The sequence below is a fragment of the Thermobia domestica genome, chromosome 2, assembly GCF_964235325.1.
Source record: "Thermobia domestica chromosome 2, izTheDome1.hap1.1, whole genome shotgun sequence".
NCBI classification, from domain to species: domain Eukaryota; kingdom Metazoa; phylum Arthropoda; class Insecta; order Zygentoma; family Lepismatidae; genus Thermobia; species Thermobia domestica.
Window position 1 is genome coordinate 175,704,647 of NC_137455.1, and position 288,358 is coordinate 175,993,004.

At 35.5% G+C, this 288,358-nt stretch overlaps 2 protein-coding genes across 8 annotated transcripts; one reads left to right on the top strand and one right to left on the bottom strand.

Moving 5' to 3' along the window:
• Positions 1–6,290: 6,290 nt before the first annotated feature.
• Positions 6,291–58,470, bottom strand: LOC145677432 (U3 small nucleolar ribonucleoprotein MPP10). Its single transcript, XM_081747922.1, has 9 exons — positions 58,271–58,470; positions 43,197–43,794; positions 39,443–39,603; positions 32,919–33,157; positions 24,754–24,938; positions 22,812–22,958; positions 14,082–14,190; positions 10,429–10,649; positions 6,291–6,531 (listed from the first exon to the last, which is right to left on the bottom strand). Exons 1-9 carry the CDS (start codon positions 58,435–58,437, stop codon positions 6,382–6,384), a joined length of 1,977 nt encoding a protein of 658 aa, XP_081604048.1. The 5' UTR covers positions 58,438–58,470; the 3' UTR covers positions 6,291–6,381.
• A 553-nt stretch (positions 58,471–59,023) lies between these two features.
• On the top strand, positions 59,024–132,746 carry Snup (snurportin-1). Of its 7 annotated transcripts, none has more exons than XM_081747933.1 (8): positions 59,024–59,155; positions 73,354–73,519; positions 79,038–79,158; positions 83,198–83,230; positions 99,033–99,170; positions 112,060–112,245; positions 115,044–115,451; positions 119,176–119,322. In XM_081747933.1, the coding sequence occupies exons 2-8, from the start codon at positions 73,362–73,364 to the stop codon at positions 119,266–119,268; spliced, it is 1,137 nt and encodes a 378-aa protein (XP_081604059.1). In that variant the 5' UTR covers positions 59,024–59,155; positions 73,354–73,361; the 3' UTR covers positions 119,269–119,322. The 7 variants fall into 7 exon arrangements, with proteins under 7 accessions (XP_081604059.1, XP_081604054.1, XP_081604052.1 ...); XM_081747928.1 differs by having other exon boundaries at positions 59,044–59,260; positions 119,176–119,321; XM_081747926.1 differs by having other exon boundaries at positions 59,044–59,311; positions 119,176–119,320.
• The last annotated feature ends 155,612 nt before the right edge of the window (positions 132,747–288,358 follow it).

Sequence of the window (288,358 nt, forward strand, 5' to 3'; positions counted from 1 at the left end):
TGGAAGGGCATCTATTGAGTAGAAGCCGTATTACTTAACTCCTACCTTTACATCCAAATATACAATTAGAATTCCATCAGAAATCTTTTTTTTTTTTTTCTTCGACGGAAACGCTAATATACGTTACAGTACTTAACTGTTTCTTCAAGTAATTCTCCCTTTCTTTTCGCTTCCTTTTGCTCTTCGCTTTTACTTTGAGTTGGATTCTTCTTTCTTTTGTGATTCCTTCCGTTTCCCCATTTTCCACCTTTATTAATTATAGTAGTTTTGTCACAGATTCCGCCTCCGGAATTCAAATTCTAAGAAGGAATTGCCCTACTACTGTGACTGCAACAGTGCATATGAAAGTTTGGCAACGAAGCATTATGGCGTCCTGCGCAAGCATGAGATTCAGCTGCTGAAAACTATTTCCGTAAACCTAGAATAATATTTGGATAAAATGTAAAACATAACACGAAAAACAACCATATAATGTCCATATTCCGTAATGAGATAAGTACTTGCAAAATAATTTATGCTTGTAAGTAAAAATTTCATAAAACTGAGCACAGGAGTAGCAAAATCTAACAGCAAGCGCCATCTTGCGTACTCATCTTAAAACTCATCAAGTTTTCATCTTATATGTTACTTTTTTTAGATAACAGAATACATAAGAACTGGCAATAGTATCTTACGTTGTAGCTGATGCATAACTACGTATATTTTATAGTGCAATACTTATAATTTTATAGTGCAATACTTATAACCATTTCGTTACACATTGGTTAAGGCAAAGAACTAATGCTTGTATTGACTTCCGGGAGGTGATCCACCTTAACATTGCAACATTATAAATTATAACAACATTTGACTAATAACTCTGACTAACTAACTAACTCTATGGCCTATGGAACCCGAAGGTTCAATGCCGCGTTCACAAAAGCTTTACACTGACTTCTGCCCTTAGCTAACTGCATCCAGTTTCTACTTTGTATTCCGATCTCTGCGAGATTCATCTTAATATTGTCCTCCCATCTGCGCCTAGGTCTTCCTAATGGTCATTTTCCGATTGGTCTTCCAGTCAAGACTTTGAAAGCGTTTCTACTTTCTTCCATTCTAGCTACATGACCCGCCCACCTAAGCCTCCTAGACTTGACGACCCTAACAATGTTGGGTAAACCATATAAATTATGTAATTCCTCGTTATGAAGTTTCCGCCATTCCCCATTCCCGTTCCTCTTGGATCCGAATATTCGTCTCAGGATCTTCTTCTCAAATACTTTCAGTCTATGTTCTTCCCTCAGAGTAAGTGACCATGTTTCGCAACCATACAGAACCACAGGCATGATTATCGTTTTGTATATTTTAAGCTTCAAATTCCTCGACAGAATTCGCGACGACAAGAGATTTTGAACCGAATAGTAACACGAATTTCCTGCTTTTAGTCGACATTTAATTTCTCAGTGAATATGATTTTCCTCTGTTAATAGTGATCCTAGATATTTGAAAGTATCCACTTTATCAAAAGTGTTATTTAATATTTTAACGCATCCATAATTTGCTGTATTCCGGTCCCGACGCACTTCCATGTATTTAGTTTTCTCTGCATTTACTTCTAAATCCATGTCCCTGCAAGCGTTTAATAAGATCTCTGCATTTCTTTCTATTGTTCTCCTATCATCAGGCAATAATTAAATAAAATTAATGAAAAGAAACTGTAACGAAATTAGGTCGTTGGAACTGTAGTGGAGACGAAACGAGTCTATTACAAATCTAATAAACAAAATACAACTATCCAAAACGTAAAAGTTATAATTAGTTCAGAAGAAAAAAATGATTAAATATCTGCTGAATTATTCGAATACATTCAGTGATCTGTTACATAAACTGCAATTCTAAAAATAATAATAATAATAATAAAAGTTTTATAAAGTCATTGTTTGTAAAAGTTCAATACAATCCGAATTTTAGTTACAGTCCGACAAATATTTATCGTTTCAGTTTCAAACCACATTTTATCCGTGATAATACATGCAAATTGACTGGTTTGATATAAATGAACCGCTTACTGCAAAAAGCAAACATGTCCAACATTTACACATTTCCTTTTTTGTGATGCTAATGACGATAATGGATCGTTTAAGACGGTAACGACACTTGTCCACTCAATAGCGATGGGCACCATGATGCTTTCAATTTTCATGTTACGGTGGAAATATCGTAAAGAGTTTTCTTTATTTTTACTTATCCTGCAAACATTGCTAAATGTGCTTCTATTTGCTTTCTGCATTAAACGGTTCATATTTAACACTCTTGTAACTTTATATTTGTTTTTACAAACTTCTGTATGGTCATACATACGCTTACTTTTGGTACTCGTTCATGTAGTGGGATATTCATACACTTCTCTTTTATCAAAGATATTTGAATCTGCAATACTTAACCAAATTGTTGCTTTTCTTTGGAAATAATGAAGCACAACATTATTTCTACGTCGCAGCATGGATTTCGAAAGAACAAATCAACAACTACAGCAATGTATAATTATATTGAACAGGTACGGGAAGTATTGGATAATGGGAAGAAGTGTTTAGGTATTTTTCTGGATTTGTCAAAGGCTTTTGATTTAATACCCCATAATATGCTAATTGAGAAAATAAAACCCTACGGCTTACGCGGAATAGTAAGTGACTGGTCCTATCTGGAAAACCGGACTCAATCGGTCGAAATAATATACACGGATAGAGAAACGCCATCCCGTAGTCATTTCTTGTCACATTTCAACCCAGTTTTAAGCGGAGTTCTACAGGGCTCGCTTTTGAGACCTGTCCTTTTTCTGCTATACGTTAATGATCTTCCTAACTACATTCACTCACTGCAGTCAACGTTATATGCAGATGATACAAGTATTCTCATTACAGGTGAAAATTACGACACACTGCAACAGGAAATTAAAAAAAAAAACTACATAAACAATCAATTACAAAAATGGTTTATTTTACACAGCTTTAAAGTAAATACAAAAAAATCGGTAGCTTTGAACTTTCACCATTTACGAAACAAACATACTAATGACATAAATGTATCAATCATGAATTCTGACTTAAAGTATGGTCAACAAATTTCTTAGTTCTTCATATAAGTAATATCCATACTTGGGATACCCACATAATGTCGTTAGCACCAAAACTTATAATGTTTTCTGTGCCTTGAAAGTTATTAAAAATATTTTGGATATAAATAGCTGTAGAAGCATTTAGTTATCTTTCAATCTTTGTTAATGTACGGCATTATCTTCTGGGGGAATGATTCGAGAAGTAAATTAATCTTTCGTATTCAAAAAAGTTGTTAGAGTATTAGCCCATGCGAGAGTAAGCGAACCATGTATTAAAAAAAAAAAAAAAAAAAAAAAAAAAAAAACTTTTTTATAAAACTACAAATATTACCACTGCCGTGTCTTTATGTATTACAGTTATTAATTTTCACGCACCTGGGAAACCTTCACTGTCATAATACTAGATATAGGGAAAATCTCCACATTCAAAATTACCATACAGTCATACATCCAAAGAATACGTGTCTTACGTACAGAATTACCTAACTTTACGTACTTTATTCAGCGGAAAGATTTCAAGTTATTCAAAAAGTGAAAAAACAAATGATGATGCCAACATTACTCAACCTATTTCTTCAATTGACTCTGTAAATAAAATGAAATTCCTAGTTTACGTCTCTTGTTGTCCTTTAGGCTAGAGATGGATAAATAATTGAAAGTGAATTATCAAATAATTGGTGGATGAGCATGTAGGAAGAAACGGAAAACCCCGGAGAAACCGACAGAGACGATACTGTCCAACACAAACTCAGGTGGATGGGAATCAAACCAGGGACCCCTCGCTCTACAACTGAGCGACCGTGTCCCTCTCTCAATCGATTTTATAAATATCTTTGTTATATACCCATTAACATATATACTTCAAAGTGTAATTTCAAAGGATGCAAAAACTAATAATAAAAAGTTATCTAACTTCATTAATCGCACATTTATTTATTTATTTATTTACTTCTAAAATAGGCACATGATAATATTTTCATGATGTGATTAAACAAGTATGCATTTAATTTCGATCGTTTCTAAAGTAAATGATTAATTTATTCAAATATTAATTTTCAGCACCAAGACATAGACCGACTGTTGTGTTCCTATCGAGAATCGAACCTGTGCTGAAGACGCGTTTGCAAACTATATACACATGAGGAAGCTTCAAAATATTCATGGAGTTCTGCACGTCTATCGGAGACTAAATTTACTGATTTCTCCTCCCTCCCCCCTTCCTCAGAACACACTTTGTATTTTGTCCGCCTTAAGTCTACATTACTTGACAATTGACTATTCTCTACTTATTGTTATTTTGAATTGCATTGAATTAAAAGTATAACACTTATATATATTTGTTTGTGGTTTCGAATGTTTGGTTTCACAGTAACATTTCAGGTATAAATCAATTTAAAATGTAGTTCAGGAAAATTCATTCGTTGCCGAAATGCTTAAAGAAAGAACTTTAAACATACATTAAGTGTTTCGAAATTGTAAATTATCTAAGAAAGTGTTTTTATCTTTTCCTTTCATAATAATTTGAATGATGTTGGAAACAAAGGATGATTGAAATTCTACTATGGATTCTTCTTGTCTTTGATATGAGTCATTCTTTTCTGTATATGCAAGAAGTGAAACTTCTTGAATAAACTATAACCAGCAAACTTCCAACAATGGAGAATCATTGTATACATGCCCGAGGTGACTACTTTGAAGGTGACGATGGAAACTAAGATTTATTTATTTATTTATTTATTTATTTTTTTTTTTTTTAACGGCGTAAGTTTGGATAGCACTTCATATAAGAAAAGCAAGATTCACGAGTTTTCCAACGAATGGAGGCAAGGGTCTTATTGTGAGAATAACTGAGTAGATGTTATTTCAGAAGTTAAAATAATACTATTTTTTCGCAATTTATGGATAAGATTAAGGTATATCCTCAGTTGATGAGCGTGCGTTAATCTTCACAATTAGTACGTCCATTTTGATGTTCGCGTCTAAAAGATTCGTTTATGGTTACTAGGTGACCTTAACAAGGACTTTACTGTTTAAAGATTGTAGAAATTGATCTAGTCATCATTGGTTCTGATCATAAAAATCACCTTCAGATTGTTTTTCCCCTCAGCTTGTTTCTGTTTTTCTTTGTTTTAAATAATAATAATAATAATAATAATAATAATAATAAGAAGAAGAAGAAGAAGAAGAAGAAGAAGAAACAAATAATATTGCATGTTATAAAAACAAAGAAATTCTTGTACCTCCTCGCGGTCAAGTGCCTAACGCGCACGGTTCGAGGTTCGATTTGCAGTGGGGAGTGCTTGCTTCGAATATAAACCCGAGTAGTGCTTGGGATCACACTGAAAAAAGGAGGCCTCGTCTCTCACAGCCTCGTGAGAAAAGATCATTAGACTATAATCAACAAAGAAATTTCAGCATAAGCATACGACTGTAGAAGTGAAAATGTAAGGTAAGAAATTAAGGGGTGCTTAAACTTTCCAGTCAATGGTCTCATTGTCATAGTATAGGACGAAAAGAGAAAGGAATGAACGTCTGGTTACATGCAACGGTCGGCCATATATTTGTTAATAACTCTGGTATTATATTGTGCGTATATAGACATAAAGGGTTATCTTCACGTCAGAACAGCAAAGTCCGAATTTTGCGACACCCACACCACTACAGGGTGAGCACAAAAGTAGTCCTTAATTTGAAAACGGTATAACTTTAATACCAAAATACTATTCTGCCAAACTTTCGTAGTAGTTACATAACTCAAAAAGTTTTTAGTGGTGGTGATCGGAATTACAAACATGCGATATGCGTGCCATCTGTTACATTGGAACTATCGAGATGATATCCAGTTCCAGCCAAATCTTAAGAGGTGTAACCGATGTAATGGAATTTATAGCTGCACTAATGAGTTCTTGAAGATCTTGTACACATGATCTATATTTCTACATTACCCAGAACTTTGAATGATCTTTAGGAATGCATCAGTGCAGCTATAAACTCCACTACATCGGTTACGCCTCACAAGATTTGGCTGGAGCTGGATTTTCACTCAAATCAAGGACTGTTTTTGTACTCACTCTGTATTTACAAAACATTCTAACCTTTTTTTTTAAAAAAAAAAAAAAAACTACATAAATATTTTCCTATAAAAATATCCTGTATACTGGGTAGATTTGATATTAAAGAATACCTAATAAAAAGCTTTAAGCAGTTTCATAATTTTTATTATTGTCAACTGGTAACGACGGCTGTTTTCATAATACAATAACCAAAACTGTGTAACATTTCCTTTTTTACAGCTTGAGTTTCTTCGCGGATATATCACTTTGCTTTTTCCTTTTTACCGCCGACGATGACTTACTCTTTACGTAACTACTAACTTCGTCCTGGAGTTGATTGAAGAAGGCTTGAGATGACTTTATTCGTTCACCTTTTTCGTCAAGCTGAAAGTAAACACAATAGGTCACTATAACATATATAATCTTTTTAGTTTTAAAAATATTTGTCATAAAATTAACTTATTGAATTGTTCAGAGAGAATAAACACATAAGTTTACAACCTACGTACATCAAATTGAAGGTCGATCTGTAAGTAACCCTTTTTGATTGTTTTCCTCTTAAACTTGCTTGTACTGTTACATAATAAAAGTTACGTGATCCACAAACAAGAGCAAGTTGCATTATGTGTAAAATTAACGATGTTTAGCAATGTAACTTACTAGTGTCTGCACACACTTCTAGTAAAATAATTAACATTTTTTTTTTCCAAGAGAGTTCACATTGTTGGGAAGTAAACCTTTAAATCGGTTATAATTATAGGTTTGGAAGACTAACAACCCAATCGAATCCTTGGCTTTTTGAGTTTTTATTCAGAATGCATTCCAGGGAGGCAGCGTTGCCTCACACCATATGGCTGACACCTGGAGCTTCAAACTCTGCTGATCGTATAAATCCTAGTAGTAATTTAAATCCAAATTTAAATAGCAAATTTTGTCCTTACTAAACTTACTGTTATATGAAAACGTACAGTAAAACCAAAAAATCATAAAGATATTTGACTTAACATAATATATTTCTGTATCCTTAAATTAATTATATATTTTAACTTTTATGATTAATTCTAGTACAATTAACTAAGCATCGATTTCCTCACAGCCGGTAACACTGAACTATGTGTATTTATCATATTAACGATAGGGGGGAAGCAACCGAATCTTTTAACACACCAAATCTATTATTGTGTGTCAACGTATGTACATTTGTCTTCCCCCCCCCCCCCCGTAGTAAGATTATGTACACCACACTAATTGCAATATGTATATCATGCTTTCGTTCAAGTTAAAAAGGGAACTACCAACTGGCATTGCCACCGACAAAATGTAAGTCTTTGTAAATTTTTTCTTCAAATGTACTTTCTTACAGTTCTCTCATATCAAATGAAGGAATCATACAAAGATATTGAATTTTATATGGCTGAGTCACGAAATCAGAAACTTCACCTGCATTGGTTAAACTAAATTCTCAGATCACGTGACAACTGATTAAAAATATATAGTGTTAAAAAAATTTTCTCTACGACTGAAACGATAATAATTTGAAATTATGCTTGGCTCATCTCAATATACATTTGAGTTACTCAGTACAATCAACGTATTGAGTTCTGAATTATCGTTACTACAGCCTGGATTTTAATGCACTAAAATACTTGCAAATACAGATATTGACTAAAAGTACAAATATTGACTAAAAGTTATAAAATATGTAACTTAAAATAAAATACTGTGTGTTGGGTTGGTATGAATGACATGTACGCTTTAACGTCCGGTGGAAAAGTCACCCCAGCAACACAATACAGGGATGGACTAAGGTCATGAGTTTAACCTCACATACTCTGTACATACCTAGCAAACAGGCTAGGGTACTCAGTCAGGTGGCATTGCATTATTGAGCACGGTTATAATGAACGTGTACCTTAAGGAACACGCAATTACGGATGATTTTAATTTGCCAATTTGATCTGAGACATTGTACAATCCGCGGCAAAAAACCTGCAACATGAGCATATAAGTTTATTGGGAAATGACGAAGTCTTTTGCTCCAAAATAAGTGTGCACGGGAAGAGGCCAAGGTTTATCCTGGCGTGATTCTTTCCATTTAGACGTTATGTTCATTCCATGTGCTGTTAGGCGTAGTTTCACAATAAACTTACATCCTCAGGTTGCAGGTTTTTTGCCGCGGATTGTACATAGCAAGCCAAAAAAAGACTAACAGTGCATTTGGGTCAGAAATAGCAAATGAACGCACCATTTGCCGCTAATCTGTCAAATTTCGTTCCGATGACACAGCATTACAAAACTAGTTTCGTGGGCACCAACGAACATTATATTCGTATGATATCGAAGGAAGAGCGTGGAAGCAGATCCTCGAAAAAGTGGTTGTACCACTGTAGATGAGTTAAGCATGCACCATACCACTGTCGTTCGGCTGCTCTGTGCAACTGGAAAGGTGAAAAAGTTGGACGCACGAATGGCGCATGGGTTGACATTGGCAACGGCAACAAAAAATGCCGTCTGGAGGTAAGCCATTCCCCAAGTGTAAGAAATAATCAAGAAAGTCGCCTGAATTATGACTGCTACTTTTGATGGAAAATGGATATGCTACAACAATCGTTAGCGGTCAAGACAGTGGTTAGACCGTCATGAACTACAGGACGATTTTCTAAAACCTCTAGATATTCCTATGGATAGAGTCATCTATGGTGGGGTTGATTTATCATATCTTTTCCGTTGAGGCAAAACAATCACTCCAGATCCTTACAGGGTTGAACTCCATAGAATGCACAACAACTTGTCACCAGCATCAAGAAATGAAATGAAATCTTTAAGTTTTACGTCCCACAATTATGCCAGTTAGGCTAAAGGAGACGGTGATAATGAGAGAGGAGTGAAATGGTGGAATGAAGAAAGCGGGAGAACCCCGAGAAAACCCATGAGCATGGTGTTTGTCCACCACAAAGTCCACACGACGCGAGCTGGGATCGAGCCAGGGACCCCAAGCACCGGAGGTGAACGCTCTACTACTGAGCCACCGCGCCCCCTCTGCATCAAGAAATATTCAAAACACATGGTATCCTTATGTAGCACAACAATCCACGCGCTAATGTCGCTTAAAGAACGTTAAGAGATTTTCCATGAGTTCCAATATAAAAACCCTTTATCACCTGTATCTCTTGATGTCTCAGCCACCGACTATCATCTCTTCTGATATCTCGTGCACTTCTTACGAGAAAATAATTTCCCTGTCTCGTGCACTTCTTACGAGAAAATAATTTCCCTGAGGATCGGACGGTGTAACGTATGGTTGCAGAATTCTTTTGCTACGGAATTCAATCGTTAACTGAACGATAGCAGAAGTGAGAGGTTGCAGATCCTATTTTTGACTAACCAGGTATTGTAGTTTTTATTTCTTTGACCTTTGGAAATGACACACTTGGGGCGGGTATCTCAATCGCACCAACCTGATAAGATTTTTCGTATATTTCGTGTACCTACCAGTACCTAGGTGCTGATAGGGCTGTCTAAATTAATCTATATACACCGTATATATAAATGAAAGTGACTATGTTTGTGACTACATACCTCTTGAACCATCCAACCGACCTCGATCAAACTTGCAACACAGATGAGGTTCGGGGCTGGGGTGGTTTTTATCATTTTACTTTGACGGTGCATTTTAGGTGAGAGAGAGGAGAGATATATAAAAATGATCAAAAATGACCGATATTAGTGCCGAATATATACTTTTCGGGGTCGCTGAGACGAAGGCGAACAGTGACACTTCTGATGCCGTTTAAATCCAAAACCACTCCTTTATATCCAAAATGAAACGTATTATTCCCGTGCGACCAACGGATATTCTGCTAGTATATATAATACACCGAGAAAATTCCCGAATTTATGTACCGAGTGACACATTCGAAATCCTGATTCATTTTCAAGATAATGATGTACAAACAATGAATCAGCGGTAATTAGGGTATAATCAAGTCAAGTCCTATTAAGCGATTTTTATTTCTTTTAAATAGTAGCGATTTTATAGGGGGTAAAAGATCAACGCAATCCATAGAATTATCGTTATTAGAAAATATCCCATTGGAATTCAATAGGAACTTTTGTGATTAATTATCAATTTTTATGAATTATACAACCAAAATAAAATGATAAAAACGTTCCCAAGACAAAGTTTACGTGGAAGTAGTCAAAATCTATTAGTAATCTTTGTGTGACGAAGAGGGCAGATACAGGGACGTTTATTTTTACTGAAGAGATTACTGAATATACCTTGGTTATTTTTCCTTCATTTGCAGCTTTCTCAAGGGACTTTAAGGCATTTAGTTTACTGTATTTATTCCCAAGGCCAGGAGCCATTTTATTGACTAATTTTTCTCTTCTTTCTTTCTCAAGCCGCCTCATCCGTTGACGCTGCTTTTTCTGACGTCTTTCACGTTTCTGATCCGTTTTAGTTCTCTCACTTTTTCCAATTTCATCTCCTTTAGGCTTAGCTGTAACAAACAGAAAGGGGAAAAGTCATTAAAACACTGTAGGATTTCACATAAAGATAAACTTACAAAGAAGTGTGATATTTTCACCTACAACTATATGAGATACATGACTACAGAAATATTTGTGAACTTTCCTAACTACTTTTCTTACCTATTTTACAGTTTTCTGAAAATATTTCCTTTTGCTAACCGAAATTTTCTTGAATGCTATATTTGTTACTAGGCTCTGAATTTTCAAATGACTAAGACAAACGAACTAACTTGAAAATTATACTTTTCGATACATACTGTACATAAATATATATATAATTATAACATTGCAGACTTTTTCTTTCTTGTTTTGAACGCAAACTTCATTTTCTCTACACAGTGACACAACTTTTACATATACAATATTTTTTTGAATTTGAAGGTAATTGTTTTCTTACCAAAGCAGATGTGCTAATAGTTATGTTTTTTTTTACTATTTTTTTTTTCAAATTGTAAATCGTAAAATTTTAATGTGACTATAGCTTCCTAGAATTTAGAAATTACTAGAAAGTACTAGAGTAAGATTTTCTGAGACACTGTTCACAGACGAGAATTTTGATGTGCACAGTAAGACGCCCCAACATGATCATCGTACAATATCTTTACAGTGTCTAAAACTTGTAACTTCGACATTATGTTCAGTAATTTTTAATTTTGTCCTGTCTCCCTTAAAATTACGATGAAATAAAGAAGAAATTAAATATATTCAGTTTAACGTCCCACGATTATGCCCTTTTGACTAAGGCAACTGCAGTCAAAAATAAATGAATAAGGTTAAACAAACAATCAAAGAAACCTAATTTAAACACAGAAAGATATATTTTTCTGAATTTTATAATTTCGAAATACTAGTGCCACTGCAAGTAGTAGTTTGCAGAAATTTTTCCAGCAGTCTTTTTATTATTGTAAAACGCTTTAGTGCAATTTGTATATAATATATCATCAATTATTGCTTTTGATAATAGTGCCAGAAAATTAAAGTTTTACTCTGTATTCAGTCCGTATATTTTGACTTGGTTTCTCTTTCTAAAATGTTTCTTCTTCATACCCGTGGTGTAGTATATTCATATGCAATAATGAGACCTTTGTGTGAAATAACAATAATCATGAAGAACAGAAATTAAAATATAATGAATTAGACATGAAAATGCAAGTATACATGGTGACGCGTACCTGATTTTTGCACTGATGGTTAAATGAGGAAACATTTTGGTAGTAAGTTCGGCAATTACATATTATTATATTGTGGAATTCATTTACAGGTGACGCAATATTTGTACATAATAACCACATCAATGTCTTCTACAAAACGCAAGAAGAATCGAAACATTTCAAAGAATATAGTATTACGTTGATTTGCTTTCGAAGGTAATATTTCTTGATTAATCATGAGCATCGAACTAGAATCTGCAGTATATCTTGCTACTGTTGTCCTGTACAATTGGAAAATCATTTAAGCAACTGCGTCCCAGAACACAGATAATAGAGGAAAATATGTAAAGTATTAGGTTAAAAAAAAAGAAAGAAAAAAACTATTATTATTTTACGAATTTTTAACACTTCGAAAAACAGAAGATGATGATGATTAATAATAATAATAATAATAATAATAATAATAATAATAATAATAATAATAATAATAATAATAATAATAATAATAATAATGAACTCTTAATAATCAAATGTGTTGTAATTAATATTATTTCAATATCCCAAATCTATATACCCAACACCGTGTTCGTGGGTTTCCTCGGGGTTCTCCCGTTTCCTCCCACTTTCTTCATTCCACCATTTCATTCATTACTCATCATCACCGTCTCCTTTAGCCTAACCGGCATAACCGTGGAACGTAAAACTCAAAGATTTCATTTCATTTTTTCTATATTCCCAACAATTCAGGTATATGGGTTTTTGCAAGAAGTCAGGATAATAAAAGTATTTTCAACTATTGTGCTATTCACAACATTCGTGTAATTAATTATTAGGTTAAAATATCAAACATTTCCTTTAATATTCATTAAACCTAGTAAACAATTAAACAAAACTTTATTTTTGGCCAAAATAAGTGGACACAAGAAACCATTCTTATTAAAAATTGTACTAAGATATACAAGGAAGTGCTGAAAAGTCCTGGCTTTGTTCAGAAAGAATAGAGCTAAAGGATGAAATTACAAAGTTATTAAACATACTTCCTCTGAGACTGATGTACTTTGTACAGTCATGCTGGAAATTTTCTAACCCTTGCAAATAAAAGTCCTTTGTTTAGACCTAAAACCAGGTCTACCCAACATGCTGTACGTCAAGAATATTCTCAAATTGATATTTCGTGAAGGGTTTCATCGAATTTCGTAACAAATGACAAACAAAGGAATCTGGTCAGGCGAATAGTGGGGATCAACTGAAATCTCAGGATGTTTGATTTGGCAGAAACAATGTGGGACGTATGAGCTGAGGTATTGTCATGCACAATGAAAATCCCTTCGGACATCTTTCCGTGGCGTTTTGTCCTAATTATCTCGTGCAGCTAGTCCAAAAGTTTAGCATAATACTCGTCGGTATTGCAAGGAGGCACAAATGTAAGCAATCCATCAACAGAATAGTTTTATTTTTATTTATTTATTTTTCGATAATTGAAGCAAGACCTTATTTGATGATTTCTGGATACGGAACTTCTTTGGCCGCGGAGAATCAGACAGCGCCACCTCCATTGACTGATCCTAGGATCATATATATGGAGCCAGGTTTATCCTGTCATGAGTCAAGCCAAAAAGTTCGAAGCTCTAGTCAACAAAACGGGCCAAAACTGTAGCGTATGCTTCAACTCGTTCTTTCTTCTGATCATTGTTAAAGTTTTTTGACATCCACTTTCCTGAAAGCTTGCGCACAACCAATATACTGCTGACAATAAACCCAACATGATTCTGTGAGATATACAGTATCTGGGCTTTCCTTCCCGCCTGATATTTGTCTGTTCTTAAGGATACGTTCATGGACAGCATCACAGAGATTGGGGGCGTTCATTGCAGAACTCATCTTCAACGGTTAAATGGCAAGGCTTGAAACGAGCTATTCCGGCTCTGACAGTGTATGGGAAGGACACTACTTCATAATATTTGTGAAATCTGAATGTGAATGTCATTTGCACATTTTTCCTGGGAAACAAATCTCAATGACGGTCCGACATTCCAAAGCTGTGAAACAGGCTTGAGTCTCCATTCCAAAATCATTGCTTCAAGTTATATTAATCACAAGAAAATACTTTTGCAACATTACATAGTACGATACTGAGCTTTCACATGAAACCACACTCAAGATGATATGTCGAGGGAAAGGGATCATGCCAGGAACTTTTCAGCACTCCATCGTAAATAGTAGATAAATAACTAAAGAAACGAAGGATACCTTTTACTTCTTCTGGTGCAAGTAAAGCTGCATCACTTGTTGCAACTGGAGCTACATCCTCCATTGTTATAGCTGGAATGTTACTAACAATTTTAATATCTGGAACAGCCTACAAATAAAATAAAATAAAAGATTATATTACCATAAGAAACAACTAATCAATAGTACGTTTTGATGTAAATCAACTTACAATATATTCTAAAGTAAATATTATCACATAATTATTATTAATATTTCATATGAGCTTTTTAAACTCAGGATTACTTCTGTCTATTTTTACATTACATGGAACTTGTACTGCCATTTATAGAACTGATCGTTTAACTGTGGTGATTGATTGTTACTATTAGTTACATACGATAATCATTCAATAAGAGAGACTATATTTTCCTACGTAGTTACCACTCTTTTTAATGCACAGTCTCGTTCAAAAAATCTTGGCCGCCCACCTTGATTTAAAAGGCCATGGGAAATTCTAATACTTTAGCTCTAAATGAAAGTTTCAAATGACCGAAGAAAACCATTTTTAATTCCAACTATAAGTAAGAGTGTAGGACTTTCCAAAGAGAGTTGGGTACCCAGGATTTTTTTCATTGTTCAGTAAGATTCTGCAGTCCAAGAATAAAAAGATTAGCTTGAGTTCGAAATCAGAACCACACCGACTAGCAGCACACACACTTCGATTTACGTTTACTAGTCAATTATCTTTGATTTCTTCCTTCTACCTACTAATATTGTTTTCTTTCGCTCATTTAACTTTCATAATGTTACTGCAACATCTGTGACTTGATATCTAACTTTACAACATAAAAAAAAAAGTTCTTTCCTTTGAAGAGGTAGGTAGGGCTAGGTTAAGTAAATCAGAGCAAGGAATCGACTCCCACTACCGGTTTAATCTTCTAACAAAATACAACAGTATTTACAAAAATACTACAATTTAATTTTCTCTAATGCGAGGTAGAGAAAGGTAGTCCAAAACCTTGCAGCCTTAGGACAAGATCTCTACAAAGCTCCGGGCAAGCTAAGTAAAGTGATGTAGGAAACCTCCGCAATGCTGCGAAGCAGACTAAGAAACTGATGTTGGAATCCCGACAGAGCTCAGGGCAAGCTAAGGCGGGAAGAAGGGAAGCTTAGAATTCCGCAGCAAATTAGACGCCTTGAGGTTGGGTTCCTTCTAGAGCTCCAGGCAAGCTAGAGGAGAAGTGACCAAGCGCAGACTGGGGCCTGTCCGTTGGACCCTCTTCGTTATATAGGCACTCCAGGCGACAATGCCGCTGCTGCTCCTCTGTCGTTATGTGACTTGTACGTGATGCTGGTAGTCCGTCGTCTGCTTCTGTAGTAATCCAACGTGAAGTGTAGTACTTCATCGTAAATACATGTGTTTGTTGTTTACAAACAGTAGCACGTGTAATAATGTTTATAAATACAAGCACGTTATATATTACAATATAGAAACTTGTCAAATTATTGGAAAAGCGCATTTAAAAAGGGCTGCAACTACAGAATAAATAGCATATATATATGTAGGTATGTTTTGCATTTCAATAAAATGTGACTTGTATTTATTTATTTATTGAACTGCCCTCGTAAACAGTACTGCAATTATGTTCTAGCTTAATTAACTTAAAATATCATATTTTATTGGTCAATAAAAAGTTATTCTGGTCCTTTTCAGAAATTTTAAGCAGCACTGCATTTTCTTAGTTACTTCTCACGATTGTACTTGCTGAGGGAAAGGGGGAGTTAATTTTAGGAAACAACCTGTAGCGGAGGTGCAGAAGGGTATGAATTTTGCCAATTTGGAGGATCATTATAGACGGTAGAATCTGAGTGTTGACCATACATGGGTAAAAAGGATTTAGCAACAACACGTGGATTTCATTCACTAATAGGCATAGGTAGGATAACAGAGGTTGACTATAAATGGAATAAACTGCTTCTGATAATTCCATATAGTCTTTCTTTTTCATAAGATTTTGTGCGGCCTCTAATGAGTGAAGATAATTCTATAGTGATTGCAGCATTTGAAAGGACTAATGCAATTTTCTGCAAAGGATTCTTCTTTAGTTTTAAGGATAGATAATGAATTGTTTGATCCTCCATCGGTTGTGGCATCATCTGTTTTATTGCACATAATTTTCGTTAAAAAAAAAAAAAAAAAAAAAAAAAAATAGATGTCTATGAGTTCATTTTCACCCTGCTGTATTTGGTAAATTTCGAAATCCGCCTGCTGTATTTGGTAAATTTGTATGTCAGCAACTTGGGATGATTAAGTGATATCAATTTATTCTTTAACTGCCTATATATAAGGTTATCCAACTGAGTTTGAGTCTTTAACTGAAGAACTAAATCTGAAGCAACGTCCTGTAAGTACATGCGAAATAACTTTTTCTTTTCCTCCGCAATCCAATGCAAGATGATCAAATAAAGTAAAGAAACGATCAAGATCTTCGGTAATGCGCCCGGAATATTTTGTTGGGTGTTAAATGATGGTCCAGAATCCTTTTCGGCCATGTTCATTATTTTGTCTGTATAAGTACTTTTGCTGGATCTAGTCTGTGTCATAAAGTTCTAGCAGTTAATTTAATTGATATGATTACGAGAAAAGAAATAAAAACACAGTCTATAATATACGTACCTAAAATTTCTAAGTCCATTTTTCGGTTAATAAAAAGAGCATCCGGTAGGGAAGTGTCTATTTCAATCAGTCCGGATTGAGTACGAAGTTTCTACCACGTAAAATTACCTTGATCAAGTGTTACGTAGAGCAATATAGCACTCGGTATTTTGATTTTCCCCTACATCCTTTTATTATAAGTCTTGTTATATACAAATATAACATACGAAAGCACTCTAATTGTGGTCCGGAGACCAATATAATGCTACCTATGTAGTTTAACTAGGTAAAATAAGTGTCCCAATGTTCAAGCAGTTAAGGAAAGGATACCATCGAGCTCTATAGACAAGCTATGCGATTAGGCTTTCTCAGTGGTCCCGGCAAGGAAAGAGACGGCTTTGAGGTTCCACAGACTTCAGGCAAGCTAAGTGGGCAGGAGACCTCAGAGCTCCAGGTACGATGCTTGGGTTAGGTTAGATATCACAGAGCCCCAGGCAAGCTATGAGAGGGAATGACCAGCGAATGAATGGCGCGAGTGTTCCTCTTCTCTCACATGACTTGATAATAGTGACGGTGCATGTCATCTGCTTGCTTGTAGTAATTTTAGTAAGAGAGCACGTGATTTTATTTAAGGATATTACAATATTCCCTGTACAAGATGAGACAGTCGTACCGTTGGAGGGTAGCATAGCGAGTACTTTCTGGCATTATGCTTGTAACCGCTGGATATTCTTATCAGAATATAAATCCTGCTTGAAGACTTATTTCAATACTATTCATTTCCCATTGCTTTTTCTTAAAGCCTTCTTGTATAAATGTGAAGCATTAAACTCATACAAATAATAGAATAACATTGCATCTAGTGAAAAAAAAGAAGAAAAGAAAGAAAAAGAAAAGAAAAACCTTGTCGCTTGATTTTCAAGTCTCGAACCCTGATCTTTCATTCGCCGTAAGGTTGCTCTATCAACTAGACTACCTGCAACACGATAAGTTTTTCTCGTGGTTTATTCAACTCGAACCCCACCTCACCACCGACCTGTTGGCGATTTGTACAAGTAACCGACAAAGATGTATAGTTAATTGAACATAATCAGCACTGAACAACAATAAATACTAATCCATTTGGTAGAGCCACCCAGCAAGCAACCTTTGTGACCGCACTTACATAAAAGACGCATATCACATAATTAAAATTTAGTATGCACACAGTTCGAATAATCTCTTTTTCGATGTTCACTATGCTATCAGGCTCATAGTGGTCTGGTCTCTTCTAAATAGTTGAAAAGTGACCAAAAGCACATGAAAAAGTTACCAAAATCTCATCAAAAAGTAACTTTAAAACTTGATGCCAAACTTGGGCATAAATTGAATTTTACGTTTTTCTTTAAAACCAAAACAGGGCCGGCTGGATCATAGCTGAAATACGCAATGTTTTAATAAGTTAAGATTAAAAATTATTTTACTTAAGTTTGTCAGCTAATAAAAAATGCATTACTTGTGTCTAGAGGTTCATTATTAATTACGTACTTTCCACGGTTTTGTATTTCAACTTTGATCTGGATGGGGTAAGGCCAAATTTCTATATTTTCTAGATTACCATTAACTGGTAATAAAATTTTATCTTGTATAATTGGTTTGATACAAATTCTGGCTTCATACCACATAATTGGTAAACATGGTTATGGCTTCTACCAACATTCCGCATACAATGAAAAGTAAACTGTAAACAGGTAATATATGTCATTCTCCTTTAACATAATAAGATCAAAGCAAATAATGTGGACTATGTTTATACCTTTAATATGAACTTTTAAAATAAAGTACAAATAACTAAAAATGCAGTTGTATACAAAATGCTTACAAGGGCTCTCAAACCCACCTTGAGAGCTTACGCACTCATCAACCATCCACTGTGCTTTAGAAAGAATAAATGCTGAAGTAAGAATAAAGCTGATTTGGTTCTATGTGGCAGCAAATACCTAAGTTTTCAGAAGAGTAATAAGAGACAAAGTTCTGCCTTTTCCCATTTATTTTTATCATATTTTTCTTAGAAAATTGCCAATGCAAAACATAAATCACACGAAAAAATGACTTTAGCTACCAAAAAAATAAATTATAGTGACAAATTAAAAAAAAAAAAGTAACTTTTAATGACCAACTTGAAAATCGTGGGTTTTCTCAGGGATCTCATGTTTCCTCCCACTTTCTTTATTACACCATTTCATTCATTTCTCATTATCACAGTCTTTTCTAGCCTAACCAGCATAACCGTGTGACGTAAAACTTAAAGATTTCATTTCATTTCACTTCAAATTAAAGCAGATACTCTTTAAAACCGAATATCTCGCTAATAAAAGCATATAGATATAGTATGTTTTGGTGTTGTGTACCTTAAGAAGTAAATGTTTTTGAAAATGAAGATCGGTACTACCTTGAACAGGATGGTACCTTGAACAAGATCGGTACTACCCTTCATCTCGATATAGATATTTTCTCGATCTTACGTTCCCAAAAAGACAGATAAGACGAAGAGTAAGTGCTGCGATTTCTTGATTACCTCCTCAATTTCTAGTCTTCTTTCTTTGAGACGATGTAAACAATACAGTATACGCGGAAAAACCACAAACAATGGAAAATCTGAGAGAGCAAACTGAACACACCTATGATGCTATACCATTTAAAAAAAAAAGTGTTCTACGTCATCGTCGACAATATACTGCTGCGGAATGTGGTCGTTTTGAACATTTACATCCTTAAGGCACACAATACCCCAAATATTGGATACCTATTTGCTTTAATTAGGGAGAAATTCTGTTTTAAATAGTGTATAATTAATTTTAGACATCCTTAGTTTGAGCCTCAATTAATATATATATATATATATATATATATATATATATATATATATATATATATATATACATGCAGGATTTTGTTCCCTAAGCTATCTATTAAAATACTACAATAGTAATTAAAAGCGCCTGAGCTCCAACCTATAACTTTGGCTTTCAGATCTTTCATTTACGGTTATGTCTGATTTCACGTCTAACAGAGATAAACATTTTGAGTATTTGTACTTTAAATAGTCTAAATTAGTTAACTACATCTTTTTCATACAGTTTATGATAAAAATTATTGATCAAAGCCTTTGTATTTTAATAAGCCTTCTCTAAAATGTGCTTGTGAATTGTGCTTCCATCTTCCGAGTTCTTTTAAACTATGTTTATATGTTTGTGGCCAATCCTTTCGACAATGAGATCTCGGAAACTACAGGCTCTAGAAAGATGACGTTTTCACTGATCGATTGCAAATTTTGCGTAGATTGTCCACTTCTAATTGAATATTTTTTTAAAAAAAAAACATGGCCATTATTTCTTTATTACATTTTTTTAGGGTACACTGAAAGCGTTGAAATTAAAAAAAAAGCATCATATTCTATGCGTTATACATTCCAACACCACAATGTTGTATATTGGGGTTGTATATGTCTCAGGCGTTTGTTCCATGGCCAAATAATAGTGAAAAAGGAAGGATAACCATTTCTCGAGTCTAAGATAAATCTTTATTTTTTGAGTGTTTTGCCCAATGAACACCATATATAACTGACTATAATTAATTATATATGTAATGTATTTGCTTATTACATACTGCATGGAAGAAAAAAGAAAACACTGATCATACATGAATTAGAAACTCCAACCGCAAGTAGGCTCAAATTTTGCAAACGGTGCGAGATATTGAGAAAAAATAATTGAAAAAATCTCCCCTTTATGATATGCCTTGCCGAATTTTTTAAATCAAGACGTCTTTTACTTGTGTCTGTAAAGGGACATGTACACAAATGATTGTCGCGTATCTATAATTGTCTTCTTGTAAGAATATAATTTGATAATGCTTTTGCAGGGTACTTTTAATACTGATACTATGTGTATAATCGGGAAATGTATATTTGTGGTAAATTTCATAGGAAAAGAATTATAAATACGAAAATTAGAATGAGTAAGACAAAATTTTGTTAAATGGACAAGAAAGTTTTATTTTCGTTTTATTGTTCTTATTTACTGCTCTTTTGACATGAAATTTGCCACATACAAGTCTTTGCCGATTATACAGATACTAACGCTATAAGAAATACGGGGCGAATTCGTTGTCAAATTATATTCCTACAAAAACATATTTATAGACATGCGACAATAATTTTGGACATGAGTGTACATATGTTGTGAGGAATGAGAAGGAGATTTATGCTCATATGCTTGTATTTGTACTTTAAATAGTCTAAATTAGTTAACTATATCTTTTTCATAAAGTTTATGATATAAAGTTATTGTTCAAAGTCTTTGTATTTTAATAAGTCTTCTCTAAAATCAATGCATGTGAGTTGTGCTTCCATCTTCCGAGTTCTTTTAAACTATGTTTATATATGTTTGTGACTAATCCTTTCGACAGTGAGATCTCGGAAACTACAGGCTCTAGAAAGATGACGTTCTCACTGATCGATTGCAAATTTTGCGTAGATTGTCCAGTTCTAATTGAATATTTAAAAAAAAAACATGGCCATTATTTCTTTATTACATTTTTTTAGGGTACGCTGGAAGCGTTGAAATTAAAAAAAAAAAAAACTAAAGCATCATATCCTATGCGTTATACATTCCAACACCACAATGTTGTATTATTGGGGTTGCATATGTCTCAGGCGTTTGTTCCATGGCTAAATAATAGTGAAAAAGGAAGGATAGCCATTTCTCGAGTCTTAAGATAAATCTTTATTTTTTGAGTGTTTTGCCCAATGAACACCACATATAACTGACCTTATAATTAATTATATATGTAACTAGCATATATTACCCGCTTCGCTGGGTTGAAATGAAAATTTAAATGCACAACTCCATATCTCATGTGTTTAATACCCGTGAAATATGCTTGCAGTAAATGTTAACATTATATCGCCTGTCATTTATGTTAACCCGCCGAGTGACACGGTCATGCGGGTTGCATATAAATACGTTTATTTTTACCTATGATGAACTAACAAAGGATTTGTACGTTATGAACACTTGAATGGTCAATTATCTCAAGACACTGGTAATTAAAAATTAAAGTGATATGATAAAAACCATCTAGGGTCCAAATCCTAATAACCCCCCAAAAATGAAAGAAATTGGTTCAGCCGTATTAGCGTGGTGAGGGAACAAAGGATTTGTACGTTCTCTTTTATATAATAGATGTATTTGCTTATTACATACTGCAAGCAAGAAAAAAGAAAACACTGATCATACATGAATTAGAAACTCCAACCGCAAGTAGGTTCAAATCTTTGAAACGGTGCGAGATATTGAGAAAAAATAATCGAAAAAATCTCCTCTTTATGATACGCCTTGCCGATTTTTTTTTAAATCAAGACGTCTTTCGTGTCTGTAAAGGGACATGTACATATGTTGTGAGGAATGAGAAGGAGATTTATGCTCATATGCGAATGATGCGCTGTGTAGAGAGCGCAGGTTCAGTTAGTATCCTTTAAACTTTCAGTTTACAAAGAAAGGAATCAGTTCAAGTACGAATAGAAGTCTAGTTGTCAAAATGCCATCACATTTTTCGCTGAACTTTAAATATTTCTATCGAATCTTTTAATACATTTTAACCTGTATGCAGTAAAAATTGCGGGAAGTCACTTCGGTAAAAATTTAAATTTTATTGCTATAAGTTAACGGAAGAAAGCTTACGTAATGTACTCATTTTTGTATTCAGCTTTCTCCTCTTGTAGCGATAAAAGAGTTCAAGACTCGCCACATTTGCATGATTTCTAAACCTTTTAGCCTTTGTTCTGTTGTTGATGTAGCTGTTGACTTCAAATATACCGACTAAAGTGCAAATAGCGGTAAGGAAAATCTTATTTACTTCTTGAATATAATTGGCTTTCCTGTGCTTAAAAATACATAGCTGGTACATCCTTTAACAGAATCATGCATGATTCTCGTACTGAAATGCATTGATTCAAATGGTTGATGTAAAACAATTTTAAAATAATTTGTTTCTAATTAAAAAGGAAGTTACAAGATAAGCATTTACTCTTTTCCTAAGTTTATGGTGAAAATACTATGTAACATACTTACAGGTTTTGGAGTATAATGGAAATTTGACAATGCATCCAATTTGGCAAACAACGCTGACATTAGCTTTTTGATTTCTTCATGTTCCTTAGGAACTTCTTCTTCCTTCTCTTGATCAGGAATTAATTCCTGTTGTTTCTTCAGATATTCCTGCAAGAAAATATGAAAATTAGTTCGTTGTGTACGATGCAGAATATTTGGATTTTAATCTCTATATTTTTTAAAAATAAGAAACTAACCTTTATCTACTCACAACAACAAGCATGCTTCAATTTTCATTGCACACTACGCGCTTTATTTTTTGTACAAATTATTTTGAACGTTCGAAAAACTACGCTAATACGTAGGCGAGTCAAAAATTATCTACACTTTTGTCATAACTTTTCTTATATTGCGCACTTTGTCTTCTGTCCTCGCATATTTTATTGTTATACTGTTGTGGCAGTGCTGTGAAAGTGTGATCTTAATTCCTCAATTTTTCTTCCTTCTGTTGCAGATATATCATGGGTGCTCCATCAGAAGTTTGCACCAAAGAGAAACAACGAGCACTGATCCGATTCCTCTGGTCGGAGGGTATCAAAGGGTCAGACATTTATCGCAGATTATCATCGCAATATGGGAAAAGTGCACTATCACGTAAAGCTGTGTTTTTGTGGCTCGAAAAGTTTAAAAGTGGTCGAACAAGGGTAACGCATGAAGAGGGAGTAGGAGCCATCAACCTCCACTACAGATGACAATATTCAGTAAGCTAGAGATGGTTCTGGCGAATAGGCGAATCACTATGATCTGGTAGCAGCTGCTTTGAACATCACTCATGGCTCTGCTTATCAAATCATCCGCGACGAGCTCGGTTTTCATAAAGTCTGTGCACGGTGAGTACCAAGAAAGTTTACTGCGGAACAGAAGCTCACTCGTGTTAGGGTCTGTCAACGCTTACTCACTCGCTTTAACAACATTTTTAAGCAGAATAGTCACCGGCGATGAAACATGGGTTCATCACTATAACACAGAATCAAAGCGCCACAGTATGCAGTGAAAACACCTTGAATCTCCGACGAAGAAAAACATCAAGACTGAGCCATCCGCAGGAAAGTTTATGTTAACTGGTTTTAGTGCTCACAGAGGCTCATAATGGCAGAGTTCATGGAAAAGGGAAAGACGATCAACAGTGTGAGTTATAGTGAAATGTTGGAAAAGAATCTAAAGCCGGCAATTCGCAACAAACGCCGAGGTTTGTTGTCGCATGACAATGCACGGCCACACACGGCTTGGAATCATCAATAAGCTGAAATTTGAGCTATTGGAACACCCTCCCTACAGCCCAGACCTAGCTCCATCTGACTTTCACTTATTTGAGCCACTTAAGGATGCTTTGCTGGTCGCCGATTTGCCTCAGATTTAGACGTGCAAAATGCGGTGCAAAAGTGGCTTCACGACCAACCGAAAACCTTTTATTTGGAAGGAATACGTAAGCTCGTTGACCGTTGGGCCAAGTGCGTTGATAAGGAAGGAAATTACGTAGAAAAATGATGCGCATAGTATATATAACCTAAGTTTCATGTAAATAAACTGTAGAATGAAAAATGTAGATAAATTTTGACTTGCCCTCGTATAACAGAATTATCGAGCTCCTTCTGGGGAACAGTACTTATTTCATGTTTGTAATTCCATACTGCATTGTATTAAAACGAAAAGGGAACATCAGGTAGAATGGTAAGCTAGAAGTTTGAAATCACTTATTAAAAAAAAAAAAAACTTTGTCGAATTAATAGACTGTCATTAACTCTTATCCACACTGATCGTATTTCAATATCTATTTCTTCCTAACAGTTTAAATTAATTGAATTAGCCACATTTTGAAAAGTAATTTAAATACAGCAATAATAAAGTTGGAAAGAAATTGCAGGGAAAATGTTAAATATTTACTGTTATGTAAAGAACTTACCTGTTCATACACTTCTGCCAGGCTCAATTTACTTTTCTCCTGATCTAAAATCAATTTCTTTTTGTACTCGAATGGGGTTTCAACAGGTTTTATTTTTCTTTCAACGTCGTCCCACGCTTTATCCTTTATTCTCTGACGAATAATGTCCTCCAACCTAAGCGTTGTTTGCTCGGTTATGATTGGAGCTGAAATATATATCACAACACATTAATCTATATTTTAACTAATTTTCTGACATAAGAAATACGATTCATCACCACAGAAACAAAACACCATCATGGATGCTACTCTGTGCCAAACTACGTAGATTAGTGACCGTTTTCATAAGACCCACCTTCGTATTAGCTTTAAATCCTTCACTATTACCTAATGATCTTTCGGTGGAGGTTTTCAAATAACGCCACGTATTTTCAATCAAAGCTACACCTCGATTTAATTATCTTATATTATATTCGGTGACTAGCATATTTCTGAATTGTGTTGCGTAACTTGCATATTGACTTGTTTGTTCATAGAGCTCCCTTGTGACTGAATGGTTAACTTCTTTCGTCTTCCAAGCAGAAGAGCTAGGTTTGATCTCGGTGAAAGTACATATCTCATTCTAGGTGCTAAAATGAATTACTGTTAAATTACTGTTTGTTTATCACTTTCTTCAGAAAACTTTTCACCCAAAATTTTGTTTTAGAAATGAAAAATGAAATTTCTGGTTTAAGTTCTACGATTATGAATTCGCTGAGGCTAAGGGAGATGACAATGAATGAAATGGTGGAACGAAGAAAGTGTAAGGAAACGGCAGAACACCGAGAAAAACCAAGTACATCATGTTTGTCTACTTCACTGCTTTCGTTTTCGAGAACTTTTTTACTTCGTACTTCTTCTCTCTGCGAGTAAACTTTCACGTCGTCCATACAATACAAAGAGCAGATTTATGTTTTTATAGACTTTCACTTTTTTTTCGATAGTAGTTGCCACAATAACTGGCTCTAACGAAGTACCTGCATGCCGTTCCCCGCAAGTAATCTATCTTTATTATTTTCATGCATAAATCTTTACTTTCGAATTTCCATGCATTAATATGTATATTTCCTTGCTACACTTCCTCCATCACAATTGTTTATAACACATTGTTTCCGTGAATACAATTTGAGCTTAAGACAATATGTCATCTTACCCCATTTACTTTCGAACAGAATTTCACAACGCTGTCAAGGAGATATTTTCATTTTCTTCCGCCAACTTTGAACCATCTTCTATTAAGTATAAATTGTCATTCTCATATACAAGCAGCGGCCATTTAAGATCAGTTTTATGTTGGCATTTTTAATTATCCTAATTACATACTCTAAAATGTAATAGAGAGGATAACGGATATAAAACATCTTTTGTTTCAAACCATCAACAATTACGAAAAACTAGGTAAATTTCTTCCTATTCGGTCCTCAATGTTTGATTTATTACGATGTCTCTCTATCAAGTTTATGGCCTTCCTGGATATTCTTAATTCTTGTAAGATATTGTATGGCCTGTCTCTTCTAACAGAATTACAGGCTTTCTTGAAAGTTGTAAATAATGATACACTGTATCATAGTGTTTGGGCGAATATTACCAAGCCATTAGTCATAGTACAAGAATAATCAGCTATTGTAACGTTAAGAACAAGAATATTCCTCAATAACTACTGCTGGGAGTTTTGTCCATTTTCTTAAATATACTATTAGTTTCCTCTTCCATTTCTTACAAACTTGTTCTTCCACCAACTAACAAACTTGTAAGTACACATATATATAGGTGAATTTATTGAATTACAGAGATTTACAGATTCTAACTATTGCACTTTACTATTCTTTTCTCTATCAATATTTAGCAGCTCATCAGAATATTGTTTGTGTATACCAAAATATATTAGACAAGTTGAAGTTTGAGCGAACAGTCAAACTTTCTTTGAAGATATTCACTACAAAAAGAAAGCTACAAAATTTGGTTGTCATAAAAAAAATCTACATGAAGCAGATGATAAAAAGGAAAATATTTTTCGGAGAACACAGCTCCGTTCATTTGCTCCAAATACTGTAAACGTCAATACCATGTGATCATCCAAAAACGAATATTGCACACAATATGTACCTCCAACACCTTATACGTATTTCCCCAAGGTATTTTAGGTAATGATGTTAGCAAACGGTGATGCATTTCACTACGATAAATCAATTGATAATGACTGCAAATAGCGCCCGCCCTATGACCTTTGGCACTATTTCTTTACGCTACACGCCTGTCTCTATTCGATATCACTCCCTTTGACTCTTACGTTTTCCTGTAGGTTACGAAGAAAATTCCGATGTTAAACACTTTATTCCTAGAAGTTATAGAATTGGCACCAAACATAAATGGTTCAAGTGGTCAAAAGAAGGGTCAAGATGGTTGCACTTTCGAAGATGATGGAGCTCCGCTCAGTAATGTTATATGATTAATGCTGCCACCGCCAGTAGCAATACAGAGGCTGAGTTTTCTTACCCGAACAAACTGAAGTTGTCACTTTCCTGAGACAATCGCCGTCACCATTGATAATGTTCGATGTGATGGCTACCAGAACGGGTCATTAAATGACATCGCAACTTTCACTGCAACAGACTTCGCTCCAGCTCTACCGGAAGTGTACTGTCGCACTCCTAGTTTCAGGCTTTCCAGAGGTTAGTTACAATGTGAACCGGACGTAATGGCAGACACTTGATTCTTACCGAGAATTTTCTCGAACTGAATAACATGTATATCAGCTCCAGCTGCCATGTATTGGTAGAAGGCCAACACTGTTTTGGCCGTGTGACTTGCAACTTTGCCCTGGTGCAGCTCTACACGACTGGGTGTCATCGCCATATAATGCTGGTATTACGAATGTGTAAACTGGGAATAGAACATGTACTTCGATATTTTTATCGACCTTACGGATCTTGAACAAAACCCAAAAACAACCATTAACTCTTTCGAAAACTTTCTTTGCACTGACAAAGTTACATCGGTCTTTTTCGTGAACACTTCTGTAGGTAATAGCTCAAACTTTTCCACCATCACTTAGGTAGATCCACGTTTCGTCCATTGTGACAACAAATTTCCCGCGGTTACCACCTAGATGGTGCTCATACAGACTTCTATCCTTGCTCCACTCCGCGATACGCCGTGGTGTTAATGCATGCATGCTGGTCTTGACGACAGTTAGCAGACTACATCTGTGATGAATTGCAAGATTCATTCTTGACTGTGCCATACGTAATCATTGCCCATAACAGTGGCCTTACGGACAGTAATGGATTCTCATAGGCCGCCATGACCCGGATCTTCTTTACCACAGGTCTTGAGAATTTTACTTATGCACCTATACATGCGACTTCGTTGGTAAAATGGGTAATGGAGAAAGCTACTGTGCATAACGTTATGACACTAACAGTGACCCATCCTACCACGAAGCAACTTCGAAACTTCTACTCTGTGGGTAATGCTGAAGTTTGTATGATCAAAGTGCCATGACGAACAATTCTCAGAAGTGATTATTTTACTGATACTTTCGTGAAATCTGATTACATTTTCTACTATTCTCTGAGCAACTACACCATGTTGATGTATTTTTTTTTTTTACAAACACTTTAAAAAAATAATAAAAAAAAAATAATACACAAATCACTCTTCACTGCAGCGTTCCCATGTGAAAATACCAAGCTTAATTTAACAATCTGCCACAATTTCGAATAAGGTTTACTTTCTAGCATAACAGAATAAAATTCATCAAGTCTTGAAGACAGACATGCATTTTCTAAAAAGGTTTTGATGTTCAATTCTAAGGTGGAATGAGCTTTATTACAAAATACACTATATTGTGTTTTTGCTTTTTCAACAGCATCATTTGTGATTCTATTGTTAGTGTAAAATAATTTTAATAACAAACTAAGACTTTGTTTCTATTTCTCTCGTTGGTGACACGAGAATCCAATGGTGACAACTCTGAAGCCTTTCAACAATTTTCTCTGTCATTTTGACAAGGATAGTTTGACTGACATAGTCATTTGAACCTTTGAATTTCAATTCCATTCAAACTTACTTTTTAAAGATTTTTTTGTTAAGTGTAAAAACTTATATTCACACTCTTTAAGTCATAAATTTTCTTTGCCATGAAGATCCAAACAAAAAATTTCATTTGCTGGTAGGCATTATTTTTACTTTATGAATCTCTCTAACAAATATAGACCAGGTGGTTTACAGGTTTGAAATTTTCTAAGAAATGGTTCACATTTCAAAGAAATACTTTTGAAAAATGCCAACTTGCACTTAGAAAAACACATTTATTTGTGTTGAAACATTTTTAATGGCTTAGTGTCGAGAGAGTTTCTACTGTCAATAATTTCTTAATCTTTGAAAATATTCATGCTTTGTCAATTAAGAGTTTTTTCAAAAGCTAACAAGCAATAGGAGGACTTGTCTCCGGTCTAACCAAAACTGTGAATATAGTATGAAATTATGGCTACAAAAGATAATAATAGTAATATTCTATGCACAAACCAACTTGTAATTGGATATTCAATTTTCATTATTAATACTGGTTATTGCAAAAATAAAGTTAAAAAATCCCTGACTCTTCTGCAAATTTTCTGACTTACGCCATATTTCGAAGCATTTCCCTGATTTTCCAGGTCCGTGTGAACCCGTATAGTTCTGTTGAACTGTGAAGTCTGGTTTGATCGGTGTTTGCAAGTTGTTCAGATAAAAACGGATCAGCCTTTGTATGCTATGAATATTGCCACTCGAAGATAATATTCATTCAGACACTAATTTGAATGCGAACAAGAAGTACTTTCCATTACGAACTAAAATTTCTTTCTTTGTAATCAAAACAACAAGCAGTCATTCACTAGATATCAGAATTGTTATATGTAAAGCATTATTTTACAACGATAACGTTGTATATTGTATATTTTGTTCGTAATCAGGACAGCAGTGCTCAACCATTTGCCACAAAATAGAAGAAGAAGAAAGAAATAATGTAAGCAATTTTTGTAGATTGATCAAGATGTTTTGTTTGTACGTTGCTATAGTGATGGTATTCGTTGTCAAGGAATTGTTTATGATATACACAATTGTGTGAGTCGCCATAAAAGTTAGGTGTATAATTTTGAATTGTGCAATAAAATACGTTATTATCGTCAAGTATAGAGATGTACGCATTCTAGACTGGTGTATGTTTCTTTAAGCTATCTTTAATATGAGTAACATGTCAAATATACGAATACATATGAGAACTGAGGCATTGTGTGGTTACGTTATAATTTGATATAGTATTACATCTTATCAAACAATGAAATTTTTTGGGAGATGAACAACCAACTAAATTGGAAAAATTACACAACGACTATAAAGTTTACAATCTATATTTGTCACAGAATAATTCAGCGCATAACCTGATCACGAATTCCAGATGAAAGGAATGTCACTGTCAGTTAATTGAATTTACTTACAGGAGCAATTCTATTCTCTGGTTATAATTACCTTAAAAGTTTGAATGTGATAAATGCACTACAAATTTCCTGTTTTCGCAAAGCATTATAATGTATGTTTTCAAATTTCTCTCTCTCTCTCTTTGTCTTCATATTTCTATTTGTGAATTTTTATTACTTTCGATCGAAGATAAGAGAAAAGGTGGTCATGAAAACAGAATCGAAACCGAGATTTTAATGGATTTACATGTTTCATGACCCGTACATCTCGAAAAAGCGATTTCTGAATGTCCATCCGTTCGTTTTGACCTATCTACACCGTTCAACGTATCCGCGACAAATTTTAAACTTAAATTTTTTATAATATTTTCTAGGGGATTTCTTTTTATCACATTTTCTTCCTAACCACAAAAGTAAGGCTAGTTGACTGAAACGTTAAAAGAATCTCGAAAACAAATTCTAATAGTTCTGTTTGTATTCATACATCAATATTTCACTAACAACCCAATACTGTGGTAAAAATAATTTCTGAGAAAAATTTAGAAAGGCTACTCCTGAGGGTGAGTTCTTTTCGGACGATTTTTTCGAACACGACTCAGGCAAGTCTGTTTATATTTCATTAACAACACTTACATACAGAACAAGTAATATCTTGTGAAAAACCTTCAAGAGATTCTTTAACCTTGGAGATAAGTTTCTTTTCGGTCGATTTTCTCAAAAACGACTAACAAAATTTTGTCCATATTTTTTATCTAAAAATTTCAATAACCACAAAATGCTGTGTAAATCACTTCTCATGATGATATCCACAAATCCACAAAGGGTAGTTTTCTCTTCATGATTTTTTACCAATTTCTGTGCAATATAGCTGATATTTAATATTTTAGGAACAAATATTTTATTAATAACCCTAATATATGGTATAAGTCATTTCTCATTAAAAAATCCAAAGAGGCATTTTAATTTTGGCGGTTGGTTAGTTTTATTCCGAACACGCCTTATAATTTTGTTCGCATTTCATAAATCTCTCAGTACTAGCTGCATCAAAACGTGATTTAGTTTAAGAAATTGGAAATGAAATTTTTGACTTTTACGTCCCAGGGATATGCCGGCTAGGCTAAAGGAGACGGTGATGATGATCAATAAATGAAATGGTGGAATCAAGAAAGAGGGAGGAAACGGAAGAACCCCGAGGAAACCCACGCACACGGTGTTTGTCCACCACAAAGTTCACTTGGCGGGAGCAGGGTTTGAACCGGGACCCCATGCACCAGAGGTAAACACTACCACTGAGCCAGCGAGGCCCCCTTTAAGAAATTGGAGTGAAACAGTTTAGCGCGATGGTCCATTCCTTTTATTCTATTTCTTTTATATTTTTTATTGAAGATGGAGAGATCATGGGAGTGAAATTATTGCGGAATTTAAAATTTCTATTTCAAATTATTTTATATTTATCCAGAGTTCAGTAAGTTCAAAGTTTAAACATGATTAGTTCAACTGATATTTGAACTGAAACATGTTAGGTAAGGTTACGCACAAAGACGTTAATTTGAAGAAAGGTAATCTAAACTCACGCTTATCTTGTTTGCGAGTTGTACTCGTTTTAAGCTCACATTAAATCAGAAAAGCAGGGTTATTTTTTGTCTTTAAAAATGCAGAATGTAAATATATATTTCAATATTAACTTCTGTTTTCGAATGTAAAGATAAAATAATAATAATAAAACAATTAATCCTTGAACTCAGTGGGACTGGAAATCTGATTTATTACCTGCCGATTTTGAGCTCCAGCCATACGATCAGTTTTTTATGTCCGTAGCTCCTTCTTCCATTTTTACATTCTCGTAATTTCTTGTAGAGGTAATCCACTCTTCGTAAATGTTTTGAGTGATTTTTCTGCTAAATCGTGCAGTAGGTACGCATTTCAAGTTCTATTATTTTTATACAATACTAGCTTGCACGGAACGATGGTCTAATTGTTAGAAAAAAAAAAAAAAAATTGGTGTGCCGCAGGCTGCTCAATTGTTAGTGCATTCGTCTAACAAAGGTAGATAAATATCCCATCAGCTTGGCACAGAGAATTTTTTGTGTTGAGCATTTTCCCATACTAATAGGATTGGGTGAAAACGGAATCCGAAATACGATATATTCAAATTTCATACTGAAAATTATATTTTTTTCTGGAGTTTCTACAATTTTTCCTAAACAAATCATTACCGAATGATGCAATGTTAGTGCATACGAAAGTGTCAGGGAGAGTTTAAAATTAAACGATGGTACAATTTTAAAATCAGTCTTCGCTGCCATACGCACTAGTTTGCTTTCCCTTCTTGCGATGGTAAAGAGAGGAAAAAGAAAATCGATTTCGGCTGTCTATCAGTTTAGGTGGAACCAACTATAGTACCCACTTCTGAATATATTTATTAAAATAGAAAAAAAAAAGTTGTCTAAGCCAATGTTTTGAAGATAGCAACACAAGCAGAATGACCAAGGTGAAAATCCTTTGCCTTATTACTTTACGGCTCCAAAATATAAAACATGTTCAAAAAACTGAACAAAACGTCCGTTTACAGAATGCAACCACCCTCCTATTGGACTACATTATTTTAAAACAGTGACTGTTTTATTTGAATACATTATCTAGATAAAAATTATCTTCCACCGCTAACTCAAACATGTATCTTACCTGGCCTGGTAGTTAAATCAAACTGAAGAACTTCCTCGAGTAATGAATTCTGCGGGCGAGCGGACCCTGAAACTTCACCTTTCAACTGCCATGGTTTTTCACTAAGAGCTTCGTCTTCTAGCTCAGCTATCTTCTTTTGTAGCCTCTCCTGTCGAGCCTCAAACGTTGATTTCACTTCCTTTCCGAGATTTTCATCCTTAACTTCTTCCCCGCTCTCACTGTCTGATTCATCCAAAAATCTACAATAAGTTAATTTCAAGAACACAATAAGAAACAAGACAACTCACAAAATCACCATATTATTTTACGAAGTAACGAATGCAATTTATACTTATATACTGCACAAATAAATTACCTTTTCTTCATTTTGTATGTAAATAAAAGTAGGATTTTTTAAAGTGAGTTTCCCTTTGTATATACTCATGTATTAAATACATTTTAAACACAACATGCCTTGTATTCTTCATTCGGGAGAATTTACTTAATCCAATATTTGGTAATCTCAACTATTTTTCCGAAGACGACATTCGGAACTATTTTTAATAAAAACCAAATCTTAATTGATCGTCTCGCTATTATATTCTTTAGACTAATGAAGATGGATAATAATGTAAGTGAATGATGAAAGAAAACTCACGTGCACGATGGTGTTTACAGTAAACTCATAGAGGACTTAACATTCTATGGCAACCTATTAAAGTACTTATGCAATTTTTAATGTACTAAAAACACTAAAGTTTTATTTTTATTTTTTCTGTAATATTTTATTTGCATTTTATTACGAAAATAACAGAAAAGATATTAAAGGTGCGAAAAAGGAAGAAAGAAAGAAAAATACAAAAAGTTCAGGCAACTTTTATAAGTACAATTCTGAAACCGAAACATAAAGCCTTAAACTTTGAAATGATAAATGATGTTACTGTGTGACTTTACAAAATTTTTTGATATTTGGTTAAACAGCTCAAACTTTTAAGCAGAAGTCAATTGGAGAGACCGACGACTCTTTCGCAACCTATACATAGGACAACGAGTGAAGCTGCGCTTGAATGAAGGAGAAACCAATAGTGTGGAGATTGGAAGAGGAGCCAGACAAGAATGTAGTATGTCGCCCTAGTTCTTCAACACTTACAATGAATGTTTAATGAAGGAAGCATTAATGGGAAGTGGAGATTTCAAGACTGGAGGACAGATCATTAACAAGGTATGAAGACGATACGGTTATTATAGCTAGAACGAAAGAAGAACTACAGGAGATGATTGACAAAAATTGTTAACACTGGGAAACTATATGGAATGGAAATCAACATTGAAAAATCGAAAGTCATGAGAATATCCCGTGGAAACGCGCACTTACGAGTCAGAATAAAACAAAGAGAACTTGAAGAGGTCGACAATTTCAAATATCTTGGAAGTATTTGGACGAGAAACACTTACTACGTCAAAGAGATCAGATCAAGAATTGCCACAGCCAAAGATGCATTCAACAAGAAAAGATCACTCTTAAATAGTAGGCTTAATATTAAACTCAAGAAGATGTAGATCACGTGCTATATATGGAGTTTTGGACTGTATGGTTCAGAGAATTGGGTATTATGGAAGTTAAAGAGTTTCGAAATGTGGAGAAGATAAAATAGACAGAGACAGTAACAAACGAAGATGCTTCAAAACAGATAGGACAGAAGAGGGCGCTTTTAGCCAGCATCCTTCGTAGAAAGGCCAATCGGACTGAACACATCTTGCGAAGAAATTGTCTTCTCCATACTGCTATAGAAGGAAAGATGGAAGGGAAGCGAGGAATAGGAATTAGAACACAAGTGATCGATGATTTGAAAAATAGAAGAAAATGTTGGGAGTTGTACGCTTGTATTTTATTTATATATATATATATATATATAATACTCAAATTGCCAATAAAACTTCGTTGTCTAGGTAATGCATTTTTATAGTTGTACGATTAGAGGTGTCACGCGGTCATATTAGGTTGCATGTACAAATTTTCGGCATTTCGAACCACGGATAACAAAAAGTGGAAATGTAGCCACAACTGTCCTTTAGAGGCTCGAACTCAAAAGCAGCTTGAAACCAATCGGTTACAACTAATTTGTTGTAATAAAGGTTACAACTCCATTTACTACAAAATTTTCCCATTTTTTCTTTTTTATTTAAAATCTGTAATTCTCTACTGAGTTTCTCACGTATGCCCTGCAAATCTTCAATGTGTCCCTATAGATAAGCGTACTACATATTGAAAATGACTCTTCTAGACCCCTTTCCCTGAAAAATATGCCCTCAAAGAAAAGTCGTCTTTCACGTTTTAAACTGGACAAAACCCTAGTAAGAGAAAAATATAAGGTGATAAGTTAATATTAGTAACGCTACGTTGAGAATCCTTACAAAGTGATCTTTGTTTCTTCTATTATTAAAATATTAGTGATAAAATTCACCTTCAGTTTCCTTCAGTGTCTTGTTTTAATTGATTTGCGTTACGCGTTCTTTTTTCGCATTGAGGCAGTGTGACATGGGACCTACTGTATGAAGTGAGATCAGAACCACATGAGCTTCCTAAGGTGAATCAAACCCGAATTCCCTGCGCCATCGAATTCCCTATGACAAAAATAATAGACAAGAAGAAGACACTTTACTGTTGTGTTTACTGATAATAGTGTATTTTAAATCCGTGCACATTTGTATATGGCGCTATTTCAAACAAAATACTTTTATGCTGAGTTGGCAACATTGGCCATCAATGGCAAACCTGGTTGTGGTTTTCGATACAGCGTTTTGAGCTCATTATAATGTGCACCTTTGGTTTTGATTGCTTTAACGGTTTTCAAGATATTTTAAATGTATATAATTCTATGATATAATTTTTTGGATATTCAAATGTTGAAGCTCCGTAGCTCCTATTCTTCTAGTCCATAGCACCTTAAAGTTTACTCATTTTCGTTTCTCACGATGCTCTATCAGATGTGCTTTGTGGCAATCAGATTTGAGCGACAACTTGTAGGACCTTCCCTTGTTAGTTATTTACATCACTTCAACAGTTTGTATCAGGCTACATTAACCATACTTCTATTTGAATTGTCAGTTAGAGATTATTTCGAAACCTCATACCTAATACCAACAAATATAGTATAATTTTAGCTTGCTAGAAGAAATATCACAAACTACACACAGATAAAACATGTGATCAACCATTTAACATTCACAAAGTTTGTGAATGTTAAAATCTCTAGCGAAATTAGTGTTTACAATAGCCAAAGGTGAACAGAGGAACAATCATATTAGATCAATAAATTAAAGATATATTCTGGAATTCCACACAAATATAAATAATAGTTTTAATAGAACAACGAATCGACTGTAAAGACAAGGACAATCATTAAGGTAATCAAAAACTGAGATTAAGCCTATGGAACACTGTACAAATTGTTCTTTAAAAGAAAACAAAAATTATAAGAAAAGATGTAAAGGTAAAGATTCAGTGACGTAGTAATAAAAATGGTGCTGAAGATGTTCCCAGAGAGGAAAGAAATGTTCAATTAAAGTAACAAATACGAAGCATAAAGTATACCACTTTTCGTAATTTTACTCAAGAAGGATGTCATTAAGGAAGCTACAATAGTTAAACTTAGGTGACACTTTGTACTATTTCGCGAAATCGGAATCGTGCTAAGATACGGTAAGATCAAGGGATGTCGTATTTGATGTTATATTTCAGAAGAAAGAAAAATACGGACACAACAACATAGACTATTCAACCGAACTGAGGAAAATCAAAGACATTCCTTTTCACAAATATGGAAGAATTCTATCTTTGTCCTGTGCTAATAGAATGCCACTTTTGTTTCGACATTTAAAACGGGGTAAAACAATCGTCACCGACTCTACCAATATCATGTTTACTGCGGTGGCTACAAGACTAACCAGGGAAGGGTCCGAATGGGGTACTCGAGTTGCCGAACGACATGTATCAGATATGAAAGAGGATGTGAAACTATGTACATATGCAAATTTATAGCAGCTGAGGGCAACATGGAGAAGCATGAGAGCCGGAAGAAATATAGCCGACCGTAGGGCTCAACATAGAAAGCTAAGGAACTATTGAATGGCTACAGAAATGAAGGTCAAATGTTTAGTGGTAGATGCATGATAAGATCTGCCATATGTTTTGGAATATGAACATCATGGCCGCCATATTGAAAACAACTATCTTGAATTTGGGTTCACAATGTAAAGGGGAAAGTGGATTATGTGTCATATCAAATAGCACTGAAATTTTACAAGGAGTTTATTGGCGTTAGCCATTCTGTAGTAACTCTATTGTGAGTTGAGAAGTGACATGCAAAATACACGCATAGAAACCGTGATCCTCACTAGTATGACGCAAAAAACTAGAGCTTGGAGAACTCTGGTTTGCACACAGACCAAAGGGAAAGTGTGTTTACATGCAGAATATTTGAGAGTAAGTGATAGGTCGTCAAAGATAGTCAATTCCCTGCAAAGATGCCTGACATCCTTTCGAATATCAAGGCACTTGCTAAAAAATCAGGAAATATGTACAAGGATGATACGATGTTTTTCTCTTCAGGAAGTATTTGACCACATGTGCATGAGAATTGCATCTTTCTGCTGGTTGATTCGTTGTCTTGTAACAAAGATGATAAACTGATATATTCCACTGTTCCGGATAATATTGAGTTTCACAAGAAACTGATACTCCCAGGTCCGTATCCACTGGGAGCACGGGGGCCGGGCCCCACCTATCTTTTTACTGACCCATCTAAAATTTTCAAATAGGCTTGCAAATGTACTAATATATGGTTGGATGGTCACTCCCGTACATTTTTGGGCTGGCCAAGGGCCTGACCCATCAATGCATTGGACGTATTCAACCTCTCGATGTTGGATTCTTTAACACATACAAACAGTACGTGAGATTTATCACGGATAACGCGTTATATATGTTGGTTTTCATGGATAGCATAGTGACAACTTCATCCGTCTCCAAGCGTTTACATACTTCCAGTTTAGTGCTCCCTGGTCACGAGTTTTAAACTGTCTTTTACATGGTTGGATATTTTGAAGGAGTATCCAGGAAAATTCCAGACTTCAATGCCTTTTTGTTTTGGTTATGAAATATAATCGGATTGTCAGCGGCATCAGTTTAATAATGCCTGTTTCGTCAGGTGTGGACACTGTGAACAGTTCTTGTGTTTTCATCACAATCTTATAGATAATATTCACATCAATTGTCCTTCATAAATTGGTATGCACCTTTATCAGTATACTTGCTTATTTGATAATACCTGGTATATGAAGAATCACTTCGTAATTGTACTTGTAATCCCCAGCCCTCATTTGTTTCGGGTGTTTCAACGTGACGACAACAATCCATCTTTAACACTGCAATATTACCAAATATTTGCATGTGCAAATACTCTTTGTATTTTTTCTTTCTTTTTTTTGTTTTTGTTTTTTTTAGAAGCACATCCCATGCCAACATGTCGCAGATGGTTTAGAGCATACACAATTTTCCACACGCTCATTAGAACACACTGGTACTTATCGCTTTTCGCATGTAGATATTGCTGGTCATTTGTCTTGTGTCTTGCCAATGCATCACATGGCAAACAGGTTATTTCGATGTTTGTGCAAATATCCCTTCACGACTTTCTTTCATGTTACTTCTCAACTAACAATAGAGTTACTACAGAATAGCTGACACCAATGAATTCTATTTGATATGCCCTAACGTAATTTTTTTCTTACATTGTGAAACAAAATTCAAGATAGCTACTTTCAATATGGCGGCCATGATGTTCATGTTCCTCAACATATAGCAGATCTTATCATGCATCTACTACTAAACATTTGATCTTCATTTCTGTGGCCATTCACGCGCGGAATGAGTAATTCCTTAGCTTTCTGTGTTGTTGAGCCCTAGTGTCGGTCATATTTCTTCCGGCTCTCATGCTTCTCCATGTTGCCCTCAGGCGCTATAAATTTGCATATGTACATAGTTTCACATCCTCTTTCATATCTGATACATGCCGTTCGGCAACTCGAGTACCCCATTCGGACCCTTCCCTGGTAAGATGAAATGCATGTCAATTACAAGCTTGGGATAAATGAATTACCGTACTACTCATATCAAAACTAACTTGTGTTCTGCATTCTAGCATTCGTATTCCATTCCAGGGAACAATACAAATGACGAATTTCCACTATATTTTGGAATAGAAGGAATAATTTAGAACGCCTTTTGTACAGTAATAATACGTGTTGTAATTGAAAAAAAAAAAAAAAAGAAATATCTGATACATCCAAGTAAGTAAAACGTTCTAAACAAAAATATCACAACAGAGGTTAAGAGGTACAACTAAAGAAATAAAACTTAATATTAACATTTTAAACAAAAAAAATGAAGACAAAACATCAGATCTGACATGAAAACCGGTTGTAAGTAAAAACAAGCAAATCTACACCATTAATAATAAAAAATAAATTAAAAAACTAAATACCTCACAGTTTTTGATCTTTCAGCTTCTTTATCTGATTCTTCACTTTCCAAATACTTTTCCTCATCCTCTTCATCATCATCACCATCGTCATTGTTTGTTCTCGTTTCATCTGCTGGCGCATCAAAGAAGTCTTCATAATGGGCTGTTTTTCCCGATGCAGGCTACAAATATATACAGTGTATTTACTTAGAACAAATGTGTTCACTATGGAATCAGTAACAGACAAAAGACGGGTATCTTTTATTTATTTATTACAGGACAAAGTCCCAATTACAACATGCCCTACAAATTATAATAAAACTATAAGAATCATAAGGTACTAATTATATAATACAGAACAAATACGTACAGAAAAGAAAGAAAAAAAACATTAAAAGACTAAAAACGATATAATTTCTTACAAAGTACACAAATTTCAAGATATTTCGAATACATTTAAATGTCCACGTACGTAAATATCCAAATACTATCGAAAGTCATCTAGAAAACAAGATATTCAGTTATAAACTAAAACATTACTGATTACTATATGCAGGGAACATAGTAATACTTTCAATTTCTAATCCAAATGTACATTATAATGTTATTTTAATACCCATCAATGATGGTCAGATATCAATGCAAAAATCAAATAATTAGCTAATATTCAAAATGTTTTCTTCAAGTTACAAGAAAAGTTTTAAATCCCACGGAAGTGTCGACACCATTATTACTCACGGGACAGGACGTTTGGGCGCCACCATTTGGGCACGGACGTTTCGGCGCTGCCGTTTGGGCGCAAAGCCGTTTAGGCGCCAGACGTTTGGGTGCAAGGTACATAGTAAAAATCACAATTTACGACATATAAAGTAAGCTAGACACTGAAAACTAAGCGCGAATCAAGATATATACATTTTCTACACTTTATCTCACCTCATTTATCTGTATATTTTCTATCTCTATCTTATTTATTCATCTAAATTAAATAGTTTAATGCGTTTGTGGCATTTGTTGCCTAACCTCGTCATGGATTGATTTTTCGCTTCACGATTCTTGTACTTCTGATCTAATTTTTGTATTATATAAGAAAGCTAGGAAATGAAGGAATTAGACGAACTGTTAAAAATTTTCTTAATGTTAATTAAAATATATTGATTTAATTTTTGTATTTTTTTTAAAAAAAGTTAATAATTACATACTTATGAATATTAAAATTTGTTTTCTTTCGTATTACGTTTGCCAAACTCTTCTCTTCCTTAAGTCCAATAAAGAACTACCAATAAAAGATTTCGCGCACCCGAGTTGAGGGAAGTGGCCGCGCGTAGCGTACTCGCTAACGCCCTCGCATTCGGTGCGAGCGGTCCCGGGTTCGATTCCCGGTGGGGGCAGTCGGTCGGAAAAGTTTAACACGCTCTTTCAGGCTAGCCACCCTGAATGAGATTTTCCTGGGTTTTCATCATTCACACCAGGCAAATGCCGGGGTGGTACCTAATTTATAGGTCCAGGCCGCATCCTTGCTTCCCCAATCCTTTCTTCCTTCCTTTTCCCCGGATAGTGTGCTCCCTCAAACGCGACGGGCTAAATGGCCTTAGATGCCGAGAGCCCAGAAATCTAAAAATCCTAATCGAGTTGAGAGAAAGATATTTCGCATACAGGGTGTCTAAGACATTGAGTTTAGGAACTGCAGTATACCGTATTTCTGGTATCACTTTTTTTTTTTTTTTAATTAACATTCCAAACTTTTTAAAAACTTAACACACTTTTATTCGTCCTACTGTAAACATTTAATCTGCATTAAAGAAAGTGGCGAAAGGAAAAAAAGAACGATTTCAAAGTGAAAAATATTGTTAAGTGTACATATATTGGTCATTTAGCCACTAGAAATATGTTTGCCATTCACACTTATTGCACAACTACAGTAGAAGGCCTGCTTTAAGTTTTTGAATGGAATAGGCTCACTACATATGTAATGTAGTCAATCATATTTAGTCTTGTCTACTTACCTTTGGCTTGAAAAGTTATCAAATAAAAAGCACATTTAACTTTGGTTGAAACTTAAATTTACAAAAATTAATTGTTAATTTAGTTTTTAGAATTTCGAAATTCCAGTATTTCTAGTATGTAAAACAATATCCAGTATAGTTCAAGGACTTCCACTACAGTAGACACCTTGTGATATCTTGATTCGAACTTAGTACTCAGCGCCTAACATAATGAGTTTTTTTAATTTAACTCGCGCCCAAACGTTTGGCTCCCAAATGGCTTCGCGCCCAAACGTCTGGCGCCCAAATGGCTTCGCGCCCAAACGTCCAGTGCCCAAACGGCGGGGCCCAAACGTCCGCGCCCAAACGTCACGTACCGTATTACTCAAGGTAGTCTTCTGATAATTTCTAGGGATTCTGATAATATTTTATCCATTAGACATTAAAATAAAGAAATGCATTACTGAAATATATGCAAACCACTCACAAAGTAACTAAGTCTATATGCATAACCTATTCTCTATTTACGTTGAAATGCAATGTTACAAATAAAAGAACTATCAGAGCTTCCCAATGGAAAAAAACTAGATTTACTTTTAGAAATTTTTGGAACAAAAACTGGCTGGTTTGGTCGACTGGAGTTGAACGTTATCTTTTTCAACAACAGAACGGGAAACTCGCTCAGCATGGGATCACAATATCATGGTGTAACTGCCGGGGATCATACGTCAGATCACATGCAAGGAAAGACTGCGAGGTGGTGATTCGACTACTTTGAAGTTCCTAAAATGTATGATAAAGGTGTATAGACATTATGCAGATTTCCGAAACACGTAGAGAATAAAATGAGACACTATAGCGTTTGAAATACATTAATAAAGGAGACATCTTATGTCTACTAGTGACATTTTTATCGACTGAAATGTAAATCGAAGACGGAAAACATAGGGGTATATGTAATATACGTCATTAATTTCAATAAATCTGACCACGTCCTGCCGCGGTGTTCAACATAAATTGAAAAATACAGCGCCTGTGCCTCGTAGTTTTATGAAAAGAAAGAAAGAAAGGAAAAAAAAAAGAAAAAAAGAAAGCTATAGGTGTATTCCAAAAGGTAAGCATACTTATCATTAGTATATATGGTCCAGTTTCGCAACATTTATAGAAGATGAGTATCATTTAGGATTTGAACGAAGAAACAATATTCAAAAGCTACAGTAACATCTGACGCGATTTACTGTTGAACTCTCCTCACCACACGAAAGAATGCTGTGCCTGAGAGTTTACTATAAGCGTTATTATCTCAATTAAAATACAGAATATTTATTTCAATGACCTGTAAGCTAATATAGACAAAAGACAAAGCTAGAAATGATCGGCTAGTTTTAGAACATACATAAAATTAATTTCGTACAGAGTTTATTAAAAAATATATATATCTATAATTTTCGTTTTTCAAATATGAGAAGTTAAAATCCTCAGCCATCATAAACTAATATTGTCTTGGTTAACACGATGAATTTTGGCAACAACATTGCCTAGGGAAATAACTACTTGATATTACAAGCTAAGCAGGCAACCAACACAATTTGTTTAGCTCTTTGACTTAAGATCTCAACGAACAAAAACATTAACGAACATTGAAACTATTAGAGCAACGCTTCAATCTGTCCACCGGAATTTTAGTCTGTATCGACAACCAAATTAATAGCCAGATGATTGAAAAACATAAATTATCTCTAACTTGATTATTATTTACGGCTCAATTATCAATATTTAATCTGAGAACTAACCTTGTTATCATCACTTTCATTATCGCTTGCGCTATCATCTTCGCTATCTTCTGAAGGCACATCATCAAAATAGTCTATGGATTCATCACTATCATCATCTTCCAACTCATTAGGCTTCTCTTGTTCTTCTTGGTTCAGAAACTCTTCGAGTTCGTGCAACTTAAAAAACTTATCATCAACTACCGATTTCTTTTTCTGCGGAGACGCACCGTCTGGTTTAGTCCGTTCTGAATTTCTAACATTTGTTTTTTCATCTTCTGACTCTGAGTTTTCGTCCGTTTTATCACCAATATCACTCGCCTCATTCTCTTCTTCGTCACTACCATCCTCTGATATCTGTTCCTTCACATCACCTTCTAACACGACTGGAAACTTTAACCGATTTTTGCACGCTAATATATGAGATACTTGTTTAATAAAAGAATTGCAGACGTCTTCATTCTGTAATTCAAGTTCTTGCCATATTTGTTCTTCATCGAAATCTTTTACTATAAGTTCTGGCAACGCCTGCGAAGATGATTCATTTTCCGATGTTTTAGTAAAGTCATACAGAGATTTTATTAGTCCTTTCACATTTGATACATTGTCGGGTTGTTTCCTGAAATGAAAAATAATTAGCAATTCTTAACTTATCATTTACAGAAATATTTAATACTTACAAATGCAAAAATTTCAAATTTAATTTCTGTTCCAAATTAAATATTTTTTCTCTGCCTTTCTATCTTTTATTTTTCTCTCAATAGAAAGTTACATTTGGATCATTCCATGTAAAAGAGATAGATTCCAAAGATAGTCAAAATTCGACAATTCCCACAGGTAATGAAATTTGGTAGGGCGGTATGGTTCTGCACCAAATTTCAAAATGAAAAGAAATCTTTGAGTTTTACGTCCCGCTGTGTGAAGCCGAGTGCCCTCTGCTTCATCTGCATATCAAAATGCAGATGAGTGCACACTTACCTATTGATATGTTAATTTTGTGATTTAATTAATTGATCCATAATTAGCTTCATTTTAAATATTGTGTAATATTTAACATATTATATTTGGTAAACACCACAGAGCGAAATACGGTAGTATTAATACTCCTATGATATTTATCTTATTCTTTTATATGTGCATTTATCTTAGGTTTATTTAAGGGATTATGTCTATCACATACATCTTATTACCGGGAAGTAGTATGTAAATAGCTTAATATATGACTTTATTGGAATATTCTGCATACAAGATACATAGAGAAAAAAATGTAATATCGTTTACTTCGTATAACGTAGACTTGGAGTTTTTGATTCAGCGAGAGCAAGTACAGCGTTTTTTTTTTTTTTTTTTTTCTTGGCGACAGCGTTCTGTCCTGGAAGTCTGCATTAAAATGTTTGCTACTATGTGTAAGAAGAAATGTCTAGGGTAACCATGAATAGGAAGAGAATATGGTATAGGAAGCATGCAGGAACTTCCTCTGAAAAGAAACCCTAGTTGGAAGCAGTGACTACAAAACGCACTGTACTCTTTGTTTCAAAAATCATAAAAATTTTAGCAACGATATGCTGTATTTTGGATTTCTATACGTGTGCCTTTGGCACCTTTCAAAAGAATGTCTCGCCTCTCTTGCGTAGAGCGTGGGTCTCAACCGTCATTGGGCCGTAAGTCAGCGAACCATTCTCTACTTTTCCCGAAATGCATTGCTTGTTTGAAATTGTGTATTTTATTTTGACTATTTTCATATATATTTTACTAATACTATCGTATTACGCTCACATGTTCTTGGAAAGTAGGTCATAATTCATATTTTGATTTTTAATCGTGATTCCTTTCGTCAAAGACATTTAGATCTTTGGTTTATTTCAAAAATTTGTTTGCATCGCAGCTTCTCCTTCTCTCTCCTCCTTGGAGAAATGGCAGACGGAAATTGCAGACGAGAAAGGGCAATGCCATGGAAAAATGAATCCCTGAACAATTACTATTTAGTGTCATGAGTAAATATATATGTACCTATATTCTGTGTTACCTATTATATCATTATGTATGATGTACGATGGTTTACTATATTGTACAGGGTTTGTATGATAAGTAATGAGACCAGGTCTGGAAACATTGTTTTATTGATCTGATCTGTACAGGGACTTAAAAGCTTTCGAAGTACTCTCCTCTTGCGTCGATGCACTTCTGCAATCGATGTTTCCACGCTGCAAACGCCCCCTGGAAGTCAGCAGCCGGCATGTCCTTTAGAAATGTGGTCACGGCTGCTTGGATGGCTGTGACGTCTGCAAAACGGGTTCCTTTCAAGCGTGGCTTCAGCTTCGGGAAGAGGAAGAAGTCGGCCGGGCTCACATCTGGGCTGTAGGGTGGTTGTGGAAGGACTTCCACCCCAATCCGGGTCAAAAAGGAGGTCACTAAGAAGGCGGTGTGGGCAGGGGCATTGTCGTGATGCAACTTCCACCGGCTAGCGATCGCCGGTCTTTTCCGCTTGACGCTCCTGTGCAGTCTCTCAAGGACTTGTTTGTAGAAGGCGGCGTTGACGGCTTGTCCTTGGGGTACAAACTCCTTGTGGACCACCCCCACATTGTCAAAAAAAACAATCAACATTGTTTTCACCTTTGACTTCGACATTCTGGCCTTCTTGGGGCGCGGGGACGCAGGAGTGTGCCACTCCGCGCTTTGACGTTTCGTTTCAGGGTCGTACTGGAACACCCACGACTCGTCACCTGTTATGACGTCATCTTCAAAGTTAGGGTCACTGTTCATGAGGTTCAACAGTTCCTGACAACAATCAACACGTCGTTGCTTTTGTTCGTCAGTCAACACTCGCGGCACCAGTTTCGCACAGATTTTTCTCATTCCCAATTGTTCCGTCACAATCTTGTGCACTGTTGTGTGGTTCATATCGAGTTCATCAGCAATCAATCTCAACGATAATCGACGGTCTGAGTTCAGGAGATCCCTCACTTTTGCCACAGTTTCGTCCGTAGTCACTGTTGTCGGGCGTCCAGCCCTCTCCAGATCCTCAACGCTTTCCCGGCCGTTCCGGAACGCACTGTGCCAACGAAACACCTGGGCTTTGGATAGGGCTTCCTCTTTGTAGGCCTCCGTGATGAGAGAAAGCGTCTGAGTAGCCGTTTTCCCCAGGCGAACGCAAAATTTGATCGCATAACGCTGTTCGATGGAACCCTCCATGTTTGTTGATTTTCCGCCGTGACAAGAATGTTCACAAGGGCTTTGTCCAAGGCTTGTCCGCGCTCCACTAAGGCTCGGAGCCAACTGACGCGCGGTGCGTTGCTTTACTCGGACCCCCCCCCCCTACATCCTCCATCACCGACAAACCCGCTCCAGCGACACGCGCGCCGCGGCGCGGCGAGTCTCATTACTTATCATACAGACCTTGTATATAGTGTGTATTAATGAAATATTTATTTGTTTACCTTTGTTGCTGCAATGGACACCTGTTAGTCCAAGAACTTTCAGACCTGCCGCTAGTTGCAGTGGAGGCAGCACATATCAAGTGTGTTTCGGAATTTTTGTGCAGTTTTGCGGGTCTTGGCCCTTGTGTCTGGAGAGACAACCCAGGTTTTTGTCTCCGGCTACTGACAGTTCGGAAAACAATTCTGAAAAGAGCGAGTCTCTTTTTTTTTCTTCAAGCACCAGAACTATGTTGGGAAAAAGAGGAAAACTTTGAGTTAGTTGTTTTTGAAACCCGGAAGCGTCAGCACGTCCGAGCTGCAAGGACTTCCGTAGATTCTTATAGAACAGAAGTTCTATAACGCGATACGAGTGTGTTAATACTATATTCAGTTATTTGAAGTTCAGTAAGAAGTATCATCATGTGTTGTTTTATATATATATATATATATATCTAAAAAATTAAAACAGTTATACAACATTCTCCATGTTCGCACACACAAACCGTTCTCAAGTGAAAAGTGTTATAAGCGTTCTTCATAAAAACTGTGGGCTATAATGGCCACTTGTACATTAAAACTGAAGTGCAACGTATTTTGAATTGATTTATATACAATACAATGCACCAACCTTTATAACTCGACAAGTTTCAAACCAAGATGCGCAGATCGCTGCGGAGCACTTCGTATTCCGCCATCCTCCCCACTACTCTTCCATCCACTTGTCTGGCTTTGAAAGTTCCAGTGATACTAACTCAACAAATTTATGTTACAACAAATATCACCTGCTAAAATGTTTAAAGTCCGAATCTTACTTTTTTTAGTAGGTAAGCAACCTCATGGTAGAGGTCTGCACGAGCTCGGGCCTAGGGCCGGGTCCGGGCCGTAAATTTTTAAATAAACAATCATATTTCTCGGGACCTTTTCGGGCATAATACAACGATATTTTCTGGAGAACTTTTAACGCACACCTAAATTTGTAACTTAAGACGCCCACACTTAAAATCACTGTGCAATTGAGAGAAAAGCTGTGTAATAGAAGGGAAAAAAAAACTGAAAGTAACAGAAATAAATATGCTTAGCTTGTCTGAGTGAAAATACTGCTTCTTACACTGAATTAAAGGAACAAGAGCATTGGGAACAACGTGTCTTGGTTTTTTCTTCAAAACAATGTCAGTTTATATTAAATGAGAATTTATATAATGACTTTTTTTTTATATATATAGAGAGAATTCATAGTTAACTAAATGTAAAGGATAACCTTTATTTCCTTGTTGTCTCTGAATCATGAAAGCTTTTAAACTGAAAAATTAAACATCTAATTGTTGCAAATAAAAAATACAATTTTGCCTTAATTGTTAAGTTTTTGTAATTCGGGCTTATTTCGGGCTCATTTGATTATCACATAGGGTCGGGCCTAAATGCTAAAACATATTTCTTACTCGGGTCGGGCCTCATATTATTAATTCACGGGCCGGGCCCGTGCAGACTATCTCATGGATACACCGTAAGCAGTGACGCTTTCCGACGGGGCGATCCCTTCACGCCTTCTGAAAGGAAAATTTCTCTTTTTGTTATTATTTTTTCATTGGTACGAACTGGCACAGTCAATATACAGCATTTACACTCAAATGTCGTAGAGGGGGCCGCGGTGGCTCAGTGGTAGAGCGTTCACCTCTGGTGCTTAGGATCCCGGGTTCGATCCCAGCCCCCGCCAAGTGAACTTTGTGGTGGACAACACCGTGTGCGTGGGTTTTTTTTCGGGGTTCTCCCGTTTCCTCCCACTTTCTTCATTCCAGCATTTCATTCGTTATTCATCATCACCGTCTCCTTTAGCCTAACCGGCATAACCGTGGGACGTAAAACTCAAAGATTTCATTTTTTCAAATGTCGTAGAAAATCCTCAGACCATTCCTCTCCTTGCAGATTGCAACACTGCAAAACATCATCGTCGCGGAGAAGGGAGTGGGGAAATGTAGGATTAGGTGCGCAACAGCTAGGCTGCAGCGTACTGTTTACAAACTTTTTTACTTATAGTCTTCAGGAGTTGAAGATCTTGTATTTTAAAATAGCCAGGTGTCTGTCCGCACCTATGGACAGGACTCTCCTGGGTTTTACTACAAGGATACAGATTAATGAAAATTTATATTAGTGCTGTTTAGCAATACAGTGCTTTTTTTTTGAACACAAGTTATGTCACCATTTTGATTGAAACTAAGAACTGCCCGTATTTCCATGGATTGTGCTTTAGTATGGTTTAGCAGTGCCAGTGCCTTCCTGTAGAAAAGTATGTCATTCTGGGTTAAATACACGAAATACCTATGATCAGTTCGTCTGTGTGCTAATCGTCCATAAACTGTCCGATCTCCATTGGCGGGTACAGAGGCTATCAATGGAAGTGAAATATTAATTTCATCTAAACTGGAACTATGCATTGTTATATGAGTTTGTTTAGTTTGTTTATCTTCATTCTAAAAGAAAGAACGAGAACAATAAACTTTCAAAGAATAAGAGAATAGATTCATATTCTATTCTGGTTAGAAATGTGCTAATCAGTGAATTCTCCTAATGCATATATTTATACATAGTATATCTGTGTTTTATCTGATTATCAGTTCAAAATCTCAAAAGTCTTAAATATCGTTCTTTACAAAGGGTGTGGAAGATATAATATTTAATTAGTGTTTCAGTGGTGCACCATTCTAGTGTTTTACCGTTTTAGTGCCTTGTGAAAATGTGTTTATTCAGCATTCATGTGCAACAACCTCAATTACCTAAGAAATAAAATTGTACCACCTACTGGTATCCAGAGGGTTTCCTTTTTCTTGTGTGGTGAGTACCCAAAGTGCCAATTTTTATATGTCTTTCTTACAGGAGGGAGAGTTAAGGAATATCCCAGAAATCTACTCTAGTATTCTGACAACCTTTCCAGTTGGGGCTTGGAAAGGTATCGCCCCATAGAACCATTGAATTCTTCAGTTATGAGTGTAAAGTAGACTCTTACAGGCTGCCACCTGTTCATCTTGAAATTAAACAAAATTTAAGTTTAGTTTTCTTTTTTCCTTTTAAACTAGTTGAAATTCATGCATACTCCTTTACAAGTAGCATCTGTGACCATAACTGGAGGTAACAAAAATGAATCTCTGAGATATTTTAATATCAGTTTTGTTTCTCATGCTCAATAACAGTACTAAGTGTGGTAGTGGCGGCTCCAGAGGGAAGTCACCTTTTGACTTTAGTAGGGAATTCGTATTCTAAAAAAAATGAATAAATTAATTATCACCTGGTGATAAGGAAAATAGTCAATTATCCCCTCGTCACACCACCACCGTACTTCAGTGGAAGTTCTCTCATAGAACTCTCTCCACACCACGCTTATGCCGGTTAGGCTAAAGGAGACGGTGATGATGAGAGATGAATGAAATGGTGGAATGAATAAAGTGGGAGGAAACGGGAGTACCCCGAAAAAACCCACGAGCACGGTGTTTGTCCACCACAAAGTCCACGCAGCGCGAGCTGGGATCGAACCAGGGACCCCAAGCACCGGAGGTGAACGCTCTACCACTGAGCCACAGCACCCCCACGTGCCAAATTTCAGTTACATATATTCTTTGGTTGCACTGATATGACCTTTCAAAGAGAGGCCACTCACATTTGCTGAGTGCGAAAGTGCACAGTTTGTCAAGCATTTTTGGAAGCTGTAGTAAACTATAAGACCTGGTCTTTTGCATACTTGAGTAATGTTTGATACTGATTTAGAATATGCTACTAATTACTCATCTAAGCATGTCTCAGTATAGATACAACTCTTTAAGGTTGCCAAAATTCAGGGAACCCACATTGGACAACACCATAACTACAATACGACAGCACAAATTCAATCAAAACTTCAAGGCATTGTTCCCATTTATGATGTCGATGTGTGGATTCAATTCAGTTGCTACTGTCCAACTAAAATCAAAGATATGCAATTGCAAAATTGGTCAAAATATCGTAATTGCAAATTTCTGGCTATCTGTGTGTGTGTGTGTGCGTGCGCAACGAAAGAAGCATTATCTCAATTGCACCCTTTTCAATCTTACTTTCTTGCTACGACTGGAAACATCATGCTTCAAGTTTTGGAAGCTATATTGTTTAATTTTAGAACTCTACATTTCAGTAAATAAAATACTTCTAAGAAGGTTTGGAAAGTCACCATCGTCAAAATACTGTGAGAACATTTTGAAATGTAGAATATTACATAATGTTATATAGTATTATAGAGTACTGAAACATTATAGAATGTCATTAGAACATTACAGAATGTGTTGGAACATTATAAAATATGTCAGAAAATTACAGAATGAGTTAAAGTATTCTTTAATATTCTAGCACATTTCATAATGTTCCAGAACATGAGAATATTTTAGAAGAATATGTTTTTTTTATTGTTTATGTTCAGTGGTTTAAGACTAGAATAAAAAATAAAAGAAAAAAGATTCTAAAACATTTTAGAAACTTTGAAATACGTTAGAATGTGCTAGAATGCTTATAAAGCAAATTGATGCATATATAAACGTTAATTTTAGTACTGGCTACGCTATTACTGCATTCGTTAAGTTCTTATAGTGATCTAATGACAAGCTGCTTGCTTGTGATGACGTTGTAAATATTACACTTGAATCTAATACTAAATATTCACCGTATTTTATCGCAGACGGCTCTGACTGCCATAAGCATTAACATTTTATTCCGGTAAAAGTCAGCTAAAGCTAGTGAAAGAAATCAGCTTTTACTTCCAAATTTGTGCCACCATCATGTTCTGGTGCTGACATAAAACACTGCTCCAACCCTTCTGAGAAGGACAAGCACACAGTCAAAAAGCGTTTACTACTAGTCACCATTTCAACATCTAATATAAGTTGGAGCTACTGACTAAAATGGTTTAAGGGCAGGTCAGAAAATTTGCGCCATATGTAGATTGTAACTAGCTTAAAAGCAGTTAGAACCCCAGGATGTGCTAGAATCAGCGTATACTGAATACATGAATGTTGTTGATGCTTGCTACACGTCTCATACTTGGAGAGTCATCATTGAAGCTTCAATGAAATGGCAAAAAGGATTCAGTGGTTACATTAGGCGCAATGTTCAGAAAGCCTAAGACAGCATTACTCACGTGATTGCAGCAGCTGCTGATGTGGGTGTTTTCCTGTTCTGTTTAACGACAGCACTTTGGAACATATTTTTTATCTAATCTTATATTTAGGCAGAAGAGGAATTCCTGTTCTGCCGGATCTTCGTAAAAAGGGATAATTAGTTTTAAGGGAAGTTTACTTCTTATTACTTTCCCGACAATTACAGTTGCTGTCAGGACCTCTTGATTTTTTATATCACTTCAGTTTCTCTGAAATTAAATTAGCAATCATGGACCACCATTATTTTATTACGAGCATATCTACGCGGTATCTGTTGGCTGTCTACAACTACACCGATGTCTCCAACTTCACCGAGGTCTTATTCTTCTGGTGCAAATATCTGAACAGTAACACACTTGAAGACATATAACATGGATTTATTCTCTCATGAGTCATGACATGGAAAATTATTAAAAATAATAGTAGGAAAATTTGTATTTTAAAATAGGTGACTTTTGATATTAAGGTAATTCAGTCAATATTTCCTCGTACAGAAGTTGAAATATTAAGAATAATGGTAACGTAAATATATAAATTGGAACACTATGACCTAACAGATTAGGTTGCATATTATATAAGCGATTACGGACAACCTTCTTTTACTGTGTGGTTAATTTACTGATCTCTGTTCTTAGCCTAAATAACAGTTATTACTATAGACACAGTAAGGTAGTGTATATGAAAACTTCAGTTGTGTGGAATTTAAGTGTTATAATATATAGTATTTTACCATCGAGAAAAAAAACCTACTTGTCAATGGTAAAAGAATTATCTATCTGAAAGATGTAAATAAGTGCCTGTTTGTGATTGGTCAAAATTAGAAAATGAAAACAAATACTTATCTCTGATTGTTGGAATGCCTGTTCAAAATATCTGCTTGCACTTGCTCCTTAGCCCTAGCTTGAATTCTTGACATTAAATTGGGTGAAACACTGACTCTTGAGCAGTACAGCGAATTATAGGTCATGTTTAATGTAGAGAATTTCAGTTCAATTCCTGCCTCTTTGTTATTGTTAATTACTTCTTTCACTTGCATAAAACAAGACAAACTTTTTTCCAACTACTGACGGGACGGCCGGGATACGACCCTGGAACGGGACTGTCCCGGTCAAAACGGAACGCATGATCGCCCTTGTTATGGGGGTTTAAAATTTAGTATCTCACGAGCCCCCTCAAGCTACAGATGAATCTCTACAATTTCTATATTGTTTCGCCATATTGAAATAAATGTTGTCTATTTGTCATTATAGCAAGGAAACTGACCTACAAGCTTGAAATGACTTTTGGAACACAGTACTTACCTCACAGTATCTTTTGGAACACAGCACGATGGTAGTAATTACACTATTATTGAAATGCGTATCCTTAAGAGAGCAATGGCTCAAATACACCCATTCTGCATGTGATAAATGGGCATTCCAACTAGTTACCGAATATGAAGTCCGGAATTATTGGGATTTTTATTTCAGAATATGCTGTATTTATAATCATAATATACTGCCCGTCAGTAATCCCAACCCATAGGAAAAATCCCATTTTGTTGGATTTTTGAGAATTTTTCAACTAAGAATACAAGGAATTTTCGTTAAAATTGGCAGCACATATGAGATTTTTTAATATATTTATTTCATCGACAGCATCGAAATTCTGTATGAGTGAGAACTAGGCCTATGCTAATGAAGCTTGAATAAAATTGTTAAATTTTGTTATTAGAAAGTGCATATCAGTGTGAAATTGATGTATGTAGGAATTGTGAATCTCAAAAAACAAGCAACAAAGAACGTAAATTGTACTCTGAAGTTTTATTTTTTTAATCATGAATGGATAAAAGTAAATTACCAAACGAGAAACAAACTATTTCTAAAACGTTCCACACGGAATAATTGAATTAAATTTGTTTAGCTTCATCACATTCAATAGAGTATTATGGCACAAAAGCGACATGGAAATGCTAAACTCTAACAAAATTGCTTGTTTTTAACAATTTCTATAGTCTCTCTAAACTAAGGAAATTACTTATTAGGAATTTAGAAGATTAGAATTTACGAATACGTAACCTAATTCATCGAACTATTGAAAAAAAGGGATGGCATTTAGTATCTCCTCCCAATCCATCGACGGCTCCGGATCCGATACTGCGACTTTTCTAATTTTTTATTTTATTTATTTATCATTGGTTTCAGATACAGCACTAAGCCAATTTAGACCCAAACATTTTAACAACATAACAATTGGAGCTCAAGATGGTACAGCACAACAGCGACATTACAAAAATAGCTTATTTATAGGTGATCTGAAAGTATACTCATTTGAAAAAAATGTCTACAGTTTCTGGTAACTGATTATAAGTACTGACAATTCGGTTTAGAAGAGACCTTTGGACTATATTTACCCTCGCCACTCGAGTGTAAAAGATATCACTAGACCGTGTTGTTCTAGCGGATACGCGAAAATAACTGTTCACGTGATATGTGGTCACTTACAATTTTATGGAGAAATATTAGGTCAGAAATTTTGTTTCTCACTTGGAGAAGTTTGATATTGAGGGAATTTAGAACGTCATTTTTTGGAAGTGTTCGTAGATGAGGTACTCGGTAGGATACAATGACTAAAAAGAAATTAATTACAGAATTTAATTTTTTTTTTTTTAAATGAATAGGGCAGGCCATAGACCAGGTAGAAGAACAGTACTCAATAGTGGGGGTAACATATGACTTGTAGAACTATCTTATGGAATTAGGACTTTTTATGTCAGTGAAGCGATAAAGGAGTTCCAGTTTTCTCATAGCAGTACAAGATATTGTGCTTATATGATCCGCAAAAGTAAACTTACTGTCAATGATAACACCAAGATCTTTGAAAGAGATGGCAGGATTTATGTTCTTACGATCAATTTTGTAGATGTGGTTCATAAATTCCTTTTTTTAGAGAAATCGTAAGAGAAGCAAATCTTTCAATGTTTAAAGTTAGTTTCCAAGAGTTATACCACTTGAGAAGAATTGAAGCATCATACAGCGTCGTACTCTGATTGAACTTGTCTCTAGAGTTTGCAATCATCAGCAAATAGATGAATATCGGTAGAGCTGTTTGTGAACAAACAAGGCAGATCGTTCATGTATAATAGGAATAGAAGTAGATCCAGAACACCGCCTTGAGGAACTCCAGAAGTTACGAGAATTAAGTCAGAAAAGTAACCTGAAACTGAAACTCATTGTGTCCTATTACTGAGACAGTTTTCTAGCAGACAAAGTAATTTATCATAGTGAGACGTTGAAAATGAACCATCGTCGCAGAGGCGCCTGCCCCTTATGGACGCTCCCCGTCGCTAACGCTCGGGCCCTCCTGTTCTGACTCAGTTACACAACACCCGTGTTTTTTTGTTGCCACCTACCACAGGTTGATTCGTGTTTTACACTCTAGTTTTTATGCCATACTTCCACACTATATTTATACTCTTGACTACATCACAGTTACAAATAACGAACTATAAGCCCTACCAAGTGAGCCAGAGTCAAACCAAGTGCTTTGGGGGATTCACCAAATATACCCGAAAAAAGTGATATACATTACTTTTAATTTTCATATTTTATAAATTTTTGAAAATTTTAAAATTAGTATAGCAGGTGGGAGATTTAAGATATTATTTAGTTTCTCCCCCAAATCAGTTGGGTGACTCTTGACTCACTTGGTAGTGATTATGGTTAGATTAGGTTAGTTAACCTGCGATTCTCAGTAATCGTTTACAACAGTTCACTGTAAGTCATAGTATTGGTTTCGGAGCCGTCGATGGATTTACAGGGTTCATACAAAAACATTGCACTCAATTTCCCTAACTTTCCAGGTTTTCCTGGTATGTTTTGCAATTTCCTGGTCTAGTGGAAGAAGCTAACAGTAAGAGAACATAAATTTTGAGAATAAACTATTTATATATTGAAGAATGGCCACTCTTTTCCCCAATGAACGATTGCAATTAAATATTGAGTCACAAGAAAATAAATATTTTTTTTAGTTTGTTCAATAATGATTGGCACTCCCCCCTATAACTGGTGCCAAGTAGCAGTTTGAAATGTTCGTTTATGTATGCATTAAGATAGACTATAGTACTATCAAACTCCACTAAATGGTTATGTTTCTTTCCGTAGGTAGCACATTGTAGCAGCAGTTGTTCCAACTTGCCAGGACGCTGGTGGACAGCATGAAAGCAGACACATATGGGCAACGGTGGACAGTGTGGTTTCTCTGGAGGGAAGGAGTGAATACTTCAGACATCCACAACAGATCATTAGCCGTATATCCCCATACAGCACCAAGTCGCAGATCCGTGTTTCGTTGGGTAACCGAAATCATAGAAGGCAAAGACAGTGCTGTAAAACACAAAAGCACTGGGCGTCCTGCAACTGCACGCAGACCAAACAATGCCGCGCGAGTGAATGATTTGATAATGGAGCACAGGAGAATCACGTTTGATGAACTTAGAGAAAGAAACAGGTCTATCACAGGATTCCCTCTACACTATCATTCATACGGATTTGAAGCTGCACAAGGTGTGTGCACAATGGGTACCTCATGACGCCACCGTTGCACAGAAACAAAAGCGTGTGGAGATTTGCAAGCAGTTGATACAACAGTACAGTGAAAATCCGACCGAGTTCTTTGAGCGTCTGGTCACCGTCGACAAAACTTGGTTCCTCTACGAGACTCCAGAAAAGAAACGCCAGTCCATGGAATGGAGGCATACTGGAAGCTCACGCCCCAAGAAGGCACGAATGGGACTATTCGTGCGCAAACAAATGGCGAAAATTTTCTGGGATAAGGAAGGGATACTACTGATGGAATGGCTCCCTCCCAATACATCCATCGACAGTGAGAGCTACTGCAGTTCACTGCATAAACTCCACCGATGCATCCAACAACGCCGACAAGGAAAATGGGGCCGTGACGGTTTTCTCCTATACGACAATGCACGGCCACATGTCAATCGCCAGACAATTGCCACAGTGCATGAACTAGGGTTTAGTGTACTGTCGCATCCTCTATATTCGCTGGACCTGGCTCCTAGCGACTATGTTCTATTCGACACAATGAAAGAGAGCATGAAAGGTAAAAAGTTCAACACAAGTGATGAACTCCATACATTTGTCCGCCAGTGGCAGAGAGAAATGCAAAGAATGGTTTGCTACACAAATAAGGAAGCTTTCAGAACGGTGGCAAAGGTGCATAGACATTGCCGGAGAATACCTCTAAAATAAACTATAATCGTTTGTTCAATAAATGGTTCCTGTGAAAACAAATTAATTGTAGTGCTAATCATTTCTGAACGCCCAAGTAAAATAAATAAAATTTAAATTGAAAAAATATTAAGTTGAGAAGCCTGCTAAGAGAATTAATAAGTAATTACTTTTGTTCTATACTTGAATACATTCAAAATATACAAAAATATTGAACTCAATTTCCCTGATATTTCCAGGTTTTCCAGGTAGTGTATAAACCCTGATTTAGGAGAGATACTAAATGCCAGATTTAAGAGCAAAATGGAAATTTCTGCCTTTCAAAACAGGTTGTTATAAGGTTCTAGGTTTGCAGCACTTTGTCCGGGCAAGGATCTAGAACACAGGTTCCCCTTCCCATTTAACTATAATAAAGACAGAAAAGAACGTGCCCTGTGGAGCTCTAACACGCCTGCACTCGCTAACGCTCGCGTGGCAATATTGTGTGAATTAAATATTAAATTTGGCACAGATAGGAACCAATCTAGACACTAACCTAGATGTGGGGGGACCTGTGTTCTAAAACCTTCCCCTTTGTCAGTGATATCTGCAAGCTACCGGCTACTCAAAGTGGGAACTACTACCGTTCACAGCCAGTGAATTAACACTTTTTCAATGACTCGCAGCTCATCAATCTACACGCTAGCTTACATACAAATCTTCAATTAATTTACAGTCCGCGAAGCATTCCGTGCAGGTTAAAAATGCACTTGTCAATACGAATATTGGGAGTATGTTCAGTGCAAGGGGCCCAGAAGCACGTAAAAAAAAAAAAAAAAAAAAATACAGAAGAAATGAATGATGCAACTATTTAGACATAACGTAACGTAACCTAACATAAACTAATCTAATAGTAGTAGAAATAAGCGATATTCCATTTCTACTTTTTTAGAGAACATAACATATAACATATAACATTTTTTAGAGAAAAGAGTTGACCTCTTTTGCTAAACATAGGCCGAATTTTGTGTATTGTCTGGCGCATTAAATCGGTTCGTATGTGGCCTAATACTGTGAGGAAGTCTACCTGTGGACTAGAATAATGAATTACGCTAAACTGAGATCTACTAAAATAGGGTCCCCACTGAGCACGAATTCTCTGACCTTTCCAGATTTTAGAGGTAAGTACGAACCCTGCAAGAAGAAATAAATTTAATCTACATATAAGAAATCACTTTGTACAGTACACGATCATTAGCTTTGAAATTCTCAAAGAACAAGAAATATCAAGCACTCCTTACCCTAAATATTTTTCAGGCTTCTTAGTCAAAATATTGAACTTATTTAATTGTTCACGAAGAACTTCAATTCCCTCAACACATCCTTCCATGTCACTACATTTAGACACAAAACCCACATGTGTATGTTTTTCTTCTACAACCCTTGCACTATTTTTAGACAGAGCCATCTTTAGTTATCATATGAAACCAGTCAATAATGAAACATCACAGAGCGGTGTTTCATGCTAAGGTCCAAATCTGGAATTCGAATGTAGGGAAGAGCACCCTCACTTGAGCCTCACTTGTACTTTACCAGCTTGACAAACCCCACGCAGACCTTGCGTTTTAGTTTGAGATAGTCAGCGTTGTGGCTACCATTAATTATTGCAGTATTAGCGTTGCGTTGCGATTCGCAAACTATGCTAAGATATTTATCCTTCTTATCTTGCTTCTCACTATTGCAATTGTATTCGTTTATTTGAAGAAAATACAGTCGCCTTTCATATGCACTTGCTTATTTTATTTGTAGTAAAACACTTGTAAGGATAAAATACAAGTGTATTACTTTGTATTTAATTCTATCGCTTGCAGAAATTTTCGTTATAAATATGGCTTATCATGCAAAGTATTGAGTTTTGCCTGTGAATTTTGCAAAATGTAGAGCACCATAACCCATATTTATTTTTCCGATTAACCATTTTTAACTAATGATGAAATTTCAATAATTGTCCATTTTATTACCCGTGAATCTCGTATTTTTGCCATATTCTCATGTTGTCATATAAATTTTTCATACCCAGTGTTAATGCTTACCAGATTAATTGATAGTTACGTTTTTATATGAATTACTTTCCTAATTGTATTGGATAATCAATTACGTTCGTTTTGATGAGGCTACTAAATGAAGTAATAAGTTAATTATAATATTTATTTTTTAAACTTCTAATAATTTCTGGATATTATTGTTGGTGTGCCGTTTGCTGTTTGTACATCAGGGAGGCATGTATGAAAGTAAGATTTGTGTTACGTTTATTTTGAAGAAAAAAGTCTTGGAGATTTGAGGTAGTATTGAAATGATTTCTTAGTAGATATTCAGTTTATTTGTAGGATAAATCTTAATTGTAGCTGATGGTTAAGAATAGTCTTGACAAGAATGTGTAGTTATGGATACAGATAGGCCTATATCTTAAACCACTAGTATGCGGTTTAGTTTTTGGCCATATCAAAATCCATAAAAAAAATGTAGCACCAATTTTTCAACCTACATAGCTCTTTGAGAGCATATTTCTTTTGAATTAATGTCTGCAGTGTAATCTAGAAGCATGTCAAACAAGAAAACACCGTCCCGGCCTACATCACCTCTCCACAAAACTAGAGATTCGTTTGTGATATGTCCATTTTGTCGAGGATTAGGTTATTGGAAAGAAAAATTTCCGCAAAAGGAAGATGTATCAACCAATCAGAAAAAAACAGGCATTCTGCATAGGACAGACAAAGTTAGCAGAACGTGGGAATGTAAATCTGAGCCAAGCTTACATGAAGTTGACACCGTTACTGTTCGTTCTCCCAATAGCCCAGATGAAATTTTATCCCTAAGGTGTAAAAGTAGAGAATCACATTGCGACAAGCTATCGAGAAAGTCGTCTTGTAATGTTGTAGAGGACAAAGTAAAAGAATTGGTAAAGCAACTCCAACATGAAGATTGGGAAACGGTGATAAATGGATTGCAAGACATAGTAACCTTATCAAAATCAGCTAATGATTTTTTCACATCTTCAAGTCACATTATATATCGGACAGTGAGTCGTATGCTTTCCACTCCTAGATCCTATGTTGTAAGGATAGCATGTCAAGCCACTGGCGAGCTCTTCAAGAACATGTTATGCGTACAGCGGCCTGAATTTGACGAATTGATAGGCAGTCTGCTTCTAAAAACAGGAGACATAAATCCTACCATTCGTAACGCTGCGAATGATGCATTAGATGATATTATATCGTCTGTTCCTCCTAGTCATACATTAAGAGCGATAGCAAATTATGGATCAAACAAGAATCCGTTGGTACGTGCTGCAACCATGAGATTATTAGCTGATATCGTCTTGGTTTATGGTAGTGATGTTCTGTTAAATACAGCTTGCTTAAAAACAAGGGGACGGATTTTAACTACTGCTGCAAGATTTCTGTTTGATGGTGACTTATCTACTAGAAAATGCACAGAAAAGTTTTTTAAGGTTCTCATTGGTGACGATTTATTTGAAAAAATACTTTCAAGTGATGTTGACAAACTTCTTATTAAAAGAATCGAAAAGAAGCTACTTATGTTGAAATATCCGAGTTTGGAAGAGGTAAAATAAAATATTATGTCCTAAGTTGTATTTATCTTAATACAAATCTCGGATGACATTTAGTATCTTTCCCAAACCCATCGATGGCTCCGGAGCCGGTAATGAGTCTTATAGTGTACGGTACCAATGTAAATGACCACGTTTATGCGTATACCCACCGTCGCTGACGCACCTGCTCTGACTCAGTTGAGTAACATTCGTGGCTGTTAGTGACCACTTAACGCAAGTTGGTTTGTGTTTTCACTAGTTTTTGTCATTATGTTCACTCTGTATTTACACTCATCACAATTATAAATAAAGAACCGTAACACTACCAAGTGATTTGTGAGAGGAATTTAATCATACCCCAAACCTCAAATCAGAAGATGGTCGTTGTAACTTGATTTCCATGATGGCCATTTTAATAATCTCCAATTTGCTTTTCGTTCTTGAGCTGTAGATATTAAAATTCGGGAAAGAGACTTGTAAACATATCGCATGGAAGAAGAGACAAATAATAAATATCTGTTGTTTTTCGGTTTTATGTTATACGCATATGCCGTTCGGGGCAAAGGAAGCGGATGGTTAACGGAAGTGAATTATTCTAAATATTTGCGGAATATGATGATATGGGAGGAAGCCCGAGTAGGTAAAGAAAACCCACGGCTGCGATATTGTCACCACAAACTTATGTGGGGCGGGGTCAAACCAGGAGCCTCTTTGCACCAGAAGTTAGCGCTCTTCTACATAGCCCGTGGAAAGTAAATCATTACGGTAATTTTATCAATAAGTTTTTTTAAGGTACCCTCGTCACTGTGAATTCTGCATTTGCATGAAAGGAAAACAGGGAAATTAAATAATACGCGTAGTGGTTAACGTACTGTCACGGTATGCCGGAGATCCTGGGTTCGAGTCCCGGTCCAGTCAAGCCAGTTTTTCACTCTTTGTAAATTGTTTCATTCGCATCTACAGAGGATTGTGGTGTGTAAAATAAATCGGTTGTTTCCTCCTTTCATTAATATACTGAAGAACGTAATTTATTAATTTTACTAAAATACCGTATGTTATGATTTCTTACTTCCATTAGTACTTTATACAATTTTCTTTACATAAATATTCTTGAGCAATAACGAAGTAATAAAAGTAATTCTATTAGGAAAAAGATAATTAACGGGATGTAGTCCCACAATCAACGTTAGTTTTCTATATTTAAAAAAAAAAAAAAAAAAAAGCGCTGAAGAAGGCAATAAATTTGGGTTAAGCGCCAGAAAGTAGGTCCAAAATATGAAACTGACTAACAGGTAAACACAAAGGAATATAACATAAGGTACATGGACCTACTCTGCCTTATAAACACCATGAATTTTTGTCGAACCATTCCCTTTTAAATCATTTTGGGATTTTTTAAAAATTAATATTGAATGGGCATCGTCTGTTCCTCCATTGCTGACGATGTCAATGCACGAGAAGAGTTGTTTCATGAACCAGTAAGAAGTGGGGACATTTGAGATGGTAGAGATAAAGCGAAAAGCACTGGGTGGACAGGCGCTATTTGCAGCCACGGATTTAATCCGCTCCGTGTGTTGTTAGCTTACAATAGCTTCGCGTGTATCCAACCGATCTGGAAAACCTTTAAAAGTCACGGAATTCAACTTATACGTAAAAAGTCCTGAAAGTCACGGAATTGGCTTTTATTAAATTTCGTACGTACAAGTAAAGCCGTGTTCCCACTTAATATACCGTTTAAGCACTCATGTTCTGTTGTACGCATGACAGTATGGAATTACCTTTGTCCACAAACGGAGTTCCTCAAACCTTATTAGCGTTTCGTGGAAGACACGTTACCCCATTGGCACTCGCTTATTTCAATTTCTAGAAAGAAGGAAGTAATTAATTTTGTAGAGAAATAATATTGGACTAAGGAATAAACTGGTCAAGTGCTATATAGGAGTATTGGACTGTATGGTTCAGAGACTTGGATATTACGGAAGTTAGAGAAAAAGTATTTAGAGAGCTTCGAAATGTGGTGTTTGAGAAAGACGCAGAAAATAAAATTGATGGGGAGAGTAACAAACGAAAATGCTTTAAAAGTTGGAGGAGAGAAGAGGGCTAATTGGTTTGGACACTTGTTGTGAACAAATTGTCTTCTTCATACTGTCATAGAAGGAAAGACGGTAAGAAAGCGAGAAGTAGGAAAAAGAAGAACACAACTGATCGATGATCGGAAAAATAGACAAAAATATTGGGAGTTAAAAGAGGAAGCTGAAGATAGAGAAATATGGAAGAAATTTCAGACCGAACCTAAAAAGAAAAAACTCTCATTACTCCTTGAACTTGCCAACAGGCAGAATACCTAATAATAATAATAATAATAATAATAATAATAATAATAATAATAATAATAATAATAATAATAATAATAATAATAATAATAATAAATTATTATTATTATTATTATTATTATTATTATTATTATTATTATTATTATAACAGGTAAATAACTCGATATAATGTATAAAATAGAATCTTCTATTACAATTTATCTGTGCCACGGCGAGGAGAATAGGGTAAAGTTGTGACTTGAACTTTTATTTATAAGAAATTTATTATTGAGTTTTTATTATAATTAAAATATCCCAGTTACGGTGCTTTGTATCCTTGTACATTTTATTCTATGCAAGTCGTTTATTCGTCGGTTGTTGAATCAAAGCAAAGAAACGTTCATTACTACAATACGTGTTTTGGAAAATGTACAGGAAGCTACTTGTATGATATGTAACCGAACTTATCGTAAAGGGAGAATCACACACACACGAAGAGCTGAAACGTTGTTAAAGGCTGCTTGTAAAAAAGGTGGTGAAAATATTCCTTGGTTCAAGAGCTGCTAGTGAAATTCTAAAAATTCCTTCTCTCTACTGACACACGATCAGTAGTTTTATTTACTTTTAACTGAGGTTCTCGACGTTGGCTGAAATGAAAACATCAGAGTTGGAAAGATCCAAATCCGTCGATTAAGGCATGAGACTTACGTTGTCAACGATTCCTCCACGGATCAGTTGCCTGCGTGTGGTTAAGCAGGCACAAGTTTCACATTGAAAGTATGACAACAATTATTTACTTTAATAGTATAATAGATTTTTTTTTTTTTTTTTTTTTTTTTACAAAATTACTTCGTATATGAAGTTTAAATCCGTTGCATTTATCTGTCGTAATAAATGTAACTCATGTTTTTAAATTGCTAACAAATGCAAGATTCAATTTGTTTAATAACATTCTAATGGAATAACAATAAGAACAATAATGAATTAATTACTATACACATTTGTGTTAATAGTGTTGTAAAATATGTTTTGAGAGAAATAAGTTCTGTGTCGAGTGTTGAGCATCGATAATTTATGCTGTGATTCGAGTAGAAAAAGGTTGCAGAACACTACCCTATCATAATTAGAATTCAGATCCCTGGATTAGTCGTCCTGACTGAAGGTTCCTTTAGTTTCCTTCAAAACACAGCAGCAAATCAGCTCTGTATATTACTGGAAGTGACTACGTTTATTTTTACGTATACCGACGGGAAGTATTCTACTTGGCAGCAGATCCGACTTCCAAACATTCTCTATCCTAAGTCCAGCGAATGGATGACACTAAGTGATCCAGTGAGCATTCAAAATTCGTCCAATCAATAAAGAAAACACGGTGGCTCAGTGGTATAGCGCTCTCCTTTGAGCCATTGATATTTATCCGTAGATTCTTTTATATATTTAACGCGTCAGGAAGGATAAGAAAGTTCCGTGTTTTTTGAGCTATCAAATCGTGTCAGGTATGTTGGATGAAGGTATAATTCTCATCCCTAAACTTGAAATTTTGAAATACCTGCTCCAGAAGTAGGACTTTCCCTTACTGAATTTCAGGCTAATTTCCCCCTCAGTCCATTTCTTTACAGCAATGTCGGAAATGATAAAAAATGTGATGGAAAATAAATTTGTAAAACCAGAAGTTTTAGTTCTTTGAGTTCATGTATACGAATAGATGGAAAATTGAGAAAATTTCTTTGCAAACGACATTCGTGTTGCTACATATACTTGTTTTAAGAAATATCAACCAATAATGGATTTAGATATTTTAGATTTTCGCCGAAATTGCAGAAAGTGACTCAGAAATTTGTTCTTAAACATCTGCAGAAATTTCCTTTAAATTATAAATTGACTAGAGCTTTTTCGTATTTGGATTTTAGTCGCCAAGGACTGTAGATGATACAGGGTCAGAGTCTGATAAGGAAACTGTTTACTTCTCCAGTACAAATTGTCTTCTGGATTTAGCTGTTCTCTGTAGAAATGAAAAAGTTATATAAGATATATTCTACAGAGAAAAAGCAACAGAGTACAGTCAGCTTTGAAAAGTGCCTTTAGTCAATGTTAGACTCCTTTGCAAGTGGCTGATAGTCACTAGACAGTTCTGTTTTGCATAGTCTTAAAACTTCACAAATTAAAGTAAGTGTGATGAGGTAACTAGAGTCATATCTGGAATAGAGGTATATATATATATATATATTAGGGCGGAGCGAAAAATCACTTTTTTATATATCGAAGACGCAATAGTGCGGAAAAGTTGTCAATTGATATTGATAAAATACTGTAAAAATTTTGTTTCTGAAATCAAATATCTTCCGGTGGCGAATCGCCAAAAAAGATTTTGTGTCTTTATAAGGTATGCAAACCCGCCGTACACATAACTTTTTTTGTGTTTCTACAATAAGTGAACAAATTATTACCTATATTTCTTAACGTAAACAGTCTATAAATTTGAAGAAATAATTTCTAGATGATTTAGGCAGATTTGGAACCATAAAATAGCCCATTTTAGCAAAACAAAATATTGCATATCATATACTGTACTTGTAGTTTCTTATAAGGTTCTAGCATTAAATTAATATGCCGATAAATGTGTTCATTGTTCATTATAATTTTTCCTTCAACACTCTTTTTAATTTTAAAAAAATCTCGTACTGCATTATAGAGTTTAACTTCCTCCCCTGAATAAGAATTCAATTTGGACTAGTCCAATTGATAGTAGCAGTATTGAAAAAGAAAAAAACAAGGTTAGTATTCGACAACTTTGTTCGAGTGTGGAAGACGATCTTTTCAAGGTAATTTTGCGGTCTTAACATTGCGTTCTAGTATTTACTTCGTTGTGCGTAGTTGGTACGTATATAAACAGTTTGTTTTTGTACTATAAATTAAACTTTATGTAATGTGTGTGAAACCTGTATCTGTATTATATCAATATTGAAACTCTAACCATGCCGAAGATAAGAACAAGATTAAAAACGACTCACCCCGTGCTTGAACATCCAGCTGAACTTTCAGGTGTGTAGTTGCCCACAAAATTAGATGTAATGAAGCATTATTTTCAATTGGTAGAGCTGGAGAAGTGTGAGAAAGGGTATGATGGATCTGTAAAGAAGTTGGCGAGAGACGTTGCTGAATGTGTGAAATCTGTTTAGGGCAAAGCTTCCATCCCTTCTTTGTCGTTAGAACGTGTAGTTCAGTTTCTACTTGCTTTGCGCGGAAAGTATATAAGAAGTTTGTTAAATCTGAGAAGAAAACGAAAGCTTCTGCTAGTTTCCAGAAAAATGGATATATTTAAACAAGATTACACGAAGTCTTTTGATATATGTTCCTGTAAATGTCATGAACTTTCCATGTGCTCATGTGAATTAAGAAAGAAAGTACCTAGAAAGAAGTGGACATTTCTGCAAGAACAGAGAACAACACGAGTAGCCTGAATAGAGTGAGTTGACTACGAGGAGACTTTAAAACTAATCATACGCACTAAAAGTAAATCACGAGAGACCACCCGCCAACAGTCTTCTTACACATCACAAACGAGTACTTCTAATGAACTCCAGACATCATCTTATGATAGCGATGAGTCAGGTGTTGATGATTACTTTGCGAAACAACAGAATATTAGAGAAAAAAGAAGCAAGCAACAACGATATGTCCTTAGTCTTCTCGGTATGCTGGCAGACCGATTTCGAACATCTGATCGTGCAACTGCTTTGATAGCAACAGCTACATTGCAATCTTTTGGACTAATTGATCCACAAAATGCAGGCTAGATGATAGAATTTCCGGCGAGAAAGGGAAAATATAGGACAAAAGGAAGTGCTAATGGCCAAAGGAAAGGATCTTAGAGACTTGTACTTTGATGGTCTTAAAGATCAAACTCTATGCAGGAAAGAGACTGGAGGTCGCTTTTTTTCAGCAAAGAGATACGCTACTTGTAAAGATGGAGCTAAACACTTGTGGTTAATGAGAACTTCTTCAAGGTACATACCACAAAAGGAGCGGCAATTGGTTCAAGAAGTGCGTAATCCAAAGTAACTGTTATTTCGCACACCCGGAGAATATATTGCTTTCTATGGTTGACGATGAAAGACTTCACGTCAGAAAAGAGGCATATAGGAAGATAGTCAACGTAATGGGAAAAGCTAGGAATGAGAAGAGCAGATATTATGACAGTAATATCAGTAGGAAGATGAAACGAGGAAGACCAGCTAAAGAAGACAATGAATCACATGTAAAAAAATATATATATATGCTACCAAAGCTCAATTTCAATGCAAACGATTTCACAAACCTTATTAATTGGGAATCAGTTGAAGTGAGGCATCCTCCAGCGTTGTCTTGTTTTCCAACAAAAAAAGTTGAAAATCTGCAATAATAACCGTGAACACCCAGTCATAAAAAGAGCTTTAAAATACTCCTGTCACATTACGTACAGAACGCTGCGTGAAAATTGTAAGAGAAGCATCTGCAGCAGTTTGTGGCAGAGATGGTTTTATCAGACAAACTAAAAATACCGATTTGTAAACCAAACGTAGAAACAAAGACAAACTATGCTCTGCAAATAACGAAAGATCTAATTTTGAACATACGTGTATGGATGGTAGGGTGGGTATGGGAGGGACATGACCGGCACTCACGTCCTCGTCGTGGGTCCTGGGTCGTTTCGCTGAAACAAGCAGAGAGATGCAGAAAAAATATGTATTTTGTATTAAGTAGATTGTTATTTTGATCAAATTGACTAGTGTGTGATCCAAAATGTGCCTAAATCATACAGAATACATTTCTTAAATTTTATATATTACTTAACTTAAGAAATATGGGTTATACTTTTGTTCATTTACCGTAGAGACGCAAAAGATTGATGTGTACGGCGGGTTTGCATACCCTATAAAGACACAAAATCTTTTTTGGCGATTCGCCACCCGAAGATATTCGATTTCAGCGACGAAATTTTTACAGTATTTTATCAACATCAATTGACAACTTTTCCGCACTATTGCGTTTTTGATATATAAAAAAGTGATTTTTCACTCCGCCCTAATATATATATATATATATATATATAAACATAAAATTAAAGTTTTCAATAGACTTGTTTGTGCAGTTTAATGGAGGAATACAAACTGTTAAAAGAAAACTACCATAATATGGTTGTTGGTTTGAGGCCTAAAATTTATATCCTGGCAGGTCAGAGTGGTGCATACGCTGTATGCATATGTACACTCATGTCCAAAATTATTGTCGCATGTCTATAAATATCTTGTTGCAGGAATATAATTTGATAAAGAATTCGCCCGGTATTTCTTATAATTGTAGTGTGTGTATAATCAGCAAAGACATGTATGTGTCAAATTTCATGTCAAAAGAGCAGTAAATAAGAACAATAAAACGAAAATAAAATTTTCTTGTCCATTTAGCAATATTTTATTTTACTCGTTCTAATTTTCGTATTTATAATTCTTTTCCTATGAAATTTACCACAAATATACATTTTCCGATTATACACATAGTATCAATATTAAAAGTACCCTGTAAAATCATTATCTTCTTACAAGAAGACAGTTATAGAAGCATTCTTACAAAAAGACAGTTATAGATATGCGACAGTCATTTTGGACATGAGTGTACCATTCACCAGCAGACTGCCACATGGAGAATTATATGTTATGCCCGTGGAATATGTGAGCAGGCAATTGATGTAAACGTAGTGCAAAATTTATTTTTTCGATAATGGATTTCTGTGGACAGATGTAATTTAGAAAGATTACAGTAATCTGCACCTCATTTCATTGATTTCTTTTGTGACAGGCTGTCTGTGTTGGTGCGCCATGACTTCATTGCGAATTAAGTGAATCAGAGCTTTTTGTGATTTTTCAGAAATCTACACATATGTAGTGAGGTGTAAACAAGTCCTTGTTTATCCATTTATATTGCACTATAAAGGGAAAACAAGAACAGAACATGCCTGTTAAGTGACTCCAACAGAACACTACGGCTGTGTACTGCTTCCAATAGAAACTTACTGAGTTCTTAATAGACCAGTTTAGATTGTAGAAGGTACGCATCTTCTGATGGATCTAATGCTCAGTACAAAATAAAAAGAACTTTTTAAATTTATGTTTACATAACGCTGATTTTGGCATAGATGCTGAAAGGCATTTAGCTGCAACAGCTCATGGAAAGGGGCGTGTGAAGCGGTTGGTGGCACGGCTATGAGGTTGACAGCCCAAGGAAGTCTGCAGCATCCATATGATAATGAAATTCTAACACTCCGATAGTTGTATGTAGACGTTACCGGGGTGCATTTTATGTTCACCGTGTATCGCTTCAACAAGGCACAAACAGTTCCTGGAACAAAAATTTTACGCATTCAATTCGGTTGCTTTAGTTGTTCTTTTTTTTTTTCTTCTTTCTTTCTTTCTTTAAACAAGGTATTTTCGTATTGCCAGGGTTCATTGGAACAGACACTTAAAAAAATTGGACGACAATGGCAGATATAAATGGATACATAACTGCAATCTATGTATAACAGCAGGTAGTGACTGACGTATATCTTGGGGAAGGATGAAGAGCAAGATAAAGTGAAAGTAAGGTTTCTCTATCTAGTTGGTCTATCTCTATCTGTTGCATATCCTGAGAAGCCAGATGTTTTCTGGATTCGTGCAGTGGATATACTATGTAAGGTGAATTCGGTAATCCCAACAGGGCGATCATATGCTTTGGCTGACAAAGATGTAATCACAACCGAAAAAGTCTTTCGAGTTCGCTCCAAACTAAGTTGTAAGCAGTATCCAGAGAAGACTTGAACTTGCAAATATCAATCTGCCACAAATCTGGTCAGTGTTCTTTTTTGACAATGGTGTGTTATTAATTTGATTTTAATCCATCGTGGTTTGTGTAATTTGATCCTGTATGCCTAGGTATATACAGGGTGGCTCAAAAATAAGTATACATCTTGCATTGATCAAGTATAACATTCTAGCTTATAGGTTTATTTGCTTCGGCTGTTCTGAGCTTAAGATATAAGTAAAAACACATTAAGAACAAATAATAAAGAAACTAAATCTACCTAATGATTAACAATAAGAAATGATATAAAAAGCAATGAATTGATCAGTACGGAACTGTATACCTACTTGTGGGCCACCCTGTATATATGAACAGCCTAAATTAACATGATTTTCAACTTCACGTTTGGAGTGAAAACTCTTGTAACAATACCTTCCTAGTGGCTAAGTGGTTAGCGTACGCATCTTTGGCGTGAGAGACTCAGGTTCGTTTCCCGGCGGGAGCTCGTGTGGTTCGGATTCCATGTTATAGATCCCCGTCTCATATGGCCCCGCTGCTGAACGGAACGCTAGACTAAACAGAATCAAATCAAATTTCATTATAATGTTCCCATGCTGATCCCAAAATAAAACTTTGAAGATGCATTATGATAGTCCGAGTTTTTTTATTTATTTAATATTTTTATTTTTATTTAATATTTTGAAAATTTTTAAATATGACTTGTTCAGAAAATCAAATTCAAAATTTTTTTTTCAAAAACAGAAATATGTTTTTACAAAATTCTGTAGTGTTACATGTAATCTGAAAACTCTTTTCATAAGCTTTAAAATGACACCTTAACTAATCCCAGGTCTTTTAGATCAGCTGCAACTGCCAATCAAACAAATGTCACTCTCGCAATTTTTGGTAAAGTTTGATAATTTTTAAGACCTGTAATTTAAAAACTGATACACAAATCAACTTGAGCTTTCCGCTCGCTCCGTACATTGGTGATGGCGGTCAGAATGTATAATCTCACTGCTGTGTGTAAGAGTTGATCTGAAACTTTTTGTTACTTTGATATGGAATGGCTCATTCACTTTTATATAAAGATATTTGCCTTCGGGAAACATGTAGGAAAGTGTTAAAAAATACAAATAAGTATACCTTACGTTCGTTAAGTAATTTCTTTTAACTATTCGAATGTACTTATTTTGACATATATGTACCCCTGAAGACTGTCTTTCTTTGTTAAACAACAGTTGAACATTGATACAGACTTTTTTATTTTGAAGGTTTTGACAGGCACTCAATCACTTCCTCTTATTTTTCTTAAATTACTCAGTACAAATAGCTTATTACGACAATTTGGGAAGGTTGGACGTAATACTTAAAAAAATACTATTAAATTGCTTTTGCTTTCAACACATTTGGTATAATGCACAACGCCTAAAACTTCGCATTTAGATTTCTGGCCTACAAGGGAATAACAATAGAAACAGTTATCAGTGTATTATATAAAAATTTATAGTAACCATACGGGTCACTTCCTCAATTTTTTATTCTACTTAACACTAAAACACCCGTTATTGGACAATTTGTCCTTGTAGATTTTCTTTTGTTAATCATATTGTAATTTTTGAATCCAGGGTGGATTCCTTCAGTAACTTTTCATTGTTTTAACCAAACAATGTTCTTACAGAAAATGGTTTGCTATCCCTCAGGACAGTGTACCTGAAACGCTCAATAAAATGGACAATTTGTCCACCATTAAGAAGGTTTGACTTAGTGTTATAAGAGGTAGTTTTTCATTCCACCTTTTCTACACTTGAATCTTAATTTTAAGATTATTTTAAACTTAACAGATTTGTATATTTTAAAATTCTGACAAGATACGCAGTTGATATATGCCTTCCTGTTCTTGTTATTATTATTATTACTTAGATTAGAGTAGAGTTTAGCGTCATTTTCAGCAGCACGGGTTATATGAGACGTGGAGCTTCATCTTAATGTAGGATCAACCATATGAGCACCCACTGGGATTCAAACCCGGGTCTCTTCCCCAAAGACCGTATGCTAATCATATAGCCATGAGAGAGAGAGCTTTATTTTACTTTTTACGTAGTGTACCGTGTTATATATTAATATTTTACTAAGAGCTATATATATATTAATATTTTTGCCTAAGAGTGGTTTGCAGCACTCTATTATTATTATTATTATTATTATTATTATTATTATTATTATTATTATTATTATTATTATTATTATTATTATTATTATTATTATTATTTGATTATACAGGATTGATTATAACTCTTACAGATAAATAATCAACATAATACTATATTACGACGGAGAGTGTGATAAGTCTATGGAACTGTTGAAGGATAACAATGTAGGCGCGAATACAAAATATTGAACAAGAGAATATTTCGTGTGTTGAAGAATGGCAAGTGGTATCAAAATAAGTGAACTGGAAGCGTTTATTGCAATAATGAATGCACTTGATTATGTCTGAAATTTGGGATTTACAATTTTCTTTCTTTCTTTTTTTTTTTTTTTTTTTTTTTTTAAAAAAAAAAGTTTGTAATTGCTGTATTATTGAAATAATGATATTTATTGTGATTTAACATGCCAACATCAAACAACTAGCATTTGCAGAATGACAGGTTTGCGTTATCTAGTGAAATCTTGCGTAAATTTGAGAACTTTCGGGCATTTTCATACCAGAACCGCACATAACCATTGAAAATAACTTTTCTTGGGTAAGACCCTCTGTCCATTTAACTAGTTTGTTGCCTCAAAACCAGACAATAATTGATGGCTGTTCAACCAGCCTCTGCACATCTGAAACCGGGTTGAATGTATAGAAATACATTCTATTCGGAAATTGATAAAAATAATAATAGTAATAAAAAAAAACTTCGTGTAGATTACATGAATTAAAACAAGGATACACCCCACACGTCATCATAGGTAGGTTGCTTTAAAATACGAACTGTATCAGATTGGAAAACGATGTAAAAAGAACAAAGTAATAAATAACGAAATAGAAATACAAAAATTTTAACGTGTCTAGAAAGTTAATTTTCAATCTTGAAGAAAAGGAAAACTTGTGCTACGTTTACTGAATTTAGTTAAATAAGTACGAGCTTTGTAAAATCAAATCTAATGCTGAGGTTCTAGGCCCCCTTATTCTCCTGGTTATGACACTGCTTTGCCAATATGGTGAAAAAGAGAGACTAGGCATCACGGAAACAATTTAAGACCTGTTCTCAGTGTTTACTTAAAGAGTACAACAAAAAGTTAAAGAAGACAAATTGTCCACCTGTAGGCGAGCAAGGGTAATGAAAAATATAGTGTTCAAGTGTTAAGATTACTTGCTAAAAATAAAAATAAAAAAAATAAAAAAAATAAAAAAAAAGTGAGGAGTAAGGGTTAAAATTATATTTACGGAAGCAATCTTTTATTTTAATTCTTTGCGTAAGAAAAAGATGGGAAATGCCTATTTTCCAAATTAGGAAGAAACGTAAATATCAGGCTCAACTTCCTGTTAATAAAGGACCTTCAGGGGAGAGTTTAGTATGTGCATTGTATTTTCTCTTAAAGTTGTTCTCAGACATTAGATGAAGATTATTTTTATCATTATTATTATTTTCAGATTAAGTTATGGAAGAACTAACAAAGGAATTTAGTGCAGCATTTGCAGTATCAAATATACCAAATAATCCAGATGCTCCACATCCAAGATTTTCCCAATACAAGCAGAAAGGCAATCACTCCAACCAAGATGAGAGGCGGAAACGTTTGCTTGAGGAGCAGAAAAAGTGGGTATTTACGAGTAATTATCAGAATAATTTAAAATTGAAAGTTTATTGAAGAAATGTATATATTAATGTCTGTGGAGTTCCATTTATTGATTTTTAAAGGAGGTCGGTACTCCTTCTGTCCGTTTATGTATCCATTCGGGAGACAAAATCTACTTTGATGTTATCAGCATCAATTTTAGCTGGGATGTAGAAGGTCACACTTTAGGAGGAATAGAGTTCGCTGATGGACGTGATCGATCCAGGAGAAATCGGTTCCCCATGTATTCCTGTGGGAGTACTTAGTGAATATTATCCTTCCTTGATGGCGACAAATCTAAAGACGTAAATATTTTTTACCTTCATAAGCTCATTCATCTTAAAATATACTTTTAATTTTAGGTAAAATGCTATACTTAAGCCTAGACATCGTAAAATTTAGTTAGTTAAAGAGTTCAATAGAAACCAAGCCAAACTCCTTTACATGGTGTACACTGTGACATTGCTACTTCCTTCTATTTATTTATTTATTTATTTATTTTTTAGAAGTGTTATATCATGTATATGGTTCATTAACGAAGCTACCAAACGGTGGTCGGGCAGATTTTGCTTACTACTACACACAAGAGATGTCCAAATTTGTGAGTCCATTTCTCGAACTCAAGCATAATAATTAAGCTCATGTACTGTAAGTGCATGGCAAAGCAAAATACGAGTTCGGGAGCGCGAGCCTCATTAAATATAGCGAGTATGAGTCTGAGATAACGTGAACCTCATTAAATAGTCGACACATACTTAATTGAGTATAGTGACCTTGAACCCGCGCGATCTCGAGTGAATGGCTATTTCTGAAACACAACATAAACATTTCTCTACAGTCATTTTGCAAAAGTAGCTCTTATAACGGAAATCTTCCAGTTTTTCATGTATTTTCTTCCGTTTGTGTTCACTTTCATTTCTCTCTTCTTTTGGGTAGCATTTGAATGTTTCGCAACAAAAAATAAATACGTTCTGTACTTGGATGAAACCACTATGGGACAAGTGTTAACAACTCTCAGCATTCTTGTAAAATATTGTTTATTTGTCAGGTGAACTAAAACTACATAAACAGCCCAGTATATAAAATTTATAACATATTCATCACTAAACAAACATTACTGTAGCCACCTAATGAGTGAAACATGACTACTACTACGGTGAGCAGTATTCACATAAAAATATTAAGCAGAGAAACGAATTAAGACTATGCCATATTATTTAATGTAGAAAGGTACTAAGTCAGGGACTCAGTTTCTTTCTCCACAGTTCAAACTTTCTTGCTATGTTACAAGCAAGAAAAAGCATGATTTAGTTCTTTCCACCACCATTTGAAGGGTCTTCTTTCATATAATACATGTATGTGCAAACGTGAAACACACACAGTTATATGTACAAAGACAGGCCCTTTACTCCACTGACCGATTCAATTGTTATTGTATCCCCTGCTATTTCTGACACTTCCTACTTGTTTTCTGTCCTACCCAGTTAGTTCTCTCCACTCTTTTTCACACACACATTTCGAAACTCTCAAGTTTTTTTTTGCCATTGCTTTTGCATAATGCCCATGTTCCTTCACCATAGAGTGCAATACTCCACATAAAACATTTTATGCCCTCTCTGTTAGGTTGGTGTCTACTGCTTGTGTCTTTGCACGTGGTTTCGGGTTCGATTCCCGATGAAAGAGCACAAAAATTAATTTCACGATCATTCACTTCCATTTTTCATTCATCTCCTTTAACCTAAAGGGTATAATCGTGAAACATTAAATGAGTCTTTTTTCGTAACTCTTTATTCATATATTTTTCTTTTTCTTAAGTGTTTTATCACCATTCCTATCCGTGCCTTTATTACACGTTCGCGCTTCATGTCGCGAACAATCGAAATAGTCATCTGTTTTACTATCTTTGAAACCGACCGCTTCGTTCCAGTCACCATTGCGTTTGTCATTCTAACCTTCATTTTGATCCCATTCTGTCATGTTGGATAGGGTTGGGTAATTAATTACACGTAAAAAAAAGGTTCCCTATGTCACGCGTAAAATTCATAGAAAACTAGAAACAAGTCTACAAATTAAATTAAATTCTTTTGTGCTGGTTGTTGTTTGGTTTCGCACAAAGAAAATGGCTTTAAAAGGTCGCCCTTACAAAGAATGGGCTCTCCTGAATTTTGCAGTTTTATAAACTACCATATTGATTTCGTAAAGTAGCTTTGACTGTATAAATAAATAATTAAAAAGTATTACGATTTGCGACGCGCATGATTATGTATAAAAACATTTTATAATGTTTTATGGTATACGGACAAAAATTTCACGGCTGGAATTTCGCCACCCAAACGCTCACAGACCAAATTTCTCTGGGCCGAAATTCGCATGCCCAAACGGATAAAACTCGCTATAACAATACAGTTGTATAAGAGTTTCTGAGATAAAAACAATAAGAATAATAACAAGAACCAGAAAATGCTTAATTTAGACACTAGAAGTGAGAAAACAATCGATAGTTCGAAATGAATGGATACACAATCATGAACCCAAACTAGGAGAAATCTTATACATCCAATCTATTTTAGTTAAATTATTTGGTGAGAGGAACTGCAAGTCCCACCAAGGAATCAAAATCAATGCTAAAAATCTATGACGAATCCATTAAGTTCAGAAGATTGAACTTGGTATATTAACTCCTCATTAAAAGTAACTGGAAACGTGTGCCAGCGTTTTCGAAAATCGACTTCTTTTCACTTTAAGGAGGAAGGGAGAAATTTCTATTTTATTTCTCCATATTTAAATCGACGTTGTCGGTGCCATCAAGATTGAAAATAGCTGAACCATTTGAAATGAATTTTCTGCCCACTGTACTGTACTAAGGTTATTTTTAAAAAGCAGAAAGGCGAAATTTTCTGTGCTAAATAGAAGTGAATTGAGGATAGTTCCTTTCCGTAATGAAGAGACAAAATATAATGTTAGTAATATGTTGCGCTCGGAGGGCGGGGACTATTCGTGTCCATATCTGAGAGCAGGGAAGTACGCAGGGGGTGGGTCCTGGAGATCCGGCCCCCCTCCCGAAATTTCGATTTTCGCGTAAATTTAGCCTAATTGTAGGGGTGATATTAGAAATTTTAATATAAAATACCCTCATATTGAGTTTGAACCCCTCCCGAAATAAATTCCTGCGTACGCTGCTGTCTGAGAGGCCCGTGAAACTCTCCCCGTAATAATACATATGTTTTTGCCGGGACAAGAAAGAAGTCTGTATTATAAAAGTGTCAGTTAATAGAGTTTTAACTGTATAAGCTATTTTAAGTGTATATGTTTTTGCCGGGACAAGAAAGAAGTCTGTATTATAAAAGTGTCAGTTAATAGAGTTTTAACTGTATAAGCTATTTTAAGTGTATATACATACAATGATATTTTGAACACATTGAGATCACTATGATGACGTTTTGTCCGGTGAGGCTTTGTTCTAGACGGGATTTTGTTCCGTGAGAATTTGGCGAGGTGTGATTTTGGCTCTAGAAGTTTCACTCTGAAAGTTTAGACTTCGTTTCAGTTGATCTAGAGATGCAAAAAGCCGACGGTTTTGAATCAATGTTTTTCTTTTTACATGAAAAGTCGGCTTTTTTGGGGAGAAAACGAAAATTTTGACTTTTTTCATAATTTTCCTATCTGAATAGCTTTCTTATAGTATATTCTATACTTAAATAAGTTTTCACGATCTAAATGCCAAATTTCGCTCTGGAATTCACCATCATGATGGGTGGATTGCATGTTTTATGAATTAAAGTAAACATAAGTACGTAGTATTTGAGGGCAATTTTAGAGGCTGTTTAACTTTATTTTAACTTTAGAGTTACCGACATTATTTTCTTCTCTAGATCATTTCATTTTTAGTCATCCGTGTTTCATTTCTTAGAGCTTGATACTCTAGCTTCGAGCACATAAGTTAAACTTATGTTTTTCAATATACCCGTCAGAGCGTACTTCCACATTTTTGTTATACTGTAGCTGTGCAATGATTTAGCAATAATCTTCCGAATATCGTTTTATATAAGTGATCAGTAGTGGATTTAGAAAAGTATTTTGGGAGGGATTTCTCTGATCAATTTGTTTTTCCTAAAAATGTCGCATTTTCATTTGGGAGCAGCTTGAAGTTATGAGTACAGGCATAACTAATATTTCATTTCGCTTTTATATTCAGCAGCAATCTTCAGGATAAAATTTAAAGACCATTTAATACTGATAATCAGTGGCGGATTTGGAGTATTTTGAAAGATGTTTTTCTTTGTTTAAGTTTTTATAAAAATTCCTAATTTTTATTTGAGGAGAGCTTGAAGTTTATGGCTAAAAGCATAACTAATGTTTCGTTTGTTTTAGAAATTCCGTAATTTCGGGGAACAGGCATCAGTCCGAAAGACTCTCCCACCCTAACCCCTTCGCAAATCCATCACTGTTGGTAATTGTAGTAACAACGATATAAAAACATTAAGAAAGGAAGACGGTCAGGACTCACAGTACACGCACTGTCTGTACATTCACAGGTGAAATTGAGATAAACTTCCGTCAAAATGGTCAAATGCAGAATTGAATCCTGGACTTCCCAATAGAAGCGCAAAAGCTAACCACTTACTCATGTTTGTTGTGCAGTTCTGCTTAAAAATTCTGAATTCCTCTTGTTAAAAATTCAGAAACATTCAGGACTTAGTAAACTGTGATGGTGGTTATGTATTCTACAGCCTTGGAAAAATCACGCCCAGGTGAACAGTTTATTACGCATATTGCCCATGAACAGAAAATTCGATATTTCCCGCTTCTGAACAAGCTTAAGGAACAGTCAGTGCATTACAGAATTTGGTACTGTACCATTTTGCAAGTCCACAAGCACGTGATAGATGGTAACAGGTTATTACGTATGTAATAAGTGAATAGAAAATTCGGAAAAGTACTGAATGTTTGGGAAATAATGTAAATACTGTACGTTAAGAAGTAAAATAGTTTAAAATATCCTTTCGAAATTTATGATTTATTTTCGAGGTTTTATATTATTATCTGCATCAACTACTAATTAAATGAGTTTTTTGTGTTGTAGAGAAGCGAAACAAAGTCTGCTTTATCAATTTAAAGCAGAATTTTGAAAAAGACCAAAATATCGCAAGCAAAAAAGTGAAGCAGAAAAAAAAAACTACCCCCCCCCCCAAAAAAAAGTTCTTTTCCCGAGTCCCTGCATCTCTAGTTGATATTAGCAAGTTTGAAGAAATTGTATTTTGTATTCTACTTTTGACTGTGTTCTTCTTTTGAATAGTTCTAGTTTTTTAAAAGAGAAGATTATTATTTACGTCCGCGTGGTTTGCGTAAGAAACGTAACGAATAAATTACCCTGCCAACTCTGATATCGGATATTCATATTTCAAATCGTCTTAGTCGTTTATATATATATGTAAGTGTGTGCGTAATGAACTCTTACTCTTGATATATCATTTTGAAATTTATCGTGGATTATTCTAGGCAACGATATGATAGCTTCAATTTTACCCGACGTCTCGCTGAAGGCGATTTTGAAACAAGTGGTAGTGACGAGGAGGAGAAAGAAGAAGAAAAAGGCGAAGAAATGGAATGGACTGCACAGGTAAGGTGTCTTTTCGTTGTATCTTATTATTGATGTATGTAAATTGCTAAACTGTTAAGCGTTCATTTTTCAAATCAGTTCCACTTTCGGAAAGCAGACTGAGTGTTGATTACTATACAAGTAAATTTATATTTCAAAAATTCATTTGATTTTTTTTTTTTAAAGTTAAATATTGTATTTTGTAAAAACAGTTTTTGAGATTACTAAGTTCCAAAGAAGATGAATTGTTAATATGGACCGAAGAAGTAATACGTTTTAGTATGTATGTTTTTAAGAGGGTGTCCGAAGAGACCATTGGGCAGTCTCCCGCGTGGATGAACAGAAAAGGTGTTTTAACAGTTGCATACATCTCATTGTGAGGGATCCGGATCCGTTGATACGAATTTTATTGACCATAAGAACGATTTCTAATGAACATTTTAATTTTATACAATTTATATCTACGATGGCTCTGTGGTGGAATGTGCACCTTTGGTGCGAGGTATCCATGGTTCGATTCCAGGTTATGTGAGTTTATGGTGGACAATATCGTGTCCTTATGTTTTGTCGGGGTTCTTGCATTTGTTCCTACCAGTGCATAATCATTAACCATTCGTTCTTTTAGAGTACAGGAAGTAACCATGCGACATTGAACCAAAAATTTAATTTCAGTTTCATTTATTCGTATTTCTATTCTGTCAAGAGACAAAGGTAGTCACAGTTTTATCCTCATGAAGAAAATACTCGTTCTTTATTTCTCTTATACTTGCTCGTTACCTTGTTCATCAAAATTAACTCTTCAAGCTTTATAGAGCTCTTCCTGTGCAACTCTTTACGGTTTTTCATTCTATACGGTAAAAATATGACTTGTTTCATCGATGAAAACTGCACTACTTAATCATTACGAGTGGTTGTAGTGACACATTCATCTGAAGAATGACTTTTGTTGAAACTGTAGTTGGGAACATCGAAGTTTGAACAATTTTCTGTGAATTCTCGGTTTTGATTTTACTATTCCTTGTTATATTATAAAGCTAGGTCTAGAGAACTCCTTAAGCGCCGTTGAGGGACAGGGCGTCGCAGCTCACCGCTAGGCTGGACGTAGTTCAGTCAGTCGCTAGCAGATGGCGCTGGAGCAGGTTAAGACCACAAGATGGGTTGTTACGCCAAGTGGTTCGGTTTCTTATATTATAAAGAGACACTGTGCATTTGTAGTAATCTCTGAAAGTATTGAACCGATTTGGGTAATTCTTTTGTTTGTTGTTGTTAGAACTGATCATTACTTACGAGCTTCCTATTGTCACAATTTTAGTTTACCATGCTAACCATTAACTTAAAATCAGTATGGAAAACTGATTATTGCATAAGAAAATTGTACTTATACTATTATAGGTATTTCCTTCGTACTGTTGGCCTTAAGTGCTCCTTCGTAGCTAAGCGGTTAGCGTACGCGCCTTTGACATGGGAGATCCGGGCTCGATTCCCGGCGGGTGTTCATGTGGTTTGGATTCCACCGTTAATCAGTGGGTCCCGTCCTTGTTGGATGTTAAAATCAAACTCAACTGTTGGCTTTAAAGGCAGAAAATTTGGTATGCAGCGATTACTTGTTTCAAGAAATACGAGTTAATTTGTAAGTATTCAATATACTAGACGCACAACATATTTTTCTTTTCTTTCTTTCTTTTTTTTAAACCCTGGATATACATTCTTTTGAAATTTTTACTCTGACGGGGAAAGTGGGAAATAATTATTATTGTTATATACATTTGTCTATTACTGAACATGGAGCACGAAACTGTGTATCAAGATTTTTTTTTAATAAATATTTCGTTCACTTGCACGAAATTTGGGCATTTCACTTCGAACGAGTGGCTGAAGTGAAGATCGATTTACTGAAAGCACATGTATAGCGAACAGAAAGTTTTTTTTTTTTTTTTTCTTTATCTTTAACTACTGCATGTATATGCGCAAAATTTTATATTCGGGGCTTCTTTCTTTATCAAGTACGAATATCTGATTCATTTTCACAAATTTCGAAAATTTTACAAAAGAATTCGGAACAAAATGTGGAAATTTTACTACTAATACATTTTTTGTGGACCGCTTGACATAAAATACAGAATTTAGTATATGTAGCTTTCTAATACATAAAATACGAACATCTCATTAACTTGCAGAACTTTAGGAAATTCCACTCCAAAGAAGGGAAATTTTGTAATTAAGTTCGTTTAGTCATTTGTTGTAAAAGCAAGTAATTTAGTAGAGGGAAGCTTTTTCCTTCTGAGATCAATAATGCGTTACTAAGTTTCACTCAGTCAATATAAAGGATACATGTAGAGAAGATGCAAAACAGCATTCGCGATAACAGGCTGAGGCATCTTAAAATTGAATAATGAGTGACCTTCGAATAATGTTTATATGATATCGCAGGGAATCGTCGGAAGCAAGGGTAAGTTTCTTATTCGGACACCTTCATTTCTTTACATTTTCGGAGGTTAAAATCATTCCAATAATGTCAGGTGCGTGTTCATTGTAATGTGAACCACTTGAAGGACAACTTGTCAGTGAACTCAAGGTACTCATTTTCGTCCAACTAAATTTTGTAGGTCGCTCAAAAAATTATAATAACCGTCGAATTTTCGCTGACACCCGTCAGCATTTTCAAGACTCAAGTAAGGAACAGTTTTTTGATGGAAATAAGAAGTATGGAAATTAAATGTTTACATAATAAAAATAAATAGAAATATTTATACTCATAAATGCTTACACTAGTTATATATATAGATGCGTAGTATTTTGGTAGGGATAGGGAGTATGGAAATTACATATTTACACTCATATATATATATATATAGGTGTTAATGAACTATATCGACAAACTGTAAGAGGTGATTCCTCACATCAAAATAAGGAAAAAGTTCATATGAGCCTATGACGGAGAGTGCATAGTTTCAGAGCTAGGGCTGTCCAAAATCGCGAAGAAGCCAAATTTCAAAAGGTCCTATTTTGAATTCCTGAGACTGTGGATGGTGGTCCTTATAAGCGTAAAGGAAGTCACGCATACGCAATTCAAAAATGCATATTTCATTAATGTTCAGTGGGTGTACAGATTATTCCTTAAAGGAGTAAAATTTCAAGATATGCCATCAACCAAATTTTGAGATATGTTCTGACTTCATGATTGGTCCAAAGTAGGCAAACGATAAGCCTTGATAGCAGTGAACACGGAGTCCTTTGGCGCGATGTCGGAAGTATTAAGGATCGTCAGTAGCACTGTCTCTCGTACTCCGTAAAAGGCATGGTGCGATGTTTTCTTTCACGCTTATAAGTGAAGAAAACGTGAAATATACCGTGACGAAATACATATCATCACATGTTATTCCGAACAGAAAGAAACATGGAGTTACCGGTTTCTAACACTTCTGCCTTCCCTCCGAAGCATTGGATGTCTATTGTTGTCAAGGTTTACCTCCTGCCTACTTTGGACCCTTCTTGAAATCAGGGTATATCTGAAAACTCTATTGAAAACATCTCTGAGAATTACATCCTGTAGGGAATACCTTCTACACCTATTGACAATTGATGAAATATGCATTTTTAGATTGGCTTCCTTTACACTGCTAAGAACCACCATCCATAGTTTGTGCAATTCGAAATAGAGCCTATTGACATTTTGCTTTTTCACAATTTCGGACAGCCCTAGCTCTGAAACTATGCACTTTTCACCAGAGGTTCATATAAACTTTTTCTCTTATTTTGATGTGAGGAATCACCTCTTACAGTTTGTCGGTATATAGTTCATTAATACCCGGTATGTATATGAGTGTAAATATGTAATTCCCATACTTCCTATCCCTACCAAAATACTACGCATCATTATTCAAGTCTTGAGAATGTTTACAACTGTCAGCGAAAATTCGACGGTAATATAATATTTTGAACGATCTATAAGAATTTGGAAAAGCAAGAATGAGTACCTTTGAGTTCATTGATCAGGTGTGTGTTTTTCATTACTTCAGTTCTTATAGATATGATATAAGTATCATGTCCTCTGTTTCAGATTAAACAGTCTAAGAAAGGCAAGGGTAAGAAGGTGCGTATATACTGGAGCAAATTACTATTTGTGATTTTGGTTTTGCCTAGAACAAAGCTAAAAGTCCCTGTTGCATGTAAGCTTCATGCCTGAACACCTCATTTCTGCTATATAAACTTACTTTTCTGTGCAAAAGTCAGCTAAAGTAAGATGACTTATAATTTTATATATATTGATTTTAACTTTATTTGGCGCAAGGGGTTTTGCAGCTTTGCCTCTGGTTTTCATGAAAATAATGGTTCTGTAGAGCAAATTTTACTTGCTTTGTTCCAGTACACTTGCCTTATACACTTGATTTATAGACAAATTGTGCTATCAGAGAAAATTGGGCAAAATGTCATGGTGCTTCACTTTGTTTCTGTTGCACAACATAAACACTTAAATCCAGGGTAGCTACAAAGTCTGAACCCGTTTCATTTTTCCAGAAACGGCTCAGAGTTGAAGGTTTCTGCTAACACATAATGCATGTACTGTTGGGGTCCACTGCTTAAAATGTTCGTGATACAATAAGTGACTTTCGAGGCAGGGGGTCAATTCAAATATTTCAAGTGGAAAGGTATGTGAAATTATGTTGAATTGGATGGTATTCGAAAATTCGAGGAAGAATATCGGCGTAAAGAACCTCACAGTACATTCTAACCAGCAGAAATTTGTACTCAGGAAGTAATGAACGAATCACACTCACAGCATTCTAGATTAACTTGAACTTGTTTGTGCATTGTTAAATTTCAGAGGTACAATAATAGAATCCGAATTTCGTCGTAAATTTAGCGTTAGTTTAATTTTATGGGGTGCTAAACTCTTCAATTGGTTTTGAATTTTGGACGGTGTAGACTACTAACACAAACGTCAAAATTATTGAGAACATTCGCATCAAATAGGTCGTGAAAGACAGGAGATCAAATTGTGGATTCAATATTGTATGAGACTAGTCCAGATGTATAGACGGCAAGTGTTGTTTGAAAAACATCACGATAGTCGAAAGGACCAACCTTATAAATCTAAAGTTTTGAAGACACTACGTTGTTTAGTATTTGTGTGGTAGCTATCAATAGTGAACACTTTCAGTGAATTTATAAATATGCAAACAAAAATAACCATACAAACAAAGTGTAAACAAAAATAGGTCATCATTATATGATACAATACTTTGATTTGAAAGGTTACAGTTTAACCAATATGAAAGCCGAGCTAGATTCTACTCTGACTGCCGTCGACTGAAAATGTACGAGCTAGCAGACATAGTAGACATTCCAAAAAGTGCTGTACATCGCATATTGACTGAAAATTTGGACATGAGAAAGCTGTGTGCAAGATGGGTGCCGCGTTTGCTCACAATGGAACAAAAACAGCGTCGTGAGGATGTTTCAATCAAGTGTTTGGCTATGTTTCACAGCAATAAAGCTGAGTTTTTGGGTCGATTCATAACGAAAGAACGGTCAAAACAATGTACTGAAAGGGAAGAATCGGCTCAAAAAAAGGCGAAGACAGTTTCATGTGCTGGCAAGGTCATGGCGTTAGGTTTTTGAGATGCACGTCCAAGAGGAAAACAACCGACGGCGCGTATTATGCAAACATCTTGCAGCATTTGAATGATAAAATTAAGAAAAAAGGCCGCATTTGGCAAAAAAGAAACTGACGTTTCATGAAGACAGTGTACCAGTTCATATACCCGTTATCGCGATGGCCAAAATCAATCGGTTAATCAAATTTCTTCACGCATCGTATTCGCCAGATTTAGCCCCATCAAATTATTTTCCCTTTCCGAACTTAAAAAAAAAGAAAAGAAATGACCCGATTGTAAAAGAGTTGCCAACAATGAAGATGTGGAGTTCTCGGTTAATGGCTATTTTGAGGAGCTCGACCGTCCCCACTATAGACAGAATATCGAAGCTATTGAACATTGGTAGGAAAAGTGTATGGAGCTGAAAGAAGACTATATTGAGGAATTAAGATATTTTTCCCCAATTTTTTTGTGTTTTCTTTGTTAGGTCGGATACTTTTGGGACTACTGTCGTATCTGTCTGTACGAAAGTGACCTATACAGAAATTCCCGGTAATTTCCGTTCGTAAGTGCGGAATGTAAGAAGCCCCGGGATCACCCACTTATCACGTGCATTTTAAACAGTGAGCCCCCATAGTACCATGCGCTCCATGTTAGCAGAAATCTTCCACTCCGAACTATTTCTGAAAAAATGACCTGGATCAGACTTTGCATAATCGTAGTGACAGATAGTTTGACCTGTCGCAATTCGTGACCCCCTTGATCTATGAATATAGGATGAACGTCACCACTGGTTGTTTCTTATGAGCTTTCGAATGCCATTAAATTTCACATACCTTTCCATTTGATGAAATTTTTGAGTTGACCCTTGCCCGCGGGGGTTACCCACTTACCACGAGCACTTCAAACGGTAGTAAATGCACTACGTGTTAGCAGAAACCAGCAATTCCGAACACTTTCTGAGAAAATGGCCCAGGGTCACAGTTTGTGAATACCCCTGTATATGGGATTGCTTCATGGACACACACCCAGGGCCTTTAAAAATCAAACCTGCTTGCTAAGTTGCAGGAAAGAGCTTTGTCATTGAGCTTTGTAATTTTAAATAGAGTAAGCACACTCTGAGCAATAACATAAGTAAATCTTATTAATTTTAGATATATGTACGTGGTGATGGATTGCGGATAAAATATGAAAGAAAAATAAATGAGTGGAAGGTATTGTTACGGGTGGTGGGTGTACGATTAATGTTTTCGCTTCATAATTAGAATGTTTGTGCCGGCCATATCTGGAATTCATAATAAATAAGTAGGAATTAGATGTTAAATAAAACACGAAGGAAAAGATTTATTCGAAAAGAACGACAATATAACATTTTAAAAATAATGAACTAGAAAAATCGTTGAAGCTTTAAATATATGTCGTCCTAAAATGATTGGTCAGTGGAATAAGAGGTGTATATATATATTTACGATTTACGTTGATATTAGAAAAGAAATAAGTACAACAATGTCTGGATTTCGATTCGCGGTGCAAATACAGTTTTTTCGATGTTGACGAAGCACCGTGAGGGAATTGAAACGCTAGCTGTGGTGCTAGCAATTTTATATTTAGGACACTTGATATATCGAGATTCAGTATTTTCTGAAACGAGATTGTAAGTAATATACTAATTTCCTATTAAATTCTATTGCTCCCCCCCCCCCTAGAAAACTGCACTCGGATGCCCATTTAACAAATTAGCGGTATTGGATGAATGCACTTTTCTTATTTAATTTTTATTAAGGTTTGTAGTGAAAAATGGAAATTGATTTCTTATTGATTATAAGGGCTTCCTTATCCGAAAGTTGCTTTGACAATTTGAGATGATGGTTGCCAAGAAATAATTTCGTGATGACCTACCTTTGTATAGTTCTAACTCTGTAACGAAATAGACATAATACCTTTGCTTTGTGATCTAAAGTACTTTTTTGTAAAGTTTATTAATCTCTATATCAGAATTCCCACTCGTCCTGGAAAACCTGGAAATGTCCTTGAATTGATTTAGTCCTGAAAACATCCTGGAAATGTTCTTGAAAGTGCATTTCTATCCTTGAAATTTACAGAAAATCTGAATGTCAGATTTTTCATAATTGTGATGAAGATTTTAATGTATTTCTATTTTTGTTTGCTATTCCTGTTTTTGTGCTAAGTAATAATTTGTCATGATCCTGCATGTGTGGGTGGTTGGTGGGCTTTCTTTCTTCTAACAGAGTGGTTGGCTGGAAGAACTTCTCTCTCCTTTCTTCTACTAGTCTGTCAACTTATTCTTGCAAGCTGTCTTCACTATCCTTCAGAAACCGTGCTTTGTACCAGTGTCAGTCATCCATGGATTGGTGTATGATAACATTTCCCATAAAGACCTTACTTCAATCAACTTCATGAAAGAAATGCTCCATCATGCCTTCCATGCAAGGTAGTGCTATATGACTGAACTGGATAAAATAAAGACTGTTGAAAGTCAAGTGCAGAGCAAGAGGAAAGTGATAAGTGAAAATGTACATCAGCTGCAGAGAAAGAAAAGGAAATTGATGGAAACAAGTGAAGCTTTAAAGAATGAAGCAAACCAGCTTGCACATGAAGCAAAGCAGAAGTCTTGCTTTACTTTATTGACAAAGTCAAATGCTATCCGTAGGGCAGTTTTGCTAAAGAAGAAAGAAATTATGTCTGTAGATGAGGAAATCATACAACTCCATACTCAGTTAAAAACTTGTAATATAAATCCTTTTTCCCCCCTAATTATATTTGTCACACTGCTCCGCAGTGAAAATGCCATACGAAAAATAGGTTTTTTGTTATTTGTAAATTTGTTCGGTGCACAATTACAATGTCATAAGGAAATCATACAACTCCATACTCAGTTAAAAACTTGTAATATAAATCCTTTTTTTCCCCCTAATTTTATCTGTCACACTGTTACACAGTGAAAATGCGATGTACGAAAAATAGGTTTTTGTTATTTGTAAATTTGTTCGGAACACAATTAAAATGTCATGTGGAAAAATGAAAATACATGTACTGGATGTGGGTGGATCGGGCGGCTATAAGGGGAGTTGGAAGAACACCACACACACACACACACACACACACACACACACACAAAAAAAAAAAAGCTTTGTGTATTAATACTGTACTTGCATTAATATTCACTAAAGAAATAATAAACACTTCTGACCAGAGTATGTACACTTGTTTATTAAAAATTAAATTACAGTGTAACGGTTTCGACAACTTAACGTTGTCTTCATCAGACAGTAACTCAATTTACTGCATACACTACTGTACTTTTCATTTCATTATTGTGAGTTTCGAACGTACAGTTGCAATCCTGCTGTACCTTCCTGTGTCGGTCCTGGAAAATTTGTGATTTGTCCTGGAAATTTTTTGGGAAAGAGAGTGGGAACCCTGCTATATATTTTTTCTTCCAAACACGAATTGCTAAAGATAACGTAAAGGAGAGACAATGACATAGAGAAATATCTTAAAGGAGACACAAAGACGTAAACTTAGACAAATTACATAAAAACAAAAGATATGAAAATATAGATATGAAGAAAGATATAGAATTACATCAAAAAATATAAAACTATAAATACTGTAAATGTAAATAACTTAAAATGTCTCAGGTAATGTCAATATTGCTGCATTCACGCACTTCTGTGCGGGCTAAACATCTTTGTCCTGTTCTGAACCAGAATACAGAAATCTTGCTAACGCCATCTATAGAATACGATGTTTAAAGGTACTAAGATTCTATTATATCAAAAAGGCAGGTTACATGTAATAAACTTGAAGTGTGTCCTATAGTGTAAATGTGCACCATATGCTCGATTCTCGATAATAAATATTCGAGCTCGAACGAATTTATTGATAATGAGAACTGTAGGAATTTATTGCATTTCTTATTTATTATATCGGTAAATATCAGTTGCGATATAACCTGTGCAGTATAATATTTGCTTCACTGGAAACACACACGAACTCACAGAATCAGTTACTCAGAAATCACCGTAACATCTTCAATATCTCGAACTTCTATGTTACTTTTCTATTACATAAACCTAGACTGCCTTCTGCAGACTAGGTTCGGATAAATGGCGCTAGGTCCTTACGAATTACGTTGGGTCTGACTCCTTTTCCGTGCATTTTTGTCACTTGATAGGGTTGGAAATTGTACGATACTTACTCCCATATGCATACCATAATTTTATTACTTATATGATGTACGATCAAAACGCAGCTACCGACTAGGAAAATATTGTAATTTTAAAGTAGCAAACTTGATACATGATTTATATCTTAAATCTAAAACGATTTGAGAAAATAAAAAAAATAATAAATAAATAATAAATAAATAAATAGATAAAATAAAAATGAAGTAACATCATAACTACAAATAAGCTTCAGTGACTATTAGGTATTTTGCATCTGTATTAGGTATTTTGCAAATGGTTTCACTGTCAGTTAGAATGTTTCCACGACATGCCTTTGTACACTTACCTTCCTCGGATCCAAAACCAAGGAGTAATTTATCAAAAATCCACCGAAATCAGCAGGCTACAACAAGCAAGATAATTGAAAACATTCTACTGATTTCTGGTAGCATGTGACTGATCCTATCCACCTTTTGTATGAGGTAGATAGGAAAACCATTAATTTTTCCCTAAAGGATTGAAGATTCCAAGAAACGAAGTAAAAATACACTTACTTACAATGTCTATTACAAATTTCATTACGCAAAATTTGACATTCAATTACTTAGTAAAATTACCGTATGTTAGCATATAATAGAGCTGAAAGTAAACCAAAATTGAAGTAACACTATGCTCTTTTGGCATTTTGCCGTGGATACCGCAAGTTTTTCTTTTTCAAGGTGGTTTCTTAAATTGCTATTTAAAGACAGTAGTGTACGCAGAATTTTATCAAAAGGATTTCAAGCTCCCAAGTTCTTATCATTTCGTGATTTTTATATGAATATCTTAATATGGTAAACGCTTATTTTTCATAATAGCTTGTTCGAAGGAGGGTTAAAACCCGGAAACGTTTCTTACGAACGCCACTGTTCAAAGAAACTATTTAAACTAATAATCGTAGCAACCCAACCTTCTGTCACCAGTGCATTTTTTAAATATAAGCATAGTACTAAGTTTTCATATAATTAAAATAACCCTTACATATGCTAAAACAGTAGTTTTCTATTCAGTAGAAGGAAGAGTTGAGTACGATTGTTCTAAATACACACTTCCTAAATTTCAGTTAATCTGCGTTCCATACAAAATATTTGCAAGATGCAGTTTTGTAGTGGGAGAAAAAAAGGTAGTGTAATATAAATGTTGTTTCACAGCGTCATATTTTATAATTCGCTGGATTTTTTTTTATTGGGGAAAAAAACTTGAGAAAACATTCCTTCATTAGAAGAAAATGAAACCTTTGCAACTTTTAAAATATGTCTTAAGCAATTCTGTTGATTTTTTTCTTTAGTAATCAATTTCAGTAAAGCAATATACAAAACATCGATTATCCGAGCAGCGACTAACCTAGTTCTGAGTTAACTGAAGTGGATATATATATATATATATATAAAAGAGCGAACAGCTCGTGTTTCAAAATTTCTCGCATTTTAGTGTACGAGCATTGTATAATAAAATAAGAAAAAGTTGACAAGAATTCGATAAATTCGAACACCCAACCCCAGGATCACTAGCATAAAGCTCTTACACTCTCGGCTATCGGACCGCTCTCGCTGTCGTATTCGGAAAATCTAGTAATTTCTTACTTTTTCTCTCTTATAAAGTTTCGCACTCCCGCGCATAGTAATGGAACAGCTCCGCAACCATGTGTACTGCTATTAACAATTATCTTCGATACTTCAAAATTTCTTTATGATGTAATTTTGAAAAATACTGTGGTGAGAGTTTTTTTTTAATTTTATGAGTTATTATTATTATTATTATTATTATTATTATTTGCACTTTGTTTGCACTATTTTCCACCTACACTATCGTTAAAGAATTTTACAAACTACTGTGAATGGTTGAGTTCTTACTAGTTGACAACCAACGATAATTTTATAATATTATGTGATTTTAACGCTGGAGGAATCGACTGGGAAACTGGGACTGTAACCACTAGCAATTTTTATGTTAAGAAAAAAGCATCAAAGGTAATAGAATTAACCAACCTTCTCCAATTGAATCAGCTAAATAAGTCATACGATGTCATGAATAAGGATAAAGTTGCTTACCTGTTGCTTACGAATATAGAAAATAGTGCAATAAATTTTAATGTTGAACCAATTACAAAAATTGATCGTTTTCACCCACCATTTGTGTACTCATGGAATATTATAAGAAATAATAACTTTAAAAAGAATACAAAACAGACCAGTAATTATGACTTTAAGAAAGCTGATTTTTTACAGGTTATTACGGAATAAAGAATATAAAAGAAATTAATAATCCTACCAACAATGTCGATAAAATGTGTGAAACCTTGTATGACAATATATATGAAGTTTTTGATTCTCACGTACCGAAGAAACTGTATAATAATAATACAACATATAGGGACCCGTGGATGACAAGAGATCTTAAATCATTGATAAATAAGAAAACAACATATTTTGTAAAGGTCAGACAATCAAATAATAAAATTTATTATCAGAGGTACTCCGATTTAAGAAAGGTGGTCAGAAAGAAATATCTAGAGTCTAGAAAAGTTTACTTCTTATCACTGGAGAACAGTATTTGTAAAGACAGTCTGTACTTCTGGAGATCATTCAAAAAATCACACAATAAACAAATACCGAAACAGATGAAGTATAATAATACATCATTGTTAGAAATTACTGACATAGCAGAATGTTTTAAAGTTGTATTTTATAATTCTTTTGACTCCAACCAAAATAAAAAATGTAAAGTTACGAAACTGACAGAGTATAATGGTAATTATACTGTATGTCAATTTGTATTCCATCCATTACGCAAAAAGATGTAATTGAAACAATTAGTAAAATTAAGGGGAGTACTACACCTAGACCTGATAACATTCCATATTATGTCATTACAGGTTGTAGTAATGAAGTAGCGTCAAATTTAGCAAACATATATAACGCATCGTTAAAGACTGGAATATTTCCTTCAAAATGGAAGCAATTATATGTAGCGCCAATATACAAACATGGCGATCAAAATATGTTAAAAATTATAAATTTAAGTTTAGTGTTTTCTCTAAGATTTTTGAAATAATTGTGCACAAACATTTATATTTCAATGTAAAGAATATCTTAAGTGATACGCAACATGGTTTCTATAAAGATAGATCAATTGCAACAAATCTTATCCATTTTACTGATTTTACATACTCTGCACTAAAAAGTAATTTACAGGTAGATGTTATATCGATATCGATATGTCAAAGGCCTTTGATTCCATTGATCACAAATTACTACTAAGTAAGTTGTCAAACATTGGCTTATCATTGTCATATATTAGTTGGTTTGAAACTTACTTATCAAATAGAACTTTTAAAGTAAAGATTGGGAATGTAACATCTAGTCAAGGTTAAATAGGGAAGGGTATACCTCAAGGATCTCCCCTGGGGCCACTTCTTTTTTCTCTATTTATCAATGATTTACCAGGAAAAGTCGAATACTCAAAAATACTTTTATGCGCAGATGACATAAAGCTTTTTAGAGTAGTTAATAACGAGTATGATAATTATCTGCTGCAGAAAGATTTAGATACAGTAAATCATTGCTGTGAAAATAATTTATTAATGATCAACTCTGAGAAAACTAAACATATGACATTCACTAATAAAATTCAATATTTTGTTAGCAAATATAAAATTAGTGGAATAACAATAGACTAAGTTGAACAAATTAAAGATCTCGGTATTTTGTATGACAGACAATTAAAATTTGGTAATCACATAAATGACATACAATCAACATGAAAAACAATAGGTTTTATATTTTATCAATGGCCTGATTTTATAAATGGTAGTTCTTATGTGTCCCTATATAAGACACTTGTTAGATCCAAATTGGAATTTGGTTCAGTTGTCTGGAACAGTCTATCCAACACACTTGTTAACAAACTCGAAGCTGTACAGAAATGTTTCATAAGGCTACTGTGTTATAAAATGAAAAAGGATTATTATCCACATGAATATGGATATTGGTAAATATTTTGGGGACTTCAAGCCCTATCAGAAAGGAGGAAAGTTACTGATAAATTATTTATTCAAATGGTGTTGGGTAACAAATATATTAACGAATATTGCTTAGAAAATACAGGAATAAGAGTGCCGACTTATAGTGTTAGGAATCGATCGACATTGGTTGCATTAAATTCGAAATGTGAAATACTAAGAAGGATGACAAAAAATCTCAGTTTAAAATGAACATATGTTAGGAGAAATATCAGAGCATTTCTTACAAAAATTAAACTGTAATTAAAATGTAATTAAAATGTAATTAAACTGTAATTAAAAATTAAAATTAATCTCAGTTCTTACAGTTTAAAATGAACATATGTTAGGAGAAATATCAGAGCATTTCTTACAAAAATTAAACTGTTTTAACTTTATGGCAAGGGTTCTAGCAGCATATCTTTATTGTTATTGTGTACTTTCAGTGTATTTTTATGTTATAATCTTTTACTCAAAGAACCAGTCCTTTATATTAAAATATGACAATAAGTGAACAAGATTTTTGCATGTGGATGTGTAATTTTAAATAAGGTAGTTTCATTCTTTTAAATGGTGGCTAAATGAGACTTAAATTTTCATAGTTCTTTTGATCGTATATTATGAAATTGACTGTTTTCTTTTAATTTTTTGTTTTATATATCAGTTTGAACCTTATAATTTTAATATATTAATCTTCTAACAAAGGCCTTAACCTGCTCTAATAGTCATTGTATATTATACATTTTCTGGTCTGTTTAAAATGATTATATAATGGTTTTAACATAGTGCTGTATTTTTGCTTATGAGTTGTTTATAGCACTTAAAATAAAGTTATTATTATTATTATTATTATTATTATTATTATTATTATTATTATTATTATTATTATTATTATTATTATTTGTATTAACTTTTCAGCTTACATATATTAGGACGATTGAACATAATGTACAACAATTAATATAGACCTGTTTAGTTATTATATTGTACCTCATGCCTTTGCCATTGTACCTCGTACAGTACTGCCATTCATTTTGCAGTTTGTATTATCCGAGGTTAGTCAGGTCCACATTAGTTTGGATAATTGTCGCTCAACTGTACCTGAAATTACTATTGTTTCTGTTCGCAAAGCGGGAAACTGCTGACCGTTTAAAATGAACTTTTGAATATATGAGGGTTACCTCGAATGTCATGGCTTTCTTTTTTTCTTTCTTTCTTTTCTTTCTTTCTTTCTTTTTTTTTTTTTTTTTAATAATGAAAATAAGAATAATACGAAAGCAAGAAATTCTGAAATATGCAAATGGAAGGTTAGTATATGTAGGGAGTTGGATAAACATACATACTATCCTCGTCACGATATAGCACAAACAAAATGAGTACAACAAATGGTTTGTTTCATACGTGTTACGTTCATTGGTAGTGTATAGTGGAAGTGTACGTTCATTAGTGGTGTATACACATAACGTTTACATGTGTACTAACTTTCAATTTCCATATTTCAGAACTTTTTGCTTCGTTACCATTTTTGTAAAAAGTTGCCATGACTTTTGCGATAACCCTCGTAAATCTCACCCATCTAGAACTGGATTTTTATTATGTCACTTCGGTTAAAATGTGGGTCCTGAGGGGTATGGGGGTCAAATTTTATGAAAAATTGAGTATCTCATGAGACCGTTAAGTGAGGAAGACGAATTCGGTATTATAAACATTTTAGAAAGAAGCAAACATATGTCCAACACTGAAAATTTTCGCTGTGAAGGGGGAAAATGGGTCATTTTCTATATTTTTTTTAAAGCTATATTCAAAGATATCTGTGATCACATCATGAGAAAACATCTGAACAGTTTGAGATTAGTTTTTGAACACAGTTAGTACCTGCCTTGGGCTAGGTTTTTGTTGTAACATTTTGATTAAAGAGCGTATCTTAAGGAAGGTAGGAGGTTTCAAAATGTGTACAAAAATAGAGTATCTTATTACTTTTTTTTTATCGTTACAGTTTCATTGAAATGCGCTTCAGTTAGTATATTATAAAAATTAAAAAGACGTCTGCTACATCATATCTGTAAAACGGCAGAACCGATTGAAATAAATTTTTTGAACATGCATATAGTAAGTACCTACCTTGGATTGAGTTTTGTCATCTCACTTTTATTAAAATGGCTATCTTATGGCGGAGAGGTGTTTTAAATATATGCCAAGAATAGAGTATCTCAGAATACCCTCATGAGATGAACATGTGCTCCATCGTTTTAGGAAATTCCGCTTTTGAGAGGAAAATGAAGAGCAATTTCTATTTTCTTTCAATGTATAAAAATGACATCAAAATTGTCTGTCTTGTCATCACAGGAAAACTAGTGAAATGTTTGAGATAGATTTTTGTTCCGGACGGGGTTATCATGTATTTAGTAAAATGTGTATCTAAAGTGTTCAAAATGAATGCCAAAATAGAATATTACATGAACCTCTTAGTTACGGATATGAAACTCTGTATATAAGTTCGCCATTAAATGCAGAGGTTGATTTATTTATATTGAGCCGAACTTGCATGTGTCACGTCCTAGGAAATGCCGTGTTTCCACCACCGGTTGTGTTCGATCTGCAGGATACCTGTACTGGCTATTGCCCGGCATCAAAGTTTCCATTGCATGAGACTGTGTTGTATCTCGACCATGTTTATTGCATCCCATTTCTCTTTATAAGCTTTCCACAGGCCGGAAACGGTGCGGACTCGACGATGGGCCAGGTGTCACTTGAGGAGTCCAAAAGCACGATAGTCCATTGGGCTGGCATCTGGATCTTGACAGGGATGTCAGAGAAGGGAATTGCCGAAATTCCAGTTTTCTGTTCCATACGACGATAGCATTCTTGCAGTTCCTTTATCACTCAGCCGCATGACACGTTTCAGGACGTGTACACTATTGCGAACGACCATGAGGGCTGAAAATCCCTGTGAATGGTGCCGTTATTGTTGCTTGTGATGTGCGGCATTTACTGACCATTGCACTCTGTGTGAGAGATTTTCGGAGGTCGCCATACACCGACGCACACGCAGTAGCGGCATGATCTCTTCACTTGAGGCCGGTTTCAGGCTGCTAGCGTCAGTATGTTGAGTCCAGAACTTTGTGCAGCATACTTCCGTATAATACAATTCACAATGGCACGACCTACACGAAAATTAAGCACTTTTCACATTTCTACGATGCGTAACGCCGTAAACATAGCGTCGGAAAGGACCACAGTGAACTCCTCGCAGAATCTGTTCAGTTTCGGTGGCATCAAACTACGCTTGACCACACTGCTCTACTGCGCGACTAACGAGATACAGTTGCTTGCCTTATGGCAATCTCACGGCAATGGTCTGCGTAAGCGCAGTACAGTTGCAAATTGACTTCGGCTTAACATAAATGACTCAGTCTCTGTACAAACAGATGCATATCTCAGCTTTTCTGAAAATTCACTATTTAAGAAATGAAGGGGTAATTTGTAATATAACTTTTTTCTCTATAGTCAGATCGACGTTTGTCTGTATCGTCACGAGATAATTGCTGAGTCACTTTTACCTCATTCTTGATGGATTGCATCAGAAAAAACGCACATGCTAAGTTTCGTTAAAATCGAATAACTTTCACAACAATTATTGTTAAATAGAGGGACACAGACACAAATACCAATCGAGTCGAATAGTAGAAGCTCACTATGTTCGCTTCAATAAATTGTGTACTAGTTACTTGAGAGTGGGAAGTACGTATGGAAGAATACATGACAGTAAAGAGTGTATTAGAATGTCGCTTCGGTCGTCATATGCTATCTGGTTTTTACTTTGTATGTGTTTCTCGAGTCCCCCGATTAGATATTTGGTTATATTTTGCTGTTGAAAATTTTCTTTCAAAGTCCAGAATTATTAATAAAATTCTAGGAAATAAAGTAATCAGTATCTTCGAGTGATTGTTTCCCGGTAAGCAGTTTTACATTAGTTATTTCTGACATGAAGTATGAATTACTCTGTAATGTGTAATTATCTTGACAAAACTAATTGTTTAGTTCCGTAATATCTTCGGTGTATTAGATAGCCACGCATTTCTAATTGTGATACTGTTTTTTTGTGTTCCCATTACCTTAAAACTTAAGAATACCGCAGATCTACGATTCCCTGTTAGTGTGTTTCCCAATTGGCTTTTTCATTTACTTTCAGACTAAGAAATAAACACGTACTAAATAGTCTTAATAAGTATAATGATTTTATTTGTTTTATGTTGTATTTTTATGTGATTTTATAAAAGATTAAGCTGTGTTCTGAGTCGTATAACAGAAGTGTGTATGTAGCCTATGAATTATGCTGTGAAGTATCCTGTTTACTCAATATACCACATGCATTATCTAAGCTATATTTCATTCGAGTATAGCATGCTTTGAATAGATGAATAATAATTACCGTTTAATTTGCATGTTGTTGAGGCGTGACAAAAAAAAAAAAAAGTTGATTTTGTTATTTATGAAAGTGTATTTGTGTAAATGTGCATAAGTTGCGAGAAAAGTGTTATCATTGCAATCACTTAAAGGATACCTGATATTAAATCATTTTCTCTCATGTGGAAGTTCAAGTAAATTAATTAAAATTCCAATTGTTTTGTCATGTATTGTAAAGGATACGAGTGATTAATAAAACTAAATGATGATGAAATAATTGGTGAAATGAGGGAGTGGCTGGAAATGGGAGATATACACCATAAGTTTATGTTGAAACTCTTTGCTTTTACGTAAATAAATCACCTTTGCTATGAAGGCGATGTAAAATGTGTTTACGAGTGTTCAAAGTGAACCAGAAAAAGAAGAGGACAGAAGGGATGCTTTGTTTTGTCAATTTTTCCCTTGGATTCTTACTGCAAGAAAATATGGGAACAAAGTATCACTCTTCAGATATTGAAAATTGTCGACTAGCTGGTTGGAATTTAACGTTCTTTTTACAATTTGATTGGCTAGTTGGAATTCAGCGTCTTTTTTTCAGCACCAAGGCTACGAGAAACATGTAACTACATCTTGACGTGGTATCCGAATCACATGAGCTCCCACCGGGAACAAAACGCAAGTCTTCCGCTTCAAAGGAGTGCATATTTACTATAGAATTCTCACAATATTGAAAACTTTCCAATATGTCGCATTCGGCCCAAAGTGGACATAGTGAGAATTAAATAATAATAATAATAATAATAATAATAATAATAATAATAATAATAATAATAATAATAATAATAATAATAATAATAATAATGATAATAATAATAATAATAATAATAATAATAATAATAATAATAATAACTTAACAACCTTTCGTTGGTGAGGAGTTAGGAAGCATGCAGTAATGATTATTCTGTTGTATAACAGCACTATAAATTGGAGAGAATCAAGTAGTGTGTTGCCTTGAAGAGAGAATCAAGTGGAGAAGAATCTGTTGTGTTGCTTTTTTTCACATCATGACAGTAACAAATAGCCTCTTGCGATCCAGTTTTATTCCATCTTCGCAGACTCCTTATGAATGATTTTGTTTTTGCTTACTTTCTTTCTTTTTACGTTACTTTTCTTCCTGTGTGTATGTATGTGTGTGTGTGTTATCACGTCACATAACAAGTGTATCCAGTATCATCTATAATCACATTAAAAGTATTTTAATTCCCATTTGTATTTTTAAAAGTTGAATTACAAGTTCTAAGGATGAAAATGTAATTTGAAAACTCGCAATAAATAGTTGAGAGAAATCAACAAATAACCATTGAATTTGTAATACATAAATGAGGATTGCGTTATTTTTAAACCTTAACGTACGTACAAAATGTTTTGTACCGTTTTGACAATAAAGTTGTAGTCTGTTTCGCATGCTACGTAAACAATATTCTACAATAAGGATCAATTCTGTGAATAGCATGATTTACTAGCAGACATTGTTCCTATGTTTCATCGTCTTTTAATACAAATGTTACTTTTCTCGTGACTGACGTACATTTTCTTTGTCCTAGTTTATTTTAAATTAAATATTCAAAATATTTGATATAGTATGTGTTTCTCTTGTTGCAGACCAGACAACGCCCACGAGGATATGATAATCAGTTGATGTTATCTGAATGGTTAGTGGATATTCCAGACGATTTATCAACCCAGTGGTTCTTTGTATTGTGTCCCGTTGGAAGAAGATCGCTAGTTGTAGCGAGCAGAGTAAGATATTCTTTTTTAAGTGATGGTATCTGGTGAAATATGAGTTTGGTGCGTTTGTCAAAATTCTTCGTATGATTTAGTGGATTTAAAGGCTTGATAAGGAAACGTTCTTGATCATTGACAAGAATCCACATGTTTGTTATGAAAATGGGAGTGACGAGCATTTCTATGACTCTGATAACAAAAAGGGGATAAGTGGGGATAGATAAGGGAAATAAATTACACGGATACCTATTATGTACACTAACACTCGAAACTACACACGAAAACACCACGAATCGTTTTTTTCTTTTTTTATGCCCCGCGGATATGCCTTTCAGGCTAAAGGAAACGGATGATTAATGAAAGTGAATGAATATTAAAGAATTGGTGAAATAAGAATGTAGAAGGAAACGGGAGAACTCAGAGAAAACCCACGGACACGATATTGTTCACCACAAACTCACGTGGTCGGGACGAGACCGTGCAAACAAGGACTCCTCACATCAGAGGTGAATTCTCTATCATTGAGCCAGTATGGTTCCCGGGGGCGCGGTGGCTCAGTGGTAGAGCGTTCACCTCCTGTGATTGGGGTCCCTGGTTCGATCCCAGCTCGCGCCATGTGGACTGTGGTTGACAAACATCGTATTCGTGGGTTTTCTCGGGGTTCTTCCGTTTCCTCCCACTTTCTTCATTCCACCATTTCATTCATTTCTCATCTTCACCGTTTCCTTTAGTCTAACCGGCATAACCGTGGGACGTAAAACTCAAAAATTGCATTTCATTTTCATTTCCAGGTGGCTCCCTCACTCCAATAAAAGCTGCATATTGTCTGTGCAGGGTATCTTATCGGTCACGAATGTCACGAAATCAGAAAATAGTTATGAAAGTCAAGAAATTTAGCTTTTGGGTTACGATTTTTTTTTTTTTTTTTTTTTTAATGTGTACACATATAAATACTGACTGAAAAACTTTGTTCTATAAAATATCAAAATTCAGCGTCAAAAATGTCTATGGTCGGCTTTAGACGCTAGCAAATCGCAAGCAAAGCACGTTTCTGTCACATGCATGGAAATTCGGCCTGATTCGCACTCAAATTCGCTCTTGAGATAGTTACGCAATTTTATGGTTTGGTAAAGAAAAGGTCACGAAAAAGTCACAAAATTTCATTTTGGAATTTTAGTAGACACCCTGCTGTGTTTCGTGTCAATCCATATGAACTGATCAAAAATATTGGGGGAGGATTGCTTGACTATTCTTATTTTTAACTTTTTTTTAAAAATATACTATTGTCATATACATTGACAGCATAAAACTTTTTCTTTTAATTTTATTCCCAGCCCGTTGGTGAGTGGTAGCCATTTTTGTTGAGCAGCGCATGTCAATCAATGACTTCGCAGACGTTAGCGTCAACTTGTATATCCTAGGACTGATTATTCAGAAACATTGCCACAAATACTATCTCTTCAGCACTTTCTCTTCTTTAATCATTAAAGCCTAATAGGTGAGAATTATTTATTAAATTTAGTATCGAAAGTAAATTAATTCCACTTTCTTTTATTTTTTAAGTTTATAATGAAAGGCTGAAATACCAAAATGATATTTTTATTATCAGTATGTATGGTACTATACTTACTGTAGCTAGAGTAACAACATTGGTAATGCTTCGTATGATTTTTATGATTTTTTAAAAGTTGAAATTTAGTAATGATTGCGAAGTTGAACTATGATATTTATTACAGAATATACATCTATATACGAGAAAACTATAGTAAAAATTCCAACTTTGATAATCGAATATGACTTTCGAATTTTGAAGAAGTGGATAATTACTAGAGATGCAAGGGCTCGGAAAAAAACCGTCTTTTTTGAAAAAAAAAAACTTTTTTCTGCTTCGCTTTTTTGCTTGGGAAATTTTGGGCTTTTTTCAAAATTCTGCTTGAAAATGATAAAGCAGATTTTGTTTCGCTTCTCTATAACACAAAAAGTCATTTAATTAGTGGTTGATGCCGATAATAATATAAAACCTCGAAAATAAACCATTAATTTCGAAAAAATATTTCAAACAATTTTACTTCTCAACATATTTACATTATGAATTCCAAAGGATTAACCAATACATATAATAAGATTTTTTTAACCTCCTATATACAAAAGTAAGCAGGGTTGGGAAGAACCATGGTTGTTTTTGAATATGCCAAAAACCCGTTTTGGGGGGGAAGTTTAAACTAGGCTTTTTTGGCTTAAACCAGGTTTTTTGGGTTTAGATATTTTGCTTTATGTATTTATATTACATATTGACAGAAATAAGTTTGTTTCGCCTTGGTGTTATTATGCAACAACGGGATTATGCTGGAAGAGGTCACATAAGCTTAAAGAAATCCGGTCAGTAAATTTCTTAAATTGGGAAACACCCGCCCTAGCCATCGGGAAAATCCAGTCATTACTCTAAATGTAAAACAATAACGGAAAAATCCTGTTATTGCTTTGCATGTAAAATTTAAAGGTCAACGTATCATAATCAGCACGCTAAAACTGAGGTATTAAATTACAAATTTAGTACGTACATATTGAAAGTCCAATCCAATCTAATGTTGGAAGCTACGTAGGCAATCGATAAATTATGCCAATTTCTATCAATATATTTAAGCAACCTTGGCTTCTTTATAAAACAACAGGCATTCAGGCATGCAGAAATATACAATTTGGTTTCGTTTCGTATGTTCAGGCTTAACATCCTTACGTAATACCGAGGTTATCAAGGAGAAGACTCGCTTAAAGTTGCATCTGAACTGCTACTTTGTTTACGCATGAAAGAAGGGTTGTGGTTCAACCGAGAATTGAACGTGGGACAACTTGATTAAAAGGCGAAAAAGAAATAAAACTAATGCAGATTGTTTGATGTGTGGAAACGTCACCATGAAGTTCACACGATTCGCATTTTTCGTTCTTTTATTTTTTTGGTTTAAACCAGTTGTTTATTTAAAAAAAAAAGAAAAAAGAAAAAATCAGCTGGTGTAAACGAGCCAACCCTAAAAGTAAATACTTTAAAAAAAAAAAAAAAAAATACACAAATAACTAGCAAAATTCTATGTAGTATTTTTACTTCAAAATATTTCACTCTCTTTTTGGAACAAAATAAAATTAAAATAAAACATAAGAGAAATACTTAGATTTATATGATACACTTAAAGGCTGCACATCTAGAGCTTTTGGTTCTGTATATTCTTGAAATTCTATAGTTTTATATAACCACCATCACGGTTTACTCAGTCCTCAAGTTTTCTGAATTTTTAACAAGAGGGATTCAACATATGAAGGGTGTGAGGCAAGAACATGGTAACCCACAATTTTACTATTTTAAGAAATTAAGAGATTTTCTGCTGCACAATCCATTTTGAAAGTCTGAAAGCTGATTTTTCACATAAGACTATACATGAAGGGCTATCTGCTGCATAACTCTAAATTTGTTGGTTACCATGTTCTTGGCTCACACCCTTTATATCATTACGGAACTCTCCCCACCCCACCAATACAAAAAAAAAAAAAAAAACCTACGGAATATATTTAAGATAAATACAACTGCACAACAAACATGACTGAGTGGAGCTTTTGCGCTTCTATCGGGTAGTTCGGGATTTAACCCAGCATTCGACCATTCTGACAAAGCTTTTCTTCATTCCATCTGTGAAGTAGAAATAGTGCGTGTACTGTGAGCTGCCCGACTTCCTTTCTTATTGTTTTTAAATCGTTATTATTACTAATTACTAGCAGTGACGATTTTGTGAAGATTAGAGGAGCGGTCTTTCGGACTGAAGCCTGTTCCCCAAAATTACGGAATGTCTAAAGCAAAGGAAATATCTATTAGTTATGCCTTTACTCATAAACTTTAAGCTCCCGTCAAATAAAAAATACGAATGTTTAGAAAACTAAACATTAGTAAGAAAACCCCCTCCCAAAATACTCTTCTAAATCTGCCACTGATTCTCAGTATAAAATAATCTTCAAGGTTGTATTCGGAAGATTATCGCTAAATCGTTGCACAGCTACAGTATAACAGAAAAGTGGAAGTACGGTTTGACGGATATATTGAAAAACGTACGCTTTGATGGATATATAGAAAAACATAAGTTTTTGCGCGAGAAGCTAGAGTACTCAGCTCTTAGAAATGAAACACGGATGACAAACTAAAATGATCTAGAGAAGAAAAAAGTGTCGATAACTCAAAAGTTAAATAGCCTCTAAAATTGCCCTCAAATACTACATTCTTCATGTTAGCTTTAATTCGTAAAACATGTGCTCCATCCATCTTGATGGTGAATTTCAGAGCGAAATATGGCATTTAGGTCGTGGAATTCTTATCTAACTATAGAATATACTATAAGAAAGCTATTTAGATACAAAAATCATGAAAATGAAAAAAGCCAAAATTTCCAAAATTCTCGTTTTTTTCCCAAAAAAAGCCGGCTTTTTATGTAAAAAAAAAAACATCAATTCAAAAAAGCCGGCTTTTTTTGCATCTAATAATTACCATGAATTTGCAGCTTAACCATTTTTAAAAAACCTTGAATTACACAGTAGACATATTTTAATCGCAGTTTCCACACACACACACACACACAGATACACACACACACACACACACACATATATATATATATATATATATATATATATATATATATATATATATATATATATATATATATATATAAGAAGAAGAAGAAGAAATATTGAACTATTAATCTGTTATAAAAATAAGAAAAAGTTAAGTTTGTCATTTTTTCTAATCTGAATGACAGTTCAAACAAACATGTGTATTTCTTCAGAGGGATTTTGTGGAATGCTATGTGATAAGCCTGTAGTCGTTGTAAGAGGTTATATTTTTCTTAGAATATTTTTAATATATGCCTACACACGATCTTAAATGACATTCCAGGTTCTGGAAGGTAATAATATCGCATATAGATATTGTTCTGTGACCTGAGTTGTTCAACCTCTGGGAACTACGATTGCTCATCATAGACACATATCATTGTATCATTTATGTGTAAAATCAAGGGTATAGGTTGAAAAACACAATGCCTTTGTAAATGTTCCTTTTCGATGTTACTTGGCACATAATTCAGTTTTCTGTTGTTTTTTTTTTTTTTTAATTTTTTTTTTATGATACAAATTAGTTTAGAAATAAATGGTTGAGTGTGCTGTAAACATGCGTTTTCCATGCAATTTTTGAAAATTCATAATGTATATTCTGAAAAAAAAAAAAAACGGATAAAAAGAAAAAAGAGATTTTTATTCAACGTTCCGCCAGAGATATGGTACCTCAACTTTGCAAAAATTACCAAATTTCAAATTTAAAAAAAATCATCAAATTGTAAGAAGCATTTATCAAATGAGTATAATACCATTTGTACTTATAATAAATAAATAAATAAACTTTGATATTTTACTCCTTCAACATAAACTTCAGCTCTAAAATGTGGAATTTGTTCATTTGCGATACTAAACTTACAAAGCAGTTTTCACCCATTAGTATTCAATTAAGGCTTTTCATGCTAAGAGACAAAATCAAAGAAGAGAAAGAAGATATATATATAAGTTTACGCTAACGTCTGCAAAATTTTTAATTGACACACTCTACTCAACAAAAAATATCGCTATTTACAAACGGGGATTAAACGTTTTTAAAAATCAGTTTACCAATGTATATGGTAATGGTGTCTGAAAAAAATTTAAAATGGCCACGCAACCCTCATTGGACCTTATATTCCTTTTTCATAATAAGTATTTATATTTTATTTAAACAACGAAGAAAAAGGACACATTCAACATATGAAATTTTAGTTATTTAATTCAGGTTCAATAAGGGAATTCTATTCTTAATAGTCACTGCTGTTATTAACCTTTGAGCCATTACAATTTTAAATACAATATAACGATGTTCTTTTCGTTCGAGCGCAGTTGCTATAAAATCAGAAAACATAATTCATATGTCGAGAAATAGAATAAAGATTATAATAAATCGTAACGAAAATTAAAAGAAAAAGAAACAAACACTTAATTAATATCACATTAAAATTGTATAATGAACAGAATTATCTTATTAAGAATCAGTGAGAAAAATCAACGTTGTTTAAGTTAGCTTTGGGTAACACTTTTTGAGTACCTCAACTTTTAATAATTTGTAATCAGTTTCCTTGTCACTTTCATTTGCTTTTCATATGACACGAAGGATATTGTCACTAGTTGAAACGTGTGTCAGTTTACAAGAATTTGTGCACATGCCCTTGTTATAAAAGGAAGTAGAAGAAAGAAGTAGAACACTGAGATATTCTAGAAGTTTGTGGAATGTAGCTTGTAATAGACGATGTGCTCTTGAAATTAGTTTTATACTGATAGTGTTTCTTGTGACACTGATTAATAGTTAAATACATAGTAAAAAGTATAACGCTGTGTTTAGTGGCTATTATATAATTAATTTTAAACATTGCTGTAGTTTAACATTGGGTGCAATCGCATACAAGAATTTACGTTCCTGACAGACGGTAGGGGAAGGAAATGAAAAGCACATTCCCTTATTTCAATTAGAAAGAAGAAAAGCCGGTTGAGCTCCATGGATAAATCACAATGTTTGTAGCCTAAATGAATCAGCATAATAATCAAGTTCACCTTAGCATGGTGGATGACAAAGTGATGCCCTGTAACGTATAGGGTGTGGTGAATGTCTTTTGTACCGCTTTATGCGAGGTGATTGAATAAAAGTCCTGTATTACCTAGCGTGGTGGATAGAGTCCTGTATCGCTTGCATGGTGGAGAGTTCTGTACGACTTGGCGTGGTGGATAGAGTCCTGTATCGCTTGAGGCATGGTGGAGAATGTATGCACCCTTAGTAGAAACTATCTTTTATCACTGGGGATGAGGTTTCTTGACATCGTACGGGAGAATTTATGCGGCCTTTTACTGACTTGTTAGGTTAGATTACGTATGAATATATTATTATCGGTTAAGTTAGGTTAGGTTTACGACTGAAGATTTGATTTTGAAAATTTATTTGGTAACTTTTTAATTGAAGGGGGTGAGCTGTTGATAAAAAATTCTTTTAAAACAGAACCTAGTTTTGAGTGTATGTTCTATATACTATGGATTTGGAATATTTCTTTATTAAGATAAACGTGTGTTTCTATGAAGACAGAATCTGTTATGAATTTGTGCACATGTCCTTGTTATAAAAGGAAGTAGAAGAAAGAAGTAGAACACTGAGATATTCCAGAAAGTTTGTGGAATGTAGCTTGTAATAGACGATGTGCTCTTGAAATTAGTTTTATACTGATAGTGTTTCTTGTGACACTGATTAATAGTTAAATACGTAGTAAAAAGTGTATAACGCCGTCTTTAGTCGATATTATATAATTAATTTTAAGCATTGCTGTAGTTTAACACAATCTTGTGCAATATTACGTGGAGAATTCGATTCATTATTTGCTTGCCTTCTACTATAAAAAGTCTTGTCATCTATCTTATTTCGGTTAGTACCAAACCTATTACCGTTAGCTGTATTAAACTGAGGGTACCTATGTTTTCTGTACCTGTTATTTCTAAAATCACTGTTATTGTTTACATTATTTCGAACTACATTACCATTTAATGTGGAATTATATTTTTTAGTATTTGTATTTGGTTTTATGCTGATATTACGTATTGGAAATGTATTATTAGGATTACTGCGTACGTTCTTACTTCCACTATACTGAATAGACATCTGATTTTTAAAATTTTGAACAATTAACAATAGATGATTAAAATTCATACACTGTGAAGAAAGCAATGTTTGCTATAATTTATACGATAATAAAATCCCAATAGATACAATAATTTTGGAATCGGGTTGGAATGGGTTGAGTTGTTTTAATTCATTGTAAGTATTGATAACGAATTCCATAATACTGTGATCCACACGACTGTCACACTTTTTGTTCCGAATTTGGGCGTCACGATTAGCTAGAATAAAATCATTTTCATAATTTGTCAACAAAATGCTTTTAAAATCTTCATAAGTACGTAGTCTAGACCTAATTGCCATGTACCACGTTGAACATGGTGGAAGTAACCCATGATGCAAAATTTTAAGAAAATTAGACTTATCGATATCAACTAAGTCACATCCTTCCTCAAATTTCTCAATAAATGTACTAACGGAAATATCATCTACTCTATCTCTAAATTTTGTAAATTCTTTAATCTCACTAAACTTTACCGGTAATTTTGCAGGCTTAACTTTAATTAGATTAGGTTTTGAATACTTAAGTTTTCTGGACGGTATATGTGCTCTGTCGTTTTCTAGTTCACTTTCGAGTTCCGTACTGGTGTCAATCCTTGCTGTTCCATCTAGTGTGATTCCGTGACTATACTACTGCACAATTATTACAGGTGTATTGTCCACTTGAGATGTTTCTGGGACAGTTTCTCTATTGTGAAGATTCTGATCAGTTTCATTATCATTCTGGTGTCTATTCTTGAAAGTCAAGAATTCCCGCTGCAATTCACAAGTTTGAGCAGATCGTTCTTCAATTTCATTAAACTTGTTTCTTAGAAGTTGCTACAATTGCTCAGATTTGGCATTGTAATTTTATTCTAATCCTTCAAAACTAGCACTGTGATTTTGTTCTAATCGTCAAATCAAGCACTGTGAGTTCGTTCCAGTTGTTCAAATCTAGCAATGTGATTTTGTTCTAATTGTTCAAATTTACTTATTTGATCAGATTTATGGCTATGAGATTCTAATTTAGCTGTTCTGGTTTGCTCTAACTGTTTTAATTTACTTGTCACTGGTTCTAATTGACTTGACAATTGATTGTCAAATTTACCTGATAATTGACTACTTTGGGATTCCAATTTGCTTTCAATTAGGTCTTTTATTTGTTGCATAAATTGCTGAAATTCAGAAGTTAGTATTTCTGAAATCACTTCACTTTTTTCTATTCTGTTTTCCATGCTTTAACAGGTATTAATCACTCACGGATTACATAATAACATGAAAACTATCTTGGGTAATCTTACTATCCTTCAGATTAAACCAAGGTCCTGGAGTCTAAACCACCATAAATATATAACGTTACCTTATATATTGTCCACAGTTTATATTTTTTTTTTTTTTTTTTTTTTTTTTTTGTTATTACGTAAACTAAAGATATTGTCAATAAATATACACCAGTTTAGAATGCATAAAACTATATTTTGACGATAATAACGTATTTTGACGCACGTAACGTATTCAACATTATACGTGTAACAAGTATAGCGATACTCACAATTATATTGTATAAACATTTCTTTGACAACTGCTAACATCACCATAGCAACGCACAAACAAGATATCTATATCGGTCTATGAAGTACTTTTTTCTTCTTCTATTAAATAACAATTGCGTACGCATGGCTGCTCATATTACAAACGAAATAAACAATATACAACGTTATCGTTGTATCGTATACATATTAGTTTCTTATCTTTCAGCTTTTTACGATACATTTGTCAGAGAACAGTAGATAGATAAAAAAAAAGAAGAAGAAGAAGAAGGTATTACACGTGTAAAATTGTGAAACGAATCATAATAGTAATAATAATAAACAATAATAATAGTTAATATAAAAACTTAAATACATAAGAAATAGTTAAACATACTTTACAGCAACATTCTTCTAGCTGTTTTCAAAATCCATGGAAAGAATCTTATGGCTTACATATCGCCAGTAGCATATGCTTTATTAATTTTATTTCTTCTCATGTACATTGAAATCTCATCTAAATTTGAAATAGGCTTCATTAAATTATCCCATCTTTTATTTAAAATTCCTCTATCTAAATTTAACTGTACTCTGCTAATTGGATGTTATAGACGTCAATAATCATGTCTTTTTAAATAAATATCTTATCTTTTGAAATAACACCGTAACACCTTTTCTATTATGTCATTTTCCCTTAAAATGCTTTTACGGGCCTGGAGTGTATTCCTACTTGTGTAGGCGAACGTAAAAATTGGTAATATCTTCGATCAACCTTACAAATAATAATAGAAGAAATAAAGCGTAAAAAAAAAAGTGATCTGATTGGACCGGGACCCGAACCCGGGGTCTCCAGTATACCGTACCGATGCGTTAACCACTATTCCACCCAGTCCACTTGCCAGAGCAGCCAAATACTCTTCCAGTCGTGCAGTCAGTGCTATCCACTCAGACCACATGGCTTGTACCACAGCCTGGCTACTGTGCTTGGACATTCTAGTGCCCATATATTGAGAACACCTTTTTGACGGTTGCAGGAGTGGGAGAGTATTTGGCTGCTCTGGGAAGCGGACTGGGTGGCGTAGTAGTTAACGCTTCTGTACGGTATGCCGGAGATCCCTGGTTGGGGTCCCGGTCCAGTCAGATCAGTTTTTCATTCTTTGTAAATTATTGAATTCACAGCGACAGAGGATTTGGTGTTTAAAAATGAGTTTAAATAGGTTGTTTCGTCCTTTACTGATAAATAGAAGAAATCGTTTGAAATATTTTATAAACTACTTTGTAGAAAACGGTCGAAAATTCCAAAATTCAACGAAGACAATAAAATTTAGTTATAAGGCAAAAAATAGTGTGTCAATGGATCTACTACTAGAATGAATGGCATTCATGGAATTGGTTTCCTTAGATCAGGTGTTCGCATCCCTACATGCAGCTGAAAAAATATCTGGATGGTTTTCGATTTTGTTCAGACGGAGAGCTTAAAGCATCAGTGAAAGAATATTTTACAGGCGTAAAAAAAAAAAAAAAAAAAAAAAAAAAAAAAAAAAAAAAAAAAAAAAAAAAAAAAAGGGGGGGGGTCCACGACTTTTAAAGGGTTTAAAACCGCGTTTTCCAACTATGTACCATATTGCATTTTTTTTTCTTTCTTTTGCGAAAATTATGATGCAGCTTCTTGGTAGAAGTCGGGGTATTTTACTGTTTCATTCTTCACAGATTTTAGCTCTTTCAGAACCTGAAAGATAATGTATATCATATTGTATCAAAATCGAACTTACCGAAGACGGATCAATGCAGCATATGGCATTGGTGGACTTTCCTAGTGGGTTGAAATCGAGCAGTAATGGCTCTCTGCAGTCAAACAACACGGGTACTATGACTTTGACACCTGAACTTCTTGGGGCGTGGCGACGATGGATGCTTCCAGTATATACTGGCGGATTTGGAACTTGGTTCAAAGTGGTGGCACTATGATCCATCCGCTAAAAAGTCGTGCCCTTCTATGTGATAATGCATCAAATGTTGAAGAGATGCACTGATTTGCTGTTGCTTTGGTGTCTCCGTAACTATCCGTGGCGCCCACTATGCATACGGCGATACCTCAGGACCTTTACTATTGTTTGTGTTGTTCCATAGCTCATATTCATTTCTGTAGCTATCACTCGGATACTCACACTTCTGTTGTTGTCAATACACTCATCCATCGCAGTACAGTTATGATCAGTCGACCGGCACAGGAAAAATCGCTAGTTGTTCGGCGTGTGCGAAACATTCGTGCCCAATCCCTGATGATCGTCTTTTGTGCACATACATCTCCATAACTTCTTTCATCTGACAGAACACCTCTTCCGGTTAATATCCTTCTGCACTCAAGAGACTGGACTACGGCTCCCGGTGATCCAACTTGTACGGATTTGAGGTAGTGAATGCCGTGGTTCAAACCTTATTCCTGCAAAGACAGGAAGGTTTCCTAATGATCACTAAACTAATGCTACAAATATGCATATCAATACAATCCTATATCATCAACTATTCCTACAAGGGGTGCTGAACGGGTTTTATTTGGTCATCCCTTATAATTTATACTAAATACATGTATAAATTAAAAGGGATGATCAAAATGAAATTATTCGCCACCTGCAGATAACAATAGTTTTAGTTTACTAATAAACTGCCGGTATATCTGTTATAGTTTGAATTAAATAAAATATGTAATAAGAGAAATATAAAAGAAATATAATTCGTAACAGCGTTGTGCCAACTACTGGACTGTCGCAGTTTCGTATAGTGGTGGCGAATTTCAGAACTAAGGCAAGTGAGTGCAAAAGTCTTTAAAATCAACTACATTCGCTAGTCTAAATGGTGCAAGCGCTAAAATGCAAAAGTCCTGAAGTGCATAACAAAATTTTAGAACTTACGAACATTACCCGTTAAATTCATTCTTTATCTTCTAGTGATTTTAAACCCAAGCAGTGGAAATTACGAAATCTCAAGTAAAATACAAGATGTATCAAAATCGAATAATTTAAAAAAAGAAAGAAAGAAAGAAAAAGTAATAAAATGTGAAGGTAAATTTATTCCTTCATTTTTCATTGATTGATGGAAGCCTCAAAGAAAATATATATCATCATGCGTCAAAACTGAATATATTAGGCGAAAATTATCGGGTAAAATTATTTTCATATCGTATTATTAAAATAAGAAAACTAAGTTTGAGGGAACATATCCCCGTTTATCACATATTCTCGACTGATTTCTACCGTAAACAATGGGAATGATCGGTAATCCCCGTGAAATGTGTAGATTATATTATATTAAAATAAAATAATTGTACGTAAGTTATACTGGAAAATTGTTTATCATTACATTACATGTATATGTGCAAAATTCCAGCGTAGGGTGGATTTTAGCCCCTCATTCTTAGGTAATTTCAGCTACAAACAATAAGTTAATTTTGGAAGGTTGGAGAAGGATACATACAGGATTCATTAAAATCGGCTAAATTTTGCGAGTGTTATCGTAGCACGAAGACGGACGGTACAAACAAGTGTCAGTCTAATCGAATAGTAGAAGCTAGTTTAAACTCTAATGTGATTGATTACTTTTGAATTATATATTATCTTTACAGGGCAAAACAAGTGCATTCAACAAAGCTGGTTATAGTTATACATCATTTTCCTCATTACTGCCAGGAGGATGCATGGTTTTCGCCAAGCAGCATACAATATTAGACTGTATATGGAGTCAAGTTGATCAAACATATTATATTTTGGACGTCTTATCGTGGGGAAGTCATCCTGTGTTGAATTGTGATGTAAGTAAGCCGTCAGCGAGAAAGCAGTTTTACAAAAAGTTACTTTAATGGAAATGTGATATTTCTTTTTTCCTTTTAAGTGAAAATTACTAATTACATGTTTGATACTTTTTAAAAAGCACCAAGTCAGATTAAAGTAAGCTGTGTAATTATCTTTCACATCTCCTTAGAATTTGTTAATTTTTGATCAACCACATCGGTATTTCTCAAACCTCAAGTGCAGATTAAAGCAAACTCCACTTTTATGTATATCATATGAAGGATGTTTAACTTTTCTAAAATAACGTAAATCTTTCAACCAAATATTCTCCTATTTTTTATTTTTTTTTTTTCCTATCACTTTGGTTTTCTTTTCGTCTTTTAACTATATTTAGAGTTTGAGGAAAATTAACGCAGTTGAGTTGACTGATGCTTAACGAATGCTCCAAGAGATGTGGAGGACAGTTGAAGTAAATAATACCAAATTTAATTTATAATGCCCGTGAAGTGTATTACGAAACTTTATGGTACGGACAGTTATACTGCAAGATCCCATTTATCGCTACTAGTTGCTTGGTTTAACACCTTCCCTGCAACCTTGATAGTTACGTAGTGTATTGTACGTACTTACGCATAGGAGAATAATATAATGGAATAATAGAAATATCATACAAGAAATGTCATTCAACATACGTTGGAAAAAGTTCACATTTACTATTTAAACATTCACTGTCATTCACACGTCGTTCCGAATCCATGGCGCCTAAAAGAGTGTAAGAGGAGATGTACGAGGAGGGAGTAATTGAATACTGAGTTGAATTAGACTTTGTATTTATGTAACAATTTATATGTATGAGCATTACAAAAACGAATACAGCAACCTGAAGTAAGGAGCATGCTAGGAATATTAAAAACTAATTTGTAATGTATCAAGAGAATTTTAAAATAAAGACGTACACGATTGAAATGAGATTGAAGTTTTGTGTAAATCAAACGATATATTAATAGAACATAGTGATAAAAAACTGACTTATTTTCGGAATGGAGTTTTTTTCTCATAAAAAGCCGTTTAAAAAAATAGGAAAGTTTCGCTTTTTTGGACTTTTATGATTTTCATATTCTGGTGTCACCTTTGTTTTCCTCTATTGGGTTAAATTAGATTAAAAAAAATATGTCTTTACAACATTTTCCTCTCAGAATCCTATGTTCAGTTCGGTGCTGGCTATCTTTATTAGCTTTCAAATTGTAATTTCACTAGTAGCCAGGAAGTGTGAGTTACGCCATTCAGTACATCAGAAGGGTCATGTTACCTTATAAAGTTCCTGAAATTTATACATCTTGTCATGTGTATTGCATAAGTTGCCTAATCTCAAACTGGCTGACAAGAAAAAAGTATCATAAACCAGCAAACAGATATAAACCTGTATTTGTTCTAGTATTACATTTCATTTACGTTGTACATATAATTTTTGTTCCGGAAACATTTTATTGAGAGCTTCAGATTTTCTATTAGAACCTAATATAAGTTCAGTCTACAAAATTAAAGCCACAAATGGCCACTTTAGCTATGATTTTAGTTTAACGGTAGTACAAGTTTATTATTTATAGAATTTATTCTGTCTTTCTTTATATCGCGTCAATATATTTAAAATAGGAAACTTGGGTATTTAATATTCTTCCGGTCAAATTTTAAAGGCCTTAATAAATGGTATGTATTTTAAAGACCTTAATAAATGCTATGTATATAGATAAATACACTTGTTCCGCGTAACTTCTACATAAAACGTATATTTAGCTCTAAAAATACCCTGAAGTTTTAGTTTACGTATACATTCTAACTGATAATTTTGTTCCACAAAGTCTTAACTACTGCATTTTCAGAACAGGTATTGCTAATGCTAATAATATTAAATTCTCATTAAAACAATTTTGTCGAACATTACTCTAATAACTCTACGAACAATTCGTTCGAACTAGAAAACTCATTGCGTCTACCAATTTGTTCTCTTTCTTTCCTGTCGAGTGATTATCATCCTTGATTATTGAACATCAATTTTTTTCTCCAGCATGCAGTAATTAAGTGCTTCTCTTTTGTTATAATGGAAAAAGAAAGGTGCAACGTACTGTTATCTCTTCATTAAAGTGGAAGTTTAAAGAAGTTAAAATTCTAAAAGCTCAAAATTTTACAGGTAAAAGTCCTTGAAAACGAACTGGCAACTATGTGGACAAGACTGATTACTGCTATGTAAAGGATACATATTGACGTGATGCGGTCCTCTTGTGCTTTGAACTTGCTTTTAGCGATACTTGATTTCGAAACGTAGGTGCTGTCCATGAACCCCTCCTCCACGTGTTTTTTCTTCCTCGTATCCTTCGGGCACTTGTGGGAGGAACCGAAGTGTGTCGAAACATTGTGTGTTATAGAAGCTTATAGAATGACGAGTGTGAACTTTGTCTATCATATGATAGAACAATTTTATATATTTTCCAGCTGAAAAATTACTTTGGTGAATGATAGGCTCATTTTGGAGTTGGTATATACACAGACGTTCAATTGTCGAAACCACTTTTGTTAGTTTTATCCTGTATTCTTAACCTTTCTAACTTCACTTATTTTTTAATGTCATTTCATGTTCTTTTCGCAATCAGCGTTTATTTCTGTATTTTCTTTAAATACATTGATAGATAGTATGATAATTATTAAAAGTCTAATGCACCACACATTTCCTTCCATATTAAATGTGTTTTTCGCTGTTTTATTTGTATCATTGAATGAAAAATTTAAAAAGTAATAATGTTATTTTCTTTTCCTTTTCCAGACTGAATTCAGATTTTTCTGGCTTCAGACAAAAGTATCAGAAAAACCAGAATTAAGTGAAAAGTCGAAGGATAATCAGTATAAATTCAAAGTACTACCACGCTATCAGTGCGATCCAGAAACTTTACAGTCAGTGATAAATTCTCCTCTACCATTTAATTTACAATTAGATGGTTTGCTTTTCTACCACAAACAGACTCACTATTTTCGTGGCCCAACCCCGCTGGTAGGGTGGCTGAAAGCGTACATGCTTCCTGAAATGTTAAATGTGAGTGTTCCACAGTCGTATTTGGATGAGAAGCCTTCCTGGTATACAGCGTTAAGTGATCATGTTGATCTTACGGCGAAGGACAAGGTTCTTCCACTGGAAAAGAAAAAGAAAGGCAAAAGGACCAGCACAGAAGGAAAGGTAAATGTTTCATGTTATATATTAGCATGGTTATTTATGTTCCAAATTTTAACTTACGAAAAACTGGTTTGATAATCGATCATTCAGATCTGAAATCTAAACTACATAGCAAGGAACTTGATCGATCATGTTTGGGAAGTATATGAATTAAAAACAAAACAAACAGAAGGTATATGCTCGGAAAAAGGTATAGAAGAGAAGAAACCAAGAGCGCGGTGGCGCAATGGTAGATCGCTCAACTTTAGTGCGAGGGGTCCCTGGTTCGATCTCAGACCATGAGAGTTTATAATGGACAGCATCGTGTCTGTAAGTTTTCCTGTGGTTCTCTCGTTTCCTTCCACATTCTCAATCCGTAAATAATTTCTTAATCATTTACTTTCATTAGTAATCTTTTAGTAGACAGGTCATAAACGTGAGACGTAAAACTAAAAATTTCATTACAAGAGAGGAAACGGAGTAAAACTTTTAATATTACAATTTCGTTTCAATATTGCTCCTTCAGAAGTTAAAATTCACTCAATAATTCTACTTCGTCTTGCTCCTGTGTAATCGAATAATTAGCGTGTGTTTTTGGTGTATTGTTCGAAGTTCGAGTACCAAGTAGAGTGAATTTGCAGTATTGAACCTAACTTGGACGTAATTGAGGAGCTAACGTATGTCGACCAGAATTGACGCGTCTAACATGCATTAGCCTCTAAGAAGTACAGCGTACCGTGCAAGACAGTTTAGTAGAAATTTAGTTTACATTTCAGTATACAATGTCAACTGTCAAGAGAAATAATGGGTCTGGTATATAGTCACTCCTGGCTTACATTTTTGAGTGTCGTCTTCGTTCTGCTGATGGTGTTTGACGACCCCTCTTAACTAACATGTTCCTTAAGCAGCATTTGACCTGCAGATTCAGATGCCATGTGCTTTTAGTTCTCTAATCTTTCTTGTCGGCGTTTCGTCCTAAATAGCTCAGGATTTTTGAATTATGAAATTAGAACACATTAGTCTAGTATCATTATAGAAAGTCAACAAAAGGTGTGTAAGGTATACATATGTAATATGTCGCGTAAAATTATACTCGTATGGTCGGAAAATGGAATTTATTCTGTACGGCCCGCCCTGTAATCGATATTGGATTTTTACCCGTATAGAATCGTTTGACCTGATAGAACCATTTGACACGATAGATCTGATAGACAGAATAAGACATGTAAACTTATTAATACTTCAGATAAACGCAAAATAATAGTGGGAGATAATTTTATTCTTAATAATTATAACTTTTCATTCAGGACAGTTTCTAGATCTAAAATACTTTGAAAAATGATTAATTGAGGCTTAACGTTCTCAGCTCCGCCTTCTTAAAGTATACAAAACAGTACTTAGGAATAGAGTTGTCTATGGAGCGAGACGAGACTCACTTTCACTATATCTGTTCGAGAAGAGATGGCCTCAGCGCTTGTTTCAGGAGCAATAGTATTAGGAAGTTTATTCAAGACTTAATGCTCCATCTGAAATCAAACCCAGGATGACACACACAAGATATATGCAGGTCTTCTACTTAGCACTGGTATTTGCCGATAAGTAAGATGAGTATTACAAAAAAAAAAAAAAAAAAAAAAAGCAGAAACATGTGCACAGTATTGACATAAACATGGAGTGCGTGCGGGACATAGAGAAACAAAGATATTCGTTCGTATAAAAAGGTTATCTTGTCATTAATCTTAGCAGAAACATGTGCACAGTATTGACATAAACATGGAGTGCGTGCGGGACATAGAGAAACAAAGATATTCGTTCGTATAAAAAGGTTATCTTGTCATTAATCTTAGCAGAAACATGTGCATAGTATTGACATAAACATGGAGTGCGTGCGGGACATAGAGAAACAAAGATATTCGTTCGTATAAAAAGGTTATCTTGTCATTAATCTTTTTTAAAAAGGAAAACAGATGGTTATATTTTGTATGTGCAGATTCATAGTGAGTCTAGTGGGTCTTAAGGCCTTATTTGTGCACCGCAATTGTCGCACGAGTCAAGGAACATTAAGTTAAATGGTGCTGTTTATGCACCGCGACACTGTTATCATTTGCTCCTTGACACGTCACAATCGCAGTGCCTAAATAAGACCTAACGGGTTCAAGAATCTATTGTCTTAACAGGTCGTACGGGTCAAACGAGTCAAACGGTTCTGATCTCGCATTCAATCGGGTAGAACCCAATGCATCACGTAACGGGCGGGAGCACGGGTACCTGTGTATCTTAAATTTCCGAGCACTACTATAGACATAATCTACGAAGAAGTGGCATAGGGATTACACAAGATCGTTCAAGTTTCAGCGTAAGTCCCGTTACGGGTTGAATAGCTGTTTCCTTAGTTGTATAGTAACTCATTGTATGTATAATTTTAAATAGATTAAATAGAAATAATAACTAAATTTTCAATTTTCTTTGCTCTAGTAAGTCTTTCTAATCTCATTTTCCCTTCATCGTTATTTGCAGATTCCCGTTTGCGTACAGTAAACAAACTTTTATCTGTGCTACTGGCAGAGTATAACCTGGCGCAAGTTGGCTTACTGTAGGCAGGCGAGTTTACTGCTTCCACCTATTATAAGACAGAAACACAAAAATTGAAAAATTCAATTATGTTTTACATTGAAAATTTCTGAACTGAATCACTTCGATTCAAAAACTACAGACGTGGACAAATTATTAGCATTTTTTTTAAATTCATGCAAATTATTTGATTTATTGTATTTCCTAAATTTTGTTAAACAGACCTAGTTATTTACAAGACACCACATGACATTGTTACCACTGAGGGACACTTATAAGCTGTTTACGAATTCTTACATGACAAGTTGAGTGATGATTCGTCGAGTAATCTGACACACAACATAAGGATACATGTTTTCCAGACGAGAAATATGGAGCAAAAGTCCAGGGGCAACAAAACTCGTCATTGGAGAAAAAATCGCTGACAATGTTCAGTGAAAAGCCTCATTTATGAGCGTCTTGTGTACATGTAGGGTGGCTTAAGTACGATTTTGTGTGTTTGCTTGAAGAGGATTCTTTGAATTTTGTGAACTGTGCTTTTGGAGCAATGGGTAAGAAAAAATGTTTTTCCAAAGAAACGAGCCATAATTCGGATTCTGTTGAACTTGAAAAGCATGTCCAAGTTTGAGATTAGCAGAAATGTAGGAGTCAGTGTATCTAATGTTACAAAATTTGCACAAAACTTAAGCCGTGGGAATGCACTGTTACCAAAACGTAAAGGTATTTGCGGCCGAAAATCATCCCTATCAGCCTATGCAGACAGACTGCTGGTAAGGGAATCAAGAAAAATCGTCGAGCAACTTCTACACAACTAAAGGGAATGCTCGCAAATGCTGGTGTCCATGTTTCATCGAGAACGGTTGATCACCGTTTATTTGAGAGAGAGCTGAAAGCTAGGCGTCCCAGCAAGACAAAAACTGATTCCGGCGATGGTGGAGAATCCGTATCAATAGGCCAGAGATCATCAGGATTGAACTGCAGGTAATTGGGGAAGGTAGGTTGATATTTTATATGTTATTTGAGTGTAATAATACATCATTTGATTTATTATTTAAGTGTAATTTGATAGATTGCAAATGTACAGGCTGCCTGTATTGTTGGTTACTGAACGAATTTTAACTATTCACTTGGACTTCAGTAATTTTTAAGTCATTAAAACATGGTCATTTGTCCACAGGTTGTATTCAGTGATGAGAATATAATTTCTGTAGAAGAGAACTCCAAGTATATGAGGAGGACCGAAGGCGAAATCTGTAGGCAGATTGTGTAAGACTGTGTGAAATATCCAACACAAGTGATGGTATGGGGCTGCATTAATGTGAAAAGAACAGGACGTCTCTATGTAGTTTGTAGTAGAAGGAAACATGAAAGCAGGGCAATGTCAAAAAGTCATCACAGAACATCTTTTGCCACAGTTGCGTGAATGGTTTCCATCTGGGGACCCGATTTTTATGCATGATGGTGCGCCGTGACACAAGGCTAAGTCTATTTCCAACACTTTGAAAGAGAAGGGCGTCATAGTCCTTCCATGGCCTGTAAACAGCCCAGATATAAACCCTCATAGAGTCTTTGTGGGCCTTCCTGAAGAAAAAAATTACGGAACAAAATCCAACTTCAAGAAACCAGCTGATAGAAGTGGTGAATTATGTATGGCACGGTGATCCAGAAATAAAGAACTTTCGCTATACGTTAAGAAACCAGATGCCAAAACGAATCCAGGGACCATGTCAAGTCAAGGGTTTCCATATAAAGTACTGAATTACTGTAGTAGTACGTAGAATGAAGTGGAATACAAAATTATTTAGATATTAAAACGTTTACACACGTGCTCTTTCCTTAATTTGTAATTTTCTAAAATTTTCACGGAAAAATCCTAAAATTGCTAATAATTTGTCCACGTCTGTACATTCTATACAAAGAAAGAAACCTTTAGATATATGCTAATCACAATATTTGTAATTTTTTCTTCACGAAACCAGGCATGGGCCAATACTAGCTGTATTTTGAAATCTAAACTAGTGGCGCCGGCCCAGTAAAATACGAAGCATATATACATTAGACAAAACAGTCTTTGAGGTGGAAAGGTCCTTTAATAACGGAAATTTTCGTTTTTTTTTTTTTTCATGATTTCTTTGTTCAACTGTGAACTTGGCTACTTATGTTAGGTTCAATCCCGGTCTTTATTTTTAAATTTTTTTTTTTTAAATAAATAATGGCAAGTCTTTGTGTCCCTTTCTTCCTGCAAGATTTAGTTTTCACAACCCAAGTATGCAATTCATTTGTGTTATTTGGGTAGCGTACCCATATACTTGTCAATGCGTGACAGTAGTATACCACGTGCCTTTTTCACTTTTTTTTTTTTTTTAATTCGGCTACTTCTTTCAGCACAGAGACTATATGATACTTGGACTTAATAGCTTTACATGGGATCCAAACCACATGAACTCTCACTGGAAGTCAAATCCGAATCTTCTGTGAGGGAGGCGCGTACACTTTATGTAGTCACTGGGAGGTTTCCCTTGGCTTTTTGTATTGTTTCTATTGTTAAGTTTAAATTTGCGAACAAGAACTTAAAATATTACTAATTTGAACAGACAACAAAACCATGAAAAACTTTTTTTCTTTTTCATTCAGTTAAAAAGAAAAGAAATAAACTACGGTTACAGCATCGAGCACACCTTTCTGTGAGTTTCAAATGGTTACAACATTAAAGAAATAAATTGCCATTTTGGATATGTGATTTTAGCACGGTAGTAAAAGTTTCTTTACAGAATTTCTTTCTGTGCGTTATATCGTGTTATCATGTTTAAAATGGAAACCTTTTTTCGGTATATGCTTGTACATAAAATGTGACTTTAGTTCTTGAAACTTACGACTGACTGAAGTTTTAGTTTATGATAAAAATTATAATTAATAATTTCATGAAGCAATGTCTTAACTATTATGTTTTCAATCTAGTTATGCTGACTGTAATAATCTTCAACGTCCCTGAATTGAACTAAGCTGAAATTGGCAGTAATGCATCCATTTACAAGGGAAAACCCAAAAGAAACCGGATTGAAAGTGTGCAGCCATTCCTAGGCGTAATAGAGAGTTATCCCGCTAGATGAGTCTAGTAGAGACCTTCCTAAATCAATTACCCAAGAGGCGTCTGCGTAGGAGATTAACATTTGATCGTAGTGTTATTTTTGTCCACTGTTCTCGTTTGCCGCCTGCGAAATCGTTACGACAGATTTAAAGGAACAAAGAGTGTGCTTGAAATTTTGCTTCCTGCGTGAAAATCGACAAAGGAAGCTTACCAAATGCTTCAATAGGCTTTCCAGAAGGATGCTATGAGCCATACATAAGTTTTCGAGTGGATTGGGCGCTTTAAACGTGGTGAGATGAGTGTTGAAGATAATGTTCGTTCTGTTTGCCCTTTATCAGTCGAAATAACAAAAAATATTGAAAAAAAATTGGCAAAAAAGCAACGAGGATCGTCGTTTCACGATCGACGAGATTACAAAACAGACAGGAATGAGTTAAGGCTCGTGCAAGCGAATTTTGACTGAAAATTTGCAAATGAGACGCGTTGCTACTAAATTTGTTCTTCGCCTGCTCTCACGGGATTTTAAAAAAAGTGAATTTGAACCAGGACTTGAAAAATCAGATTGAAATGACCCAAACATTTTGACCAAGTTCATTTAGATGATGAGAGTTGGTATTATGGATATGATCCTGATACCAAGCAAGGGTCTAGCCAATTGAAGACCCCCGACTCGCCCGACTTCCCCGAGCAAAAAGAGCAAGACAAGTGAAATCGAATGTTAAGATCCTGATCATTGTTTCTTTTTTATATTCGTGGAATTGTGCACCAGAAATTTGGCCTGGTAACTAGCACTTTATTTGGAAGTTGTAAGACGTTTGCGGGACGGTGTGCGGAGAAAACACCCGAAACTCTGGCGATCAACTTACTGGTAACTTCACCATGACAATGACCCCGCACACACGGCCGTATCTGTAAACCGCTATTTGGACTCTCAGGGATGGGCTATCGTTCCCCATCTTCCGTATTCGCCAGACCTAGCCCCGTGTGACTTTTTTCTGTTCTCGAGAATAACTAACTAACTCTATGGCTTATGGAACTCGGAGGTTCAATGCCGCGTTCACAAAAGCTCTCCACTGACTTCTGTCCTTAGCCGACTGGATCCAGTTTCTACTTTATATTCCTATCTCTGCGAGATCCATCTTAATATTGTCCTCACATCTTCGCCTAGGTCTTCCTAATGGTCGTTTTCCGATCGGTCTTCCAGTCAAGACTTTGAAAGCGTTTCTACTGTCTTCCATCCTAGCTATATGACCTGCCCACCTAAGCTTCCTAGACTTGATGACCCTAACAATGTTTGGTAAACCGTATAAATTATGTAGTTCCTCGTTATGAAGTTTCTCCTATTCCCGATTCCTGTTTCTCGTGGGTCCGAATATTCGTCTCAGGATCTTGTTGTCAAATACTTTCAATCTATGTTCTTCTTTCAGAGTAAGCGACCATGTTTCGCAACAATATAGAACAATAGGCATGATTATCATTTTATATATTTTAAGCTTCAAATTCCTCGACGGAATTCGCGACGACAAGATATTTTGAACTGAATAATAACACGAATTCCCTGCTTTTAATCGACATTTAATTTCTTCGTGAATATGATTTTTGTCTGTTAATATTGATCCTACATATTTGAAAGAATCCGTTTTATCAAAAGTATTTTGTTCTCGAGAATGAAAAATAAAAATGTTAAAGGGAAGCGTTTTGATGATGTGGAGGCTGAAAAGAGAGCTTCGCGAATGGAACTGAACGATATCCAAGTTGAAGAGTTCCAGGAGCCAAACAATGGGAAGGAAGACTGGAAAAGTGCATCGCATCTGATGGAGATTACTTTGAAGGAAACGGAAAGAACTTTGTAAAAAAGCTTAATAAATTAAAACGCTTAATAAATTATTTTTTAGAACAAAAGTCCAGTTTCTTTCGGATGCTGCCTTGTAATTATCTTATTAGAAGACGAACGACTGCAGCTGCGTGATTGCGAAGAAATTGTTTGAAAGACATTTCACGAATACAAATCTTATAATTAAGTCGTTTATTCCATCATGAGGTCATTAATTCTATTATACCTCCATTATATTGTGATTTTTGTAACAGAAATCTTGTCTGATCTCTGCAATTTTCGTTGTTACTACTCCAAAAAACAATTGAAGGGTAAGAGAAAAAAAGAAGGAATGTCACAAAACTGCGTTTTCAAGAAAACGGCGTTTTAATATTGAAAACCGCATAAAAAGAATAGGGTTAGTTACATCTTTTGCCCCTTTTTACATGGACATTTTTACATCTACGCATGCATGGCATATACAGCCAAATAGAACCAAGAGTCACCAACAGATAGGACAAAGTACCCGAAAAAGCTCATACATGGACATTCCTTGTTTTTTCCCCTTACCCTTCAATTTAGTAATAATGATACTAGTAGCAAACAGACAAAACAAACCTATGCCCTTCGTCGTATCAGTACTTATTATGATATATGTAAAGGGTTTTAATGAGACCAACAAACTGAAACAAGTGATTCCTCACATCAAATTGAGGAAAAAAAAAGTTAATATGGATCTGTGGTCAGACATGCATAGTTTCTGAGCTAGAGCTGCCTAAAACCATGGAAAAATTAACTTTGGGGACGAATATCTTCAAAATTATTAGCCATTGAGCTGAGGTAGCATGTAATTGTCTTAGACTTGTAATGTGCTGTGTCCAGAAATGCATGATTCTGATCCGTTCAGTGGTGGCGCAAGGGAGTTCCTAACAGGAAGTAGTGGTCCCGGATCTTCCGTTAGGAAAGATGGGTTCGATTCATAACATATGGAACAACGCCCCATCAAGTAACAAGAAGTTGTTGACAGATCATAGATATTTTAAATAGAATCATGATGGCGAAGGATTTCTGATGTGTTGTGCGTGGTTGCATAAATATATGGGGACTGAATGTAGTGGATAAAATTCAATAAAATCATTACATCTGCAGGTTCAAGACCCACAATCATGACCTGTGTGCTAAAAGAGACAGACAATAGTAATATTTAATGATTTTGGAAGAATTGGTGTAATGAGGATTTGCGAGAAAATGAAAAATAAAAAATAAAAAAAAACAATTGAAACAATGTTCTTCATTACAAGCTCATTTGGTCGTGGATCTAAAGTGAGACCCCTTGCCATATAGGTGCACACCACAACTAAGTTACCATGTACCTCTCTTCCCTCTCCCACGTAACGAACAACAGAATCTTGACAATGTATGGGTGGTGATGACACATGGAAGTAACAACACTGGGTAACAAAAAAGGGAAAAATTGTATTAAGAAGGTAGATATCTCGAGAAGAGTTGGTAATTTATCCTCCCAGAGTTGTTTTAAACAAATTAACATTCCACAGTGTTGCCTTTTAGGCTAAAGGAGGTGGATAATGAAAGAAATATGAAAAGAGTTGAGGGAATGAGAATATGCTCGACAATGAGAGAACCCATAGACACTTCTGGAAAGAGACCTGTGCATATCGGTGACGAATATGAAAAGATCCTTGACCATGTGGGTCACGTGGTAGGTAGTAATAGGAAATAGGACACAGTATTGCCAGGTAGTCACAATGGATAGAGTGTTATTGGACAGATCAGAGGATCACAGCCAGTTCTTACACTGTTATTTAACGGCACACAGATATGTCTGAAAACAATAGTACAATCTACACTGAAAGTAATTCACCTTCTTTCCTCTCCTGCCTCTTCTTTGCTGTATGAAATGAAATCTCTAAGTTTTACTTCCCACGGTTATGCCAGTTAGACTAAAGGAGATGGTAATGATGAGATATGAATGAAATTGTGGAATGAAGAAAGTGGGAGGAAACAGGAGAACCCCGAGGAAACCATGTACACGGTGTTTGTCCACCATATTGCTCACTTGGTGCGAGCTGGGATTGAACCAAGGACTCCATGCACTAGAGTTAAACGCTCTATCACTAAGCCACCACGACCCCGCGAGGAACAAACTATGTCGCTGTATGGCTAATATTACAAAACTGGAGTTAAGTGCGTATCATTTACTAAAAGTACAGCTTCTGTCAGATAATTACGGTCCACGTGTGAATTTCTATGAGTGGTTTCATCGAATGTGTGAGCATAATCCTGTATTTCCAACCAGATAAACTTTAGTGATGAAGCGTGCTTTACAAAATATATTGTGTTGAATAGTCGGAATAGTCATGTATGTGACAACGAAAATCTGTACTCCATAATCCATATCGGTCACCAATACACGTTCACAGTGGATATTTGGGCTGGTATTTTGGGAGATTACCTCATTTGGGAGATTGCCCATATCTTTTACCAGCTTGATTAAATAATCAGTTTTATCATTATTTCTTGGCAAACGTTTTACCATTGTTTTTTTGCTAGACAATCCTGCACAGAAGACACAATGACCCCCATGTAGCCTTTAGATCGACTTCCCATTAACGCATTCCAAGGTTTACGTTTTCCAAACTTTCGACAAACCGCTAGGTCCGAGCATGTCTGGGAATCCCTTGTGCTTTCTGCAGTATCGCTTGAACACACTTCCTGACATATGCTTTTAGTAGCTTATGTAACTTCAATTTTGTATACGATTACAGACTGGTAGATCCACAGTCCCTCGTGTTAGAAATAAAACGTGTTGCATATTTGTATATATATATATATATATATATATATATATATATATATATATATATATATATATATATATATATTTATATTTAATAATTTTAGTGCATGCCCTAGGTACATGTGCGCACTGGTTGTTTCAGTCTTATAATCATTCTCAGTACCGACATACCGTTGGCTTTGAACCTCTTGTAGCCCCTATGAATCGAAGTCGGGATCCCTTGATTAAAAGGCGGCGCGTAATATTATTCATCCGTTGTGGCCAATGTGAGTGCACCCGTGAAAAACGAGTTCGAGCTAGAGCAAATGTCCCACCAAACATCGCAGCAACAGCAAAGAATGGATACTCAGCTAGAACAAAAAATTCAACAAATGGATACTCGATTTCAACAAATAGATACTAGATTTGAACAAATTACACAGGTTATGACTCAGCGAATGGATAATAAATTAGATCAGATAACACAGCAAATCAACACCAAATTTACAATTGTACAAAGTGCAATAGATGTGGTTGAAACACAGGTGAATGAACATATCAATCAGATCCGAGAATTGCAAGAAGTGAATGCGACCAGAGAATGTTCACCTATTGAGTCTCCGAGTCAAGTAGCATGTCGAGAACTTCCTGTAGGAAATCCAGTAGTTCCTCCTGTTTCCAGTCATCAACTTCGAGAAGTAACAGATGAAGAGATGCAAGGCCTGATGAACACTGAGTCCGCTGTGGTTGATCTTCAAATAGGAGTGGATCCATCAAGAATTAAAATGGCTCTTCGTCAGAAAATGGAACAAACAGGATTGCCGTTTAGTTCGACTAAATCATTAATTGAAGCAGCGTTAGACTTCAGTTGGAGGAAGAGCGGGATAACGATGAGCAAAATTATGAAGAAGCTCCTTCTAAACAACGTGACCCAGGATTTTTGCATTGGATTGATGAGGAACACTTATCGGACACGAATACGGAGCAGTGCACTATCAATTGTACCGGTAATGTAACCGAACCTAATTTCAGAAGCAACAGAAATATTAATCGTACAACATTTAGGAATCAGTCAAATGTAATCGAACCTAATTTCAGAAGCAACAGAAATATTAATCGTACAGCATTTAGAAATCAGTCAAACAATAGATCTAATTTCTATCGAATTAGATTTCGTAATAGTTACCTAGATGGCAGAAATTCTCGAAATAAACAACGAAGTACTATTGAAGTAAAGGACACGCCGTACTGTACTCAAGATTGTAGCGTACAATGCAACTTAATCGAACCCTTTGGCAATGTAACTTAATCTAATGTTATGGCGTCCGAGAAAAAACATATTAAATTGATTTTGTGTTAGTGCACTATAAATATCGTAATGATTTCATTTATAAGTCATACTTTGTTTGAATTCTATACAGATAATAAAAATGATGGATACTAGATTCAGCACGTTGTGATATGAATACGAATATCATTTACTAAAAGTTATGATAGATATGCTTGAATAAATAAAGTATGTTATACGGTATTCTAATCCATATAAACTTTGCTGATTCTTAATATAATAATTTCTTTATTTGTATTGTTCCTGATAACGATATTGATCAAGTTTTGTTTTATTTCACTTTGAATATTGTTATAATTTCTTTGTAATTCGCACTTCTTCTAAATTCTATGCTGTTTACATCTATACATCGATACAAATATTGTTTATCAAAGCTATGTTAATTATACCCAAATGGAAGAAATGTCATATATGTCAACATATACTGAGTTGATTTGTTAACGAGCTCCCATAATGCTCCCATAATATTGATTTGAAGAATCTTTTAGGACCTAAATAATTAATAAATTGATCATATTTTTTTTCACTAGTCCTCTTCGTCGATAATTTTATACAATTAAAATGGAATTAATTGTTAAATAAATATAAGAATGAGATAAAATGAAATTAATGTATATGTATTGTAATTTATATATATACGAGGGCTAAACTTATATGTAAAATTATATAACAGTCCAGGATTCTTTCTTAAATTGTAACCAATTTAAGAAGTCCTCTACAGGAGCCATTTATACAACGATATTGTATATCTATTTTGTAATTTCTTCTATTTTTATATCTTGATTTTAGGCAACGTTGCATAAAAGTGCACAATCTGTCGTGTAGAAGAAGAAGAAAAAAATATATATATGTTCTTGATTCTAAATAGAAAGAAATAAGATTTAATCTTAATAGTTAAAGTATATGTTGGTTTTATAGGTGTAATCTGCATTTATAGTTATCATAACAGCAGATAGTTACTTGTTTAAAACGTTGCTATGACAACCGAAAAAGTATAATTAATAAAGTTACGGAGAATAAAGGTAATAGTGATATAATTTGTCGTGCCTAGTTTAATGTGATTGGATTATTGTGACATTTTTTAAAACTTACACGGACTGTGGGCTGGAGTGTAACGTAAAATATATGTATAATATAGAGATGGCCACAAAGTCCCGGTTCCGGTGGGGTTCTCGGAGATCCGGTTTTTAGAACCGGTTCTGGAACCGGTTCCGGACATGGATTCGAAAACCCGGTTCCAGAACCGGATCTTAGGAACCGGTTCCAGATCTGGATCTGAAAACCCGGTTCCAGAACCGGATCTTAGGAACCGGTTCCAGACCTGGATCCGAAAGACCCGTAAAGAAAGCACAAAGTTCACCTTCAAAAATAATGCAAAGAGGACCATGCGCTTGTGCCTTCCCCGCCCAGACCCGCTTGTGCCCCCAGAAAAAAATTTTGGTCAACCAGTGGGTGTTTAGCCAAATGAGTTGGCCAGTTTGCCTGTTTAGCCAATGAGTTTGCCAGTTACCCAGTTTATTTAGCCAAATGAGACAAGCTGCCGTCGCCTGGGCGCCTGCCTGTCGCTTCCACCATTTCATCTAGCATACTGTTCACAGCTTGCCAGCAGCTCGGGTTTGCGTAGGGATGGTCATAAAGTTTCGGTTCTAGCGGAACCGGTTCCAGACCTGAATCCGAAGAACCGGTTCCAGACCTGAATCTGAAGAACCGGTTCCAGACCTGGATCCGAAAAACCGGTTCCGGAATCGGATCTTCTAGAACCGGATCCGTTCAGACCCGAAAACCGGTTCCAACAGGAACCGGTTCTGGCCATCTCTAGTATAATATAAATTAATCGTTATATTTTAAATGGTGGTTCCTATATACGTTACACATTATAGAAAGGATTCTCGGAAAACTCAATAGCCACTCAGAAAACAGAAACATTTTAAAAGAATTAAGACATCATTCGCGGCAGCAGCGTAACGACTAGCTATTTAGTGAGATCTTTTTGTTGTTTTGAAATACAGTATATGAAAAGCAGTAATTTGTTCCAATGAAGTGAATATACTAGAGATCGAATGTAGCGTATACCCACGTACTTCCTAAATTTTAGGTAGCTATACGATAGTTTCCAAAAATCAAAGGTGGGTATAGGCCTACCCTCCATTATATCCCTGATTATACAAAGAAAGAAACAGAAAAACATCCTATCACTGCTATCACTGCATTGCGTCTTACATCCCCATAATGTCAGTTATGTTCGTGTCCGTGTTTTGCTCGTTACCGTGTTTGTCTTAGATACGTTTGTGTTTCTAATTTTGATGTTTTATTATAATACCCTTTATGCAGGAAAAATGGAGAAATTACTTTGGAATGCATAATAGCAAATAATTGCACTTATTTTTCTTCACGAAATACCGAAAACAGAGATCCTTTAACAGTCTTGGAATTAAGAGCAGTTCGGCTCTCATTTTATCACGTTTCCCAAAAATATTGCAAAAATCAAATAAAAATACGTCGCGCGCGTGTGTAGTTATTTACTATTTGAAAATACCGTGTTGGTCTGAATATGGCATCACCTCAAATATAATGCAATACCAGGATTTTGAGTGGATTTTAATGGAATAATAAAAGTATACAGTATAAAATATTACACTTACTTACTTACTTACTTACTTACTGGATGGCCTATGGAACCCGGAGGTTCAATGCCGAGTCCACAAAAGCTTTCCACTGACTTCTATCCTTAGCCAACTGGATCCAGTTTCTACTTTGTATTCCTATTTCTGCGAGATCCATCTTAATATTGTCCTCCCATCTGCGCCTAGGTCTTCCTAATGGTCGTTTTCCGGTTGGTTTTCCAGTTAAGATTTGAAAGCGTTCCTACTTTCTTCCATCCTGGCTTCATGACCTGCCCACCTGAGCCTCCTAGACTTGATGATCCTAACAATGTTTGGTAAACCGTATAAATTATGTAGTTCCTCGCTATGAAGTGTCCGCCATTCCACATTTCCGTTTCTCTTGGGTCTGAATATTCGTCTCAGGATCTTGTTCTCAAATACTTTCAATCTGTGTTCTTCCTTCCGAGTAAGCGACCATGTTTCGTAACCATACAGAACAACAGGCATGATTATCATTCATATATTTTAAGCTTCAAATTACTCGACAGGATTCGCGACGACAAAAGATTTTGAACTGAATAATAACACGAATTCCCTGCTTTTAGTCGACATTTAATTTCTTTGTGAATATGGTTTTCGTCTGTTAATATTGATCCTAGATATTTGAAGGTCTATAAAATATTACACACATTTTTAAAATGTTGTATAATGGAAAACATACCACTCAGTATTCAGTACTCTACAGGAACATACTCAGATTGATTTGAATATCCCGCGGAAGTGCAGTGAATATACTCTTTAATAGATTTTTTTTAAAAGATGTCATTCAAGTCGAACTTAAACATGACGTATTGCCATGACCTATTTCCTATAGACTCTGACCTTTACGAATTACGGCATAACACTGTCACGAGGAAGGAATGCAGATTGTACAGTCAAGCGGCTTATAAAATAAACTTTCTCTTTACAAGTGTAAAAGGCTAGGCTATAATTATAATACGAGTATTGTTTCTACGAAATTGTTTTTATACTAAAAATATCGTACTATATTCGGGCCACTTTTCTCTTTTACTTTGTGAAATAGTTGATGCTGTCCATATGCTCCTCCTCGTGGTCAAAAAATGAAAAATCTCCAAATCATTATAATGCCTGCTTTGACAGCAAACGGAGTAAGAATAAGACCATCTCAAAAGTATTGACTGCTCTACTGAGTAGTATTTTATACTTATTGGAAAATTATACAGAGAAATTATTATATTATGGTTTTTATTCCTGTAATAAAGCGGAAACAAAGTTCTTGAACTCCCTACTATGATGTAGTGAGCAATTCGTTTTGTTTGTGTTTAGCAATTCATACTATTAAAATGATAACTGAAAAGACTTAACTCCTTCCTGGCGTCTATAGGAGTTTCTCTCAGCGGTTTCGGCTATTTATTGTGTGTCCTTGATCGCTAGGTTACGTTATTCACACGAAAATCGCATTTATTTTAATTTTTAGTGCAAGGGTGTAAAATTGAAATGATAGCTTTTGATAAGCTGGTTGTATGTGTAGAAAAAATAAGGCGATTTCTTTATGAAAAAATTGACGATTTAACAATTCTTCTGTACATACTAAATCTTAGTCTCTCTCTTACACGTTTCTTTTTTTCTTGATGTTATATATTTTACTTCATGCGAATGTCTTAACGTAGTAAATAAGGCCACCCAATGTGGTTGAAACCGTTGAGGAAACTTCTTACAGACGCAAACGAAGTTAGTTTTTTATGTATTGTGAAGGAAAACATGATTTAAAATGTTTCAGTTTCTGTCTTTAAGTAGTTCATATTACCCTTATTAAATAAATGGATTGCTTCTTGCATTTAATACGGAGACAGACTCTTTAAGAGTTAAAGTAATTTCAAGTGATATTATGATGTGTATGTACGAATTACAAAATCGGTTTCCTTGCATGACTCGAAGAATATATGCTGTTTTTTTTTATTTGTTGCTAAGGGATGGTATAGGTTAGTATTGATTTGCGGTTGGAAAACAATAAATTACTTTAAATTCCTAAAAAACTGCCTAGAGATGCTGCAGTATCGATATGAAAATAATCGGAAGTAGTTTAATAATCGTTTTTGACTGTTTCTTTTCAGATGGAGACAGAGGTTTCGAAAGAGCAGTAAACCAGACGAGCACTTTGGATCCAATTGTGTTTTCTTTCTTAATAAATATAAGCTATTTTGAAAGACTTGTTTTGAGTTTTCGATATGAATATAAAATGACGAATGCTACAGATTATATTTTGAAATTGTTATTTCAACTGATAGTGCAAATAATGTTATTTTGAGAGTTATTGAGGATTCTCATTGCTGACTGAAATATTTCATACCCACTATATTTTTTTTATTATTTCTGCATAATCGTCAATGACGTATTTTGAGTTTTTGATATACATATATGGGACAGTGAGGAAAACTGTGATGGTTAAAGTCGTAAGGGGTGTCAGATTAAGTTCGATAAATGCATAATTCAAGTCGATCTAGTATTTAAGGCCAGTGGAATTGAGTTCCATTAATGAAAGGCACCATCTGTTCATAATAACCATGAACTTTGCTGAAAATATAAGATTTTTCATTAACAACAACTATGAGTTCTCTACTTTTATGTGTAGATTTTTCTTCCTTCTTTTTGGCTTTATAGTGAGCTTTTATATATATGTATGTTTCAATTGAATTTCAGTATTAGGTGCCTTGGCATTTTTACATTATAATTAAATTTTACAATCAGTAGCAAACAAAAATGAAAAAGTGTGTAATTCTAGTCTCTGTGATATTCGGTGTGCTTCTTGTTCGAATCCTTTACTTGTGAAAGTATGTCCACGATTAAAAACTTCAAAAACGCATTATTAAAGAATAGTTTGTCAAATGTAATAATATGACATAAAGTTGTAAGATTTATGTATGATGATGTGTCTGCCAGGTGCAAAGAAACCATTTACACTGTTCAATAGATTAAATTGAATTCTACTCCTTGCGTAAGTTGTGTATAAGCATTCATGAATGAATGAATGTTTGCCTTGTTATGAGTTCTGAAATAAATATATAATATTTGATATGATGTCTAGATGATTCTTTATTATCTATAGAGGCGGAGAAAATCAGTCTTTTTTTTTTTAAAAAAAAAAGTAAAAATATATACAATATAATTATCAAAATAATATAAAATATTTGTAATATCCTACACATAAGATGTGTGAAATGGTAACACTGAGGATGCCCATGTGAAGTGTGTGGCCATTGTTAGGTAATAACACTAGTCAACAAATTTAGACTTTTGTCTGACACATGGGCGAAACCTGGTCCTTTTAACTAAATCGGCCCTCGTGAACACGAAAATTGAAGTAAAAAGTTATGAAATATTACGTTTTTGTGTGACAGAAACGAGTCGAATTCTGGCGAAAACTACACATGAATTAATTTCGTTAATGCACCATTTTAATTACATCAAGAATATACGTATTTAACTAGAGAATCTGACCAGAAACTCCATCCGTTTTACATATAACAAAATCTAATAAACTAATATTGCTTTCAAAAAAGTCTTTTGACTTGTATACGAGCCAACGAACAATTATTTTTGGTAGTTATTGCAACTTGTTTTAATATATTAAATAAAAAATTAAAGCGAAATAATATAATGTGAAATCAGTATTTAAACAGGAAGTAATGTACGCCTATACGCCTATTCGAAAAAAGTAGCTGTAGTTGAACAACATCTGTCTGTGGGTTTTCTCGGGGTACTCCCGTTTCCACCCACATTCTCATTCCACCAATTCTTCCATCATCCGTCTCCCTTAACCTAAAGGGCATAATCGTGAAACGTTAAACTGAAAGATTTCATTTAATTTTTTTTTTTTCGAAAAAAGGTTGGCCGCATTGATTGGGCTGTTTTGAGCTGAAAATTCTCAACTTCGGGTATCTTCGAAAACAGTAAACCAAAGTCCCCCCCCCCCCAAGTGTAGAGTGAACCTTCGCAATTGGGAAAAATTTGTGAAGATGTGTATGTCTTCTTTTAGGTGTAATAAGAGATGTTTAAATGTTATTAAGTGTAGAAATAAGTGACATTCATTGAAACAGTATTTCGAAACTATGCATACGTAGAACACGTACTGGTTTTGTCACCTACATTTTCGTACGTAAAAGAACATTTCCAATGAAAGGAAGGACAGCGAACATAGTTATCGCATCCATAATAATAATAATAATAAACAGCATTTGCAGCGGATGTGAATGTCACTGTCTTTGAAATTCAGATTTATTTCTTGAGAAGGATCTTGGAAGGGGTGTTCATGTTAGCTCAGTAGTAAAGCACGGGACTTCTAATCATAAGGTTGTGAGTTCGATTCACGTTTGGAACAGTTTCTGCCTTTAGCCTACACATTTTAAATTGTCACCCCGCTTTTCTTGATGGTACTTCGTAACTGTCACCAACAGAAACGCACTAAAACTAATTTGAAATCATTCTTTAGTCATACCGACCCTAATAGTATCACAGAAAATATTAATTACTTGAATGTAGGTGGCAAATATTAGCCCCAAGATTCTCAAAACATAACTACCAAAGCAGTCACTCAGATCCATTCCTTAATAACCAACTCGACCATAAACCAAACTTTCACTACTTTAGCTACTTTGTTCTTTAGCAGAAGTTCTTCCTAAACAAGAATCAAACACTGAAGCAAGAAAGGGTTCTCTTGATCTATGAGACCGTGTCAACTATTTACTGTATCATCGATCTTTCAACTTCAGCAGCGTTTTCCTCTTTGAGTAATGGTTTATCAGAGTCCGATATTGCTTTCTGTATATGTATATAGTACTATGCAACTCATCGTTTCAAGATTGTCATTTCTATTATGATTATTGTTATTAGTAATAGTAGCGGTAACTATTTTTTATTTGTACGTATTTACCAAGATAATTTGAACTTACTAAAATATGTTTCTTAGATACTTGAACAATGTGGTTATCTAATACTTATTGTTGTAAAATAACTAACATCTCCAAATTTATTAAGTTGTCTTTTATTAATGGAATAATAATTACAAATAACTTGTGAAGTCAACCAAAAATGTCAATGTTCTGAATGTATCCTTTTACGTCATTGAGTTTTTGTAAATTTCAGTGAGGTATAATCCACCAACACAATCAACGAAAAACAATCCACCAATTCAATCAGCAGAGCGAGATTACATTAATCTTGATCGGATTTATCCTTTTCTTGTCATGGAGTGAACTAGAACATAGTCCGCAAAATTGAATTAAAGTTAGAGTCCAAGTTACAGTTGTGGATCTCAGTCTCCATCCAATAGATTTATGACAACGTAGATCAATATTTGCATATGTTTGTTCGGCTGTCGAATAGTTGGTCTCTTGCATGAAACTTCGTTGTAGAACAAAAAATGTTTAACTTCCTTCCTGCATCACTGCTCGGAAAGAGACCATGTGATAAGATCTGCACTGGAATCAGATAGAATAACTGAAGGTAGTTCAAGATTGAATTCCAGATCTCATGCGAACTAGGTACGCATGCATCCTCCAAGCCCTTTTCAGATAAGCAAACGGCTCTCCCTCCAATGCTAGTCAACTTGGGACGCCAATACCTAGATCAAAATCCAAGAGCTTGATCCTTGCTGTGTGGCCGGTTTCTTCAACTTTAAGTAGACCATCCTAAATAGTCCATAGCACTTTTTCCATGTTCCATAAATTGTGGTAAATCACACCCAGGTTACATCACAGTTAGGTTAAGTCATATCAGATAGGCAGGATCTAGTCAATAAATAGAATATAGAGCATTCACTCTTTCCCAAGAATAGCTGGATTGTTAACCGACTTGTATATCGTAGTTGCGGCGTCGCTTCCATCTTGGTTGTCCATGTTCAGAAGTCTTGTTCGGTGTTGTCATATCTGGTGAAGTCATGGTTAATGCGGCGCCGGTAACCTTCAAAGCAATGACGTTCCTACTAACATTTCAGTCACTTGGACAGCATAGCCTAAAGAGATTCGCCAAAATCCATCTAACCAGACCGGTGAGGAATGTTTGCGATTACATTAGAAATTATTCCATGGTCTTCGTCTGACGCCGAAGCCTGGATTACAAAAGATGAACAGTACATTCTATGAAGGCTACGTAAGAAATGATAGTTTATATTCGATATATATCATTTATATAGTTTCAGCGCGTACTAAAATGAAAACTGTTTGAGAATCTATTGTTACATTAGGTAACTATATGAACATGTCCTACATGGGTATTGTTACTAAGAAATAATAAAAATGTTAATAATGATATAGCTATATAGCCTACTTAAATCACAGTTATATATTTTTCCTCTATACATAATATTATGTGCAATATTACATATTCTTCAATATTATTAGTGTTGAACAGAATTTGATTTGCAGTTTAGCGCCCCTTTCAGGAGCAAGGCTGTATAAGACATGGACCTGCAGCTTAACGTGGAGTCCAAATCACATTAACTCCCGCCTGAAATCGAATTCCAGTCTCACATGACAAGGGCGCGTACTCTTGAAATACTTGAAGTGGTACGCTGGGATCTGCATGTGTTATATATCGTTGGAAAGGTCTTACCGAGTATACCTCACATGTGAAATATCTCGCTTGAATGGGACCTGTAGGGGACGTGGCAACCATTTGAAGATCAGAACAAGGCACGCAACGAAACACCAGAAAATGTAAACAAAATAGGAAACTATGATGTAACTGTTTTGAGACGTGGTATATATAGGTTTAAAAGGTAGCTGAATACGAATCTGACATCAAATGTTTACAGATCAAAATGGCGGACACACATTACCAGTGTGCGAATTAGATCATTTATATTGGGGGGGGGGGGGATAAAATTAAGCCAACGGGACGTAGAATCTGAAGATACAATAATTCAAAATGAGACAATATTGCCTTACCCCACACACATAAATATGATATGACATCTATAATAAATAAGGGATTTATTAATTCAATAAATCTACCGACAATAACTATGTATACGCATATTTTTTGATATGCACACACCACACCTAACCTTTCTGAATGTGTACTCACTTTTGTGCTCGTAGCTCTCTAAAGTTTGTTTACTTAATAATTCGGCAGATTGATAGCCCTGGTCAAAAGCATATGTTATTTTTTCCGCTCATATTGAAATCTTCCACTTTGCGTTATTACACACAGCCTTGCGAAAGAAAACCTATAGAGTGAGGCATAAGTCGGTTAACACCCCTGTAGTACACGAGCGGCGTGGTGTTCACCTTAGTTCATGGTATATGTTGTTCGGGTGAGTAATGGACCATATTGCACGCCATGGCGGACATCTTGGAAGCCGCCATCGTGGATCCAACTTAGGATTTTTAAATGTGAAGGGGGCATGTAGGGTATCATTTGACACGAGCTCGATCTCAGGCAGCTATGTACTGTCCTTCTTGAAGAAGACACACTGTACGGCGCCTCTCCCAATCCGCATGGACTCGCAACAGCATGTCAGGGTCGACGGTTTCAAAACATTGCAGAATTTGTTGCATCAGATGGTGGATATCACAGATGGGTTCTTGATGAAACAGGTTCTTCAGATGGCACCAGAGGAAGAAGTCGAGCGGCGGAAGATCTGGGGACTCTATCGGTCCCCAATCGCCCTTTCCAATGTCTCGGAAATTGTCTATCGAGCCATTGGCGTGATCATAACGCATAATGAGGTGGAGCCCCGTCTTGCTGGAAAAGGGATAGGAAATCACCGTCCTCATTCAAAAAAGCAGGTAACATCCTCCAACAGATCAGGATATTTCTCACCAGGATACCACACCACACTATCACGTTTTCTCAACCCACCTCTTTGCTTACTTGGCGCCAACCTGGGTTTGTGTCACTCCAGTATATGTGATTTTGTTTATTGACCTCTCCGTGGACGAAAAATAATGCCTTATCACTGAAATGAACACATTGTGGGAACATGGGGTGCTCCTCACACCTTTCTGTGGCCCATTCATCAAACTGCACTTTCCTGTCTGGATTATCCTCTGTTAACCGCTGCTGGAGTTGCAGCTTGTATTTGTGCCACTTGTTCACATGCAGCACCTATACCACTGATACCTGACTGATTCCCGTTATGGATGCCACAAGACGAGAACTGCGTTTAGGGCTTTTCACAACATTAACCAACACTTCTGTCGCCTTGTCGTCGGCAGTAGTGGTCCGTGCGTATCCAGATCAATCGTTGTCCTGCACCGAGCCCGTCTCGTGAAATTTCTTCAACAAGTTAAACACTCAATGTGTGAGATGTTTCTCTCTCTCTCTCTCTCTGGGTGGGATGCATTATACTCAGCCGCAATCACCCTGGTAGCTCATCCTACATTTTTCTCCACGATCTCGATTCGTTCTGGGATTGTTAGCGACATCTTACATCACGTGGAACAGAGAAAACATGCTGTAGTGCCAAATTTTCACCCTTTGTAACGCAATAACTTCTTAGCGGCAGGTGAAAATGGACTGCACCGCTATTTTCCTGAGATTGAGCTCGTGTCAAATGATACCCCACATACCCCTTCACTTTTAAAAACTCAAAGTTGGATCCAAGATGGCCGCCATGGCAACCGCTCGTCAATATGGTCCATTACCCACCCGAACAACATATATCATGAACCGAGTGTGAATGCCAAGCCGTTCATGTGCACAAGAGTGTTAACCGACTTAAGCCTCACACTGTATTTTAGTATTATGAAAACCACTAAAATTATCAGTTAAACTGGACTTACTTTTTAAAAAAATCTACGAGAAATGGATTGTTGCTGGTTCCAATTTCTGATATCAAAGTCAAATCGAAGGCCAAATATTTTAAAACTCTAAATTCAAATTTCGAGCTTGCACTTCTACTCCTCCCTAATGCTGCACTCTCCACCATTTCTTTTCAAATATCGATTCCGTGATGGAACTCAGGAAGTCAACACTTACAATTACTTTACTGTTTGATTACAGCTGAGTTGATTCACTATCAAACGAAGTGTAAACATTACATTGAAGTGCTCCAGACATCATTGGCGTGGACAGCAAACTGTACAGCGAAAAGAAAGATGGAAAACTGAAGAGTTAACTTTAAAAAGCCCGATCCACTTGAAATATTTATACAGACACGGACAATAAGTCGTATTAGTAAATGCTGAAACAAATCAATTATGCGCTTACCTTCACACACGTGTCTGCTCACTACGGACGCAATCCCAGCATGTATGTTAACATTAGCCAAGAGATAAAATATAACTCAGATTTTGAGTGCAGTTTTCAAAGTTTATTTCTGTAAACTGTAAAAAACAGTGATGTCCTGGCAATAATAGTTCGCTTAAGTTCTATTAAGTCTGCTTGTTCTGTTTATTGAATATTATGAATATTATGCAAACTTGCAAACTAAAATGAAATATAACAAAAATTAAAACAAGATTATAATCGATACAAATATGGAGGATGAATATGACACGTCCGACCTTCGCAAAGTATGATGGAAAAAGCTACTTACTTAGTTCTTCTTCGACAACCGCTAAGAGCATTTATAATCCATATGTGATTTTATTGTGCGCAATTAGTACATTAAAATTCACGAACAACGACGAACTCAACGATACGAAGATACGGTTGCAAGTAACAACTGTAGTCATAATAATATAATTCAACTAAGCAATGGCGAAAATAATGTGGAAATTAGAAATGACCAAAACTGAATGGTTTATATCGCTCATTTCGAAATACGCCTAACCAGGGTCGTGCTGGGATACTAATGAGAGCGGTGGACAAGTCTACTAAAAGGGCGCCTGTACAAACGGGAATATATATATATATATATATATATATATATATATATATATATATATATATATATATATATATATATATATATATATATATATATATATAGAGAGAGAGAGAGAGAGAGAGAGAGACTTTCAAAGAAAGTATGGATGCCATTTTAACCTCGAATGGAAATCCTCTTTACTACAGAAAAACTTTTTAGTTCCTGTAATACATTTCTGTCTAATAAAAAGAAGCCAAATGTATCAACAACTTAATATAGCACGCCTATGGACGCAGGAAGCGCATTGCCGCGATTACAGAAGCTCTCCTTTGATTTCTGTCCTTAGAAAACTGAACCCAGTTTCTACTTTCTATTTTAATCTCTGCAAGAACCATTTTAATATTGTCCTCCCATCTGCGCCTCGGTCTTCCTAACGGTTATTTTGGTATTTGGATTCCCAGTTACAACTTCGAAAGCGTTTCTAATTTCTTCCATTCTGGCTACATAAAATGAGCATTTGAGCCTCCTAGACTTGATGACCCTAACAATGTTTGGTAAACGGTATAAAATTATGCAGTTCCTCCTTATGAAGTTTCCGTCTTTCCCCATTCCGTTCCTTTTGGAGATCGAATATTGATTTAAGAACTTTTTTTTTTTTTTCAAATACTTTCAGTCTGGGATTTTCCCTCAGAGTCAGTGACCTGGTTTCGCAACCATACAGCACAACAGGCATGATTATCGTTGACAACAAAAGATTTTTAACTGAATAATAGCACGAAATCCCTGCTTTCAGTTGACATCAAATTTTTTAGTGATGTTTGGTCTGTTAATAATGATCCTAGATATTTGAAAGTATCCACTTTGTCGAAAGAAAATACTATTTGGAATTTTAACGCATCCATAAAATTACATGTATTACGATCCCGACAAACTTCCGTTTATTTAGTTTTCTCTGCATTTACTTTTAAGCCTATATCCCTGCAAGCGTTGATTAAAATTTCTGCATTCCTTTCTATTATTCTATCATTACCTATTAAATTTTCATCATCAGCATACGCCATAACCTGGCAAATACAATTCAGCTCTAGGACCTTCTTGCTGTCTTTGATTTTCCTTATCATGTTCTCCAGAACAAAGTAAATAATAATGACGACAACGCATCTCCTTGTTTCAGGTCATTCTCAACGTGAAAGCTCGTGAACAAGAATTTCTCTACTCGAACCTTACTTTGGGATTCATTTAAACACATCTTAATTAATCTACCTTTTTCGGTATTGCAAATTCTGTAAGCATGTTGTGCAATGTTTTCCTCCTACCAGAGTCTAAATAAAGTCAATAATTGATATGCCAGGATGTTATATTCTCTCATTTCTTTTCAACTATTAGTCGAATGGTAAATATCTGGTCGATAGTTGATCGATTTTACCTAATTCCGTTCTGATAATCTCCAATAATTTCATCTGCGTATGGAGTCAATCTTGCTAATACAATGTTTAAGAGGATTTATTGGTTGTTGACAGAAGAGAAATGCCTCGATAATTATTAAATCTGTTTTGTTGCTTATCTTCTGAAGTGGAACAATGATTGATTCTCTTCACTCTTGTGGTAATTCCTCCTTGTTCCAGATAATGAGAATGAGTTTGTGTATCTTGCTCTACAATTTTTCTCTTCCAGCTAAAATTAAGTCAACAAGAATTTCGTCTACATCCGGAGATGTGTGTTTAACTTTTTTAAATAGCGATTTTTATTTCTGTCTGGTTAGGTTCTGGAATATACGGTCATGCTGCATGCATTTCACTTTCTCCACTTGCATTAGTTTTTGGCTATGTGTTAACCAAATCGTTAGAAGTTTTCTACCAGATGACAATGAAATTTTATGTAGTTATTTTGTTCGGATTTTGTAGCCAACGCAGTTTCTTCTGTTTTCTCTTCTTTGCTACTTAGTATATTCCTGGTTGGACCATGGTTTGTTCCTATGTATTTCTGCGTGCTCCAATATTTCTTCTGCTGAAATTTTAATGTTATCTCTAATTTCAACCAAGTATCTTGAACACTAGTGCACTCAGAACCTTCTAAAACCGAGAATCTATTCGACACTTCAATCTGGCTCTCCTCTTACCTGACTCTCCTCTATTAAAAAAAAAAAAAAAAAAAACGCTCTGTTTTCAGATATTGAATATTCCCTTTATTCAACGATAGTCTCTCTCTTACTATTACAATCAACTCCTCTGAACGACCGAACATCAGTTGTGCTAAACTGTTCTTTTCTGCCTACTAAAACATGATCAGTTTGAATATGTGTTTTTCCATCTGATGAAATCCATGTATATTTATGAATGTCGCGATGTTGGAATTTTGTAATCTCCACGATAAGGATTCTGGATATTGCACAGTTCACGAGTTTAACGCCGTTGTCACAACCTTCTTTATGCAAACATTTATTCCCTATAATCGGTTTGAAAATACCCTCTGGTCCTACCTTCGCATTGAAACCGCCTAACAGAATTTTCATATGGTATTGCAGAAGATGATGAAATACCCGTTCTATTCTTTCATAAAAACTGTACTTTTTAAATCGCCATCTTTATTTTCTGTTGGGGCATGTGCATTTAAAACAATAATATTACACAACCGACCCTCAAGAGAAGTAAAAGAAAATCTATCATTTATAAATTCAACCTATGTAATTGCTGATATTACGTATTCGTTTGTGAACTGAAAGCCCTGTTTCTAGTTGGTAATTTTTAATTTGTTCCCCGTAAAAGAACGTAAAATTTCCCGACTTGACTCCTCCATTTCCTTCTCATCTAACTTCCTGATATCCCAATAGGTCCAACCTCTATTTCTAAAGTCATTTTTTACAAATTTTAACGCGCCTGCCCTATAGAGACTTCTTATATTTCATGTTCCAAATCTCATGTAGATTTTACTTTGCGGAGTTCGTGCCAAGTTATCAGTTCTGATCCGAGGATTCTGCGAACTTATCTGAACATTTTTTTTTCAGGATGAGGTTGTTAGCCTCACACCAAATTCTCAAGCTGGATTATCACCCCTTGTCTGTCCGCGACTGCTTACTCAGTATATTCGCAGCTAACCTCTATATCCCAGAGGCCTTCTCGATCCATAACCTGAGGACGCGCCGTGCTGCGGAGACAGGAAGACCACATTTTACGGAAATTAATACAGCTATATTTCAGAAATACAACATGTACTGATTATCCGAACACTGCTTTAAAACACACAAGAACAATGAATATGCTCGGATATATGGATGCATATTAAGACTGAAAGCTTCGATGCCGTAAAAATCATAAATTAGAGACTAGTGTCAGTGTAGTATTACATAAATGCATCGTACGTTTGACTATCCGAACTATTCTTGATGTATCACATTGTTTCGTTTTATAGCTATATAACTTTATAATATATTTGTAAGTGATTATACTGTTTACCTGTTCTCTGCCAATAGCAACTGTATAAATTCATAATACAAAACTGAAATACAGAAGAATGAAATAAAAAGTGATATTTCGCAGGGCATCTTATGTAAAGGGCGCCTTGTATTCTTCACAGGTTCTGTACTACCAGTCAGTATTTGAATTTATTAAACAAAGCTGGTATACAGGATAACTAAAACCACTTATCTATAATGTGATGTTTCGTAGGGCGCCTTATGTAAAGGGCGCACTGTGCCTTTCACGGGTTCTTCGCCAACAGTAACTGTGTGTATTTATTGTACAGAACTGTGCTATACGAGAAGAGTAAATAAAATCGTTCATCTTTGATATGGTCTCGGAAGGGCGCCTAATGCAAAGGGCGCACTGCACCTTTCGCGGGTACTTTACCAATAAAACTGTAAGAATTTATTACTAAAAACTTGTACCTTTATTTATACTGTGATATTTCGGAGGGCGCACCGGGACACGTCCCGGTGTCCCGGTGTGCCAGCACGGGCCTGCGCCTAACAGATTAAACTTACAAAAATGGCAAAAATCAGTGAAATTCGGCGTTGTACTAGCATGGTTTGGGGGGTAAAGCGATAAATAAATATGCTAAATAAAGCGATATGCTAAATAAAAATACAACGTTGCCATTTACCTGGACCCACAACATAAGTGAATGAAGTTACAGACTTTTACGCTAAGGTGTCGATGGCTAGCCCCCATTTCAAACAGTAACTTCATTCACTTATGTAGTGGGCCCAGGTAAATGGCAACGTTACATTTTCATTTAACATTGGGGGCATAAAAGTGCACAGCCCAAACTGCTCGTCCGATTTTTTTTTTAAATCTTCACTTTAGATTGAAACATCATATCATATTTGGATATGGCTTCTCCTGTTACGTTTTGTTGTAACTCTGATAATAACAGAGTTAGCCTATGTCAGGTGACTTTTGAGACACTCTGTATATGCAGAAAGTTTATTCTGAAATTTGTCATATACATAAAACTATGGTACTTAAATACATACGAAGCATACGATTACATGTGGATTAGGATTGGGAATTAGATTTCTGGGCTTACGGCATCCATTGCCATGCTAGTCCGTAACGTATGAGAGATGCGGATGTCCTCCCTCTGCAATTACACTGCCCGGGAAACTAGGGTGGAAAAAGGAATGAGGAACCAATGAAGCGGCCTGGGACCATTGTGTGAGGTTCCATCCCGGCATTTGCCTGATTTCAATAAAGAAAACCTCATTCAGAATGGCTGGCCTGATAAAGCTTCTAGACTTCTTCGACCGAGTATCTCCACTGGGAATCAAACCCGACGAGTACATACGGTTCTTTCGAAAGGTACATACGGTGTTCAAATATGAAGAGGAATGTTTGTGCTACTGATTACTTGAATGTATTTAGTTCTAAAGGAGGTACAGAGTCTCACGAATTCGCCACCGTGTGACTGAGGACAGTACTATAAAAGCAGTTTTTCCAGAAGTCTGTTATTTCAGTGTCTCTCAGCAATGCTTGCTTTGACGCGTGACGTTTCGTGCTGAGTGGCGTGCATGGTTTTTTATACGTGGGCATGTGTTCTGTCGTGAAAATGTCTTGAGTTGGAATGGAAGCAAGCGAGCAACGAACAAAACATGAAATTTTTGGTGAAGCTGGGCAAGAAGAGCAGTGAAATACAAGAAATATCAGAGCAGGTGCACGGCGAAAATTCTATGAAGAATACAAGTGTACAAATATATGAAACGTTCTTGGAGGGAGGAAGTAATTGATGGGATGGGGCGGCCTGTAACGAAACGAACAGATGAAACCATTGTCAAAGTTCATCAAACTGTGCGTGCAAATCGGTGACTGTCTGTGCGATTCATGGCACATGAAGGGAACATTGACAAACAAACTGTGCTAAAATTTTTAACTTAACATCTTGGTCCCAAAAGACCTCACCGATTAGCAAAAGCAAAGGAGAGTAGAAGTGTTCAAAGACCTGTTGGAAAGATGGGACAAAGTGTTGGACCGAATGATCACAGATGATAAAATCTGGATCTTCGCGTATAACTAAAATAAAGTGACAAAGTGTCCAATGGAAGACATCTGATTCCCCACGACCGAAAAAGTTCCGGCAATCAAAATCATAATTCAAAATGATGTTGATAACATTTTTTGATATCAGTGGGATTGTACACCATGAGTTTGTAGACGTGGTCAAAAAAACAACTAAGTGTACTCCTTGGGAGTGCTGAAAAGATTGAATGAGAAAGTGAGACGCAAACGACCAGAACTTTTCTCGAGGAACTCATGGCTTCTCCATCATAACATCCACATAGCACATTCTATACGGAAGTTTTTGACCAGAAAACAAGACTGTTGTAGACAATCCGCCGTACTCATCTGGTCTCGAAGTAATGGCTTTTTCTTTACCCAAAGATCAAAGCAGTGTTGAAAGGTAGAGATTTTGATTGCTTAAATGACATTAAGGCTAATACGACTGCAGCTCTGAAGGCCAACCGAGAAGTAGATTTCCAAAAATGCTTCGAAGAGTGGAGTAGTTGCTAGCATCAGCGTATAGCTTCCCAAGAGGAGTACTTTGAGAGGTATTTACAAAAGTATGTAGCAATAAGGTGTGTAATACATTTTATGGAACAAGTTCGGGAACTTAATTGTCAGATCTCACAAGTAACAATTTTTGGTAAATATTTTTTTAGTTTATCGGTCTATGTGTCAACGGTAATCCATTCCTAAAAATTCAAGTGCCAAACTGTTTCCTTGTAGTTCATAATAAAGCTCAAAGATGATAGTTTGCTGTATGATCATGTGATAAATATAGGTAGCTTTTGTTTTTACATTTAGCTCAGCTCTTTTTGAGGTAAATGGATTCATGTATTCCATTCATTCATACCTTCATACTTGCATGTCATTTTTCTATGTAGTTCACTACCATTGTAATTACTGTACAATGTCCCAGCGCTGAAGAAGCTTCTTAACCCTGAGAACAGAAGGAGTTCTTCGTATGTATAGTGACATTCTCACCCAACGTTAACATCTTATTGAAATGTAATTTCTTTCTCCTTAAATAGAACACTACAATTCACAATCATTGCTGTTCGCCGATTGATGAGATGATAGTTCTCCAGTGTTAAATCTGAGCTATAGGGAGGATGGGATGGGCATTGGTAGGGCTCTTGTAACATTTCCATTGTTTGCCTTATGAGAGTGAGCTTTGTGCTAGAGGAAAGAAACGAAAGAGTGGAAAATTTTCTTCGTAGAACAAATTTGTAGAGCGCACGTTCTTTGGTGAAACCTTTGTAGTAAAAAAAAGTTTTTCTTACGTCTCACGGTTATGCCGGTTAGGTTAAAGGAGATCGTGATGATGAGGAATGAATGAAATGGTGGAATGAAGAAAGTGGGAGGAAACAGGAGAACCCCAAGGAAACCCACGCACACGGTACTTGTCCAGCACAAAGTTTATTTGGCGCGAGCTAGGATCGAACCAGAGACCCCATGCACCAGAGGTGAACGCTGTTCCACTGAGGCACCGCGTTCTGGGGAAGATATCTAGATGTTGTGACTCAGACTAGGAAAGCGTTTACACATGCTACATTTAGCATCTTCGAACACAAACACGTGGTCATCTTTTTATTTTTGTTTTGTGGTGTAGTTTCGTGTCATGTAGATCAGACAACCTACTACTCCTTTCGTTTCATCGTAATATATGATTATCTCCGGTTTGTTTTTAATCTCTGGAATAATATTTTTGTCTCTGTTGTACTGAGAAGAACTAGGCTTTTGCTTCGTTTGGGGACATAACTTATCATTATCAAATTTTCACGATATCCAAATTCAGACGGCTGGTCCTAACGCTCCTTGTTTGTTTTCATGATAGGTGAGGTGAAACCTCTCTTATTCTGTTTTATAGTTCCAACCATTGGTAACTCTTTCGCTTTAGGAACCGACGTGAACTAATTATCAAAAGTTACATATCCTGGCGTTTTACTAACTCAAGAACTACGTTTTTGGCCAAATCTTTCGCTACAGCGTTATTTGTCTCTCGTCCCGTGTGTGTCATTCCATGAAATGTATAGCTATTTTTCGTATCACACAAGCCAAATATTTTTAAGTCCGTACTTAGCTGGTTTACCGAGTATGTATTGAACGAATTGGCATCGTCCTCTAAAAGAAATACGCTGTTCGTCAAGTCATGCATTCACTCGGAATGTATTTTGTTCTATAGTTCTTCAAGAAAAGGGTCCAAACGTATCGAAAGGGAGCCAGTCGATCTGTTTTTACCCTTTCGTTTCAGGTTATTTTAGGGTCAAACCGTAACACATTTCTTATTATTTCAAATTGATTCACAGACATACATGCTCGATAGTGTGGATTACTATCAGAAGAACAAAATAATTCATAGACTGAAGTGTCTCCGTTTTTTCAGCTTCCGCCAATATTAATATTTTAATGTAAGCATCGAGTTCTTTCATAGTTATTAATAAAAAAAACTAGAAAAATCTAGCTATTAACTACAAAAATCTAGTTATTAAATACATTCTTCCAAGTAATTTTGTACTCAACTGCTAATCTTTTTCCTTCCTTGTTAATACATATCAAAATTTCGGAAAGTATTACTGGAGACATAATGAGCAAAAATGAACTTTTCGTATCAGAAGCACTTTCATTATGAGCAGGTCCATTCCTGAAACATATTGTGTTCCAGACGGATGTTTGAGAGTTTGACAGAGGATCACAAGACCAATTGTACCAGACTTAGGCACACTGCTATTCACTTGAAGTGTTTCTGAATGCCCACATGAAGAAGCACTTGTATTTGCAGTATTGTCACACGAATCTGACAAATCACTTGAAGACGTTGAAGATAACTGTTCCCAATCTGGATCTTCATCATGTGAGGCACGTGTGCTTATATATATGTATGTATGTATATGTATGTGACTGGAAATGACAGAAAATAATGTATGTGTATGTATAAAACATAATTTCTTACCGTACTCTCCGCTAGACAGTAACAACTGTACACCACAACCACAGCAGCTTCACTTTCTAACTTGTAAGATACCATTCGTTCAAAAGCAGAAAAAGCATAAGGTTTCCGTAAGAGATACTGGACAAGCTAAGGTATAAACTTAAGCGGGCCTCTGAGACCTATGTTATGTAATAACGGGATACAAATGAAAAAACTGTCAATAAATATCTTATTTTTGGCAATTTAAGTAAATTCCTTCTATGAAGTTATTCCTGAATATATTTAAGAGATGTCAGAGATATCTAGCGTGCAAATCTAAAAAAATGACCAAATTAATGTAGCCTATTTTCTTGTAAGTGTCGGGCCTCTGAGACCCATATGCATTTAAGGGTTAATTGGTTGAGGTTTTGGCCGAGAAAGTATAGTTCATTAGTCCATTTTAAATTCTTTTCGGACTCTCTCTCTTAATGGCTTGGACTAATCACAGACAAGGGCGCCGATCCTGGGGGGCCCCGGGGCCCCCAAAGCTCATGTGGGCCCCCATCTATTTTTATGAATTTGTATTGTTATATGCATTTTTTATTGTTATATTAATTGTTGTATGTATTTTTTTATGAATTGCCCCCCCAAAGTTACAGAGAAATCGGCGCCATTGCTCTTAGACCGAGAAACACTCGTTTCTAGACTGCTTTTTAGATCTTGCATAAATGTGGGACAGATTAACACAGTCAGTCGTCAAAATTTCAATGGTAATTTGCGGGCAATACTACTGTGTAGTGTGTACTAATGCTGCTCAAATTATTAATGAATTATTCGAATTAATGAATGTTAACAACGTTAGTGCGTAACAGCTGCTCGAACACCATGGTTACAGCTAGAAAAGAAGGGAAGAGCAGTTAGTAGCAGTACTAACTATAAGTGGAAACATGCGTTCAACATTGTGTACTGAGTTGAGTGTCATAAAATCAAGTCTTTACTTTAACATACTATACATTGATTAAAGATGATAGATAAGAAATCCAGTGTAATCTCATAACGAGAGCAGACCGAAGGAAAGTCAACAATAGAAAGAGTATCTATTTAAAAACTCAAACCTTAATTATCGTAGTGTACAGAATGTTGCTTTAAGATGTCATATAGTAGAATATACAGGTGGCAACTCGCAATACATTAAGTATCACGGTTTATGTGCGGAGTTTAGTGATTATGCTTACCTCTGAAGAGCTTAATTTTTTGCCTGAATAAAATATATTTTATGACTTTTACACGTAGTGTTAAGAGAATATCATCTAGTGTATAATTTTATAATCTTTCCCTTACGAACTGTCATTTACAGTCAGGAGTTTTATTGTAACAATTCTTCATAATTGGGTAATTTTACTGAAATCAACACCAGTGGCGACTCGTAAGTAGTGCTCTCAAACGGGTGAGGTCAGCTCGAGTCGGGTTACTGGTCGGGTCGGGTCGGGTTAGTCGGGTTGTCGAGTCAGACTACTCGGGTCGGGTCAGCTCGGATCGGGTTGGGTCAATCGGGTCAGCTCGGGTCGGGTCAGTTCACTTTGGTCAACTGAGTTTAGGTTGAGCTTAAACTCGGCTGGAGTCGAAAGCTGCTGTTTTTCACTAGCTGCCTAATTAAAAATAGCAATTTTCAATTGATTTTATAGAAGCCATAAATCTACTTTGAACACTTGCAGCTAGTGTTTTTATGATAAATGCTTATTTTTGTACTTGTGTGTACTTTAATTTTTAAATGTGGAAGATTGATTTTACCAATCGACTGTAATATTAATATCTACGCCAATATGGAGTCTGGATTTAGAACAAAACTAGAAGTTGTTTAAGCAAGGCTAAAAGAAAGATTGGATATGGACGACCAAGCCCAAGCAGGGCCACGGTGGCTTAGTGGTAGAGAATTCATCTCTGGTGCATGGTGTCCATGGTTCGATCCCAGCTTGTGCTAAGTGGGCTTTGTGGTGGAGAAACGCCGTGTAGTGGGTTTTCTCGAGGTTCTCCTGTTTCCTCCCACTTTCTTCATTCCACCATTGCATTCATTTCTCATGGTCACCATATCCCTTAGCCTGGGTGCAGAATCGAGGGACCTTAAACTGAATATTTCATTTTATTTCACCAAGCCCAAGAACGTCGATACAAAAATAAGATAAAGATTGGATATGCAAGACGAAGTGCATAGTAATCTTGCTCTTGGCCTTGTTTTGGTGATCACCAAGTAGCGATGAGCATATTTTCTTTCTTTCCGTAGAGTATGAAAGACCATAATCGAAATCACACTTGGTCTTCATTTGTACCGATGAGGCGAGCATTCTTGGCTCTTGTATAGCATAAAAGACCATCAAGACTACGAAATGCAGGATCAAGACTTGACTGTGGAAGACAAAGAATAAGACGCAGTATTGATGACCAAGACCCAGTGTGCGAATTGTTTGAATTTCATTTGCTGGGCTGAAAGTGATGAAATAAAATTAGTACTTTATAATTAATTATCATACTGTATTTTTAAATTTTAAATTACAAAATTCTTATTATGTATCTTCTTACTTGCAACTATATATACTGTAAAATACGTTTTAATTACCCAGAAAGAAAAATCAAAGTGGCGCGGGTCCCGAAATCATAAGAACCTATTTTGGAATGAAAGTTGAAGGGTTTGAAAAAAATCACAGGGGTCCCCCCTTTTCCTCAACCCTTATCATTGTAGTTAAACGATTTCCTTTTGTCTCCGCCAAGAGACTCTTGCTACTGCCTCCCGAGAAGACCCCCTGCCGTCCGAGCAGGTGAGAATACTGAACTTGAATAAAAATTTCGTCACATAGAACTAAAGCAAGAAAAAAATAAATTTCTCCCACGTCGGAGATTGGTATTAGTTATAAAAAGAAATAACCGAACCTCAAAAGTGCCAAATATTCATTAAGATGCATATACAAATCCACCGCTTGATCTAGCTAGTGGTTAACGTGTAAGACTTCGGTACACGTGGTCCGGGTTTATTTCCCAATGGGAGTTCATTTTGACGTTCACCAAGTGTCGTGACCATAGTGCTTTTAAACGGGTCGGGTCAATCGGGTCAGCTCGGGTAGGGTTGTCGGGTCAGGTCAATCGGATCAGATCACGGGTCGGGTCGGATCGGTCTTCAACCCGACCCGTTGAGAGCACTACTCGTAAGGGAAGACACATTGTTAAAAATTAAAGTTTTATTGCTTCAAACTAAGAGGAGAAAACTTATCTAATGTTCTAATTATTGTATACACGAGTTGTTAGAATAGATGTTTTCTTCCGTAGTTTGGCGAGGGAGAACCAGATTCGATTCTCAGTAGGAGCTCATAAGATTTGGATCCAACGTTAGGCTAGGTCTACGTTTCATACGTATAGCCTTGCTGCTGAAAGCGACGCTAAACCGTAACTGAACCAAGTTTTAAATGACTGCTTCCAAAATGACTCATTCGTTGGGTAAAATATTTGATGGAAAAAAGATGTGTTTTTGCTATGATTATACCAAAATATATTCCAATACAAAAAGAAGTTTGAGCAGTATTAGTACTAGATATCAGAATGACTAGTTATGCAAAAGGACAGAAAATGTTGAAACATTATCCTGTCGCTAAACTGTTGCTGGTACACTGTGCAAACTTAGTTTTTAAATATATACAGTAAATCTTGTCTTTTATATAGGCCATAATACTTGTGTATGTTGGTTGCTTGCGCTTTTGCTGTATTGGTTTATCAAGCACATAAAGACGAGAACCAGAACAGAACCAAACTTTTTATCCTTTTGTTAACTTTCGAAAGACGAGAGCGGAAGCGAGAAAGTCGATTCTGAAAACTCGATTGATTTGGTATTTCTCGTGTGTGCAAAAAAAAGCTTTGGCCTCTTTTCCTCTTCATAAAATTGAATCTCCGTCTTCTCGGAGACAAGAGTGTTTTTTCTCTTTTCCCTTCCTGTTGTATTTTTCTCCTTCTTTACTCCCATGCGTGTCCCTTTTTCCTTTCCTTTTCTTAACTCAAAACACATCCAAATGGAAAATTTTTATTTAAACAGGGAAGAAGTTGGAGATAGAGAAGTTTCAAATGCAATTGATTTTCTTTTCTTTTTTTTTTTATTATTGAGAAAAACAGGTAAAAAGGGAACTTAATTCATCTGCAAACTTCCGATGGCTTAGGAAATTTGGCAAAGAATGGAGCGTTGTTTAACGTTTTTTTCTACAACAATTTTGCACAATATGTTTATGGTAGTAAGAAAGAACAGTACACAGTTCATACCCAACTTAGGTAACTAACCTTTGAAACAAGTCACTTGGAATTTCTTGACAGGAATTAGGAACAGGATTTTTCGAGATTTTTTTTGTCGGTATCCGTTCAAACATTATTTATTTTTAGAATCTTTGGAAAAATGAAATGAAATCTTTAAATTTTACGTCCCGCGGTTGTGCCGGCTAGGCTAAAGGAGACGATGATGATGAGAAATGAATGAAATGAAGAAAGTGGGAGGAAACGGAAGAACTCCGATAAAACCCACGCACACGGTGGTTGTCCACCACAAAGTTCAGATGGCGTGAGCTGGGATCGAACCGAAGACTCCATGCACCAGAGCTGAACGATCTATCTTTGAGGCACCGAGTGGTGAGTGAGAAAGTTTGTTTGTTTGTTGTAGTTTCCGAGGCTATATGAGTCATCAATTCAAATCTGAGACATTACGTGTTTAAAGTTGAATTCAAACCTCCATAATCGAACCCGAAACCACATGTAGGCCCTACTAATGAATCACGCGCTACCCGTTAGACCATCAGGGAGGCTTGATTTATGTGTGAAGGTGGAGTGGAGATGGTATTCTTTCTTCTATAATTCACGAGATACAATAGATGATACAATTACTTTCAGATTTATAATTCACAGAGGTGTTAAAGGGTTGATTGGAATACCTCAGCTTCAACATTATTAAAAAAGAGTGAAGAACATATCATTTCTCTTGAGAGCTCTACTTCAGTTTCCCTCCTGAATTTAGTATAATAAAATTCATTTTAGTTATTCATGGTTTCACTACAGTATTCTACATTTTCTTCGATATGTATGCAATGTACGAGTACGACATAGTTACTTGCTTATGCTCTTGTTGCGTATGGAAGGCGTTTTATACAAAATTCCTTCTGTTCTTTGATGCCAAGAACAAAATCGTTCTCCGTTGTTTCTCCAGCGTGATTAAGTAGTGACGGAAATGACTGAATGCATCTTGAATGAGTTTCTTTTGTTCGTTGCGTCTTCCCATTAGAGAGTGATATTCTGCTTCCTTTACATTCCTTTTGTTTTCTTCTTTTTCTTTTTTTCCTTTTAGCTGCTTCACATTTTTTTCGAGAGAGCTAAGCCTATGAGTAATTTAGTAGGCTATGTAAAGTATCGTTTCCATTATATTCAGCCATAATTAGCGCTACATTCAACTCAGAGAAAAGGAACACTTGTAGCTTAGGTATAGCCACAATATTCAATACAATTTCGTAATATATTCAATACAATTTGTAAACGAAATTCTCATAATAAGCTAATATTAATGTAAAATTGAATATTGATGTAAATATTGAAATAAGATTTTGTTAATTTGTACCACTTCCGGTTTGAATAGAGAGCAGAGGGGAAAAGAGACATATTTTTGAGACCTGATCCGATTCCGAAAGGCCGCTTCTTGCTATCTCTAATCGTTTTTGCGCTATGGCAATCAACGCTGAAACCGGAAATGGTTAATTTCTACTACTACCGGTTTGACTAGAGGGTTAAAGGTGTATTGGAACCTGTTGTTGGAATTCATTTTTAAAAAGCTGCTTTTCGCTATTGCGTACCATTATTTCCTTTGGATATTAATATTGAAACCGGAAATAGTAGTAAAGTCTACCACTTTCAATTTTAGTGTTGATATTTAGTTGAAGATATTATCTTTTTTGAGATGTTGAATCGATTTTTAAAAAATAAAACTTCTTGTAACGTATATTACCGTTTTTGTTCTATGGTAATCAACATTGAAACAGTTTTGTTTTGATAGACGAAATAAATATGAGGGAAATGCTTGTGTAGCAAAGCACGCTTTACCCTCATACCTATTCCGTCTATCAATATAGTGGATAAGAAATGCGTCCGGGGTACGCACATTTCTTATCCACTATAGCAGTGGTGCCCACCCCCCTTTATGTCCATCCGTAGGTGTTCTTCCATGAAAAAAAATATTTTCGGTTAATTTTTACACACCCTCAAACATATTTATATAAATTTTTAACCCCCCCAAATATTTCAATGACACAGTTTGCGTCATAGCCCCCCTTTGTGGGCACCCCTGAGTATGGTATTTTTGGAGATACATTTGGATTGTGTGCTTTTACTCGGGGCTACATCAGAGGGATCGAAAATTGATGAGAGGAATTTCTGGAGAGAATTTTCCCGACATTCTCCCAATTTTTCCTGTTCAATTACGTTATGGGCCCCAATACATAGAACCTCTGGAAAACTTGTTTCATGCTGAAGAGAATGAACTATAAACCATGACTTTCCAATGAACACTATTGATGCAATAGTTATTTCACTACGAGTCTACGATTTTCTCTATATTAACAGGATTAATGGACCCCAGAGATTTACTCCGTTGTCCATGACACCTAATTTTGTGTGCATGAACATATCTTTCTTATGTTTATCAAATGGACTAGGTTTGATTCGGATGTCCGAATGACAGGTTCATGTCCGTTCCTTGTACGCAAAAATCGTTATAAACTAGCTCGCAAAGCACGAAAAGTTTCCGCGATATGTAAGTCAATATTATAGGTAATTCTGTTTAGTTTATTATGACCAATTTCAAAATAAATATATTATTTCCGTGCCAAGCTAGAAACGAAAATATTGACCGTTGTTTTCCGTACGGTTGGGTAATGATAGTCAGGGATTTCCCCATGCTTTATATATGATAAAAAATCAATAGCTTTAAGATTTCAAATTTAGGGACATAATAAACCACACTTTCGTGTAAAGATTAAAATAAAACTATTTACTAATTGAAGTTACATATATTTGTAGTTAACACTAATATGTTTTAAATATAAACCTATTGATATTTTAAGCTATACCAAAGAAATGAACATATTGCTTGGAACTAAACTTGGTCTACAAACATGAAATACAAATTAAGTTTAGGCTACTTTTCTACGAATCCAAATACAAATTTTCAAAGTTAAAAACTTTAAACTAAAAGAAATAATACTACCTCTCTTATCCATCTTGAGAACAAAATACCTATAAAAGAAAGCCGTTGAGTGGCCTGTTAAACATCACCTTTACAAATATTTGAATAGGAAAATCATTTAACTAAAATAGGAAGTTAAAACTGGAATAGGGAATGAAAGTTATTAGACCTAGGTTACACACTGTAAGATAAAATTAATAAAACAATATTAACTCATTTGTTTTTGAAAGGCACTGAATATTACAGAACTCCTACATAGATTGACATTATGTTTGCATCTACTTTTTTCTAGTAGTCTTAACTTTAAACATTTCTGCATCTGTCATAATCATAGTTTTCAGGCGTATCTTCACCACTGCAAAGAGTATGCAAACACATTCTACAAGATTTGCATCTATACTATTCTTCATTATCAAGACCAAATTCACCATGCATGATGCAACTGTCTTCCAATTCAGTTTCTGGCAAATCATCCATGTCATCATCATCACAGACATCACGTTCATTCACATCGGAAATATCATCTTCAGAATCAGTCTCCATTTTCAATTTCCTTTTGCATTGTCGTTTCCGTTGGATTTTTCGAGGATTCTTCTTGTTATTATTTTCCTTTGTTTTCTTCCTATTTCGTTGATCCCCTCTAAATTTCTTTATTAGTTCTCTGTTTGCTGCTTTTAGTTTGGCGTTTTCTTTCTTCAGTTCCTTTTCTCTCTTTTTTCCTGCTGCTAGTTGTAAGATATCTTTTTACGAAGTCGATGTCAGCACAACTGAATGTTATTTGCCCCTGAATTGTAGTTTATCTTGATTACTAATATTTGGTATTGGCAAGAAATCATCAAATGAATATATACGACTGGATCCAGTGGAAGTTCCTAGTTCAACTTCATCTGTGGACTCTGAGTTAGATGATATTAGAAACGCTCTGTTTGGAGGTTGACTCTGTCAAGACTTTCTACTATATTTCTTGAGGATTGTTCAGAACGTGCAGGAAGTTCCAAAGCATCTTCATCTTCAATGATGGCAAGAGAAGTTTCTGTCTGGTTTGAAAATACATCTATGGCAATGAAATCGTCATCACTGAAAATGTTAGGATTTAGTGGGAAAATGTCAGTTGTCTTGAATCTTGATATCGCCACATACATCGTAGTCACTCTTAAATATAATAAATTAAATAAACGTGCTAGATTATATGGAGTGATTCTCAGCAGACCTCCAGATTTCATGTGTAGGTCATACTCCCGTCTAAATTCAGCTTTCAATGTGGAGAAGAGACTCACATCAAGAGGTTATAAACGATGACAAAGTGGTAGCGAAACCATTGTAATACCATTTGATCTGCACAGTTCATAGGACTCTAAAGATGTCTGTGATTTATGGTTATCAAGTATTAAGAGAAATTAATTTTCAAAAGTAGCCCTGGAGCTAGTTCTTTCCTTTTTGCGCAACTATGTTGCATGGTACTTGGACTGTTGTGATTCCAGTTTCATCAAAATTCCAGATACAGTCAGACGTGAAATTATGTTTGCTCTGAACATTCTTTAGATTGTCGAAGAAAATCTGAATATCAACGCGATTAAAACCAACAATAGTATTTAAACTTGTTGACTCGAGTTTTCTTACACTAATATGATGGTTCTTGCTTTAAAAGAAAAAAAAAATTCTTTCTCTGCAAGTTTAGAATCCTTTGAAAATCGGTGAGGAATCCCCTGATATTCTGCATATTCAAACGCAACACGTCTTACTTCATGGGGGGTTAGGCCATAGAATAAATCGGCCAGTAGTTTCTCTCTACAAGCTAATTCTTGCTCTTGCTCTGAAGTGAAAGTTGAACTTCGGCCTAGACGGGGAATGTCAATTATCCCTTTCCTTTTACGTTCTTGTAACGAGCTAAATATAATTTTGAAATGTTTGCTTGCAGCTCGAATTCAGTTATCTTCTTCAATGGATTTTAAAGCACTTCTCAAGGTATCTTCCGACCAATTTCCACGTTCGGTAGTTGTTTTCCAGTTTCTTTGCGTCTGAAATGATAACCAAGTCACACATTATGAATAATGTCAGCCTGAAAGAAGATAAAGTACACATATTTATTACCGTTTATTTTAATGTCGGGGAGCCCCGGTCACTGACTGCCATTACCCCATCTCGTTTGACCGCGGTTACCCAAAACGCATGTTTTCAGTAAAACACGGTCAACATGAACACACAAACAAATGAATGCATTAATTTATAGATTGCTTTAGAACTACATAAGCATAGTATCTACCTAAAAAGTCACTTAATAAAAATATCAAATGGAATAGTGCTTACAGTGTTGAATATTTTACTATGTATATATTGCCACCAGAAAGCAGAAAGATGCTAAGCGCCAAAATGCAAATTTCTCAGGAGAGCATAAAAACAAATGAAACGCTAATGAATTCCGATTCTTTCTTTCTTCTAGAATTCAGTTTCCACTGCAGACCTTTCATATTTAGTGTATCTAAAGGGACTCTAAATGAAGGTCATTGAAAAATTTGTGAAGCACCCCATTTTGATCCTCCTCATAGTGCTTGGCACCGTTCTGCATTCTGTACTTTCAGTGTCTTTAGTGCCAAAAATAGTATTAGTGGATACTGGATTATTGAAAAAGAACACTTTTTTAAATGTACGTTTATGAAGTAGGACCCATTCAACTTATACATTTTGTAAAAAAGAATTTTAGGCCTATAAGTTACCAAATTATTGACTTTCACTGGTAGGCATGCACGCGAGACAAGACGACACGAGAAATGGAAAAGTCTCGTCTCGTCTCGCAGTTTCAAATGTTGGTCTCGTCTCGCGTCTCGTCTCATCTCGCAAATGTGCGGTCTCGTCTCGCATAAAATTTTGAGTCTCATCTCGCGTCTCGCGCGAGACTTTCTCGCATGGTCTCGCAGTCTCGCATATATTCTGGGTCAAAAATTTTGCAATGTGTTATTCTATGGCTGTTAATGAATGATGATGTGATATTCTGTCCGAAGGCAGGTATTTGACCTAAAAGTCCCTTGGCAAGGTGAATCCATGGTGGTTTGGCATTGCTTTCCATGGGATGAATGTTCATAACATCCTAAGGAGACGGAACCTAGAGTTCAAGATGGTATCCGAACTTGTGTCCCCTCCGCTCCAAATTAAAAGTTGTGCTGGAATTTTATTGCTGGACCATTAATTTTCGTCAAATTAATAGCATAATTTACAGCAAAACCAGCATAAATTGTTACTGGACCAACATTGTTTTCCAGCTTAGAGGTCTCCAGCAATATTTTCCAGTATGCCATGCGGGCACATTTTTGCCCCGAAAAAAAGTCGCCAATGTAATTAGGATATAAAGAATATAACGTTTCCGTATATGTTTTTCTGAACTCATTGAACCAAACCCGGATCCTTTTACTATATCTACATGTAAATTGCTTCGTCTTTATTTAACCGGATTTCAACCTTGTCTTTGCTTGCTGCTTCTAGTTCTAGCTGATAGAGGACATATATGTATTATTTGTGATGACAGAAATTTTTCCATGGTGCATGTTTTCTATTTTTTATAATTTTTAAGAGTTGTGATGTGGTTATTAGAGATTACTGCAGAAGTCCCTTACTAACCTTTGTAAACGGAGCGTTAATGACAGAATAACCATGTAGATACATATAAGGCCTAGGGGGAAGTTGTATGGTAGGTATGATCTTGATGGCAGCCATCTTGAAATCCGCCATTTTGAATTAAGGTCAAGTTATTTAAATAGGAATAGGGTAATATGATACATAATTTCGGGCTAGAATTTAATCAGAAAGACAATGGTGAAGCTAGTTTTGAGATACACTCGTTTGGGGAAAAGTTACAGGCATTTAATTGTTCACTTACTACATGTGAAAGTCCCTTACCTCAGCTTCTAACCCGCGTATTAACGATAATAAATGAGAAAAGCTTCGGTAATACATATTATGCCTAGAAGGAAGTGATACGGTACGGATATCCTTGACGACAGCCATCTTGAAATCCGCCATTTTGAATTAAAGTGAAGTTTGAAAAATGGAAACCATAGCATGTGACACCTCATTTTAATAGCAAATTTTTCCAAAAAGCCAATGGTACGCTTATTTTTGTTCTATAATTAACCAGTGCGAATTTAGGATTGCTTCTGATGAGCACCAAACGTCCATTATTCGATCTTTCAAATTGGCAACACTTCTAATTTTTACCGCATGTTTTAAGATTCCAACTGGCACTCTGCTATTCTTGGCATGGCTCATTTCTTCTAAATTTATTACATTTTTTAAGAGTTTTGATTTGGCAGTTCGTGAATAGTGTTGGGATAAGCATCCAGCAATCTTTCTGAATTTTGAAAACTTGCAATGTAATTATTTATTTTAAACGAGAATACATGAAGAACCTATGGACCTATATGACGTAAAGAAATACAAATGAAATTATAACAAATTGGTGTTATACGAACACAAAATTATCAGAAATGTAGCCTACATGTTGCGCAAACGACAAACAATAAAATATTTTTAATAAATATAGCAGCAATGCTAGAAAATATCAATGAGGCACTATATGACTGTTCCCACAACATTGTTTGTACCATGAGCATAATATGAAAACAGGCAACTTGTTTGTAAAGAAGTGTAACTTAATTAAATGCCCGATCAATACTGAATATAAATTTTACAATCATGAATCATCGACAACAATAGAAAACGAATGATTTTTGTCTGACTAGCTAAAAAATTGCCATAGAAAATAAATAAATAAATAAATAAATAAATAAATAAATAAATAAATAAATAAATATTCAATAAAGAAATAAATATAAAACAAAACAAAAGACCCTTGATTTACACAACAATCATATTTCGTTTTCCTTTTTGAAGTGAATTTTCATTTGACTTTTGGTCTTATCTACTACACAAGCTACGTCTTCGGTATTACCTAAATGCAAAGTTGGAGTTGTTTCGTTGTGCGATGATTCATATCAGTAAACGAGTTTTTGAAAGGCAGGTATAGGAAATAAATAATTACATTGCAAGTTTTCAAAATTCAGAAAGATTGCTGGATGCTTATCCGAACACTATTCACGAACTGACAAATCGCAACTCTTAAAAAATTTAATAAATTTAGAAAACATGAGCCATGCCAACAACTGCAAAGTGCCAGTTGGAATCTTAAAACTTGCGCTGAAAATTAGGAGTGTTGCCAATTTGAAAGATCGAATAATGGACGTTTGGTGCTCATTAGAAGCAGTCCTAAATTCACACTGGTTAAGTATAAAACAAAAACAAGCATACCATTGGCTTTTTGGAAAGATTTGCCATTTAAATGAGGTGTCACATGCTATGGTTTCCATTTTTCAAACTTCACATTAATTCAAAATGGCGGATTTCAAGATGGTTGCCGTCAAGGCTATCCTTACCGTATCACTTCCCTCTAGACATAATATGTATTACCGGAGTTTTTCTCCATTTATTATTGTTAATACGCGGGTTAGAAGCGGAGTTAAGGGACTTTCGCATGTAGAAAGTGAACAATTAAATGCCTGTAACTTTTCCCCAAACGAGTGTATCTCAAAACTAGCTTCACCATTGTCTTTCTGATTAAATTCTAGCCCAAATTATGTATCATATTACCCTATTCCTATTTAAATAACTTGACCTTAATTCAAAATGGCGGATTTCAAGATGGCTGCCATCAAGATCATACCTACCATACAACTTCCCCCTAGGCCTTATATGTATCTACATGGTTATTCTGTCATTAACGCTCCGTTTACAAAGGTTAGTAAGGGACTTCTGCAGTAATCTCTAATAACCACATCACAACTCTTAAAAATTATAAAAAATAGAAAACATGCACCATGGAAAAATTTCTGTCATCACAAATAATACATATATGTCCTCTATCAGCTAGAAACATTTCATTGAAATTGGAGCCAGACAATTGGGTGATGTCCCTTGTTAGATCTACTCTGAACATTTTTCCAGAAACAATCACCTCAACAGCAGAAACTAAAACTATCACGAACGAATAAACAGAATAATGGGAGTAGTAAAGTGAACAACAGATGTGCTGATTCGGGATGCGCACGAGACAAGATTTGAGACTGTCGTCTCGAAAATGTGCTGTAAAGTGATGTCTCGACTCGAAAAATGTATATTTTTCTATTAGAAGATCTGAGTTTCGACTCGAATCTTGTCAGGAAAATTCTGTCTCGACTCGTCTCGTGCGCATCATTAGTGCTGATTAATCGTCAACATCATCAACAGCATCTGATGATTTTTAATTTATGTCTACGTCGACGCAGTCTCTTGCAGGTGTGGAATACGGCAGTACGTAATGCTCGGCCTTCATTGCTCTTGTTAGTACGAAACCATCATAGCAGTTTCTCAGGTCTTTGTATTTTCGCTCGCTGATTCGAATTTTGCTTTGGTATGCCGTTGAATAACAATATCCGAAATGTTGGTCCTGGATAAAATTGTCATTGTTGACTCTTCTTCTCCTTCAGCTAAAGAATATATAAGCTTTACTTGCTTATCACATTTGGTGAACTGAAGCATCTTTAACTAGCTCCACCGAATGATGTTGATGGAATTGTCCTTCAATGGCAGACTAATCATCTTTGTTGAACAATGGTCCAGTCCTGAAACATTGAGTAGTCCATTTCTCTGACTACAAATGGTTCTGGATTTAAGCGGCTAGCTTCTATCATGAGAATCCAGACCGAAGAGCCATAACTGATCTTTTATTCGTGTGTGTAAAAGAAGTAATAGTTCTACGTACAGTGTCCGCCCCTATGTCAGGGGTGTAGCCACGGGGGGGGGGGCGCATCGGGGCCAGTCCCCCCCAAATGATTTCCTGGGCCCCCAAATGACAAGCTTTTAAAACATCATTGTAAAATTACCTCTCTTCAGTCACTTAAAAATAACAAAGTTTATATAATTAATAATTTACGGTAAAATAGTATGGAAAAATACTATTTTACCATACCGATCGAAAAATAGTATGGTATCTCCTCCTTATACCAATCGGAAAACAGTGTGGTTTATTTATTTATTTATTTATTTAGAATATTTATTTTTGCAGCAGATTAAACAATTTACTGCGATTCATATTTGACACTTTGGAGACAAAGTACAAGGTGCTATAAATACTACCATAAAACAATGGTACTAATAGCTATGCATGCACACGGGATTCCCCAAAGGAACGGAGAGATTCCCGGACATGCTGTAAAGGAAAGAAGTGTCATACGTTGTTAAGTCCGTGCGCACACGTAGCTGCGTTTTCAAACATGCATTTTTTTAAATAGAGTAGGTATGACTTTCTAAGTGACGTTTTTAACCACACGCTCTACGATGTGTTGTTTCAAGCTGTTGGCCTCTGAAGTTCATGTTACCACGGTTTCAACACTCTATCATTCCTAAACGGGACGGAGTTTCCCCCATGTTCACTAGGACTTCTTTCCTTCTGTTTAGCTGTACTATCACCTGTCCAAGTTCGGCATCGTAGTTACTGTTCACCGTGTATATATACTAGATATAAATATAGATAAATATTTCCATTATTTTGAAAAGTTGCGAACTATAGCCTATATAAATTGAATCATACAGAAGGGATTCAAACACACATTAGACACCAGCATGACTGGTGAAGAACGCTGTGTGCATTACAATACAATAAAACTCAGTTTTGTGGCTATCGCAGCATTGCATTCACGCCACACGCTTTTCTGGAGTTTGTTGTTAGTGATCGTAACCACCGCTTTAAAATTCCTTCGCGTTCCCACTTGTATCGAGATTTCTGAGAATATTGTTTAAAACTTCTGATTCGAATCATTACCCACTCTTTTCTTCGAAGAAGTTTGGCATGTGAAATAGAAGAAACATTTTTTCGTGAAGTAATATTTTCCGCGACGGAACGATGCACGATTTGCAGACCTAAGGATATTAAAAACCTGATTCGTCAGATAATAATGTCGTACTACTTTTTTATTATTATTTTTGGATTTGGATATTTCTGAAGAAATCAAATTTATTCGCATTCTCGCACTGATTTAGGAAAGAAAGAATTTGTAAAGTGGTAAACTGAAGTCCGAAGTCCAAAGAAGATGCTCGAAAGCTTGTTCACAAACGAGATGTCCTGCTACTTCACGTGTTCAGCCACTTCGAATCTATGGTCGAGGAGGAATAGAACTTTCCATCGTTGACATTGGCGAACTTCAAATGCACGAAGCATCCTGGATCTCGGAAGAAGAGGCTCGATGTTATTTCTTTAAATCCTGTTTTAACTGTATCTTCCGCAGTACTTTCTCCTTGCCAATCGCCAGTGATAGATGCGACCTCCTTGGGGAAACGACAGTAGTAATGAAGAATTAGGATTGGTTAATTAAACAGCCTTATGGGGATAAAATATTAGTACGAGTCTACTATTTTCTAATACTTTGATTTGTTGGCGATAAACGCTATAAATATATTCACAATAATATAAGCATTTTGTAATAAAAACTTCTACCATTAAAAATAGGTTTTTTTTATTATAAGCCCTAAAATAATCAAAATAATGAAAAAACAAAAATCAAAAAGTGTTACGTAGCAAAGGGAAGGAGTTCGGCCTTGCGTTACGAAATGTGACAAGCAGGAGGGAGGAGGTCAAAAATAGCGTTACGTAATATGTGGACGGCCCCTAGAACAGGAAATGAAACATAGATGTTAATAAAATAATTATGTTTCTTCTTTTAGTCATGAATAATAAATAAATTTATTTGTCAGGAAATCTTAAAGAAAATAAGTGAAATTTTAAAGAAAATCAGCTTTATGTAGATTGAGGACCTGTGTACAACGGCTTAAACTAAAATAATTATGCACAAAGGTATGTTTGGTCCAAAACAGTAATTATTGTTTAAACATAATAAAAACTACCTGGAATATAATTTATGGAGAAAAAGCGAATAATAATAATAATAATAATAATAATAATAATAATAATAATAATAATAATAATAATAATAATAATAATAATAATAATAATAAGCTAGAAACCAGTGATTTTTTAGTTTCTCGAAGGAAACCGAAATTTTCATTTTTTTCAGGCCTCAAAATCACTAGCTCCAACATGATTTCTTTTGGCTTTGTAGCTGCCCCCCTGAAAAACGACGAGCCCCTCCTACATAAACCTGCTGGCTACACCCCTACCCTATGTTCTTTTTCCAGAAAATTTAGCGTGATACTTGCAATATGGGGAATTTGTAAGGTACAACACGGCATACATTGTTTTATTTTTATTCTGCTCGGCACAATTATCGCAGTATAGAATCACGTTCCACACTTTGCCTGAAAGATGTACGTACAGCTCACAGATGATGAGAAGAACCCTAAAACAGGGGAAGCGGGGAAAGGTCAACGACACGGTCAAGTTCATTTTCGGTTTTTGAGGTGTGGTCCATAGATGTTCATTTTACTTCGACCTCACTCACCCTCGCCCTCGCAGTAGCAATTGGCCCTCACCCTCGTTCACCCTCGCCCTCGCGAATGGAATTGTCCATCACCCTCGCGCGCCCTCACCCTCGCTGTCGAAACTTGTCCTCGCCCTCGCGCACCCTCGCCCTCGCCGTCGAAGCTTGTCCTCGCCCTCGCGCACCCTCGCCCTCGCTGCCGCAACTTGTCCTCGCCCTCGCGCACCCTCGCCCTCGCCGTCGAAGCTTTTCCTCGCACTCTCGCACCCTCATCCTCGCCATCGAAGCTTGTCCTCGCCCTCGCGCGCCCTCACCCTCGCTGTCGAAGCTTCTCCTCGCCCTCGCACATCCTCGCCCTTTTCGTCGAAGCTTTTCCTCGCCCTCGCGCACCCTCACCCTCGCCATCGAAGCTCGTCCTCGTCCTCGCGCACCCTCGCCCTCGCGATAGGAGTTATCCATTATCCTCGCTCGTCCTCGCCCTCGCGCACCCTCGCCCTCGCGATAGGAGTTGTCCATTATCCTCGCTCACCCTCGCCTTCGTGCTCAAAACTTTTCCTCGCCCTCGCGCACCCTCGGCCTCATATCATTGAGGGCGAGGGTAATTGAGGGTGAGGAGGCCTCGAGAGGGCCTCCTTCGTGAGGATCAGAGCATCAATTATTCAACCTATTTGTTGAATTATTTCCTTATCGTCAGTGGCGGATCCAGGGGGGCGATCGCTCCCCCCCAGAAGAGGAAACTTCTTTATTTTATATATACAAATAAAACGCATCCCAGAGTTTGGAGCTCTTAAAAGTAGCTCTAAGTAGCAGTATTACAACCCACCACCCCCACCAGAAGTCCGTCCTGTATCCGCCTTTGCTTAACATACATCCTAAAGAAAGGAAAATAAACATATCATGGTATAACTTACTGTGGAACACCTAAAATGGAACAACTGTTACAATGAAGATCTCGGTCGATAGTGACGTCTACATCATTTATCAACAGTATCCAATGCCTTTACTTCAAAATGTTCCTTGAACTACGATACAAGCATAAGTATTCAGCCACACAAGGGCGGCTTTCATGAGGGTGAGGGTGAAATCAAGGTTTGATGATTGGCGGTAGAGTGACTGCCACGGACTATCTGTCAAAATTTGACAGTCAACACGTTGGCCATCCCTGATGTATGTAGCGTAACTGAGGAATTTGAACAAATTCAAAGGGAAAGATCTAAAGAGCTTAATTTTGAAACTCCGTCAGCAAACAAATAAAATACTTCAGAACACTATTGTTGAATTATCACTCGGAAATATATACCCACTCTAACCTATAACGTGAATGACTTCATTGATTTGAATGTGAATCTAAGTTAATTGGTATTTTAAAATATAAACTGAAATGTGTCAATGTGCTTGTAAGGTTAATTTCGATGCTCAAATATTGTTAATATTCACCACTAATAGAGATACATTTGTCCTACCTTAACAATGTTAAAATTTTTAATTTTTTTCAATAATTGCCATAAATATGAAACTTTGTCTTAAGAAACTACCCTAGGGGCCAATTTGTGCACTTTATCACTTTGGTCTTGGTTCATTTTTGGCAGCTATCATTGTTGGAAAGTTTATTTTCAGTAATTCCCACAATTATGAAATGATATCTTTCAAACGTTGTCTCAAGCATTCCTTACACTACAAATACGTAAAGGCGAATGAAAAATGAATTCTTAAGTTTAAGATCCCACGATTATGCAAGCTAAATGCTAAAGGAGACAGAAGTGAATGATGAAAGAAATAGTTGAATGAGAATGTGGTAGGAAACTGGAGAATCCCCAGAAAACCCACGAACACGATGTCCTCCACCACGAACTTACTTGGCGGGAATCGAACATGCGACCCTTCGAACAAAGGTAATTTCTCTATCGCTGAGCCACCGATCCTCCCTAAATGGCACGCTCAGAGCTTAGCGCCTCCAGGGGCATTGGAAAGATTATCGAGCCTAAAATGATTTAGCACTGACTTTTATAAATCCACCAATTCAACAATTAATAATGTCGTGCAAACTTTAAGATTGTAGTAATGAAAGAAAAGATGAAATCTTTAGTTTAGCGCCCCAGAGTTATGTAACTGCTAAAGAAGATGGATGAAATTGCAAGTGAATGATGATGAAAGAAATGGTGGAACGGAAAGTCTGAGAACAAACCTTTATTTTCTTTAGCACAAATAATTAAATGTGTAGATTAATTGATTTCCAAAAAATTTATTAGAATTAGCAATTAAAAACTGAAAGGGCGATCACAAACTTTCCTTGCCCAGGACCTCGCGACAATTTGTTACGCGCTGCCATACATCATTAAAACAGGAGTCGAGTGACTGATTTATTTTGCTCTGTGATAGAAAAGTAATAATGCAAAACAGACAATTATTGACTTGAAGAGATAGGATAGTTTAAAAATTCTGACGGGAATAAAATCTTCATTTTTACGTCCTACGTTTAACGCAGTCTTGTAGCCAGTCTGGAACGGAAGAGATTCAGCCCACTGAAGATTCTTTGCGAATATCATTTCAATGTGAATTTTGAAGAAAGATCTAAGCTTACCTTCATGCTTACGTTACGTCAAACAACTAACATATAAGGTGGAAATTATTCAACTTTTTTCATAAGATGTAATCCAGCCGACTAATTAAAATTTTATAAGCTTTATATGTTATATGTTGATTGATTAAATGTTGCACCTGATAATATGTAGTCGTTACTGCTTGTTACATAGTATTAGCGTGTGTAATGTTGTATGGGGGAGAGGAGTATTTAAACGCTAATATTCTAAAGTGAAATATTTACATAAAAATTAGGATAATTAAACATTTTCAATAACTCCCTCTTAGACTTCGACTCTGGTTATAGGTCGATTACCGGTGATTACTGAAAGTTAATGATATTGAAATATACAAAGGAAGTTAGTATAGTGTCTAGCAAGCATGTCTGCTTTGCAGCAAGTCTCAGGTTCGATCCCTTGAGTGAAGTTTGAACGCATTATGGTGGTTCGGATCCTACCATAAACTATAGATTCACGCACCATTAAGCATTGGCATCGGTGATGAATTATAAAGGGACATAAACTCTAATACGTCAGAATACAGACAGATCGACTGATTCCCAGATATTCATAAGTAAAACTTATATTTTCCAAAACAGCAAATTACGTTAGTAGAGTGCTATTTTTTTCTAAATATAGATCATGAACGGTTTGAAATTATGTTTATTCTGTTGTGTGAGAACGTTTCTCTATAGTTAGAATTGAGGACATCTTCGAAGGTTCCCCTTCGGGAGGATGAACACTAAGAATCATGAAATTATAGGTGTAAACCTGAATGCAGTTTTACCCACTTATCTCAATAGTAATCTATGTAAATGTAAGGTCACTTGACAGGTCCAAATGTAAGGTCACTTGACCAAAGGCTTAGATAATGTCCCCACAACCTCCACGATGCGGGGCCACCAACTCCAGGGATGTAAAATATATAGAAAATGTTTAGAAAGTAAAGGTGAATAACTAGGGGCTGCAGCGGGCAGGGGCTGTGTTGCAATAATAGACTATCAAAAACTTCCTGCTCAAGTCCTAAAATTTCACACGGCGTACACCATAGTCTTAAAATTTTCACAGAGTACACGCTAGTCTTAAAAATTTCACAGGTTATATATGCTAGTTTTGAATATAGTACTACACGCCTTGAAGCAGAAAGTATGCGCAAATGACTAAGATTGAGCAATACACCTTCGTATACTCTCGACTACACCCCTGAATATATGCTTTTATTTTCTTAGTTTGCTTACATACGTGTGACGAAAATCTGGGAGGAACGCGACCACCCAAGCCCCTCGTTACGACACCCATGATTAGATGAACCATAGCCGAATACTTCAGGTAGTTTTGCTTCTTTATTTCTAAGTTTTCCTATGCTTTGCTGACTAAATATCAGTTGTCAAGGAGCTTTAAAACTTGCGATATAGAGCCAAATCATTCTATTTTAATATCCTATTTAGCGAAAAAAATAATAATAAAAACGTCGATAATGAAGGGTAACAGATCACAGAAAGAAGCCTACTGGACGCCCAAAATAGTCTCCCTTTTCAAGACTGCGCTGCATATTCTTACACTATATCCGGGCAATCGGGGCCTCCCAGGCCCAGTAGCTTCATTTTTCTAAAATTTCTCAATAACCATACATATTTCGAAGACATAAAATACTGAATTCTTCTATCTTTCGTCGAAGTTAAAATCATGAACATATCGAGTTGGTAAAGTTTTTTTTTTTTTTTTTTAATTTGAAAATCTTTTCCTGACGTAACCGGGCAACCGGGGCATAGGAGGGAAATTCCTGTCAAATATTAGATCAAATTGTCACATAATTATATATTGAACACGTGACTATTGTAACCTTTAGTCGGAACAGTATGCGACAACAGACATTGAATTTTGAGTGTTCTGCACTTAAAATATACTGGGCCTGACAGGCCCCGGTTGCCCGTTTACGTTACAAAAATGTCTGGACCGGATTTGCTATTCTGCTTGGTCGGCTTACAAAAGCGTGACACGAAGTTTCGCTACTGACAAAAATATATACCGGTACATTCTAGACTAGTCTGAACAGTAAGTGACAATAGGCATTGATTTTCTGTATTCTGCACTTAAAATATATACTGGGCCTCACAGGCCCCGGTTGCCCTTTTACGTTACAAAAATGTCTTGCCCGGATAAGGGTTAAAAACGCTTTGAAAGATACCAATTTAAAAAAAAATAAATAAATAAATAAAATAAAATAAAATAAAAATAAATCTTTAGTTTAACATCCAACAGTTATGCCATCGATGGCTAAAGGAGTCTGATGGAATTGCAAGTGAATGATGATGAAAGAATAGGTGGAATGAGAAAACGGAAGGAAACGGGAAAATCCCGAGAAAACCCAAGTATACGCTATCGTCCTCCACGACCTCACTTGGCCTGGGATCGAACGAGTGACCCCTGAAACCAGAGATTGGCTGTAGCACTGAGCCAACGTGCTCCCGTCCAATAATCCCAATCGTGTTAATCGTTTAATTGCAATAAATATTTTCGTTTTTAGTTTTCAGTATTGACTTAATAGTTTTGTAACTGGGTACTTGGAAAACGGATAGGATTTCAATTAAAAACAGTTTGTGGGCTGGCCTAGATAGTTGTGATCTACACTTAACGTAATTATCTTAGAATGAGATTTTATTTACAAAATTGACAATTCAATTAAACCCATTAACATCAGTGATTTATAAGATAATCCTAATTTAAGATCAATTAAAATTATTGATCAACTAATAACTGACTTTGATGAAGTGGATTACACTAAGTGTTATCAATTTACGGTGTCTACATTTAATTCATTTAAAAAGTTCGTTATTGAATTCTATATGTCTTTCTCTCTGTCTGTGTGTGTTTGTGTCAGGGGCGGATCCAGGACCGACTTCTGGGGGGAAGGGTTGTCATACTGCTACTTTTAAGGGCTCTAAACTCTGGGATGGGTTTTATTCATATATGTAAAATAAGAAAGTTTCCTCTTCTACCGGGGGACTGCCCCGATCGCACCTGGTGTGTGTGTTATTTGCGAATTTTTCAATTTTGAGCCCCCCATTTGGATGGAGCATCAAAAAATATCTAAAAGAAGTGAGGCATTTTTAGCGTCACTTTAATACCAATACTAGTTACTGATCGAAAAATTATTGCGTCATTAGTTATTTCAATTTAAACTTTTAAATAATTTAAATAACTACATATTTTTCATATTTTTCATTTAATTAATTGCCTACAATTTGTATGATATTTTTCTAATTACTTTATTACGATTATAATTTATATTAATATAATTATATATATTGAATTATCTATTGAATTTAATCAAATACATTTAATATACAATTTCATATAAATTTCGAAAAAAATAATTGCGAAGTTTGTTCTGGCAATGCTATTCGATCATTCTCAACTGGTTTAATATTAAGATCTATTTCTAAATAGATAAACCCAATCTGTCAGCCTGTTTGTAAAATTTGCCGTTGTATGCCGTGTTGGTGCCATCCAATTAATAACTCATTGGCTGCACTTCTCAGAACAGAACGGGATGAGATGGAAATTGAAAAGACGGATGTACCTAAAACAATGGTAAACTGGTAGGACTAGGAAAAAAATTCATAGTCAGAATTGAACGCGAGACCTCTTCGAAGGTTTACTCTGTTATGTATGACAGCTTCACATAGTTAAATATAACCCTTCTTTTCCTTCATTGCTTTGTGGTTTATGATCAACGTATCTGTTTCCATCCAACAAAATAAGAACGAGCTTTCTTATCAAATGAATATCTAATTGTTGAAATTTCTGTATTCAAACAAGCATCACATGATTTTACGCTTGGACGCACTTTTAAACGAAGCACTTGTATTCACAGAATTCTTTGGTCTTGGTAAATTCTAGGAATTGAATTATCCTCAAAGTGACACATTTGGTAGTCTCAGTCTCACTATTGAAGAATGAATTGCAGAGATGTGAATCAGATCGCTAAAAATATTTCCGACAAAGGCATAAACCTCTGCAAATCCCTGCTAGCTACTATTAAGATATTTCTACCTGAGAGGAAGCGACACAAACAAGTACCTCTGAACTCAAACGAGTCATTGGAAAATTCCACGAACAAAGAATAGTGTGACACCCAACAGTTTTATTTTTTTACACTTTGAAAAAAAATTATTCTGTTCACCTGTTAGTTACATTCTTTTCCTTCTAAACACAGAACGTTTTTAAATATGGATATATTAAATTACACAAAATACAGCCTAACTCCCTCCCTCGTGGCTAAGTGGTGCGGGAGACCGGAGTTTGATCCCCCGCTTGGTCATGTTGGTTAGATACTATGTTAACTTTTAAGTCTCGTTTCATGTTAATTGGCTGATGAAGGGTGTGAGAAACCAAACAATAACAATACAACACAGAGGACATTTACCAATGGTTAATACTATAAAGGAAACATTTGAAAAGAAATGTAATTTGTCAGCATCTAAGATACCATCTTAATACTTACCTCATTATCATAAATGTTCTGTCATCGTTAGTACTGTCCATTATTTGCCTCTACTAAAAAGAGTACGTAGATTACGTTGCACTGCAAATTTGCTGACGTAAAAATGGTCATTTCTAGTTTTGCAATATTTTTTCCTCTCTCTTGTTTCTCTCACTTGGACATTTAAAGAAATACTTTTGCAGCTTCCCGAAACATGTTTATTGCCATTAGGTGCAGTTTTCACTTTCTTGGAATATATCAAAACTCAACAATATTTAAGGAGGCGCGGTGGCTCAGTAATTCATCTCCGGTGCTTGGGGTCCCTGGTTCGATCCCAGCTCGCGCCGTGTGGACTTTGTGGTGGACAAACGCCGTGCTCGTGGGTTTTCTCGGGGTTCCCCCGTTTCCTCCCACTTTATCCATTCCACCATTTCACTCATTTCTTATTATCTCCGTCTCCTTTAGCCTAACCGGCATAACCATGGAACGTTAAACAAAGATTTCATTTCATTTCATTTCAACAATACTTAGAATCTCTCCACACTCCAGTTATCCCAAATAATCCTAAAACCTAGAATTATGTTGAATTCACTAAATTTAATTGTACCGGTATATACAAAATTGTATATGTACACCCCTGAACCCGTATATTACACTGCAAAACAATGCCGCAACTTTGACGTGGAGACCCGGGTTCGATTCCTGGCGGGAGCTCATGTGGTTCGTATTCTACGTTAATCGGTAAGTTCACGTCTCATATAGTCTCACTGCTGAAGGTATATTTTAAAAAATCAAATCAAATATTCCTTACTATTAGAAAGAAGAAAAGACATTTCAGGAACTGTCGATTTTTGTGCAATTACAGAATAAGTTGTGAAGAGTGTTTCTTTCAGACATGTTTTTTTGGGGGGGTACTGCCCCCTGAAGCTCTGAGAGCTTCCCCGCGAAGGAGACCAAAATAATACGTCTATAATATAATAATGAATAGAATAGTACCTGCAGTGCCGCCCCGGGATACTAAGTGTGCCCCCCCCCCCCCAGAACATTGTTTGTGAAAGAAACACTGCTTATGAAGGACTTCTTTTTCTGCGAAATGTTATCTCAATTAGTTCCAAAGCGGCTGACTAACATATCGAGCCCTTGTAAGAAGAAATGAATATGAAAGTACACTCGGATAGGTTAATTTTTGAGCCATTTTTCGTGGCAATTTAAACTCAACTCCTGTAGCTTTCTTAACTGCACGGGAAGACAACTAATACGTACTCACGGAACGGCAAATATTTTATGGCACCATTTTCATTCTATGAATCTTAATACATACAAAAACTTTATATTTCCAAATGAAACTATATAGCGACATTAATGGGTCATTTCAAAAGAGTGTGTGTGTGGGGGGGGTAACTGTTCTCCTTTGCCCCCCTAATCGCCGCCCATGCTATGATGTGTGGCACATTTGTGCGAAATTAATAATAATATGATTAAACTGTTTACCCACAACAAAATCCTGCTCGTTTTGCTGAAGTGGCTTTTCCTAAGTTTTATATGTTTCATATATCCTACACTTTTTTTCAGGCCTTTTTTTAATTTGTTCAAATTTATATTTCTCCTTTTACCACACAATCGTTCAATACTTGCACTATAATATTTACAATCAGTATATCATCCTGTAACGTATTTTATTCCTAATAAAAATCATTGAACACAACATACAAACCCTATCTCACTGGCTTGCACGCGAACCTTTGGTGCATGGGGTCCTGGAGACAATTCCGAGTGGGAGAACATTGAACGACAGTGGATCGAATTCCGCGTTAAACCTATAGGTCCACTTCTCATATAGCCTCGCCGACGAAAGAGGACGCTAAACGGCAATCAGTCAACAGTTGCAAATTTCGGCTGCATAAACAACTTATGTCTTGTGGAACTTGTTAATTTATTTTGTTAAAGCAGCTCTTTTAACAAAATTTCAGTATTAACGTGTAAGATATTTCTATTTAAGGACAAGAAACATCATATTATTTATTTTGTAACTAAATGATAGCTCTACCCACGTAGATTATAAAAGCAGAAACAATGAAAATCCATACAATAGTGACTGACATTATTTTAACAAATATCGATTCAGATAATAGTTTGGGCTGTCACAAAACTATGAAAAGTTAAAAATTCCGATTAATTGTAACAACTTCATCAGTGGTGGACATTGGAGGAGGATGTATGCTATTAATCAGCCCATTTCATGGGCATCCAAACTCACGAGCCCAACGCTCGCTAGCTCGGCATTCGCGCTCAACCGTTCTCGGGTTCAATAATTAAGCGCTACCCCGAGCGCCAATGAAATAAGTCAGCGCGAGTCCAACTGAGGGAAGGGACCCCTAGCACGATTCCCAAAGGAATAAATGAGCGAGAGCCCAGCTGAAAAAAATGAGCCCGAGTCCGAGAGAGTCCAGAGCAAAATGGTCATCTATGAACCAAAGTCATTCCATCAAGTCTTTTTCCATTTGATCTACTGCATTCTGATGGTTCTCTGATTGTGTTTATTCAGATATCAGCGCTCTTGTCATTTACTGCTGAATGACGTGAGTGACTGTCCGTCTGTCTACCAACACTCGTTAAACATGACAGTGTAGTAGACACTTCTTATCTAAAACGTCTCCAGCACAGGGAGGGCAACAATGAGGCACACTTACTTCTTAATGTAGCGCTATTTCTACCCGGAAACTTTCATGGGAAAAATCAAATATTATTCTTATTTGCATTATTATTTTTAATAATTATGTACGTACACACGAGAAATTGTCTATTGCAATTAATTGAAAGGAAAAATACGATTAATGTATAACCTTGCTATGACACTAACTTTTCATCTAGGGGACATGGCAGATGATATTTTAAATTTTGCCTCTCTCCAAAAGAGGTCAAACAGCAAACTCCAAAACAGTTGCTTTTAAGGAAGCTTGTCCTCCCTCGCGTTCCCTCGTTCTCCTGAAGGAAGTTGTCTCTAGCCATCGTGCACCCTCGCTCCCGCAGTAACACTTGGCCCTCACCCTCGTTCACCCTCGCCCTCGCGCACCCTCACCCCCGCCATCGAAGTTTGTCCTCACCCTCGCTGCCGAAACTTGTCCTCGCCCTCGCGCACCCTCGCCCTCTTCGTCGAAGCTTTTCCTCGCCCTCGCGCACCCTCACCCTCGCCATCGAAGCTTGTCCTCGCCCTCGCGCACCCTCGCCCTCGCTGCTGAAACTTGTCCTCGCCCTCGCGCACCCTCACCCTCTTCGTCGAAGCTTTTCCTCGCCCTCGCGCACCCTCACCCTCGCCATCGAAGCTTGTCCTCGCCCTCGCGGCCAAAACTTGTCCTCGCCCTCGCGTCACTGTGGGCGAGGGAACTTGAGGGCGAGGATGCCCTCGAGAGGGCCACCCTCGCGAGGGTGAACATCTCTGGTGTGGTCTATACTTAGATGTCGTCTGCTACTCCGGGTAGTTATCTGTATGCTATTCCGTGGTGTCATTTGAAACCCCCGTGCGAAAAGTGGGTGAGCCCATACCTACGTCACACTACTTCTGGTGGTGTTCTCGTCATCTGTGAGCTGTATATGCAGTTAGTCTGCAGGAAGGTTCCAACTCCATTGTACTTACCAAAGTGATTCATGCAATTAGTCTGCAGAAAGGTTCCAAGTACCAGCAAATGGTGGTTGGCACCTTTCTGCAGAGGGAACTGTTAATATTAGCACTAAGCACCTACCTCTAACTTTGTACCTGCACTCGCGAGGGTGAACATCTCTGGTGTGGTCTATACTTAGATGTCGTCTGCTACTCCGGGTAGTTATCTGTATGCTATTCCGTGGTGTCATTTGAAACCCCCGTGCGAAAAGTGGGTGAGCCCATACCTACGTCACACTACTTCTGGTGGTGTTCTCGTCATCTGTGAGCTGTATATGCAGTTAGTCTGCAGGAAGGTTCCAACTCCATTGTACTTACCAAAGTGATTCATGCAATTAGTCTGCAGAAAGGTTCCAAGTACCAGCAAATGGTGGTTGGCACCTTTCTGCAGAGGGAACTGTTAATATTAGCACTAAGCACCTACCTCTAACTTTGTACCTGCACTTCTATCACTTGTCTTCTATCTGAGCAACATTAAACATGAAATGGATAGTCAGAATATGCACTTAGTTGGAAATCAAGGAAAGTGTCTATATATGGTTATAAAAAAAGTTATCAAATATACATGATTTCGTAGTTCAAGAAATGGACGGGATAGAGTGGTGCAAGTCACATTTGCATTGCTTTCCAGATGTTTAAGCCAAAGGTTCTGTAATAAATTCGAGAACAAAACAACTGTTTCCTTTATTACTAAAACTACCACTTTCGTCTGTTGGCAGGTCAATAAAGTTATGACTTACGTTTCTGTTAACAGATCGACTTATCTAGATCTCGTTTCTGTGTTTAAATATTCCTTTTAGAAAAAGTTGCTTACACCATTTTAAGCTTAACCCGTCCAAATCAAGGATGTTGCGTACTAATTATTCTATGTAAATAACGATTAGCCGTTAGTCACATTAATTTGTTAGAATTTCTATTTAAAAAAAAATCCTTTTCACAAAAAGAATGTCTCTTGAAAAATTGCATTCGAAGAAAATGTTATGAGCTCCCTCATGGCTAAGCGGTTAGCGTATGAGTCTTTGATGTGGGAGAGCCATGTTCAATTCCCGGCGGGAGCGCCTGTGGTTTGAATCCCACGTTAAGCTGTACGTATGTCCACGTCTCATATAGCATTGCTATTGAAGGGGACGCTACACTCAAAATCAAATCTTTTGGTATTGTCTGTTAGTATATAATTTAATCATTCAATTGGAGTTTTCTTCTTCAACTCCTATAAATAGAAGCATTCTTAATTTAAGAGTCACAGAGATGTATTACATGTTTTACATTCTAAATGATGAAAATTAATTAAAACCATTTACATAATTTGCTAGCATGATTATTATGCTATTTGAACAGTGTGATCTTCAAAAACAATCTACACTGAGAAAAAAGTTGTAGGTGGGTACTTTAAAAAGTATGTTTACATGCGTAATTCCTGTAGTGTTTGGACTTAACGTACAGCAGACGTATAATTGAAAATGCATGTTTCATAATATTTTCCGTATAAGTGTTCCATCTATACGTACCGTATTTACCGTATGAAACAATATAGGCGGTCAGGATCTCGCATACAAATGGACGTATATAACATATAATTGAGGAATGTAACATAGGTATATGCATGTGATATACGGAAAACTGTTAAATAATAGACATCTTGCAACGACATGATGTAACATCTAAGGGCACTGCGTATGTAGCATGTGGATAACGTATGCTCCATACTTATTTCTGTAGTAAACAAGAGGATTCTGTATATTTGTACAACATACCGTTGTCAGGAGAACGGATTTTTCTCAGTATATGATTATATGAGTTTTGTTTACTTATCAATACTTCAACCGTGGGGAAAATATCAGTTTTGTACAATTTGGGCTTCTTTTTTATATAACATTGATCGTCATAATCAATGCAGCAACTAAAAAAAGAACATTTGCTATGGATTTTTCATTTTCGTTCTCATACGTTTTTTAAGACTGGGTATATTATGAATATATTTCTTTTCTTCGAAACAATGCATTTCTAAATCTAATATGATATGTATTCTTCTGTTACGCCAGAGAAAAAGGGAACAACTTAAATTGATGCATTAAGTAAATTAATTCTCGAATGAATATTTTTACTTGATTTGTTGCCTGGTTGTAAGGTTGCCAGATTTCTCAGAGGGAACAAAGAAAGAACTGGAGAATGTGTGCTTCACATAACGAAATTATTAGATTTCATGTAGTATGAGATGTACTTATTATGTCCGAAAACAAGCTCAAACACACAGAATTACAAATGCATCATAGGAAATCTGAAATATTTACGTGCATCAAATGGCGCATTAATATCTATAAATTTTGTTTTTGTCACTGATGCGCAGCATTTTCAGCCTGCTAGAACGATCGAAAACAAACAAAGAGACAAAAAAAAAAAAAAAAAAAAAAAAAAAAAAACGGATCGTTTGAAACATGTAAATTCATAGTGGTTTAAGATTACTCAATTGATGCAGATTTCTACATCGTTTTTGATGCATTTCTTGATGAGAGCATCACCTGTCGTGTTTTGTTTGAAGCTAGTCTCCAGCACTTGCTGCGCATGCTCGACTGGTTTTCCGTGTTGTTATGGAGCGAATCCTGACTTGTTATTGTGTGTGTTCGTTTGTTTAGTGCTAACTGCTAAGAAATACGGAGGTAAGTATATTAAAATACGATATTACTGTGTTACGTACTTTGTTTCTGATTTGAAATTTATAATTTCTCTTTATAATGATGATCTAATGTCAGGTAGTGGAAGTGTATAGTTGTTAAGAAAAGTACTATTAGCAAAACAAAAATAACAACAAGAAAAGAGATAAAGCCATAAGGGATCCTCAGGAGGAACTCGTTTCCTGCACAAATCCACAAAGAAGTGAACGAATATTTAGGTTGACATAAAAGTACGTATAATTTCGAAAATAATTTCAGCTTTAAAACAAAAATGGTGTTGGCAGCTAGATTCTCATTAAAAATAACTAATGCACGCGTGAACTCTTGGCTCTATTATTATTATTATTATTATTATTATTATTATTATTATTATTATTATTATTATTATTATTATTATTATTATTCATACTTAATATTCTTATTAGGTGAAGGTTGATTATTTTAAAAAACTTCATTTAACTCGCATAAGTTGGTAGTTCTGCACCAAGGGCGCCGATCCTGGTGGGTTTAGTGGCCTGGGACCCCCAAAGATGAAATGGCCCTTTAATGAGGGGGCCCAAATTACTAAGTTGAAGCAGGTTGTCCTATTTCTACAGTACATGGTCATTCGTTTTTCCCTTCTACTAATGCATATCTTCCATGGGGCTCTCCAAAGTTAAGTTTGGGTCGCCGGTTAAGTATAACATTTCTCCAACCTGTTGCATTTTTTTCTATAAATATTAAGGGTCTTCACTACAGCGAAATTAAACTACCGCTAATTTTAGAGTTTTTCTGCAATATCTTCAAAACAAATAAAAGCATTGGAAAAGCAGAAACGTAGTGAACTAGACAATACGATTTTGCATGTGATACCGTTACCACAATTCACCTATCTGTTTTTGATATACCGCTATTTGCAGAACCCGCAAAAAATGCTAAATCTATCTTCAGTTCCAAATCGAAAACAGATATGTGAGTTGTGATAACGGTATAACATGCAAAATCGTATTATCTAGTTCACTACGTTTCTGCTTTTCGAATAATTTTATTTGTTTTGAAGATATTGCAGAAAAACTAAAATTAGCGGAAGTTTAATTTCACTGTAGTGAAGACCCTTAAGCATCTTTAGGTTGCGTTGTTAACAGCGTGGGACAGATCAATTCCTTCACTTTTTCATACTAACTTATAAAAATATTTTAAAATTGTCCAGAAATATATTTTTCCACTTGTAAAAAACATGGAAGAAATTGTATTATGGGGAAAATAAAAACGTGCCACAAAATCGTTAAACTTACTGGGAAAATGTGAGATCTAGTAACTCTAGCTAGTTGATTTGTAAAGTCTGCAAGTATACAGGAAAAGCAGTAAGATCTAACTGGCCGAAGCTATACTGTAGTATAGGAGCATGCTTTTACGATGGGAGAAACGACAGTGGGAATAGTTAGAACAAAAAAGAGGAGAGGGCAAGGCGAGGGAATGGAATAAACGTGTGTTGCCTGTATACAAGTAGTTATGAATCCATGGTTCATGTCAGTGTTTGAATTAAACTTCCAGAGGAGGGAGGTTCTTGTGTATTGTCCGTAGAATCAACTGTTATGCACACCCACACCCACATCCGCACCACTATCTACCTATCTATGTATCTATCTATAGCTGCTTGAAAGTGTAAATTATAGGTGTGTATTGGCGGATTCGTAAATTATAGGTCTAAAAATAGTACCGGTACGTCGGCATAATAAACCTAGTAAGTTGTTTTGCGTAGAATTAACCAAAAAAATAGAAGCCAACTACTGTTTTATTGAAAAGTTGTATTATCATGTCCGAAAGTGGTCTATTTGCCGACTATGAAAATCTCAAAGAAACGTGTTTTATTTTAAGTGTCACATGATTAATTTTTTTTACCCAATTGCAGTTTTATTACGGGGTGTTTAGTTCGCAACATTGTGCTTTTGTGGTTTAAATGAGGAATAAGGCCTGCCAACCTCTACATTATCTACTATATAAAGATGCACAGTGGATAGAATTTTCTGGTGTCGAACATGAACTAAACGTGCTACACAACGATTTTTACGAAATTAAACTTCAACCGTTTAAGTATGGAAAAAATGCAATCATATTGTTAACATATTAATAAGTAAAAAAAAAAAATATTTACCAGCACTAGGGGAAAGATGCAGAGAATTACATTTTGTAGATATTTTGATCCTGAAAAAAAGTTTCAATGGATGCAACCACCAATGGCTGACTGTTTGGCCACTACAGGGCCACTTTTTTATTTAAAAAGAAACAGTCAAGTATTAAGATATTTCGAATTTCGGTGAAAATGAGAAACTATGATATGTTGTACATGTTGTGGTCCTGAGAAGAAGTGTTAAGTTGTGGCTAGCGACCAAGTGTAAGTCAGCTGGTAAAGCATTTATTTGCATTCGGGAGGTTCGGCCCGGGCCGGCCATCCTATCTGTGTTTTTCTGTAGTTTTCCCTTGTCCCGCAAGGTGAATATCGGGGTGTTACCTATGCTTAAATTGTGTTGGCCGTTACTTCGTCCTCATCCTTTTTCTACGTTGTGTAATTGCTTTGGTACGTCATCCCTCTTGTGTGACGGGCTTAAGGGAAAGTTGCAGATCTCGGCAAGAAAAAGTAAATATCAATTGCTGTTAATATCACAGTTGGTGTGGCTTTCTACTTTCTGGTGTGCAGTAACAATAAATTGGTACTCTGAACACGGGTGGGTTCAATCCCTGCTGCAAACGCTCTGACTGACGTTTTCCAGTTCTTTACCAAAGACGAATGCCCTGATAGTACTTGAACAGTCCTAGTCATTAACGTTCCGTCTCGTTATTCGGATCAGTGTTCGCCTAGGATTGTTGTATCCTTGACTTGACACGTGAATCCATCACAGTCGCCAAAGCAGTCTATAAATACCAACGAAACGTCGTTGTAATCGTCATACTTACTTTCAATGAACAAGAAACTTTGCTAGTGAAATGTACGCACACTGGGTATATATTTTCGTTATAGACATTAAGGCAAACTGGCAACTAGGGAGTCGGCCGCCATCGGACAAAAATATAGAAATGTCAAACGATATTGAAAATTATTTGTCCCATGTCGATTCAGGCACATGTGCTACTAGGGATTGTCTATGCCCTGGAAAATGTCAAAAGAGATGAGGAAGGTAGCAGCAAGGGCTATTGTAGTATAGGTACCACATTGGCATTTGCCTAAGGGGCACTGAGGAAAATTCTGGAAAGCCCCAGTCATTATGGCCTGACTGGAACTCGAATCTGACCCTCCCTATTGCACAACAAAGCGCGACCAATTCCACCCAAATCCCAGCATATCGAAACTTTGACTGTTTTAAAACAAGTGGCCACGCAGTGACTAAAAGCATGGGTATTGCTCATATTCGTGGGTTTTTCTAAGGGTAAGAAGATCTAAACCTTTTCACGGTTTCATGCAGATCTACCGAAGTTCCAGAATATCATTATCTTCGGCTGCTTTCAAAACGTGGCCTCATAGTGGCCAAATAATCAGTGGTTGGTGGTTGTGTTCATTAAAACTTTTTTTCTCAGAATCAAAATATCCAAAACATATCATGGTTTCAATTCTTTTCCATTGAAATCCAGAATATCATTATCTTCAGGTGTCTTAAAAAAAGTGGCTTGGTAGTAGCCAAACTGTCAGTGATTGGTGGTTGTGCCCATTGATACTTTTCTTTAGATCAAAATATCTACAATATATCATGGTTTCAGTCATTTTCACCGAAATCCAGACTATCATTATCTCCGGCTTTTTTTTTTTTTTTTTTGAAAAAGTGACCTCGTAGTGGCCAAACAGTCAGTGATCGCTAGTTGCGCCCCTTGAGACTTTTTCTCGGAATAACAAGATTTACAACATATCACTGTTTTAGTCGTTTTCACTGAAATCCAGCATATCGTTATCTTCGACTGTTCTCAAAAAAGTGGCCAAACGGCCAGTGATTGGTGTTTATGCCCATTGAGACTTTTTGTCAGCATCAATATCTACAAGATAGCACAGTTTCAAGCAATTCCACCGAAATCCAATTTCCATAAAGATTGTGCGGGCTCCTTTCATACTGCCCCCCCCCCACACTTTCAAAATGAACTCGAAACCAAAATAAATCGTTCATTATTTATTGTTTTGAAGAAAAAATCGTTTGTTTCGAAAAAATAGAAATACATACAAAATAAAATTGGAGGACAACTTTACACTGGCAACAACTTTCGAATTTCGACTCGAAACGAAAACCAATCTTTTTCTCGTTTGTTATTGATTGTTTTGAAGGAAAATCGTTGTTTCGAGAAGCGTACTGAGATATTTAAAATAAAGTTGGGAACCAACTTTACACTGGCCCCTCAGTTTCAAATTTTGATTTGAAACCAAAGCCAATCGCTTATGTTTCGTATCTTATTGACTCTTTTGGAGCAAAAATAGTTTCTTTCGAAAATTATATAGAGTTATTTTCACTTTCTCTGCCCCCTACCTTTAAATTTCGCTAAAAACCCGAAGCCAATCGTTTATTATTGATTGGTTTGAAGAAATAAAATAGTTTCGAAAATCATTGACATATTTACAAAATAAATTTGGAATTAGACCAAATTTACCCTGGTCACTTTACTTACAAATTTCGATTGAAAACCAAAATGAATCGTTTGATATGGGTTTGTTGTTGATTATTTTGAAGGAAAGTAGTTTGTTTCGATAAATATAAGGATATACTCTGTATTTACGAAATAAAGTTGATGAAAGTGGTTTGTTTCTCGTTTCTTGTTCATTGATTTGAAGAAAAAAAATCGAAAAACAAAAAGAGAGATTTACAGGATACGTTTGGTTGTCAACTTCACATTCCTTATACTGATTTTAAATATTGATTCAAAACTTAAGTCAATCGTTTGCTTTTCGTTTCTTGTTGATTGATTTGAAGAGAAAATAGTTTGTTTCGAAAAATATTAAGTCATTTACAAAATGAAGTTGGGTGGGGCAACTTCACATTGATCTTTGATTTCAAATCGATTCAAATCCAATCTCAATTATTTATTTTTCGTTCGTTATTGAATATTTTGAAGAAAAATGGAAAAACATTAAAGATATTTTGATAATATGTTTGTTTTTTGATAATGGATCAAAAGATCCCAAATATTTCAGTCACAGATTTTCTTGTAGGCCTTATATTTCGAGAACTACATATAGTGTAGCCAAACCAAAAACAGTAATTTACTCAGTATGATGTGCTCATTCCCTAAAAAAATATGAAAACTCGATTTAGGGACTGTTCAAAAAGTTTGTGGGCCCTGATCCAGAAAAATCAATATATTTCATAAATCAAACATTTTGTTGTACGCCCCATATTTTGAAAACTACCTATAGTGTAGCCAAACCAAAACAAACAATTTACTCAGTATGATGTGCTTATTCTGCAAAAAACAAAAAAAAAAAAAAAAAACTTGATTTAGGTGCCATTCAAAAATTTTGTGGCCCCTGATCCACAAAATTCAATGTATTTCATACAACCAAACATTTTTTTGCATGTCCCATATTTTGAGGACTATATATAGTATAGACAAACCAAAACTATCAATTTACTCAGTGATGTGTTTATTCCGTAAAAAATACGAAAACTCGATTTAGGGACCGTTGAAAAATTTTGTGGCCCATGATCCAAAAAGTTCAATATATTTCATACAATCAAACATTTTCTTGTATGCCCCATATTTTGAGAACTACATATAGTGTAGCCAAACCAAAACTTACAATTTTTTCAGTATGATGTGCTTATTCCGCAAAAAATATGAAAGCTTGATTTAAGTGTCGTTCAAAAATTTTGTGGCCCCTCATCCAAAAACTAATTGTTGGCCAAGATCGCAATCTTTTATCCATTTTTTGGTTCATTCCTAAAATTCTTGTTTTTACATATCTTGCTCAAGAGGGATTTCAAACTCCGCAATTCCTCCTCTTGCGTGCGCCATTAAATTGATCAATACTATTTTAAAGGAGCATATATTTTATGATAGTTTAATGCATTTTATTGCTTTAAAAAATTGGAAAAAAAAGACCAATAATAGTAAAAATAATACCTAAGATGAATATTAATTCGATAATGAACCAGTATTTCATTATTTTATTTTAAACTTTGAAAATGAGAATTGAAACATTAGAACAAATACAGATTTGATAATAACCCAATGCTTTCATTATTTATGTAGGTGGATAACGTATAACTCATTTATAACTGAGATACAGCACTGAAAAGTTTGCTCCACCACCATGATATTTTTCTTTGTAAACAATGCAATGAACATGCGGATTTAGTATCAAGCGATACTAAACAATGCAAGCGATATCAAGAAGTATTTTTTAAAAATTAATGTTCCTCCATCACCACGTGCTCTGCCCGACTTCCACATTTCCTTGCCTTTGTTATTAATACTTCGGTATAAAATGGCCTTTCGTCTCCATCTGACATTTCGTTTTCTCAAACATTAATTAATACATTTAAATTTACTTATCAGTTAAATCTCTCTGTGTGTAACACAGCAGCGGTTTATTTCTCAAAACTACTAATCTTGTAATGTTTTTCGACAATCCATCAAATATCATGAAGTAGAAATACTAGAATAATAGCAAAATTCATTTCTAAGTACTATTGCTGGCACTAATTTGCCGTGCCGAAACTACTTTTATAAGATGAACACTTCCCTCACTTGAAAGCAACATAGACAGATTTTCTGGAACTTTCGTACGTCGTTACTTCAATATGCCTCTACAGGTAATTATTTGCGGAGATGTTTAAGTAGAATCAATGAAATCTTTAAGATCTATGGAGAGAGAGAAAGAGACATTGTTCTTATCTGCTGTCAATCTGCATTCCATCGGTTTCCTTATGGACCCGAAGTTCAGCATGTGACCTAGCGGGGGGCAGAGTATGAAAGAAAGTTACCTGGTTAGCCTCCTATCTGTTGTTGTGCACTGTTGCAAAATGCAGAAAATATCTTTTAAGCATTATCATACCCCATTACCCCATACCCCATTACCCCATAATTTATCGACTTTAGATCCTCATATCTCCCTTATTTGACAACACTGGTAAACCATTTTTTGCTATTTTCTCTCACGTTTTATGTCAATTGTTTTAATGCCATAAAATGCTATACGTTCTATTAAAAAAAACTATAAGTTTGTGTTGGGATTGCAACACAGCTTGTACGACACTTCTACCATGTTCTTGATCACGTGTCCCTCTTCCGTAGGTATCAAGTAACGTGCATACAATTTTCATTTTCTGCGTTTTTCCTGCGTTTTTGGGGTATAATTCGGCACAGCCTTACCCGTAGCGGGTAAACAAGGCATTTCCGCATCAAGAGACTATCACCACGGTGATTAGCGATCCACAATTAGTCAGGGTACCAATTTTCACAAATATCTAGCTGTCACGGTTCGCATACGTCCCTTGTAAGCTTCGTAAGGAAGTTAAGAAAGACATAGTAACCGCTTATGATGATTTTATTATTACAGCTTAGAATAATATAGTGATAAACCCTAGTAGTTTCTGGAATTTTATTAACAGTAAAACGAAACATCTTTTTGATCAGACAATTCAACACAATGAGAGAGAGAGATTTACGGCAATGATGAAATCGCTAATCTTCTCGTATCTGATTTTCAATCAACTTACAAACTCGGGCTAAATATAATATTGAAGATATCGTACATCTAGATTTAAAGTATGAGTTATTGCACACGTTTGTTCTTTCTACTGAGAGTATGGAAGAAGTTGAAAAGGTCATTAAGAAGTTGAAACCAAGAAAGTCGCATGGTCCTGATCTCACCCCGCCTTATTTAATCAAAGGTGGTGGTGAGATTCTAAAACAGCACTCCGTATTGTCATCAATTTGTCAATTGTAACCTCTACATTCCCAGATAGGCGGAAAGTAGCAATTATATACAGTGACTAGCAGAATTATTCGGACACCATAGTGTTTGAACAAAAGATGGGATTTATTTCAAAGAAAAAGCAAATGCAAATAATATGCTATCACTTTCTCTGACATCCAACAAACATAAACAAATTTACACTTCGAAAATAAAATAACTTAACAAACAATGTGAAGTAGCGAGATCAAAACAAACAATACGAATTCGGGTGTTGCAAAATTATTCGGACACCTGACCAGATATGACAATTATCGAGTAAAAAATATAAAACTCAATATCTAGTAGGCAGTCCTTTCTGCTTAAGAACTGCATGTAGTCTATTTGGTATACCATTCACAAGTTTGCGAGTGTATGAACAATAATCTTGGCCCATTCTTGACGAAGCACGTCCTTCAGATATGCCTTCGAGGTTATGCATATTTTTCGAACTTGTTTCTCTAGTTTATCACACATTTCGAACTTGCTTGTCTAGTTTATCCCACAAATGTTCAATGGGGTTCATATCTGGAGACTGGAGAGGGGGATGGAATGTCTTTTGGGCAATTGTATAGTAAACACAGATTTACAATATGAGCTGTGTTTCGGGTAGAATTTGAATGTATCTAATATCCCCATTTTCTGCCTTCTTCTTTAAATTATCTTTGAGAATTTGCAGGTAGAAGTGTTTGTTCATTGACTGTTCAATGAACACCAACTCATCTACTCCAGACGCTGACATGCAGCCATATACCATTACGCTCCCTCCTTTGTATTTTACTGACGGCTGCAAATATTGTTCCTCCAGCTCGGTATTGTTTCTTCTCCACACCATTACCTTCCCATCAGAACAGAAGATATTGAATTAATTTCACCAGAAAAAATCACGTAGTTCCACCAGTTGGCACCCATATACTGGTATTATTTTGCAAAACTAGTCTTTTCTTCCTCTTTGTTTTGTTGATATGAGGCTTTCTGCATGCTACGCGGCCCTGAAAACTAGTTCTCCTCAGGACTCTTCTAACTGTATCTGGACTCACGTTCATCCCCATTTATTCTCCAACCTCGGCAGCGATTTTTGGAGCTGATTGATTCTTTTTTACTGATACTTTCGTTGATCCTTGATTCGTTTATCTTTTTTTTTCGGACTATTGCGGATTCCCGTCTCTCCGAAAATGTCTTTGGACGTCCCGTGTTAGGGAGGAAATCAACTCTATCCTCAACCTTGTATCGCTTGATAATATCACATACTGCACTTTTTTCATTTGCGACATCTCTGCAATTTTTTCTGCACCTTTTATCTTTTTCATAATGAAAAATTGCTAATTGCTGCTTTTCAAATGTCGTGTTCTTTCCTCTTTGACCCATTCTTCGTGTTGACAACGAATTATAGTATCTAACTGCCACGATAACGACTACAGTACTTAACACAACCCTCAGCACTAGCGCCACGTCTCATAGTGCTGACATTATTTCACAAATGTCGTACTGTCCGAATATTTTGCTGGGGAAAATTTGGGTATGATTTTCATTGCGATTAATTATATCCGTTCTGTTGGCAGCAACTACACGCTTCATTGTGTTTTTCAGGTATGCGTGTATAGCTCCTTTTTCTTGTGTATTGTTGCGTACAAAATATGTTTTCATTTCGAAGCAATAGCCCGTTATATGTACTTCATTGGATCTGTCCGAATAATTCTGCTAGTCACTGTATGCCCAATTCCAAAATCAGGATCGATAAGCGATATAAATAATTATGAACCAATATCTATCTTATCCTCATTTGCTAAAGTATATGAAAATATTTTGTATGAAAAGATATGTATGAAAAGATAATAAATCATGTTCGTCCAGCCATTTCAACACATCAACACGGGTTTCTAAAGAATAGGTCAATTACAACGAACTTGGTCATGTTAACTGATCTTATAGCTTCTACGCTCGATAAAGGCGGTCAAATTGATGTGCAATATACAGATTTAAGTAAAGCATTTGACTCTGTAGATCATGATATACTATTAAGTAAACCCCTTCAGCTTTCAGAAGTCATCATTACAGCTAATAGTCTCACATTTGAACAATCGAAAACAGGCAGTGATTTACAAAAAATTTCTTCAGAGGCAAAACTTGTAAACTGTGGAGTTCCCCAAAGATCGAATTTAGGTCCCCTATTGTTCCTATTATTTATTAATGATTTGCCACAGCATGTTAAGAAATGCGATAAATTATTGTTTGCTGACGACCTAAAGATCTATTTGCCAATAACATCTGAACAAGGCCGCAAGATGATCTAAATAACATAAATGAATCGTGTCAAGAAAATGGTCTTAGGTTAAATATAAACAAATATATGTATATGACACTTACAAAACGAAGAAATCCTTATTCATTTCCATACTTGATAGGAGGAACTCGACTTAGGAAAACATAATCAGTGAAAGATCTGGTAAATCTGGTTGTCATTTAAAACTCATGTAAGAAATATAACTAATGAAGCATACAGAAACCTAGGCATGATAGTAAGAATACATAGAGACTTCAATGAGATGCATGTGTTCAAGACATTGTTCACATCTTTCGTGTGGTCGCAATTAGAATATGCCAGCCAAATATGGAACCAGAACCATGTTTCCTGCACGAAATAGAAAGAGGTGATACAGACTAAATTCTTCAGATATCTCACTTACAAACAGACAGGTCACTACCCTAAATTTGATTCAGCTGCTACCCTAATAGCAAGTTTTCATTTTGAAACCCTTGAGCAAAGGAAGAATATTCGTGATGTATTATTTTTATTTTCAAAATCATTAAAAATGAGGTAGACTGTTCGGAACTAACGAATAAGATTAAACTTTAAGTTCCTACCTTAAGAACGAGGCTGACAAACATGGATTTCTTTTACTGTCAGAAAGCTAGTACGAATGTACTAATGAAGTCTCCTGTGTGGCAAATATGTGCTTCTTATAACAGATACAGCAATGTAAATAAAGTTTAGATATCTGTAATATGTCTGCAAACAATTTGAGAGCTCAACTATCGAAATACATTAGAATACTATAAGAATACTGTAATTGGGCCCTAAAGGCATGTTGTATTCTTAAATAAATAAATAATTAAATAAATATTGGAAAAGAATTGTATACGAAATACAAGATCGCCTTTCAATGTTTTCAGAAGCTTCATGGGAGGAAACATCAGGATGTGTAAAGGGTTTTTACTGACTAAAAGTACATATTATATAATTTTATGTAGCGAAGCTGTGTCTAATGACATTTGTAATGTATAATCAGTATTAATATTAAACTTTCTTGTAGAGACTTTTCGCCGAAAAGTATGGACATTTTAACTGAATCACTGAGTCAATATATCCTTAATAACACTGGTGGAGCAGTGTTTCTAAATAAAATCAGACACAGTGTTTTTTTCTGCGCTCAGATTGCAACATTTGCTTAATGTGCACGTGAGGAACTTTCTCTCTCCGAAAGACACGGCATTTTGAGTCCCATTCTGTTCACTTACATTTTATATTTCTGGTGAAATAGTAGAATAATAGGTGTATTATTTTAAAATTAATACGGACTGTAACTGCTGGTTTTATTGAGATCTTATTAAACTAGCATTTTATTGAAATTTGACGTTTACATCGCCTTACAGTTGCCATTTCAACGAACAGTAGTAATTCTTTATAACTCCAAGAAAATTCAAGTTCTGCATTTAAGTTCTAACAAATTATTCCACTTTTTAAGAAAACATTGTGGAATGATTTGTTACGACTTAGAGGCAGTCTTGAGACTTAACGTAACGGAAGTAACGCGTTTTATTTTTCAAAAGTAATTGTAAGGGTAACGCGTTATAAATTCCTAAGTAACGTACCTAGTTTTCGTTACCTTTCTTGTGTTACATTTAGGATGAATAACTATAATACATGATGATTTTTTAAAACTCATGGATTTCATTTGAGTCTAGAATTTCTAACTGAAGACCGATTTTCATGCGGTGTGTGGCAAATGATCAAGAAAGGATGGGAGATTTATGGAACTATGTTTACTAATTAAAATTCATCCAGGGTGTTATCGGCCACGCCTAAATATCCATAGTATTGACATACGGGAAGAATGATTTTTTCTCAATTAATGTGAAACTCGGCGTCGGGTTAGCAAAAAGTTATGCATTTATCAAATCTGGAATATTATTTTGGTAATGTACTGCCTTATGGGGGCACAGGGGGTGAAGCATAAGTTCTTGGATCTTTATAAAAATTTCAAATTTTATTTTGGAAAATCCAATGTGTCAGATTGAACACAAATAATACAAAATTAATATTCCGATGCTCCTTGCATGTGCCAGTGACTGATATTGGGCTACAGCCACCCTTCCAAAAATCACATAATTTAGGTAAATATCCTTAGCAGGGACGTACGGGAAGGAGGTATATATGCTTTACAATTAATTTGCAATTTGTCATTATTGTAGAAGAATGTTTTGATTTTTTAAAAAATTCGAATCTAGTGGAAATGAACATCGTCTGTCAGAGTAACAGATTGAGGATATACGGTAGCTTCGTTTTTTGGCATCACTGGAATATAATGAAAGAATTTTGCGTTTTTAAAAACCAAATTGGACTCTTCTTGTAGCATAAAATCGCACATAAAGTTACCAACTTATTTTCTGCACACTTAAGCAAACCAGCTCGAAATAGAACACAAAATGACAATGGAAAATGCCGCAGGTACCACAAACGAAAAGATCTTAATGAGAAGTAATATTTTAAAAATTAAAACATTGTTTTCTTTATTCATAGAAAAAGCGTATCTTTTCCCTACTTCTTCCACAATAACTATATGATCCCACTTTCCACGCAGTAGCCTACTCGTATACTGCACATGTAAGCACGTCAGGGAATCGTATACTATGGACACATGGTTGTAGTAAAAACAAATGTCTCGCGAGGAATAAGGATCAGGTTGAGTCAGGCTATACCATAAACCCAAGAAAACATATTATTCCTTTCTAAAAACAACACTTTTCTTTTGGCTCAGTTGTCATTAACTAAATTGCTTAAAGATTTCATTAATCTAAGTATAAGACAGATAAAATGAACTTACTTTTATTCAGCATGCCCTCGTGAACAAGCAAGACATGAATGAATTAATGCGATTTACTAGAGCCACTGTGAACACCTTCTCCAACATATCTGGATGACTACGCTCTGGACAATTCTTTGTTTTAGTTGCCCAATAAGTAGGAATGGCCGTAATAAAATTCCAGACGGCTCCATCATAGGTACAAGCGAAAGAGTGTTATTTTATTTTCTAACTAAAAATGCAAATTTACCTATGTGACACTCCATTAGCCAAAAGAAATTCTTAGCCCATACCCCTAAAAGAAATCCACATATGGGTATTATCTTATTGTCACAAACATTTTTTTTCTAAAATAATGTCAAATTTCACATTGTAAAAAAACATGCTTCTGCCAGTAGGTCTTTGCGTAAGAATAATCATATTGAATTTATGATGCTTTTCAAAGATAGCTGTAGTAACATATTAGTCACTGGTATATAAAAGCAGTATGGAGTATTAATTCTGTGAATCTTGCAACTAATTTGACACTCATGAGCACTCCCAAAATAAAATTTGGAATTTCTATCAGTTCTCCCCCTATGACCCCCAAAGGTACCAAATGACCCTCCGTGCCCTGTGCCTCCTATTGCCAAAATAATATTCCAGATTTTTACTATCCCAACGCTTAATTTCACATGAATTGACAAAATATAGCTTCCTCCGTATGTCTCTGCTAAGGATATTTATCATAAATTTTTAATATAAATGTTCAAAGGGGGCTGTAGCTCAATATCAGTCACTGGCAAATGCAAGGAGCATCGGAGTATTAATTTTGCATTTTTTGTGATCAATTTGACACACTAGGTTTTCCAAAATAAAATTGGAAAATTTTATAAAGATCCAATAACTTATGCTTCACTTCCTGTATCTCCCCAAGACGGTACATCACCAAAATAATATTCCAGATTTGCTAAACGCATAACTAACCCGACGCCGAGTTTGACATTAATTGAGAAAAAAACATTCTTCCCGTATGTCAATGCTCAGGATATTTATGTCGATTTTTTTTAATTTTTGAAAGGGGGCTATAGCCCCATAAAAGTCACTGGCACATGCAAAGAGCATTAGAATATTAATTCTTTGACATTTGTGAATAATCTGTTGCTCACTGGCATTTCCGCAACAAAATTTTGAATTTTTATAAAGATCAATCATCTGATGCTTCGCCCCCTGTGCCCCCTAAGACGGTGGTTGCCAAAATAACATTCCAGATATGAAAAACCCATATATTTTTTTTTTGCTACAACGACGCCAAATTTCACATTAATTGATAAAAAATACCTTCTTTTCGTATGACCCTTCTAGGGATAATAATGGTGATTTTTTTATTTATGAAAGGGGGCTATAGCCCCACATAAGTCACTGACACATGTAAAGAACATTAGAATATTAATTCTGTGAAATTTGTGAAAAATCTGACGCTCACTGGCATTTACGGAACAAAATTTTGAATTTTTATAAAGATCCATCATCAATGCTTCGCCCCCTGTGCCACCCTAAGGCGGTGCGTTACCAAAATAGCATTCCAGATTTCAAAAACGCATACTATTTTGCTACAATGACGCCAAATTTCAAAGCAATTAACATAAAATACCTTCTTCTCGTATGTCCCGACTAAGGATATTTTTGGTGATTTTGTTATTTTTGAGAGGGGGCTGTAGCCCCATTATCAGTCACTCTTACATGTGAGGAGCATTGGAGCATTAATTCTGTGACATTCGTGATTAATCTGACGTTTACTGGCACTCCGAAAATAAATTTTGGGATTTTGGTAGTAACACATCACTCACAACCTTTTTACGCCATTTGTCCCCCCAAAGGGGGGCCTTCCCAAAATAATCTTCGAGACGACTTTACTAGCTTTGTGAATGAGTGTTTTTGCATTTTGTAACAAATACAACTAATTTGCCCCAAAATCTTTACTAATAAATAATTATTGGAGAAAACTGCTTCCAAAATTTAACATTGAATCTCCCATAAGGAAAATGAACTTTTGTGTTTACACCCCCAAAAGGGGGGCTAAACAGCAATTTTCTCCTATTTTCTTTAGAAATTCGAAAAATTCAGATATTTCTCAATGAGAATGCCAAATTTTACATTAATAGTGTGAAAACTTCATCTTCTCCCAGTGCTGTAGAAAATTACACGAATTATGGAACAGTCTGTATATATAAGCCTACCTTACAATTGTTTAAATAATGAGGTAGTTAGGGATCTCTTGCCTGTCAGATATCAATAATTAACAAATTAATAATTTCTTTTTTCAACAAGCAAGACTTTATTTTACATGAATTAAAGATTAAAATTACAAATTTAGATTATGTTCTCTCGCAGGAGACCATTCGTCCAGCTTGGAGCCTTATATAAATGACAGCGAGTTAGTGCAAATGGAAAATACAACTTATGTTAAGAATGCTGGTATTCCACCCATGTTATGCAGATTGTGGTCGGTTGCTGAGAGATGATTCTTGGACCTCTCCCTTACCTTTTTATATTGGATATATTTCGTCAGCCAGACCCTGAGGTTCTCCGTAACAGCCTTGTTTGTTCACTTAATTACTTCTTACGCTACGTGACTGTCGGAGAACCTCATTAGTCCACGATAAGTGTGACTGTTTATCCCAAAATTCTTTTATTTAACTTAAGAACACATGCATTTTTTAATCACTAGAAAACAAAAATTCTTTTTAGATATTTCTTTTTTTAAACTGTTAAACTAACTTCCTTTTTTTTTTTTTTTTTTTTTTTACTCATGTCACAGTTTCATTACACAATTGAAATGAGGTGCGGTGCAGTTGGAGTTTTGAGTTTTCTTCGTTAGATGCCAACCTCGCCAGGGTCAATAAAGAACAGGAAACTGGGTCGTTGTATTGCTGTACGGTTCTATGCTATTGTGTGAGTATGATCAGAATACAGTGAGAATAATGTACTCTTTGGAGCAACATACTTCATGATCGATCGTAAATACAGGGGCAAACTGGTCCAAGAGTTAGTGTGTCAAGTGAACTGTTTAACACAGAGGCCTCCACTCTGTTAGTACCTTGAGTCAGCTTTTAGTGGCATTGTCGAAGAGTGCTCAACAACATCTGGCACGTAACTACTACAGTATGAGTTCGAACTTCGGCATAACGCTGCGACAGCAATCAAAATATTTGTCATCGAAAGGGGAAGGTGCAGTAAACCACAGCATAGCAACTCGTTGATTCCAGAAATTTGCAGGTTGTAAAGATATGGAAGATCAACCCAGATCCAGTAGATTCTGAAGTAATATGACACGCCATTGAAAAAAGTCAATTCACCTGTTCACAACGTTTGTCAACTTGGCGTGTCGCAGTTCACTGTAGTGCATCACCTTGGGAATATTATCAGGAACTGCTGCATTGTGCCACATGAGTTGACTTCAATTCAACCCTAGAGGAGAGTGAATGTGTGTCAACAACTGCTTCAAAATCCGTGTGATGTGCATTTCCTAAAATGGATTGTCAGATGCGACGAACAGTGGGTGGTTTTGCGAAATCCGAATGTGCAAAAACAGTGGTTGAGCAAGGGCCAACTTCCAAAACCGGTCGTCAAAATAGGAACGTTTAGAGCATTACCTCTATTATAGGTCCATTATGCTCGAGTTCGTTCCTAATGATCGTACCATCAATGCCGACCTTTATTCCGAACAGTTGGAGCTAGTGTATGCTACACTACGCCAAAAATATCCTGCATTGGTGAACCGAACGTGTAGATCAAATGGATAATCCAAAACCATATTCAGCTGGAAATAACGCAAAAAAAGTAAAATAAAATAATAATAAAAAAAATAAAAAATAAGGAACTCGATATCATTAAAATTATGCAACAGCCACCTTATAGTCCTGACCTTGCCCCTTTGGATTACTACATCTTTTTGTCCATGATATACTTCCTGAAACCACGATGTTTCACCAGCCAGCAGGAGATGGAAACATTAGTGACGGATTTCTTTGCCTCTAAAGACAAGACACGGTATCAAAATGAAATGAAGGAACTGGGTGGAAGGTGGCTGCAGACAGTCTAACACGAGGGAATACGTGGTGTATTTGGAATGTTAATCTGTTTTCATAGTACTGTAATAAATATAAGTATGTTATGTACCAGAATATTAAAAAAAAAAAAAAAACTTATAGCTCGCTCTTTTAGTACTAGCTTTTGTGTCATGTAGTTTTTAACAATTTTGATTTACCAGAACTTCCCTATATATATTTTCTCTGTCTGTCCGCCAGTCACAAATTCTCAAGAATTTGTGAATTACCATTAATTTTGTAGGTGTGGAGAATCAATAGTTAAGAATCGAGGTTATTGATCTGGCTGATATTCAAACCGAAGGTAGCAGAAATCTAGCATTCTGTTTTTAACATTGAGAGCAAAAACGTTAACACACGTAGCTAGCGAGAAGATATTTCCTTCCATGTATTAACCGGCGCAAAAGTACGTTCCTTCTGTACCATTAACTCTCTACTTAAATTGAAATGATAGATCTTCTCTACAAGTTCCGGTTTCAATATTGATCTATATAGAGCAAACACGGTAACATATAGCGAAAACCAGTTTATTTGGATCCACTTAGGGTTCTAAAAATAGGTACCATCTTCTCTCTTAGTCCTTTATTTAAATCAGAAGTGGCATAAATCAACCACTTCAGGTTTTAACGTTGATTGCTATAGAGTTAAAATGGTAATGGATAGCGAGAATTGGTTTCCTGCAATCAACTGAGCGTCATAAGAATATATATTCCATCACCACTCTAATATATCTACTAAAACCGGAAGCATTAGAAATCAACTGTCATTTCCGGTTTCAATATTGAGAAAATATCAAGAAATACAAACCAAACTCCTTTACGTGGTGTACACCTGACACTGCTAATTGGTATCTTAAAAAATCCTTTGAAATGTTCAATCTAACCTAATAAAAGTTGTACAGTAAACTACCGATTATTCGCGAAATTGGGTGGCACAGGACTCGTAGATAAGCGAATTACGCAGATAATCCGGAAAATGACACAAATTCACACGAAAATACTTTTGAACAATTTTATTTGCAGTAGGAGACCTATATACATAAAATTATGACTTACCAACCAGTAGTTTTGTTTACTTACAAGTTTATTGCTTTATTTTTATTTTATTTTTTTTGAAAAAAATTATTAATTCTTTTTGCATTTTTCGAGCTAAAACACCTCTTCTCTATTTCTAATTGAAGTTTCTATACCATATCGTAATTTGTCGTAGAAAAGGAAAGGAAGATCGCAGGTAATTCGCAAAACCAACAATTCATCCGCGAATAATCCGGAGCTTACTGTACATCAAATGAAAGAAAATATTCGTAGCTACCTCTGAAGGAAATGACAAAAATAACTATGATGTTGTGTTAAGGGGTAAAATATTAATTTTGAATAAGTTTGGTAAAGTGATAGGCAACAAATTGCTAAGCCTCAGGGTAAAGTTACAATTGGAAATGAAAGTAAAAGAGATTAGATAGAATACTGCTTTTGATGTTCTGAAAAAATAATAGTTCTGGAATCAATATTTAATTCTCTTTCCACCAGCTTATTCGTAAAGTTTTTTATGGGATGACAGACATACTGCCCTACATCTTACTTTACAAACGAATTTATGTTTCTTTTTTAAAAATAAAATTCTTTTGACGCACAATTTGATGGTGCTAAATACATCCATCTCAATAGCTGCTGAAAATGACGTCATTTTCGTGTATTTTTTCTTTACCCGTAACGCCCACATATTTTAATATTTTCCCTAGAGTGCACAGGGGAATGAGCGGTCTTTCAAGTAGAATCTACGCTCTCCGTAAAAAGGAAAAGATGCAGATTATTACTTTCTTTCTTCACTTTCATCATCATCTTTTTCTTCTACTTTTTTCAAGTGGTAAAAAGTTAAAAAGGCTCTTTTACTATATACCCAGGGAAAAAAAAGAACTAAAGGTAGAAGTCATTTATGAAATCAGTGTTTCCATCTTCATATTACTGGTTAATTCATGAAACTCAAAATTCGTAATTTCTCTTCAAAGATCTCAAGACGAGTGAGTGTAAAATGAAATGAAAGTTTGCGTTAAAGGTCAAGAGATGGAATATTTTTAAGACTGGTTAGCGAAAGTAAAACGAACGACTGGCAAATGTGGTGGTATTTGGTGGAAAATGAAATGAAATCTTTAAGTTTAACGTCCCACGGTTATGCCGGTTAGGCTAAAGGAGACGGTGATAATGAGAAATGAGTAAAATGGTGGAATGAAGAAAGTGGAAGGAAACGGGAGAACCCCGAGAAAACCCGTGTGCGTGGTTTTCTCTTCAATCTCCCGTTTCTTCGCACTTTTTGCATTTCGCCATTTCATTCAATTCTCATCATCACTATCTTGTTTAGCCTAGCCGGCATAATCGTGGGACGTAAAACTTAAAGATTTCATTTCATTTTTCCATAGGTATCTACCGGTATCTATCTGTCTATCTATCTATCTATATATAAGATGTTTCAAAACAACGTTTGCGAGGCGATTTCTGACATTAAAATACGAGAAAAAGTATAGATCAATTTTGTGTAGAAATGCTCCCTTTTGGCGCTATTACAAGTGGAAAATTTTTCTGAGAAACGCGAAAACCACAATAACTCGAGAGCAAAATGTGGGATCGAATTTGGATAAAAGGAAGTGTGTATTATTTTTAGTCGTGGATTCTATTAGTGGACACTTGGACGTGGTGCAAGGGCGTCGCAAGGGTGACCCTCAAAGGAACTGGAGAATTACTTGGGTATTTTATCAAAAATTGAATAAGGATAATAAGCAACAATGAAGTACAATGTTTTAATGAACAAAAATCATTGTGCATCGTTTATGTTAGATTCGAATTCGAAAGAAGCAGAGAGGTCGCGGTGACTCAGTGGTAGAGCGTTCACCTCTGGTGCATAGGGTCAGCTCGAGCCAAGTGAGCTTTCTAGTGGACAAACACCGTGTGTGTGGATTTTCTCGGGATTCTCTCGTTTCCTTCCATCTTCTTCATTCCACTATTTCATTCATCTGTCATCATCATCGTCTCCTTTAGCCTAGCCGTTTAAAAAAACGTAGGACGTAAAACTTAAAGATTTCATTTGATTTCATTTCATTTCGAAAGAAGCAGAGGTAAACATGTTTGGTTTATGTACCTTGCAGGGGCGGATCGAGGACCGACTTCTGGGGGGGGGGCGGTGGGTTGTCATCCTGCTACTTTTAAGGGCTCCAAACTTTTTGATGGGTTTTATTTATATATATAAAATAAAAAAGTTCCCTTTTCTGGGGGGGCGATAGCCCCGATCGCCCCCCCCCGGGTCCGCCCCTGGTACCTTGTCTCAATACAGCATAAATTCTCGGAGGAAGAACTCTCTTTCTGGAGAATAAACACTAATAATTCTCATTGGCTCCGAGCGACACTTTTTAGCGCTATAATTAAAAAAGAAATATTTTCTCAAAAACTACGCATACAAACTTACTTCCAAGGATCTCATTTCGTTCAGTTCAATGTTCAGCTCGAACCGATAAATCTCTCATATTTAAACAATATTATAGTTTAACAACGAGCTAAAGAGTTAAAGAATGAATGATAATTTTGTCCTATATCTTATTAACCTTACCGTATACAGTTATCTTGATAGAGTGAAAACAAAAAGCTTGATGATGGTATACTTCATTGTCACTTTGGTCTCAATAGATGGCTTAGTTATCGAACATCAATTTCTAGGTTTACAAAAACATATTTTTCGATTTTCTCTAAAACTACGCATTAGAATTTATATTTACCCATGTTATTTTTTGTCCCACTGAATGAGATCTATTAATTAACATATGTCACATCCTTCGATAAGTGTTCGTGCCAAATGCTGTTAATATTGTAGGATTATCTTAATATCAACTATAATTATAATATGCTTCATTGAAATTTAACTACAGAAATTTCAGGACACTACCTTTATCAATTATTCCTTACGATTTTAGTGAAAATGTTTATGTAAATATATTACACAGTAGAAAATGGTTGTGTTAATTCAACTCAATTTTAACACAGGGCAATGGTTCCAGCGTGACTACCACTATGCGGTGTTAGTTCAACACATACCCCGCGGTGTTGGCGTTTAACACAGGGAGTGTGTTACGTCTTTAGCACACGACTGGTGTTGAGCCGTGCCGTAAGCGTTAATGAACCACAAAATTACTCCCCTAAAATATGTTAAATCGCCTATATGCGAAATGTGTTTACAATATTCTGAGTCTAAAAACAAAACAAAACACTTTAAACAAGTAAAAAAAATGTACTCCAGTGTCGGGGGGGGGGGGTGCACGAATCACCAACCTTTCAATTACTAGTCGCGTACTCTTCCGACTTGGCCACGGAGGCGATGTAGAAAACGTCACTTGTAGAGGGATAAATTGTTGAAGTCTTTTGAATTTGGCTAATCAGAGTGCTCCTTTAAGCCGCGTATATTTGACGATAACCGTTCGGGATAAAATAAAATTGCTCGCCATGTAGACTTAATTTTATAACAAAATGACGACTGTCTATTTACTTTATTTTATAGTTCTTCCATATTCACTTTCAAATGATCGGCGACAGTTGCCATCTAATAAAGTTGGTGCGTTTGTTGCTTCTAGTACACAATCGCTTAGAAAAAGAAGCAATAAATGCATCAAATGTGGGAGATGAAATTTTGTGTATACCTGGATTGTTTAAGTATTTCTTTCTACTGTGTTTGTCTGTAGCTTCAATTCATAAGCCTTTATAATTAGATGCCCAACATATTTGGCAATCACGCAGAAAACAACACCGAAGAATCTACAGTTGTATTATTTTAACACACAGGCTATGTGTCATTTCAACTACCGGCATTTGACACACAACTCCAAATGGAGAGTGAGTTGTTATAACCACTTGTTTGTGTCATTTCAACCAGGCCCGTGCTGGCCCACCGGGACACCGGGACGTGTCCCGGTGCGCCCTCCGAAATATCACAGTATAAATAAAGGTACAAGTTTTTAGTAATAAATTATTACAGTTTTATTGGTAAAGAACCCGTGAAAAGTGCAGTGCGCCCTTTACATTAGGCGCCCTTCCGAGACCACATCAAAGATGAACGATTTTATATACTCTTCTGTTATACCACAGTTCTGTACAATAAATACATACAGTTACTATTGGTAAAGAACCCGTGAAAGGTACAGTGCGCCCTTTACATAAGGCGCCCTACGAAACATCACATTATAGATAAGTAGTTTTAGTTATTCTGTATACCAGCTTTGTTTAATAAATTCAAATATTGACTGGTAGTACAGAACCTGTGAAGAATACAAGGCGCCCTTTACATAAGATGCCCTGCGAAATATCACTTTTATTTTATTTCATTCTTCTGTATTTCAGTTTTGTATTATAAATTCATACAGTTGCTATTGGCAGAGAACACTTATAAAGTTATATAGCTATAAAGCGAAACAATGTGATACAACAAGAATAATTCGGATAGTCAAACGTACGATGCATTTATATAATACTACACTGACACTAGTCTCTAATTTACGATTTTTACGGCATCGAAGCTTTCACAGTCTTAATATGCATCCATATATACAAGCATATTCATTGTTCCTGTGTGTTTTAAAGTAGTGTTAAGATAATCAGTACCTATTGTATTACTGAAATATAGCTGTATTAATTTCCGTAAAATGTGGTCTTCCTGTCACCACGGCACGGCGCGTCCTCAGGTTGTGGATCGAGGAGAAGGCCTCTGGGATATAGAGGTTAGCTGCGAATATACTGAGTAAGCAGTCGCGGACAGACAAGGGGTGATAATCCAGCTTGAGAATTTGGTATGAGGCTAACAACCTCATCCTGTTAAAAAAAAAATGTTCAGATAAGTTCAGAATCCTCGGATCAGAATTGATAACTTGGCACGAACTCCGCAAAGTAAAATCGACATGAGATTTGGAACATGAAATATAAGAAGTCTCTATAGGGCAGGCGCGTTAAAATTTGTAAAAAATGAGTTTAGAAATAGAGGTTGGACCTATTGGGATATCAGGAAGTTAGATGAGAAGGAAATGGAGGAGTGAAGTCGGGAAATTTTACGTTCTTTTACGGGGAAAAAATTAAAAATTACCAACTAGAAACAAGGCTTTCCGTTCACAAACGAATACGTAATATCAGCAATTACATAGGTTGAATTTGTAAATGATAGATTTTCTTTTACTTCTCTTAAGGGTCAGTTGTGTAATATTATTGTTTTAAATGCACATTCCCCAACAGAAAATAAGGATGGCGATTAAAAAAATACAGTAAGGAATAATTAAAAAAATAAGGATGGCGTTCTATTTGATCGGGTATTTGATCATCTTCGCAATACCATATGAAAATTCTGTTAGGCGGTTTCAATGCGAAGGTAGGACCAGAGGGTATTTTCAAACCGATTATAGGGAATAAATGTTTGCATAAGGAAGGTTGTGACAACGGCGTTCGACTCGTGAACTGTGCAATATCCAGAAACCTTATCGTGAAGATTACAAAATTCCAACATCGCGACATTCATAAATATACTTGGACTTCATCAGATGGAAAAACACATATTCAAACTGACCATGTTTTAGTAGACAGAAAAGAACAGTCTAGCACAACTGATGTTCGGTCGTTCAGAGGAGTTGATTGTGATACTAAGAGAGAGATTATCGTTGAATAAAGGAAATATTCAATATCTGAAAACGGAGCGTTTTTTTTTTTTTTTTTAATAGAGGAGAGTCAGGTAAGAGGGGAGCCAGATTGAAGTGCCGAGTATATTCTCGGTTTTAGAAGGTTCGGAGTGCACTAGTGTTCAAGATACTTGGTTGAAATTAGAGATAACATTAAAATTTCAGCAGAAGAAATATTGGAGTACGCAGAAATACGTAGGAACAAACCATGGTTCAACTAGGAATGTACTAAAGTAGCAGAGAAGAGAAAACAGAAGAAACTGCGTTGGCTACAAAATCCGAACGAAATAACTACATAAAATTTCATTGTCATCTGGCAGAAAACTTCTAAAACTTTTAGAACAAAGAAGCGCGACTTTTGAAAGTTAAAATTAATTAACTTGAAGATAATAGTGAAAACAAAAACATTCGGGACATGTATAAATGCATCAACGAACTTAAGAAAGGCTATTAACTTCGTGCTTATATATTAAAGAAACCTAATAGAACAGTTCTCACTGATACAGATAGCATCTTAAATAGATGGAAAGATTTCTTTGACGATTTGCTTAACACATAGCCAAAAACTAATGCGCGTGGAGAAAGTGAAATGCATGCAGCATAACCGTATATTCCAGAACCTAAGCAGACAGAAATCGCTATTTAAAAAAGTTAAAACACACATCTCCGGATGTAGACGAAATTCTGGTGGACTTAATTTTAGCTGGAGGGGAAGAATTGTAGAGCAAGATACACAAACTGATTCCCATTATCTGGAACAAGGAGGAATCACCATAAGAGTGAAGAGAATCAATCATTGTTCCAGTTCAGAAGATAAGCAACAAAACAGATTTAATAATTATCGAGGCATTTTTCTTCTGTAAACATCCAATAAATCCTCTTAAACATTATACTATATTAGCAAGATTGACTCCATATGCAGATGAAATTGTTGGAGATTATCAGAACGGATTTAGGTAAAATCGATCAACTATCGACCAGATATTTACCATTCGACTATTAGTTGAAAAGAAATGAGAGAATACAACATCCTGGCACATCAATTATTGACTTTAGACTCTGGTAGGAGGGAAACATTGTACAACATGCTTACAGAATTTGCAATACCGAAAAAGGTAGATTAATTAAGATACGTTTAAATGATTCCCACAGTAAGGTTCGAGTAGAGAAATTCTTGTTCACGAGCTTTCACGTTGAGAATGACCTGAAACAAGGAGATGCGTTGTCGTCATTATTATTTACTTTGTTCTGGTGAACATTGTATGGAAAATCAAAGACAGCAATCAGGTCCTAGAGCTGAATAATTGTATTTGCCAGGTTATGGCGTATGCTGATGATGTAAATTTAATAGGTAATGATAGAATAATAGAAAGGAATGCAGACATCTTAATTAACGCTTGCAGGGATATAAACTTAAAAGTAAATGCAGAGAAAACTAAATAAATGGAAGTTTGTCGGGATCGTAATACTGCATTTTATGGATGCGTTAAAATTCCAAATAATATTTTCTTTCGACAAAGTGGATACTTTCAAATATCTAGGATCATTATTAACAGACCACAACCATAATCACTAAAAAAATTGATGTCAACCGAAAGCAGAGATTTCGTGCTATTATTCAGTGAAAAATCTTTTGTTGTCACTATTTCTGTTGAGGAATTTGTAACTCAAAATATAAAACGATAATCATGTCTGTTGTGCTGTATGGTTGCGAAACATGGTCACTGACTCTGAGGGAAAATCGCAGACTGAAAGTATTTGAAAACAAGATTCTTAAATCAATATTCGAACTCCAAAAGGAACGGGAATGGGGAAAGGCGGAAACTTCATAAGGAGGAACTGCATAATTTTATACCGTTTACCAAACATTGTTAGGGTCATCAAGTCTAGGAGGCTCAAATGGTCAGTTTATGTAGCCAGAATGGAAGAAATTAGAAACGCTTTCGAAGTTGTAATTGGAAATCCAGATAGGAAAATGACCGTTAGGAAGACCGAGGCACAGATGGGAGGACAATATTAAATGGTTCTCGCAGAGATTGAAATACAAAGTAGAAACTGGGTTCAGTTTTCTAAGGACAGAAATCAATGGAGAGCTTTTGTAAACCGGCAATGAGCCTCCTGCGTCCATAGGCGTGCTATATTAAGTTGTTGATACATTTGGCTTCTTTTTGCCAGAAATGTTATTACAGGAACTAAAAAGTTTTTCTGTAGTAAAGAGGATTTCGATTCGAGATTAAAATGGCACCCTTACTTTCTTTCAAAGTCTCTCTCTCTCTCTCTCTCTCTCTCTCTCTCTCTCTATATATATATATATATATATATATATATATATATATATATATATATATATATATATATATTCCCGTTTGTATGGGCGCCCTTTTAGTAGACTTGTCCACCGCCCTCATTAGTATCCCAGCACGGCCCTGATTTCAACTACCGGCATTTGACACACAAGACCAAATGGAGAGTGAGTTGTTCTAACCACTTGTTTGTGTTATATTTTAACATAATCGTGTTAACACATATAGTCCAGGACCCATTGTATACCCCCGTAAAAAAATCGAGGTCCAGAGAATTTGATTTTTGATTTGTGTTCTTGGATCATTATTGAATTAATTTAGCTTGGGTAGACATTTCTAATCCGGGCCGATTAGGTTCTTAACGTCATTTTAACCCTTTCGATACGGTGCGCTTTTTGATGTTTTCGTTGATGAAGTTATGCAGGTGCTACAGCTTCCCTAATTATCCTATTGAAACTTTCTATGGTGCGTTGTGTCGGCCAAAGACAAGGTTTTGAGATGCTGGTATATTTGTTTCAATCTAGCTAATAAGAGGGAAATTATAGAGGGAAAAATTGATTTTTTTTTCAAAATTTTCACTTAAATCCGGGAATTAAAATTTCTCATGGCTGGAAACACTGCCACTAGATAGATGCAACTTTGTCAAACTTTGGTACACCACTAATATCTACAAGAAATATCATGTCGATATCTAACAAACTAAGCATGTAATTTAAAAAACATATCATTCTATCTTTTAAAAATCGCCATTTTCTGGACGTCATTTTTAAGAATGGTGAATATATTTTAATGATGACTTAATATTTCGTGCATCATGAGACCTATATTCAACATTCTTGTGTCAGACGTAGGCTATGAATGTCTTTCATATCTCTGGCCAAGGCCACTCCCCAGTCACTTTCCTAGCAAAGCATTTACAATTGCAGTCTTTGATAATGTTGACTTTGAAGACAGCTCTTCTTTGTCCGGCACATATGGCACACATAATACAGCAATGGTGCTTTTTCAAGACCGTATCAATGAGTTAGGTGCAGGGAAACAATCAGTGTCAGCATTAAATATACAGAAACGAAGTTGTAAACTTATAACACAGATGCCTTGTCAGTGTGTGCAAAACTACTACAAGCCAAAAACACTTCCCGATTTGCCAGAAAGTTTCCAAGTGGCTGAGGATATGCATCATGTAGTGCCCGATACTGTAATCTGTAAAACCTAGGAAACTGAATTTGTTATTACTCTTATTCAGTGTGAACTGAAAGATCAGCACAAGGCAGTTCCTCCATGGGCTGGAATTCATGCTCTAATCTCCCAGAGTACCGTCTTATTGAAAAAGATTGGCTTTTTACCAGTAATACCATCTCCTGTCACAAACTACGCAACAGTATATACGGCTATAAAAATATTTCCAAAATGTGGGTCCTCAGCTTGAAGATCAAGCAATCCTCCCAATATTCTGTGACGAAGGTGTCTTCCGTATTGTCGCTGAGATCTGTATGAGCATTAGTGAACTTTATCCAATGATGGGCATTTTTCACATGACAAAAGTTGCACTGCGGTGTGTAGGAAGTTATCTAACAGGATGTGGCATAGAAGATGCACTCATTGAGACTGAAATCTTTGGAGCCAAAACTGTGTAATCTGTATTGAGCGGAACTCATTACGTTCGATCGTTACAGGGTATGCTCACCATCTCTGAGGCTATAGAAACATTGCGTTGGATGGCCTTCTGGAAGAAGAGTAACAAATTAGATTTCGCAGATGTTATGGAAGAACTGTGCAAGGTACACAATGCAAAGCCAGGCAACATTTACTACACTTCGTTCAATATCACAAACCTTAAGAGCCAAGTTTGAAGAGTTTATCAAACAGTGCGAGGATAAGTCAGAGCTTTGCAAGTACTGGGGAAATGTAATTTTAATCGGTCTAGTGAAGGACCTAGTACATGCTGATAGAAAAGGTGACTGGGATCTGCAGAAAAAACTGTGGAGGCACTCATTCCTGTGAATTCGATTGTATAAACTATGTGAGATATGGCTCCTGATATTTGGAAAGAATAAAAAAACTAGAAGTAGAAAACAAGTACCTTCACAACAAATTTTATCAAGGACACTTCGTGATCAAAGACAGAGAAGGACGATTCAATGCTGTAGCTCCTGATATGAAATTAGAACAAACCATTCAGAGATCAAAAAAAGTTTCAAGGGAATTGTCGGTCAAACACGTAAAAGTGACTATGTTGCTCAATGTCAACTAGTTTACCACGAAGTACTTTCTATTTGTAACGTTTTCAAAGAGGTGACTAATTCTAAATTAATAGACCACCGTGAAACTGTTCCTCACCATGAGCTAATGGGAAAGAGAGGAGAACGTTTCAATAGAAATGTTGAGAGCCTTGTTCATTTTATGCAGCGATGAGGAAATCCGTTTGAAATGATTGAGCCTGAGAGGCTGCATAAGTTTGTCACAAAACAACATGTGAATAATGATGTAAAGGCACGTCTATTAGATATCTTTTCACATGGGTCAGAATTATATACACAGCTGAAGCAGGAGAAGTTTGTATTGAAAATAAAATCGTTTTTTGACGTAATCAATAAAGCTAACCTTCCACGCTTTAATCGGAACAGTGTAACAGAACCAGCAACCAGAAAAGCTCCACTGGTGATCTCAAAATTATTTCCCAAGTCAACATAGAGATAAATCTGGCAAAAGGAAGTGGGGAATCTATCAAGAACATTATGTCTCACGACCTTCTTCCAACAAATGCGTTATTTGATGGAGATGCTGCGACAAAACCAGTAAAACACACACTCTTTAAAGAATTAGAAAAATATCTTTCATCTGACGATTTTTACTTTGAAAAGGTCCCTGCACTAAACACTTCTGTTATTGTGGATTATATGTCCCAATTGCGAACGGTCAAGCTGTCATCCATGAAAAATTTTGGAGAGGTTATTCAGAGAGTTCTACAAATATCAAAATCAGTATGTACTCTGCAAGAACTGCAGATCATATTTGACAGTTGTCTTGAACTTTCGCTCAAAGAGTGTGAGAAAATCAGGCGAATGTCTACAACTGAATGAATCGAACTTGCATGTATAACAAATTCTACACCTCTGCCTTTGCAACATGATAATTATGGTCATCTACATCAAACAAGCTTAATCTGGAGATGCTAATGCGGCGAAATATTACTGATGTTTCAGCAAACTCAGAATTTCCAATTATTGCTAGTGGAATGATTGTTAATGAGGAATTGATGCCGGCACAAATATATTCAAACGGTGCAGGCCATATTGTGGAAGAACTGAAATACAAATTGGAGGAAGCTGACCTTCGTTCATTCCACATGTAGAGTGGGCAGTTCGAAAGGTTTGAAGTGAATAATTGTTCTATCGAATAACACAGATGTAATTATTTTGTTACTTCATTTTGTGGCACTTCTTATAAGTCAAGGATTGGAAAAATATGGATATGTTATGGAACAGGTGTAAAAAGACGCTTCATCCCTCTTCATATTTTGTACCATAGACTCAACTCAGAGATTTACAATGTTCTCATCAAGGCCCATATTCTTACAGGTGATGACATTATGAGCAAAATAGGAACTAAGCGCGGAGCTTTAGCCGCTGAACCAGTGAAGTTTCTAAAAGAATTGCTGACATTGACGACGACTGTGCCGATAAGTATCTTGTGCGATTCAAAGACGTCGATAAGTATCTTGTGCGAGTGTGGAAAACAAAGTGTGATGTTGGCACTTTTGATGAATTTTCCTACAATGAGTTCAAGAGATCAGTCCCACTAAGTGACCTTCCGCCAACGTCATCGTCCATGCATGGACACATTAAAAGAACATTTTATTTACTCAGAAGATGTGTAAATGTTTTGAATCGTTCGTATGTTCTAAAAAACGTCTGTGAGTTTTGATGGGAAAACGTTGATGGTGTTCTTAAACCTATTAAATTTTTAAAGCCTCTACTCAGTGAACATGTAACTGCAAAACCTGCGCTACGAAAAGATGATCCTGTCGATACGCTCTTCTGAAATGTTCGTCATGCTGGAAATGTAATGCAAGTGACTGTAAAAACGCGTAATTGCAAATTGACATAATTAAATCCAGCTTCACGATATACGCCTGTATAAAGAAATCGTGTTTCACAAAATTTCATTTTTGATTTGCAATTTTGCATCATTATTGAATTAATATAGCTTAAGAAAATTGTCACGTATTTCATACAAATGTAAATCAAACAAATTTATATACATGTATTCATTACTTATAATGAGTATTCTTTATAATTCGAATTTGTATACTTGTGTACCCATAGGCAAACTTATGTATTTTATCTACTTGTGTTAATTACTTCTATTCATGATCTTAGACATTCTTTGCTGATCACAATAAAAGGATTGAAACCTATTTATATTTAGTTTATTTCAATACATGTCTATTCGTTATTTATTATAGCCTCCATCATAACTTTCCGTTAGACCTACAATTAATTTAGTTGCTAGCATGCATGCCTTGAGTGTATAGTTCCGGGTTCGATTCCCGGTGAGGGTACAGTTGAACCAAAAAGTGGTTTGGATTCGTCTATAATCAATAGGTCCGCGTCTCCTTTAACCACTATGGCATAACTCAAACAAACCAAAAAAAAAAAAAAATAACATTCTTTATTATAGTTTCCTATATAATATTCGCTATTTTGTAAAATGACTAAAAGGTTGCTCTCATAGGTTATTTTCTATGTTTATAAGGATATTTGACCTTCATAATCTACGTTTTGACACAAGAATGTTGAGTGTAGATTTCATGATTCACGAAATATTAAGTCATCATTAAAATATATTCACCATTCTTAAAAATGACGTCCAGAAAATGACGATTTTTTAAAAGATAGAATGATATGTTTTTTTTAAAAAAATTACATGCTTAGTTTGTTAGATATCGACATGATATTTCTTGTAGATATTAGTGGTGTACCAAAGTTTGACAAAGTTGCATCTATCTAGTGGCAGTGTTTCCAGCCATGAGAAATTTTAATTCCCGGATTTAAGTGAAAATTTTGAAAAAAATCAATTTTTCCCTCTATAATTTCCCTCTTATTAGCTAGATTGAAACAAATATACCAGCATCTCAAAACCTTGTCTTTGGCCGACACAACGCACCATAGAAAGTTTCAATAGGATAATTAGGGAAGCTGTAGCACCTGCATAACTTCATCAACGAAAACATCAAAAAGCGCACCGTATCGAAAGGGTTAAAATGACGTTAAGAACCTAATCGGCCCGGATTAGAAATGTCTACCCAAGCTAAATTAATTCAATAATGATCCGAGAACACAAATCAAAAATCAAATTCTCTGGACCTCGATTTTTTTACGGGGGTATACTATGGGTCCAGGACTAATAGGCATGTCGTTGAAATAACACAACGATTTTTTACAGTGTACAATTATAAATTTCAACGACTTCCATACTATGCTATGCATAATTATCGGAAGTCTTATAGAACGGCTTTGTTCATCCCTTTGTCGCCAGCTACCAGAGGGTCAAAGACATCTAAATGCGATTTCTTTCAATCGATTTACCGTCCCAAGAATAGGTTCCATCTCCTCCCTTAACTTTCTATTCAAGCCGCAAGTGGTTCATTTCTGGTTTCAACGTTTATCGCCGTAGAACGTAAACGGTAACAAAAAGCGAGAAGTGGTTTTCTTCTAACGATTCAGTATCTCAACGCAAAGTACAAGGACTATCCTCAACACTCTAGCAAATCCAGAACTCTTTAAATTAAGTATTACTTCTGGTTTCAACAGAACAAAGAGGTGAGTTTTGTTTCACAGTTGGAACTACAATAGACTGTTGGAACTGTTGGAATTCAATACTCAAATTTGAAGTAGTACATCTATAACTACTGGCTGCAATAGATTAATAAGATCAAACATAGAACCTGTTTCCAAAATGAATCGTTAATTTAAAACGCTCCCGAATCGAATAGATGGTTAGAAGAGGAGATATAACCTGTTCTTGGGAAGTTGAATCGATTGCAATACCTCTTATCTCAATATCTCTTACCGTTTTTACTACACGGAAATCAATATTGAAACCGGAAGTAGTAGTAAATTCCAACCACTTCCTGTTTCGTACAGTGTTGTGGGTTGTCATGATACTTTTTCTTGAGATCCTGAATCGTCTGCAGTAAACCGCTTGTCGCTATCTGATTCATGTTTTTTTTCTCTGGCGATACATGTTCAAATTCCGGAAATGGTTAATTTGAACCACTTCCGGTTTGAATACATTGTTAAGGGAGAAGGTGAAACCTATCCATGGAATACTGAATCCTCTGCTAAAAACTGCACCTCGATATCTATTACTGTTTTTACTCTATAAAAATCAGTATTCAATCCGCAAGTAGTATTAAATTTCAACCACTTCCGGTTTGAATGTAGGGTAAACGGAGAAAATGGAGCCTATTCTTGGGACGCTCAATCAATCACAAAAAATGCATTTTATCTCTTACAATCTTTGCTCTATGGAAATGAGTATTGAAATTGGAAGTAGTAATACATATAGCAACCACTTCCAGTTTGGATAGAGACCTAACGAGGAGATGTAACCTACTTTTGGGACACTGAATCAATTGCAATTGCTCTATGAAAATCAGTATTGAAACTTAAAGTAGTAATAAATTTAAATCACATCCGGTGTCGATTTAGTGTTTGGGATAATGATGGCATACTACCTAGAGACGTTTTATCGTTTGTAGAAAATCACTTCTCGCTATCTGTCACCGTTTTCATTCTATGATGATAAACGGCGAAACCGGAAATGACTGTTTTGAAACACTTTCGGTTTGAATAAAAAATTAAGGGAATAAATGGAACATATTCTTGGGATGCTGAATCAATTGCAAAACCTACATTTCTATATCTCTTATTGCTTTTGCTCTGATATCTGTTGACAGAAGGACGAACGAACAGGCAAAGCCGTTCTTTAAGGCTTTCGACTGTTATGCCCAGCACAGTTTGAAAGTCTAAAATGGTAAGAGATATTGAGAACTAGTTTTTTGCAATCGATTCGTTATTCCAACAATAAATTCTATCTTTTTCATAACTCTCTATTCAAACCAGAAGTGGTTCAAATTAACCATTTATGGTTTCAACACTTATCGCAATAGAACAAAAATGGTAATAAATAGTGGCAAGCTACTCTCTACAATCGATTGGGACCTCAAGAGAGTATATCTTCATAACACACAGCACTCTACCAAAAGAGTATGTGGTTCAAATTTACTACTACTTCCGGTTTCAATACCTTATTTTTATAAAGCAAAAACTGTAAGAGATATCGAGATGCAGTTTTCTCAATTGATTCAGCATCTCAAGATTGGTTCCCTCTATTTCGTTAACCCCCTCCCTTTTTTTCAAACCAGAAGCTGTTCAAATTAACAATTTTCGATTTCGACATGCATCGCCATAGAACAAAATGGGGTATATAAAGGTAAGCTGTTTCTGCAAAGCATTCAGTGTCTTAAGATATTATAGCATCGCAACCTGCAATGTTGTACCAAAACCGGAAAGTGGTTGAAATTTACTATTGCTTCCGATTTCAGCTAATTTTCGTAGAACAAAAACGGTAAGAAATATCGAGATGCAGTTTTTTTTGCAATCGATTCAGCTTCCGGGAGTAGGTTCTATCTCCTCCTCTAACCCTCTATTCAATCCGCAAATGGTTCAAATTAACGATTTCAGGTTTCAATCTTTATCGCCATAGAACATAGCGAGTATTGGCTTTTAGATATGGATTCAGTGTCCAAGGAACAGGTTCTATCTTTGATTTTATTACTCTATTGCAACCAATATATATGTATTCAAGTTTGAGTATTGAATTCCCATAGCTTACAAATCTACTGTACTTTGACACTGAAACCAAACTCACTTTTTTTGTAATTGTAACTCATTTCTTGATAGGGGCCGCGGTGGCTCAGTGGTAGAGCGTTCACCTCTGGTGTTTGGGGTCCCGGGTTCGATCCCAGCCCCCAAGTGAACTTTGTGGTGGACAAACACCGTGTGCGTGGGTTTTCTCGGGGTTCTCCCGTTTCCTCCCACTTTCTTCATTCCACCATTTCATTCATTACTCATCATCACCGTCTCCTTTAGCCTAACCGGCATAAGCGTGGGTCGTAAAACTCAAAGATTTCATTTCATTTCATTTCATTTCTTGATAATTATTTAGAAACTTCCTATTATAAATCCTAAAGTTCATAAATATGCGTCTATCATTGATAAGGTGATGTTTTTGCTAAAATCGAAACGTTTCCTCTTTATAGTTCTTCGCTATGCTCTTCCTTTTGATATAAACACAAACCAATTTTTGTCTTCCTATTTTTCTTTGTTAATTCTAGGCGTAAGTATACGGGAGCTTATACTTTTACTACAGATGCATGTATTTTGTGTGTATGTGCTTACCTGGTGCCTTATTTGTTGGCAGTTACTCGACCAGATCTGAACGAAATTCTTTCGGGCAAGTAGCTCATCATCTGAGGCAGTAATTGCCAACATTTTTAGAAAAGGGTCAAAGAAAAAGGAAATATAACTTTAGGCGGATTAATACAATATGGAAAGTCATAATGGTACATTTTGCAAAACTATTTTAGTATAAAGCCATTGTAATACTAATGATTGAAGTTTCTTATAAATTGGTTCGAACTGCGTTGCGTTGATTCTCAGAAGCGAAGTTAACTGTCAGTCTGCTTCTAATAAAACTCTTTCGAAGAAACCATATTCTTGTTTCATTCGTCAGATAAGGAATTATTCCGCGAGCCAGGCAGAAAATTTTAGAGGGCCACATCTGGTTCCCAGGCCATAGTTTGCCCATCCAAGGTCTAAGAATAAAGATCGAGCTCGACCAGGGACAGGATTGGCTGGACTTCTTTGAGGTACTTTACTTCTCGATAACTACTAGCCGGGTCTGATTTGGTGGGCAAGTAGCAAAGTAGTGATTTTCAACCGGAGAGTCGCGACACACTGATGTTTCGCGCAGCTCCATGTTGTGTGTCACGAAATTTCGGAATTTAAAAATTAATATTGTGTCATCCAGAAGACCTCTAGACTTCATACGATATAAGAGATGTAGCTCATCTTGTGTCTCCTTGCTTATTACTTTAATTGAATATTTCCTTCTTTTTTGGGAACATTATCATCACCATTTTTATCACTGTATCACTGGATCCTTACTTTTACATCTATTGTTAGTTTGTTAAGGGTTGTCAACATTCGGAATTAAGTCACTAAGTAGCTACTCTGCACTAATTTTCCTTTAAAGATAACAAAACTGGAACCAATGATACAGTAATAAAAATTATGTTGATGACGTTCCTAAAGAGAAAGGAAATATTCAATTAAAGTAATAAACACGGAGGAACAATATAAGCCACTTTTCTCATGAATATTGCAAGAATCCCCACATCACAACATACGCACGTGTCAGCTCAACACGTGCTAATGATTATAAACAACGTAGCAGACAACAAGCCGACACGAAAGACATCGAGGAACACCGAAAGAAGACGGACCCCACGGAAGGACCCGAAGAGGACAAATAAAAGGAGGACCACCGAGGGACCTGGGATCAGTCGGCCAACTGATCGAATCACCTACATTTAGTGATGTGAGGTGGAAAATTTTCCGCGGAAAATTTTCCATTTCGGAAAATTTTCCGCTATATTTTTCCGGAAAATTTTCCGTTCTAAAAAAATATCAGTAATCAAGTAACAATTCCTCAGCAATCATGAAATTGATTGAATTCATGTATAGAAATGTTAAAAAGTGAAAGATCGTTTAAAGAATCTGAAAATTTTCATGGCTCAGACAATTTTCAGTACTATGCAGGAACAAGTTAAACAATTTTTCATGAATCGAAATATTTTCTGCCTTATATGGAAAAATTGAAGAACTTTTTATGAGTCGGAAAGTTTTCATTATTTTGAAGCAAGAAGTAAAACAACTTTTTTTGTGAATGGGAAAGTTTTATTGCTCTGTAGAAACAAGTGAGAGGAATTTTCATAGATCGGAAAATTTTCATCACTATGTAGAAACAAGTGGAAAACACTTTTCATAGGACTGACAATTTTGGATATTATGTGTAGTGATGTTAGGTGGAAAATTTTCCACTATATTTAACTGCACATATAACTACAAAATTGAATTTTAGTAGAGGAAAGTTAGTCAGCAAAAAAATTATAATTTTCCAATTAGCTCTCGGGAACCGGGAAATTTTCAAGTTGAGAAATAAAATTTTACAGCATTTCTCTCTCTCTCTCTTGCTCTGCGAGCTCCTTCGTTGCTAAGCGGTTAGCATACGCGCCTTTGGCATGGAAAACCTGGCTTCGATTCCCAGGGGGAGCTCATGTAGTTCGGATTCCACGTTAATCAGTTGGTACCGTTTTATATAGTGTCACTGTTGAAAGGGACGTTAAACTCAAAATCAACTCAATTCAACTACTCTCTCTCTCTCTCTCTCTCTCTCTGTGTGTGTGTGTGTGTGTGTATGGAAAGTGCAGAGAACATACCTCGAGTTCGTAGAGTACAAATATCCCATTCTATTATTTAAAATTTCAATTTATTAAAAGTCATGAATATTTTCCAATTTATAAAAACATACTCCACTTATTCATTCGATTCATGAAAAATTGTTCCACTTGTTTACATAGTACTGAAAATTGTCTAAGCCATGAAAATTTTCAGATTCTTTAAACGATCTTTCACTTTTTAACGTTTCTATATGTGAATTCAATCAATTTTATGAATACTGACGAATTGTTACTTAATCACTGATATTTGTTAAGAACGGAAAATTTTCCGGAAAAATATAGAAGAAAATTTTCCACCTCACATCACGGCTAAACAATGATGTAGGAATAAGTGGAGTATGTTTTATGAATCGAAAATTTTCATCACTGCCTACACCGCCCTGAGGTCGCACTGGACTAGGGTCCTTTCTACAACCAAGTCTCGCGAAGCTGCCTTGAGCTGAGGGAGCTATCCTTCCAGACTCACCAGAACCGGCAGGTGCCTTGGAGACTGCCTTGACAGAAGGGGCACCGTGCAAAACACCTATTCTCCTCTTACTTGGACATTAATAAGAAAAAATACTATTTACTCTTTGTAATCAAAGACTTTTTTGTATTTATCAAATTTTATAATAAATTGAAGGGGATAAATCTCGGTCTATTATTGACTCATCACCGTCTAAAATCATTACAATATGTACGCTGTAGCTTCTATGCGTGAAAGTAGATATTCATACGACATATTTTATTTTATTTATTTATTGTATGAAGCTTTTAATAATGAGTTAAAATTAATTGTGAGATAGACGGCATCAGCGAACTGCAGCAATAACTCCCAGTTCTACTTGAGGATACTTAGGTACTGTATAGAAATTGAGCTCCACGCGAGTATATGGTTATAGTACGAGTCTTTAGCACTATAGACTCGGGTTCGATTCCTATTGAAAGCTCATGTGGTTCGGATCTCACGTCAAACTGTAGGCCCGCGTCTCATGTAGCCTTGGAGCTGAAAGACACTCTGAACTTGAATCCCATCATATACGATATAATCTTATAATGTTATAATTATGCTACTATTAATAAAAAAATCTAATTAGAGTATTGCGATATCGTGAGGATTCTGTAATGTCTGTCGTTAGTCAAAAATGTTTGGGAATCACTGATTAAGAAATAAAGAAATACTATATTTAGTGACCGAGCTCTGCCAAGATTAACCTCGGCTCGGCTCAGCAACAGAGGGAGTGTTGCACTGTTTTGTTATATTTTATTCCGTTATCTCTCTGAATACAACGCGCGTGAGATCATCTTTTCGTTACCGGTGGGAACTCATGTTTTTTTTTTTTTTTTTTTCATCTTCCGTGTTAAGCTGTAGCCCCATGTCGCATCTAGTCTACCATTCTACCATTTAGAATCACTCTATTCCGGCGATCGCCAAACTGTTGATCGCGAGCTACTAGTAGCTCGCGGAGACATTTTCGGTAGGTTGCGTTAACACTCCGGTTGCCTAACCTTGATTCCTCCAACGCTCCGGTTGGCTAACGCTAACAACAACTGCTTGTTTCTCCCGCGGAACTGTCATTGTCAGCCTCATCTCACAGTTGATTGTATACGCGCAAGGTTGTGCATGTTGTTTTTCGTGTGTGTTAGACACCTGCTAACTACGTTAGTTTGATTTCCTATTTACTAGAAATGTGAGTTTATAGGATTTTGTAAGATGTAGACATTGTAAAACACATGTAAGACTTTCTTTTTTTTTAAAAAAAGTTGGTAGTTTTTTTGGTTGGTACCTCACAGTAGGATTTAAGAACGATACTGTAGCCCAGAAGCTTCCTAAGTTTGGCGGCTACTGCTCTAATCTATATATTACTGTTTGTTCAATTAATTCAAATACTATTTTTTTCTTTTTATGTACTTTCACGTTATTTATCCTTTGCACCAGACAGTTCTCTACATATTCACGTCAGGGTGTGAATTCATCACAGTCAGATTGAGGGAGGGATAGGACAAAAGGAAAGAAAAAAAGTCCTTTGCATTGGAATGCTACTACTGAGAGAGTTCACATATTTGAACATCCAAATGTGAAATTGGGGACACCATTAACATATATTATAGAGACTGGTGAATAATACAGGAAAATGTGTGGAAGTAATTACGCATGAAACACATGTTAATTACATTTGAATTACAGTAATTAATTTGCAAACTTCTAAACAATAGTGTCACTTTATTCATCCTCAGTAAACTTATTAGTGGGGGGAATTTTATTTTTAAAAAAGTATTGAAGGGGAATTTCTCCCAGGGCACCCTAATTCATGTTTTTTATTGTTCTTTTGTAATGGCGATGTTCATTCTTCACACAAATACGTTGTATTTTTTTTTTTTTTAATGTTTAATCCTTCACGTAATGATGGTTCACAAACCTATATAATACACTTTCTTCCTTCTAAACACTTCTTTTTGCGTTCATATTCTTGGTACAGGTATGGTGGATCAGTGGTGTAGCAGTCGCATAAGCTGCAACGTGTATTATATAGGTACCTAGCTCATACAAACTAGTAGTGAGTTTTGTCATGGTTCGTCCGTTCCTCCACATTCTTATTCTTCCATTTTTTTTTTTGTAATTGTTCATTTGCATGTAAAACTTTTTCCCCCTTTAATGTACAGGATATAGGAATGGACGTAAAACTAAAAATTTTATTGTATTCATATTCTGTTCTACTTTTCCTGTCTGAATTGATTCTTTAATTCACCTGTTCTTCTCTTCCCTGAGCTGTATTCCGTATTTTTCACATGTTTTCCTTCTCCTCTCCGAATTGTATTCACTAGTATAAGCTTTCTCAACCTATTTCACAACACGACCCCCTTTTATCATATCGACTGTCAGCAATTCCTGTACTAATTTCCAAGTTATAAGCATTTTTTTTTTATTGTTGCTTGAAGTCTAGGAAAATTACACCAGGCTAAAGTTTCACACTAATCTTGGTTTTGAATTTGTACTTTGATAGGCTTCTTCTTCTTGTTCACCTTAACCCTAGGTTGGTGGGCAACATGGAAATTTTAAAACTTTTCTCTTGCTTGGGAGAGCTGTTTTAGACTTTGATAAGGTTTCTTCTTCATAACTCCATCCAGATATTCTATCCTTAGTCTTCCTCTTCCTGGTTTTCCTTCTGTCTTTCCCTCTATCAGCACGGTGATTCAATCGGAGTGTCGAATAAGATGGCCAAGCATACTGTTTCTTCTTTTTCCTATTATCTTCATAATCTGTCGTCCTTCGTTAGTTTTCTTTAGTACGTCTTCATACCTTTTCCTTTCGGTCCATGATATGTGCAGCATTCTGCGCCAATACCACATTCCAAATGCTTTCAGCTTGGATATTCCAGCTTTTCTCAATGCCCATGTCTCTGATCCATAAAGTGCCACGCTCCATACCAGTGTCTTAATAAATCGCTTACGAACGTCCAGCGACACATTTCTTGATGTTAGTAGTCCTATTTTCCTATTCAATGCTTGTTTAGCCTTCACTATTCTGGAACTTACGTCTTTTTCACTTCTTCCGTCCCAAGATATATGACTTCTTAAATAGGGGAAAGTCTTAACGTCTTCGATTTTCTCTCCATCTAGCCATACGTTTGCCTCTTCCTGTCCTGCTCATGTGCACTGTATCACTTTGGTTTTCTTCTTATTTATCTTCATTACTTTGGTAGGCAGTTCTTGTTATTTTGCCTTGATTTTTCTTGTATTTCAGTGTGCCGTTTCATTTTTGTTTTATTTCAGTCTTCTTTTTAAATTTATTTGATTAATATTCTTTTGCTACTAATAATAGCAATACGCATATGCGTATATATATCTGCTACTAGTCCTAATTAAATTTATCTTTTTAAAATCTCTCTTTGCCATCCCTATGTATTTCACTCTCAACTCCCAGATTCATGGATTCTACTTTTCCTCTCAGAAATGTATTCCCTAATTCACTAGGTTTCCTTGTTCTACACAATATCCTTGACTCAAACTGCTATGACTTTGTAAACGCTCATTTTCTTTACATATTACAGATACGCAGATCTTCTTCGAATATTACATTAGATTTTATTCCATATTTTGTAAAAATATCATTTATAAAGGCTGAATACCTATGCTTCTTATGCGTCACTATTAGGAATCTAGAGCTCCTTTGTGGCTAAGCGGTTGGGGTACGCGTCTTTGGCGTGGGAGACCCGTGTTCGATTCCTAGCGGGAGCTCATGTGGTTCGGATTCCACGTTAATCAGTAGGTCCCGTCTCATATAGCCGCGCTGCTGAAAGGGCCGTTAAACTCAAAAGCAACTCAACTCAACAACTATTAGGAATCTATGTCTTACGGGTTAGGAGAAAACAAACGTTAATAAATAAAATCTACTACTTACGAGTGATTTTTCTTTCGTATTATTCCTATATAGTTCACAAAAATATACAATCTATTTTCAGAATAGAAATGATTAATTATTATTATTAGCAACGAACGTCATACTTTCTAGGACTATATATTTGTGTTACAGTTTCGGCTACGTAACATAGCCTTCCTCAGACTATGTTACATAGCCGAAACTGTAACACAAATATATAATAATCTTATATATATATATATATATATATATATATATATATATATATATATATATATATATATATATATATATATATATATATATATATATATATATATATATATATATATACTGCTTTGGTCAGTTGGAGTTTTATTAGTAATCTTGAATTTTCCAAAGCTACAATGAAAAATTTACAAGTTTCTAGGACCATAACAATAGGTTTCTCTGTGTCTTGTCAAAAAGTACGCATCAGAATTTAAACTTAAGCATCGCGCACCCAGAAATTTTTGTTGGGAGGGGTCCAAGCTTTTTTTTTGGGGGGGGGAGACTCCTAGCCGCTATGTCTAGGTAGTATTGAGCGGATATTATTCTTCACCGAAAAGACGATAAGTAATTGGAAAATATTTCCACCTATATTTTCAGAAGAAAAGGATAGAATTACCTAGGTAGATTGTTTTTATCAGAGTACAGATGAAATGTAAGATCGAATTTCCATTTAACATCAAATATTTTCCTGTTAACCCTTTCTGGCCAGTGGTTTAAGTGTGAAACCACAGTTTTAACTCTTTCTTCGTGCAGCCTAGTGGATTTAGAAGGAAACCATCTTTTAGTAAGAACTTTGCAAGCCATCTATGGACAGGAGTTTATTTCCAGGATTTTCATTAGCGCTGAAACTGTATAGCCAATTAATTGACGTTAAAAGTTTGTTGTTTTCTTTCTCTTCATAAATTCATTCTTTGGAAAACAAAGGGTTAAGCAAGCATAGTTTCATTGAGAAAGTATACAAATATATTGTTGAGTTAGAAAGTTTTTGGTTGAGTCTGGAACTTGTGGACTCTTGTGAGTACTCTCCTGTGTCTGACCTTTGCACAACGTTATAGTTAAACAAAAATTAAAGTTTAACATTTGATCATAATTTTGGGCTATAGGCTTATCTGATTGAACATACTGTGTTTATTGTCATCTTGCTAGTGTCATAGTGAAAAGCTTGATGAGATTACACTTCAGTGTCACTTTCAACTTAGTATTTAAATAGATGGCGTGGCTATCGCGCAGCCACAATTGAGAAGCTTGTTTTCATAATGTACTATATCACATTTGGGAATATTTTTTTTTTCAGGAAATAGAAAAAAACAAATATGATAATTAAATTTTGCTGTAGAATGGTGATTCGATTTTATTTAGATAGAATATTTTATAATTTATTTTACTTGTACATAATTAGGTGCATACATGTACTTATACTAATAATTTTTAATAAAATATTTAAAATTTTGGTAATTATGGATATAATACCTTTTGGGTTTATATGTGGATATAATATATTTTGGTACTAAATAGAATTGATATAGTATGTTTAGAAACCAAAATTATAGAACACGGTAATACAAGATTAGATTTTTAAAGCACTTACATACTAAGTAGTATGTTAAAACAATACACTCTGATATTATTTTATATTACATGAGATAAATACATATAAGTTCACAATATATTTGTGTCGTTTCCGTGAATGTTCTGGTGGTGTTTCAGCACAATAGTCCTGTCCCATGCGTCTTGATCACTATAATCCTCTTCTGCACTCGGAAACATTATGATATTTATTAAACTAGCTTTAAACAACAAGCGTATTACAGAAACAACTCGAAAAATGTAATGTTTGACGGTGACTAACGTGCAAAAACTAGTTAAAAACAAGCACTGCTACCAATAAGAGTGACATCAACAATGATAATAATAATGCTTACTGCAGTGTTGAAGTGACGTTGCCAAATGCGAGGTTGTCAAATGAAAAGCATAAATCCTTTCAGTACAATTTACAACTGAAAAATATCATATTTCTCATTCGGAATACTTAAAAGGAAGTCTGACTGTTTTAGTTGAGTATAGTACATATTGCCATAAAAAGAAAGACACACGTATTAGACAATACTGGATACAGTACATTATGGAATGAAGAAAGGATAAAGTATGTTTTGAAACAAATAATTGCTCGATATGGTACATTTTGGAACAAATATGTTTCTAAACTTCGTTTTTTAACATGGTTTCAGAGCGTTCTGGCACAAATTATCATCATATTTATGCAGAAGTACCACAAACCTGTTTCCATTAAAATTTCAAATTCTGAAAAAATGGATATTGTATCTTTTGGAAACAAGCTCCTCAATTTTTAGGTTTACTATATATATATATATATATATATATATATATATATATATATATATATATATATATATATATATATATATATATATATATATATATATATATATATATACAGAGCGTTCAAAAAGTCTCTATACATCTGAATTGTCCCATATTCAAAGCAACGATAAAATTATTTTACCCAAAATTTATTATATTTTATGGCATAAAAGCACTATGTACAGGGCGTAGCATATACACACACATTTTAACACACATTTTCACAGCAAATGTTGGAAATGTCCCCCATGAGCCTCCAAACATGCTTGCACACGATTCATGTTGTTCTCAAAATCTTCACATAAGGGTTACATTTACACATATCATTGTTGTCAGTTCAACAAGATCTATCAAATAGTATAGGACTCATCTATAGACATTTTTCTGTTATATGGAAATAATATAGTAGAATTATGAGAAAGTAGAAGCGAATTCACAGTGATAGATCTGCAGATGTTGGATTCTCATACGAACAGGAATTGAGAGAAAATATGTTCATGTTCATGGATCACTTAAAGAGATCTCTATGCTATGGAATTCCAGAAATTTCCTAGATCAGTGGTTCTCAACCTTTTTTGATTGACGACACACTTTACTGCACGCTCATTAGACTGCGACACACTTGATTTCTTATTAATAATTACATAAATTATAGTAGAGTAAGGCTATAAATATCTATGAATAGTGATTATGTATTACTAAGCATTGTTGCTATCGCTGGAGGCGCTGACTGGTAAAGTCTATCTCAAAATTGATTTTAACTAATTAAGCAATGTGTACTGATCTTTAAATTTGAAAATCCTGCAACACACCTTATGGGACTGCCTGAAATACCAGTGTGTGGCAACATACTTGTTGAGAACGACTGACCTAGATAACCAAATTTTGCTTCTTAGCACTATCAAAATTGCAGACCATTCTAGGGGCCAATGAACCAAGCTACGCCCCTGGAAATAGGAATGAAGAGGCTGGGAAGAAAGTGGTGAAGACGAATACATTTTAGGAAGTTTTTCACCGAAAGCTTGCATTTGCCTTGCAACGAATCCAAGACCACTCGCGTCAGAGATGAGCAACAAATCATTTTTTTTTGGGGGGGGGGGGGGTAAAATTAAACTCGTAAAACATTTATATATGCTCGAGCAAGCACTCAAAATAGATTGACTAAATTAAAGAGGATTTATTTCAAACGTTCCTTTTCTAGAGCTATTATTATATAGTTCTTAATTTCATAACAGAAGTTTATATAACAGAAGTTCATATTGTACTAATAAAAAAATAAATAAAATGTTCACGTTAATTAAAATTAATTGACCTCAAAATTAAGTAAACAGTGTACATATTGGCTGTAATTAAAATAACGCACTCCAACAAAATAAACAGAATACAAGTTAATCAATAATGACGAATTATTATGACAACTATGAAATTCTTTTTTCTTTTTAAATGACTGAGTACGATGTAATTTATCTGAACAATTATTGACTCTCCAAGCAGAATATAAAATAAAAATATTACTTATGATTTTAGTTGAGTATTTTTTTTAAAAAAAAAGAATCCAAATAGTATAATTGTCATTCCATTAGTAACTACAATGTAAATATTGTCAGCCTATCCTTTGTTGCACATCATTTTTCTTTTTTTCTTTTTCTTTTTTTGTTTTAATTTTCTGTTCCTCTCGGGAAATAATATTTTGTGAACTGAAATTTTGATGTACGACAGCGTTACGTGGTCATTTACTGGTCGTAATGATCGAAACGGAACATATAATTTGGCTAATTAAAACCCTTTAATGGAGCTCCATTTCAAGAACATAACTTCCTGCGTGACGGCTGTGCATCCATTTACTTTCCTACGTCAGGGAAATGCATGTTCTATGCAAACGTGTTGACTTATGGAAGAAAGCGGGGGTAATGAATGCGTACATCAATACAGCTATAAAACAGCGAATGAAAAAGTAAAGAAAGCACAGTTTACGGCCTTTCGATTAGGTGAGAAATGATGTATACCTAACACGTGGAAACAAAGAAATTAAAAATTGTTGAAAGCTTTTCCACCAACCCACAGCAAATTAAAGAATTTCTTGCAAATACGAAGAATGTATTTATGATTATTTTCTGGTTTAGTATTTAGAGAACAGAGTTTTCTTGTAGCTTTATAGCTAAACATAAGTAGCCGTTATGGTGAAGTTGAGTAACATGAGAAGTTAAGCTGATGATCGTAAGGCGATAACCATCGCGGGGTCTAGTTCCACTAAAGAACATGGGCGTTATGAACTGTCCTAAATGATTCAATATTATTGTCTGTCAATTAATTCCGGAAAGAAATCAACTTCATCAATTAAGATGTATAATTGAAATAATCCCTTACATTATATTTCGACAACGTTTTGTTGCTTTCAGAATCAGCACCATTTTAATTCCCGTCAACATTAGAAATATATATGTAGTAAGATGATTCGCGGTGTGAATCGAAAGTTGCTAGGAAAAGTCGGCAGTAAATGATCTCATGTATTCATAGAGTCAGTTACTTTTACGTTTACGCAAAGTAGTGTAAATGTAATCGGGAAAAAAATACCATTTTGGTTTGCAACTACTCTTTGCAGGGAACTCATACCCACCTATAACGTGGGAGACCCGGGTTCGATTCCCGGGCGGGAGCTCATGTGGTTCGGATTCCACGTTAATCAGTAGGTCCGAGTTTCATATAGCCTCGTTGCTGAACGGGACGTTAAACTCAAAATCAACTCAACTCTTTGCAGGGAACTGCATACGTTACAATCAGTTCCCTAGCATGAACAGAAATTACCTAATATACGTATATATATATATATATATATATATATATATATATATATATATATATATATATATATATATATATATATATATATGAGTGACGGTTTCCCAAGTATTTCATTATAAAATCTGCATTGATTCTGGACTCTTCACTGTGGTACGTTTTGCAGTCCGGAATTTTCTATTTTATCCAAAAAAGAGTTTGTTCCAAATCTAAATGACTGCACCGAAATTTGAAATTAATTCCAAATTTGATTTTCCACCAATAACCGTCACGGGGTCTTTTATGAATAATGTAAATTATATATATATATATAAATGAAGGAAGGGGCATTTAAATAAAGGTGAAGGATAAATCAGGATCACTAAATCTAGTATAAAATCACCGTTCTGCTTCTTTGTTTTAAGAAAGAATACTTCAACATATCCATTAATGAGTTTTAAAAATGGTACACGTAATCGTCTTGATTAATTCTCTAACCCTCTCTTATGCTTTACGTAACGCATTATTCCAGTCACATGTTCCAATACTTCTCCCATCTTAATCTATGAAATAAATATGGCTTCTTGATACTAGAAAAAATAACTACACCTTCAATGATCGGAGAACCATTAATTGTCTCAGCAGGCCCGGTAACGTGGTCCTGCATTCCTACTCTTGGACTATGCATGATGGTCTGTAGCTCTAGCTTCGGGTCGTGGTTCGAACTAATTAGTCCAGTACCTCATAACTTCTGTGTTGCATAAGAACGTAAAACGCAAAAACTCAAACTGATTACTCCATCCTTTGTACGTTAAAATTCAGCGTCGCTTTTCAGGAAGAAGATTATATAAGACTTAGATGTAGAAACTACAGTCAAATGTTCAAATTTCAAGACATTCATACAGAGAACCTCGGTCCGAAAGCTGGCACAGGGGCGTAAATACTATGGTGCAATACTCCGCAATGCGGGAAGGGGAGATAAGGGTTACTTTCAGGGGTATTGATATCAGCGACAGTTTTAAAAAATCACAATTCGAAAAGGTCCGTGGAAACCTAGAGGCCCTTTTCCAAAAGTTGTGCAGAATATTATTATTCAACACCAAATTTTGTAAAGGCTGGGGGCCCTGGGTTTTCTCTTGCGGTGGGGGCATAAAACATAGTTACGCCACTGAACTGCCAACTTGACTTTTGTAGAGAACTTCCTTAGTGCTTGTAAACTTACCCCTAATACTTGATCTAATGTTTCACTTCAGCTTCTTAGTTTTGCTGCTCTCCGAATACCCTTTTAAACCAGAAACTGGTTAACCTAGCTGTTCTAGATTAATAGATTCATCTAGCTTAGCTACAACCCTAGCTACCCTAAAACAGGGGAAGCGGGGAAAGGTCAACGACACGGTCAAGTTCATTTTCGGTTTTTGAGGTGTGGTCTATACTTAGATGTCGTCTGCTACTCCGGGTAGTTATCTGTAAGCTGTTCCGTGGTGTCATTTGAAATCCCCGTGCGCAAAGTGGGCGAACCAATACCTACGTCACACTGCTTCTGCTAGGGATCTTCTTGTCATCTGTGAGCTGTACATTAGGGAAACGCGTTAGGAGTTACGTACGTAAAAGGGAAAATTTCTGGGTTTAAGCCTCTAGAACAAGCCTGTGGGTTTAAACCTCTTCAACAAGAAATGGAAAAATTCTGATAAGTTGTGAACTTTGGAATTTGACCCCTCTTTGACGAAATTCTACCTAAGTATGTACGCCATTGCATGTTAAAACATTACTTTGGTAAGAATTCTCAGACAAGACTGGTAAATTGTTTCTGACTCCTCTTGATACTTCCTGAGACAGTATCTTCCAAAATTAGGACATTGTTTCATTGTTTAATTTTTAAATATTAGAATACTGGTTTCTGAGTTTATTCATTGATAGTTCATTTGAATACAATTCAGCGAATAGAGCAATACAAATAAAATTTTGGCATAGCAAACACTTATCATTAGTAATCTGTGTTATAGTTTCGACAATATACCATTGCCTTCATTATGCACCATGTTAGTGATTCGCTGTGATTTGCATGAAAATATTTTCCCTCTGCGGAAACTATAATTTGACAGTGTGTCTGAGGAAGGAATATATTGCCGAAACTGAAATACAGACTAGTCATAGTAAGTGTTTGTTTTGGCCAGGTTTCATTTTTATTTGAGTCATACATAATACCAAAGCTAGAATGAACAGTATTCGGTAGAATAGAGCTTATATTGTTTTATACATTAATACAATAGATTATCACTGTGCAACATGAAATCTGTTCTTTACACAGAAATATGTTTTTCTTATGCATTTTTGCATAAGAAAATCAAATCTGTAATTACTTTTTATGTATCACATACCAATTTTGTGAAAAATCGAAGCATTTGAAATTTTGCAGTGTGAAATACAATATTTTTATTGGTGGTGATGAAATATGATTAATGTTTGTTTTCGTTATTGAAATTTAGCACAGCAGAAAGGCTATATGAGACGTGGGCCTACAATTTAAAACGGAATCTGCGCTACCGTGTCATTTAGTGTTCTTCTACCGGGAATCGAACACGAGACCACGTGCACCGAAGACGCGCGTGCTACTCACTTTTTTAAATAGTCACTTTATTTTCCTATACATATACATGTTATTACAGAATAGGTTTACAATGGAATACAAACATTATCATCAAAGTTAATAAATAAAGTGATAATGTTATGCTACTTGTCCAATACCACTTTAAGAAACTTATCAAATGTTTTGTTTTCCTCCAGAAACTGGCATGTCTTCCATCTCGATATTCTATTAAAAAAAAAAAAAAAAAAAATGCGACTGTGAGGAAAGATCCACAGCTCTCAATACCCACTAGACCAGCTGGGAGGGCAGAGATGTGCTTAACTGAAAATTGTTGCATATGTAATATAACTTTCAATATACGCTCATTTAAACATAATCCAAACAACAATTTTTCTTCTTTACAGAAGGAATATTCTGTTTAAAGAGGGGTTCTCCTCATCCCCCCCCAATTTTCTCCTGCTGTGCAAGAGTCTTTTTTTGCATTACAATAGGTAACACTAGTTTTTCGTATTTCTCCTCACTCTTTATCTTCATTTCAGAAAGTAGCCCATTAACATCTAGCGATAAGCGAGTTCAAATGTGTGTGGCCTAACTCTGCCGCCATATGTTCTAGCACAGTGGTTCTCAACCTAATTCTTATCACGACCCATTTTATCACATCCTCACGATATCCATCTATTTCTATAATAGTATAATTCACTTCTTGTATATGATGGATACAGTAACTTCCCTGAAAGCGAATGGATTAAAACCAAATTTGATCAGCTCATTCATATTACAAGTATCGAATCCGATCCGTCACACTGTTTCAAAATGGAGGCCATTTGAAAATTTTAGAACCTCCTATCAGAATAATATTCAAAATAATATTTAAAAATATTTTCCGGTATTAGATTCTAATTATACTTATCTCTGCCGCTTATCTTCGCGACCCCCATGAAACCCTCTCGCTACCCCCAGGTTGAGAAACCCTGTTCTTGCATTTGAATAATTTTTCATTCGATTATATTGATATTTGCTGCGTTGTATTTCGTTAGGACGAATTTGCCGTGTCGTGTCTTTTTGTGCTAGTGTGTGCTGTGCATCTGGGTTTCAAGAAAGTGCTGAATAAAAGTTTACCTACGTGCAGTGGAGTACAATGCCTCGTGCGTGTAGAAATAAATTTGACTTATATTGATATGTGTGTGCTGAACTTACATTTAAAACTCAAAAACGGAGACTTACACCTTTAGCTGAAAAGGCTTATGACTGTACTTTGGCTCTAGAGTTGGAGACCAGGATAAGTCTTGGGCCCACACATATGTTGCACTGCATTCCAGGAATTTGACAAACCGGCTGCAGGGAAAACAAATAGATTATGTAACTGACTGTTACTCTTGCTTGACAAATGAAAGGGATTTACCTCTAAATCTAAACATCAGATTCAGTGCCCTAATTTAAAGTCAGCTATTCGACCAGCTCCCCACAGTGATCTTCATGTATCTAAAGCTCCAGAACATTACAATGTAGATTCAGAAGAAGATACCTCAGACAGCAACAGGGAAAATGTAGACTTTCAGCCATCTACATCTCAGTCAACGTTACTTCATTTGATCACACAAGAAGAGTTTCATGTTCTTGTAAAAGACGTAAATCTTCTTAAAAGAAAAGCGGAATTGTTGGGCTCCAGACTGCAAGGCTGGAATCCCTTAGTTCAAGATGTTAAAATAAGTTTGTTTAGAAAAAAAAAATCATTTTGAGGACTATTTTATTGAAAATGAAGGCACTGTTTATTGCAAAAATGTAGATAGCTTATCTCAGTCTTTGGCATATAAACGTAAACCTACCGAGTGGTGCTTGTTTATCGACAGCTCGAAACTAAGTCTGAAGGCAATGCTTCTCCGTATTGGAAGTGTTCATCCATTTCTTCCTGTAGTATATACGGCTCATACAAAGGAGACGTATGAGGTTATGAGTGCAATATTGGACTTCATTGAATATGAAAAGTTCAAATTACATGTGTGTGGGGACTTGAGAGTTATTGGTATTCTCACAGGAATGCAACAAGGATGCACCAAGTATTGTTATTTTTAATGTGAGTGGCATAGCCGTGACAAAGCAAACCATTACATCCGTAAATACTAGCCTCAAAGACAAGATTTTCTTCCTGGCACCAAGAACATGTCTCGTAAATCAATTGTGAACAATCAAGATTTTTTTTTTTTTGCCACCATTACATATCAGGGTTGGGTTGAAGAATTTTTTTGTTAAAACACTAGATAGAGAAGGTATTGCTTTCACACACTTTAAGGCGAAATTCCCAAACTTAACTGAGGCAAAAATTAAAGAAGAAGTATTTGTTGGTGTACTGATAAAACCAGTCATGAAGGATGAAGACTTTGAAACTAAATTCTCTGAAATTGACAACTTAGTTTGGCTGTCATTTATTATGGTATGTTCAAGTTTTCTTCGAAATGTAAAGGCTGAAAATGATGAAACTATTGTTAGTGACATGGTCGGCAGTTTCCAACTCATGGGATGCAACATATAATTAAAATTAACTTTTTACACTCACATCTTGACTTTTCCCCTCAAAACCTCGGCGCAGTAAGTGATGAACACGGAGAACGGTTTCATCAGAACATTGCCACATTTGTAAAACGTTACAGTGGAAAATTGACTGAAAGTATACTTGCTGAGTATTGCTGGTCTATCATCAGAGAGACTCTTGAAAATGCCTACAAGCGTAAGCGACCAAAGAAAGTATTTTAAAGGATAAATCAACAAAATTTAATGTTAGTATAATACGCCTTCCTAATCTACATTAGATAGTAAATATATGTAAATATGTATGTACTGTACCCTTCGTATAATATGTTGTGGTCTGAATAACAAGAATGTGACGTGATGGAACATTTTGGTTTCCATGAATGAATTCAGAGCTTGTCATTTAGTTAAAATCACATAATTTCATTTGACAGATAGAAGAAAAATTTAAATTTGTTGCGCAGTGTTATATAACTGAATGCATTATGTATTTTCTAATACCAAATACCAAATAATCTCGAAAACAACGCGAAATTATAGCGAAGTACATTGTAGCCATTTATATAAAATACTTTTACATGGCTTCTACACGCAAATTATTTTCACCAAATGAGAATTTTGTGCCAGAACGCAATCTGAATACTAGCAAATTTCCCCTGCATATATATCCAGATTACGATGTGTTAAGTGAACACATTCGTATCATGTTCAAGGAATAGTTCTGGTATTCTCCGCCCTTAGAAGCACCATGTTTGTGATTCGTTGTGATTTGCATGAAAAATCTTTTTTACCCTCTGTGGAAACCATAATTTGATATCATGCATTTATTCATTATACTGAAGACCGAGCACCACGAAAACATTTGTTCTTGTACCGTAGCAGCCTCGCTGAACAACTGCTACAAGATGCGAACATATCATATGTAAACGAGCTTCTTGCATGTGGCTCGGGAGAGTTCAGTAGGAAGAGGAATCGAAAAGCGATGTAAGTAATTTGAATGTAGCTCTTCTGAGTGACAATTCTCATTTGTTTGTGCTATGTACTCTTGTAGTTGTGGCTAACATACATGACTTTTTTGTTTATGATATGGACATAATGGTATAAATATTAATGCTAATTTCATTTTGTTTTCCATCTTCAAACCTTTCTCTTTTCATTTTTACTTCATTGCTTTAGGTTTACTTAAATCTGAAACTTTTCGTTCTTAAATTTTATATTTCTTTCCAAAAGAAAAATAAATCACTAAAACAATATATACTGCACGTGATCTACTGAACTGATATGAAACTTGAGTAGACATGGCATTAAAGTAGATCTTAACTTGCTTAGTAAACATCCGAAGTAATTTCTTGTACAGAGTTTTGGTTTTCAAGTTATAAATAATCAAAGTTGAGGTAAAAAAAACTAATATTAAAGGTACTGATAAAAGAAAGTTACTACGCTTGGATAAATTTATTATTTACGCTTCTCATACTAATTGAAGGATGATGAATCCAACCCTACTATTTTAAATAATAGCTATCTATCCATGGCGGTTCACGAGAAAAATGACTTCAAATTTGGAACATTTATATCACAAATTTGTGATCATTTTTCTCGTGATTCCGTGCACGTATATGTTCAGAAACAGAACGTATATGTTCTATATTGCACGTATATTGCACGTATATGTTCTATTAGATTTAACATCAGAAAAGGCCCAATTATAAATTTAACCTATTACCAATGCCACCAGAATTAGTGCTTTTTTACATTTAAAAAACCCCACTAATTGCAATTTAGAGCAAAAATTAGAGGAAATACATTAGGGAACGAATCTCTTAAATGCTAATTAGAAGTAAAATGTTAAGTAAATGCAATTGGTATTTAGAACAAAAATTAAGAGAAATGCTTTTAACAAACCTGTTAAACGTTCAGTAAATGTAGTGTGTATGAGTGCTCATAATCAGTGTGCAAATCATGTTATTGATATTGGGGGAGATATAACGTGACCCAACAGGGCACAGAATGTGCAATGGTTGAAAATAAGAGAATGACATTTCCCTCCATTCTCTTAACACACACATACACATATATCATCTGCCAATTGTAATAAACAAGAAAATTATTAAATCAATAAACTTATCATTAACTAAATTAACTATATATTACTTCAGATGCTCGCAGCTAACTTGATTTCATTATACGTAGTTGGTATAATGTCATCCAAATTCACTTCCGACTGTGAATTCAAAAGTATAAGGATACGGTTATTGCAAGTTACAACTATAGACACAATAAAATAGTTACATTGGGAGACGATGAAAACAGTGAAACTAACGTGTATGTTTTGGTACCCATGAAATGTAACATTAGAAGCCAAAAATGAATTATTTACATCTTTCATTTGCAAATGCAGCTAGTAGATTAAAATTAGATGAAAGGACAAAAGCCAATGATATTTGACAATATACTGATAATATTTACCACTATCAAAAACATCGTTTGGAGGGGGGATTAACAAACATCCCTGGCAGAAGTGATTCGGTAAGTTTCTTTGGGGCGATCGAACTGTTATTCAGAGGGCAAAATCTTCTCATCCCATCGGTAATTTGCCCCCCGCAAATAACAAAATTGTGTCAAAATCAATTAAGAATGATTTTTCGCAATCGGGAACCTCACTTACTATTTAAAATATTAATATTTAAAATGTTTCGCTGTCTTATAATCATGGTTTCATGTGATTTTATGGATTGCATAGGAACGATGTCCTACGTATGCATATACAGTATCTATACATATTTATAACTCTGGAAATAATATCATTCAGCTAAATCATTTCCATTCGTCGAAATGGAAGATCAAATCAATTTTATTTGACTTTGTGGATGTGGATTTTGTTTCGTTTGATTACAGAACCAAGAACGTTTCGATTAAAACTATTATCAAAATAATTTTCAGTTAATTGCGAAAAAAGTGCCTTGTTCAAAACAACTAACAACTTACTGTATATTTTCCACTTTCTTTCAGTTTCTCGCAGAAGGTTGCTCTATCTCTTTGGTAGTGAAACTTTTCGTTTTATGCTCTCTTCTATATTTTATTTTGTCTATATGTGGTATTTATAAGATCCTCTCTATCGAACAGAGAAAAGTAAATTCAACACCACATTATTAGAGGTCTACACTCATAGCTTCAGAGAATCTCAGGTAACTCAATCATTGATGAATAATGAAAAAAAATCCATATGACTAAATTAAAGTAACGAGTCACTCTCACTGTGTGACTTGTGCGTATATTACTAATATTATGTATAAACATTCTCTTTCACGATGTAAATACACGTATTTATTCTTAATGAAAAATGAGAACTAAAATTCGAGATATGCCTTTATTAGTGTTACTTGACAAAATGTAACCAAAGAAAGCAATGTGAACCATCATAATGGAAGCATATCGGTTTCTGTAGGCTTTTCTATTTTAAAAAAAATCAAACGAAGTGGAATAATGTTTGTGACAGTGTTAGTTATTAGGAATTAACAAATCTTGCAGTTTCAAAGGTTTTCTTTTCTGTTTTTCTGATCTTTCGTCAACTGTCCTAAACATTACAAAAGAACTTTTTTTTTCTCACGCTTTCACATCCATTTTCTACAATGACCAGATCTGTAGTACGTAATCCTGGGCGTAGCATAGTAATAGTCATTTAAGTGTGATTCACTCCAATTGGAGACTTTGGGGCAAAAACAGGTTAAGTCCAAAAAATGAAAATGTAAAGGAGGTAGCTTCACAACGGTTTCCACTTATCCGATTTTTTCAAACTTGGCACATATATAGTAGACCGAAAATAAATCGACACGTATTTTTTTGTTTCTTTCGGAAAATAGGTTAAGTGGGCAAAGGCCCCATTTTCAAAAAAACGGTCCCCTTGATTAAAAGGGCCAATTTAAAGAAACGAAACTCTACCGATGCAAAAATGACTTCAAAGTAGGAAATACGGGTTTTGTGGTTTCTGCGAGAAAAGGGTTGCAGGGGCTATGGCCTCCTTCTAAATGACAAAGGACCCCGCACAATCCTTATGGAAATTGGATTTCGGTGAAATTGTTTAAAACCAAGTTATGATGTAGATATGGTGTTCTTGAGAAAGAGTCTCAATGAGCACAACCACAAATCACTGACCATTTGGCCACTAACAGGGCCACAGTTTTGAAAACAGCAGAAGGTAACGTTATTCTGGATTTTGGTGGAATTGCTTAAAACCGTTATATGTTGTAGATATTCTGATTCTGAGGAAGACTCTGAAGAATCACAACCGTCCATTACTGAGCGTTTGGCCACTCTTTTAAACCGAACAAGAGGTAACGTTTTTTGGACTTCGGTGAAATTGATTGAAACTGTGATATGTTGTAGATGATGTGACCCTGAGAAAAAATCTTAATGGACACAACCACCAATCAGTGACCATTTGGCAACTACGGGACCACATTTTTTAAAACAGCAGAAGGTAAGGATACTCCGGAATTTTGGTAAAATTGTATGAAACCCTGAAAAGTCCGATCCCACAACTGGAAAAATGGATGGGAAGAGTAGCGGCCAACATCATTTAAGCACAGACAACATTCAGATATTCATCTTGCAGAACAAAGGAAAACCTTGGAAAGCCCTAGACATTTTTTCTCAGGGTCATGACATCTACAACATATCACAGTTTCATTCATTTACACCGAAATAAAAAACATCGTTATTCCCGGCTGTTTTTAAAAACCTGGACCTGTAGTGACCAAATAATCATAATTCGATGGTTGTGTCTATTAAGACTTTTTCTCATGATGAGAAGACTTTCAACATATCTTAGTTTTACTCAATCTTACCGAAATCCAGAACATCGTTATACACGGCTGCTTTCAAAAAAGTGGCCAAACGGTCAATGATTTGTGGTTGAGCCTGTTGAAACTTTTTCTCAGGGTCAGAACATCTACAACATATCACAGTCTCAATCATTTTCATCGAAATCTAGAATATCACTATCTTCGGTTGCTTTCAAAAAAGTTGCCTCCTAGTGGCCAAACGATCAATGATTGGTGGATATCCCCATTTAGACTTTTTCTCATCACAATATCTACAACATATAATAGTTTTAGTCATTTTTACAGGAATCCAGAATATCGTTATCTTCGGCTGTTTTCAAGTGGCGGTGTAGTGGCCAAACGATCAGTGATTGGTGGTTATGTCCATTGAGTCTTTTTTTCAGGATGACAATATCTACAACATATCACGGTTTCAGTCATTTTCACCGAAATCCAGAACATTACTATCTTCGGCTGCTTTCAAAAAAGTGGCTAAACGGTCAGTGATTTGTGATTGTGCTCATTGAGACTTTTTCTCAGGAATACCATATCTACAACATAACATGGTTTTAAGCAATTCCACCGAAATCCAAATTCCATAATGGTTGTGCGGGGTCCTTTGTCATTTAGAAGGGGGCCATGGCCCTGCACCCTTTTCTCGCAGAAACGCCAAAACCCGTATTTTCTACTTTGAAGTCATCTTTGCATCAGTAGAGTTTCGTTTCTTTAAATTGGCCCTTTTAATCAAGAGAGCCCATTTTTGAAAAGGGGGCCTTTGCCCCCTTAACTTTTTTTCTGAACGAAACAAAAAAATACGAATCGATTTATTTTCAGTTTACTATATATGTGCCAAGTTTGAAGAAAATCGGATGAGTGGAAACCGTTGTGAAGCTACCTCCTTTACATTTTAATTTTTTGGACTTAACCTGTTTTTGCCCCAAAGTCTTGAATTTAAGTCATACTTTGTTCTGTATATCCGTAAATAATGAGAATATTCTGGAGAATCATTGAGATTTTGCTTGCTGAAATCGATTATGAACAGGGTGCAAAATGTAGTAAGGGATACTGAGGACTGTTCATCGCTTATTTACTACTGGTGCATTTTATTATAGTGTTTCTCAAAGTGTGTGTCACAAGAAAATAAAAATCTTGTCGAAAAATAAAGTTAATAAATAAGAAAATTAAATTCAGAAAATACGAAAAATGGTGAACAAGTACTTTACATATTCTGCAATTCCAATAAGAGTTCTCAGAAATATTTTCGTCGTAGAGGAATACGACAACTGTTCAGAAAACTGAGAACCAACATAGCACAAAAAAAAAAAAAAAAAAAAAAGAATCCAGACGATAAACGTATAGTTTATGTATGGAATCTGAAATAGTTTTTGAACAACGTTGTGCAATGACGAAAAGGAGATCATTCGACACATTTCTTTAAGGGTATAGTCTATCCTACGATAGTTAGCATACAGGAATGACTGTTCATGAATAGAAGAAATTGACCTACTTTGATTTTATGGTTCGCTCTACGCGAAAAAATCTCTTCGACATGTGTTCGTAACCAGTCGCGTGAAGTTGGCCCAACCACATCGTAGAAATTCAAAAAATTTTATGTCAAGATTTAGTGCTTAATTAGTGCTAATTAGTGCTCAAGACCGCAGAATTAGTGCTCAATTGGTTTTCGAGATATATTAATTATTAAGATGGTTGGGCCAACTTCACGCTTTTTAAAAGTTGTTTCAAAATTCAAATTAAACGGTATAGCTAATTAGTCCTTAATTAGTGCTCTTCATCCCACATGGTCCCAGAATTAGTGCTCAATAAATAAGGGTATACGGGGCATATGTATTTTTGGGGTAAATGTGAGTTGGCCCAACCACTTCGAAAGAAATCAAAAATTTTCATGTCACGAATTAGTGCTTAATTAGTGCTTTCAATCCCGCATGGTCCCAGAATTAGTGCTCAATTTATTCTCGAGATATATTGATTATTAAGATGGTTGGGCCAACTTCACGCTTTCTAAAAGTTGTTTCAAAATTCAAATTAAACGGTATAGCTAATTAGTGCTTAATTAGTGCTCTTCATCCCACATGGTCCCAGAATTAGTGCTCAATAAATAAGGGTATACGGGGCTTATGTATTTTTGGGGTAAATGTGAGTTGGCCCAACCACTTCGAAAGAAATCAAAAATTTTCATGTCACGAATTAGTGCTTAATTAGTGCTTTCAATCCCGCATGGTCGCAGAATTAGTGCTCAATTTATTCTCGAGATATATTGATTATTAAGACGGTTGGGCCAACTTCACGCTTTCTAAAAGTTGTTTCAAAATTCAAATTAAATGGTATAGGTAATTAGTGCTCTTCATCCCACATGGTCCCAGAATTAGTACTCAATAAATAAGGGTATACGGGGCTTATGTATTTTTGGAGTAAATGTGAGTTGGCCCAACCACTTCGAAAGAAATCAAAAATTTTCATGTCACGAATTAGTGCTTAATTAGTGCTTTCAATCCCGCATGGTCCCAGAATTAGTGCTCAATTTATTCTCGAGATATATTGATTATTAAGATGGTTGGGCCAACTTCACGCTTTCTAAAAGTTGTTTCAAAATTCAAATTAAACGGTATATATAATTAGTACTTAATTAGTGCTCTTCATCCCACATGGTCCCAGAATTAGTGCTCAATAAATAAGGGTATACGGGGCTTATGTATTTTTGGGGTAAATGTGAGTTGGCCCAACCACTTCGAAAGAAATCAAAAATTTTCATGTCACGAATTAGTGCTTAATTAGTGCTTTCAATCCCGCATGGTCGCAGAATTAGTGCTCAATTTATTCTCGAGATATATTGATTATTAAGATGGTTGGGCCAACTTCACGCTTTCTAACAGTTGTTTCAAAATTCAAATTAAACGGTATAGGTAATTAGTGCTCTTCATCCCACATGGTCCCAGAATTAGTGCTCAATAAATAAGGGTATACGGGGCATATGTATTTTTGGGGTAAATGTGAGTTGGCCCAACCACTTCGAAAGATATCAAAAATTTTCACGTCACGAATTAGTGCTTATTTAGTGCTTTCAATCCCGCATGGTCCCAGAATTAGTGCTCAATTTATTCTCGAGATATATTGATTATTAAGATGGTTGGGCCAACTTCACGCTTTCTAAAAGTTGTTTCAAAATTCAAATTAAACGGTATAGGTAATTAGTGCTTAATTAGTGCTCTTCATCCCACATAGTCCCAGAATTAATGCTCAATAAATAAGGGTATACGGGGCAAGAAGGGTACCGGTATACTGCTTATATGTACGTTTAGGGTGAATGTGAAATTGGCCCATCCGCTTAGAAGAAAATGAAAAATTTTCGCGTCAGGTTTTAGTGCCTAATTTGTGCTTTCAATCCTGCATTGTACCATAATTTGTGTTCTATAAATGGGATCATAAGTGTCACATTTATATTTGGGTAAATTTGAAGTTGACTGAACCAGTTACAAGAAAAGTAAAATTTGGCACGGCAGGTGTTAATGTGTAATTAGTGCTTTTTGTCCCAGATAGACCGAGAGTTAGATCTTAACAAATAAAGGCCTGGATTGCATATTTATAGTTTCGACATATGCGTATGTTACCCAGCCAATTTTGGAAAAAATAATGTGTTTTTCTCAGGATTTAGTATTTTTTTTTAGAAGTCTTCATTTAACGTCCTTAGAATGAGTGCTCAGGAAGTAAGAGTTTATCTGGCATATTTATGGTTTGGATTTACGTAAAATTAACACCACTGTTGTTAGGATGTAGTACTGATTTGGACCGAGGTGCTTTGCTCAAATAATGAGGTTGTAATCGTAATAGCTTTGTTTAAAGTGTTGATTTGTAAGTTGTTTATGCAAGTTGTCATGTTTTATGAGGCATCAAAATAATTTACACTTCACTTTACATACGAGAATTTATAGTTTCACTCCAGGTTTATTTCTTGATGGCTACTGGCCGAATCTCAATAATTTGTAGGGCAAGTAGCTCATTGTCTGGGGGATGAATCTCTGTGTCCATTTAGTAGTAGTGCGACATCTTCAAATTTGGATTTAAGTAGCTCAGAATTTTGTTCAGTTTTTGTACCTTTTTGTACCAAAAAGAAAAGATTTTGTATCATTCAAATAAACGAGGGAGGACTATTTCTAAATATTCGCCACTTCGATCACTTTTCAAATTAAATGGCAACGTCTTCCACTTCGAAATTTTACTTGGTTAGAATTTTGTACTATTTTTGTGCCTTTTCATTCCACGAAGAAACAAAATGATACCATTCAAATAAACGAGGGACAGCCATTTCAAAATTTTTAGGACCGATTTATTGTAGTGCGACATCTTCAAATTTGAATTTTAACTAGCTCATATCTTTGTACTAATTTTGTACCTTTTTGTAGCAAGCATAACAATTGTGCCATTCAAATAAAGGTCGGAGGGCCATTTCAAAATTTGGACTGCATTTAGTTCTAGTGCGACATCTTCAAATTTGAATTTGTTTCTTTGTGGAACGAAAAGTTACAAAAATAGTACAAAATTCTGGTCTAGTAAAAGTTCGATTTTGAAGACGTCGCACTGAAAATGATCGAAGTGGCCAAAATTTTGAAATTTTAATGATGTATACATTTCCTAAATTTTCGGGAACGCCTACTTTTTCCTATCAAAAACTTATCAATTATTTCCTGATATTAAGGTACTTTTCAGTAATTTATCCTACTTTCCCTGATAAGAATCAAATTTTCTAACATTTCCTGTAGGAACTCCGTAGACAAAATAATAGTAAAAAGTTCTGAGCCAGTCAAAATTCATGTTTCAGATGTCATACTACAACTAAATGTACTCAAAAAGTTTTGGATTGGCCTCCCTTCGTTTATGTAAATGGAACAGTTTTTTTTCTTGGTGGTACAAGAAGCTACAGGAATAGTACAAAATTCTAAGCTAGTTAAAATTAGAATTTGAAAATGTCGCGCTACTACTAAATTCACCCACAAATTTTGAAATGACCCTTCGTCGTTTACTTGAATGGTATCATTTTGTTTTTTGTGGAACGAAGAGGTACAAAAATAGTGCAAAATTTTGGGCTAGTAAAATTTCGAATTTGAAGGCGTTGCACCGAAGGTGATCGAAATGGCGAATATTTTGAAATAGTCCTCCCTCATTTTTTGAATGGTACAGTTTTGTTTTTTTGGTGGTACGAAAAGGTACAAAGATTGGACAAACTTCTGAGCTAGTTAAAATTCGAATTTGAAGAGATCACACTATAGGTGATCGAAATAGCTCAAATTTTGTAATAAGCCTCCTTTGTTAACTTGAATGTTACAAAATTTTTTGTTGATTGTAAACAAATTGTATAAAATTATGAACTAGTGAAATTTGAATTTGAAGATGTTGCACTACAACTAAATGCAACCCCAAAATCTTAAAATGAGACACCTTTTCGTTTATTTGAATGGTACAATTTTTTTCTTGGTGGTTCAAAAAGGTACAAAAATTGGAAAAAATTCTGAGCTAGTTAAAATTCGAGTTTGAAAATGTCGCACTACATTTGATCGAAGTGGTTCAAATTTTTAAGAGAGCTTCCTTTGTTATCTGAATAGTACATTTTTTTTCTTGCTTGTACAAAAATATCCAAAAAATGGACAAAGTTTTGAGCTAGTTAAAATTCGAATTTGAAGATGTCGCACTACGTTTGATCGAAGTGGTTCCAATTTTTTAATGAGTCTCCTTTGTTTATTTGAATGGTACAGTTTTTCTTGGTTGTACGAAAATGTACAAATAATAGACAAAATGCTGAGGTAGGTAAAATTCAAATTTGAAGATGTCCCACTACAACTAAATATTCTTTAAATCTTGATATATTTGATAGCTGAACTCGGCCAGACAGAGGTTTGGCTCGACAGGATAGGAGGTGTTCCATAGCTTTGCACGTCGGGAGCTTCTGAGTTCGGTTCCTCACAGGTTGATACATCTTATATTTATCTGGTTGTTTCACTTTTATTTTTATGATGTTGTTCTAAAAGTAAATGTTGTTAAAATTTGTGTTGCTCACAACTGTGTAGCATAACAGGGAAATTTTTGTTGGGAAGGTTTCGATAATACAAGACACTGTGTATATCTAGTATCTAATGGGTATTATTCAACAGCCGAAAACAAAAATATAAATAATTTTTAAATACTAACGGTTATACTTTCACGAAAAATGATAAAATTAGATTGTTTTTATCAGAAGAGAAATAGTACAGATGATGAGTAAGGTCAAATCTTTAGCCTATATCAAGGATTTATCTGCTAAGCATGTATAATTTTATTAAGAAAGGGTGCAAATGTACACAGTATGTTGGAAAAATAACGTAACTTTTCAAATTAAACAAAATGAATTAAGTATTTTACCAATTGTACTTTTTTCAATTCAAAATACATCCCTTCCGCATCAATACACCGCTGGGCACGTTCAACCAATGCTAGCATAGTTTTTAATGTCCTATCTTGGAAGCGCCTCAATGACCGTCGTCACGGCAGACTGGAAGTGTGTAACATTGTCATAAAAGGTTCCTTTTATAGCCAATTTTAATTTTGGGAATAAGGAATAATCACACAGTGATAATCAAGCGAATACGGAGGATGCAGAAGCAAAGTCACGAACTGCGACATAAAGACCAAATGCCTGGTGCTTGACACTCGGACCTTACGCGAACGATTTGCTTCCACAAACGCTCTATAACACCCAGATAATATTCACCATTAACGGTTTGACCATGTGGAACGAATTTCCGAAGCATAATACCTTCGGAATCATAAAAATAAATCAAAATGAAAAAATTAAATCATTTTTTTTAGTTTTACGTCCCACGTTTATGCCGGTTAGGCTAAAGGAGACGGTGATGATGAGAAATGTATGAAATGGTGGAATGAAGTGGAAGGAAACGGGAGAACCAAGAGGAAACCCACGCACACGGTGTTTGTCCACCACAAAGTTCAGTTGGCGAAAGCAGGGTTTGAACCGAGGACCCTATGCATCAGAGGTAAACATTCTACCAATGAGCCACCGTAGCCCCAAAAAATACGCGTGTCAAGTTAGACCAACCACCAACACTAAAACGACCGGAACATATCTCAGAATTATGGGCTATTTATGGGCTAATTAGTTGCTCTAATCCCAATTTTTGGGCTCCTACTGTTTAGCGGGAAATCGGATTCAAAATGGGCGAGTCTTGCTTGATATCAAGCTAGAATCCACCATATGGTTACAATGGTCCGATCGAAGAAATTCAAACGGGAGAATTATGGGCTATTTATGGGCTAATTAGTTGCTCTAATCCCAATTTTGGACTCCTATTATTTAGCGGAAAATCGGATTCAAAATGGGCGAGTCTAGCTTGATATCAAGCTAGAACCCTCCACATGGTTACAATGGTCCGATCGAAAAAAATCAAACGCCAGAATTATGGGCTAATTAGTTGTTCTAATCCCAATTTTTGGGCTCCTACTGTTTAGTGGGAAATCGGATTCAAAATGGGCGAGTCTAGCTTGATATCAAGCTAGAACCCCCATATGGTTACAATGGTCCGATCGAAAAAAAACAAACGCCAGAATTATGGGCTATTTATTGACTAATTAGTTGCTCTAATCCCAATTTTTGGGCTCCTACTGTTTAGTGGGAAATCGGATTCAAAATGGGCGAGTCTAGCTTGATATCAAGCTTGAACCCCCCATATGATTACAATGGTCCGATCGAAAAAATTCAAACGCCAGAATTATGGGCTATTTATGGGCTAATTAGTTGCTCTAATCCTAATTTTTGGGCTCCTACTGTTTAGTAGAAAATCGGATTCAAAATATGCGAGTCTAGCTTGATATCAAGCTAGAACCCCCCCATATGGTTACAATGGTCCGAGTGAAAAATTCAAACGCCAGAATTATGGGCTATTTATGGGCTAATTAGTTGCTCTAATCTCAATTTTTGGGCTCCTACTCTTTAGTGAGAAATCGGAATCAAAATGAGCGAGTCTTGCTCGACATCAAGCTAGAACCACCCATACTGTTACGGTTACAATTGGTCCGATCGAAAAAAATCAAACGCCAGATGTATGGGCTATTTATGGGCTAATTAGTTGCTCTAATCTCAATTTTTGGGCTCCTACTGTTTAGCGGGAAATCGGATTCAAAATGGGCGAGTCTAGCTTGTCATCAAGCTAAAAGAAAAGACGTACGGTTACAATTGTCTGATCTTAAAAATTCAAACGCTAGAATTATGGGCTAATTAGTTGCTCTAATCCTGATTTTTAGTCTCCTACTTTAAGCGGGAAATCGGAATCAAAATGGGCGAGTCTATCTTGACATGAAGTAAGAACCCTTCTTACGGTTAGACATCTCGAATCGAAGAAAACCAAACGTCAGAAATATGGGCTATTTATGAGCTAATTGATGCTGTAATTCCGAGTTTGGGGCTGCTACCTTTTAGCAGGAATTCTTTATCAAATTGTAAGATTTGGCTTAACTTCTAGCAATAAACCTAGGGCTATAATACTTCGATGAAAAGAATCAAAACGTCGGAATTATGGGTTATTTGCATGCTAAATTGTTGCTCTTATGTCGAGTTTTTTCTTCTATCGTTAGCAAGAAATCTCATGCAAGATTGATATTGATTTTTAGATAAGGTGGTATGATCTTTTCCGTGTTGCCACGTTTGGCCTAATCCTCGATTCGCCTAACCAATTATCTGACACTTTTATGACAGATAAATGATAAGGTTTGTGTCCGCCATTTTAGGGGAAAAAAGGATCCTCGTTTGGCCTAATCCTCGTTACGCCTAAAATGGCGGACAATGAAAAAATCGTGGAAATTCAACTAGATGGATATTATATAAGAGAAAATTTCCTAGTATATAAAGAATTAAGAAATGCAAAATATATAGATTAATATTATATTAACTATTTTCGAGGAGTTAGGATTAGCAAAACTCCTTTATGTATTTACTAGGACCATGGATATATACGAATATATATGAGTAGGGGAATAGCAAAACCCGTTAAATTCAAATTTTATAATTTGTGACAAATCGAGAACAACTGTTTAAACACGTCATAATTGTAAAATAACATTAGAAACTAGAGAACATTAAAAAAATTAAGAACAATGTGAGTGTTGGTCTGTCGAAAGCTGTATAATCACACTAGTCTGTGAATTACGTTATTGAAGGAAATAGTTTGGATTAAACAGGTTTTGCGTATATAAATGGACATAACAGCTTTTGTATCTGGACGAGCGGCCATTTTTGTTGAGACTCAAGATACAAAACCTATGAAAAAGAAAGGGAGTCAGAGTCAGAAATCAGTATTATGCCTACTAAAATATTGGGGTGGGGTGGGGTGGAATTTATTATCAACTATACATTGCACAAGATTAGCACAAATGAATATGGATATATAAATGCTACATTAATTTTGTTCTAAATTGAAAACAATGGATCCAAATGTGCAAAAAATTGAATTATGTAACCTCCTCTCCATCATCATCTACTAAATGGAAATCCATATCGTCGTTGTCCTCTGATGCATCATCATTTTCTCGATTTTCTATTCCTCAAAAACCTCTTTGTAAAACGTGAGCTTTGAGCTGCTTTCAATCGTCAAATCCTTCGTAACTACAAGCGGAGTTAATTATACCTATCTGTAGGCCTATACATTTCTAAACCGAATGGTTATATTTTGGAAGAGTTTGTAACCTTTTATGGACTGACATAGGGTGAATATTAATTTGCCAATTATCCCAATATATGAATTTGAAATATAGCAAAACAAAATGTGCAAATGTTGAGTTTGAGCAAAACAGTGGCAGAAAGAGAATTAGAAATGGTAAATAAGTGGGAAAATTTTTTAACATGTTGTACCAGAAGCATGTTATAATTTTGAATGATAATTGACACGAGACGTTTTAAGAATGAGGTTCTGCTGAAGCTGAAGAGACCGTTTAGAGAAGAACCTAATCCAACCATGTTCTGTTCAAAGTAAAGAGTTATTCTGAAATACAAAACAAACGACTTTTAACCATAGATAGTCCACTCACCTTGTCTTTTTGGCTACATTTCGTTTCCAGTTTTTCATGTGTCTTGTACGTTTTCTAGACAATTTTGGTGTTGTCTGATAACAAAATTATGATCATTGCTGCTTAGAGTATCGTTTTCTTTCGATTTTGCGTGCATTTGTCTAGTAATTATTAAAGAAAACCAAATAAGCACAGAAAAGTTTCACGAACAGTTAGGTTAAGACGTATAGTGTCTCCATTTTCATTCCAGTGTGCGCGGTGGCTCAGTGGCAGAGCGTTCACCTCCGGTGTTTGGGGCCCCTGGTTCGATCCCAGCTTGCGCCATGTAGACTTTGTGGTGGACAAACACCATGACCGTGGGTTTTATTGGGGTTCTCCCGTTTCCTCCCACTTTCTTCATTTCATTCATTTCTCATCATCACCGTCTCCTTTAGCTAACTGGCATAACTGTGGGACGTAAAACTAAAGATTTCATTTTCTTTTTTTCAATTTTCAGTCCAAAAGCAAAAAAAAAAAAAAATGAAAGCACACACTTCAAATTTTGCCAAATAAAATTTCGAATGATTTACGAAGAGTTGCAATAAATATTCAGATTACTAAACTAATCCTATACAGTACGAAACCTCAAATTGTTTGAAATATGGAATTAACCGGGTTTGATTCTGCTTTTCTCATTAGGTTATTTGCAGGTTTGGGATTTAACAGTTTATGAAACTGAATATGGAAGAGTGATTTAACTGGTTTTGCATATGTTGCCATGACGGATTTAACAAGTTTTGATAATTGGCACATATTTCAATCTCAATTTTCAACTAGTTAAAATGGCTTTTTCTACTGAATACTATTTGGAAATAATAGCTTTCCAAGTAAGGTTTCCAGAGCAACCACTATCTCATTTTTTTTTAAAAAAAGTGAATTTAACGGGTTTTGTCATTGGCCTACTCATATATCGTATACATATCGACACGTTCTCTAACGATCCAAACGATTTATGGTATGGATCCCAAATCTTAAGAATAGATTTCATCTCAGCTTGAGTCTTCTATTAAAGTAAGAACTAGTACAACTTTCGGTTTCAATATTGATTCCTAAATATTGAAAATCGTAAGAGATAATGAGAAATCGTTTTTGATGAGAATTCAGTTTCCGATAAACAGGTTGCATGTCTCACATTATCACTCTATTACTGCCGTAAGTTATAGATATATTTCCGGTTTCAATATTGAATCTGCATAATTTGGAAATCTACAGTAATTTAACAATGTAAAAAGAAACTCACATGTAAGAGAACATGGTATAAAAATGTTTTCATAACTTTGCTTACTGCACCGAACACCAGTAAACCTTAGTCAAGACGGACACCCAACTGAATAAGGGGTTCAGCCGGATAGTTAGTAGACAACGTTCGCTTCATCTTATGGACTTCAGAAGCCGATAACCCACGAGGTTACTACTTGTCATTATATGTCACTACGGTTAATGTTTTACACTGGCAACAGAATGCCGTGACTGGACCATAAAAACGAGTAGCATGGTGCGATGCAGGGTTGGCAAAAACAGTTTAAAAAAAAAAAACAAAACAAAAAAAACAATAAACCCGTTTTTTGTTTAAACCCGTTATTTTTTGTGTTTAAACCAGGTCTTTTTTTTTGTTTAAATGATTTGCTGTATGTATTTATATCACATATGGAGAGAAATAAGTTTGTTTCAACTTGGTGTTATTATACAACAACCGGGTTATGCTGGAAGCGGTCACATAAGCTTAAAGCGGAATCAAATCGCTTCTCGCCTTACATCCGAGAGAAATTGTCCTCCATTTGAACTCGAAACCGGGACTAATTGACTACAAATGCGATATGTCTGCCGACTCACTCACCCAGCAGGACAACCACCTTCGTAACAGATCCCAGTTGGCCACCATCTGTTTGGAGTACCATTCAACTTCTTCCTGCTGAAACAACCACCGAGAAACCCAGATTTCAATCTCATTGTGCATCTCAGAGACTTATGCTATGGACATTCCCGGTAGTATGTGAAACGAGTGGAAATTCAACTCAAAAGTTGTAATTTCAAAAGTAATAATAAGAAATGAAATATATTTTTCTTCTTTCTTTGTCAGTAACGCATTAAGATGTTTGAATTGTGGAATTATCCAAAGAGCAATTTGTCAGCGGAGCGATTTGTCACAAATCACTCATTGCGATCACAATTGTCCATTAAGTTATGAGCAAATTTAGGGATCTTTTGTCAGATCTAGCTCGAAATAGTTACAAATTTAATACGAATTTTAATTACAATAGAATCACAATTAGATCTCCTATAATGCATTAACAGTTTCAAAAAAGCGTTGAAACTGGAATGAAATCGTCTGAAAGATCATCAAAACCTACAATAAAACAACTTTTACACCTACATAAGAAGAAACACACAAACTATATTTCCTTTAACGTACCGATTAGCAGTACCATTTGACAATATCAGATATTTGGAAACAAACTGCAAACTAAAAGTTACTTTTGAACAGCACTCACCTTTAAACAAAATTAATAACAGGTGTAACTTTTTGTGTTTCTCTCATCTGAAATATAGTCACTATACACCCTGTGGGGGGCATTAATATTCTCAAAATGGAACGGAAAAGTAACTGTACAATTGTCGAAACATTTTTTCCGAAAGCAAATAGTCCTATTACAAATTAGTTATGGGAAAACTAATTGTATTGCTCAGCTCTTCACATAGTAGGGAATATTTTTTTTTTTCGAAAAATTTCCCTCCAGTTTTATCTCCAAGATTTTTTAATAGTCCACCATTTTAGGCAAAACGAGGATTAGGTCAAACGAGTATCCTTATTTCGCCTAAAATGGCGGACATAAAGCTTATCTTTTATCTGTTATAAAAGTGTCAGATAATTGGTTAGGCGAAACGAGGATTAGGCCAAACGATGCAAGATCGATACTTTCAAAGTTGCAGTGAGAAAACATCGATGTTCATTAACTGAAAATTGATTTATTTGCACTCTCTGCAAATGTAAATCTATATCTCTACTAGTAAATCCATGAATTCTTTTTTCACGTGTTTATCTTCATTATGTTTGGAAGTAAGTAGTGTGTATATATAGTATTTATATAGTGAAATATCATTATTTTTTAAATAAATTTTTTGTGCAAGAGAAATGCCTCTTCGCCGTTGCTGGGGGCACAGTGGCACAGAGGTAGAGCGTTTACCGATCGTGCGTGTGATCCCTGGTTCGATCCCAGATCGCGCCAAGGGATCTTTGTGGTTGACAAACAACATGTGTTTAGATTTTATCGGGGCTCTTCCATTTCCTCCCACTTTATTCATAATGAATATAATGAACATAAAAACCTGAAAAGACAATTCATGGATTTACTAGTAGAGATATATATTTGCATTCGCTGAGAATGCAAATAAATCAATTTTCAGTTAATAGACATCGACGTTTCCACACTGCAACTTTGAAATTATCATCCCATGTTATCTAGAAATCAATACAAATCTTGCATGAGATTTCATGCGAACGATAGATGAACCAAAATCGACAATAGAGTAACTAACCAGCACACAAATAACCCATAATTCCGGCATTTTAATTATTTGATCGAAGTGTTATAGCACTAGGTTTGTAGCTAGAAGTTAAGCCGAATCCCACAACTTGATGAAGAATTCCTGCTAAACGGTAACACCCCCAAACTCGGAATTAGAGCAATAATTAGCCCATAAATAGCCCATAATTCCGGCGTTTGAGTTTTGTTGGATCGGAGCATCGTTACCGCATGGGTGCTTCTAGCTTGATATCAAGCTAGACTTGCCCATTTTGAATTCGATTTCCCGCTAAACAGTGGGAGCCCAAAAATTGGGAGTAGAGCAACTAATTAGCCCATAAATAGCTCATAGTTCTGCCGTTTGAATATTTTCGATCGGACTATTATAACCATATGGGGCTTCTAGCTTGATATCAAGCTAGACTCGCCCATTTTGAATCCGATTTCGCGTTAAACAGTAGGAGCCCAAAAATTGGGAGTAGAGCAACTAATTAGCCCATAAATAGCCCATAGTTCTGCCGTTTGAATATTTTCGATCGGACCATTATAACCATATGGGGGTTCTAGCTTGATATCAAGCTAGACTCGCCCATTTTGAATTCGATTTCCCGCTAAACAGTGGGAGCCCAAAAATTGGGAGTAGAGCAACTAATTAGCCCATAAATAGCTCATAGTTCCGAGATATGTTCCGGTCGTTTTAGTGTTGGTGGTTGGTCTAACTAGACACGCTTCCAAAAAATAAATCAACATTGTCTTCTCACGTGACTTTTGAAAAAGCATTTTTTTTTCACATTCGGACAACTTGGGGACTTCCAAGTAGCACTTTAGAGTTTTATTTGCGAGTCGTACTTGAAGCAAGAAGTCTCGTCAGCAGTTACAATCGATTTCAGGAATGTTCTGTTCCATCCGGCTGTTTTGATCAGGTCCTTGCAATGTTCAACGCGAGCAATTAAGGTGTGCGGAACAAATCGAGCACTGACCTTTTGTTTCTTTAAAGCCTTTGGTAAAATTTCGTGAACCATGTCTTTTGTTGTATTTAATTCCTCCGCCATCCATCTCACAGTCAAATTCGCATCGTATACGATCATTTTTCGCACTTGTTCCACCAGATTTTTGTTTTCCGGTCTGCCTGGTTTTGGGTCGTCTTCCAAGGACTCACGACCGTCCCGAAATCGCGAACACACGTATACGAGATAAACACTGATCGCCATACACTTGTTTCATCATTTCCGATATTTGTCTAAATGATTTAAGTAGCTTGAAACAAAATTTAATATTGGCTTTTTGCTCCATCGTGTTTTTGTAACAAGGTGACACCAGATACACTCACTTTTCTTGCTATAAATTGACACTGTTAATCGGTTCTCATGATTGCAGTTTTGTTGAGCAGATAAGTTGCTTCAATAGATGGAGTTAGTGGTTATCTGTAAAGAAAAAGTTCCGTTACCTTTCCTTCATATTGTATATATTAAATTACGAAGTTTGGGGGAGGTTTTTGAAACAACTTTTAGAAAGCGTGAAGTTGGCCCAACCATCTTAATAATCAATATATCTCGAGAATAAATTGAGCATTAATTCTGGGACCATGCGGGATTGAAAGCACTAATTAAGCACTAATTCGTGACATGAAAATTTTTGATTTCTTTCGAAGTGGTTGGGCCAACTCATATTTACCCCAAAAATACATATGCCCCGTATACCCTTATTTATTGAGCACTAATTCTGGGACCATGTGGGATGAAGAGCACTAATTAAGCACTAATTACCTATACCGTTTAATTTAAATTTTGAAACAACTTTTAGAAAGCGTGAAGTTGGCCCAACCATCTTAATAATCAATATATCTCGAGAATAAATTGAGCACTAATTCTGGGACCATGCGGGATTGAAAGCACTAATTAAGCACTAATTCGTGACATGAAAATTTTTGATTTCTTTCGAAGTGGTTGGGCCAACTCACATTTACCCCAAAAATACATATGCCCCGTATACCCTTATTTATTGAGCACTAATTCAGGGACCATGTGAGATGAAGAGCACTAATTAAGCACTAATTAGCTATACCGTTTAATTTGAATTTTGAAACAACTTTTAGAAAGCGTGAAGTTGGCCCAACCATCTTAATAATCAATATATCTCGAGAATAATTTGAGCATTAATTCTGGGACCATGCGGGATTGAAAGCACTAATTAAGCACTAATTCGTGACATGAAAATTTTTGATTTCTTTCGGAGTGGTTGGGCCAACTCACATTTACCCCAAAAATATATATGCCCCGTATACCCTTATTTATTGAGCACTAATTCTGGGACCATGTGGGATGAAGAGCACTAATTAAGCACTAATTAGCTATACCGTTTAATTTGAATTTTGAAACAACTTTTAAAAAGCGTGAAGTTGGCCCAACCATCTTAATAATTAATATATCTCGAAAACCAATTGAGCACTAATTCTGCGGTCTTGAGCACTAATTAGCACTAATTAAGCACTAAATCTTGACATAACATTTTTTGAATTTCTACGATGTGGTTGGGCCAACTTCACGCGACTTTCGTAACTCCTCACCTGAGATTCGATTCCTAGTGGAAAACCTTTAAAAAATTTGAAAGCATTGAGTTGGTTCATATTCCAACTTAAACCGTGTCGTCTCATAATGTCTCATTATTGTTCAATAAGCAAATAGACAAGATCAATATTGGCGGTAAACTCTATGTCATGACAAATTTGGACGCTTGTTCCTCGAATATGTCGTTTTGTCATTTTGAAGTTCTACATTAAACACATGGTATCAAATTTTAATACTAAAAGATTATATAACGATTCATAAATGGTTGTAAACTTACTAACGATATCATAGGGACAAAGCATAAAGATCATAATGCACGATGTTCATAATCCAGTCGCAAAATGGTACTAACAAATTACTACAACTAGTGCTAGTTTATGCCAAAATATTAAAGTAACTGATAAATGTGACTAAAAAGCTTACAATATGTACTATCTAGAGTTCAGCATATGGAAACAATTTTTCTGGTCACCATTGCTCATTGGACGACACATTGAAACTATAATAACGACGAAACCTTGATGTAAGAACAGTGACGAGCAAGGTGACAGGTACTCCCCTCATGGCGTCGTCCGCCCTCAGGTGCCCCGAAACGTGGTGTGTTGTAATCTAGGTAAGATGTTATAAAACCATTATTTTTGGTATGCATAAAAATAGGTATTCCCCAAAATGTTTCTGTCCCTTTGTCTCGTCGTTGCCCGCAAGAAATTACAGCCAGTGTCGTCACTGTATAAGAACCTTTCGTGCTCTGTAACATCAAACTAAATTCGCTACAGATTAATGAGAAAGCAGAAAGGACTTTTGGCACACTCGAAAAGGCAAATGTAAAATATAAAAAGCTTAGCTCGCTCAGCTTAAGCAAGAAGTATCATATCTATAATGTGCAGCATGAACTCACATGGTCGAGGATCGAAATAAAAATCGTTTCTAGAAAAGAACCGTATTATTCAGGCACAGTGTTTTGGGAGATATTAATAATAATAGCATATGTATACCGTGTAGTTCCATAACATAATATTGATTTGAGAAATAGTTGCGAATTTTTGAAAGAACTTCCTGAAAAATGCTATGAAAGTGTTGTAGTGAATCTAGTGATAGATGTACTGCAATCAGACAAGAATGGCTGTCGTACGCGTATCTCTGTGATCGATGGGGTCCCTCTTCAGACATAGAACAATTTAAGATCTTCAGGGAGATGTCTTGCTTCACGTAACACATAGTTTCCATTTATCTTCTGAGACAAATTGAGACAAAATTAATTTATTTCTATTTTTTCCCAAGTAGACTATTTTTTTCTCAAGTTGAATTGATGTGTTGGTGCCTACCATTAGGAATTCCAGAGCGAATATAATTAAAACAAAAGCAGTAAGAATAGTTATATTTCATAATTATTATTGCTACTCCATGCAGCCGAATTATTAATATGCTTGGAGTTAGTGCGCTTGGTCGTGCCGGGCCTAATAAATTCGATGATGTTGGTCTATTTGGGGAGAAGGGGAAACTTTAAGTAATAAATATCTAATTCCTATCTTGAAAGCCGCAAATAACAGCGATGGGAATTGATGTGCTTACAATATTTTCCATCACTTTCTTGAAGATGATTACGCTCTCATCTTTCCATTGTCGTCGGTCACCGTATTTCTTCTCACCGAGTGTCTGCTGCAGTCATAAATATATTTATGAGAATATTCATTTTATTCACAGGGCAATTGGATAAAGACTATTGATGATTTCAGAGAATAATGCAACGGATGTTTCACAGTAACCAGTAACAAATAGGGGAACCGGACCACAACTGACCCAGCTCAAATTGATAAAGTCACTACCGTAGCGACTTGCCGCGGAAAAGATACAAAACACGCGAGCCAGAATTCTTTGTGGGTTCGAAGAAAACGAATATTATACTGTGTCATATCGTTCAGCTATTATTCGGCACGAACTTAAGAAATAATATTTTGCTGAAATAAAAGAAAAGATTTAAACAAACAATTAACATATTATTGTTGATTACCTTTACCGTCTTGTATATAATGTTAACTGGCAATCAAAACTAAATAACAACAAATTATTATAATTCGGGTGTTCTAAACATGACGCACACGGACCACAGAGCACTATTTTACAAGTCAAAATAAAGCTAAAACACTATATAATGATATACCTTCTTGGTCCTTCTTCCGCTATCGAGAACTAAAAATTCTACTATACTACTGGTTGACAACGTTGTAAATTAATTTTGAACTATTAGCATGGCTCTAATAATCCATCAAAAAAATACATTGATCGATTGTCACTAGTAGTGGTCAAATTATCAAAACGTAAGGAACAAATTAGTAACAAGCTGAAAATTGGTACAGATGTTGGGAATGCTGTTCTAAACAACATACTAAAACTCCCCTGAAATTCCAGGTGACCTTCGCAGCCATATTGGAAAATGGCCGCTGGAAGTGTTAAATGAACAATACCCAGATAAAAAGAGCAATATATCTTCGCTATGGTTGAACATAAAGAGATAAACTTAGTGTCGTTTTATAGAACATAGATAAAACAATATTTTTTAAAGAAAAACAATTTTTCATAGAACGCATACTTTTAGAAATATTGAGCTCCAAATTCTAAAATTCCGAAAATTACCGTCAAACTAATTAAAAATATTATTGAACTTAGGAAGTAATTAATAACAAGTTAAAATTTGACGTAGATGCTGGTAAAGATTACAGTAGAGCGTCGATTATCCGAACGTCGGTCAACCGAACGACCGCTTAACCGAACTGTGTACTCGCTCGCACCTGGTTACTCTCCCACCCTACCGTCCATCATCCCCCTCAGTCCCAAACCAAGTTTCCCACAGTAGTCGCCGCACTGAGCCAGCGCTGGCGGAACATTGCTTCTAATGGGGCCTTCATAAGGCGGTGTTGACCGGCCAAGCCGCCAGTCGCTGTGTTTCAACAATCAGCACACTTCTTTTTCTGAATAAATTTACTGTACAGTACTTCTTTTTGGCAAATAAACATGTACAGTTCGATTATACGAACAAACCAGTTTTCCGAACACCCATGTCCCCCAATTACTTCGGATAATCGACGCTCTACTGTATTTAAATGACATACTAAAATCCCACAACTTCTTCGTTCGCCATATTGGAATATGTCCAAATGTCCGAATTAATTGAAAGATAATATTTTGTTAAGTGAAATACAAAATTTTGTCCGGCTTAAATATTTGAGAAACTGTAAATGCAGTCGATTCGAAGTCAATTGGGATCAATGTTGGTGTGAGAAGGGAAACGTTATAACGTGTTTAAGGTTGTCCTTCCCATCTTGGTGACCGCCATCTTGGAATCAACTTGTTTATTTTAAATGGCAAAATGGCCGTGTGGCATATTAAACAACATCCTCGTTCGAAGAGAAATCCAATGGCAAGGTTATGTTTCCAAAACCTGCAACAGTTTTGAAGTTGTGAATATATTTAGGATATGTTATATGTGAAATGCTGTGCAAAGTTTCGAATTGACGGATAAAGATAAAGTAAAAAACAAGGTTTGTAACATCTCACATTAGGTATTCTTTAATAACCAGGAAAAGAGAGAGTTAACACATATGAGACAATTACAATCACATGACATGTTCAGCATGCCCACCGTTCTGTTCTATGCATATCCTTAACCGTGAGACCCAGTCTTGTGCAGGGGCCGCGGTGGCTCAGTGGTAGAGCGTTCACCTCTGGTGCTAGGGGTCTCGGGTTCAAACCCTGCTCCCGCCAAGTGAACTTTGTGGTGAACAAACACCGTGTGCGTGGGTTTTCTCGGGGTTCTCCCGTTTCCTCCCACTTTCTTCATTCCACCATTTCATTCATCTCTCATCATCACCGTCTCCTTTAGCCTAACCGGCATAACCGTGAACCGTAAAACTCAAAAATTTCTTTTCATTTCCAGTCTTGTGCACTCTGCGAAGCATAGTTGGCGATATTGTGCACAGACAGTAATGATTCTAATTTTCAGGTAGTCAATGTCAATAATTTTACACTGGTAGACAATGGATGTAAAGTTCCCCCAAAGATAGAAATCCAACGGAGGTAGGTTGGGGGATCTTGCTGGCCACTCAACTGATCCATGCCGACCTATCCAGCAACCGGAAAAGTGTTCATTGAGCCATCGATTACATTACGACCATAATGCGGTGCCCCATCTTGTGGCCAATATTGATGAAATCACCCTTCCTCTTCCAACAAAAGTGTCATAACAGTGTTTTCAAGCATATCTCCATATTGTGCAGCATCCCAGGTACCATCAATGAAAACAGGTCCAATAATTTTTTCAACCCATATTCCACACCACACCATTACATTTCCCGCACCTTGCATCTTTGATGCATGTATCTAATTAAGATTTGTATTAGCCCAGTACCAAACATGTTCCCCAATACCGAGAAATCCTACGGTAAAGCTTTTTTACAAAATCTGCAGCGGTTTTGAAGTTGTGAATGAATTTAGGCTAGAATATATTATCATTTAGACTTAAATTTTGTTATGTGTGAAACATGGTATAGACGGACGGACTGTCTCTTTTTCTTTTTTCTTGTAGGTAGGGCAGGATGCTAATTTGAGAGGAAAGAATCAAAATTTTCCTTTGGGCTGGAGGATGCAGTTGAGCAATAACATCCGTCTTCAAAGAGTGGCATCCTAATCGCTAGCCGGTGACAGCTAGTGCCATACGAAAACTAATCCGCAAATTCATGAAACGGAAATGTTGATGACTTACCTCGATCAGGATGACCAGAAAATGAACTGATCCAGACACATTAGCAACTGTGTTGGGTGTTTGGTGAAAAGTCCTACGAAGAGTGTGCGACATCTATCAAGTGAACATAATGTTAGTGTCAAAAGTGTTCAAAGAATATTAAAAAGGGAAAAGTGGCACCCTTAAAAATTAAAGTTGAAACAAAAACTGTCAGAGGATGATTCTGATAGACCAATAGAGTTTTGTGAGTAGGTGTTGACCCAGATAGCTCGTGACCCAGTGTTTCCTCATAACATTGTTTTTAGTGATGAGGCAAATTTCTATGTAACAGGTGAGACTAACAACAACAATGTCCGGTACTGGGCTAATACAAATCTTAATTGGATAGATGCATCAAAGATGCAAGATGCAGGTAAGGTAATGGTGTGGTGTGGAAAATGGGTCGAAAAAATTATTGGACCTGTTTTCATTGATGGTACTTGAGATGCTGCACAATATGGAGATATGCTTGAAAACATTGTTATGACACTTTTGTTGGAAGAGGAAGGGTGATTTCATCAATATTGGCAACAAGATGGGGCACCGCATTATGGTCGTAATGTAATCGATGGCTCAATGAACACTTTTCCGGTTGCTGGATAGGTCGGCATGGATCAGTTGAGTGGCCAGCAAGATCCCCCGACCTACCTCCGTTGGATTTCTATCTTTGGGGGCACTTTAAAGCTATTGTCTACCAGTGTAACATCATTGACATTCACTACCTCAAAATTAGAATCATTACTGACTGTGAACAAATATCACCAGCTATGCTTCGCAGAGTACACAAGCACTGGGTCTCACGGTTAAGGATATGCATAGAACAAAACGATGGACATGCTGAACATGTCATGTGATAGTAATTGTCTCATATGTGTTAACACTCTCTTTTCCTGGTTATTAAAGAATACCTAATGTGAGATGTTACAAACCTTGTTTTTTACTTTATCTTTATCCGTCAATTCGAAACCTCGCACAGCACATTTCACAGTATTTCACATATAACATATCCTGAATCTATTCACAACTTCAAAACTGTTGCAGTTTTGGAAAACTAATCATACCATTGGACTTCTCTTCGAGCGAGTATGTTGTTTAATATGTCACACGGCCATGTTGCCATTTAAAATAAACAAGTTGATTCCAAGATGGCGGTCACCAAGATGGCGAAGAACAACCTTAAACACGTTATAATGTTTCCCCTCTCGCACCAACATTGATCCCAATTGACTTCGGTTCGACTGCATTTACAGTTCCTCACAAATCTAGCCCGGTCCAGATTTTTTATTTCACTTAACAAAATATTATCTTTCAATTAATTCGGACATTTGGACATATTCCAATATGGCGAACGAAGAAGTTGTGGGATTTTAGTATGTCATTTAAATAATCATCTACGTCAAATTTTAACTTGTTATTAATTACTTCCTAAGTTCAATGAAATTTTAAATCAGTTTGACGGTAGTTTTTGGAATTTTAGAATTTAGAGCTAAATATTTCTAAAAGTATGCGTTCTATGAAAAATTGTTTTTCTTTAAAAATATTGTGTTATCTATGTTCTATAAAACGACACTAAGTTTATGTCTTTGTATTCAACCATAGCGAAGATATTGCTATTTTTATCTGGGTATTGTTCATTTGACACTTCCAGCGGCCATTTTCCAATATGGCGGCGAAGTTCACGTGAGATTTCAGGGGAGTTTTAGTATGTTGTTTAGAACATCATTCCCAACATCTGTACCAATTTTCAGCTTGTTACTAATTTGTTCCTTTCTTCATTAAAATTTGAGCGTTATTTACTGCACTATAAGTGGCAGTTAAAGCCGATAGACGCAGAGTAAATGGAAATTATATGAGTGGTTACAAAGCAGCCATATTAAGAGTATCAGGTACATTATTCGAACATGTTGATTGGCTAGTTGTCTGTTTCAGCGTTCTTGATTGATCATTCCTTTCTCGATTATAGAATCAGTTTTCATTACTTGTGCAACTTTAATTTAGTTTGGTAGACGTTGATACTAACCTCATCTGCTACTATCGGTGTACAAGTTGTCATATCTCTAGCAATTTGTTGTAGCCCAAGATAAATCATAGCTCTAGGAATTTGTGTATATGTATGTGTAGGTGTGACAGCATACTGATACAAAACAAAGAGTGTCGTGTTACTAATTTGTCTTAAACCATCTTGAACATATTTTAAAATTTTTAACTTTCTATCGTCTTAAAAAAATATGATATATAAAACCATTAATTACAGTAAAATGCATTTGTAAATAGATACTTGTACTATAATTGTCATGTTAAGTTTGAACTATGTTAAATGCTGTTGAAGAAACAAAACTTACTTTTTATAATTTCTACACTTGTATTACAAGGATAGTACTTTCTGTGAAACAGGCCCTAAAATGCCAATTCTTAGAAATATTTTGGTCAATAATAGTTTTTGTAAACTAAATTTTAAAATTATATGTATATTACAACATCCAAAAACTTTTCACTTGTAGCACACCGTTATCAGGAGTTTGCTTGTTTTCATTCATCACACAGAAACAAACTCACTGTTTCTGGTGTGTATATCTTTTTTTCCTTTAGTTTAAAATTCCGCAATTATATACCGAGGTTAAGGAAGACATTGATAATAATATCAATGAAATAGTGGAATTAAGAAGGTGAAAGAAAAAGTGAGAATCCATATAGTTCGTCACACAACTCACTTGGTGTGAGCTTGGATCGAACCAGAGATATCACGCCCCAAATATATGAAAAATAGAGCTTAGGGAATATAAGCGGGGTAATAAAACTATCTAGGGAATAAATATAGCTTCTATAAAATAATAAAATGATTATAGCTTCGTTACACATATTCATTTGTACACGCAGCTAATAAAGCATTCATTTTTAGTATTGTATATATATTAAGGGGTGATATAGTAACGAGTATTAAAGAAAGAGGATAAACTAGTGTAAAGGTACCTCGAAGTTGCACCTGATATATCAGAGGAATTTATGTTTTGTTTATGAAACAAAAGTCAATCTTTTTCATCCATTAGGCAATTTCCGTAATTGTCGGCGTTATTTTAACACAGATTATCCAATAACCTCAGTTGATGAATTATACTTCCCACCAAGGCCGTGTTCAGATTAAAAAAAAAAAAAAGCCAGAGAGAGACTTCTCTCCAGAGAGATTTCTAATGATATTTAAGTGAAATTTATAGATCCTTATAGATTAGTTATAATATCCGTTATCAGGGATATTAAATCGATAATATGTGTTAATGAAAACAACGCAAGCAGTGTACCTCTACCTACTCGGGAAGAACCACATCAGGTATTTGATATATTATTAAATCAAATTATAGAATGTAGTGATGCTGAAGCGGGGCACTATAATTTTTAATATTCTTTATTAAGTTCATGTACGAGATTAGGAATGGAAAGGCAACCGGAGTAGATAATATACCAATCAATTTCATTAAGAATATGGGAGACATGGACAAGAAAGAATTGTTCCGACTTTGCAATGAAATATATGAAACAGGAGAGTGGCCAAAAGATTTCCCGAAGATCATCATGATATTGTTGGCTAAGAAATCGAACCCAGGGAAATGCGAAGGCTATAGAACTATTAATCTCATATCGCTAGCAGCAAAAGTTATATTTCCAGATACTGAACAGAAGGTTGTATGAAAGAACGAAAGAAGAAGTTGAGAAGAAACAGTTTGGGTTTAGGAGAGGCAAGAGCAATAGATGCAGTTGGTTTATTAGGGCTAATCGGTGAACGGTTTATAGAAAAGGGGAAGAGATGTATGCTGTATTTATTGATCCAGAAAAAGTTTTGACCAAGTAAATTGGGAATTATTGTTCGAAGTTTTAAAGAAGTTTGGGCTGAAATGTAAAATTCGAAGATTTATGGGAATAAACGTATAAATGAACCAATAAGTAAATGTCAGAATAGGTAGAGACAATAGGAAGAATAGGAATAGGAAGAAATGGCGGAGGAAAAAGCAATTGGAAGAGAGAGGAGATTGACAGGGATACCTCTTGCCAACATTGTGTAATATCTGTCTAGAGGAACTAGTGAAAAAAGCTAACATATAATGAAGACGGTATTTCGGTAGGAGTTAAAGTGATTAGGTGTGTACGGTTTGCAGATGATACGAAGGATGTTGCGGAATCTGAAAAGAAAATCAATACGATATTAGAAAACTTGACGAAGAATTGTGAAGAATATGGGTTGGAAATAAATGTTAGAAAGACAAAAGTCATGGCGATGGAACGAAGAGGTCAGTATCATATAAAGAGTTAGGAAGGGAGAAAATAGAATAGTTGACTACTTTCGATTTAGTGATAATATGAAATGTGAAAGTGTGCACTTTGATTTATGGTGAAAGCTGTTTCCATTAAGATAAAGGTCAGTGTGGGTAGGTTTTCTGTAAACATTGTGGCCCAGACTTCCATTAGGTTTGCGACGAATGAGGATGTCTAGAAATGGAAGCAGCATTCTTTTTCTATTTTTATGATAAATTTGATGTTGCTGTGTTGATTGAGAAATTCAAGGAACGATTACAGTGCGTTCCTCCCATGAGGCCAGATGACAAAAGTATCATCAACATACAGTCATCAGCGCGCAATACAGTAATCAGCACGCTTGCACTTAGAGCAAAAAACATCTCGGACCAAGAAAGCTTCTCCGGTGAACTTGCACATCTCAAGAAGATCTTACTGCAAAATGGATACAAGGAAAATGACATTCGATTGGTCCTTTCCAGTCCTTTCCAGTAAAAGGACCACAACAGAATCTGAGGATCCAGTTAACATTGCAGACCTACACTGGGAAACTATCTGGAAAAATTGCAAGAATCATGAAGAGACACAACATCAAAACCATACACAGACCGCCATCAAATATCATAATATTACTCCGTCCTGTTAAAGACAATTTGGGTCTTAAAACAGCAGGAGTATACTGCATTCTCTGCGAATGCAGGAAAACTTACATAGGACAAACAGGACGAACAATAGAGCACCGATACAAGGAGCATGATATATACATCAAGCTGTTTTACCCTGAGAAATCAGCCCTGGCAGAACACAGTATAACGGAAGAACATGGAATTTTATTTTCAGACCTAAAATTATTTCAAAGAGCTCAAACCACTGGGACAGGATAATTAAAGAATCTCTTGCCATACTACAAGAACCCAATAATATCAACAGGGATACAGGATTTCAACTCAGCCAGACATGGATACCAGTCATAAAGAAAGCATATATGAATACGACCAATCAACGTCAAGCTATAGACCATCCAATCAGAGATACGGATTCTTAACCCTCCACTTACCTCTCCTATATATAATACACACGAACTGGTCTCAGTATAATTGTTCTGAAGACGAGAACGATGTTAGTTCTTGAAACGTCTGCTCTATCGTCGGACTTCATCTGGCTGATATCCCGAGAACATCTCTAGAAAAATGGAGCTGTTTCGAGCGGGGGAGGGTGTTAGAAATGATGATAAAGAAAAGAACAATTTTAAATGTAATTGAAAAGAGAAAGAGAAACTGGTTAGAGCATTGGCTAAGAAGGACCTGTAACATCAGTATGTGCTAGAGGGTATGATGGCAAGAAAAAGGAGACTACAATTGATAAACGGCATTGAAACAAAAAACGCAGGACGAAGAGTTTAGCTGAAGACCGTGTAGCGTGGAAGCATCTCAGTTGCGACAAGTGACCTACTAATAATGGAAGAATAGCTATGATGATTACGAAGTTTAGATAGTCTATATTATCTGTGTATTATATACTCGTATATACAAACATATATGAAGCGTTAAATGGCAAAGTTGCGTATTTCAGAGTTAAAAGACCAGACAATAGCCAAAATATGGCAACACAAAGAACCGATTTTGTCCGCTTTTTCTATATCGATTCTAATAAGAGTCTCAACATCTCACAATGTCTCAAAGCTGAGTTACACCACTTTGCCATCCAATGCTTCATATATTGTTTTTGGACCCAGGATTATATACCGAGGCTGAAAGAGGATGATGATGAGATTGATGATAATAATGGAATAACGAAATTGGGAGAAAACATGAGAACTCCGAGAAAACCCACGTATATATATTAGAAGAGCTCCCCATGCCTGAACGGTTAGAATACTCGCCTTTGGCGTGGGAGACCCGGGTTCGATTCCGGCTCTTCTAATAAACTGGTAAACTGTAGGTCCTAGTCTCATACATCCTCGCAGGTAAAAGGGACGCTAAACTGAAAATCAAATCAAATCAACGTGTATTAGGTGTAATACAAGTTGCATTCTGTATTAAGTTTCGAATATCACCTCCTTAACCCTTTCGCTGTGGAAGGCGACGGAAAAAAATTTTCCTAATCTGCGAATGTCGATTATAGTCGACGTGTTAAAATTTGTCTGTATCTTGGGTTTGTCGATTGTAGTCGCCAAAGGTTTTCTGTGTGATTTCTATTGTTTATCGAAAACAATAGAACACAAACAAAAATGAACGGTACAACTTTGGTGACTACTCTCGACAAAGCCAAGATACGGACAAACAAATTTTAACACGTCGACTATAGTCGACATTCGCATGTTAAGGAAATTTGGTTCTGTCGACAAAAGTCGACTTCCTCTGTGAAAGGGTTAAGATGGAACTATTGCGGCAGGAACGTTCTTGGACTCTGTCTCTTGTCAGCATGATGCGCTGTAATATATCTGCTGGAATAATTATAATTTCCCTACCGATGCTTTCTTTCAGTTCATCAGCTGTTCGGGGCTTTTCGCTGTATACCTGTTCCTTCAGGTGACCGCAAAAGAAGTAGTCGTAGAGTAGTAGAAGTAAAACCGCTGGTATTAGACCCAGTGATTTTTATATCAATGGATGTCACTGTATCTCGAAAACACACATCCTGGGAATTGTTAGCAAAGGGTTACCATATGCTGTATTACAAGTTCCAATTCCGTTGCATTTTCACATGTGTGATAGACCAAGGCATTGTAACTCAAGAATGGAAAACATGTTGAGCATGTGGTTGTAGTGCTTAACAGTAACCTAACGGCAAAACCATGTTCCATGACATCTGGAACACGCAGAATTGTATCTCTGCAACAAGATTGTCTAGATTATCTAGCAGATTTTTTGTTTTTGTTATATCCTGTCTCTACTATGATGCATCGTGTTTCCTGAAATGCTCTCTGAATCGCCTTTGTGCTTTGATGATCGAACATTGAATAGCATGGTATGTCTCTGGTATATATGCAATTTCACTAGAGATCTACGATATAATCAACAAAGACTACACACTTGCTACAAATAACATCAAAATAAAGCCCCACGCATTGAGCTTTAAACACACTAAAATTTAAATGGAAATAATCCTCATGTTCATATAAACTAAAAATGAATGTGTCCATAAATATTATTATATTATATAATATTATTAAGTATTCTGTCTGTAGGTCCTACGACTAATGAGGTTTTATTTTTATTTTAAGGCTTGATCCTGGAAACGTTTCTTTCACGTTTCTCGATCTTCAGCTTCCTCTTTTATTCTTATGTTTTTCTTATGTACAATATTTTCTTATGTTTTTCAAATCATCGAGCAGTTGTATTCTTCTTCTTCCTTGTCCTCATTTTCCTTCCATCTTTTCCTCTATAGTGATACGATGAAGTCAATTCCTCGTAAGATGTGTCCAATCCTTACAAAGGATGCTGGCTAAAACCATCCTCTTCTCTCCTATCCGTTTGATGCATCTTCTTTTGTTATTCTCTCCGTTCATTTTGTATTCTCCATCTTCCTCTAACATCAAATTTCTGAAACATATAGTCCAATACTCCATATATAGCACTTAGCTAACTTCTTCCATAGTCCAATATTAAGCCTGCTAGTTAAGAGTGATCTTTTCTTGTTCAATGGTTCTTTGGATATGGCAATTCTTGACTTGATCTCTTTGGTGCAGTGAGCGTCTCTCGTCAAAATACTTCCTAAATATTTCAAATTATCGACCTCTTCAAGTTTTCTTTGTTTCACTCTGATCCGTAAGGATGCCTTTCCATGGAATATTCACATGACTTTCGATTTCAATTTTGTTTTAATCGGTTTCTGACGAGCTCTAAGTTAAAGAATCTCTTTCTCCAAGGAATAGCGACGTAGATGCAGGAGATGAGCTATCTGAAGGACATTTTATGAATATGGATTTTATGGGAGATTAACCACAAGACAACATTCATTAGTAGCATAAACTCAGATGTTAGAATGAAATTTTCCTAAGTGCAAGTTGAAAACAATTTAAATTTTTCTTGAACAATGTAAATTGATCTGAAGAAACAAAACTGCATATATTTGGGTCCTATTTAACGTTGCAGTGCTTATTTCATTCCATAATGGAATTTTATACTTGCAGTTCTTGCTGCCTTTCCTAATAAACTACGGATGAATTTTTCAGATTGTACAATAGTTCAACATTCTTTATCAGGAAGAAGAAATATGAGACAAGACCAGTGGCGTCTATTCATGATAAATCAAATCGCTAAAAATTTAAATTTTTATCGCTACAGGCTAAGAGAATAAATCTTACCTGCTATATTAATTATTTTATAGTTTTCTAAAATTGTATAAAGGTAATCTTCCTTAGTTTAAAATTTATATATAACTTATGTATATTTACCGATCTGACTTACCTCAAGGTCCGCTACTCGAACAAGACTTACTACTTCGTTCTACACGTGCCCTATCAGTAAGGATCATGCGTCAGTAGTCATGTTTCTATATTGTAAAGCTTTTAGTTTATAGGGTAGGGGAAAACATGGTACACGGAAGTTTGGACTTTCCATCACCTTTTATCATGAAATTATTCTTTCGAATACAAAATATTACAAATAGTACATGTTCCCTTTAATTTTTGGATGTTTGTTGGTGAAGTTTAGAGAAGCCCAGTGACCATGCGTCTTAGGGGGTATAGGAGAGGTGCCTCTCAATGACCGGTCGTTTTATCAAGAGAAGTTGGAATTTTTAATGACCGTATGTCTTAGAGAATTTGGTGATTAGCTGCTTCTCAATGACCGGTCGGTTTAGACGGGTAGAAAAAAGCTCAATTACCAGGCGTCTTAGAGCGAATAGGAAGGGGAGCTCTCAGTGACCAGGCATATTGGAGAGTTGGTTTGATTAACTGGGTGAGATTGATGTTTTCTGTGGTGTGATTTCCTCTTTTATTTTAAAATGTGGGCTACTTTTGTTGAGTTTGATAAGTGTTTACTTCAGTCACGTGCTGTAAAAACACATGGTTACAGATGGTTTTGTGTAGAAACACGTAAAACCTTACAATATCTTCCTTTTTGTTTTCAAATCATTAAACTAAACGAGAAACAAGTAAGCATGGAAGTATTTCTATATTGAATACTTCATCTAGAAGCTATTATTTTAAAATAAATATCTTTATGTCAGGGGTGGATAACTTAACGTAACTGTAACGTAACGAAAACAGTTCTCTGTAACAAAATTATTGGTTATTTAATGTAGGTAGGTACAAGGTATACCACCAATTTTTGTTACGACACCGTAACGTTATTCGAGCATGTAACGTTATTGTACCGTAACTAATTGAAGGAACAAATCTGTTTCGGGTATTCCTTTCACGCTTGGTGGGAGAAAATCAACAACTGGTACCAGCTGAATGAGATTCTTTCCTCTGCGGGTATCTAATGGAACGAAAATGTGTGGAACAGAAGCTATTTCGTTACAAATACTATTTGCCACATGAGTAACACAGTTGACCAGACAGGTTTGGTAAAGGTATTGTGTTCATCAGTTACAGATCTTATCAGATCTTTGGAGAGTTCCTCGGACATGGTATCTATTGTATTGTTCTTCAGAGGGTCACATTGAATTTCGTTCTTCAGGTGGTGAAGCAGAATGAATATTTTACTTTCATATGTTGTTATTGCAAATATGAAGTAGAGACAGGGAGAAAGAAAGAGATCGATTTCTGTGAATATCATAGGAGGAAGTCAGTCACATACAAGGAAAAAGGCAGGTGGAAGGGGATAGCAGGGTCAGGGGGAAGCACAGAGTGAGACAAAAGTAGCAAAGGGGAGGGGAAATAGACAATCTCTTTCATTCTTCATCTTGCTTTGTTTTCATAAAGCTCTTAGCTGTCCACAACAAGAGTAGGATTAATTTATGTTAGAACTGTTCCATGAATGGTGGGCGCAAGCCTGTGAAAATCATATTATTATTATTATTATTAAAACAAAGCCCACAAAATAGCTAGGAAATTGTGTGATGCATGGCCACGTCACTGGCTATCAATCTGCATTATTTTTGGAATATTTCACCGTTGTTTGCTGATTCTTAATCCAGGCACATCCCCAACTTGTTCACTATATTGAATCAAACTATATTATTATTATTATTATTATTATTATTATTATTATTATTATTATTATTATTATTATTATTATTATTATTATTATTATTATGTCTAGCGAGCATAGCCTAGTGGCTAGCGTTCTTCTTTCGCAAAAGGGAGATCCTGGGTTCAAAGCATGTGGCCTGCTACCCTGACCGGTTTTACCAGCTTTTTTCGTTGTTCCACAAAGTGAATGTCGGGAGGTTATCTTTAAGGGGATGTTATATCTTTTGCCACTGGTTTCTCAGTCCCCATAAGATAACATGTAAACTTTATTTCGTGAATATCTAACGAAATATGGTACGTAACAACTTAAAATTTTTCATACGTATACAGAAAAGCAATAGAAATGAAATGATTGTTTCAATTTCACGCTTAATGACGTAGATCAAGAGTAATGAACTTTTTAAAGTAACATTGTAATGGACTATATATTGAAGGTTGTGTTTTCCAACGTGATCTTCGCGAACAGATGTCCTGTTGACAGGCAGGTATTTCCCTCCCCCTCTGAAGTCCTTTTCCAATGGGTGTGGTAGAACGCCGCGGGGTGCCACCCTCATCCCATTTCTTTCCTCCGTTTCTGCAGAGCGGATAGATTTTCTGTAAATGTTACAAAGAAAGAATATTTGCTTCCAAGACAATTTGAAATATTTGCTTCTTGCGATTTCATGATGTATACTGCGAAAGCAAAGATCAGGTAGAGAACGCCAATTTCTTCATTACTAGTAACTCTAGTTAGATAATTATTGCTAACCACTAATTTCATATTAGTACGTTCCAACTCTTTGTAATAACACTGCCTCAACAGTAGAAAATAGGGGAGAGTATATACTTTGAAGAGGAGGATCAACAATTTGATACAGATCATGGTTGAAATTTAGCTTTCCTTTGCAGCACTAAGTTTGTATGAGACGTTTGCATGGATACAAACTACAGAATTCCCTCTAGTAACTGGGATTTGAAATTCGTGACAGGTAGTTACTTTTACTTTCTGGCAACATTAGCTATTCAACACATATTTTTCTGGATGTAATAAAAAAAATCAACTTTACTTCAAGCTAAATTCAACAGATTGAAACGATGGATTGAACCCGATGAACCAACTTTCCCGTGAATAAACATACATAGGTAACATTCTAAAAAAATACAATAACCCTTCCCGTTCGTCTGTCTAGTGGCTAGCTCGCGCAACTTTGGGTCACAGATCTCGGGTTCGATACCCGGCGGAAGAGCCTTGAAATATCAACAGATCACTAAGGACTCGGATTCCACTGAAGGCTCACGTCTCTTATAACATCGGTACAGAAAGGGACAATAAACTCTAAACCCACCAAACCAACCAAGCTAATGAAGAACGGACATAGTAATGTCACTATAATTTAGACTACGTGAACGATTTTTTAAAGTTTTCATTATGGTAATAAATATAAGTGGAACTAGGGCCTCGAACATTTCTAGATCTTGTTACTCGAAAATAAGCAAATATAATATATACACATGGTGTCAGGAAATAACTTCGGGATGTGAATCCTCGGACGAAAACATGAAAAAGCCTATAGACCAACTTTGGTGCACAGTTGCGTTATTTCAGATATATTGTCCACAGAAAATTGGTCGTAACGGTACAAGAAAGCAACAACTCGAGCAATATTTTGGAGTTTTCCGAAAACGCCTTAAAGTTTTGTTGTATTTGACAGCAACATAATATGATTTAACCTAAGAAATTTAAGCGAGAATGTTTTTAGTACGGTGACCCGTAACTTTCACTTTATGTTCTCGTGTAAGGATTAAATTCCTTAAGTAATTTGATGTCGTTTTCGAACACCCTGTGAACATACATAGCGAGACCTCGGGTCACGAACTTTATATCTATTCCACTGTAGGGATGGATACGAGTGAGTTTTCTTTGAAACTCGACTCGACTCGAAGCAGACATTTTTGAGCTCGGCTCGAAAAATTTCCTCCAACTCGACTCGAATTCAGGTCGAGTTTCGACTCGAGTCGAGTCGTGTGTAGTTTCAATTACTATTTTTAAGTATCCAACATAGATAATAGGCCAATGATACTACTACTACTTATATTATTATTATTATTATTATTATTATTATTATTATTATTATTATTATTATTATTATTATTATTATTATTATTATTATTATTATTATTATTATAACATCATGTATAACCAAGAAAGTAGGCGGGGTGTACCTGTATACTAAAAACTAGTTGACTTCCGATCTCGGTCACCGAGAAGTCTTCAGGAGGCAAGGACATTGTTCACGAGGATCTGGGTTTGAGTTCCGGAGAAGAAAGTATTCAGGCTCGAGCCAAAAATTGTTAAAAGTTATAGGGCGCCGGTCAAACATGTTCAAAACTGCTCGGCTCGGGTCTAGGGTTGTCAGTGGCTCGAGCGGCTTGGTTCATAGCTCATTCACTATCGAGCCGAACCGAGAAGTGAGCCAAGCCAACAGCTCACCCAACCGAGCCAACTCAAGCAATCGGCTCAGTTGAGCCGAGTCGAACCGAGGCGATGAACTCGTTTCAACGGAGCTGTCTCGAGCCGTGGCTCATCTCAGCTGAGTTGGTGAATCATCTGAGCCGAGTCGGTAGCTCATCCCAACCGAGCAAGCTCGGGCCAAAAGCTCAATTGTGCCAGCCGACGGCTCGTCTCAACCGAGATGGCTCAAGCCATTGGCTCAATTAGGCCGAGCCGATGGCTCATCTGATCCAAGCCGGCTCGAGTTGTTCGCTCAGTTGAACCGAGTGCCGAGCCGATTGACATCACCACTCGGGTTGGGCTTCTGCTTGAGTTCAAAAATTCGAACGTGCAGATCTCAGCTTTGATAGTAAGAGCTACAGTATATACTTATATTGATGCTCATGACACTTGAGGCTGTCTCGTTATAAAAAATAAAAAAATATTGTCGTCTCGTTATCGAGACGAGACGAGATGCGAGTAGTGTTCCTTGTCGTGAGCAACACTAAAAGTATTTCACACTGCTGCTTACATTTCTCATGGCTTTCGCTTTCCAGTCTAATCAGACCATTATTTCAAAACGAGTTAAAACGAGCTGAACGAGCGAGCCATTTAACAAACTCGACTCACTCGAAACTCGACGTCAAAAACAGTGACTCGGCTCGGAACTCCACTCGAGAAAATTACCTTTGACTCGACTCTAAACTTTACTCGAGTTTCGAGTCGAGTCGAGTGTTAGCTCGACTGGTGCTAAAATTATCCAAAGATCCAAAATTATTTTCCTATTGAAGTTCATAGAATTTGTATGTGTATGTTAAACAAACAATTGATTTAAACCAATAAAATAATATAAATGGTTCAGAACCAGAGTGAACTCAATTGATTCATATCTTTATTCACTTCTTATATTTATATGCAAATTAAATTAGGTCGCTAAATTTTTGACTCTGTGAACTAACTTGGAGGAATAAAGTATATCTTCTGTACTTTGTACTGATTTAACTTGTGCAGTTTTTTTTTCTCTCTTCTCGTAAAGCGATTCTTAAAATATTCACAAGTACAGTACATGCAATATCAGTACAATATATCTTTATCAGGTGTTCTCCGTGGATGAGTCTGTAGAATTGTCACTTTTGTAATCAGGCAGGGGTCCCAGGTTTGAGCCCAGCTAGAGGACAATTTCTCTCCGATTCAAACCGAGTAATGGTTTGTAACCCACTTTAAACTGTAGGTCCCGTCCTTCATAACCCCCCTGTTACATAAGAACGGGCTAGAAAATACTTATTTCTATCCATATGTAATCTAAATAAATTAAAAGTTTTGTAGCCATGGCCCCTTCTTTAAAAAAAAATGAATAACTGCAACTTGAGGGTGCTAATTCGACTGATCTTGGTCTCAATCTTAAGAAGTGACCGCAAACCGGTCCAACTCGAGGTCAAAGGTCAACTAGCTGTTTTCGCTCAGAATCAAGACTTCCATTACAAAAATGTGTTTTATACTTCCCGCTTTATCCCAACTTAGGCTCTAGCCCAATCTATCTTAATCTCTTATCAATTTCTTAACTGTAACTGTGTGAACCAAATAACATCTCAGATGTTTAAGATTTTTTATCCCTTATTACAAATCTAAAGTATGTTTTATTCATGCAAATAATCTTATGTATTAGCTTCCTTAACTCACTCCTTTGTTCAGACACGCTACTCGGTTTGGCTTATTCAATCTTGAACAGTAATGAATGGGCAGACTAGTAAATAATTTGTACTCTACTGGTAAATCATTTGTAAAACTAGTTTACATATGACCTCGAGTTTGACTTATTTTATTATTTAAAAAATAGAGGCCACGATTATCCATAAGATAAAGAAAACGGTTCAAAAACAAGTAGCAATGCCACGTGTACATCACGCAGAAGAGTTTGGTGTCTGTGGTACGATATTTTCACAATTAATATTGAAACTGTAAATTGTAGTAGATTTATACCACTTCCGGTTTTAGTAGAGAGATAAGACTAGAGACGAAATATATTCTTGGAAAGCCTAATAAATTGTAGAAAACCGCTTCTTATCTATTACAGTTTTTATTATATAGCCATCAAAGTTAAAATCGGTAGTAGTTGATTTCCACATCTTTTGGAAGACAGAATATAGTAGTTATTTTTAGAAAGCTGAATAGAAAGCAAAAACCCGCTTCATTCCTGTTCTATGGAGATCACTATTGAAACCGAGCTTTCAATTGAAGATCACAAGAAGAGATGAAAGGTACACCTGAGACGCTTGAGAGCTGCTCGATTGGAAGAAACCGTTTTCATCTATTTTTTTTTTTTTTACCGTTTTTGCTATATATAGATCAATATTTATTGAAAGCAGAAATTTTAGTTGATTTGAACCATTGTAGGTTGTAGTAGAGTTAATAATAGAGTTAATAATATATTCTTACGAAGCAGAAAACCGGATCTCACTACATATTGCCGTTTTCGATCTATGGTGATCAAAGATCAAACCAGAAATGGTTTATTTAAATCACTTCCGGTTTGGGTAGGTAGTTTTAATGACAAATAAAATTCCTTACTCTTGACTATATTTTGTGCAAATTTGGTGATGATCCATCAAGCAGTTCTTTATATAAAGGAGTAGGTAAACCAAATTCTAGTTATTCAAAAACCAAACAAGGAAAACTTGGTTTTTGCCACCCCTGCATACAATTAATCCATTCTAACCACAGAAACGTTGCACTGTCTGTTTTCTATGATAAATAATATAAAATGAAATGAAACCTATCCTTCCAGAAAACAAAAGATAGGTAAATAAGAAACATTTAGACTTTTCTTCGTTGTATAGTTTTGAGTGGCAGAGAGGTGAAAGCTACTGCTTGGAAGAAGAATCCATCCGTTTCAAGGCATGGGCGCCGATCCTCGGGGACCAAGGGGGCCCGGGACCCCCCCCCAAAGCACATGTGGGCCCCCTTATTGTATTTAAGAATATATAATATTTGCAATAATTTGAATGCAATTTGTTTTAAAATCCTCATATATGCCTTCTCCATCTAAATGAGGCCCCCCATTTTACAGAGAAATCGGCGCCCTTGTATACAGGCGCGGATCCGAGGGAAGGCTATAGGAGCTATAGTCCCCCCTTAACGATCAGGTATACACTGGTTAAAATGGGCTTCAATTCTGCTTTACACTGGATAAAGCTGCAAGCTATGGTTTAGCCCCTCCCTTGTTCATATCCTGGAACCGCCACTGTATCTATCTATCTATCTATCTATCTATCTATCTATAGCTGCTCGAGGTCTATTTCGGTCCCAATAATAGATATTGATTTTCTTTTCAGATATTCGACATTTAGCTGTAATTTTGAGTCTATCATAAGATTCTACTTATGATTAAAAGTAAAAATTAATAAAACAATATAATACTTTTCATATACGCTCTTTGTTAAAACATTTTGCTTCATGAAATATTTACAGAGTTTACGTATTTTCTGTGAAATGGCTCTTATTTCAAAGGGAGTGAGATTTGATTCCACCATTTTACATTAAAATAGTTATAAAAAGGTTTATCTACTATATTATCGATTCACAAATAAAGAATTTTGCGTTTTTTGAGCAATAAAGTCTCTTTGAATCAGTAAAACCCACCAAAGCTTCTTTCTGTGAAGTCAAAAAATCGAAGAACAAAAAAAGTGTTTGTTTTGGGTCAATTCCGGTTCAGAATAATAATATATCACAAGACGTATTATCATAGAGAATTTCGTTAATTTATTATTTAAAAATGTTATATCTATACCATATCTATCGTTTTGGAAGGTTTATTACGGTCCTCATTTCCAGATAATTTTTAAAAAATATTTAATAATTGAGAGGTTTTTGATCAAATTTAAGTAAAATTTTATCAATTTACGCTAACCGTTCATAGAAATGTTATTACAAAGTAACATAGTAAATAAACGAAAAATAAAGAATTAATACGCAATTAATTTTTTTGGTCATGAGGTCTAGTGTGAACTTTTTCTAGTTATTTCATAGTATTACAACTCATTAAATTTCATACTTAAGAACTTAACCAAAGCAAATCGTACCACTACCATATGAAGGTTGTCTCCGCTTAAACATTTCTTAAATATTGTAGTTGGAACATTGAAGTTTGTCATGGCTACCAACATTATGGATAACATTTCTACATAAAGAGACAATAGACAAACCACACGCTTCTTGTTGTAATCTTTTCGTCGGAGGAGCAGAGGAGAGGGGAGTATTTGTTGCCGTACGGAGAAGAGGAGGAGTATTAGTTTCTTTACGAACTGGCCAAACTGCCGCGTACCATTCATATCTCGGTTGAATGGTTGATTGACAGTTCAATACACAATGACAGAGAAAATGGTTTAGTGCTGTGATGATGTGCGTGTATTAGTAAACAAAAGAACTGAGACTAGAGTTTAAAACATCACCTCGTGGGCGGTACAACGAGGAGTTAACCTTATAAACATATATTTTCTTGCACATTCTTTTTGTCGTAACTTCCTTAGTACCCAACCGAATTTCTTCAAATTTTCACCAAAGAAAGCTTACACTTTTTTTCTTTTTATTTGTTAGTACAAGTAAAGTCAGGAACATTATTTTTTAACCGAAAATATAATTTCACTTCTGGCACTTCGAGCAATTAAAATAAAAAAGAAAGGTAGAAAGAAATCTCGCGGGGAAAGTGTATCTGGTAAGAATTTTAGGAATCGTTACAGCGGTTAAGGTCTATATTAGCGTTTGTATATCTATTACACTCAAACTATATAAATACATTAAGCAAAATACTTTTAAGATATTTAATAATCTCGTGAAAATCATATTGCTGTTATACCTACAGAGTAATCATTTCCTACTCGTCTATATACAATAGGAGCAAGCTTTTACGATCAGAGCCAGGAGAGAGAGAGAGAATGAGAGCAAGTTTAAAAAAATCAAATGAAATCTTTCAGTTTAACGTCTCATGATTATGCCCGTTAGGCTAAGGGAGACAATGACTAAGGCAAGTGAATGATGATGGAAGAATTGGTGAAATGAGATTTTGAAGGAAACGGGAGTATCCCGAGAAAACCCACAGACATGATGTTGTTCATCAAAATCTTACTTGGCCGGGGATCGAACCAAGGGCCTCTCGCACCACAAGGAAGCGCTCTATTACTGGGCCACCATGTCCCCCTTAGAATAGGTTGAGAAGAGAAACGAAGGGAATGATGTGAAATTAAATAGAAAAAAAGCTGGCAGTATTCGATTAATCACGAATATACGAACAGTGCATCTGCAAAACCATTGACTTCGTCTTGTTTGACTGTATTTTATCAACAGTATGTTTGCTGCTTTCTTGCTTTCTATCTGTAATTTACTGGGAACACGAGCAACAAACTGTGACGTCGCAGAGCATCCAGTTGAAAGTGATTGCTATAGAAGGATAAATTCTATCACAATCCGAAACTGTCTGCATGAAAAAGTCTTAATTTATATTTGATTGACACGAAATGCTTCACTCGGGACCATAGGCGTCAATACGTGGATGTTCCAGGACTCAGCGCCCATTTGAGATTCTTAATGGGTACTTAGAACAAATTGGATTTCTGCGTTGAAATTAATATCGAATGTTACATTTTTATACCAATAAAATAATTAGGTAATATAAAATGAGCTTCAGCAGTGAGTATAATTAATCTAATTACACGTTACAATTTTAAAAGTTAAGACAATGACCAATGCTGCTTACACATTTAATATGGGAAAATAAAATTTTAATGTTCAGTCCAAGTTCAATTAAAAAAAAAAAAAGGTAATGATGGTGTGAAAAAAAATTGACGACTTTGCAGTTTGAAACTAATTTCACAGTTCATTTGATTTCAGAGGCCAGTGTCCCTCCGTTGATAGTCTTTCATGCATCTCAAAGGGGAACCTTAGATTGATAATCACTAATCTATTGAATCTGTTGAAAAGATTAGAATGAAAAACGTTGTAACTTTTCTTCAAAAACCGCAGATGAGCACCCACTGAAAACAATAATAAGTGAGTTTCGTTTCATAATGAGAAAGTACGGTAGACTTCCAAATTCTAGGAATTCAGTACTCAAACTTGAAGTAGTACATCTCTAACTATGGTCTTAATAGATTAATTAATACAATCACAGATAGAATATATTCCTTGGACAATGAATCTATATCAAAAAGTCATTACTCGTTGTGCTTGGGGAATGGTTGAAACTGGAAATCGTTAATTTGAACTACTTTCGGATTGAGCAGCCGGTTATTGGAGAAGATAGAACATACTCTTAGGGAGTTGAATCTGTTGCAGGACTCTGCATCTAGATATATATCTCTTGTCGTTTTTCCTCTACGGAAATCAGTATTGAAACGGGAAGTAGTAGTAAATTTCGGTTTTGGTAGAGTGTTGTGGGCTATGAAGATATGTTCTCTAGACGCCCTGAATCGTTTGCAGAAAACAGTTTGCCGCTACATAGGCCTAGTACCACTTTTATTCTATGGCGATCAATGTTGAAACTAGAAGTGGTTAATTTGAATCACTTCGGGTTTGAATACATGGTTAATGAAGGAGATAGGACCTATTCTTGGGATGCTGATTCAATTGCAACAAAGAACATCTTCATATCTCTTACAGTTTTTGTCCTATGAAAATCTGTACTCAAACCAGAAATAATAGTAAATTTGAACCACTTCCGGTTTTGGTAGTGTTGCGGGTTGCGAATATACGCTTTACTGAGACACTGAATCTATTGCAGAGCACCATATCTATTACCACTTTTGTTGTATGACTAAATTTTAAAACCGGAAATGATTATTTGAACCACTTCCGATTTGAGTAGAGTTTTAACGAAGAAGGTGAGACCTATTCTTTGTACAATAAATCGATTCAGAAAACCGCATCTCGATATCTCCTAACATTTTTTTCTCTGTGGAAATCAGTATTGAAATCGGAAGCAATAGTAACTTGGAACAACTTCTGGTTTGGGATAGTTATTGTTTATTGCCCGTTTTCGTTCTAAATAAACGTTGAAACATGGAATGATTAATTTGAACCAGTTGATTGGATAGTTAATGGAAGAGATAGTAGCTATTCTTGAGACACTGATTCGATTTCGAGAAAGCGCACCTCGATATCTCTTACATGACCTGATCCCTGTCGACAGACGGTCACGGAGAAAGTCGTTCTATAAGTCTTCTGACACTTACGCTTAGCATAGTTTGAAAGTATATTAAAAATCGACGCTTATACTCAAGAAACAAATGTGATGACGAAAATCTTCATGTTAAATAAAAGAGTGTCAGTATCTCGAAATGTGTGGAAATGAATTTTGAAATTACATAGTAGAAACACTTTTAACTTCCGAGGTTGGATTAAAGTTTAGCGTCTAATTTTAGCAACAAACGTGGATCCATAGCTTATTGTGGTATCCATACCACATGAGCTCTCACCATAAATCGAAACAGGACGTTCCGTGCCGAAAGCGTGTACGCTACCCATATGGCTAAAAAGGAAGAGCTCATGTGGAAGTAGTGTATTATTATTATTATTATTATTATTATTATTATTATTATTATTATTATTATTATTATTATTATTATTATTATTATTATTATTATTATTATTATTATTATTATTATTATTACCAGAACGTTATATTTGAACTAGAGAAAGATATAGAAAGCTATAGAGATTAACACTTGAGCCTTCTACATTTTTTTTCCTAGATCAATCCAGACGTGGTTGTTGCTACATGGTACTGCCCGCGAGAAGCGATTTGGGAGAGTCTTGAGTCGAAGTGGTGTCCTTAAAATGTTTTTGTCTCAAAAAATGTACCTTTGTGTATTGGAAGACCTTTTTCTCGCCTAATATGTCATCAAGAACATCGTGTATCTCTCGTCTCGTGGACAACACTACTCCTATATGTTACATGATTGTGCAATCACTTATTTTTAACCACAAACAGTGGAGGCGTAAGGGCGGGGCGAGCGGTGCCCCCACCCCGGGCCCCACTTCGTGGAGGGCCCCGGACGGTAGGTAAAAAATAATTGCTAAAGAACTTTGTTAGTATGAGCCGTACAAAGGCCGTCAAAGTTTATAATCCACACCTTCCCTAAAAGTAAACGCAATTAATTGTCAATCGATATTACACCAAATAACTGATGAAACAACAGAAATATCTGTCTAATAAAACTAATCAGTGCCGAATTATGTGTAAGCTAAACAAGCTATAGCTTAGGTCCTCACTCTCTTGGGGACCTGGAAAGAAATTTAAAGAAAAAACTGAATGTAGATTAAAAATAAATAAAATAAACGTTCCACGCTCTTTAGGGGGGGGGGGTAAGAAATTTAAAGGAAGAGGTTGAATGTAGATGAAAAGCCAACTTTTTTTTTTTTTTTTAACTTTGCCAATTTTGTGCAAAGCTAGATGATGAGAGCGAGGAAAGACTAAATGCATGTTACTCTGGTTTGGCTTTGTTCTACATGAATGACCTGGACGGCGTAGAATTATTTCAGGATTGTAAGCATATAATCCATTCTCTAAGGTGTGCTCAGATAGCTAAAGAACAACTTGACTTTTCTCCACAAGGCATACTGAAATATGTATCTTCAATGAGGATTGAAGCTACAAAAGTTTGGCAACCGCTCTTCAGAGTTTGATAACACTGCCCGTATCTGACGCATCGTGTAAACGGTCTTTCACGAAATTAAGCTGATAAAATCATACTTGCACTCCACAATTGGTCAAGAAAGACTCACGAATCTGGCCATTCTTTCTATTGCAAATGAAATAAAATCTAATATAGTTGAGATTTCCGCAGCAACCAAATCAAGAAAGGTAACATTCTGAATGCTGGTGGAACACAGGCTACTAAGGTAGTGGAAATATCATTGGAAGTAGTTTCATGTTTCAACTTAAGACAATAAAAATATAAAAGTACCAAAAGAATAATAAAAAGCCGTCAAGATCTGTCAATTGACTGGTGATGGGTGGTACAACCAATAGTAGAATTCTGTGTTCACATATTTAATCTATGATATATTCCCAATTATTCAATATATTGTTATAATATATTCTAATACTAAGGATGTTAGTAAATGGTAATAAAAAGTCATAAGTGACAGAATATAAATATGAGTGAATTATTAAACACAAAATGATGTAATCATAATACAAGTGTGAAATATGGAAACAATAGTAAAAAAGACAAGCAGGAGAGAAACATACAGTGCTTAACTATTGACTGATATTTCGGCAAAAGCAGTGGGACTAAATAGATCGTATATTATCACTGAAGAGAAACCTAGTAAAAGATAAATGATCACAGGCAGGAGAGAAATCTATTCTAGCCATTATTTACTGATACTTCGGCAAAAAATAAATAAATAAATAAGTAAAAATAAAAAATAAAAAAAGTTTAAGTATCGTGTGTGATCACTGGAGAGAAACCGAATGTTAAAGTGAATGGGGCTAATTGCAGGAATAAAAACCCATGTTGTGTAAACGCAGACAGGTAAGAAACCATGAATAAACTTAGCCATATAAGAAATTGTACAGGAGGAACACCAAAGGCGAGAACCGAACAAGAAAATTCTAGAAAACTTGCTTACATTTACAGCTTACATTTAAAAATCGCGTCGGTTATATTATTATTTGCGATTTTTTCAATATCAGCTCATTGTTACATTTTGCACATAAATTTGTCTCTAAATATATTATTAGGAGCATTACTCCTACTATTCTATCTAATTACAGTACACGTTTAAACTAGGATAACTTAGATGTAGGATAAATTTTGGATTCTTTGTACCTTCCGTTAAACTTGTATCTCTAACCCTTTTTCTATCGTGTCCCTTGTTTAAAAATGAATAAAAAATATGTGTAACGATAGCTCTGGTCCGGTTTTATTTTTAGATACCAGCCTGAAGGCGGTTCTTAGCGTTAATAAAATAGACAGGGATGCTGAATGTCACCCAAATTTATTTAATATATCCCAAATTAAGTGGTTTAAACACACACACCAATGGGAAAGGGGGAGTAGTAAACAGAAAGAATGATTATGTAAATAAATGTCAAAAATAGAAGTTTATAAATCACGATTTCTCGAAAAAAGGCCCCAATCTACTTCACTTGCCCCGGGCCCCAGTTTGCCTTACGCCGCCACTGACCACAAACATGCTTTTAACGTGTTTGTGTAAATGATAAATATATGCTCTCGAGCGCATAAATATATGCAATTTGTTTCAAATATTAATATAAATAAAACTGAACAAGAAAGTACAGTTTACGTTTTTGGAAGATGAGTGCAGCAATTGCATGCTGTAATATTGAGTATACGGCAGAGAGTTTCAATTTCTTAACATGGATGAGCCCATTTATTTTTGTGGCTCTTTTACTCCTCCCATTGTTTTCAAGTTGTTGCAGTCCACTTCATAATTACAAGCAGTATACTTCCATAATACTGTAGTTACAAACAGTGACGACGCATACTTGCTCTTTATTTACATATTTCTTTTTTCTAGGGGGGAGGGGTCAGTAAAACAAAGAAGTTTGAGGGTGTTAGTTACTTGTCTAAATACAAAAGAGGATATTGTATACTTCTAGACCTACATTACAATACATATCTGGGAAACCAGCCGTGGGACAGCTACGAGGGGCGTGGTGCACTCGCCCTTCTTAACCCTTCTGGTGTTGTTAATGCTTACAAATATCTCCATTTAAAAGTGTTTGACTCAAATATTTTTATCTCTCGTGAGTGACGGAAGAGAGAAGAAAGGGGAGTTAGAAGCTGACAGAAACGTTTTACAAAAATACACAAGTATGAGCATGATGGTGGTGTATACAATAGTATTCGAGTTATTTGCACGAGGACAGGAAGGATGCTGTTTAATATATTCGGAATTTGTTTCAATCAATACCATAAATTTATATCTTATTTTATTACTAGTATGCCAAGAGATTGTTGGAGTGATTTCCAGTCCTTAAATACGATGAAGCACACGTAACAATACATTTTATACCTTGCAGTATATGATATATCTCATTCAACTAGTGTATAATAAAGTCAAAGTAAAGCTTTTGTTTAAAAGAAACTTATGTTGAACAGTAATACTTCAATATGCGTTCAGTGCACGAGGAAATCAAGTCTATTTCTAGTCATTTGGGACATATTTCGTATATGAGATATCTACTTGAAGCTCCTTTCAGAGCTTAAAGGAATCTTTTCCAAATGTTATATATAGTTCTAATAATAATAATAATAATAATAATAATAATAATAATAATAATAATAATAATAATAATAATAATAATAATAATAATAATAATATAAAAATATTGACCTTTCCATGTACTTACATATAGGGCTGTAGGCGGTATACGCTATACACCTTCTGTTTAATCTTAGTCGTTAAAATATACTTTTAGCATCAAGGCGTAAAAAGCAGGATTTTTGTTTAGTTTAAACTTATTTATTTATTTAATTGGGTTGATTTCAATAAAAAAATGTCTCTATCACCTTCTTTTCTATCCTATTCTTAGTTGCTGTTGAAATATACGGATCAGGCAAGAATATCAGCACGAAATCTTCATTTAACTTTGATATTCATATTTCCACTCTACAATTTCCTTAATTCTTTTTAGCACATTCGAGTTTCTTTGTAAGATAAGTCTACCATGTTTTCAAAGCGCGAAATCGTTTCATGTTTCTGAAACTTAAACTTACCAGCTGAATGATAGGAAATAAAGAAAGCATGCCAATTATTGGCAATTTAATTCAACATGAAACTTCAGCCACAATAGCAAGAGTTAAAATACGGTAGGCTGGACGCACCGGAACGTCGTTCAAGCAAATTAGTGTCCGGTCGGATCTTCGGCCTTATGCAACAATTATCTCTTAGCAACATCTGGACACTTCTTTATTATTATTATTATTATTATTATTATTATTATTATTATTATTATTATTATTATTATTATTATTATTATTATTATTATTATTATTATTATTATTATATGTTTATATTTCAAACCGCTATTAATCTTCGACATTTACTCAGAAAACATACCGCTTAATCTACTGCGAAGAGCTTGTTGTTTACAATTTTCATTCAACTCTGAGTAGGTTGATTCATTTGCAGTTTAGCGTCCCGTCCAGCACCGAGGATATGTGGGACGTGGATATACAATGTGGGATCCGAAAAGGATTGAAATATTAAGAATAATAGTAACATAAATATATAAATTGGAACAACAGAACCTAACAGATTAAGTTGCATATTATATAAGAAATTACGGACAACCATTCTTTTATTGTATGGTTAATTTACGGATCTCTGTCCGTAGTCTAAATAACAATTATTACTATGAGCGCATGTAAGGTGTTGTATACAAAAACTCTTCAGTTGTGCAGTGGTGCCCACCTCCCCTTATGCCCATGACGCACCCCCGAACTGTCTATCCGTAGGTGTTCTTCCATAAAAATATCTTATTTTCGATTAATTTTACCCCCCATCAAACATATTTATATAGATTTTTAACCCCCCCCAAATATTTCAATGACGCAGTTTGCGTCATAGCCCCCCTGTGGGCACCCCTGAGTTGTGTGGAATTTAAGTATCATAATATGTAATATTTTACCATTGAGAAAAAAACATACTTTTCAACAGTAAAATAATCTCCATTTGAAAGATGTAAACATAAGCTTGTTTGTGATTGTACAAAATTGAAAAATGTAAACAAATCCTTATCTCTGATTGGTGGAATGTCTATTCACGACATTGAAATGAAACTTGTAGACATATTTGTATCTTTTGTTTCCATTGATGCAATTTTGTTTTCTTAACAGTTTTCCAATAACTAATGAAGTTAGTCAGAGTTGAAATATAACATTCTTTTTTCTTCGTGTTCGATCCCAGCCCCCGCCAAGTGAACTTTGTGGTGGACAAACACCGTGTGCGTGGGTTTCCTCGGCGTTTTCCCGTTTCCTCCCACTTTCTTCATTCCACCATTTCTTTCATATCTCATCATCACAGTCTCCTTTAGCCTACCCGGCATAATCGTGGGACGTAAAACTCATTTCATTTCATTTTTCTTCGTTAGTAACATATTGGGTCATGTCCCCCTATAGAACAACTTGCTGTCTACATCCCTGAATGAATATGTGTTGGTCTCTGCATACGTCGTGTGTTGCTTTACATTGAATTAGTCCCAGAAGCGACAGTCCTATTAGCGACAGGAACTGTTATCTGTCCTATGAGGGACCGATTCATTCACATTGATATGATGGAAGATGACATGATTCCATCTCCTAAAACATGTTTGTCTCTGGCATTATTAGCACCCGAACAACCTTGGTATGAAATATGTACGTGCCAGTGATATTGTTCGTCAAATATATAACTAGACGAACTGTAAAATCCTGCGAGAGATTTGTAACTTGTGTAATAATTTCTTCTAATACACCGTGTTTTTAGATTTCTTTGATATCCTCAAATGGTGAACACTTTTTCCATGGGCACCCAATGGGAAGGCAGGGGTCGCCCCCCTGGCTCACAAAAATGTATACGTAATATGGCAAACCACGCATATTAAATACCAGATATACCAGACGTGATACAGCAAACATGGAAATGCCCCTCCCTAGAAAATTTCTTCGGACGCCCATACCTCTTTCTGATTTCTTTCTTATGCCATAAACATATTCAATCTAAACTTATGCTCCGTATCATTTTAACATGAAAATTTTAATTATATTAGAATCATAAACAAAGACGGAGCTACTCTAAATATTTAGTTAGTTTTCCTTTTGATAGAGTCAATGTATTCATATAAATAAATTCAAAAATATAATATTAGGAAAAACGTATAAAAGATTGTTAATATAATGAGAGCATTCTCACGTATTAAATTCAGGTAGAGAGAAATGTTTCATAGAACATTTTGTTAGGTTTTAATCACACTAGCATAAAACAAGTTAAAGAAGAGAGAACCTTATCTTCTTCCATTATCTTAGTATGAACGAATCGGTGACTCATAGGGCAGTTAACAGATCGAATCGGTCCCTCATAGGACAGTTAACAGTTCCTGTCGCTAATAAGACTGTCGCAAGTGGGAAGACACCCTTTACATTAGTAGTCTAGCAATGTATGTTGAATTTCTTCTTTTTTTCTTTTCTTATGCATATTGATTCTATTACAACATACTCCAAATGGAATCTAGAACGTTTTGGTGTGAGATTGTTTGGTTGTAAGAGATGTTTCGTTATAAAAGATATTTGAGAGCATTAATTATATACTCGTAATGAGAAAAAGGGAGAATTAGTTCACATAGAAAATATAAAATAAAACTTGATTTTTTTTTAAAAAAAAAGGATTTTGAATTTTGTTATTTTATACTTGAACACACCGAAACTTTACACCAAACCAGCTTCACACCAGCTTCACGTCCTTATATCGAAATGTCTTACTCGAAACGCCCTACACTGAAACAGCCGTGTCTCACTCCAAATTATTGAGTATGATTGACATGATTACGAAATGGATGACATACTTTCTTCAGAGTATATTCCAGTATTAGAAATATATTCAATGTTTATCTTGATAATCAGCCTTAGTGTACGGTTGAGTGTGATTTGCGCCCATGGAGAAAAAAAAAACTGTTCAAGGGCTTCAGATGCGGCTATTGAGTTGTGACCAAAAGTTCTTTAGATAGACACGTTATTTGCGGCTGTGTGGAACTGTTAGGCTCGATTCGATTCCATTCGATTAATCCTGAATTACACAAGTTGAATGTACTTTGTTGTAATAAGGATGGTATTTTTGTGGAAGGTTATTTTTCAAGGAGTATTAAAATATCGAACTTGAAGAAATGCGTTTGTTTCGAAGAAAACCACTCGCTAAACTATTAGTTGTAACGTTAGATTCCAAGTAAAAGCAATCCTAAGGAGTCGTACACTATGATGCAATACCTATAATGGGCTATACATATTTCCCTTACGTTACTAACACCAAGGACAGTAAATTATGTTTCAAATTCAGAGTAAATGGTGTACATGTCGTAGTGGAAAGCCATTAGAGTTCTACGTAATTTATAGATCAGTTCTAATTTAAAATGTGGAGGAATATCTAGCCTATTGCATGCAAGAAATCGTTGACTTTCAGTTTACTCGCCGAAGTAGCTCTAAACAGCAACAAATACTTGCTTCTGATTGGCCGAAACTAGATATCAACTGACTCTTGAAAGTAATTGGCCAATCATTTTTCCATATTGTTTATTTCAAATAAGAGGCATTATAGGCCTTAGTTTCAGTTGTACTAGCTGCCAAACGCTACAAAAATTGAATTATTTATATTATATTATTTAATCGGAGCTATTTTATAAATAATAGGCCATTACTTTTTAAATTGCTTTCCATAATAAAGTACATGCAAATTTAGTTGCATATCAAATAGAATTTACCTTTTTGTTGATAGGCTTATATAAGAAAAATCTTTGTTATGCTATAGTTTTCTACTTAATGGTCATAAAATGAATAAAATGAGAGACATAAGCCATGAGAAAAATCTTACTGAATATGAGTTGGTATACGATAATATAGTAGAATTTGAAATAAAGCAAAGTTTAGATTTATCTTTCAATAAACAGTATTGAGGGTGTTCTTCCACGGGAGGTTTATGTTAAAGATAGAGCTTATGGGAAGTAAAGTTTTTGAACATGACTCCATGACTTGTTTTTTCGTAATGAATTACAGTATGTATATTCCCATTTCAGAAAATTTAATTTAAATTGTTCTGGAATGGCATTTGAAACTCCTTTAGGAGATCGAGCTAAATGTTAACTATGTTTACCATAATTACTTAAAATTAGTATGGGTTCTTTCCGATCTTGTTTTCCCTTAAAAAGAAAAGGTATTTGTTAATTTATATTTATCTGACTACTTCTAAATATTGACATAAAGAAGCAACTTACTTAGTGCAGGCTGAATTTTATATAAATTAGTTTTCAAAAATAAGTAAATTAAAATTTGTAACAATATTATAAAAGACAATTAAGTAACTTCAGATCTATGCACACAGATCCTACAAACCAGAAATACATACCTACAAAAGGGTTATGATGCAGGTGAGTCATAGAAATGAAATGAAATCTTTCCGTTTAACGTAACACAATTATGTCCTTTAGGCTAAGGAAGGCGACGATTAAGGCAAGTGAAAGACGATGGAAGAACTGGTAGAATGAAATTGTGGAAGTAAACGGGAGTACCTGCAGAAATACTACGGACACGATATTGTCCACAGTGAATCTCGATCACGAGAGGTAAGCGTTCTACCACTGAGCCACCGTGCTCTCCCCCTCCCCATGTGGGTCATTGAAATTTTATGCTAGAGGGAGGAGGAGAAAAATCATTGATAAAAACTTAAAAAAAAAACAATATTAACCAACTTCAACAAAGCGCTAAAAAGAGATAATAATAATAATAATAATAATAATAATAATAATAATAATAATAATAATAATAATAATAATAATAATAATAATAATAATAATAATAGAGCATTTAACAGCAGAAAACAATTATTTATCTTTATATATTAAAAAAAATAAGTCTGTGCTGTCCCCCAAAAAATAATACCTAATGAAAAATTTCCTATAATATAACTGCAAGAAAGATTAAAAAGAAAGATAAACGAAGAAGACAAAAAAAAAAAAAAAGAGAAACTTACGAAAGAAATTTTCAGGGAAAAAAGAAAACTCTCACAGATATTAATTCATTACATCAGCTACTTCTTAGCTCGTTAGAGCGAAAATACTATATCTAAGGAAAAATGCCCCTGTCACATAAATTATTCCATAGTAGCTCGTTTCGGTCCGAAATCGGACTTCGAACTGACACGTTTGAGAAGAGAGATAGTTATCTTGAAGTGCCATCTGAAGTTCGAAAATTTGGTTGGTACTTACACTAATTTTCCGAAAGCATAAGTTCGCACCGGGAATCGAAACTGGGTCTCCTATGCCAAACTGGCATACTCAACTCTCAAAAGTAACCTATTGTTGTGGTAGGTATACTTTGGATACAGTATAATAAACTATAGCTTGCTTTTAGTTTCCTTTGATTTTCTTTACCAGCAGCACAGAGTAGTCATCGTATTAAGGTATAACTGTTGGAATTAATATGCATATACTCGTCCCGGTTTCAGATTAAAAAGGCAGAAGTAGGATAAAAATAGAAGACTGTCCCGACTTAATCGGGACATTTGGTAGCCCTGAGGTTGGATTCTAGTTTAAACTGCGTTATGTCAACGTCTTATGTGGCTTCAGTAGCGAAAATAGACGTTAGACCTGAATATTGAAAAGTTCAGCAACTATGAGCAATCTCAAACCAAGAGATGTGACCGTATTATCAACCGGGCAATAGGATTAACCAAGGATTATATCGCATTACAAGTGCAAAACTCTAACGAAGTAAGCGAAAGATTATTTATTATTATTATTATTATTATTATTATTATTATTATTATTATTATTATTATTATTATTATTCACTTATAATAAGTTTGTGAACTGACGGAGGGATTTAGAGACTTCTCTCTTCACAAAAAATGGCATCCCCCTGGAGAACTAAATTTTAATCATTGACAGGAATAACCTCTCCCCTTTCTAGATTTTTTTTGAATGATCATAAATATAGAAACAGCGAACTTTATTTTGTCTAGCCAAACTGAAAAAAAAAAAAAAAAACACTTTTATTTTAGCAGTTTCTGAAACATCTCACTTCTCAACATTCTTGTAATCATTAGAATCATGCATTTTTGTTTCTTGAAATATTTATATCCTAATGAAGAAAACGCATTATTTTTACCATGAGCAAGCTAGAAAGCCTCGAAGAAGGTGGAAAGAAAAAAATAAATTGGAATATTTAAGTTTTACTCCCATAATTATGATGATTAACCCCGAATGAATAGTGGAATACCACAAAGCTCCCTTTCGGAGTTATAGGCTGTCGAAAACATGAAAAATTGAACTTTAAAGGTCCATAGCTCCAATATTATGGGACCTACCGTAGTCGAGTAAAGACTTCACTTAGGAACTAATATGTACCCTATCCAAATATCCATACTTCAGGTTCCTGCGGAAGTTCCGCAACAATTTTTATAGAGGTAGTTGGTGAGTACTTCAACTCATACGCCTGTAACCAAACTCCCTCTGCAAAAATTGCTACGTGAGTACCTATGATTCTGAAACACGTATTTTTGAATAGTATACATATTAGTTCCTAAGTGAAGTCTGGACCCGACTACGGTAGGTCAAATAGTTTTGGAGCTATGAACCTTTAAAGTTCAATTTTTCATGGTTTCGCAGCTTATAACTCCGACAGGAAGCATTTGTGCACCCAGTTTTGTCTATACGTACTTTATGTCTTATCTTGGTGTCAGGAATCATCTCCCAAACGTTGTCGGTGTTGTTTTGAAACACCCTGTATATTGCTTCCACACATCTATGCCAATATGGATGTATATTTCATTCAACTGTTCATTGCTTTAGTAAATCATAGGTCGCGAAATTTCAAGGCATTAATTGCTCCAATATTGTCATTCAAAAATACATTATTATTCACATTTCATTTTTGATCAATTTTTCTTGTTTTACTTATTATTTACAGTCTTTCTTCAGGACCTGTTACGTATACTAAAAATATTAATTGGGTGTATAGCAGAATACCTGCACAACGAAGCCTTAGGTACTGATTAACAGCATACGTGGTATCGCTTATTATAATTCTTAATTTATCCCTTTGGCTCCGTGCTTATTCCCTTTTTGTGATTTTTTTTTTTTTTTTTTTTAAAGAAGATTGTCGTCCTGGCATTCGCCCGAAGAGAAAAGGTTTTTCTCATTGATATAAAATCACTATGAGTGAATGAAAATAGATATACTATCGAGCATGACATACCAGTCATTACTACACTACTGTTCCATATTTAATGTACTGTAAATACAAGTCCCTACTTAGGCACTCCACAATTATTTCAATAAAGAAGAATGAACAATAATATGCAAAAATATCAAAATTACCTCCTTGCTCGCCTAGTGGTTATCGCAATCGACTTTGATGAGCTTGGTTGTGGGTTCGATTTCCTGTGCTTGAACGTTGAACGCATTACGGTGATTTGAATTTGACGGTAGAGCCACCTTAAACTTTAAGTTCACATCATACGGTATCTGCACTGAAGAGGGACGCTTTTTTTTTTTCAATACTAAACTAAACTTTCTCTTAGTCTTTACGAAGGCTTTAGACAGTAAAGTTGCGCTCTCATTTCGTAACCTGGCAGAAGATAGTTTCATTTCATCCCCTGAACCTGTTTGAACACCTAGAGTATTTCATGCATTATCTTACCACTATCCGTCGCAGGCTATTAAATTCATTTTTAACCATGACCACGCGTCGCTGAGTACGTATTTATAATTAAATTGTAAATAGTTTTCTGTAGCTATATTTGATTTACTGTGGGCCTATAAGTCTACATGCATTGTGTGTGTGCTTATCACGATACGCTTTGATAAGTAATTTAAAAAAAAAAAAAAAAGAAAGAAAAAAGAAAAAATGAAATGAAATCTTTGAGTTTTACGTCCCACGGTTATGCCGGTTAGGCTAAAGGAGACGGTGATAATGAGAGATGAGTGAAATGGTGGAATGAAGAAAGTGGGAGGAAACGGGAGAACCCCGAGAAAACCCACGAGCACGGTGTTTGTCCACCACAAAGTTCACTGGGCGGGGGCTGGGATCGAACCCGGGACCCCAAGCACCAGAGGTGAACGCTCTACCACTGAGCCACCGCGCCCCCCTTAAAAAAAAGAAAAAGAAAAAGAAAATTGATTTACACTATGTGCATAAATGATTCATATAAATCTACATCTATGAAATACCAGCTAATGGAAGGATGTAATTTACAATTAAATAATATAGGCCATAGCTATTGGGACTGAATTCTAGGTTTTTGCCTCGATCGTAACTCGTAACTATGACTACAACAAACTTTTGAACATTGCAACAAACCCAATTATTTAAATAAAAATAAGCTTTATCGTATAAAAATAAATAAAAAAAATAAATAAATACGTATGTACTTCTCCACACTATATGTTATACACTTAATATTAAACTAAATTAAAATACAATGTTATTCATATCCTTTGTTTCTTTCTGTCATTTTCATATAATAATTGACACTTCATCTTTGAAAGAAAGGAAAAACAAACTTTATACTATTTTTATTATGTGAATAAAGATAGAGTTTAGCTCAAAATATTGGTAGAAGCTAGATGAAAGTGCAAAGCTGAGTTA

What these genes read in the sequence shown, in the direction of transcription:
- LOC145677432 (XM_081747922.1), bottom strand. Translation starts at nt 58,437, where the DNA reads ATGGCTCTGTCTAAAAATAGTGCAAGGGTTGTAGAAGAAAAACATACA. An exon ending in TGATTTAACTACCAGGCCAG is followed by an intron (nt 24,939 to 32,918) that starts GTAAGATACATG and finishes TATATATTTCAG; the next exon opens with CTCCAATCATAACCGAGCAA. An exon ending in ATGAAGGAAAAATAACCAAG is followed by an intron (nt 6,532 to 10,428) that starts GTATATTCAGTA and finishes GTTTACTTTCAG; the next exon opens with CTTGACGAAAAAGGTGAACG.
- Snup (XM_081747933.1), top strand. Translation starts at nt 73,362, where the DNA reads ATGGAAGAACTAACAAAGGAATTTAGTGCAGCATTTGCAGTATCAAAT. An exon ending in TTGCTTGAGGAGCAGAAAAA is followed by an intron (nt 73,520 to 79,037) that starts GTGGGTATTTAC and finishes GGATTATTCTAG; the next exon opens with GCAACGATATGATAGCTTCA. An exon ending in AAATGGAATGGACTGCACAG is followed by an intron (nt 79,159 to 83,197) that starts GTAAGGTGTCTT and finishes CCTCTGTTTCAG; the next exon opens with ATTAAACAGTCTAAGAAAGG.